Below are 273,365 nucleotides of genomic sequence, written 5' to 3' on the forward strand. Positions count from 1 at the left end.
GAGGCTCATTGTATCTATCTGCTGCGATATCCCGTTTCCGCGGGAGCTCGAACCTACAGCGTGCTGCATGCGGAGCAGACGAACGCTAACCGCCGTGCTACTGCGGGGCTTATTGCTGGGCAAGGATAACTCCCATTTTCCATCCCAAACTGGAGAAAACAGCAGAAATTCAGCCAAAGTCTAGATATGCTGCTGTTGAGCTGAACGGAGGGACCCCTTTGCAGCGCGAGGCAGGGCGCCTGCCCGGTGCTGGGTCTGCAAGACGCTGCCGCTGAGGGATGCTTCGCATCGAGGTGCCCAATTCCCGGCCCTGCCCTAGAGCGATGCTGAAGTGAGAGCGATTGATTCCCGCACCGTGTCCTGCCCTCTGCCTCCGCAGGGAACCCATCCGCGCCGCGACAGCCGGGAGATGCCGCGGGGAACGCGCGGGGTTGCGGGGGAAGAGGCTCCCCGGCCGCTGCAGGGCTCGCCGCGGCGGGCACGGCGGGCTGCGAGGAGCGTCGGCGGGAGCCGCGGGGGTCATCGGAGCGGGGTGGCTCCTCTCTAAGATGGAAACTTCTCCCGCGGCCAGAAGCAACGGTCTTGGCGCGGGGCCCCGCTCCCTGTCCCTGAGCCTCGCCACCTTCCCGGGTTCGCTTTGTTCACAAAGAGCCTCAGATAAGCTTCTTGGCAGGGGCGCTCCGCTCTGCTGCGGCATGAGCGAGGCTCCGGGCGGGTTTTGTTTTTATATTAACCTCTTGAATCCCTCTGGGCAGCGCAGCTCGGGCAAAAGCCCCCGGAGCTGGGACAGCCAACCCAGGCCCGCGCCTGCGGCAAGCGTCGGCATCGCCGCGGCGGTCGGCTCGCTCCGTGAACGCCCAACCGCGGTCGCGGCCGTCCTGGCTGAGAGCTGCAGAGGTGACGGCGGCGCTCGGACGTGCACCGAGTCACCCAGGGGTCCCAGCCCCACGCCGCGAGCACCCAGCGAGCACCAGGATCCCGCTGCCTGGCAAAAGCGGGTTTCGAACCACCTCCCGCCTGAGCTGCAGGAAATCCTGCCGCGACCGTGAGCACGTGCTTTGGCTCTGTGCAACGCCTGAGAAACACCAGCAACCTGGGGGACGCTTTATTTGCTTTTTTTTAATTGCAATGGAGTCATTTAATGCAGCAACGCGGTTCTTGGCCGTTCTTGCCGGTCTCACCAGCTGCATGAAGCGCGCTGCCTGCGCCCAGCGATTTGGGGATGCCGCAGCCCCGCGGGGTGCCCTGGGGTGTGCGGCAGGGCTGGCTGCCGCCCCGGCCGCGCCGTCCCGCTCGTTTGTCTTCGTTACTCAAGTTGTTTACGCGAGCGAGAGCTGGCCGGCGGCGCCGGGCCCCGCTGCGTGCCAAGGGAGGAAGCAGGCACCGGCGCGAGCTCTCGCGCCTGGCGCCCGCCCGCAAAGTCGGGATGCGGCCGCCGCAGCCCCCGAGCTCCTGAACGCCGTCGCTCCCCGAGTGCGAGAGCGTCGGCCCCGCCGTTGCTCCTCGCTTCGTCCTTTCCGGCATGGAAGCTGCTGCGGAGCCCGCGGTTGAAGACGTCTCGCTTGGGTGCCTATACCGAAAAAAATAATAGTAATTAAAAAAAAAAAGCATCTCCCCTGATTGCTGCTCCAGCGCGGCCTCAGGTGCCTTCCCGCGCTTCGCTTCTCCTCCTTGCGCAAGTCGCTCCTAGAAATCCCTGGCCGCCCGCTGCAAGGAGGAGCATCCCTGCGGGAGCTGCCGCCGGCCGCAGGAACGCCCGCTGCTTGCCGGAGCGTTGCACAGAGTTTCTGCGTTAAAAAAAAAAAGACCAAAAAACCAAAACACACATTTTTGTCTGCTCCAGCAAACTCCATTTGATGTGAAACTGTGGGAAAACCACTCGGTTTTCCCGAAACCCACCTCGCAGGTCGGGAGAAAGCAATGAATGAGGTGGTCCAGGGATGGCGGCATCTCCAGGCGCCTCTCCGAGCCAGCAGCCACGAAGGGAAGCTTGGCCCTGGCAAAATCCCCTTGGCTCCTGCCTTGACGGAGCCAAGTCCCCCAGCCAAGAGCCCCGGTGGCGGGTGCTGTGCCAGCACGTGCCCGGCGCCAAGAGGATGTGCTAGACAGAGCACGCTTTGTGTCGCGCCCGGCCCGGGCTTGCCTGGCGAGCAGCAAGGCGGCAGAAACACGCCGGGGTCTGCGCCATCCGGCTTCGCTGAGCTCTCCCGAGGAGCCCGGAGGGCGCCCAAAAGGAGGCAAAGCAGAAAAACCTGGGAAAAACGTGGGGATGGCGAGGCGAGGCGTGCTCCCGCTGGCTCCCGCGCACCTGCGTGCCCTCGGGGCGCGACGCTCCTGGCTCCTGCCCGGGCCCCGGGTACGGCCCGTCCCCTGCCTCAAGGACGCGGCGAGGTCACGCACGGCGTCACTTGGGGACACCGGCTTTTCTCACACCTGCTTTCCAGGTGCCAGGAAACGAGAGAAACCCAAGATATTTAAAAGCAGGAAGCCAGATTCTGTAAACTGTCAAAAAATGTATCCTCCGGAGACGAACTTTGAGCCTGGCTCCAAGCCCGAAGGAGCGAGCCGGGCTGCGGAGCACGAGGGAGGGAGGGGAGGACGGCGGCGGTGGAGCGGGGCGGCTTGTCCTGCTGCTGCGTCCCCCGTGCCGGGGCCCGACACGGGGCCTGGCGGCAAGTGGGGATGAAATCGGTTTAATTTGCACCCCGCACGGTTTTGGCTTGCGGTCGTTGAGAGCTGGTAGGGGCTGGAGGAAGGGGGCAAAATCCATGGGAGAGCAACCGCCGGCCGCTGCTTTAGAGCTGCCGGCAGGGAATTGGGATGCGGAAACCCTGGAGGATCTGGGCTTTGAGGCAGGCGTCCTCGCTTTCTAGCCTTGCCTTCCTCTATCCCTTCCCTAAACCAGCTGCGTTGCTGCCCCGTTGACTGCGTTTGATAGCTGGGATGTGCCAGAGGGACGAGCCAGGCCGCTGTGTTTCCCAAACGTCCTTCCCTTGAGCCCAAAACGTCATCGGTGAAACCCAAACGTTGGATTCGCTCCTCTGGCAAGGTGGTTGCTCTCCATGCCTCATCCGCAGGCACCTCATCTCCCCGCCGGGCCCACCTGGACCACGTGCTGCCTCCGCGTCCCTTACAGCCTCTTTTCCTCAAGCAATGCAAAGAAGCTGCTTCCTGAAATGGATATGCCTTTTTTTTTTTGCATCCAAGCCTTGAAAGCACATGGAGAAAATGCAAACTTTCCCGTGTCAGTAGTGAGGGAACCGGTTCCCCTCGCAGGTGCCTTCGGCGGCCCGCGTGCCGAGCTCGCTGCTCGAAACCCCGGGCCTCATTTAAAAGCTCAGATGGGAAAATCAGCCTAATGTCTACCGGCTTTTCCGTAATTTCTCAGCCACGAGAAGCCAAGTCAGCCTGCTGCAGGGACGGGAGAAAACCCAGGATGAGCTTGTGCATCTGGGCTTTTTTTAACCTGTTGTTAGCTGACGGCCTTGAGATGCTGTGCGTGGTCAAAAAGGCAACTTTGGAAGGAGAAGAAGGAGAAGAAGAAGGAGAAGAAGGAGAAGAAGAAGGAGAAGAAGGAGAAGGAGGAGGAGAAGAAGGAGGAGGAGGAGGAGAAGAAGGAGGAGGAGAAGAAGAAGGAGAAGAAGGAGAAGGAGAAGGAGGAGAAGAAGGAGAAGGAGGAGAAGAAGGAGAAGGATGAGAAGGAGGAGGAGGAGGAGGAGAAGAAGGAGAAAAGAAGGAGAAGAAGAAGGAGAAAGAGGAGAAGGAGGAGAAGAAGGAGGAGAAGGAGGAGAAACAGGAGAAGAAGGAGAAGGAGGAGAAGAAGGAGAAGGATGAGAAGGAGGAGGAGAAGAAGGATGAGAAGGAGGAGGAGGAGGAGGAGAAGAAGGAGAAAAGGAGAAGAAGAAGGAGAAAGAGGCGGAGGAGGAGAAGAAGGAGAAGGATGAGAAGGAGAAGGAGGAGGAGGAGGAGAAGAAGGAAAAGAAGGAGAAGAAGAGCTAATAATTAACCGTTCAGCTTTCTTTTTAGTTGATTAAACCACAGATCCCTCCTTCCTGCAGCACCAAGGGATGCGGCCCCAGCTCGGTGAGCAGCCCAGCATGGGAACGGCCCAGCCCGGTGCTCGGCCGATCCCTGGCACTGGCCGTGCGCCTGCCCCGATGACGGCCCGACCCTCGTGCCATGGGGAGAAGCCGGGCTTGCGGGCATCGCCGCGGCGGGGTTGGCAGGAGCAGGCTGGGATCCGGGCACGGAGCTGCCCTCCGCGCGGGAGCCTCTCGCTTTTCGCCTCATCCCGGAGCCAAGCGGTTCCCAGCTCTCTGATGATTGGGATGTGTAGCTAAAATGAGGTGCATACGCAGCCGGTTTGCACCCATTTGTGCTAGCGCAAATGTTAGTTTTTAGTCTTATTAGCTCCTCTCTATCCCTGCAGTCTCCTCTACCCGCAAGGATGCTTGCAGCCCACCGTCCTCCCTCCTCGCTCCTGTTTCATGGGCTAAAAAAGCCACCTCTCGCGGTCCTTGCACGCAAGGTGGACTCTCCCCTCCCTTTGCTTCCTACTCCCTCTTCATCCGTCCCAGTTTCGGCTCATTTTTTCGGAGCACGATGACCATAACTGATGGCCAAGAGCCTCCACGTGGGCTAAACCCCGGCCCTCCTCCCTGCCGGTGGCCGGACACAGGAATCGGCCGTGCCCGTGGCATGGCGTGAGAGCGGGCATCCTCTGCGGGGTGCAAGCGCGACGGCCTGCCCGGGACGCGCTGACGGGGCCGGGAGCACCGAGCTCCACCGAGCCTCTGTTAAACCTCCATTCACTGCCTGCCGTTATTGCTTCCAGCCTTGGAGTAACATTTTGGCTGCAGCTGCCTGTCTGGCAGAAAAAAAAAATATATATATATATATGTTTTCTGCCCTCCTGGATTGCTGTGAACATGCCACAGCGTAATTAAAAGCTAGCGAGTTGTAGGTCCTCGGATTTGCACCGGCGTCTGCAGCCCGGCCGTGCCTGGGGGTGTTTGCACAGGTTTCTGCTCTGCTTTGGTAATAAAAACCAGACTTTTAGCATGAGCAAAGAGTCTCCTGCCCAAAGGTCTGTTTGGGTGCAAACTCCCTGTTTTACCCGCTGCGGCCGCCCTGAGCGGTTTCGCGGTGGAGCATCTCAGCCCTGTAGCTCATGTTCTGGCTTTTGCAAGAGGTTCGCGCTGCCCGGGGCTGCGTCTCCCCGTGCCGGCGGCGAGTGGATTAATTAATCCATCCATCAGCCCTTGGCGGGGCCATGGACCCCGTTACCAGCCCCGGTGCCCGCTGGAGACGTGGCTCTGCGCGGGGAGAGGTCCGGGGCCGCGGTGCTGCACCCGCTTGCGGTGGGACCTCTCCAGGCCAGCGTCGCCCGTCAGCCGATGCCACATTTCACCCTAAATATCTCCATCTCCAGCTGGAGCCCAAGGGGATGTTTTCGGCTTCAGCCTCCGACCAAGCTCCCGGCTCCCTGTCTATGGGGCAGGATTAGGACCAGGGGTGACACATAAATCCACGTGCACGTGTGCCGTCGGCTGGTGTTTTCCCTAAGCGAGCATCATCTGCAGGACACGCTGGTGGTCCTGTCCTTCTAGGGGGGGTTTCTGGCTACGCAGCTCGGGAAACGTTAATTGCTCTCCGATTAAGCGGCTTTTCATTTCCCTCTTGTCGAATGTAATCCCGCTTGCTCCTCCTCCTTCGCCTCCCCCTCCTTTTTATTTTCCCTCTCCTGGAAATTGAATTAACATCCCATCTAATTACGCAGCCACTTCTCTAATTGCTGAGGGGGCCGCAGGCGTTGTTCCCGCTTAATTAATCGAGACCTGCGGCGCTCGGGGCAGGAGGGGGATTTGCAGGCGGCGGAGAGGGAGGCGACGAGCACGGCCCGGCTCTCCGTGCCAGCCGGGTCTCAAATCCCTCCTTTTGGTCTGGCACGAAGACGGGGCGAATGGGAGCTTCCCCTGCCGGGCGCATCCTTCTTGATGGGAATGTATATCCATAGGTGTAGCTATATGTATATCTATATCCAGAGACTGTGGTCAGCACGGTGCCCTTCGGAGCTCGCCTGGCGCCGCGATGCCGGCGATCCCGGGTGCTGCCGGCCCGCGGGAAGGGAGATGCCGGGCCATGCCGGCGGGTGTCCGACGGCTCCCTTTGGCCGCGGAGCGGACGCGTTGCCTTTCGCGTTGCCGCGGGCCGGCAGCCACCTGCTCCTGCATCTCGGCCGTGGCGACGGTTGCTCGTGAGGCTTCTCCACCGCTGCCGGAGACCAGCCTCAAATCACTGCTCCTTCACTTGCGTGTCTTTCCCCTTGGACCGTCGCTGAGGCCGGGAACGGCTTGGTTCGGCTCCAGCGCTGGCTTAGGCTTGCTGCCGGCCTCCTGACGGATGCGTGAAGTCCTCCCCGCTCCAGCCCCTCTTCGGGGCACAACCTCTCCATCCCCTCGGGATCGGCTGCTCCAGCCCCGGAAAACCAGAGCTACCCGTGCTGCCGGCGCAAAACGAGTTTGCTGGCGGTACCTGATGGTTCAGCATCCCATTTTTCCAAGCCGGGCATCTCTGGCATCCCCTTCGGAGGATGCCGCAGGCAGCAAGCTCGGCTCGGCATCCCCGGGATGGGCAGCCGGTGGCGGCACTGCCAGCGGCGCTTAAATCCGGCACAAAGCATCGGAGGAGGTGACGGCTGACGGGGAACACTTGGGCCGCGGCGGCCCCGGGAGGTGCGAAACGGCGGCTGGCACGGAGCGGGATGCTTTTGGGGGGCTGATTATCGCTCCGCAGCGCTATTTCCCTGCCAGGCATCGCCGGGAGTCTCCTGCTGCAGCCTGGCCGGGCTCCGGGCGGGAGAAATTGGGCTGGCGGCAGCTTTGGGGCGCTCGGTTTACACCCACGGGAGTTTATAAGCCGGTAAAATCCGAACCATCCTGCAAAAAAAAAAGGCCCTCGCTCGCCGGGAAGGTGGGAACTGCCAGGGCAGAGACGCCGCCTTTTCGAAAAATGCATTTAGCTGAATTTTTGCAATTTTTTTTTTTTTTGTAAAAAAAAAAAGCCCCGCCGGGGCTCGAGCTCGCCCGGCACCCGCTGAAAAACTTTCAGCCCATTTCATGGTACGCGGATCTGGCCCGAAGCCTTTTTCCCTCCCGGGCAACTTGAGGAGAAAGTCGTTATTTTGCTAATTTTGCTGCTGCTTTGCGTGGGAGTTGCCACGGCTCTGGCCCGGCTCCGCTCTGCACCCTCCCGAATCCACCCTGCAGCCGGCGCAGCTGCTCTTGATGAAAAGCATCCCGCAAAAAGCCGGCGCGCGGCCCCCAGCCTGAGCCGCGGCCTCCTTTCAGGATATTTTCCCTGCGGTTTGGGTTGGGAAGATCCTTTTTCTTCAAGGCTCCCTCTTGGATTGAAAGGATTTGATTTGAGCCCGTTGTTTTATTCCGTTCCTGAGCGCTCGGCTCCGGCATCCCAGCAGCTCCGACGGGCAGGACCGGAGCCCCGTGAGCCGGGAAGCTGCCGAAAGGATCAGACCCGGCCGGGCGATCCCGTCTTCCGCACATGGCGATGCCGGGTGCAATCCTGCACCACCAGCTGCCGGGGACGGCACCGTGTCCGGCGTGGTCCGTGGGAGCCGGCTCCCAGCCCTGCCCCTTCCAGGATGGCGGTATTTAATCCCTGCCGCTCCGCAAGGATTTTATTCCATCACCATGGGATTTTGAATACTCCTCCGTGTGTATATAACACGATCGCCCTGGAATGGGGAGAAATTAATCCTCATCCCGTTGCTGCTTCGCAGGAATTTTTCACGTCCGCAGGTTTTGTCCGTGCCCCAGTGCTGGGTCCAGGGGCTGTGGGATGTTTCGAACCACTTAATTCCTTGCGTTTCTCCCCCTCGGTGTTTACGGATGCTTGTTCATAGCAGGTTTAGAGGGCGATATTATGGGCCAGGTATTTTTCTGGCTGGTTTTGATTTTTTTGCTCCAATCCGGAGCATCTCCCGCGGGGCTGATGGTGCGAGCGAGGCCGGGAGAGGTGCTGCTAAGCCATGAGATGTCCATGTGCGGAAACACGGGGCTCTGCACGGCTCCGGCACGAGGAAGCCATCCGGGAGGCCGCTGTGCCATGCTCCCGGCCGTCGCTGCCCACCCCGGGTGGGATTTAACTCTCCGGGGAATCCTGCTGGCACAGGCACGGCCCGCCGGGGCTCTGCGCCCTGCCCGCGGCACCGCTCGCATCCCGGCGGCTGCAAAATGCGGGTAGCTCGCGAGGTCGCCGGTCGCACGACTGCGGCGACCTGCCGGCTTTGCTCCTGGCATTGCTCTCCCAGCATTGCTTTCCCGGCATCACTCCCAGCTTTGCTCCCAGCGTTGCTCCCAGCATCATTCCCAGCGTTGCTCCCAGTTTTGCTCCCAGCGTTGCTCCCGGCTTTGCTCCTGGCTTTGTTCCCGGCATTGCTCTCCCAGCATTGCTCTCGCAGCATCGCTCCCGGCGTCGCTCCCGGCGTTGCTCCCAGCGTTGCTCCTAGCTTTGCTCCCGGCTTTGCTCCTGGCATCACTCCCAGCTTTGCTCCCGGCGTTGCTCCCGGCATTACTCTCCCGGCGTTGCTCCCGGCGTTGCTCCCGGCGTTGCTCCCGGCATTGCTTTCCCAGAGTTGCTCCTGGCATTGCTCTCCCGGCATCACTCCCGGCATCACTCCCGGCATTGCTCCTGGTGTCGCTCCCAGCTCGGCTCCTGGCTTTGCTCCCGGCTTTGCTCCCAGCATGACTCCCGGCTTTGCTCCCGGCTTTGCTCCCAGCATTGCTCTCCCAGCTTTGCTCCCGGCATCGCTCCCGGCGTTGCTCCCGGCATTGCTCTCCCAGCTTTGCTCCCGGCATCGCTCCCGGCATCACTCCCAGCATTGCTCCTGCAGCCAGCGGCATCTCCCGGCGCTCGGGACCCCCTCGGCAGCCCAAAAGCCCTGGGAAACATCTTCCGTTCGGGCCGCCGCGAGGCCGGAGCCGCCGTTTTAAACCTGAAAGGCGTCACCGGGAAACCGTCAGTCCGGCTGAGCCGGGCCAACGCGCCGGGCCGCGCTTCGCCCCGGAGCCCGCAGAGGCATCCCGCCGTCCCCCGGCCTCTTCGCGGCTCGTTTTCAAGGGCCGCTGCTCCCCGGGAGCCCTTCGCGCCGCCGCGGCCGTGCGAATCTGCACGCGAGACGCCGCGTCGAGGGGGACGGCGACCGCCGTCGAGCCCCGGTCCTGCAGCCCATGTTTCTGCCAAGGTCTGCCCCAAAACAAACACGATGACGCTTTTTTTTGGGGGGGAGGAGGGGAACGTCGAAGCGAAACGGTTTCGTACGATGGAAAAAAAGCATTAAACCGAGCAGCTTCTTGGCAATGTCTCTTTTTGGATATTGCCGGCTTCCCGCTGGAGATGCCGCTGGAAAGCTTCGCCCGGCTCTAGGTCTGGTGCTGCCGCATCATCCTGAGTTTGTAGCGGGGCTGAGATGAAAGCACAGAGAAGTGGGTGCTGTCTGTGCTTATAAGCCAGCTGTTAACTCTGAAGAGTAATGATGTCAGGGCAAAAAGAGCAGCGACAATTGTCTTCTTTCTAACAAAACCCACAAGGAGAAGCAGTGATGCTTCCCACTTCTTTCTGAAAACCAGAGGGAATTACCTTTCCGTAGCCATCACCCAAGCAGGTGCCTGCGGCCCGTCCCACCGACGCTCAGTCCCCTCTGCAGTAGGTCCCCCGCTTAGCGGATGGCGCCGAAAGAGCCCCCCGATCCTGTCCGCGTCGAGGGACCGCAGCATTTCAAGGCTCCCGAGCTGCAGATTCGACTTAAATTACAACTTGCTTCTCGTGGGATTTACATTCCTCGACGTCGCTCTCCGCATAATTGACCCGGATTTATTTATTATTAGAAATAACTTCTCCCGACTGCGCGTCTTGGCCGTGCCAGAGCATCGCCGCAGCCGGGGCAGGGGGCTGGGATGAGCGTCACCCTGCTCCCCGCCGTCCCCCAGCCTCCGAGCCCCGCACGGGCGCTGGGGGTGTTTGCGGGCCGATGCTGAAACGCGCCCTCAGCTTCGGGCTGCTCCAGACTGTTTCCTGCTTTTCTGCGAATCCAGAGGTTGAAAAAGAAAATAAGCCTTTGGGAATAGACAGGAGGATGCAACTTCGAAATAAAACACTTTGCACGTGGAAAGTGCTTTTTTATTTTTCTCTTTAACTTGCAAACTGGCATTTAATAAAAATCTTGGGGAGGGGGATGTGATGCACTTTGGGGTATTTTAGCTTTGGCCAGCGTGACTGAAGCACTCCAGAAAACCCAAAGTTCTGGTGCCCTGGACCAATGTCAGAGCGATTTAAAGCTTCCAGGAGGAGAGTGCAGATGCTGGGCAGTGGGGAGGGACGCGGGAGGTTTGGGTGCCGCTGCGGGGAGGGACGCGGGAGGTTTGGGTACCACAGTGGGGAGGGACGCGGGAGGTTTGGGTGCTGCTGCGGGGAGGGATGCGGCAGGTTTGGGTACCACAGTGGGGAGGGATGCGGGAGGTTTGGGTGCTGCTGCAGGAAGGGACGCGGGGATTTGGGTGCTGCTGCGGGGAGGGACATGGGGATTTGGGTCCCGCTGTGGGGAGGGATGCAGGAGGTTTGGGTGGCGCTGGGGGGAGGGATGTGGGAGGTTTGGGTGCCGCTGAGGGGAGGGACGCAGGGATTTGGGTGCTGCTGTGGGGAGGGACGCAGGGATTTGAGTCCTGCTGCAGGTAGGGACTCAGGGAGGTTTGGGTGCTGCTGCAGGGAGGGATGCAGGGATTTGGGTGCTGCTGCAGGGAGGGATGCAGGGATTTGGGTGCTGCTGCAGGGAGGGATGGTGGGATTTGGGTGCCGCAGCGGGGAGGGACACAGAGATTTGGGTGCCGCTGCTGGGAGGGATGCGGGAGGTTTGGGTGCCGCAGCGGGGAGGGATGCGGGAGGTTTGGGTGCCGCAGCGGGGAGGGAGGCGGGAGGTTTGGGACGAGCCCTGCAGCCCCGGCGAGCCGGGTGCCGGCTGCTCCGCGCGGCCCCTCTGCACCGGGCTCCAGGGGCAGGACAGGGGGGTCCGGGGGTGGCGATGGGGGGATCCGGGATCCGGGCGGGCGACTCGGGGCCGGGCCGGGGGATCGGGGCGGCAGCACCGGGGGCCCCGGGGGGCGGACCCGGGGGATGGCGGAGGCCGGACCGGGGGATCGGGGCGGCCGGGATGCGGCGGCGCCCGGGCGGGGCGGGGAGGGGCCGGGCAGGCACCGGCCGCCGCCTCCTCCGAGGGAGCCGCGGAGGCGCCTGGCTGCGGGCGCGGACGGCACCGGCACCGGCCGCCGGCCCGGGGCTCGGCGGCACCGGACCGAACCGCGCCGGGGGAAGCGGGGGCGGCTGCGGGCGGCGGCAGCGCGGGCGGCCGCTCGGGGCAGGGCTGCGGCGGGCTGGCGGCGGCACCGGCCGCGGCACCGGAGCGCAGCCCGGCTCGGGACCGGGGGGAGGCGGGGCCCGGCGGGGCGGCGGAGCCGGGCCGCTCCAAACCCGCCCCCCGCCGCGGGGAGGAGGCGGCGGCCGAGCCCCCCCCGCCGCCGCCGCGCCGAGCCCCAGCCGCGCCGCGCGGAGCTGAACCGAGCCGAGCTGTGCCCGGGCCGGGCCGAGCCGAGCCGAACTGAACCGAGCCGGACCGAGCCGAACTGAACCGAGCCGGACCGAGCCGAGTCGAGCCGAGCCGAGCCGAGGCGATCTGAGCTGTGTCCGAGCCGAGCCGAACCGAGCCGAGCCGAGCTGTGCCCGGGCCGGACCGAGCCGAGCCGAGCCGATCTGAGCTGTGTCCGAGTCGAGCCGAGCCGAACCGAGCCGATCTGAGCTGTGCCCGAGCCGGACCGAACTGAACTGTGCCCGAGCCGGACCGAGCCGAGCCGAACTGAGCCGAGCGGTGCCGGGCCGAGCCGCTCTGCCCCTCGCTCATGGCGGCCCCCGGCCCCACGCGTGTCCCGGTGCCGGTCCCGGCACGGAGTCGCCGCTGAGCGCTGCGCCGCGGCCCGGCGTCCAGGTGAGCACCGCGGGCAGCCGCGGCCGGGCCGGACCCCGCAGCGGCAGCGCCGAGCACCTGCCCGGTTCGGGGCGGGGGGGGGGGGGGGGGGCGGCGGCGGCTCCTGGCCCGCTCCCGGCGGCGGGGCGGGGCGCGGCGGGGCTGGGGGGCGCCCCGGGAGGGACCCCTGGAGCCCCCCCGGGAGGGAAACCCGGAGCCCCCCCGGGAGGGACCACCGAGCCCCCCTGGTTAGGAGCCCCAGACACCCCCTCCGGTTAGGAGACCCCCGAAAGGGACCCCAGAGCCCCCCCCCGGGGGGGAACCCGGAGCCCCCTGGAGCCCCCCCGGTTAGGACCCCCCGGAGCCCCCCGGTTAGGACCCCCGAGCCCCCCTCAGCGCCGGGGGCCGGATCCAGCCGAGCCCCAGGGAACCCGGCCGAGCGCAGCCCCCCTGATCCCCGCGATCCGGCCCCAGAGAGCAGGACTTCAGCATCCCACCGCCCAGACCCCCCCCCCCCCCCGGGGCTGATGCAGGGGTCCCGTCGCCCCGCAAACGGTGCAGACCTCCCCCCGGGGCAGGGGGCAGCGGGGGCCGCGGCAGCCAGGCCTTCGGAGCCGCCCGGCGAGGTCGCTTCGTTTTCAGAGACCATCCCGCTCCGAATATTTTACTTGAAGAAGCGGAAAGCTCGGCGGCTTCGGCTGCATCCGCAGCGCCCGTCGCCTTCCTGCGGCTCCGGCTTTCGGCCGCCTCCGTGTCGCGGCAGCGATAGCCGGAGCTTAGTGGGGGCCGGGAGGCGGCTTTGGCCCCGGCGGCGGCGAGGGAGGGAATTTCCCACTCTTGCTGCGGGCTCGAAAAAAAAACCAACCCCCCGACCTAGACCTCGGATGTCTTTATTGCACATATATGGTCGCTCGGTAGCCGGCGCTGATTTAAACCCGAGCGTTGCTCCGTGAGCCAATCCGCAATTCGGCGCTGGGGCGAGGGCCTGGTTTCTCCCGGGATGGCGGGGGGAAACGGGGCCGGAGCATCGGGTGCCGAGCGCCGCTCACCTGCGGCTCCCTCAGCGGGATGCTCCGGGGCAGAGCGAGCCACGGGGAAGGGTTTGGGTGGCTCGAGGTTGGTTTTTTTAGCTGCTTTGCTTTAACGGGACCTTGAGGTCCTCGAAGCGCTTCGCGCCCCGCCGCGGCGCTGGCTCCCGGGCTGCAAAGCGGAGTGAGCGCTGCGGCGTCCGAGGTGCCCGGCACGAGCATCCTCGGCAGCATCCGGGCTTCCTTCGGCGCCGCTGTCCGGATCTGGGATGAGGAGGACGATGAGAGTCATTCCTGTTTACACAAGGCATTAAATAACCCCAGATCCTCCAGCGCTCGCTCCGCTTTGCTCCGGCTCGTGCCGTGTTTTGGGGAAGGGAGGTGCCGGGCTCTCACGCCGCTGCCGGTCCCCGTTTTGCGGCACCTCAGGGCCGCCGGGTGCCAAAGGAGGCTGGGAAGCTGCAGCCTGGCTTTGGGCTTTCCTGCAATTCGGGGAGGGCTCAGCACCTTTCGGGGCTTGCAGGATGCAGCCCCCGAGCCGCGAGACGACCGCTCCCACGTAACGCGACCGGGAGGGGAATGCAGCTCCTGGCCCCGCTGCAGCGTCCCGTCTCCCGCCCTGGGCAAGGCTGCTGGGTGATGGGGGACCGCGTCCCGGGATGTGGGACCCTCCTGGGTGGCCCCGGTTCCCTGGGCAGCGGAGCAGGCCCGGCTCTGGGTGCCCTCCCACGGCACCGAGGCGAATCACAGCTCGCTGCTCGGCTGTTTCCATCTCCGACTAAAACACCCTTCCTAGGGCTGATGTGGTGCCGGGCTCCGGGATTTCGGGACACGCTTTTACCATCAATTCCTGCCTTTGGAGGATGCAAAGGAAGGATCCAGCATTTGCCCCTCGCTCTGCCCGCGCAGGTCCGCACTGCTGCGGCTGTGGTTTTCCCCCCCGGCACCGCAGGCGCTTTTGTTGCTGGCCTAAGCTAAAGCACATGTGCAAAACCCAGCTTTTGGGCCCGACCCCTTGCCGAGCCCCAGCGAGCGACACAGCTCCCGGGAGGCTGCGAGGATCCCTTCCCGGCATCGCTCAGCCGAGGGTGCCTGCATCCCACATCCCGCATCCGCTGCTGCGCGCCGGGGCGAGCAGCCGCTCCGACGTTAGCCCTGCTCCGGGCAGGCGAAAGGGCCTGGGGATGCAGAGATCCCATCTGACCTCGCTTTTTCTAGCGTCTCGGAGTGATTTCCCCACGTTAAATTTGGAGGAGGCAGAGGGAAAGGCGAATTTATCTTGCCTTTTATTTGCCTTCTATTTTGCTGTAGGGCAGCGCCTCAAATCCACGCGGGAGGAAAAAAATAAGCGTGATGCTTCCGTGCTGGCGATGCTGGAGATGCTTGAGCATCCTCTCGCCTGAAGGAGCATCCCGAGGCGATGGGCTGCGTCAGCCCTTTTTCCAGGCGGGATCGGGGCCCCGAGCGAGCCGCGCTCAGGAGCGGTTTCCTCCGCCGAGCCGGAGATTGCTCGCTCGGTCCTGCAGGCATTGCTCCGGGATTTCGGAGGGTCCCTCGGGTTCGGGCGGCAGCTCTGGCCGGGTCGCGCGGAGTCGTGCGATGCCGAAACGGTCCCCGAACCCGGCTCTGCCGACGGAGGAAAAACTCGCGTGCGTCCCGCGAGGAGCCCAACGAGGGGCCAACGCTCGCGGTTTATTTAAAGCAAGCAAACGGTCCTGGGGGATTTGGGGCGCTTCCCTGGGGCATCCGGACACCGCAAAAAGCATTTTTAGGGTCCGAGGAGGTGGGAGCTGTTTGCGGCCCCCCTGCATCCTCCCGGCACCCGCGGGCGCTGCACCTGCGCCGAGGGGGAAGCAGCTCCCGTTTTACCCTCCGCGAATCCAGCTGCGGAAGCGGAGCGCGACGCGGCGGCTCCGCTGCGGGTCGGGAAAAGCAACACGCGCTCGGATGCCGGGGCAGGAAATGAGCTGCTGCGGGGCTTTTGGTGGCTTCCTCGCCTTTAATGATGTTGTTCTTGGCCGGCGGCTGGCTGGGAACATATGGCGTATTTATTGCCGGCTGTTGGCGACACTCTGACCCTCCGCTACGAAACGCCGGGGCCGTTTCGCTCGGCGGGGACGGCCGGCGAAGGGGAGGACGGAGAAAGCGGCCGGCACGAATCCGCTCCCCGGGCTCTGCTCCCGCGGAGGGGTCACGAGACCCCCAAGCCTCTGTGCCCACGGCGGAGCAAGGGATGCTCCAGCATCCCACCGCAGCCATGCGGGCAGATGTCAGCGCTGATGGAGGGGCCAAGCAATTTGGGGGCTTCGCTCTTCCTTGCTTTAATTTCCTCCTGCTCGGAGCAGCACCGGCGGCTCCGGCTGCAACATCTGCCCCAGCCTCGGGGCCGCTCCACGGGCCACCGCGGGTGACAGCGGGCTAAAAGACCCCTTTTATTTTTTATTATTTGCAGACCTGATCGATTTTGAGCCGAAGTCCGCGGGAGGCAGCGGCGGGGCGGTAAGAGCGATCGCTTTGGGCTTTGCGCCTCTTGCATCCGTGGCGCCGCTGCGGGGGACCGGCCTGGCCATCGCCGGCCGTGGGCGCTCGGGGGGCTCTGCCCTGCTCCGTTTTGGAGACCCCCCAGCTATTCCCCCACCCGTCTCAGTTCTCGGCCCTCTTCAGCCCCAGCATCTCCGCGTTTTAACTTCCTCCCGCCCGCTCGGGGCTGCCGAAGTCTCCGTTCCCGGCGCGCTGCCCGGGGAGGGCTTCCTCGGCCTCTCGGAGCGGCGCTAAGTGGTTCAACACGTCGGCGGTCGCCGCTGGAGGCGGACGGCGAACGCGGATGCGATGTGAGCCCGTGCACCGTCCCAAACCCGCTGGAAGGGTTTAGCGCAAATTGGATTTGCGAACCGCTCTCGGGTCTCTCTGCCCTCAGCAAAGCGCCGTAATCCCTGGCGGGCGCCTCGACAAGCCGATTCCCTATGTGCGAAAGAAAAAAGGATAAAAAAGGATAAAAAAAAGAATATAAAAAAAAGGTTATATAAGGAAAAGGGCAAAAAAGGTGCTGGGCTTCCCGTCCTTTCCACTCGAGGGCCAAGCCTGCGGGCAGCCCGAGCCGTGCCGATCGGGAAGATGCCGGCCCGGCGTTCCCGCGCCAGGAAGGTGCGAGCGGCAGGGCAGCTCCGTTCCTCCGGCGAGACCGGGGCACTTCAGGTGGGAGCCGAATCGTGTCGGTCGTTATAGCTTCTGTATCTATTTATTTTTGGAATTGGGGACGGTTTTGCGGTTCCCGGGAGAGCCCTTGCAGCGGGTGATGGTGCTGGGAAAAGGCGGAGGTGACCGCTCTGCTCCCGCCGGCGGCTTCGACGTGGCTGGGAGAAGGGCCGGGGGTCTCGGGGGGGTGGATAGCTCGGCCGCGGCTCTCCGCTTGCTTTCAGCATTGGGGAAACTGAGGCACGGCGATGTTTCCCCCCCTCCGCCGGGACCCTCTGCGCTGGGGGTGCCGGTTGCCTCCGCGCGGCCCCTAATCGGATTAAGGGGAAACGGATTTTCCCGGGTGCCCCGAGGCGGATCAGGGCGGGCGGCGCGGGGCTGTTTCGGGGAGGGGAGGAAGAGGAGCGGGCTGCCTTCGCCGCAGCCCCAGCGGCCTCGAGACGCTGTTCCGACATCCAGCATGGTGCTCACTGCTTTTGCTCCACGAAAAATGACGCTTTCCCTGGAAAAGGCAGAAATAGCAATAATAAAATAAATCGGAGCGGCCCCCCAGCCGGCCCGCGTGCCGCTGCCGGAGGCGCAGCTCGATGCTCCGCGAGCGGCAGCTGCCGAGTCCATCCCGGCATGTGCCGGACCGCGGGAAAAATCCCACGGAGGCGCCGCCGCTCTCGGAAGGGGGGAAAAACCTGGATATTTCCATCCCGCTGGCATGTCCCGCTGCGGCCCCGGCCTCGCGACGGCCCCCCGGTACCGGCGCGCGGGGTTGAAAGCACATCTGGGGCCTCGGCTCGGCGCCGCTGCCAAAATTTCGGCTTTTAACCCTGTCTCCCCAGGCGCTGGCCTTGTTCGAACAAGCCGCAGTAATTAGCTTTTCTGCAGCAAACTGCCTGCTTTTGGCATCGCGGCGATGTTTAGTTGGGGGGGCTGGTTTGTCGCTCGGGGCGGGGGAAGAAAATGACGTTTGGCCTTTGGGTTTTGGCTCGGGAGCCGTTTCCCCGGTGGAAAAAGGGGGCTCGAGGGACGGGGGTGAGCGGCCGAGGAGCCCTGGCACCAGCACCCATGGGTGCTGGGGGGGCCATTGCTCCTGTTTTCACCTCGCCAGCCTGCGAGTTATCAGCAATTTCCTAAAGGAAACTGGTACAAACTATCCCGGGATCAACCTCAGCTCTGGGATGAAGATTAGGGTAAAAATTCCCGCAGGATGAGAGATTTTTGAGTGATTTTTTTGTTTTCCTCCCTATCAGAAAATAGCTATTTCCATCGATTTTTTTTCTGCCGTGTCAGCGTTTTGTTTTGCAATCTCCCGTTATTCCCACCTCGGCCCTTGCAAAAGCCGGGTGCTGAGCGGCCGGGGGCTCCGGGTCGGTTCAGCCCCCGAGGAGCCGACTCGCATTCGATCCGGCCGGATAGTCGGATTCACGTCGCGGCTCCGTCGGGAACCGACGAGCAGCGTTTTAGGAGCCGGGAATTGCCCCGTGGGTCGAGGCATGGGAAATTTCTCAGGAGGAGCCGAGCCTGGAGGAAGCCGCTTTCCGCATCTCGGGGCTTTGGTACCGCCTTGCTGCGAGCGGACGGATGAGGCCGGACGGCGGCCAAGCGACGGAGACGCATGCGAGGAGAGGAGGATGAGGAGGCAAAGCCACGTTTCCGCTCGCCTTCCTCGGCACGGCTCTGCTGCCGTCGGAGAGGAGAGGAGGCTCCCGGAGAAAGCGCGCGGCAGGAGGACGCGGCTGCACGTGCAGCTCTGCTGCTTCGGTGCAACCGGCTCAGAGCATCCCTGTGCCGTCTCCGGAGCGTGCCGCTTCCCGCGCCGTCCTTGCCATGGGGATTTCTGCACCACTCGCATCCCGGCACGGACGGGATGCCCGGGATGGATTTTCTTCTTTTTTTTGCTTTTCTTGCACGGCTGCTCGGCGGGATACAAACCGCGGCTGCCCTAATTCACGCCGTATGCAAACGCCCCGCCGGCGTGGGAACGGCATGGCCAGGAACACCGTCATCCTTCCCCCTAGCTGCTGTTTTCCCACCGGCGCTCGCTCCCGAAGGCTTTTTCCCGGCAGAGCAGGGCCGCGGCGGGAGCCGCGGGATGAGGTTTTCCAGGGAGCGGGAGGAGAAGCAGCCTTGAGGGAAGAGCTTGGGAATTTCTCCACGCTGGGCTGGGTTTCACTTCGGGAAAAGCAGAACCATGTGCGATGCTCCCACTTTCTGCTTTTACTTAGTTGCCGGGGGGAGCCGGCGTTCCCGCGGAGCATCGCCGCAGCGATGTCCCCGGCTCCTCACCCCGCGGGACGGCGGCACTTGGCCGGACGCCTCCGAGCGGAGCCGGCAGCCGGCGCTGGCTTTTTCCCAATTACGCGTCCGGGCGCTGGCGGGAGAGTCCGACCATTCAACAGTAAGGAAATCAAATAGGAGCATAATAAGATTCAGGAGCGTAGTGAGATATAAAAGAAGATCAAATAACATCGAGTGAGACGGAGGTAGAGCAGGGCTTGGGGCTCTTTTTCTTTCCAAGCTCCCCGTTTTGGGGCCAGCCCCATCGTTCTGGCAGGGTTTTGCACTGCCAAGCCGCCAACCGGGTCGAAACCCAGCTGTTTTGGGCCAGAAGCAGGGCGATTGGAGATTTTTGGAGCGGCTTGCTCGCTCCCTCCTCCGGCGGGCGGCATTGCTCTGGGGTGAGCGGAGGCTCGGTCCCATCTGGCAGCCGGGATCACAGGCGGCTGCTCCGGCGGGTCCCTTCTCCGGGAGGGAAGCGGTTCCCGGCGCCGGGCCCGGGTCTCGTTCGGAGGTTGGAGGAGCCGCTGCTGCCTGGAGTTGCTTTACCCTGACGTCGCTCCTGGATGGAAATTGTTTAATTCCTGCCGGGTGAGTCATGCGGAGCCGGGATTTCAAAGCCGCTTGGCTCCCATGTAAGGCACTAAAATAAACAGGGTGGCAGGTGGAAGCTCTCTGTGATGTCCCGTGGAGGTCGTGATCCTCCCAAGCGTTCCCTGGTGCCAAAACCTTGGCCACTCCGCGTCCTCATCGAGCCGAGCGGGGTGGCCGAGGCCGAGCAGTTGAAAACGATGGAGCGATGCCCGGAAGCACGAAGCAACTTGAAATTTGTGACATGCTTAAAACGTGACGCCTTTTGGGTTGCCTGCTTTCTGGGCTTGGAAGCGTTAGCGCGGAAGGGTTTCGAGTCTCCTCCTTCCCCCGCGCCGGCGGGGAGGATTTAGGGCGAGGATGAGCTGGTGCTTTCACCCTCCATCTCCCGGCTGCCGGGGCTTTAAGAAGCCGGCGGAGATCCTGAAACGCATCCTCAAAGTTGGCCTGGAAATTTGGAAAGCGGGTTAGAAAAGCAGAGCTGGGAGAAAAACCGAAAGTGTGAAAAACAGGGAAGTTTGGGGAGCCTGAATTTCTGCCGGCGAAGGCAAAACGGGCTGCGGGTCTCTGCAGGGAAAAGGCTTCTGCTCTTTAATCTCACATTAAAACTCAACGGCAACTCCAAGCATCGCGAGCGAAGAAGAATCGCCCTAGAAATCTGGCTTTTATTTATTCCTTTATTTCCCAAGAGCGAGGGCAATGGAGCACGGGATAAGTCTCCTTAGGGCGGTGGGGTGGATTCGCTGCTTTGATGCCGAGACTGGATCCCTTTGGAAAAGCCAGGATCCCTCCCTCCCGGGGAGGATCCGTGCCTGGAAAAGCAGGCTGCTCCTTCCGTCGCCGCCGAGCCCTGGGGCGAGGGATGCGCGCCGGCGGCGCTGCCGGGGGTTTTGCCGGTGAAGCGAGCTCTTCGGCACGCCGAGCATCTTCTTCTAGCGGGAGGCAGTCGTGGCACCCGGAGGTGGGTGAGTCCCGGAGCGAAGGTTTCTCTTCCGCGGGATGAAGTTTCATCCAGCGCGGCTGGATTTTCGTGATCCAATTGACTTATTGGGAAAGCGCGGGAAGATATCGAGGTCCGGGCTGTTCTCCGGGAATACAAGCTGTGAACTTTCTCATGCCTGGGTGAGTGTCCGCGGGCCCTGCCACGCTTCCGGGAGCCGCATCCCTGCACATCGGCTGCAAGGCGGGTTAAGCACACGTATTTTCCCACCCATCCGGGGCCAGGGAAGTGCGTGCCGGCGGGATGCTGCAGCCGATGGAGGGCGATGCGTGAAGCTGAGGTTGCTCCGTGGCTTTGGCTCCCGCGAGCAGATCCCGAAGCCTCGGGGCGGCCTGGAAAGCCAGCGCTCTTCGGGTTGCCAGCACAGGCTGTGTGAAGATGGGGGCATCCTTAGCATGAGGCTGTGCCTTGCCCTGCATCGTCCCGTCCCGACATCCATCCTTCCCTCCGGACGTCCATCCTTCCCTCTGGACGTCCTTACAGCCGCTTTTTTACGCCCCCGGCTCCTTGTCTCCTGCGGAGCGCTCTCGCCTTGGTCCTTGCCGCAAACCACCTTCGGCTGCGCCCCGAAGCCCAGAGCTGCGTTTGCCGGATTCCTCCATCCCTTCCAGGGTGGCAAAGCCGGCGGCAGCTGTGGCATCCCGAGCTCGGTGGCTCCCGGGCCCAGTGCCGTGCTCCAGCATCGCTCCCGTGGCGCGAGCATCCCCACGAGTCCCGCGCTGTGATTTGCGCGGCGGCGTTCCTCTCCCGCTCTGCGTTTCGGCTTTCCCCGTGGGTCGGCACCCCTGCTCCATGATTTTTTAGCGCAGGAGGAACTGAAGGCGGACCGGGATAATTATTGCAATGGTTTCGCACGTCAGAGCGGGGATTTAGGCTTTCGACGAAGCTTCGGCTGCTGCTGGGTTTCCCCGTGCCGAAGGGATGCCCGGGCACCCCGACCTCTGGATCGGCGAGAAAAAGCCGATTGCAACCGCGCGTTGAATCCCGAGCGGGGGATTAACGGCCTCCAGCCGGACGGAGAGAGCCGGACCCATTTCCTCGCCCTTGGAGGGTTTCCCGGCTCCAGGGGAAGCAGGTCCTGTGCAATGCCCAGGCGCGATTCACCTCCCCAAAATCCTGGCGAGAAAATCGCCTGGAGCCCGGTGCCTCCCCGCTCGGCTCTCCGGGGCGGTGTCGCGCCGAGGTTTCCCTCGAGCCGGGTGCGGATCGTGCCCCGGGCGCCGTTTCCCGGCGGCGTGTGACTTCGCTGCTTCTCGCTCCGGTGTCTCGGCCAGCTCTGCCTCCTCGGACCGCGGCGGTGTTTCGCGAGCTCGCCGCCTTATATGGCTAAACTATTCTTTTTCTAACTTGCTCTTGTTTATAGCCCTGTTTTAAAGCATTTAGGCTCTGGCTGGCTCATGCAATTAGCTTGTAACCTACAGGGCATGTAATTACTACGTTAGTTAACATGTAATTATTTGCACGCTGTAAAATAAAGCGGTGCTGCTGACGGGGCGGCGTTCAGGCTCCTTTCGTTATTCTCCACAACAGTAAAAGCGAACGTGTCAAAATCCCCTTTTCAAATAAATGTTCCCCCTCAGTAAATTCTATTGGCAAATATTACTAAACTATTGGGGTTTTTTTCTTCCTCTTTTTTTTTTTTTCCTTGTGGAGAATTTGTTTGCAAAGGAGAAATGTTGGGTGTTTGCAAAGGAGCTGAAATGGAAAAAGGAAAAAAAAATAAGGGGGGGAAGGAAGGAGAGCTATTGCAAGTCAGCCCTGATTTTTTTAACGGGGCTTTAGTGGTTGACAGCTCGCTGCCAGACCCGTGCGCGCGGTTTCCCGCTGCCCATCGGCACGATCGATCGGAAAATCCTAAAATCCCAGCAGATCCAATGGGCTCTGGCCTGGGAAAATCAGCTGTGTGGCGCCGGGCGGGAGCCCTGCCTGCTCCCCGCAGCTGCCCCGGGAATGAGCTGCTCGGGTTTTCCCGGGGGTTTGGGCCGTTTCGGATTGGCAGGGAGCTGCTGTCTCGGGATGCCGGGATGGAGGGCAGGGATTTGGTCCCCCTGGCCTGGGGGGGCTGACGGAGGATGCTGGACCGCCGCAGCCTCCCGGGGCCACTGCAGCATCCCGGGGCCATTGCAGCATCCTGGGACCATTGCAGCCTCCCGGGACCGTTGCAGCATCCCGGGACCATTGCAGCATCCTGGGGCCATTGCAGCCTCCCGGGGCCGTTGCAGCCTCCCACGACCGTTGCAGCCTCCCGGGGCCGTTGCAGCCTCCCGGGGCCGTTGCAGCCTCCCGGAACCGTTGCAGCATCCCGGGGCCATTGCAGCCTCCCGGGGCCATTGCAGCCTCCCGGGGCCGTTGCAGCATCCCGGGGCCATTGCAGCATCCTGGGACCATTGCAGCCTCCCGGGACCGTTGCAGCATCCCGGGACCATTGCAGCATCCCGGGACCATTGCAGCCTCCCGGGGCCGTTGCAGCCTCCCGGGGCCGTTGCAGCATCCCGGGGCCATTGCAGCCTCCCGGGGCCGTTGCAGCCTCCCGGGGCCATTGCAGCATCCTGGGACCATTGCAGCATCCCAGGGCCATTGCAGCATCCCACCAGCGCGGTTTCTCCCGCGTGTGGTCCTCCTCAGCGCTCCGGGCACCGTTTCTCCCAGCACGGCTGGACCGCAGCCCGGCCCGGCTCCGGGGGGCACCGAGCTGCCGTGCCTCAGTTTCCCTCTTGCAGCACCAGCCCGATACCGGGGCGGGGAGGAGGATGACGGGGCCGAGACCGAGGGCCGGTGCCGCGGGAGCGCCGTGGCCGGGGAGAGGGGGGAGTCGCGCCGGCGGGGCGGGACGGCGGGGCCGCGGCGGGGGGGGGGCGGCCGCGTAATAAGGATATTTGTTTTGCCTGTTTTACAGAGTTTCAATGTTCTGACTTGCTCTAAGATGAAGGTATGGAAGTTTGCAGCCATTGCATCGATGCTCCTCAGTTCCCTGTTATCCATTTTAGTTTGTAGAGACATGCTCACCGGGAGCCGGAAATACAGCCCCTCGCCTTCCTCGCCGGCCTCACGGGCATCCTCCTCCTCGCTGCCGGTGGCGCCGCGGAGATCCCCCCGGGCCCTGGACCGCCACAGCTCGCTGCTCTCTCAGTGTAAGCGGCCCCCGGGCGCGAGGGTCCCACCCTGCTCCCCGCGGGCTGCGTTTTCGGCTAAAGCCGGGGTCGAACCCGCCTTTGCTTTTTCCCACGGCCTCCTCGAGGTGCCTTTTCCCGGGCATCCGGCTTGGGCAGCGTTCGGGCGGCCGCCGGATCGGCGGGAAGCAGCGGGGCGGCTTCGCGCCTCGCCGAGGGTTTGCAGAGCCCGGCGGGCTCCTGCCGAGGAGGCTCCGGTCTCCGCCGGGCAAAAGCAGGCGCGGGAAAAGGCAAGCTCGGCACGCCGGGAAGCCGGATCCGAGGGGCTCCTCTCGCCAAGCTGCTTTTTTAGCTCCGAACGGCTTTTTTTTCCTTTGCTTTCCGCGTTATTTTGCAATGGATGAAATGGCAAACAGGAGCTCAGCGCCGAGAAACGGCTGCACTTTGCTGGCACGTGGCGTTTCCTCCGTGACCGTTTAATCCTCCCCCTGTGCTCGCGGCCCATCTCGGGCATGTTTGCTTCCCTTCCAAACCAGAAGAGCTGCTTTGGGGTTGAAATTTTGAAATCGATGACAGGCTGTCAAATTAGCTGTCTTTCCCCTCCAAATTCGAGACGCTGGGCTCGCTGCCCAGCCGGGCTTCGAGCGGGATCAGCCCGGGGTTTTGGGCGTCCGGACGCTGCCGCCCACGGCGCAGGGGACGGTCGCCTCCGCCTCCCGTTGCTGCTCACGGAGGGTCCGGAGAAACATCCCAAATGTTTCCAGAAACCATGGTGGGAGCGAATTACCCTTTTTTTCCCCCCTCCCTAAAAAAATTTGTCGCTTTTTGAGCACCTACTTGGTGTCGTGCAGCAGCCGGGGCCGTTTGGGACGGCTGCAGGCGGGGAAGATCTGCCGAGAAGGGGGAAAAAAACAATAAAGCAGAAAGGGGAGAATTAATTTAGCATTAACCCCTAATTAATTAATTAACCGTCCCGCTGCAAATTTTTCCGGCCTGGTGCTGCGGTGGCGGCGCAGAGCCCCAGCGAGCCGGGACGGAGCCGCACGGGAAGCATCAGCGTGCCGGGGCTCGCTCCGGCTGGAGCCGAGCGGCAGCCGGATGCGGCTTCCCCGCTCCGTGCACGCTCCCGTCGCAGGGGCTCGCCGGGATCTGCGGCCGTGGGATCATTGCTTTTTTTGTTGTTTTTTCCTTTGAAGAGCTTTAGCGAGCACGGCGCAGAGCCGCGCCGGCTTTGCAAGCCCGGAGAGCCCCAGCGCCGCTGCTTGCAAGCCCGCCCGCGGCTCGGCGCTTTTTTCCCGGGATGGGGCATGCCGTTGGCGGGCCACGCGGTTGCAGACGGAGCAAACGGCGCCGGGACGAAGCCCCTGACGGCGCCGCCTTCTCTTGCAGACGGCGCCTTGCTGGAGAGCTACACGGAGGGCGAGCTGCGGCGGCTGCTGGGTGCCCTGGCGCGGCGGCGCGGGCGAGCAGCCGGCTCGGGCGGGCGCCGGCGGCCGGAGCCGGCGGGCGGCCGGGCCAAGCGAGCGCGGGGCCGCCACAAGCCCTGCGGCCTGCGGCAGCTGGAGGTGAGCGTCAGCGAGCTGGGCCTGGGCTACGAGTCGGACGAGACGGTGCTGTTCCGCTACTGCAGCGGCAGCTGCGACGGCGCCGTGCGCAGCTACGACCTCTCCCTGCGCAGCATGCGGGGCCGCCGGCGCATCCGCCGCGAGAAGGTGCGCGCCCGGCCCTGCTGCCGGCCCCTGGCCTACGACGACGACGTCTCCTTCCTGGACGCCTACAACCACTACTACACCGTCAACGAGCTCTCGGCCAAGGAGTGCGGCTGCGTGTGACGGGCTGCCCCGCGCGGCGAGGCGCAGGTTGGCGGCGGCGGCGGCGGTGGTGGGGGGTGCCGGGCTCGTCCGCCGCGACCCGGCGCTTGGCACCGCGGCGGGGGCGAGAGGGCCGAAAAGCCCCGTCGTTGGCCCCGCGGGGCACCTCTCGCCGGGCCCCGGGGCGGAGGCAGAGCCACGCGAGCGCCTGTTCGTACCGTCGCGTCGCTGCGTTGCTGCTGGCGACGCCGTTTGCTCGTGCTGCGTAAATGTATGGGGATCTCGAGAGGGTGTTGCACCCGTGCGGCGGGTGTTGCACACACATGGGGTGTGTTGCACCCGTGCAGAGTGTGTTGCACACGTGTAGCATGTGTTGCACCCGTGCAGAGTGTTTTGCACACACACACACGGTGCGTTGCACACACACGGGGTGTGTTGCACATGTGCAGGCAGTTTCGCGCACACATATGGTGTGTTGCACATGTGCAAGGCGTGTTGCACACGGACGGGGTGTGTTGCACCCGTGCAGGGTGTTTTGCACACACACACATGGTGCGTTGCACACACACGGGCTGTGTTGCACGCGTGCAGGGTGTTTCGTGCACACATATGGTGTCTTGCACGCGTGCAGGGTGTTTTGCACACGTGCAGGGTGTTTTGAACACACAGGGTGGGCTGCACTCGTGCAGGGTGTTTCACACACACACAGGGTGTGTTGCACATGTGCAGGGTGTTTCGCACACACAGATGGTGTGTTGCACACGTGCAGGGTGTTTCGCACACGTGCAGGGTGTCTTGCACGCAGGGTGCAAGTTGCTTTGTGCATGTCGCGCGCGCAGGGCGTGCTGCACGCGGGGCACGGTGTGTGCGCAGGGCGTGCTGCACACGTGCAGGCTGCGTTACACAGGCCACGGGCTCCCGCAGCTGCCCCGCGCTTGCCTTCGCCCCCGTTCCCAGCCGTGCAAGCAGAGCACGCCGCGCTGGCCTTGCAAACCGCCCCGGCGGCGGGGATTTGGCACCCAAATCCCCCGCGATTCAGCAACGGCGGTGCCGCGGCCCGGTTGCAAAGCTGCTTTCGGGGGCCTCCCCGGCATCGGCACCCAGCAGCGCGCTCGAAGCCGGGAAGCCGCCGGCAGAGGGAGGACCGGGGCCGGCAGCGCGATGCCCGGAGGTGCCGGAGCGAGCGGCAGGGCTGCCGCGGCCCCGCTCCCTTCCCGCGCTGCCCTGCAGCATTTCCAGCGCTGTCACTCGTGTTTACTCTGCGGGGAAATAAATGAGACCGCAGACTTTTGCATTCTCCGGGCAGGCTATATTTGTCGCCTGGAATTGATGGGCTTTTTTTTTTTTTTCTCCCCCCCCTCCCTTTGGCTTCCTTCCCAGAAAAAGCAAATCATAAACAGAAGGAGAATAGCGTTGGCGGGGCCTGGGCATTCGCTGCCCCGGCGCAAAGCTCGCGGCTCGCCGCCCTCGTCCTCGCCGCGGCCCCCGGCTCGTGGCCCCGCTCGGCGGGTGGAAATCCGGCTCAGGCTCCGCGCGGGATGGGTGGTTTTGGGTGGCAAAGCCGAAAGCTGCAGCGAACGGCCACGTTTTTGCAGGGAAGCGGTGCGTGGCGGCGAGCATCCCTCCGGGAGAGCCAGGATGCGGGAGAGCTGAGGGTCGCCCCGCTCCCCGCCATTGCCCGCAGCCGCCCTGGAGGTGTGAAAAACGGGATGCAGGGAGCAAAAAGCCCCGGGACCCTCTGTGAGAGGACGGGATTTTTTTTTTCCTCCGGGATGAGCAGCCCCGGCTCGCTTTTCCAGCTCCGAGCACGGACAAAGCCGATGCACGTTATGGGGCACTGGGCAGTGAACCCTGTTGCCACCTGGTCCGAGCACCAGGACAAACCAGCATCCCCCAGTTTAAACCAGTAACCCCAGCATCTCCGGCACGGGGGTGCAGCCCCGGGGCCGCACTCGGCAGATTTGCACCCGGTCGGACAACGCGACGGAGCATCCCGTTACGGCCATCTCAGAGTGGGGCTGATGGGGAAAAACATATTTCGGCTTTGGCTTTTTTTGTTTTTTAAAGAAAATATGTCGACAGTGGCGAGAGCACCTGGCGCCTGTTTTCCAGCTGTGCTTTGGGGGCAACCCGTGGGAAAATGGGGCGGATTTGGGGAGCGAGCATCACTGGGATGGCGCAGCCCGGTTTGGGTGGAAATAACGCAGAAATGGCAAAGGAAAAGGGGCAGCAGCCGGGCGTACATCATCGCAGGGCGCTGTGCTCGCGGGAGATAACCGGCTCGCCTTTGGGGGGAAAAAAAAAGCAATCCAAAAATCTAATAATAATGATAATAATAACTGCGCTCTCAAGGGCTTGGGTCCTTTCCAGTTCCGACTACTATAAAACTAAAATTAGTTTTGTTGCAGAAGGCTCCAGGGGAAAGGGGAAAAAAAAAGCAAAACCCAAGGCCGTAAAGCGGGGAAAGGCATCGCAGAAGCCGGGGGCCGAGGAGGAGGAAGGGGAGGCCGAAGGCCCCGCTGGCGGGAGCAGCCAGGGATTTGGGGTCGCCGGTTGGGTATCCACGCCGGGAAGGGGGAGAAAAGCCTTGATGAAAGCCCTGGCGGATGCAGCGCTATTTAAACAGCTCCAGAAAGTCGCCGGTGCAAAATTCCCTCCCAGCCTTGGTTTATCACGCCAGATTAATTTTTCCCCCCCCCGGGGATGAAAACAGCTCGGCGATCTGCCCTTAATAAAGAGGACCTGCCACATGGTTTCGTGCCGGGTTTAACGAGGCGTAGCCTTAAACTTGAGGCCCAACATGCAAAAAAAAAAAAGAAAAAAAGAAAAAAGAAAAAAAAGGAAAAAAAAAAAAGGGGGGAAAGGCGAAGCGTTTCGGGAAGGCCGGCGGGAGCGGGGCCGGCCGTGGGAAACCACGTCCCTCCTGGTGTCGGCGGCTCTGCCCGGCCGACTGCAGAAGTGGATGCAATGCATCTGTATTTTAGATACTCTCTATTTATTCGAAGATAACTTATGTTATTTATTTAGATACCATAGTGTGCCGTCTACATAATGCGTTCTTTCTCTCTCTCTTTTTTTTTGTTTTTTTTTATTTATTGAGCCAAAAGGTGCCAAGTGCAGTTTACATTTATTACCTGTTACCATTTATTCTGAACATTTTTTGGGGGGAGGGGGGGAAATGCAGTATGATACTATTTTTTTTTAAATGAACATAAACTCGGGCGTGATGCTGTTACATACTCACGACAAGGTGGAAATAAAAGGAGGATTATAGTGATTTCTGACCTGTTCTCTTCCTTCGCTGCTGGTAAGGGGTGTCGGGGGGGCATTACATCCTCCCAGGGATGGAGATGGGGAAATCGGCTTTTGGGGTGATGCAGGGCGGAGAAAGGGCCAATGGCCATTCACGAGGCTGAAGGGTGGCACGAGCTTGGCTTTATTCCTCGATTTCCCTATTTATGCATTAAAACCTTCATGCACAGCTGCAAAAGGCCCAAACTCATTCGTTTGGTGCTGCAAAATGCCTGGCCGCAGAGCCAACCCCGCCGGGGAGAAAAGCCACCCGGAGCCCCGGCGCTCCGGTCACCGGCAGGCACATCCTAAAAAAAAATCGGGCTGGGGCGATGGGTCTCTCACTCCGGTGCCTTTCAAGGGAGCCAGGGCGGCTTTTGCATGAAGTATGTCCCAGCCACAAGGATAAATTTGGGAATTTCCCCTCTCTGCTCTGCTGCCCTGGCCGGACGGAGAGCCGGGCGGCTGGCCCTGAGCCAGCGCAGGACCCCCCCCCCTTCAGCAGGCGATACCCCTGTTGCAACCCTATTTCGTGCATGTTGCCCCCATTTAGCAAGTATTATCCCCATATAATGTGTTATTCCCATGTAACACGTGTTATCCCCATGTAACATGTCGTCCCCATTTAACATGCAGCATCCCCAAATAACATGCTTTACCCCCATGTAACACATTATCCCCATTTAGCATGTTATCCCCATTTAACACACGTTATCCCCATCTAACACGTTATCCTCATGTAACACACGTTATCCCCATGTAACATCATCCCCATTTAATATGCATTATCCCCATTTAATGTTATCCATATGTAACATGTTATTCCCATGCAACATGCGCTATTGCCATTTAATGTGTTATCCCCATGTAACATGTGTTATCCCCATGCAACATGTTTTATCCCCGTGTCACATGCATTATCCCCATCTAACATGTTATCCTCACGTAACATGTTATCCCCATGTAATATCATCCCCATTTATTATGCATTATCTCCATTTAATACGTTATCCCCATGTAACGTGCTATCACCTTGCAACGTTATCCCCATTTAACATGCGTTATTCCCATTTAACACATGTTATCCCCACGCAACATGTTATCCCCAAGCAACGTTATCCTCATGCGACATGTTTTAGCCCCGTCAGATGCATTATCCCCATCTAGCATGTGTTATCCCCATGTAACCCATTATCCCCATGCAATGTTATTCCCATTTAACACGCGTTATCCCCATTTAACACGCGTTATCCCCATTTAACACGCGTTATCCCCATTTGACATGCGTTATCCACATGTAAGACACCTTAGATCCCCATGTAACACATATTATCCCCATTTAACATGCGTTATCCCCATTTAATACCCCGCCACATCCCCTGTCAGCACCCGGCCCAACACCCTGGGTGTCTGAGCCGTTCATGTCCTCCGAAAGCATTTTCCCCCCACCCTGGGTCGGTCAAGAAAAATCTGAATTAAATCAGTGCCGGGCTGAAAGTCTCACTGCCTCCCCAGTGAGAACGGGTGCAAACTGCTGGGTTTGCTTGCGAAAACGGCTCATCTCCACCGATGCTAGCGATCCGCCCCGGCCGGGCAGCCAGGGAAGGACTGAAAAAAAAGGCTAAAAAGCCTCGGGACTGAGAAGGTTTATAGCAGTTTTGGGGAATGGAAAGAAAAAAGCTCTGTTTATATTTCCCCTCATGCCACCCAGATTCCTGACAGCCGTGGACGGCTCGTGGCCGAGTCAAGCACCGGCGCGAAGCTCCACTCTGTAAATATTTTATGAAGCATCTTTTGAGACTCATAAATCTTCTTGTGCGTGTGTGTGCGTGTGTGTGTGTGCGTTTGTGCATGCTCCAGAAACCGAGACAGGCTGCAATCCTGCTGCCAGCCTGGCCAAGAAAAAAAAGGGGGGATAAACTGAAGTTTTAATGACCAAATTGGATAAGGCTGCTTGGAAAATCTGACTCGTGCAAGAGCATAAAAAAGAGAAGGAAAAACAAAGGTTGCAGGCAGCAGCTTGCAGCCGGGATGCTGAACCCAGGCCAGGTGGCGGGGCCGGTTTCTGGGGACGTCCCCAAAGCTGGATGGCCACGGTCGTCCCTCCGGGCTTCAGACCATGGGAAAAGAAACCCATCGCTGCCTCAAAGTGGTGTCAGTGGAAAGCCCAAAATAAAAGCAAAGCCAAGAGCATGCAGTTTGCAAGTCTCCGGGAGAAAAAAAAAAAAACAAAGCAAAAAGAATAAAACTATCTCCTCGGCATTGCAAAGAGACCATGTGTCCCTTCCTCCTTCCAACCATCTCATCTCCAGACCAAAAATTGGGTCCCTTGCCCTGGCCACCTTGGGCACGGTCCCATCACAGCTCCTCGCTCTTCCCCAAATCCTCTGCAGCTCAATAGCTTTCCTTAAAAACCTACTTATTTATGTCCCACTATCTCTGGCCTGGATGGTGCTACCAAAAATGTGAAGCCCAGGAAGAACAACACTCATTGCTTCAGCTGCTGCTTTGGGGACTTCCCATGGAGGAGAAGGAGGGAGCTCAGTGGTGCTTGGATGCCAGTGGAGGAAACAAGGTCTTCATCGCTTCATCCTCCTCCTCTCAGCCTTGCCGGACAAAATGCTGAGCAGGCTCCAAAGGCACCAGACTGCTGGTTTGGGAGGATGGTGGTCGGTGGAGTTGACAGTGTTGGTTTGGGTGGTTTGGAGGACAACCCCTGCTGCCATGAAGCCCTGGAGCTTAGAAGGCTCCAGCTGCTGCTTCTCCAGACTTTGGGCATAGCCATGTCGTTCCTCTTCCCTTCCGCGGCTGCCGAGCCTCTCCGCCGGGTCCGCACCGGGCCTGAAAAGCCGCTCAGCTGCTCGGCAGCAGAACCCCTAAAACCCAGTTTCCCATCCCATTTTGCACCAGAAAACCCCCTTGGGCAGAGCAATTCCCTGGGAGCTGGGGACATCCCATGCCCAAACCCCGCTGGCCCGTTTCTTCCTGGTCTCAACCTAATTCCAACCCGTTTTGCTGTCTCTCCCGTCTCCCCCGAGCAGCTGCTCTGCCAGATGTGCACAGAGACGATGTTTCAGCATCCGCCCTGCCCTGCGCGGGGACCGATCTCCTGCCGCTCCAGCCAGGCAGGAGGCTGGCAGCAGCGACGGCTCCCCGTGCCGAAAAGCCATTTTTCGGGAAAAGCCGCTTTCCTGAGCAGGCCACCAGGCCCCCGTGACCCCCCCGGAGCACGACGAATGGGGACATTTTGTCCCGCTGTCCAGGTGGACGTTGGCCATCGTCCCCACGTCCCGCCTGGCTGCAGCCTCTGCTCCAGCCCCACGGCTTGCGCCTGCCACAGCGCTGGGTCCACTTGCACCCTGCAGCCTCGGGGATGCTAAAATAAGGACACCCACTTGCAAGGTGCAATCCAGGGGCTGGCGGTGCCCTGCCAGCCCCATCTCCGTGCGACGTCAAGGATCCTCCGACTATGCTCGTGCGAAGCACAAATAACCCCACTACCGCTCGGCGCGCCGGTGGCAAAAAAACCCGTCTCAAAGTCGAGGCTGGAGAGCGTCCCACCGGCCTTCTGTCCGCTCGGGAGGAGGAAAACAACAGAGGAAAAAGAAAAAACTGAAGGTAGCTGAGCTAACGCCGTTAATATTTGCACTCTGGCAGGTTTCCCGCCGGTCCGGAGACACGGAGGGTTTTTTTGTGGGTTTGCTGGCTCCATCCGGAGGGCCGCGGCGCAGAGCAAGTTTGGGAAAGGAATAAAGCGAGCTGATCCGCGCAGGCTGGAGCCAGCTCTTTGCAAGCGTTTGCATGGGCCAGGGTGGCTAAACGGCCGACGGGCTCGGAAAGTGGACGGAAAAGGGTTTTTTTTTCCCGCAGGGGGAAATAGCCCAAGGGGCTCAGTTTGCCCGTGGCACATGGACCCCGTCCGCGCGGAGGATGGAGCCGGGATGCAGCAGCCCCTCGGGCACTCTCCTGCGGTTCGAGTCCCTGCACGGGGCTGTCTCCCGCCGGCCCCCGCGGGACTGGCTCCGTTTTGCAGAAATACTCCTTGTTCCACTCCGGAGAAAACCCTCCCTCGCCCGGGGCTTTGCTGCCGCATTTTGGGGGGGCGGGGAGAGTTTCTGAAGTTTGCAAAGGCATGTCTTTCCACCGAGCTTGCCTTTCAAACCGGCTCGTCCCCTCCCCTCGCCCGCGTGATTTACGTGCTTTGGGTTGACCTCAAATGAAAATTTCCAAATTCAATTTTTCCGGGCTTCTGCGAGGAGCCCTCAGCATTTGTTTCGAATCGACACCCGCCCCCCTCCATCCCCTTCCCCGCGGACCTCCAGCACAGCCGGCTCCCTCGCTCGCCCCTCGCCGGAGGGGGCTTCTCCACCCGGCTTCTGCCCCCAAAATCACCACTTTTCCCCCCAGCTCAAGCAGCGCCAGCACCAAAGTCGGTCGCTGCAAGCCAGAGCCAGCCCTGGTGGGATCCATGTGCCCTGGGAAGGTTTTGCCGGCGCTCGGAGCGTGCAGCTGGGCAGCCTTACTTTTCCTTGCATTGAGGCTTTTTACGCATTTTTTTTTTTTTTGCAACTCAGGGACTTCCTAAGCCAGCGGGTGCCTGGGGGCGGATTTTTTCCCACTTAGCACATTTTTCTTCCGCGCGGCCGTGCCGGCGCTCTCCGAAGCGGTGCAAACTCGCGCGCTCTGGCCGAGCGCCGCATCGCGTGACGAACGTCCCCGTTCCGCCGTCTGGGTTGCAAATTAGCCCGTGCGACATCCCTCGCTGCCGCGGAAAGAGCAGCGGCAGCCTCCGACGGACCCCCCCGGGCCCGCGGGCAGACGCTGCTCCGCGGCTGGCAATCGCCTTCCCCAGGCGGCTGCCGTTTGCTCCAGGCTGGCCCGGCGGCTGGGGCACCTTCCCGCTGCGTTTGCACCGACCGGCATTACGTTTCGGGAGGAAGGAGAATAAAGATGAATTATTTTTTTCATCCTAGCCGAGGCTTCTAGCTTTGTATTGAAGGAGAAGCTGTAGGATATCAGCTGTGGGATATTTTGCACCTGCGGTGCAAGATTGAGGCTTTCTGCCTTGCTGCAGGACCAAAGACGGCCACTTGTTGCCCTGCACAGAGCCAAGCTAATTAAATCTCTTTAATTACATCGCAGTGTGGTGATTTGTCACACCATTTACTTTGCTAGGTGATAACATTCATTCGTTGCCAGCGCTTGAGGCATTTATTGAGGGGAATTTCAGGTGCCCGAGGCACGTTTCTCTCCGGAGGACGTGGCCGTTCCCAGGTCTTTCCTGGCTCTCCCACGGTGCTGCCGTTTTGGGCCAGCTTCCCCAGTTGGAGATGCTATAGGCTGGGGACTTTCCAGGTTGTTTTCAGAGCTGGCTCTGTCCTTCCCCCGTGGCAGGCGGCCTCCACGCCGCAGGGCCCGGGCACCCTGCCCGAGAAAGGGAGCCAAAGACGCGGAAATTGGGGGCACGACAGCAAAAAAAAAGGGGGGGGAAATTGCAGGGCACAACAGATGAAGAAGGGAAAGGTGGCAGACAGAAGGCCAAAGGAGTGAAAAGGTAAAGGCCACCTCAAGGGCCACCACCCAGCAGCATCCGCCCCCGGGGCTCCCGAAGGTGCCCGTGGAAGGAAGGCACGGCCGGAGCCATGACGAGGAGCACCACCGGGGCGGCTCTTGGAGGGGTTGGGTTGACGCTCGTATTCCCGAGACTTTGCTTCCCGAGCGCGAGCACACGGGTTGGTCAAAGGAAAGAGATCCAAGGCAGGAACCAAACTGCCTGTTTATTAGGCTATTTAGTGCTCAAGGTGAACTCCAAAAACATCATCACCAAGACAGAGCGAAAGGAAAGCAAACGCAATGCAGCAAAGGGAGCGTCTCACCACGAATCAGAGCCCGAGGCTGACCCCGGTGGAGGCGATGAACACAAACCCAACGGGGCAGAGCTACACAAACCATGTGGACAGGTCCCGCACCACCTGGTACCGGGCCTCCATCATCTGCAGGACCTGGCAGGCCCGGCAGAGGTGGGCGGCCCAGCCGGACCTACTCATGGGCTTCAGCCATTGCCGCCACTGGAAGTAGCGCTGGTATCTCGCAGCATCCTCACTCAGCTCCTGGAGGTACCGTGCCAGGTCCCGGGCGCTAGTGAAGTCGTCAACATGGATGAAGGCGTCGGGGGGCAGAAAACGCTCATAGTTGGCCCGGGGTGGCCCAAGGACGATGGGGACGGTGCCACTGGACAAGGCGTTCCTCCAGACCTTCTCAGTGATGTAGTCTTCATGCTGTGAGTTCTCAAAGGCCAAGTAGAACTTGTACCGGGCCACGGTGGACAGGAGCTGGTCCTGGGCCAGGGGCTGGTGGTGCTGCCCGTAGACATCCACGGCGATGTGCCGCTTCAGCTCCTGGTAGTACTTGACTCGGTGCGAATTTGCCTGCCAGTTGCTGACCACCCAGGCCACCAGCTTGGCCTTGGGTGGGATGCTGAAGGGTTGGGGCTGGCTGAGGAGCTGCAGCTCCCCGTAGGGGCTGAAGATGTCCGAGTCCCTCCGGTAGGACATGGTCAGGTTGAAGAGGTTGTCCATGGCGCCCAGGTTGGCCGAGTGACTGGGCGACTCCAGGTTGAACCAGATCCAGCGCTGCGAGGGTGCCCGTGGGCCCTGGGGCAGCCGCTCGGGGCCGGCACAGACGCCCCTGTGGTGCACGATGATGGCGTCGGCCACCGCGTGCCAGCTGTGGTTGGTGGTGAAGCGGCAGTCGGGGAGGCCAGGGAGCACCGAGCACTTCCGCGGCCTGAAGCGCTCTCCCGGGGGCCAGGTCCACAGCACCACCAGCAGCGGGGGCCGTGCCCGCCCCGGCACCGTGGCAGTGGTGGTGGTGGTGGGCCCTGGCGTGGCCCGGCTCACCTCCGGGCCCGGCCCGCGGTGCCACGCATAGGCCAGGAGGCAGAAGGCCGCGGTGAGGCCAGCGAGCAGGGCGACGAGGCAGCGGTGGCGGCGGCCTGGCGCCTTCCCCGGGGCGGGCTCCATGCGGGGCCGCCGGCAGGCCCCACAGCGCGGCGCCGGGCCTAGCAGCGCCCCAGCACCCGTCCCGCCCCCGCGCCACGTCCCCGCCCCAACAGCTGCTGCCTTACGCCCCCTCCCAACAGCTTAAAAACATATCTATCTGTCCCGGCCCACGTTACGGCACGGCGGTGGGGCATTAGGCCACAGTTTGTTCCTGGCACCTCCTCCCACGCCACCGCCGGAAAGCGGCAGCTCTGGGCGGCCTCCGTGCACGCACAACAGGGCCGCGGGAGCCGTTCTGGCGCCTTCGCGTTTGCTTTCCCCAAGGGGGAACCTCCCTTTTCCCGGCCGACGGCTTTCGCACGCCCGACATCGGGTGCGTGGTTGAGTCGCCTGCTCGGTTTCGGGGCAACGGCAGTGCTGGAGGCCAGCGTTCAAAGCTGATGTCTGCCCAGCGGCAGCCTCCAGCTGGGAGGATTTAGCCCACGGATGGGCATCCTTGCCCAAATCTTGGGGGAGCAGGGAAACACGTCCCCCCCAACTCCCCGCTGCTGCTCGTCAGCTGGGACTGTCCACAGCGCTGCAGAAAATCACTTCTCCCTAATTTATACCCAAATCAGCTCAAGCCGTCTTGCGCAAGGGCAGTGCGAGCACTCCTGTGGCTGCCGGGACAAGGTTAAAACCTTAACTCTCTCCAGCTGCTCTGCACTGCGGTGCTCAAGACGGGAGCAGCAGCAGCATTAGCTGGTGCATCGAGGGGTAATGGCTAACGGAGGAGAGACGCTAAGCCCCACGGGCCGGCAAGGCCAAGGGAGAGACGGGGACAATTATTCTGCAATAAAAAAAAAACCACTCATGCCCCACTAACGCGATGTGCTCTGTTGAAACAGCCAGCGAGTGGGCGGCCAGGGAAGACGGGGCACAATAGTTTACCTGGATTCCCAACGGTCCCTCAAAGGCTCCTCGAGAAACGGGGCACCCTCAGGAAGGTGCTGACTAGGGACGATGGGGGAGAGAGGGGAGGAAGCAGTGTTCAGATTTCAGCCTGGCCTTCGGCTTGTGCTGACCAACGTACTCAAGCGATGGGTGAAGCAGAGGGGAAAGAAAAGGAGGTTGTGGATGATGAAGGGGCTTACAGCTGTGAAGAAAGTCTTGCAGAGGGACCTTCTGCTGCCGAGCAACTGCGAGCGGAAATGCAGCAGGAATTCATCCTCAATATTTGTTAAACATTGCTGACGGAGAAGGCAATTGCGTATCTACATGCATTGCTGGACTTTGAGCTGATTTACCGCACAGAAACATCTTGGGGTTAGAATAGACCTATGAAAGCCTCAACTCAGGGCTCAGTAGTAGCTGGGGAAAAAATAAACAAAAATGACTGTCCGGAGCTGTAGGAAGGGAGCCCAGGAGGGCACCGCTGCCCCACGGTTCCCATGGGCCCCCTGGCTCCCAGCCCGGCAGGAGCACAGGGGAATGGGAGGTGTGGAAAGGCTGCACGGAGAAAACAACTCAGTGCAACAGGGCTCCTCAACCCTCAGAAGAAACAGTTTACAAGAATACAGGAGAAAGTTGAGTAAGAGCCAATCCTTCAGTGTGTTTTTGCAACACGAGGTCTAGAGGACACCCACCGAAGTCAGAAGTTGAGAGGTTCAGACACTGCGGGACGCCTTGCCACAGGGTGCTGTGTGCACTAAAACTTTACAGTGCTGTAAGGAGTGGCTGGGCAAACGGAAGAAAAAAATCCACAAAGGGCAATTAAAATGCAAAGACACCACCTCAGGGTTCAGTAAGTCACTGGAGAAGCTGAGGGAAAGTCAGCATAGTCGTGCAAGCCAACTGCTTCCAAAATGGGGGCTTGCTCCTTCCTCTTCCCTCCCTGTCCTTGCGCCCGTCAGCTGCTCTCACACCCTTCCTTGGATCGATGGTGTCTCACCAACCCAGCCAAAAGCCTTGCAAAACAAAGTGAAGAGTTTCCTGCCTCTTTAGCACCCTGCCACAGCACCCGGAAGATGGTCAGGGGAGGGCTGGAGGCAGAGCGAGGGCAGAAGTGGGATGGCGGGGCTGGGAGGTGAAGGAGGAAGGGTGGAGACTGGTCCTTCCAGCAGCAGGAGGTTGTCTCATGGTCCGGCCAACCCTTCCAGCCACAGCCTTGCAGAGTACAAAGTCCTTGGAGCAGGCTTATGTTACATATTCTTATTCCACCTACCCCTCCCAGCTATTTGTTTCTACTCTCCAGCGTATGGAGTGATCCAGAATTGTTTGCAGATTGGTGGTTAAAAAAAAAAGAAGAGCATTTTGCACTGAATTTCTCTGAAGGGCAGGCTGCAGCCTGCATAACTTGATCAACAACAGAAAAAAACCCAATGTACTACTCTGTCTGGTAGACTATTATCCCGTAAGACAAAGACATATGAACACCTAATTGCTTCCTTGTCCCTGTTGATTTCAAAGCTCCTATTGTCCCTCCATTTTCACCAAGTTCAATCATCCTGTGAAACTGCAACCCACCCCAAGGCCAACAAAATCAAAATGCAGCCAAGAGCTGAGCAAACAGCAGTTACACAAACCACTCGGACAGCTTCGGCACCACCTGGTACCGGGCCTCCATCGTCTGCAGGAACTGACAGGCTCTGCAGACGTGGATGGCCCAGCCGGACACAGAAATAGGCTTCAGCCATTGCCGCCACTGGAAGTAGCGCTGGTATCTCGCAGCATCCTCACTCAGCTCCTGGAGGTACCGTGCCAGGTCCCGGGCGCTAGTGAAGTCGTCAACATGGATGAAGGCGTCGGGGGGCAGAAAACGCTCATAGTTGGCCCGGGGTGGCCCGAGGACGATGGGGACGGTGCCACTGGACAAGGCGTTCCTCCAGACCTTCTCGGTGATGTAGTCTTCGTGCTGTGAGTTCTCAAAGGCCAAGTAGAACTTGTACCGGGCCACGGTGGACAGGAGCTGGTCCTGGGCCAGGGGCTGGTGGTGCTGCCCGTAGACATCCACGGCAATGTGCCGCTTCAGCTCCTGGTAGTACTTGACTCGGTGCGAATTTGCCTGCCAGTTGCTGACCACCCAGGCCACCAGCTTGGCCTTGGGTGGGATGCTGAAGGGTTGGGGCTGGCTGAGGAGCTGCAGTTTCCCGTAGGGGCTGAAGATGTCCGAGTCCCTCCGGTAGGACATGGTCAGGTTGAAGAGGTTGTCCATGGCGCCCAGGTTGGCCGAGTGACTGGGCGACTCCAGGTTGAACCAGATCCAGCGCTGGGACGGGATTCTGGTGGCCTGGGCCAGTTCCTTTGTGTTGCTAGACACATCCCTGTGATGCACAATCACAGCATTGGCCTTGTGGTACCAGCTGCGGTTGGTGGTGAAGTGACAGTCTGGCATGCTGTAGAGCTCTGAGCAACTTCTGAAATTAAAGCGCTGCCCAAAGGGCCAGGTCCACAGCAATATGGTCAGCTCATGCTTGCTCTTTGGTGGGGTGCTGGTATTTTCAGCAGGGGCTATTTGTGCAAAGGGATGGGAACTATTATGCTCTGGCTCAGGAGTCCCGAACTGACGAAAAGAAACAAAGAGACAGAAGCTGAATACAACGCTGAAGAGCATGAAGGTGAGGAGTTTCTTGCAGGAGGTCTTCTTCCCTTCCATCAGCTCCATAAGTGAATCTGCAAACACCACAGACAGGGCAGTGGGTCATGGGTGCACAGTGACCACAGCAGGGACGCGGCTCTGAATATACAGGGAGGTACGTACAGGGGTTTGAGGGACACCGGGAAGAGCTGAAGTACATTTACCACCAGCCTCCTCCCAGTTTGTGAGAGGAAAGGCCACCTCCTCAGGAGCTCCATACACAAGGTGCTTATAACACGCTCTTACCTACAGGGCACAGCAGCTGATCCAAAGACCCCAGACTTTCCTCCATCATCACCCACTGCCTTTTTTCATCAGCCCTTTTTGCTATCTGGTTTTGAGAAAAGCCACCACCCATTTCCCCGTGGAAATGCTGCAAACAGCCAGTTCAGAGTTCCTCACAACCATTCAATAACATGTTCAGTTATTTGGATACCTAAGCGAACAGCAGATGGATGTGATATGAAAACACAGAAAGAAGCAATGCCTGCCTGAGCTCAGAGGTGAGACCAGAGGCTTGCAGACCCTTCCTGCTTGCCCAAAACCTTCATCCCACAGCCCCACATAAGGTTCCTCATCCGATAGCTATCAAAAAAGAAAGGACTGTTGCAACCCACCTGCAGGTTTGGTCCTGATGAGAAAGCGCACTGTTGAGGGCAGCATGGAAGTGGATGACAAAAAAAGGAGAAGTGGAGAAGGGAGGAGAGCATAGATATGGGGAGGGATTGGTGGTGTGTTCCAGGTGTTTTTCCGTGTCCAAAGCTATGCGTGCCAATCAGCTACCACCATAAACATGTCATCCGATACGAAAGGCTGTAATACAGGCAGTACAGATTCCTTTTTGACAAATTGAGTCATCTAAAAGGAGCCATGGGCACACCTCAACATTGCGCTTGTGGTTATTGAGAGGCCAGCTGCATACGTACCACCCGGCTCCCTTTGCCAGTCTCAGTCCGTGGGATTTGTTTGTGACATACTTTCTTCTCCACTTCACTTTGCTCTGTTCAGGAAGGACGGGCAAAGCTGGCAGGGAGCGGAGGTGTAGGCACGAGGTCCAAGAGCTCCCCATCTGGCTAATGGAGTTAACAGCACAGCTCCCTCCATCCAAGTCTCCTCGGTGCCTCTTCAAGACCTCGGGCTATAACATAACATGGGACTGGTGACTTCAGAGATCACCTTGAGTTTCAGAGTAGATGAAAGCTTGAGCAAGTAGATGACAGCTTGAGCTGGGTGACCCCACCTTCGTCCAACGCCCGCAGACCTTGCTTTGGAGTCTCTCCAGCCCAGGTGAATAGGCATTGTACATCACGGTCTGTAGTCATAGTGAGGCAGTTTGTTTGCTATGACCAGAGCGAATTGATCTTGCATCGAGCTTGGCTGCACTTGGCTGGGACAAAAAAAGCCATTATGTGTTATTATCAGGCTTGAATATATTTGACTGTACATATGGATTGTTGGTGCAGAATTAAAATTCACAGGAGTTTCAACAGAGCTTTAGGGTCTTTGGGGTTGGCAGGGGGCTTGCAAATGGGCAATAGCATGTGGAAGAACTTACATTTCCAGCTGCTCTGCCAGGAGGTACGTGTTTCCTGGGACAGAACTGGAGGTCCCTTGAAGTGTGTCCAGCTACCTCCTGCAGATTTGGTAGCACTCCAACACAGGTGAGAGCAAAAAATATACCAGGGCATGAGGGATGGGTGCCATAACTCATGGATTGCTTACCCAGGGTGACCCAGGCAACCCAAGGTCTCCCGGTCCTCACCTGGACCAGAGAAGAGGCATCAGCCGTTTGACTGCTCTGCCTAGAAACTCCACACAGGAGATGCCGTGACGTCTTGCCCTTTTCCCACAACATAGGCAACATCTATACTAGTAAATTAAACAGTACTACGGCACAGGCCCGGGAGTTAATTCATCTAGATGCTCAAACAGCTGGAATGGTTGCTGGCTGGGCTTTGGCCTGAGCCAGCTAACGCTATGCCAAACAAGACCCAGGTGTGGTTTGGGAGTTACCATGGGCAAGCAACCACTCCCTACAGGTAGTTGGCATGTGGCTACCCCATTTTGGTGGCGAAGGGATTTCTACAGGATAAGCATGGCCCAGCAATGCTGGTTAGCCTCAGGGTCAGAGAACAGACTCTGGCACTGTTATCCTCCAAGGACAGGCACAGTTGTGAAGTCCAGGCACTACTTGGCTTCTTGCTGTGAGGGGCATCAGCTCCGCAGCCAGGGACACAAATGAAGCCCCCTGCGTGCCGAGGTGTCCCAGCATGAATACCAGAGCAATCTCTGGATGCAGTTTTACTCACAGTCTCTGGATGCTGGATGCAATTTTACTTGAGCCTGTGGAAGAGAAAGATGATTTGGGTTTCTCAGCACCATGGGCAGCCTGGGAGCTGGAGAGTCCTGTAGAGCCAGACGAGAGACTTTAGGCAGGTGGAATATCCCAAGACTTTTGTACCCCTGAAAACAGGGCCACAAGGAACCTAAGCTCAGTGAGGAGTAATTAATGTCAATTTAAACATATAAGCAATGCTGGGGAAGCCATGGAAAAAAGTCACGGAGTTGTGAATTGAGAATTGTTCCAAGTGCCACACGTGATGCAAGGTGACAGATTGCTTACTCCAGAAACTGATGTGAGATTGTAACAGGAACAGAACAAAGAGGCCGTTTAGGTAATGGACTTGGCAGGACCAAACACAGTCGACAAGAATATTTATTGCTATAAGATGAATAGTCTCAGTAATCCCTACATCTGAAAACAAATAACGCTGTGTTTTGGAGCAGCTTCCTAGTTACTGCCTTCGCCAACCTGGCAAGCAAGCCGCTGCAGAGCTGCGGGGGCTCAGCACTAGCTCAGGTGAGTGCAGGAAAGTGCAAGGGCTGAATTCCCTGTACCGGAAGGCAAATGTGGCGCTCACCCAGGAATGCTGGTAGCTGAATGCCTGAGCTCATTTGCCTTCGGAGAGGTTACCAAGCATAGTTAATGCTTTAATCTTAAAAAAGAGACACTTGATGGATCTGCAAGTGCACTGGATTTGTCTGCACTAGTAAATAAACGGGCCGGAGACTATTTTTCATCCCTGAGGCCAAGTGACCCAGCATGGCTCCCATCTATGCTGCTTCATCGCAGGTCAGTGCAACCACATCCAGCCTGTTTCCTGGGAAGAGTTCCTGCCCTGAGCTATCCCTGGACCATGCCCAAACATTGTTTGAGGAGTGCTAGTTGGCATGGGCCAAAATTGTGCCAAGGAATGTACAGTATGAACGATAACGGGACAGTGTTTAGATCCGTGCCTTGGCTCAGTTTAGTTTCCCATCACACACTTAGCATCTGAGGATAAGCCCTCACCCAGGGCTACAGCTAAGGGTTGAATTCTTGGAGGCATTTCTCTAAACTCTTGCCCCAAGAACTGGTCCAAGCAGAGGCTCCGGACAGGAGAGGGCACGTGCCTTATAGTCCCGTTAAAAATATGCCTTGGCTAGAATAAGGTATTTAGGACCTCTTGTTTGCATTAAAATTAACTGGAGAGTGAACTCCAGGTACTTCCACTCCCTTTGAAAAGCTTCTACAGACTCTATAAGGGAACGTCACTACGTTTCCCTGCTCCAGCTAGTTTGGGGCAGACTGCAAAGCATAACAGCAGAGGAAAGTAGTGGGAGGAATGGAGAATTCCTTCGGGAATACTCACCAGGGAACTCTGCCCAAGGCGCTGTGTGTTGCTGTATCCAGCCACTCCCTGCTCATCTTTTGCAGAACATTTCATTGAGGCTTTCCAGGAACAGAGATGTTTCAGGAGTTGATCCTCAACTGGTGAATATCACTATGGCTCTGGTGGCTGTCCCAAACGTGCAGCTGAGCCTTGGCTGGTAGGATGGGTAGGTTCTGTCTAAACATGATGACTGCAGATGCTCCCCTCCATCACCCTCAGCCCTTTTGCCCACGCAGACATAAGAGAAGCTTCATTCAATAAAGGCTCTGTCCCTGCTGAATTCTTCACTCAGGTTTCCAGCGTAAGGGAGGAGTATGGGGACATGTGAGGCATCCAATCCCAAGTGTACGACAGGTCCACGGATGTTGAGCCTGTTGTTCATGCCTCACCGTATAACCACATACCCTGGTTGTGATCCAGCAATGGGTTTCCGAACTTCTAGGCTAGATGCAGCTTATGGCCACAGCCTGGTAATAGCAGAGTGGAAAGATGCAGACACTGGGAGAACAAATTCAGCAAGGCCTGATCCAGAGCCCTTTCCTGTCAGCAGGAAGACTGGGATGGGAGCACAAGGTTGGCTGGGAGCCCTGAACACCAGCAATCCTCCAAACCCTGCATCTCCTTGGCCATCTGCCTCCCTCGGTGGGCCAAACCGCGTTTCCACCATCTCTCCCCAGACTGCCCTACATTTTAGCTGTATCTATATTAAATCACCAGTTCTGTGCGTTCACAAGGATCACGGCTCTTCCCAGAGAGCAACAAGACCCTTTGGCCTGGGTCCAATTCCCTGTGGGGGAGCCCAGTGCCAGGCAACCTCACTGCTGCTCCTTGCGGGCTCCAGCCTCCTGGAGAGTGACAGGGAGTGGTGCGGGAGGGTTGTGAAATGTTTGTATTCCCAAGAACGTGATATTTCCTTCTGGAAGAAAAAGAACAATTGCTGGTGCCGCACCCAGAGCCGAACCAGACCACAGAGCAACACCGGCACGGACAGCTCCACTCACCCGGGCCATATTCACATGGGGACCAAAAGACACAAGCATCCTTCTGGGGTCGAAATGCTTTCTTTCCTCTGCCAGCACTGGGAAGCAGAGCTCTTGAGTGTCTCTGGGATCAGCTGATGCCCAAGGGCAGGGAGATGGGTTTAATGCTCAAGAAAGCAAGGGAGAAGTTGTTCATAGTCACAGGGAGGGCACCTATCCCCTAGACCAGGAGAACTGCGAGCAGCTGGGCCGAGCGGGACGGATGAAAGCAGTGGCAAAAAAAGGAGGATCCAGCCCATGTGAAGGTCCTGCCCACATCCAGCTACCATGGGCCAGACCCTTCCCTGGTTGCACCTGTAGAGCTCCTGGTTTCTCATAGGAGCGAGCTGGTCTTTGACCTGGTCCAGCTAGCACCTGAGCATCTATAAATTAAGCAAAAAAACTGCATTTCCCCCGACAATTTAGGCCCGCCTTCCTGATTTGTTAGTGGCCCAACAGGCACCGGGTCACGCAACATGGTTCACTCTTTCCCCGCTGTCCCCTGCCTGCCCATTCCTTGAGATCAGCAAGTGTCTTTCCCAGGTCAAGAACCAACATTTCCGAGCATTTAGTAATCAGTGTGTGATGGCTGCAGGGTGGGATTTCAGCAGCTGTAAGTAGCAACACCTCAGAAACCCATCTCAGTGCAAATGATCCAAAACAGACAAACCCAAATACTTAAGTAGAACCAAAGCTGCAGAGAAACATAAAAATATGCCTGGTGGGTGAGGGAGGGCCTGATTAAGAGTAAACATTCCTAGCACACGTGTAATCCAAACGCTGCCGAAAGGCAGCCTTCTGGTGGAGAAGCTGGATTTCTGCTGTCCCAAACACACACGTCCCACACTGGGCTTGGAGGCAGGAAAGTGAAGAGGGAGCAACCATGTCCTCTAGAACTTTTGCTTTTCTCCCACTTGCAGGACTAGATGGTGAGTCAATATTTCCCCCCTCTTGCAGAGCCTTCTGGCCTATGCACGGATGTCCCCCGTGGCTTTGGACCTTGGGGACAACCTCTAAGAAATTGGTTTCGCTCCAAGCAGTCCAAGCAGCTGCCTCAGGCCTCTTGTTCACCTCCCATGCCCAGCCGAGCAGAGGGGACAACAGAGCGCCCAGGAGCTGCAGGCTGAAAGCTACCACAGGTGACCTGGCTGGAGCTAACTCATGGCCAACAACCTTGCTGTTTCCAATTTTTGTTACTTCTATATTTCCATTCCCATTCCCAGTGCTACCTGGACTCCCAGCTGCTGCCGTGGGAGGACAGTCAGGAGAAGAGGGTGCTCTGCAGCAGCCCTGAAGCAGCGGGCTCTTTTTGCTGCAGATCTTGCGAGTAAATCAGCAAGGAGTTTGGAGTCGCTTCCTGCAACACCAAGGTTAACCATCCCACTGCTGGTTTCCTGAGGAAATGGCTTATATGCCGGTGTTGCAGGTCAGATGCTCTGCCCACATGCTGCCACCCCCTGCACCCCCCCTACTTGCCTTCCCCAAGCAGTTACGAGCCTTTCCCATGTCACGTGAGAAGCCCTGCAAGACCCTCATCACCGCTACATCTTCTCTTTTGTCTTCATTTTCTTCTTCTTTTTGTTACGTTCAGCACAGAGGTGCTGCAAGACAGTTTCCACTGGAGAAAACAAGATGTGACTACCACCGTGTTCAAAGCTATGCTCAACATCTGGGGAAGGCTCTGCTCAGGGGAGATCAGATGACAGCTATTTGGTGGGTCTATACACTTTGAAACCAGGAAAGACAGGTCCCTTCTCCAGCCTGGCATTGCAGGATGTCACCTGTGCAGAGACCAGCCGTTTGGCTGAAAGGCACCATCCCAGGAGATGTCAGGGCAGATTTGGGTTTAAAATTCAACGTTTGGGGATCAAAACTCTTTTTTTTCTTTCTCTGAGAAATCCTTCTGCACCCACCACTGTCATCCCGTGACGAGATATATATATATATTCCTATAGCTCCCTATAGCTAGGGAAATGCTATAACCCAGCTGAAAGCACTGGCAGCAAAATGGAGCACGTCAGGGGTGTTTCGGAGGCAACTCCAGCATGACCCGCACTCTTGCCGTCGCGCCCAGCCTCCACTTCAAAACAGAAGGTAGATAAGATACTGCCTGCTAATGGCTTCCCATCTAAATATTAGGACCTTCCCTCTCAACTGGTTTACTCCGAGCAACGACCCCCTCGCCAGGGTCACGGGGAATGGGAAACCGTGGGAGGTCCCCAGGTTTTATAAATGAGAGGGTTTCCCTGCATAGACCTGGCTCGGGAGGCACCCAGGAGCCAAAAGCGCTGATTGATGGCCCCGCGCCGGCCCGTTGCGGGGGAACGGTGTTGGAGAGGTGGCGGGCAGGGATTACCCGGAGATTTAGCAGTTGGGGTGGATTAAGAGCGATTTGTCAGTTGTCTGCCGCGGGTCTCCGCTGAAAAGGCCGAGAGCCCGAAATCATTTGGCACGTGAGCTGGAGGAAAAAACCGCAGTCGGTTGTGGTCGATGCAATCACGGTTCAGACACAGCTCCGGTGCCTCTTATGGGCTGATGCATCAACGTAGGGTTAGTCCAAGGATGGTGGGACGGGGGCTACCTCCAGCCACCGAACTAGTCAGCGTGCGGTTCCCATGAGCCCGTACGCACGGTGGCTCCGCTCTAGCCACGGACGGGGCAGGATGTGCGCACAGCATCTGGTTTTTTTCTCTAAGCAAAGGCAAAGGGAGGGTCTGGAAGGGGAAAAAAAGGTAATAGGCAAGTAGCTGGAAATGTAGCTAACCGAATTATAATGAAGACCACGCTCACAAGGCATCTCTGGTTTCAGGGGAACTCTAGATAAACAGTTAAAGGCGCACATAAGGACCGCAGAGCTGCGGTTGCAAAGGGCAACCCAGGCCCCAGCGCTCCCTAATCCGAGTCTTGCGCGGGGGACCGTTTCGGAGTCACCCACGGCGCCCGTTGTGCTGCTGGGACAACCTTGACTCAAGTCGTTTCCTTTTCCTTCCCCAGCAATGGAGGAGAGGTGGATGAGACAGGACAGCGGAGAACCACCCTTGCTGGCCGGTGGAAACCATCACCCCGGCCAGATCTCGTCAGGGAAGCGTGGAGCAAACCCCGGGGCGGTGGAGGCAACGCTGGGAGATGCCCTGGGAGGGCTTCGGTGGGGCCGCGGATTAGCCGAGGTGTCTGTCTCCCTCCCCGACGTCTCCATTCGCCTCTGTCTCGATCGTTTCCAAACGCCCCAGCTTGGCCTGCAGTGAAGCTGGTCGCTTTGCTGTTTATTTTCGCATCGTGCTACACTTTTCTCAAGTTTCTAAACAGAAGTCGCTTCCAATCCCCAAACGGAAAATATTTCCTCTTGAAAACGTAAAATGCAAACATTCCTGTTGCGGCCACGCTCCCTCCCCCCGCCCCAATCTTTTGGAGTTGAGAAATCCAGCCACAAAGCCCCTTCGCTGCAAAAAAGTGTTCATATCGGCCTTGCTAATAAATGCCCAAAGCCCAAAAGCCCTCTGAGCACAAGCCATCTCTGCGGAGGTTTCGGCAGGGCGCAATCCCTCCCCGGATGCATCCCGGCCGGCAGTACGTGTCCAGCCGGCTCTGCTCTGGCAGCAGCACCCCAAAAGCCACAGCACCCCGCGCTTCGCACCCAGACCGGGTGGCAAAGCCACATGCTGCTCAGGCAGGATAAGACCCAGAAAAATGGAAGAAGCCGAAGCCCCGTTGCACGGTGAGATGGGGCCTTTCCTCCCAGCCTGCTGATAGCTAACGGGATTAAGAGCGAGCCAGCATCCGCTCAAGGCTATTTATCGCTTTCCTTGGAGCTTAGTTTCGTCTTGTCTTATTTCGGTGCCGGTGTTTTGGAGGAAGGCCGGGGAAAGGATCCCGGGACCGGATCCTGCACCCGCTGCCACCGGCAGAGACCTGTTCTCCATAGCTGATACCGACGTTTCCCGGGGCACCGGGAAGAGCAGCAAACCCCGGGGGGCTGTGACGGGCCGCTTGCGCCAGCCCTTCTCCGAGCCGCAGGATCGGTGCAGCCTGTGCTGCGAGGCCATGCCAGGCCATGGCTAATGCACATTTTTTTTTGGCCACTTTTTTTTTGCCACCATCTCTTCGCTCTGATGCGGTGCCGGCTGGCAGGAGCTGGCTCCCCAAACCTGCCCCCCACCCCGAGCGCTCGGCTGCGTGCACCGCAGCGTTGCCCTACTGCTCACGCTGCCATTTGCTTTCCCCCGGGAAGAAACCTGCTGCATGAGGTTTTTTCATTATTTTTATTTTTCCTTTTCACGAGCTTGAAAATGTGATGCTGGGCACTTGCATGGGGGCAGCCGTCGGGATTCGAGCGGGCGCCCGGTGCAGCGAGCACCAGCGACTCCATCCCCGCTGCTGCGGCTCTGGAGAGGGACCGGCGAGGGGCAATGCCGCTGGCAAAGCAATGGGGATTTCTCCTTTCTGGCCTCCTTTCTGCAAGGTTCAGCCCCTTCTTGGCGCCTTTGGAGGTGGCAGCAATAAGGGGGGGACGTGCCGAGCCTGCCTGCTCCCCCCGGCCCCACAGCTGCGACGGATCCGTGTTCCCCGCCGCCCGCCAGCCGCCTCCTCCGGGCCCAGCCCTGGCGCTTGCCCAAACCCGCACGGACGTGTTTGGGATGTTTTCCTCCTTCATCAGCCCCGATGCCGCCGGCCCGCTCCGTAACGCGCGTGCAGCCGCCGCCGTCCTGGCATCGATGGAGCCTCCGGCGGCTTTGATTTCCCTGCGCGCGTGTTTCCTGGGGAGGGGGGAAATTCGTGGGAATTTTGACCCGTTTAATAAAAAACGTCTTTAATAAAAAGCACGGGCTTTTAATAAAAAGCATGGCTTGCTGCTGGGCTGCTCAGCCCGTGCTTCATTATACACGTGCACGGTTTAACTCCGGGCTAGAGAGATCCCCCTTCGTCCCTGCTCTCCAGCCGCCCGGGATGCAAAGCCGACGACGGAGCCGGGAGCCGGCGCGGCCGAGCCGCGGGAATGCCGTCCGCGAGAGGTGCGGGAGCCCAGCGCCGCGCCGCGATGCAGCCGTTCCCCGGCACCCAGAAACATCGTTCGGGGCCATCCTGTTCCAGGAGGGATTTTTCCCCCTCCTCTGCATTTCATCCATCCAAATATTTAATTTTTTTTCCCCCAGCTCAGCTGCAAGCCCCTCGCTAGGGCCGAGCGTTTCACCAGACTGCCGGGAGTCCCTCTGCCTGGAGAGATGAAGCGGGGCAGCTTCTTGCCTGGCCTGGCAGAAACCCAATTTTGGGGAATTTCGGCATGTCTGTTTGGAGGGGGATTACGCAGAAATCAGCAGCTGTTTTGCAGAATAGCAACGCGAGCGGGGGATTTGTGCCCCGCTCGGCTCAAGGAGAACCGGACGGGCCCTGAATCACAGTGCGAGGAGCCTGTCCCGCGGGAAATCCCCCCCGGCAATGCGGGGGCCCGAGGCGGCCCGAGCTGGGGAAATTTAATGGCTTTGTTTGGATTGGGCTTTCCCAAGTGGTTTTCGGTGGAAGTGTTTCACAACCCTGAAAAGAAAAAAAAGGGAAAGAAACCCACCACTGCCACTGCAAGAGCTTGGGTGCCAGGAGAAGGAGTCCCTCTCCCCGGAGCAGGGTCGGGATGCGGCTCACCGTGGATGCCGTGGGAACGGCTCTTTGCATCCTAGCTGGGCTTTCCGGTACTCGAAAAAAGGAAAGGGGGAAAAAAAAGGGGGGAAAAGGCCTGGATGTTGCCCGAGGGGCAGTAGGCACCCGGCGCTCACTCACGGCGCTGGGTGAGGGGTGAGCTGATGCTGTTTAAAGGTTTAAAGCAGTTTCAGCGCAGTTGCTCCTCCTGCCTTGGAAGGGCCACGGAAACCCCAAAGGGAAGAAATCACTATTGCTAAAGCTGGAAACCACCGCTGCCCTCCCGCCGAGCGGGAACGAGCGCAGAGAGCTGAGCAACGGAAAAGCTGCGTCTTTCCTTAAATAACACCCTATAATTGATAGCGGCTCACTCTGCTCTACGCAGCTACCAGCATCGGCCGGTGCCAACGCCGGGCTCTCGCATGCAGGTCCAGCCGGGGCGTTTGGAGGCAGCAGTAAGGCAGACCCTAAAGGAGCCCAGTTTTACCCCAGTGTAAAAATCTGGGCAAGCTGGAGCACAAGACAGCCCATGATATCGCTCCTTTTCTTTTTTTTCCCCTCAAAAATGTCAAAAGGGAGTAGTTGCAAATATATTTTGCAAAATGCCCTGCCGTTTTTGCAAAATGCACCACCAGCCCAGGCACGAGGGTGCTGTTTTCCCTTTTAAAAACGCCTTTTGGTTCAGTGGCCAGATCCCCGGCGAGCGTGAAGCAGCGCCGCAGGAAGCTCCATGGGTCACGGCAGCTGCAAAACGAACCCAGTTGTCCTGCAAAAATAAATAAATATATAAATGAAAATTGAGGGACGTCAAAATACCGCCCCCTCCCCTGGATCCGTCAGCCAGCGCCTCCCAAAAACGCACCCGCTCGCGCGTCATCGGGAAGGAATTTCTGCTTTCTGCGAGAATCGGGGGACGGATCGGTTCGAGCGGCGAAAGCCCGGGACCGCCAAGCGTTTGGGCCAGGCTTTGCTTCCGAGCGTCCCCACGCTCGCGCCGAGCCTGGCCAAGGGCCCGCTCGCTCCCGGGCGTCCCCGGCCCGGCGAGGAAATCACAGCGTCCCACTGCCGGCACCCCGCACGCATCCGCGGCCGCTCGCTGAGTGAACCGAATCTGGGCAGGCGTTCAAAAATGCTGACATTACCTGCTCCTTTTCTGATTAATGACAGCCTGCCGAGGCGTAATTTAGCCCAGATCTGAAGACAGCTCTTTCAGAGAACCCAAAAACGTCCTCCGGGCTGAAGCTTCTCCACCGGCAGCAACGGAAAGCCCACGTGCCTGGTGCTCTGCTCCTTAGGGAACCTGCGCTGGATTGCAACAGGGGGTTTCCAGATTTCTTTTTTTCCTCCGTGTATAATTCCCAGTTTTACCTCTTCGGTGCGGGGTTTGATCCTTCTCGCGAGCCCGACCGGGATTGAAGGCAACCGGGTCGTTGGGCTAAACCGGGCGCACGGGCCAAGGGCTCCTCTCCGGCCCTTCTTGGCTTGAGTGGCTCCGTGTGCCGACGTCTGCCGCTGCCGGGAGCATCCCGGCCTTTCCCAGGGATTTGAGCAGCGTCGGGCCGGGATGCTGGAGCAGGATGCTGCTGGGAAACAAACACAGCGGGGAGCATTTTTTCCTACTAAAGAGAAGGAGGGGGGGAAAAAAAGCTATTAATGCATGGAGGGGGATGGAGAAAGGCCCTGCCGGCCGCTCAGGTGCCGGCAGCGTGCGGCACCGATGGGATTTGCAGCCCGGACCGGCGAACCGGGGAGCGAGCCCAAACCGGCAGCCGTGCATCGACCGCCCCGCGAGGGTCTTTCTCCGGACCGGCACCAGCCTGGCGCTGCCATGCGCTCCCCCCAAGGCCCGTCACCCCGAAGGGCCCGGGAAGCACCCCGTGTCGCTTCTCGATGGCGATGGTGCCTCCAGCCTGCTGCCGCCGGCTCCCGCCTCGAGCCCTAAGTGCTTCCAGGCTGCAAAAGCACCGGCTGCGGCTCTGCGTCAGCCCCAAAAAGGGGGGGAGCAGATGGGAGCCAGCGGCTCCCCGGTGCCTGCGCAAGCACGAGGCAGACGTCCCGTGGGGAATATTATAGGCTTTGCCTTACCTAATTAAAAACGTGTTGGAGGGGATTCGATTACCCGCTTTGACATAGGGAAGAAAAGCCTCCGGGCTCTGGCAGCGGCGAGGATTTACGAGCTGGGGCTTTGCTTCGGGTCTTTCCGCCAGCTTGCGGGATATAGCGGAGGAGCAAAAAAAAAAAGAAACAACCCAGCCCAGGCAGCGCTGGTGTCTGCATTCCCGCTGCTTGAATCAGCCACGTTTCCTGGCAGCTCCAGGCTCCCCGGCCCCCGGGGCTGGCGGCGGGCGCAGAGGTGGCAGGACACGCCGGAGCAGGTCGACGCGGTGCAGCTGCCACCCTGCCCCGGAGCGCGGCTCCCGAGGGCTGGATGCGGTCGGAGGCACGAGCGGCTTCCCCGCTGCCTGGGTGCGTCGCCGGAGCATGTGGCTCTGGGAGCCAGGCACCACCGTGGCTGGGATCCTGCCATGGGTGAGCCCCCCCGGGGTAGGACCGCCATGGTTGGGGCTCACCGGGGTGTTAGGACAGCCTGGGTTCTCTTTCCACTGTGCCCTGTGTGCTTCCTCTGCTTCATCTCCACGCTGGGAATTGCCCTCAGCTGGACCCAAAGGGTTTTCCCCAGTGAAATGGCTGCATTTGCTCCCCTCCGCTGCTCCTGCAGGTGTTTGGTGGCCATCGCACACGTTTCCTCCCCATTTTGGTCCAGGGCAGCATCTGCCTTCATTCCACTCCAGGGTGAACACAGGCCTGCTGCGAACCCCGCTGCATGGGGTGGGGCTGCCTGTGCACCCCCGGCTCCCAGCCACCCCTGCTAAAGCATCGCCCAGGCCGGGAAGCGAGGGACAGCGAATCTCCCGGCCACCTGCCCGCCGCAGCCAGGCTCGCGCGGCCGAGAACGACGGCTCCCCTTCCCCGCAGACGCGCCGTTTCCGACGAGCCTCGACGCTGAGCCCCTCCGCTGCCGCCCTGGGCCTCGCTCACGGCCCTGCAGAGCCCCGGCCTGGCTGGCATTCCTCTTTAAGGCAGCAGCACTTTCTCCTTTCGCTGTATAAGTTATTTCAAAGGCCTGCGCTTGAAAAACATTCAAATCCAATTTACGCGCCAAAGCCATAAATGTTCCTTTTATTGCGCGCGCAAAACAGCCCTCGGCAATACGATTCCTGCGAATTTATGGGGCTTCCAGACCCATTAATTCAGGCCAGGTCTTTTCTTTTCTTTTCCATGCTAAGTCGAATAATTCATAAATGCTTCACGCCGGAGCGGACTTTATGAGCGTTATTACGGTCACTTGAACGTGGCAATGCCGGCAAAGTTATTGCAATAGCTTTAATACGGCGCAGACTCCCCTGCAGCTTGGAGAGCAAGGTACAAAGCAGCTCCATCACCCCCTGGATGGAGGAGACCTCCAGAGAAGCCGTTTACTCGGCCAAATAATACGGATCCTGCCGCTCATAAATGTCTTTTTGAATGGAGCTGGTGTCCGGGGGGAGGTTTCCTTCGCCGCGCTCCACCTGCCGCAGGTTACCCGTACCAGCAAACCCCAGCAAACGTGATAACTGGGCAGATGGGCGATGATGAGGCCACGGCGGGCGCCTTGAGAAGAGCGGCTGGATGACTTCTGCAGAAGTCGGTGAGACGTGGGGGAGCTGGGATCGGGAATCAGGGGGCAGCAGACGCCGTTTCTCTCTCCTCACCCTTGTGCATGGGATGGAGGATGGGATGGAGCCTGCTGAATGCCTGAAATTAGGAGAGTCCATCCCGGGGCTGCATCCCAAGATACAGCCGAAAACCGTTGGTTTCTCCAAGGGAACGAGGGAACTACAGCTATCGAACTCCACCTCGGTGGAAACGGGGAGTCACCACACTTTGGCGTCATCTTACTGGAGCACGAAGCCACCCAGGGAACATCTCAAGGACGGCGCTTTGCACACCCGCGCGGGTTCATCTCCTCGTTCTCCCATGTGAAACGGCTCACCGCAGGCAACCGAGGCCGGAAAAAGCCAAAAAGCAGCGGCAGCGTGCCCGAGCGCCCCGAGAAGCCCTGCCGGCTGCCAGCCCCCGCGGCACCCACGCCCCACCTGCCCCGCGACCACCCAGGAGGAGCTGCACGGTGAGCCTGGACCGCCTCCGGACCGCCGCCGCCCCCCGCGAAATCCGTCTTGTCGTCTCGCGCAGAGCTCCTCCGGTAATGGCCCTCATATCTCAAAGGTGTCCTACAGCCGCAGAGGTGCAAATATTTATCCATACTTGGAATTGCAGAGTGAAGCCTAACTAAGTGTTCCCAGACCCTTCAGCGAGTGTTGTTTTAAGACCTGGACCGTGGACACCTGGCTGGAATTAATCAGCAGATGTGACCGCCGAGGCGGAGCGAAGCCCTTATTAACCCTTCGTGCAGGAACGCCAAGGTCGCGGAGGGGGGAGGTCGCTGGGGCGGCCTCTGCCCAGATTGCTGCTGTCAACGGCTTGGGAATCCCGAAGTGAGAAATGGTCTCCACCGAGCAAGGCGCGAACTGGTAGCAAAATTCATCACGTTGCCATCACTTCTTGAAGACCAGCCGTGCCAAGGCGCTCGCTCGTGAGTAGGAATAATAAATGTTTATAACTAGATAGTAAAACACAAGCCACCTCCTATATGGGCTCTAAATCAATAGGAGCTGAAGCAGGGAAAGCATTTGCTTTTCTCCAGGTGGTTTTAAGTAGGGCACATCAGCAAGGGCTTCCCGACACGATCAGAAATCTGCGCTCTTGAAAAGGGAGGAGTGATGAAGCGCAGATCCGTGCGCGCCCCGTGGCCTCTCCCATCCCAGCTCCTCTCCAACGCCAGCCTCGCTGTCAAACAGCTTGTGCTTTCACAATCTCCCCGCGAGAAACCCAAGACGAGGCACGGCAGGTTTTACCTTACAAAGCCGGGCAAACCCCAGGTGGGGCCACGGCTGACGTTGACGGACTGCTCCAGGATTAAAAGACCAGCTAACTCTGCCCCGCGCCGCTGGCCCTTTCCAGCACGAGACAGCTGGTGGTGGACCTCTCGCCGGCTTTGGAGCGGGCACGGAGCCGAGAGCTGGGCAGGTGCAAAGCCTTCCTCGCGCGCAGCCGGCCAAGGAGCCCACCCAGCCGACCCAGCGCTTGCAGCTTCGTTGGGGGTAGGTAAGAAGAGCGGTGGGGGATATTTTTAAGTGGATTAAAAACCTTTGCAGGAATCTCACCCATCAATCCATCCAAGTCGTCTCCCGTCCTCTCAGAGGCGTGAAAGAGGAGACCTGTTTTCTCTGCCGCTGACTCATGGTACCCCGCCGCCGCTAAGTGGGTCTGACCGTGGGACTTGCTGCAGAACAAAAAACACATATAAATATAAATGCAAATTTTAAAGCAGAGAAGAAGAACCATCCTGGATCCCTTACTGTAGATATTAGCCCATCGCCAGCTATAAAACACTGCATTCTTGAACAATGTTGGTTTTCATGGCCCATTTGCTCGTTTGCTCCAATTTCCCCTCCTCGCTGACTCCAGTTGCTGGCAAACGCCAGAGACTGTTTTCTGCAGCCTCACCGGCAGTCTGGGATCTTGCTCTCTACAGCCAAGAGGAGGGTGGGAAGTAGGGGGCAGAATGAGGCCGGAGAGAAGGATGCCGGGGAACCATAGGAGGGAGAAGAAGAAGGAGGGCACGGTACCTGGCAAGAGAGAGCTGGAGGTCAGAGAAGTGAGAGGAGACTTGGAGAGAGGAAGAACCAGACTGAGGGGGTGAGTTGAGGAATGAAGCAGGGAAGAGGAAGTGGATGGGATGGAGGAAGAATCACCTCAGCCATCCATCCCCCTGCAGCTGAGCAGGATCTGGCCTTTCTTCTCTCCTCATGCTGAGGTGGAAGCAGCTTGGGCTCCTGGTCCATCTTCAGCAGCTTGAAGAAACAGCCTTACTGGTTCACGGCTCAGCCACGAGCAGGGTCCAGCATCAGCTCCCTGGGGAGACAGCTCAAAGCATCACCAAAGCCGCAGAAGGCCACCCTGGAAGAGTCCAAGGACAAGATCTTCACGCAGCCAGCGCTGCTGGGTCACGCCAAGGGTTTGGACAGCCCCACAGCTTCTCTCCAACAGCAACCGCAAGGAGATGTCCAGAGAAACATAAGAACAAGCACATATGACATTTCTCCAAGTCCTCTCCCAGTCTGCAGCCGTTTCCAGCTCCGAGGGACTCCTGAGCCAGATGCACTTAGTGACTCCTCAGCAGTTTCTCCTCCGTGCAACCACCCAGCCTCTCCGTAGACCCACAGGCTCCTTCGGCAACAAGGTCACGGCGCGAGATCCAGTGGCTGCCTGTTGGCATATCTCCTTCGGGCTCTGGAGGACCCCCGTGTCTGTCAGCAAGGACAGACGGACTCACAACCTCCTCCATCCTCCAGACCACGCAGCCCCTGAGCAGCTGCCCAGGTCACCAGGCACCGCTTCCCTCTCCAGCCAGATGCCGGGAAATGCACAAAGACCAGGAGGAACAAACTCATCCTAAAAACAATGAGGAACTTCCAAATCTGCGTCCTGGGGCAGATTTTCCTGTCGACAAGCCCCAAACGAGCCCCGCGGTGACCTCACGTCATGAGCTATTGCATTTGGCGTAAACACCAGCGCCCAGGGCAGCGCCGTAATCTCTGCCAGATGCTTTTGCTCCTTTGCCGTAGGCCTGAGCCAGGGACCAAACCTTACCTGGGGGAGGGAGGGAGGTGATAACCCCAACCCAGGGCCACCCGTCCTCTCCTTTTTGCCCCCAAACCTCTTTTGCTCACGCAGCCGCCACACAAACGGCTGCTGCAGGAGGTGAAGGTGGTTCTCCTTCACCCGCCATGTGTTGCACCAAAGGCATCGCGGTGGGAGGCAATAAGGCTCAATCCGGCGCGGAGCACGGGAAGGGCAGGCTGCTGCCCCAAAGGGGTTTTTGGGAGGTAGCCATGAGCCTTCAGCCCATCAGGGAGTTTAACTCAGCCTGGCAGTTTGGGTCTCCGTTGCCCCGGGCTCCAGCCCTGACGCACACGAATCTGTCTCACAAAGTGAAGCCCAGCGTGACGAGTGTTTAGACAGGACTAATGAGTGTCTCCAGCTCTGGGACGGCCCCTAGGACTGCGCAGATGTGGGGGCCCAGGCAGGCGTGCAGCTGCTGCTGCGAAAACCCATGGCCTCATCCGGCCCCGCTGAGGCTGCCCGTGCTCAGCACGCTGGTGGGAGCCACCCGGGTTGTTAGTTCCCACCACACCAGCGAGGCATGCCTGCTGCCTCGGTCTAGCAGCCCAAACAAGCCCTCAGCCAAGGAAGACTCTAGTTTCTCATTTAAGCACCTGAATAATGCTGCCAGGATTCGAGCAGGACAGCACCGGTCTCTCCCTCCAGCCTCTTGGTGCGATGCGTTCCAACTTTCCACCCGTGCTTCTCGAGGACCTGCGGTGTGGGAGGCTGCCGGGAGCGGACAGCAGCACCAGGCCACAACGACGGGCCCCAGGACACCATCGGTCCAGCCCAAGGGTTTCGGAGAGGAGAGAGGCAAGGGGATGCGAGAGCCCCTGCCTCGGTCCTGCCAACCACGCAGATCCTGGCTCTGCCAGCTTTGCCTCTCCGGAGAGGTTTAACAGCCACGCGGATGGATGGGGCCACCACAAAACTATCGCGACACTGGTTTTCATCCACCTCTGCCTTGGCTCCTTGCAGTGTCCAGCAATGTTTGGGACTTACCTCCTTTCCCCTTAGCATGCACGTCTTCACCAATGCGGATGGTGCCCACTTGAGTGGCCTACGCCTTCTCCTCCTGTGAGCTTCTCCCAAGCTTGCTCACCCTCACCGGGACCTGCAGAGCCTTGCCCAGAGCAGGACGCGGCACCCGGGGCCTCCAGCAGCCCCGTGCTGCTGCCAGGAACCCGTCTGGCCTCGGTCCCACCTCTGCGGCCCCTCCTCGGCACCTCTCCTGGCAGCGTGGTCGGCCCGGAGTCAGGAACCTCCCTTCCCACCACGTCCAGCAGCAAACGAAGCTTCCTTCAGACCAAGCCGCTCGCGGTGCCCAAGTCCCCAGCTCACCCGCGTGCGCTCACCCGCCTCACACCAGGCTGCTTTCAGCTCCCTCCGTCAGGCACCATCCATCACCTCCGTCTGCCCCGGGATGTGGCCGCTGATCCCGCGGTTGACCCTCCTTCCCCAATTCCTCCTCCTTTATCCTCAGAGATGAAGCGTAGACATGTGCAAATTGCAGATTTATCCTTTAAAGATCAAATTAAAGAATTAGATGGAGGAAAAAAAAATTCTTTGGAGGTCAAACCAAAACGAAACCTATTTGTCACAGAAGAGCTTTTTTTTTTTTTTTTTTTTTTCCTAATTGCTTGGAGACAATGAAAACATTGTGTTCACCCCAAAATAAAATGTTTCTCTGTTTTCAAATGTGCAGCCGAAGCAGTCCCCCCGCTTTTCTAATTGAACGCAGGCAAGTTGCAAATGGAGAATGTCACATGTTGCAATAAAAAGTTGAAGTGTTTAATTTTGAGCATATCTTAACCAAAGCCTGCAGTCTTTCATCCTGAAAATAGTATTTTTTTTTCCTCTCCAGTTCAAACTTGAATCAAAGTTGTAAATAATTTTAAAGGAACCAAAATAACTTTTTTATTCTCCCTACAAACAAATGTTTCATCTTAACAATTTCAGCCAGGCTAGCTGGAAGTGATGGGAACCAGGTTCTTCATGGTGGTGCCCAGTAAAAGGACAAGAGGCAATGGGCAAAAATTGAAATACAGGAAATTCCGCTTAAGCATAAATTTATTATTATTATTTTTTAACTGTGAGTGTGGTCAAACACTGAAACAGGGTGTCTGGAGAGATGGTGGAGTCTCCATCCTTGGAGGTATTCAGAACCTGAGCGGACACGGTCCCGAGCAGCCCGCTCCAGCCAAGATCTCCAGTGGTCCCTGCCAACCTCAACCGTTCTGCGTGCCCCCGTGCAAGGTATCCAGGCCCTGCCGTCTCCTCCCTGGAGGTTCGCTGGGATATGTGGCCCCATGCGGTATCATCAGCCCCATGGAGTTTCTGCAAGCCACCCAGAGCTCTGTGGGCTTCTCAAGCCCTGGGGATTTTGTGATGAGGTGTTTAAAATGAAACACATGTTTCTTACCCTTGTAAATGAGGAGAAAACCTGTAACTTCTGTCTGACCTGGAAGGGAAAAAACAGAAGGTAGATATGTTAAAAATAATAATAATAATAAATAAAAGAAGCCAGCAGGCATTTAAAACCAGTCATTCTGCGAGCAGCTCATCTGAGCAAGCCAGGCTTCTACTGACCTTGTGTCTGTGGGTTGGATTCTCCGGTGTCTTGTAAGGTAAAAACTCTTTTCCTGTAGCTGGATATTCAAAATAGCCTGTTCTCACGTGGATTCTTGGGAGTCTAATAAGGGCTGTGCTCACGCTGGAGCATTTCACCCGTTAGGGGCACCCTGTTCCTTTCCTGGCCACCACGTAAGAACTTCATATCCCCATGAGTTTGACTCTGCTGTCAGCTTGCGCTGGGACTGGCCGCCCAGGACAAAAGGCACTCGGGAGGACAGACAGGAGGACACACAAACCGTGTGGTCTTGCCTGGCTTGTCACTGCAGCCATCATGGCTCAGCTGGACTTGTACCGGCTCCCCGTCAAGGCAGGCACCACCATGAACCAGGTGGCAGCAGCTGAGTCCTCTCCATGGAGCAGGTTTAATAAAAAAGCACAGGTGACTCACTTGGAAAATTTGGGAAATACCTGAAATTGTTTTCTCTTCCTTCCAGCCCTCTTAAAGAACAGTCTTCCATGCATGTTTCATATTTAGGTTCTTGGAGACTGCCTGTGGTCATCTTTGCCATAAGGACAACTGGTGGCGTGGGGGAGCAGAGGTGTGGTTGGAGAAAGAGGAGATGTTTGAGTATGGAAGTCTCAGCCCTTCCCATCCCCAGGTCCAAACAGCACCCTGTTGTCGGGGTGCTCTGCCAGAACCAATTCTTGATGCTCTCAACATTACAAAAAGACACATAAAGAGCTTAAGTTTCAGCAAAACTCCTAGAAAGCTGAGACGTGTGCAGAGCAAAGGCAGGTGAGGATGTGCACACACCAGCAGTCCCACCGCATGTGCACCACGGTGAGCCTGTTCAGCCCCACATTCAGGGCAGCTTTGAGTCTAGCCACCAGTAAAGTCCCACTTTCCCAGGTTGCCCAAGAACAGAATGAGCTTCTCCCTGCCCTCCCAGCACAGCCGTGCCTTTGGCCAGCAGCAGAGCTTTTTTTGGTAGCTGCCTTTACCTTTATTCTCAAAAGTATCTCAGTCCAACTTCTGAAAGCCATCAGTCTCACCCAGGGGCCGAATGTACTATCTCTGCCTCCCCCTTGGAGAAGGTCACTGGGACACTTTCCAGCCTCGGTCCCAGCGATCTCCTGGTGCGAAGTGACCTCTAGAGCTGGTTTTGTGCATCTCCCATTTCAGCCAGCAGCGACAGACCTTCCCCCAGGCTGGGCTGGATTCATCGCCCTCCCGTGGCCAACTCCAATATCTTCACGGAAAACCAAAGGTTTCTCAGTGTTTGATCTCCATCAGTGTATGAAAACCAGCTGGACTGGCTGTAACAACAAGAACATCAGCACTTCTGAACAAGCCAATATTTAGATCACAGGTTCGTGCATGGAAGATAGTCATCCACAGCCCCTGGATTGCTGGAGATCTGCAAGATCATGGGAAGACCCCGTCTGCACAAGCTCCTGCCGCCAAAAACGAGCATCAGATTCAGGGGAATGAAAGGAAGACGCACACGTGGCAGTTGCAGGGGATGTCCAGAAGTGGCACGCAGTCCTCCTCTTCCCTCCGTGCCCTCCCTGGCTCCATATGGGACTCACAGCCTGGCTCCTCGCACCCCGAGGTTGCCCCCCAGCAGCTCTTCTGCACCAGCTTCTTCTGCTTCGTGGTTTCCCCCTGGAAGCAGCCTTCCCAGATGTGCTCAGGCATCCCTCAAAGCACTGATCAGACGTGTTCAGCACCAAAATTGGGGAAAAGAGGAGAGGTCACAGGGTGGCCTGGCCATGGCGCAGCTGGAAACGTGCTGCCTGCTCGTGGAGGAAGAGCCATGATGGTGCAGCATGGCCAAGCATGTGTGTGCACGCACGCATGCACGCACACACACACACACACACACACACAAACAGAGGTGAGTCCCAACATATCAGAAGATGGAGTACTCACAAAGCGATTTGTGCTGGCAATCAGGAATGGGCTAACGCAGCCTGAAGCCAGGTATGTGTCTCAGCTCAGTATGATACAAGCCATATCTCAGGGCCCAGACAGAGTTTCTGGGGAGAAACACGCTTGCTTCATGCCAGGGGACCACAGCCAGTAGATGGCATTCGCATGCTGCACATCAGGCTGCATCTGCCTTAGAAAACAGGGAGAAGATGGTTCCTCATAAAAAAGAAGGAAAAAGGCAAATAGTTACCTTAGCTGGAGATTATTCTGTTGGCTTTGGTAAGTCACTACTGAGTCGTCAAATGTTAAAGCCTTCCTGACATCTCCTTCTTTGCCCATAGGTCTTCTGCCTGCTTCTTATGCTTTAAAGAAGGATAACGCATCCCAGAGCATCCCTAAATATTGTGTATCCTGGACCACGGGGATGCCCAAAGAGTAAGCCACGTACCACAAGTGATACCTACCTCAGAAATCTGATCCAGGATCTGCCAGGTGGGGTGGAAACGTGCCAGCATCTCTGGCAGAGCAGTGCCCAGGTCGACCACATGCGTGGCTGGGAGCTGCTGGCGCTCGGCTGACATGGATGGTGGCACTCACTTAGAAACTGCTGTCCTCAGCATCTTGTCTCACAGGAGCCAGCAGTCCTAAGAGGACAACGGTGTCTGCATGGAGCTAACCAACTGGATCAGGCTAACCAGCTGTGTCGGTGGAGAGGACCGGCACAGCAGAGGTCCCAGCACCACACCATGGGTGCTGGGGATCCAGGACCAGCACGAGACTCCCCTCCTTGCTATAACATAAAAAGCAGAGATGCATTAGGTAGACGCTCGCTTCCACCACACCCCATTCCTCCACCTCCCCACCCTGCCCTGATCTCCAGATCACCAGAGCTGCTCTCCCCACTGAATAGCCCCAAAAACCAAACACATAATTAGCAGATGGTGACAGGAGATGTCCAGGGCAGCAGGCACCAGTCTGCAACCTCGTTCTATCTATTGATATAACTAAAGATATTGCTTCTCTTCCCATCCCTGCTAAGACTCAAATGACAGGCCATTGCGCTTCCTTGGCTGAGGGGTCACTGCTAAAGATGGAGCTACCTTCATCTTTGCACAGCGCCAAGCACGTTGTTTGCACTATGCGAACACGAGGAGGATATTTGACAGCACACATCAGCCTAACTCTGCCGCTAAAACTTATTTCTGCCTGCAGCTGGATCAGATCTTTGGCCTGAGCTGGAAGAAAGGCTGTTTGCTGACATCCAGGAACCCCAAGGCAGAGATGTGGACCCAAGTCTGGAGCAGATGAGAATCGCCGCAGCTTCAGTCGCTGTCCTGGATTTACACCAGTGAAGGAGCTAGCAGAGGTCTCAGGCTCTGAAGCCGTTCTGAGCATCCTGGAGGCACGTAACCAAGAACAGATCCCCTGGCATCAGCGAGGACTGACAGCTGGATCTGCATTTGCCCAGCGCCGGGCGCAACGGGGCCCAGTCGGCAGCGTGGCTGCAGTACGGACGGGGGTGCTCCCCCCATCAAAGGTACCAGCGCCTGTGGTGGTGCCTATGCGTGTGCACATACGTGCGTTTTGCAGATAACAGACCCAAAGGTCCAGCACAGAAATCACCTGAGGACTAGCCCAAAGCAATAGAAACACAGGCAGGGTTTATTGCAGATGCCTAAAAATGGTCAGCTGGAAGGGAGGTCTGACCCCTCTCCCCTGCTGCTCAGATTGGCCAAGGCAACATGCAGTGCGTGGGGTTTAGGCACAGACCAGCAGGGCTAGGCAGGCCGTTAAACTGGATCTAGAAAAACTCCCCTGCATCCTACCACACGCTGAGGCCACCTTTTGCTTTCAGCGAATGATGCTCTGCATTAAAAGCCCTCCCGCTCCCATCCGTCCCTCCCCAGCTCCCGTGTCCCCTCCTGGCCCGGATCCCCCTGGACGACCAGCATCCGTCCCTGGGACCAGCCCGGAGCTGGCCGCGCTCAGCGCCGGAGCATCGCTCATCCTGAGGAAGAGCATCCGGATCTGTTTGGTACCTCGCAGCCCATTGGAGGAGCGGCGACGGCGAAAGGGGGGTGCTCGCAGCGCCTCTCCCCACCCCTCCTCCCGCAACACCCCCCTCCCCGCCGCCACCGCCATCCTCCGCGCGCACAAAAGCGGTGCAATTAGCTGCCTTAGGAGAGCCGGGGCTTAAGCCAGCTGCACGCCGAAAATCATAAAATACCTCGGCAGGGAGGAAGCGGCAGCCGCGGGAGAAGACAAATAACTGCCCTCCGGTCCCTCCCTGGATGAGACCCGAATTGCAAAGGGACGTCGCCGGCCGGGGAGGCCGACCTCGATGCGGCCCCGCGCAGCTCGGCTGAGGCAGCCGCGCGGGTGCTGGTGCGGGTCGGGGCGCCGGAGCCCCTGAGCGGCCCGGCTCCGGCAGCGGGAATGCGCAGCCGGGCTCCGGGCAAGGCCGGCTTTGTTCCCCGCTAGGCGCCAGCCTCGGTGAGTACCGCGTCATCCCCGCCGCCGGGCTGAGCCCGAGGGACCGGCAGCGCTTTGCGCATCTTCCTTTCGCCCTTCCTCCCTCCATGATGCCAGCGGGGCTGGCGGAGAGCAGATGACAGCCGCGGGGAGGGGGGGTCCCTGCCCGCCAGGTTATCGCCCCGGCCTGCACGTAGGGAAACCGAGGATGGGGACACGCGTGACCCTTTTGGATGCAGGGCAGAATATCTAACGTGCGCGCTGGGCGGAAAGGCGCAGGGAGGGGGGCCTTAGCCATCGCAGGCAGCTCCGTGCGCCGATCCTCCGTCGCCGCCAGTGCCCGCCATAAAGACGAATACCTGATTTATACTCAGGCCTCTCCGGAGCTCCCTTCCTCCAAAGCAGATGCGCACGAGCGGATTCACCTCCAGCGACACCCTTTTTAAGCGTACACCTCCCCGGGGAAGCGGAAAAGCTGAGCCGCCGAGCAGCGGGTCAAGCCTTGGGCCAGATGAGCATCTCCCCGACCCCCGGGGACAGACGGGCAGAGGGGCCCCATCCGCCTGGGAATTCAACCCAGGGCCCTTAGCCTTAAAAAAAAATAGAATAAAATAAAAATAAAATTAAAAAAAAGGTTACTATCCAGCCAGTGCCTAGGTAGGTTTACAGAGCAAGGACTGAGCTCAGGAAGAGCATCCAAAGCCTTCCTGCAGTGGACTGGTTAATATATGTGCCCGACGCACCAGCTGGCTCCCTTAGCTCGAATACGCTGTAAATAAGCTGAGGCCTGGCCTCGTCCCCTCCGGGCTCAGGTGCTGTTGAGCCCAGCTGCAAGATCCGGCTGCCAGCAGCGGATCTGCTCTCTCCGACAGGCGCCGGCCCGCACGGACCAGTGCCGAGCCCCCACCCGGACCTCGCTGGGGGATGTGGGCGTGCACCGAACGCAGCCGCAGCCCCAGGAGAGGGATGCACAGGCCTGGGTTTTGCTGCCTGGGAGGTGCAGAAACCTAGCAAGAGCGAATGCATGTACGGCCCTGACGGCCCCACGCGCTGCTGGCTGTTAACGAGAGCAAGGCCCACGGCATCCGGATCGCTCCTGACTGCACCGGAGCAGCAGGGCCAGGCTGGGAGCAGCACATGCTTTGCCTCCCTCCGGGCTGCTCCGGGTGTTCGGCTTCAGCATCAGTTCCCCCGGGAGCAAGGCAGAGATGTGCAATCTTCTGGGGTGCAAGAGAGGGACGTCCAATTTCTGGGCTGAGGCTCTTGCTCCAGGTGCGGGGACGAGCACAGGGACAGAGCAGGGAGCAGCGGTCAGGAATTTCTTGGCAAAACTGGAGCAGCTACCTCCTGCTTCTCCGCAGGGTGTGAGAGCCGCATACCTGCTCCAAACGGTTCAGATTAACGCTCCTTCGTAGCGATGCTCATTGCCGACCTGCTCACTGCCTTCTGCTTTGCAGCCCGAGCCCTTCCTCGCGGGAGACGGTGCACAGCCAGCCCCCGCCGAGCGCGATGGGAACCACCGAGGCCACGCTGCGGATGGAGAACGTGGACGTGAAGGAGGAGTGGCAGGATGAGGACTTTCCCAGGTTTGTTCCCCGCAGAAAAGCCTGTAAGAAATGAGCAGGGTGCAGAGCGTGCCATCCCCTCCCGGCAGCCCAAAGGCAACGGGAGTCTCGGCTCCATCAGAGCTGCAACCCACAGGGCAGCTGTGGCCAGGGCTTTTGCAGCGAGGCTGCTCTGCATGCTTGAAAGCGTTATGTGGCTCCTGCAGCTCTGCAAGCATGCCAAAAACAGGGTATGGGGCAGAGGAGATGGACCAGGATCGATGGCTAGGGGTATACAGGGATGGAGGGATGCAATGCTGCATGGCCAGGAAGCAAAGTTCCTGGGACGCGTGAGCACCGGTGCTGACACGCTGCGCAGCGGGACCTGGCCACACACTTGGGTGAACGAATGGCCAAAGTGCTGCTCTTCCCTTTTCCCCGCAGCTTCTCGGCCCTAAAGACGCTCATGCTTTCCAGGACAGGGCAGACATAAGCTGCTCTACCCATGCCGGTGACCCTGCTGCTTCTCCTCTCCTTCCCTCGAAGCAACGGTTGCAACCTTTAAGAAACACATGGGTGGGAGCAGGTGACAAGCTGGCAGCTTTAGCCTTCCCAGGCAATTCATGAGCTGCATCGAAAGCAGATGAAGCTCCCCTGAGCTCATAGCTTTGCGTGCACCGGACTCCCTGCAGCCACCCGAAGGACGTACCCACACTTGTCCCCGTTCGCGCGGCGCCTCACACGTCCCGCGCCAGCCCTGCTCGCCCACGCAGCCCAGCGCCAAGCAGCTGGCAGGGCCAGCTCGCGCGCGAAGGGGCCCGGGGGCTTTTCAGGGCCGGCTCAGCCGTCGCAGCTGCGGCAGGTCCCCCCCAGCAGCCCACAGGGAGCCTGTGTTGGCAGGACAGTGGCTCAGTGTGCGGGCGAGCCCCAGCCGCTGCCAGCCCGGCCGTGCAGAAAGGGGCTCCTGTCCCCCGCGGCGGGGGCTCGTGAGCTCAGCTCCGTCCGCCCCGGCCCCAGCTGCGGCGCGAATCTGAGCGCCTCTGTGCGCCGTCCTGGCACTCTGCTCATCCCACTGCACTTGTCATTCTTCCTCTAATCCCGGGCATGGGCTCAGCCAAGCCTTTGGCTTTCGAGGATGGACTTTGCTTTGCTCCGGGAGCAGGGCGGAGGGACCTCCGCCACCCATACATGCCCCCAGAGCTGCCGAGCTTGCAGCTGAGCAGAGGGGAAAGTAAGGCATGGAGAGTAGCGATTTGCCCAAGGTTGCTTAAAAAAACCTGGGGCTAAAGCAGGTCTAGCACCTGAGTCGTGGCCCAGCGAGCCATGCACAAGCCCATGCTCACGTTTGAGCGGGAGCAGGCTCCATCTCGCCTTTGCCAGGCAAGGACCAAACTTAATCCAGCAACGGCTGAGCCACCGAAGGGGCATTTCCCTCTGCAGAGCCCACGGCACCGCGTGACGCGGCATCGTTGCCCTGACTAAACCAGGGAAAGGAAGCACGGGGAGAGGTGAAGTGATGTGACCGCGGCTGGCCAGGAAGGCAGTGGCAGAGACAAGGGCAGAGCCTTAGAAAGGAGCTCCCCAGCCCGCTGGGGTCTGCCATCCCTTCCCCTCCGGAGGGATTAAAGCAGGAATGATGCAACTAAAATAGAGCCCAAACAACCACTGGGCAAACACTGAGGGCCAGCTGCATTTAGCTGGCATTGAAAAAATATTTTTCAAGTACTGCCCCCCAGAAGCATTAATGCGGCCCAGATTTGGGTACAGTCAGACCTTTTCTCCTGTTTTGATCCTGTTATCACCAAGTCGTGCTAGGCACCAGCTCACGGTGGGATAAATAACCAGCCAGGCCACATTTGAGATGAAAGCAAAAAGGAGGAGGGAAAGCTGGAGGGGGGCAGAGGGCCCTGGGATCTTTCCGACTGCTGCCCGGGAATATCGTCGCTTCCTGGCAGCCACGCAAGCAAGAAAGGACCGAGCGCCTTTGATCAGGTCTCTCATAAATATGCAGCAGCCAGCTCGGAGAGGATTATCCCTCCATCTAAGTATTTATGCAGTTTAATTGGGCTGGTGGCTCTGGTGTCGCAGCAGCACCAAGAGGAGCCAGGGCAGAGCCGAGCCGCAGCCTCCTGCCCACGCGGAGGTGCTGGTCCCAGCTAGCTCCCTGCCGGGCATCCTCGGCCAGCGAGGACCCGTGTCCAGCCCCAGGTTGCTGCAAACCAGCCCCTGGCATAGGCCCATCCCAATGTCCAGAGCACTCACCTTCAAAGTGATGGTTTTTCCTCCGTGTTTCACCCCAGGGCTGTCCCAGCACCCTGTTTTCTTTGATACCTGGAGGCCCGGCCTCTTCCTCCGGTGAGAAGAGAGCAAGGTCAAGCTCCCACTTCCATCTACCAAAAGGGGCGGGTGAAAGACATGGCTTGGAAGGTCCCAAATAAGCAGGCGCTTGACATCACGAACGCATAATGGGCTTGGTGGATTTGGTCACGCTACCTGACCCCATGCTAACGCCAGGGGCCGGGCGCAAGTCCCAGCTCGGAGCAAGGGGACAAGGCACCCAGCTGAGGGTGGGCAGCGTGCTGCTCAGCACCACCAGACTAGGTCATTCACCACAGCACCGAGGCCAAATGCTGACTTTGCTTCCCCCAATACAGGTCTGGATCATCTCCCACAACTTCTGAAGGGCGATGGCCATGTAGCATGACCTGGCATGAGCACCTGTGCTGGAAAGCCAAACTTTTAATTCAGTCGGTATTTCTAACCTCGTTTATGCCAAGCAGCAGCCAAATATGAGAAGCTGCAAGTCTTAGCCTCTCATATGGAGCTCAAGGGAGCTGAAGGAGCTCAAGGAAGAGAGCAGCGGATCAGCCATCAGCTCTCAGCTGTGGGTCTGAGTGTGGTGGTTGGGCCCTAGCTCATAGTGAGCCACTCTCCAAATCTGTATCGCTTTGGGTATCACCAGCAGCTTTTGCCAAGTAGGGGGCCAAGATGAGGATGAGGAGGCAATTCCAGGATCCCACCCGAGGTTTAAACCTTGCCTTCAACACTGCCTGCCATAAAGCAAAGTCCCCACAGACCAAGGAGGCAGCTACCTCCCAGGAGAGGTGGCTGTAGAAGGTGCTTTGGAAGATTTGCTCCCCTGTAGCCAGGACCTGTGACAGAAGGCAGGATGCACTTTAAAAAAAAATTGGTGGATAGTGCAAAGTGCTGTTGTGCTAAACATCCACCGCTGCTGCACAGCCATCCAAGGGCAGAGGGTGAAGGGTGCTCTCAAGAAGAGGTGTAAGTGCATCAAAGGCTGTTCCCCACTTGCTTTCCACCCACACTGCTCGCAGTCAGCTCAGCTGCTGCTGTGAGTCAAAGCATCCCTCCCTAGTGCCTAGGAACAGCCAAATTCGGGGAGTCTGGGCAGCCCTTTGCATTGCCTGCATCGGGCAGGGAACAGTCACGGACACGAGAGCATCAGTCACAGAAAGTGTCCCCTGGAGCCTCGATTAGGGGCTCTACAGCTTGGCACTGCCTTTCAACCTCCTCATGAAGACAAAAATGGGGATAACGTGGATAGAACCAGGGTGTTAACAAGGTTCTTCGGGTGACAATATTTCTTCGTGTCCCTGGCTGAATTTTGGCAGCACGGGATACGATTTGGCAGGGGATGGAGGGGTTACGCACAGGGATAGCTTGGAAGTTACCTGAGATTGCAAAGTGCTCTAGCAGGACAGCACCGCTGCTTGGTTGCTCTCAGGCAAATCACCCGAGGTTCTCCACCAGGTCATTGCTCATAGGCAAAAGGGAAAGGGCAGAGCAAACAGGGGGTTGTACATCTGCTCTGATGTCCCCAGTTCTCTCCAGCATCTCTACCACAAAGAGACCTTCTCCAGAGTTGGGCTGTTTTCAGGTGACTATGGCCTCACCTGTTATTATGTATTATTTCTCCTGTTTTCACCTCTGCGTCTTGGCTTGTCCACAGACCTCTCCCAGAAGAAACGGGAATGGAATCACTGGGCAGCCCTACAGAAGATGAAAACACATCCTGTAAGTAGCAGCCGGGCTTATCGGGAGTTCAGAGGAAAAGGAGACAAAAGGAATGGGAGGGCGCAGTCCAGGTGAAAGCCGGGTCCCTCCAAGTCTCAGCAAAAATCCCAGAGAAAACCAGCAGAGACTCGAATTTGCTACTCTTTCACAAGAAGCAGTGGGAGGAAATAGGGAATCTCACGACCATTGGGCTCCCTTACCCAACCCTACCTCTCTGTGTTTAGCACCTCCCAGCTATGACCCCAGCCTTAGCTTCCAGGACCATAGCCTGAAATAAGCTTAATGAAAGCCCCACGTCTCGCACTAAGGACACAGCACAAGGACAACACATCAGCTCTTTTCTCTTTATCTCCAGCTCCTCCAAATACTTTAAACTTTAATGGGGCGCATCGTAAGCGGAAGACACTCGTTGCACCTGAAATCAACATTTCCCTGGACCAGAGCGAAGGCTCCATTCTCTCCGATGACTTCTTGGACACGCCAGATGACCTGGACATTAACGTCGACGATATCGAAACCCCTGACGAGACAGATTCCCTTGAATTCCTAGGGAACGGGAACGAACTGGAATGGGAAGGTAAAAGACCATTGCTCAGAGTTTGATTGCGTACTGTGGTCCTTGCTTCCTCTCCCAAATTTCTGGGTACCGCCGCTGTGAAAGCCCCAGAGGGGACTGACTGCACACGGTTGGCAAAGGCACCGATGGGCCTTTTGTGAGTGCAGGTATTACAAGCAATGTGAGACGTTAAGATTCTTTCTATTGCAAATTGACAGCGGAGCAAGTAAGAACCACAAACTTGCACAGATCAAAGCTGGAGGTGACACAGTTCATCCACAGCCTGTGGCTGTTGCCATCTCCTGTTGCACACAGAGGCTCTCACAGAGCCTCTTCTGACATTATATTAATAGCAGAAGTGTTTTATCCCAACTGATCCACGCTTGACACACTGCATTAAGAGCCAGCCGCGTAAGCACGAGATGGCTCTCTCCGGTCCCATGGAGTCATCCACCCGCCCTTTCTCGTTCCCTTCTCCAGACGACACTCCTGTAGCCACAGCCAAGAACATGCCTGGGGACAGCGCGGACCTGTTTGGGGACGGCGGGGCAGAAGATGGGAGCGCTACCAACGGACGGCTCTGGAGAACAGTCATCATCGGAGAGCAGGAACACCGCATCGACCTGCAGATGATTAAACCTTACATGAGAGTGGTGACGCATGGTGGTAAGGGAAAGGGAGGCCAAATCCTGGCCCGGTGGTGTTTTTTTCAATATATCTTTGTCAAGCTGGAGGGGACGCAATGCCTGATTGTTTGGGCTGTCCTTAGGGGAAAACAGCTATTCCTTTTGTGCCACCAAGTGGCAGACGAGCTCAAAAGCAACCTGCTCATGCTTAAAAGACCTATGGACGCTGTAGCAACGTTTCAATAAATAAAAGCAGTGATACAGGTGGCTGTGGCCCTGGGTAGGGGTATGAATATACCCTGACCTTCTCCCCTGAGTGCAGGGAACACGGCCCATGCCCAAGTGCTTAATTGCTCTGTAGCTCAGTGCCCAGCTGCCTCTGGATGGACATCCAAAACCAGCATGCCCAAAGTAAGCAAGTCTTTCTGAGATTTGAGCAAAGCCAAGCAGTGACCCAGGGCACAGCTCTTAGCTCTGTTCTTTGACATTCAGTTATTTCTTCCCTGAGCCCCACATGCATGTTACAGCCAAAACCAGGATGAGAGGCAGGTGTTTCTGCATTCCCATCCAAGACCAAAGTGAAGCTTGGCAGCAAGTTAGCCAAAAGGTTCTTGTGTTTCCCCAGCCTGAGTGGACTGTTGGCACTAGCTAACTAATATCACTGCCTCCTGAATCCAGCTCCAATGACAATTTGCTGGATCCTAGCCCCAGTGGGTCTGAGGCAACCTACAAGGCATCAAGCAGTATGACGACTGCATCTTCATCTTCCCATAATTCTGCATGAAATAGGTCTGTACAGGGACAAATACTTAAGGCTGGAACAGAGGCACAGGCCCAAATTTGGCAATACATCTTTGCTGATATTTCTCCTTGCAGCTCTTGCATCTGCCCCTGGAGAGAGTCACCGATGCTGTCCGTATCTTTCTTTCCTAGGCTACTATGGAGAAGGTCTCAATGCCATCATTGTCTTTGCTGCCTGCTACCTCCCAGATAGTAACCTGGCTGATTACCACTACATCATGGAGAATCTCTTCTTGTAAGTCACTAGTCAAATCCAGTGAGGGAGAGGAGGGCAAGGAAGATAACCTGGGCTCTGGGGAAGCAGAGCCAGGGGGAACCAGTTTCCCAGAGGGAACTGGGGAACCAGTTTCCATATATTCATTGCATAGGGAGTCTCAGCTGGAAAACAGTTGAATCCAGGCCAAATGCATCTAGCATTCAGCTGCAGACTGGACAGAACATCACTGGCTGAACCATTGTCCACAACATTTGCATCTGAGTCCAATAAGTCAAAGCATTCAAACATTATTGTTGATTATGCCAGTGATGGACTCATGACCAGGCTAGAATATATGCACACAATACTGAACCATTTGTAGATACTACTGCTAGGCAGAATGGCACAGGGATGTCCATCAGTGTATATGCACTGTGCTAATAACCGTAGGCAACCCCCGAGAAATCCCTCTAGGCATCCTGCAGAGGTGTCAAGAGAATCTGAAGCATGATCCGAGATCTATAAAGAAACAAGCTAGAATCTTTTTTGAGATGACATATAAGTACCTGAGAAACTGCAAGGGACCTTTTCTGAGTTTCATGTTGCTGTTGCTTCTGACCACCCAACAGATATGTGATCAGTAGCTTGGAGCTGCTGGTGGCTGAGGACTACATGATTGTGTACCTGAATGGAGCAACACCCCGGAGGAGAATGCCAGGCCTTGGCTGGCTGAAGAAATGCTATCAGATGATAGACAGAAGGTGAGATCCCACCAGAGTTGCCTCTCCATGTTCCCCCGTTCTCTTTCCACATCTCCTCCACTGCTTCCTCACAGCCTTCCCCCACAACCCCTCCTTCCTCATCTCCCTGTACTCTGTAATTTCTTCCTGCATCACAGTTTCCTGACTTCCTCCACTTCAGGCTGACATCACCATCTCCTGCTCCTCCTCCTCCTCCTCCTCCTTCATTCCCTCATGAGCTCCTTCACAGAGACCAGACTAATACAGTACCCAAACAAGGCAAGCAGGGCAGACCCAGATGTGGTAGCCAAATTCAACCAGGAGCCCAGATCATCAGGCAACCTTGTGCTGATGAAGCAGGTCTGAGGTCAAGCCAGGAAATCAACCTGCAAGTCACAGTGACGTACAGCAAGGGTAACCAGGGTCAAACACAGCCCAGGGATTGACAAGCAAGTCCACAGTGATGAGACACATCCAAGGTCAAACTGGGAAGTCCGGCTGCAAGTCAAGGTCCAGATCAACAGGGGCCATGGCCAGATATGTACATAGCTGTGGCTAAGCTGGAGACCAGCATTCCTATAAAGCCCCAGGCCTGAGCTTAAATGGGGCTCCTGGTCCATGGGCAGAGGTGTTGGGTGGAGGCCCCAGGGGAGGATGGTCAGGGCCATAGTAGAGCACAGGTGAGTTCAGGAGAAGGTGCTCTGAGTCTGACTTTCTGTCACATGGCTTTTCCACAGACTGCGCAAGAACCTCAAAGCGTTGATAATCGTGCATCCATCATGGTTCATCCGGACAGTGCTGGCTATATCCAGGCCCTTCATCAGGTAAATATGACATGCTCCCAAACTCAGTTGGGTTTACAATGGAAATTTAACTCCATGAATCAGGTCTTAAGCTAACCTTTAACTCGTAGTGACCAAGGTGAGACCATTTATTGTTTGTCCCATGTCTGCCTGATAATTATGAGGACAACTCCAGAGATGGTTTTAGCAGGAGGTACTTTGCTGATCTGGATCCTGATCAAACTTTGTCCCATCAGGTGAAGTGCAAAGACGACAAGAGACCAGATTCTCTGGGTAGTCCTCAGGCCTTTCAGTAGGATGCACTACCCACAGTGAGAAGCAGGGTTGAAGCAAGGTGGTATACAGTGATGTGACATCCCACCACATTTTTTAGTCATCGGCATATTAGCACTGGGAGGAAATGGCTACGTATGAACCGCAGAGGGTGCAGAAAACTGCCAGTCAACTAAAGTGAAGTTTTGCCTGCTCTGTTCAGACTCTGTCCCACTACCCTCAGCTTTGGTCTCTGCTGACAGCAACATCGCGTCCTGGTTAGACACATCTTTCCACATCGGGGAAAGCTCTCACGGACTTCCTAGGGGAAGAAAAACAAAATAAACCCTCAACCACCTGCTCTTTCTCTTTCTCTACCAGCGTGAAGTTTATCAGTAAGATCCAGTACGTTCACAGCTTGGAGGAATTGGAGCAACTCATCCCGATGGAGCATGTGCAGATCCCAGACTGCGTCTTACAGTAAGTGTCGCAGGGACCCTGGGGCACAGACAGCTCTCGAGAGGCCCAGAGCAAAAATCCTATAGGGCAGGAGAGTGTGTTGAGTGAAGACTCAGGTACTCAAAACACAGAGCTCGGGGCAAACCTTATCTTATCTGTATATTGTGCCAGGTGGGAGCCTGCACACTCTGCTTATCCGCCGTCTCTGCCACCTTCAGAGCAAACCCTACGTTTTACTATAGGTGAACAGTCTCGCCTGGCAGCTCTTAAAGAATGTTTCCTGTTTGTTGCAGATACGAAGAAGAGAGAATCAAGGCCAGAAAAGAAAGGTAAAATTAACTTCTGGGGGGGATGGAGGGTGCATTCGTTTTCTGATGATGTTGTTGCCCTTTTGCTGTCTCGTGTGGTTTTTTGGATGTTATAACCAGCGAATCCCATGTTCCTCCTGTGCTGATATCCCACACAACCAACATTTAACTCGTACTTATTTTCTCAAAATAGGCAAAAGATGCATAGTAGGAGCCACAGGCTTCCTCAGCTCTCACAGTCCTTCCCCTGGCCCAGTGTTGTGTGGCCAATATTGGAAAAACTCCCTGGTCTTCTCTAGTTAATCCCTTCACGTTCATAAATCCAAGTAAACTAAATTGAGCACATAACACACCTTTGCCCCCTGCTAGGGATGCATCCCTGGGATAGCTCCAAGCCCAAACTTCCAGCTAGAGAAAGACCCTTTTATCCTATTACCACTGGCTAGTGACAACTCCCCTGGTGATCTGGCATTGGGGGGAAGCTTCATTAAAAGGTTATTTCTCCATAGAGCTGTTCCTCTCAGCACAGTCCATATGTGCTGTCCAAGTTAAGCAGAAATCACTCCGTGCATGAAGATGTTGCATTTTCCCCATGCGATAATGCAAAGCGACCTCGGAGTGAGAGGCAGCGTGCAGATTAAAAGCCACTTTGTTCTGCTGAAGTGGTGTAAAGAGGCCCGTTAGTTCCCGGTTTGCTTTGTTTCATTTTGTAGAGCCGTTCCATTGCTGGTGATTTAGGTTAGAAGTATCAGCCATTAACAGCGATAATGGTCGGCTCCACTAAAATCATAGACAGAGGAAGACCCAGCTGGGTTAGCACTATATATGTGCTATAATAATGCCACCTCGCACTGGTGAACTGAATGGGAAACGCCACTTTGGGAGGATTCAATTCAGTCCAGTGTTAGCTGCGGAAAAGCGAGTCACCCAACCCAAATTAGTCAGCTCCCTCCCTCGGGAGCTGACAGAGGCATCTTGAAAGCGTTAGGATTATTTAGGCTGCCTGCGTATTACCCGGATGAGAACCTAATGCAGTCATTTCTGTGTCAAACCTGTGTGCCTGGCTCCAGCCGTCTCCGTAGAAAGACCTCCAGGCAGTGGGGAAACCAGGGGCGGCGGATGCTCTACCTTAGATACTCTACTCGTTCACACCCCTAGATGACTGATTTCAAATGCAATTTGCTTTTACAGGGCAGAAGAGAAACAAGACATGGCTGAGAAGGAAAGGTAACTATTCTTTGATATTTATCCTTCACTTCCAGAATAGCCTGAACAGTCTCTTGCGGTGAGGACGATCCCACCGGAGGGTCAGGCCCTGCACTCTCAGGAGGGGTTTGGACCCACAGGACGTTTCTAAAGTGTTTGGGAATTGATAAAGTCACTGCTCTCCCCAAGATCTCACTGTGCCACCACCTTCCTGCTCACACCGAGTCCTACTTCTGTTTTGCAGCTTAGCTATCTATCTTCATCTGGGTGAACGGGCTCCTGACACTGCTTCCCATCGCGGCAGAGCAGGGGAACCCGTCTGGATACGGAGCAGGATCAGGGAGCCATAGCTCCTAGGGAAGGCTCTCCTGACATTCAGCAGCAGCACCTGCACGTTGGTGCAATGCAGAGGGCCAAATACTGCTGTCGGGCACATCTTGAGTGTGCGTAGAGGCGAGATACGAGGCTGTAACACGAGATGTGAAGGAAAATTCTAGGGAGGTTTGGAAGACAGTGTCAAAATCCCATGCCAGATTTATTTGGCCTGGATTTGGCTCTGTTTCAGCTTGATACAGCCGCTCTTTTTTTATTCTGTCTAACTAGATCCTGAGGGGGAACAGTGGTTATTTCTGCTATTCTCTTCCCAGAGCAGCAGGAGCTTTGATCAGAGTTGCTGGGGTCCGTCTGCACGATCCGGTGTGTTGCAAAGAAACACACGGGACCTCAGGGCCGTAAGAGAGGATGAGTAGTTTGTGGTGAAGATTCATTTATTGTTTTGATGGTTCTCTCCCAAGCAGGCCTGTGCCCCTGCCGGAGGATCAGGAAACCAGGTTTGACTAGTACCTCATTTTTTTCGTTTGCACTCCTTCTGCTATGATTTCATTGCATGCGTAACCCAATATGAACCAGAAGGGCAAGACCAGGTTAGACCCAAAAGCTCTCTAGCCCAGTGCCATTCACCTAGCACAGAGAGGCACCAGCCCTTTCACATGGGAATTTACTGCAGAGCTGGCTTCAATCACCCTACAGTAACTTGTTCATGGTCTACATGCTCAGGAGAAGTCCTTAGAGAAGATAAATACCCATTAGAGCTATGAATGACTTTCTGTACTGGCCTTGAGGCACTGCTGTAGAGGATGACACCCAAACGCATTCATATTTTTGGGTATTAGGGGAAGAACGAAGTACATATTACAATTGGCTTCCTAAAAATAACTTTGCCTTTCTGCTTCTTCTCAGCATGTCATGAAGCGAAGTGCAGCGGAATGACTGGAGTCGGAGAACGACGCAGCCTGGCAGTCACCCATGTAAATGACCTTTCGGTGTAAGACCTTGTCGCCATCTCACGCCGGGTTCTGTAAGCTGCCTCCCTCGTCCCAGAGATGCAAAGTCCTTTAAACTTTTTGAAAACACTCTACTTAAAAAAAAAAAAAAAAGAAAGAAAGAAAGAAAAGAAAAAAAGAAAGCCAAGAACAGCACTTTTCAGGACAGGTTCCAGCGTGTTTCAATAATGGTCTGTGGAGAGCTGTAAGTAGCGCAAATAGATACCGTATTTCCTCTTAGCAATTTAAGAGCATCCTGTAGTCCATTAGTCACCAGCCCAGAAAGAGATATATTTTTTGTTTAAATTATAAACCCTTCCCCTAACTTGCTGCTGGCCAGCATGGAGACATTTTGCTTTGAATTGCACACCGGTTTCCTCCGCATAGACGTTACAACAGCCATCGCCACGGGGAATGACTAACACAGGAAAGGAAAAGAGTGCATTTTTGCCCTTTTTAGATTCGGTGTAGGTTTGTCCCCATAAATAGCAAGTACCCATCAGTCTACGCACCTCTCCCAGCCTTGGCTTCCCCAGTTAATCCATTGCCAGTCCAGCTTAGAAGTTAACTCATAGTGAACCTTTCCTATGAGTAAAAGCCATGGTTTTTTAACTTGTGCTGTCCCGGTTTGTAAGGCACTCTGATACTTTTGAAAGAGGTCCCATATAGCATGGCAGCCTCCGCAGAACCTCCTTAGGAGCATCTTCTCACACCAACGCGCACACGCACCAGAAAGGTCTGGTTTTAAGAAGGAGCCTTATGGAGAGGAAAGCTTTTCACACCTCATCTTTCTATTGATTTCATGACACTGGACAATCGTTCACTATTAATACCTCCTATTGCAGAGACAAGCTGCTAAATGTTTGGAATTTCCCACTTTCCCTCCCTGGGTAATGAGGGTCTCATCTAAAAAACATGTATGCCTGGGAGAAGCCCAGGTGCAGAATGCTGCAGATATGGAGGTGGGACATTGTATCTGGGTTCAGCTTCTCAGTTCTCCAAGAGATGCAGATGCAATACTGGGACTCTGCAACTTGGTTTTTTGGACTCATGAGGATTCTGTGAGCAAAGGAGAGAAGGCATTTTGAGAAGCCGAAAATCCGGCAAGGTCTTTGGCAAACTCCTGATTTCACCAGAGCCGGCCTACATAAACTGTCTCACGTGCCCCAGGAAAAACCCCTTGCGGAGGTCTGCAGATGAAGAACTACCTGCAGATTTCCCCAGTTAAGGAATAGGCTAAACCTGGCAACCCCAATTTGTGGCTATTTGAGAGGAACCCCACTTGGCTGTGAAAACCCCCAGAGGATCATTCAGGCAAAGCAAAGCTTCTCCTCAACTTTGTGTATTCAGAGAATATATCCCAAAGCTTTTTTTTCCCTCCCCTTCAATGAAAAATGCTGTAACAGATGAGATCTTTATTTTCCTGGATGCTACAAAGGAGCACCAAATCTGCTACCTTTTCTTCCCATTTGATGTATGTTTTTCCCATCTCCTGGGTAGAAAGATCTCAGTGGGAAACATGACTCTTCAGTCATGGACGTATTTACTGAACAGACCTTTGCATGAAAAGAGAGAACGGCATCCGTAGCGTTAACCCTAGCAGCTGAAGATGGTAAAAGCTTCATATTCTGACTCACCGGCATGTTAATAGTAAGCACCAAGCAAGCATCAATCCACGCGGCTTCCTAGAAATTTCATTCTGAGCCAGTTACTGGCAATGTGAATTCAAGGCTACAAGCAAAAAAAAAAAAAAAAAGCACTTCAACTATTTGGAGTTTAGGTTTTATGCTAAGACCCTCAGAAAAGGCATTTTGTACTAAAATTTCCAAACAGGCAGCGGGCATCTGTTCGAGGCAGAAGCAGCGGTTGGAAGTTTTCCAGCCTTAATGCATTAACCTGATCTGCAAAGCAGCGGGGCCCGTCCCGTGCACGCTCTGTCAGAGGGACTAAACAAACCCACCGAAATCAAGAGGAAAAAACTTCCCCCAATTAAATGAATATCAGCTCAGACTCAAAAATAGTCACAAACCTCCTCCTAATGCAGAGTATGTGAATTCACTGTCTCCCATTGGTAGCACTTAAACCTAGATTTTCTTTTGAGACTGGTTTTACGCATTTAGATAAAAGTCATCTGCTATGCTTTTCACAAAACAACGCAACACGCTGTATAATTTTGGACACTGAAAGGGAATTTTAAAATCACATAGCGAACAAATTTGGTAGAACACTTACTAGATGTTTAAGAGTACAACCCTAGAAACCTTTTTTGCATCTGTAGTAGCTAAACACTTCAGTGAAAAACGTTCACAACATACCGATCCGGAAAATGCTGCTGTTATGGAGCGCGTGCACATGGAAGATAAGAAATCCAGATTACATTTAGATTACTTTTTGATTCTGACTAGTGACCATATCAGAAGAATGTGAGGGTTTTTTTTCATCTGCTTTGATTTTTAAGAAAGAAATGCTGTGTCCACATTTTTGGAAAAACTACAAAATGAGCAAAGTAGTGAAACTACTCATTTTTTTTTTCCAAGGAATCCCTCCAGGGAAAGGTTAAGGGCTCAGCTGTTAAAATGGACATATCACCAATTTCATTTCAAGACGTGACGAAGGTAATGCATTTAAATACAGAAGTCAATTTGCAACTTCTTCGAGACAATTTTTCAAAAAGTGCACTTTCCGACAGAGTTAAGTAGTATGCACTGTATTTTAATTTTTAGCAAAATTGTATGTGTATAACTTTTCTGTTCCCAGATGAATGTTTATATATCTTTTCAACTTAAAAACCCCTGCAACTCATAATAGGTAAATGAGTTAAATGTAAAAAGTGCATTTTTATAGCAACAAAAAATGTATCATTAACTTCTTCCGGTCAGTGATTTTTTAGATGTTACTTGAAACCAAAGTAGCTGCAAATTTTTTGGACGGAGACACAATGATCAAGTTAGCAGCATCCTTTTAGCGAACACACAGCAACGTATCTAAGCTTGATGGAGTCGCACGGGTTTCAGATCAGATCAGATCTATACGCTATAATAAACACAACACAAAATATGCCACATACGTTCATCTTTAGAAGAGCATTACAAATTTAGATCCGCTTCTTAGTGGAGGCAAGAGATGGGCAGTAGCTCCCGAGGACAGAAGCTGAAAGGTCCAGGGACTGGGGACAGATGATATAATGTAGTTGGTGTGGAGCTGCCAACCCCAGTGGTTTAACCCCGGTGACAAGATTTACCTTAAATCTTAGGTGGCTGAACACATTTTGCAAATTCCTTTGCCTCTTCCTTAAAGAAACCTGATATCAAAGTTGATCTGTGCAAGGGTTTATCAACCGAGCTCCACGTTTCCACTGTAGACACGGTTTATAAAAGAGATCCTCAAAGGAAATGTGATATACCAGCAAAAAAACAAAAAACTTTTTGCCAGTAAAAGTGCATTTACATTAGGACTTTTGCCAGTATATATATATATATCTATGTTTAAAAAATAAAATAAATTACATCCTTTAAGCAACATTGCTGTAATGGTCAATGTTCCAAACGCAGACCAGGCTTTTCTTCTGCTTCATAAAAACATCTCCGAAGGATAAATATTTTGACTTATAAATGCACTGCATTATATCAAACAGCAGGCATTATCAACAACGTTTTTATGCTCTTGGATTCTACCTTTCATGACATTTACTTAGTTCTGATGGTGAATCCATGTATTGCAACATTTTAGCTGCAGAAAAACTGATTTTATATATCGCATTCACAAAAAACACGGTATTCTTACTCACAATGGCCAAATTAATTAATGGCCAAATTTCCGCATCCTCCCAGCATCAGCCTACAAACTTTACAAATCAGATTCCTTCTTGTACAGCTAAGGACAGATCAGGAAATACTTTCCCATCATTTAAAGCTGGTAACAGAGTCCTCAGCTCAGCCTTCCGAAACACAGGCACTTCCACGGCATTACGCAGCGACCATCAGGTTTACACAGTTAAACTCCTTTGTTCTGGCATATTTAGGAATCATCCAAATTTGAGACTGTTCAGTAATTTTGATTTTGATTCACAAGGAAGACACAGGAGATAAAACTGAGAGATGCTGCTGTCTATTCAAGTTGGATAATTAATACGACTTCTTCTGCATAGTATTGTGTAAGTGTGAGTGGACATTTAGAGCATATCTCTTTGCAGTTTTTCCATCTTTTCCAAAGATTATTTGCTTACAGGTGTGTACACACATGTACGAGAAAACCTAAGTGTGAAAGGTTTTAAAAGCAACACATCCTCTCTTTTATATATCTAGGGATGAAAAATAGAAAGAGTTAATGACATGCTGTTGGCAATAAGCTCGGATTGGCCTGACAGCAGCTAAAATGTACAGGCAAAATTGCTATAAAAACAAAAGCACATGTTTTCTCTTTTGTATTTCCATACTTACTGGCAGTCAAAAATACAGCATGCTACTGGTGAAGTGAATTTTAGAAAGTCACCATGACAATGTAACATAATCTATCTCCATTTTTCTCCTTTGCAGTGAGCCCTCTTAACCCAAACCTACCTGTAAAAATGTGTGAACTGTCATTTTTCTAAAGTGTTTGTAATTAGGTGGTTTATGCTAGAAGACATAGATTGCTGTTAAGTCTGTATTATTATTTTTGCTTTGTATTATGCCATAACAATCTGCGGATATTAATTAAAATCAGACTGATCCTTAAGCAAAAATGTCTGCGTTTCTTTTTGTCTGCATCTTTTGCCTAAACTTTGGGCTCATATGGAAAATATGATGAAAAATTTTGTTTGGACACTATTTCCTTGAATAAACCAAATCAAAGTCCTCCCTGACGATTCTGATTCTGCAAACTGAACCTCTCAGATTGTTTTTACTAAAATAATTTACTCTACCAATATGACATAAGATCTTTCCAAGTGTGTCTCTGTGTTATGCTTTAGAGTCACGGAAAAACTGCTTCCCTTGGGTCTCTATCAACCTATACAAAACATATTTGGTTTATAATCTTATATAATATAAGCCTTATAATATCACTTTTTTTTCCTTATCTCTTTTATACCCTAGTTGACAAAATGATGGGGAATTCCACTGAAAAAGCTTCTCTTATAAACAGGCATTTACAGGAGAATATCCGAGATGTCCAATCTGAGTGCTTAATTCCTTTTTTAAATAGGATATCAGTGTATTTCAATTAATGAATTGCAACATATGAATACATTCAAGTCTAATCCTATAACAAGCAATACTGTATTCATGCCGTGAAATAACTCATGCAGGAAACTCGTATCAGCTTATATGGGTATATATTCTTAGGACAACACTTTTGCTGTATGGATGGCAGCAGATTTTTTTTGCTATGATTTTATCTTCATCAAAAAACCTTTATTGCAATGATGTTAGTATAGGCAATGACATTTTTTCTGTGATTTTTAGTTAAATTTGTTTATAAAAGAAGGATGTGAAATAGTATGTCTCAAATGTGACAGCGTGGACAGTAACATAGGAACTGGGTGTTCGGTGCAGTTCCAGAGGTGCAACACGGTGGTGACTCCCGGCAGCACATGATAAAATCCTGCAGCTAGCAGCTTTGGCAGTGCCTCCGATGCAGGCATGCGTTACGAAATAAATTCCTCAAACATTTCAAGTGGCCTTTCACCAAAATGCCCCCAGCGCCAGCGGTGTGGCGTGAAGGAATCTGGTCGATGCTGCCAAAAAGGGAGGCAGGGCTGAGGCATGCCAAACCCCACACGCGGGAAGAATGTGACCAGGACAGCAGACCGAGTTCAAAAGCTCGTCATGTTATGACTACACCATACCGCAGACATCGGATTAACTGCTACCCTACCAAAGCAACAGTTTCCCAAGCAGAAGACAAGATGTCCTTCCTCAAACAAAAACAAACCCTTTGATCAGCCTTCGCCGTAGTTTTCCATCAGACACGTCGTACTCCCCTATTTGACTGATTGCAAGTTTATATTGTTATTTTCATTTAGCAGGCTTTAAAAGCTAAGAATATTCCCTAGAATAGAAATATTGAATGACTTCTGCAGCAAACCGGCTGCAGTTCAAAAGGTAGAGAAGAGAGGACAACAGAGGCACTCAAAAAATCAGGATCTTGTAAATATAAGATCATAGTCTGGGTGTGAGGGTTTGGGGCAGGGAAAGGAAAGAAAAGCTGAAGATGCTTACTGCTCTTGTCACCACTTAATTTATCTGCACTACATTTTTCTTAAGTGCATCTCTGCAAACAGCTGCTTTGCGTTGGACACAGCACTAATCCTGTGAATTAGGTCTGCTTGGAAGATCCTACCAAATAAGGTCTTTCAATGGACATGGGAGTTGGGATACTTACCTTACTCAACTCCGTTGGACCTGTGATCAGGGTATATCTATATTCATTTTAATCAAGATGGTGGTACCTGGGAGAAAAATCAGTAGTAGAACTATATGGAAATTCGCTGGAAATTCTTCTAATGAAACTTTAGACAACCACAAACTCTCAAGCAACTGCACAGTTAGCTTTCATGGCTCATTCTCTTTGAACTAGGCGCTGAAAAGCCACCTAACCTGCATGCTGCCTTTATGAATCTCACCTTTAGTCCACAATTTGCTCTAATTTTAAGGAAGAAAAATTACTTATAACATCACTACATTGCATGACTTAAAAAACCAAGCTTTTCTTTCCTCTGCAAACATAGAATTCATTTCCAACTAGATCTCACTTTGGAAATTTGAATGAAAAAGCCAGTAATTCCCGCTCCTTGTTAGTTTTGAGACCTTTCGATCACAGGAGTTGTGAACTGTGACCCAAGTGAAAATCTACTGCTCTCCCACACCTGCACTACATACCTATTCTTCACTTAAAAATGACTGAAGTTCCTGAATGAAACAATATTCAAGAACATGCAAAATATGGCAGGGACTATCCTCAAGTCTTTGCCATCATCGCTAATCATAAGGTGCCTCAGACAGAAAATAAGATTCCCACCTCAAAACAATTAGCAGCTTCTCCAAACAATTCACCTCAACACTAGGGACGAGATTCGGCTCACCTATTTTTAGCAACCTAAAAACTAGATATCCAGTCTAAATTAGTTTTAGGTGCCCTCTGCAGTCAATGAAAAAAGATGATTTCACCTGTCTTACGACAGGATGAGTCACTCTTTGGTGATGCCTCTTTCTCCACTGATAAGAGATGTAGCTAAATATCTAACCTTACACTATGGACATATCTTTCAGACAGCCACAGTTAAGTGAATCACACCCTAGGGATGGAAAATGAAGTGATAATGCAAGTGAAAAGGGGAGAAAGTGATAGAACATTCCTTCTTTTTTTAGCAAACAGTTTAGTACTTTGATCATTCAACCTGTCACCAAAGGTTAACTTCTGGGGATGTTTGAGGCTTTTTGTTTATTTGACCTTTTGTTTAACAAGCCAGCGTGATCAAAAGTAACACAAGAATGGAGATTACCAAGGGAATGCTAGCTGAAGAGCCGAGTTTTGAGAAGAGACTTAAATCAGGAGGGCCAGCCAATACATTCCAGTTAAAAATTCAATTTAGACGGTTGGGGTGTTTTTTAGTTGCTCAGAGAATAGCCACAATGGAAAACCATCAGCTTCTAGAATTTAATAATGCCCAAAAGTGAGCTGTAAGAATAAGATTTTGAATCTGGAATGGCAAGGAAAAAAAGATTGCTGGTAGGGACTGGACAATATTAGTATTAAGAAGTGCTGGGAACACAGCTTTGAGAAAAGCTAACTGCAAGAGCATCTGAGCTCAAGACTGACTGGTCTTGAATCAAAACGTAAAGACGTCGTCTCTTCTTGTTACGGCAAGCAAGCAGTATTGCACCAAAATACACTTCATTCTGTGCTGAATTTCCCCCCTCCAAACAACCCACAGTCTCCCAAATCTGGCTGACTCCTCACATTAGAAAAAGGATAATCGCTATTCTTACCTCATATTGTTCTATTTTAACAATAATATTTTCATTCTTAAAACCTCGGAAATTTCTACGTCCTTATTTCTTGTGTTTTATTAACATGTCATCCTGCTGTCAAATCAATCCGCGTTAATGTTTAATAATTCTATCACCATGAACTATGTTCTACTTTCCACATATAGCTTCTTTGAAAAGATTACACCCACAAAAAATCTATTTTAAAGAACATTAAGAATTTAAAGACTATCAACCCTTTCTGTTTGTGCATTATAATACAGTCATTAATTACACGATAAATGGAAAAATATTCTTTTACACAGGGCACCTATCTCATTAAGTGTAAATGCAAGGTGAATTTTGCAACATTAAAATTCTTTTAATGCAGCTTTTTGTGTATGTTTATTTTCATGGAGATTTTTTCAAAGCAAACCAAAAATAAATGAACTATAAGGATCATATCTATAACCGAAACAGTGTATTTTTCCTAAACTCATTAGCTCAACCAGCTGAATTATTTTAGTGAAAACTTTTCAAACAACATTAGCCTGAGGCAGTCCCTAAGCATGAGAAACTTCAGTATGAGCAAACTGTGTGACCAAGTTTTAATCAATTTTAAAAAAGACTCTAGTAATGGAAATAATCAGTCTGCTTTAATTACTTTTGTCATTACCAGTTTTGACTAAAATCTTAATGTCGGTATCTTATTTTTCTGTTTGTCTTTTAACAACCAAAATAGTCTTACAACATGTTAATCACATCAGTAAATCTACCAACAGACCTAAACTTCAATATAAAATGCTTCTGCGGCTACTTAATTTATTCTGTGAAGATAATCTCCTGCACAGGAGCTCTCTGCCTTAATTTTAGCCATCTTTGACTGACATATATATATATAGTTTAAATTTGGGAGGTCTCCCTATTGGCCTGTGGTCAGTCGGGGAGGGGGGCAGCTCCAGAGGATGACTCAGCCCACCTCTCCTGCCCTCAGCTGAGGACAGAAAAGTCGCTGCACTTTGAGATGCTAAGAGGAGGCAGAATGAATCCCACCCACAGGTTAACGCAGGTGGACCTCAGAAAACTTCCTATCACTATAATTTCTGCCCCTTTGGGGACAGGGCAGGACTGTAAGCTCTTCCGGGTGGCATCTCGCAGCTGTGGCAGATGCAGCCCGGCCCCAGGCGCTTCCATGACCCAGAAATGAGAGCAACTAGACACGACGGACCAGTGACCATACGCTGAGTCCAGACAGCAGGATGTAGTTGTTCTGCTGTCTGGTTTGCATCCCATATTCAAATGTCAGAGTGACCACGAAGGCAGGCAGTTCAGCTCCTAGCAGACCTCCCTTTCCTTCCGCTAGCCTAGGCGGATGGAGGGAGCACATGAAGGCAGCCCAGGCTCTGCTCTTAGCATAGCACTAAACACATGTAGTATTGCTATAAGTGAGGAGTAGCAACATAGATTTTAATAGCATTAAAAAGGAGAGAACCATAAAGGAAGAAAAATAGATAAATGCTTTTACTAACTTCTCTTTTATTTACAGCACTTTCTTTCTAAAATGCATTCAAAATGTAAGCCTTGTAGCAGAGCAGAGACCCACAGTGCGTATTCAATTGTCACTTTACCTCGGGCTTATATCCAGATAAGCAACCATAATACACTGAAGAGCCCTGATTTTTCTTATTTTTTATCTGAAGAAAGAGTGAATGCTAAGTGAAAATGAGGAGCAGAACTGAAGTTCTTGTTTCTTTAAAAAAAACTCAAACTAACCCGAACTGAAGCCAAAATAACTTGGAGGACAAGTTACCCGTTGTAAACTCTACGGCAAGTGGTTTTCAAGGCTCAGACTGAAGGGCTTCAGTCCCAAAGACACTAGTGCAGTATGTCTGAGTGACATTGGGGGGATTAAAGCGCACCATGACGTTCTGGCAGGGACTGCAGCAGAGCATCTCACACACCAGTCATGCACGAAGCAGGAGGCCACAGGCTGGAACAGAGAGGAAGAGGTCAGGAGGAAGCGGCGAAGAACACTGAGAATGCAAAAAAGAGCAGAAAGACCTTCGGTAACATGTAGAGCGGGTAGAAATTTTTAAAAGAGAGAGTTTACACACATAAATATCCTGCAGATAGGTGGCATGGTAGGGAAAAACAACACGTGAAAAGTAAAGAGAAAAATGGAAACCCTGTGGTTGTCTGTCTTTCTCCTCTCCCCAAACCCAGCTGGATTCTGCGTTGTCTCAAGGCACCTTTCTACCAGCTATACCAACCCAAAGGGCTTATCCATTTCTCCTTGAGAAATCCCTTTGGGACAGAGAGGCACACGACCAAAGAGAGGGTCTTTCCATAGGAACCACCATTGAGGGTGTGGACACTCCAGGCACTGGTGGGACTGCATTGGAGCAGGAGGACCGTGGCCTGGGAATTTCACAGATGCCAGGATAGCAAGGGACACACCACAGGGAAGCCTCCAAACCTGCCTGCTGAGAGCTGGATTAGCCCTACCAACCTCAGAATTGAGCAGCATGAGCAAGAGTGAGTTTTTAACATCAGCAAAAGGAAAACTTCCCTGTGTTGTCTGCACATTACCTATTCAGACTCATTTTGAAGTAAAAGTCTGTTAAATATATCTGAAAAACAATGAGAATGTTTTGGAGCACTGGATGAATCACCACACATTACCAGTATGCCTTACAGTTCAGCTCCTTCAATCTGAGCTTGCTTTAAAAAGCTTGAACGCTTGTTTTCCTGCCTTATTAATTCTCCACCCTTCCTCATTTTCCAAAGCTTCTTCAAATTTTCCCTATTTTCTTTTCTCTTCCTATCCATCAATACCAGTTATATTGGCCAAAAGATGCAGCTGAGTGTGGAGCAGGATTAGGCATCATCTCCCCTAGTACATAAATCAGAGGGTAAAAACTGGCATTCTATTTCTTTTAAAAAGTGCTTCTCCTTTGTTGCTACAACTATACAATTTATAGCAACACGCAGACTATGACTAAGTAACTTAACAACGTCATACGTCTACAAACATAGACCAGTTGTCAAATGACACTAGAAACGTCTGGCGTCTTTTAACAAATTTACTCCTGGAATCACCGCAGTTGCTACCTGGCACTACGTGAACCCAAAATAGAAGCATTCCCCGCATATCTCATTCCTCTTTGTATCTGTATCCATTAATGGATTTATGGCATTTCCTAGAGCATCATGATTAACAGCTCCAAAGTGCTCCAGTCAGAAGTGAAGTTTGGAAAGTGCACCTTGGGGAGCGAAACCGCCGCAGAACCTGGGACTTTGGGAATTGAGAGTTTAGAGTACTTTCTACAGCTTTGATTGAACTTCTTCAGTAACACGCCAGCTGCCTTTCAGTTCCAGTTCTCCTTTCCTCCACAGTCCTCCCTTCAGCTTAACTCCCAATCTGTTCCCTTACACTTGCCCTCTTGTTCTTTCATAAAATGCCTCATCACTTTTCCTTCCCTTTACTATATTTTTGGGGATCAAACCCACAACCCCCAAGCACTGACATGCTGAAACATTCGCAGCAGTATTATTCCTGTGTGCTTTACATAGCTGCTTCTCCCTGAACCCATGTCGTCTACCTAGTCTAAATTTTTCAAAACGTGACCTCTCTGCCCCTCCGTTTCTGCCACCTCCGAGAGGCCACGGACTTTCTGCCAACGGCAGCAGTGGGATCAGTTGCAGCAATGGCAGAAAATATCACCATTGACGGTGGCAGTTCTTGGCTGCAAGCCAGCCTGCATACCACTGGGACAAGATGCCAGCTAGTGGAGCATTACAGTATTTAAGCCTGTTATCCAACTAGCCTAACTTTTGGTACTATTAGCTGTTCGAGTTATCTGCAATTAACAGTGACGTAGTGACTCAGGACTCATTGCTAAGTTTCATTTCTTACGTTCTCTCACCTTGTCTTTGTGAAAAATAGAAGCTTATTTTCTTCCCCAAAAGGGGCATGAAAACTTTTTGCACTGCTGAGACATGAGTGGCTTCCAAAGCCTCGGAAAAGGATATTCTTAGCAACCCAATTAATTCAGAATTCTGGAAAGAATAAAGGAATTTGTGATTTAAAAATTCACAAGTGAAAATTACTACAATTCCTTTGCCTTGTTTCTCACCCAGTCGGTATGCTGTCACATCTAACCCGCCCCCTGCCAAATCCTTCTAATTAAGGCATTAAGGAACCTTGGCATAACCTTGTTCATACCATAAGCAATGCCTTATGATTAGTGAAGGATTTAAATTCTGAATTAAAGCTTTAGAATAAATGAGTCATATTCTGCAACAGAAAGGTCAGTGGATATACAGAAACCAAACTATCCTGGGGAAATGATATCATGCCTGTTCCGTGAATATTAAACTGGCTTTTGCCAAATTTCTCTCAGTTTTTCACAAAAAAGATTAATGTTAAACTTTCAGTAAACATTAGTATTCTAAAAATAATGCAGAGAGGGAACATTTTCTATCTTTGATTGAGGCACACTGTTGAATGGTATTTGTATTAGTAAAGTGTCAAGTAGATAACGTATCTGCAGGATAAACAAGCACAAAAAAAGGAAGTTTCAGATGACCAACACATAACTCACTGAGAAATGTGGCTAACATAACTTGCTAAAAAAAGCATTTATGAACACTTGGCATTTGCATAGACATATTTTTACAGGTTGGGTTAAAGTTTGTTGTAGCTGGTAAGTGTAACTGCCACCATTCATTTCAGACAGGTTTTTGTAGGGGTCTTTTTGGTTCTTATGGAAGCAGACAGCTGAAATGCCTGAGATCTCCAAATAAAGGCAGGCACATGCCACTAGCTAAACCAAAAGCAAATCTGAGGCTATTCAGGAATCTGAGAATTTGAACTATGTGTGTGAAAACGATTTCACCGGGTGTTTTGTGTATGAGTACAAATACAGGTGATAGAAAAAAAACATGACAAATAGCCTAAAAGCAAATTCAGGGAAAGCCAGAAACACCCACAGAAGCACTGTGAAGAAAAAGTCCAAAAAGTTAGCTTTTAGACTGAGTGCTAAACGAAGGGGATTTGGCATTGTGTGCAAAAAACCCCTGGCTTCTGTCCTTTATTCCTCCTGTTTTCAGAAAAACATTCTTTATAAAGACAGTGGAACCTCACAGTTCTGGAATTCCCTGATCCCAGACAACTCAGACAGCCAAATGCTAAAAACTGCTGCCGCTCCTGCAACAACAATCTTTGTTTGCTACCGACACTAGAAATGTATTGTTTCTTTTGAGGCGTCCTATGCCAAATAGGCATTTTTCACTGCAAAAATCCAAATTGTAGTTCTGAAGTACGTTCACCTTAGTAAATACAACAGGGCAGAATATGATTTTCACTCACCCAGAAGACAGCATGTTCCAAAAATATTTGGATTAGCATGATTCCAGTGTGAAGGTGACTGGATCAAAGGTAGCTGACACCAGTGCCCCCTGCTACCCTTTACACAACTTCTGAGGCTCCCATTTTTGGGCCTAGCACATAAGGTCAAAGATGGTAAAATAAACACACTATCTGCTCTTTTAACCAAGAAATCCTCCTAGCTCACGAACTGAAGAGAAGTTTTACTGACTCGCCACTGCAAGTACCACGCTATGCTTAAAGTGATGGGCAGCTGCTGAAAAACTAACTTCCCTGACTATTACAGCTCATTCATGTTCAAGAATTCCAGCTCCAAGCTGCTCTGGAGCAATCATTTTTTTAGCTACATACTGGTCCATTGGTAATGATAATGAAAATATAATTTGAGAGCAAAGTCTCCAAGTACAACCAAATAGTATGATGATGTTAACAATAAATAATAGTGGAAACACTGATTGATGTCTCTTCGTTACACATAGAGAAATAACACAGTATAATAGACTGGAAAATACCGTTTTCCGTAACTCCATTTGTAAGTTCATTCTCTATCTTAATTTCATTTCTTGCCTCCAACACCTCCACTGAAGGCTTCCAGAATCTCACACCGCTGACAGTTATTAATCTTCTTCTAATTTGCAGTGTATGTTTATTCATGATCAGCTCATTTTATTATAGCACTGGGTTTTGACCTTAGTGCTAGTGAGCACAAAATAGCCTGTAAGGCAAGCAAGGTTTGCAGGGAGAGGTAACATCTTTTATTAGAACAACAGATGTAGCTGGAAAGAAGCAAACGAGCTTTTAGGCACACAAACTGTTCTTCGGGTCTGAAATAGAAGAAACCTTCAAGTTAAATACAGGTTGGAAGCAACTGTTCTGCACAAAACTATTATCAATCATACCTTTTTGCTCAAACTGGGTATCTGCAGAATACTGGGGACATTAGCAAGGTGTGAGACGATTAAGTCACAGGATACCCGAGTGCCAAAAGAGATGCTATAAACTGCTAGAATGGCAGTATTTTATATATTCATATATATAGAGAGAGAATATATATACACATTGTATTATTTATGGAACATCTTGGCTAAATGGGTCTGAATATACTGTATACTGTGAGGCAGGTAAACCATCATTTCATCACAGGAACAATATTGAGGCCTGACAGTTACACAGCTGGAGCAGCACCCCGCGCATCCCTTGGGAGCGATTTTTAGGAATGCTCCCTCAGAAATGCTTTCCTCAGATTCTGGATGGTGAAATTCTGGATATATTGATTTTACACTGTGCACAGCTGAAAAGCTCAGTATTTTGTAGCCAGTGAGCAAATATAAAGGCGTGATAAAAAAAGCTAGAAAGAGTTTCCATCTACTCTTAACCACTGAAATCACCTTCAGCCAAGGGGTATGCCCCACACCTCACCAGTACTCTTTGTATACCACCCGTATGTATATCAGTACTACAGGCACAACGCAAGGTTTAGATTTACAGACACTAAAGCTAGAAAGAAAATGAAAAAAGGCACCACATACTGGTACATTTATGTGTCTATATATTCAAAAGGGTTACTAAGTTTTTAAATGATTTTACAAACCATTGTATGCTTTTTAATACTTCCATACTTTGATTTGATAAAAAGGAAGAATAAAAAGACACAATGGTTTTGGTGATTCAAGCTCTATTAGACAAGATATTCTTTAAAAATGCATGCTATATACTTCACCTCATTGTGTTGCTCTGAAAACACTCAGCCCCATTGCTGACTTTACTCTGCCTTTACCTAACTTATGATACGAGGACAGCCCTAGTTTTAAAAGCATCTGACACAATGAAAATTAAACATAGGTTTTACAATGCCTGCTCATGGTGAGAGGTATTTATTCAAGCAAGCAGTCAAGCTGGAATTAACTTACCTTAAAATGTGCTATGCTACATGAGCAAACATTGGAGAAGGAGGCCCTTAGGAAAGCTAGTATAGCAAATCATTTTATGACTTCATGTCAATATATGAGGAATAAGCCCAATTGGATTCTGCATATTCCTCCTAAAATTTCAAAATATGATGCTCTAACCGAATGTACTCATCTTCCTCTGCATATTCCTTTCTCTGAACTGTTTCACTAAAAGCAAAAAATTTTTGAGTCCCCACTCCTTGCCTGTTAGAAGTTTAGAGAAACAACAACAAAAAGTCCTTTTCATTACATTCCTGGATGCATTGAAAATAATTAAGCCAGAGCTGGGAAAATGAAAACGAAGGCAAAGGGAAAGCTTGCGTGACTTCAAGCTACAAAACCCAAGGTACCCAACTCATATCCTCACGTACCTCCATACCCAGAACTCCCAATGGAAATGCAAAAAGGGGTGACATTTTCACCCACCCCGTTACTAATTCAGGCAAAGGGCAGGCGTGCCAAAAAGCTATTTATAAACGGAGGCAGCCCGGGCGGCGGAGCGGGGGGCTGCGAGGGCGCAGCAACAGGTGCAGCGGCAGCGCGCATGGCCCGTCGCGCCCAGGGCAGGGCTGGCTCCTGCGGCCGCTAAAACCCGACATCTGGGGCTCATGATAGTCACAGGGCTTTTCCATCACCGGCGGGGCGGGGAGAGGCGGAGCGGGAGGGAAGGTCACTGCAGCAGGGCTCTATAAATTAAAGGCAAACCCGCCTTTTTCCTCAATGAAATAGTAAAGCTGGGCAGAGCTGAGTGAGGGGAATAGGCAGGAAAGAAGAGAGCAGAATCAGGTATAATTCTGCTCTAACTTTCAGCGTTTCTGCTTTGCTTTTTTTTTTTTCCCTTGCCACATTCCTGCTAAGGAAACAGCTCTACAAAGATGAAATACATCATAGGTATTGGAGGGTAAGTTGCTATTAATATTGCATATTTTCTTTATGTTTAATTGCTGTAAGATGACCTTAGGCTTGGAGATTATGTAGGTCTCTCTAAAATATTACAGAACTCCAAAAAAAAAGACATAGCTTGAAATTTGCTATCTAATTATAACTCATGCTTTTACGTAGTACAGAGAACTCTGCAGGGCGGCAGAGACTAAATTTTTATATAGTAACAGGAAGTATGTTGTAGTAGAAAACAGGCTTATAATTAACTTGCAGGTAAAATTAAGGGAATAGTGCACCTCAACTATGAGAAAGGATGCTTTCAATATAAAGTTAGACTTTTAAAAACTTCACTGAAAACCCGGGGTGGGGGGGGGGGGGGAAATCCTGCTTCAAATTGGGGGGGGGGGGGGGAAAGTAGTATAAAAAGCCTTTCTTTTCCTCAGCTAAGTAAGATTTGGAAGTGGGTCTGCATGTGTGTTCAGGACGTGGTGACTGATATAAATTGGCATAGTCTCCCTGACTGCAGAGGAGCTTGCACCACTGACACCAGGCAAGGCTATGATTTATAATGCTAGTTCAAGGAAAGTGTGCGGGTTTTTATCGACTTTGAATAACAGATGAGAAATCAGCACTTCTAGACTTGACAACTCTCATTTGGGCAGGAAGATTATTCAGCTCCCTTCTATTAAAACAGGTTTTGCAGGTACAAGAGTCTGAATCATCCTCTGAGAGGAGAAAAGAGCTTGCCTCATTTACAATTAACTTAAGGGAGTTTTTTCTAAAGCACTTCTTGTGTGCCTTATTTTCAGGGGGTGGAATTTTTTTTAAGCTGATGAATCTATGAATGTAAGCCTCCTAAATCACAAAGGTTTGAGGGCAATAAATGTCAGAAAGAAGAGAGCTGAAATCTGCTTTTTCAAGTGGCTGGGGCATGGCAAGGGAAAAACCCTTGGCAGACATATTAGTGCGGGGTTCCCCCCCCCTTCACTTTCTTCACATGCCCAGGGTTTTGCTAACCGAGGACGTTGTAGTCGACACCAAGGTGGAAGGAGAAGGGTGAGGAAGGTCACTGGAGCCCCCTAAGTGAGGCTGACCGGGCACATGGAGGATAGCTGCAGGGACTCAAGAAGCAGAAGGAGCCCAGCGGGCTCCTCCATCTTGAGGCCACAGCGCGTGGGGCTTCCCCTCGCTTTTAGACAGACTCGCTGCGCTGCGAGCACAGACGGGAGAGCCCCGCCGGGGAAACGGCCCGCAGGAAGGCAGGGGAGATCAAGGCGCTTCTCTAGCGCTTCCTGAGGAACTGCAGGGAAGGAGTGCGGCTGCCGCTCCCCGCAACAGAAGGGCGCGGGCGCCGCGGCCGAAATGGCGGCAGTGGCGCCTCAGCGCGAGGAGCCGTTGAACACGCGGGAAGCAGCGCCGGCGCGGCCGTTAGTAGCGGCGCGCGCTGCAGCAAAGCGGCGCGCGCCGGACACGGGCAGACAGCGGCAACGGGGAGAGAAAGGGGGGGGGAGCCGCTCACAGCCAATCAGCAGGCAGCGCGCGCGCGCTGGCCGTCGAGGCGGGAAATTCAAACGTGCTCCTCAGCTTGCCGCGCCCCTCGGGGAGGACGCTCGCCCCTTCTGGCAGCGGGGAGCGATGGCGTGCGGGTGTGAGAGCTGCAGGGCAGCACTGGGAAGGTTTCCCCTTCTGAGCAACTCCCTGGAGTCACAGCCCTGGGGGAGTTCCTTTAGGGAGTCTGCAGCACCAATAGCCTTGGGTATCATGTGTAATACAGCAAAATAATTCACCCATTTACTTTTAATGCTACAGAAGCAGATAGATCAGGCAATAAAGTACAAGCCACTGAAGAACAGCTATAATCTAGCAACAGTTATACCTCGCACTTCCTTATCACCCTGGTTCTAATGCATTTTTGTGATTTTTTTTTTTTTTAACCTCACGTTTTCTGTTTAGTGTGACCAATGGTGGCAAAACCACTTTGACCAACAGAATTATAAAAGCGCTGCCAAACTGCTGTGTCATCCATCAAGATGACTTTTTCAAGGTAAGCTGGACTCTTTTCCCTGTTTAAAATAGTTATTGTTGCCTGTATATATTTAGTGGAAGCTGTAGTAACTCCCATTTGCAAGTTGTATTTATCTGTGCATGTGTTTTGAGTAAGTTTGGACAACTTAGGAGGAACAGATTTGCCAGTTTTGAGTGGCCTTGAGCAGGTGAGGAGATGTTGGCCTTGACAAATGTTAGTGTCTGTTGGTTTCCACAGAAGGGGAAGTTTGAGCACAGAATGGCTGTGGGAAACGTTTCCTTCAGTCTTAACAGCACATCTAGCTTTAAATCAAACTACTGATTTAAATGTACTCTGCACAAATTATTTTCCCCATGTTGGCTTTCCCTCCTTATTTTATTTAGAAAAGAATGTTGCTTCTATGTAATGCTTTATTTAAAAAAAATGCTTTTAATTTAAACACAAACCTACAGTGCTTTAAATATGGGAAGGTGGTTAGGGTATTGGTTGAGCTTTTAATAGCTCATTATCAGAAACCTGATTTAAAGATTGCTCAAATCAGTGCAGAATACCCGTGCTGATCTCGGTGCCTGCTGCGCCGAGGCTGGGAAGGCAGCAGGGGAAACTCATGTCAGAACCATACTGCAACATCCTGTAGGCTGCAACTGTTTCGTAATGCTTGCAGTATAGCTGGACCCCACTGTACGTAAACGTGATGAGGTGACATACTTGCGGCATTTGTATGTTATCCCCCACCATGCAAGATGCTCCAGTATTAGCAGCTGTACGGTCAATTTGCCATGCCTTCCTACGAGCACATACTATGCTAAACAGCATGAGACACTGAAGCTGGAAGCACTTCTTTGCCTCATGCACAAATTCAGTCAAATATGAGCCTTTACTTTAAAGGAGGTAGAATTCTGTTTAACCTTTCCATAAAAATATGCAGCTTCTCACTGGCACATTTAATGTGCACAAATGCTGTTGCAAGCAAAGCTATAATTAAATGACCAAAACTTAAGCTATGATGACTTGCATTTTTTTTATTAGGACTGTTAGAAGGAATTAAAATAGCAATTACTGAGCACATAAATGTTAAGTTACTTAACGCTGTATTTAAATACTAAGTCTTTATATGTTTACTTATAAACAGGGGACCTATAATAATTCAACTTGGTATTATTAGCCAAAATATTAACCTAGAATTCTTTGTCAGAAGTGGCTTACTTGAGCCAAGAGAATGTTTCAAAGCTCTCGGGGTTGGTGAAAGAGGGGACCTTTAATAGTGTTAGGGTCTGTAATTGTTTTTAAGTGAACACTTGCTTTGTTGTGTATTGCAGTAGTGTCCAGGTTGTGATCGGATCTTAGGTAGCTGATCACGCTGAGTTTGCAGCAATGTTTTATTGCTCACTATATTTCAGCCACAAGATCAAATAGAAGTCGGGGAAGACGGCTTTAAACAATGGGATGGTAAGAGCAGTGTTCGCTATAGGATGCAGTAATGTATATTTTTTCTAAGTATTTCTTTTTAATTATTAAAGACTTAATAGTAAATTTACGTAATTTCAATTTTACAAGTTCATTCTACATTATACTTTCAAATCTCTGTGGTTCATGGTATTTGACTGTGTACCTTTTTCCCACCCTACCCCCCCTTTCTCCTAACTAGTGTTGGATTCCTTGGATATGGAGGCAATGGTGAGCACTGTACGTGCATGGATTGAGAACCCAGTGAAGTTTGCCCGTTCCCACGGGGTGAATGTTACGCCTGGCTCTAAAGAGCCAGCCTCCAAAGATATCCATATATTGGTCATTGAAGGCTTCCTGCTTTATAATTACAAGTAAGGTTTGGGGAATTATTGATGGTTTGCCAGCGAGGAACACTAGATCACTAGTGCCAGGTCTAAAACCTCCTCTCTACTAATATACCCTTCCTGTGTTGTTCTGAGGGATCGTGCATAAGAATTTTTCTCACCTTAGTGCCGGTAAAACTGAGACGCAGAAGGTGACTTTCTCAAAGTAGTGTAGGGAGCTCTCATTTAGAGCATGCCTTTGAACGCTAGGACACAGAGAGCTTCAGGCCAGACCTTGTACCTACTGAGGCAGCAGTGAAAGCACAGGCTTCCCTCTTGCCCTCCCACCACCATGCCTAAACTTTGAACTGAAAAGATCACTGATAAGAACAAGAAAATAATCAGTTCTCCATTTACTACATGGAATCTGTCATGACATTGAAGTTTTCTCATGTGAGATGTATGCTTGCTTAGCAGGCACTAAATTGAGCTTAGCAATTAATTGTATGTTGGAGCAAAGATTTACTTTCTTTCCCATTCTTATACGGGGGAAAAAAGTGCTTGGCAGGAAGGTGGGAAAGACTGGACTGGCAGTGAAGAGACTGTAGATTTCCAACATCTAAATATTAAAAAAAAAAAAGCATGCTATAAGTATAACTTGCAAAAGATTCTTGGCTCTGAACTGGAGTCTTGTTTACAGAAGTGTTTCACGAGAAAAAGCTGTGCATGACACTTGGTGAAATGGAGTTGTTTATAAGCTGTACCATAAGACCAGCAGCACCATTCTGGCTTTTCGAACTTGATTGAAAATGTAAAATGGCAGTCTCCTCAGATTATGTATCCTGAGAATGGCCAACTAAAGATTGCGTTGGCAAACAGCCTGGCGTTCTTGGCCTTTCCCTAGGGAAGTATCCTTCCTGAAGGTTACAAATATCTCTGAAGTGCTCTTTCTTGTTAAAAGGAGCCTCTCTTTAGTCCAGAGGGAATACTGTATTTATGGACCTGGAGCTTGCTCAGTTAATACTATATTAAGTTTATGCAACCATCAGCAGGCCTGTAGAAATCTGTTAGTCTCACAATGTTCAAACTAGCTGCTAAATTGGATTTTCATTAATAATTTTTATAGGTTTATTTTCATCAACCTAATAGGGATACAATTCAGTAAGGCAAGGTAGAACTAACTGCCTGTATCTCTGAAAAGGGCATGAGGCTTGTGTCAAATCTGTGTCCCCCCACACATTTTGGCAGCTTGTTTCTGCGTAACAGGCTGAACTTTTCATAAATTGGTTCATGTTAGACTGATAAATCAAAACTTTGGTCTGCTGCAAGTGGATTTTGAAATGATACATTATAAAAAAACTGTCATGGTTCCCACCATGGTTTTTCCTAGCCTGTGTCTGGTCCTCCACAATAACTGGTAGCATGGTATTTGGGTGGGAAAAGTACCTAGCATACCATTCTGACCTATGAAAACCAGCATTTCTCATTTTTTTTTATACTACTAGTAAACCTATCATCCATTACCTGTCCCTTTATGAAAACACTCTATCTGCAATAGACAAAAATATAGGCAAAGCAAAAAGATTCTTATGGTTTTTCAGGGGTGATTTGTCACTTTTCTCTGTCAGAAAAAAATAAATAGACACATTCTTTCTTTCCACCCTACCCCAGAGCACTGATAGACCTATTTGACATACGCTACTACTTGGCAGTTCCATATGATGAATGCAAAAGAAGGAGAAGGTAAGCAGATTGCTTGGCCTAAGTCTGATCCCTTCTTCCCATAGAGACTGTCTACTAAAGGCAAGACAAGCAAGCATTCAGGCTACCGGCATGTTGTTATTAATGGGATAGATTGGTATCACAAATTGGAATAATGTCAGTTAGAGGACAAGACTTTCCTATGGCACTTACTAAATCTCTAGATCTAGCTGTCTCTCTTCGTTTTATTAAGATCGGCCCATCCATTATCAGGTGCAAAAGGATCAGGGCCATTGCATGCTTCACTCGTGAGCATCGGTAAACCTTTAGCAACTGTTTGCCTTCATGTATATCATATGCTACCTGTAGTTTCTGTGTTTATTTTGGATGTTTAAATAAACTAGCTGTAAAATGTAGACAATTATTGATGGGAAATTGGGCTGTGACAGTCAGCTTTTACATAAACACAGCCGAGCAGCTGTCAGACTAACTTTGGGCTTTAGCACTGTGCCAGAGACAGTGTAGTCCTGGTGGTCTTAATGTTCTTTTCCACTTCAATATTTGCAGTACAAGGAACTACACTGTTCCTGACCCACCGGGTCTCTTTGATGGACATGTCTGGCCCATGTATTTAAAACACAGGAAAGAAATGGAGGACAGTGGCGTTGATGTTGGTAAGTCTCTCCAAATATAAATCCTTTGGCATTGTACTTCGGATTTTAAAGAAATTGGTGATTTAATTCAGGGAAATTTTAACCTGTAGTGATATAGGGCACTTTTTTACCAGTGAGTTGCCATCCTGGCTTACCTTCTGCCCAGATAAATATGTGCAGTTTTGTAGCTAAGATCTTCCCTTTGTTTTAGATTATAACAACTTATAGAAAAACCATTCTTTACCATAAGATAAGAGATTTAGTGGGACAGCTGGGGGGGAGGGGGTGTCTGTTTTCCAGTTGGAAAACAAGTTGCTGTTTGGGTCAATCCACTGAAATATTTCACAACTAACTTACATAAAGTTTGTTCTGATCAAAACCTACAGACTGATTCAGTCTTTTTCTTTCAGTTTATTTAGATGGACTGAAGTCTAGAGATGAACTTTACAATGAAGTCTTTGAAGATATCCAGAACAAGCTTTTAAATTGCTTATAGGTAAATATGTATCTGTTTCTGAGGGGCTGCAATGTGAGGGACTGACTGCTGAAACAACCCAGTCATACGCTTGGATAGTCATACTCTTCCTTCTTGCTTTTCAGGGTCTCTGAAGACCTGAAAGACCCATGTACAGAATGATGTAAATAGTGTTTAGACAGAAGTCAGAATTAGGGTTTATCTATGTAAACTCATTATACTGTCCTTTGGAAAGTATCTTTTGTATATAATTGAAAAATGAAGATAACTTATTTACAGCTCTGTGATGGACAGGATTTTTTTTAATTTTCTTATTTTATATTCCACTGGCTTAAATGTATGTTGAAAGAGGCATTTTTATAATGGAACAAGTAACAGCTGCCTTTGGAAAACAACTGACTCTTCTGCTTTTGCACCTCTGCAGACATAAAGCCTTTATGTAATGGCTTGTTTGTAATGCCATCCTTCGAATCCTTTGAATTCAGTAAAAATCAACTTAAAATCTCATCTTTAAGCTCCTGTTTTAATATATTTTTTTTGTTTTCTTTTTCTGGTGTAGAAATAAGCACTAAAACCCCCAAAACACAACAGCAGCCCATGGTTTTTCATATGGCATTTGAAATTTCATATCCCAGACCTAAACATACCTGTGCAGTCTTAAACCTCCTTGGTATCTATCACTTAAGTGATAACACTAGCCTGAAAACCCAGGTCACATATCCCAACTACAGTACAATTCTTCGAGCTGATTGGGGGAGAGGAACAGCACTTCAGATAGTTTTAAAATGCTGATGTGAAACCAGTCCTATGTCAGCCTCACAACTACTCAACATTTCTCACTTTATGCTCAAAGCAAATTAGAACATAAAGATATTATGGCCCATTTCACACAATAGTAAAGTGTTCCTAAGGTGAGAAGGTTGGATAGAAGCCTGTATTTCTACATTTTTGTAATCCAAAGTTACTTGGTCCTCGACTCCCCAACTTCCAGTGTGAAAGCTGCCCTAATCCTGAATTTTAAAACCCAGAGGCAAACTGGGGGGACTTCTCAGGGAGTCAGAGTAGCAGCTTAATAGTAAGACTGTGCTGGATTAGGAAATTTTTCTCAGGAATTAGCACTGAAAATGCCATCCTAACTTCAGATTTGAAAGGAAAAGCATTTAAACATGTTCTTGGAGTATGTGTGCAGTTGCAGTGAATTGACCAAAGCACTTTAACTTAATGTGAACATGTTATAAGAAATCTATACAATAGGTTGTAGAAAGCAGTCCTTTACATCACTAGGGAATCTGTTTAAAATGGTGTGTCCTGTGGAGGAGCTTACATCCAAACAGATAATAATAAAATTTTTTTGGGGGGGGGGAAATAGCATGCTGCTACTTGGTAAGATGTAGGTAGAGGAGGTAGTTTTACTTTTTCAAATTTGTCTGGTAAATTCATAGATTGTACATAGATTTCTTATCTGAGACCACCCAACTCACTCATGTCCTCCCTCCTTAGCAAAACTAAGTTATTGTTGGAAAGGGAGTCTTAATGATTTTTTTTTCCTGTTGATAGAATTTTTCTCAGTATTACTGTGAGATTAAAAAAAGGCTTCCCACTCAAAACAAGATAGCACAAAAGACAAGTAATTAGGCAAACAGAATCAGAAGATGGAGATAATATAATGTGGGGTAACACTACCCAGCATGACAAGCTTTAGAAAGGAATCGGGGTGTTGCTCCTGAACCAAAACTGAGGGGTAGAGCTTTATTCTCCTGATTATTGCACATTCTCTAAGGCCTTTGGGCGGGGGGGGGAGGGGGAAGAAAAAAAACATTCTGCCTGAGTTTCCTCCTTCATGAATAGCAGTACAACTTGTATTCTTCATGAGGCTTTCAGGCAGACCTACATGCATTAGGAAAACAGTGACCTTCATAGAGGAAGTCCTGCAGAAAGCACAAATAACCCAATGGTAAGCTCTGTTTAAAAAAAAAGTATTCTCAGCTTTACCCCGTCTGCTCTGATGCAGTATACACTAATACCAGCTATGCCTGGGGAAACATCTGCCTGTCGTGTGTGCTGAGTGCGCAGGACAATGTGAATTTGCCATGGTTGTTAGCTCTGCAAAAATAATAAAGAAGTGGTAGCGGCGTTGGCCTTGGCTGCTGGCTAGCTCTGTGCTAATAATAACTCCTCACATTTTCTTTATGCCCATTGACTAATTGAGCTTAAATACTGTGGTTAGATAGGTGAGCATGCTGAGATCGTTGAACCAGCTATAAAAATACACTGGCTAAAGATAGGAAGTGCCATTAAACTGATGTCCTAAAGCACGTGCAGCACACCACACGTAAAAGTAATCTGAATGCTCACGATGTTGAAGTACAAAACCTCTCACGTGGGACGAGTGCGGCAATCTTCTGGACACGAAAATAACTTTGCTACGGTGTTGGCAGCGCTCGCTTCAGATTTTGGGGCATGCCTTAATTAGAAATGTGGCTCCAGAAGGGCAGCTGCCACCAATTAGCAAGAAGTCACCTCAAAATCAGCAAGTCTGGTTTGGAGAGTGTTTTAAAGACTCAGGAACCAAACTAGCCAGCGAGTCAGATCTCCCACCCTGTCCTTGTGTTAGACTGATAAATCCTACTTGTCCAGCTGGGAGGGAGAGCAGCCAGAAGGGAGAAGCAAGTACTGATGGCATCGCCCACGCTTGCCCAAGCTATAAAAAGGCACATTCCCTTGTGTGTGACCCCTGCTAGCTCCGTGCGTGCCCGGAGAGACTAACAAAACTATAATTACGCTGTTACGTGCCAGGGCACTCTTGTCAATGGCAAAGCAGTGGGATGCCTGGGCCGAGGACAGGGCGCTGGGACCTGTCACCGGCACCTCGCCTGTTCGCTCGACGTTGTCCTGCGCGGCCCTGCCCGCTGGCAGAGAAAGCGGCCTCGGCTCCCTGGTGGTATCTGGCGTGGAAGAAGTTCTGCGAAGGTTTCCCCGGTGTTAACGGACGCATTTAACTCTCACCTGATATGTCACACGGCATAGTTTTGCCTTCGCAAAGACATTTAAGGCTAAAGCCATCACCCTCTTCTCAAGCTATCTTCTGGAAAGCAAAAAATAAAAATAAATCGAAGCCTAAACAATGCAGAACGCTTTTATAGTCTCCGTTTGCGCTGATTCTGGCACGTTTGCAAGCAGGGCAACCAAAGCCTAAACCCACAGTGTTTCAGTTTCCAGAAACCTCCTGCGGGCCAGGACACCCTTGCATTTCCAAGAGCCACCCTGGGAAGTATGGAAATGACTTAATTTCCACTCTCACATGGCAAATTGCACCTCAGCCCCCTCGCCAGGCTCTCAGCGCAGGAATTGTCTCCCCAGTAAACGCTCAGCCACCTTGAAAGGTGATATTTGCTGCCTTCTGCCAACCTTGTGCCCTGTATTCTGCAATTCAAAAGCCTCTAAAACAGACCAAGTCATCCTGAGCAAGGGGGCAACCACCCCAAATTCTTGTTTATATGAGTTCCAGGGATGATATTTTGTGCACCCAGCAGCTTGAAATCTCCTGCTACTGTCGCCTCCAGGAGCAGAGTATATCGCTTCAGGAGGACTAGGGATGAGAGGGCAGCAATGTCTGCAAGGATAAATCAACTAGTAACTTCTAAGAGCCTTTCAGGACGGTGAAATGGAAACCGAGGGCATGAGAAGCATCCCGTAAGCCTTTGCACTATGTCAGATTTGCACAGCTCGGGAACAACTGGTGCGACAGCATTTCCATACATCCTTTCACATGCTGGCTCTGGCAAAAAAATATGCCGTGTAAGAGCCGGATTAAATGTACGTGGGTCTAGCTGAATCGGCAAGCCAAAAAAACCACCCCAGCGCCAACCCTGATGCCAACGGTGCAGCGGCAGGACCAGAAACAGCTCTCTGCTCTGGAGGCACCTCAAAACACCCGTAGCAAAAAGCAAAGCTCAACAGAAAGCCGTGTCTGCATTTTTACCCGGCAACTGGAAAAGAAATGAGTTACAACTAGGTGGTCCAAAACATAAGAAGGCTTTAGGGGTGCGGGAATCGGGGCAGTGGTGGAGCTGCAAGCGGAGGCTGCTGCCCCGGCTTGCAGCTCAGGACGTCTCGGTGCTGTTCCCAGCTCTCCCACTGCTCGGACCTCGGGCAAAGTTGCTTCCCCTGCGCTTCCCATCCCGCTCCCCGTCCTTAATTCAGCCCCGACCTCTCCTTGCCGTATGGCCTGAGAAACGCCAAATCCAGCGCTCCTCTCCTGCAGAGACCTCCCTGCACTCCCAATGCCCAAACTCTTAATTAAATTGCATCGGAAAAGCAGATCAGGGTAGACCAGGTGCAAGTGCTCGGCACGTCCTGATCCGGAGAGATGGACCCGTGGGAAAGGGCAACGGCTCGAGAGGAGACGGGGTGCCCGGTCCATGAGGGAGAACCGTTGGAACCGGGGATCAGATCCCCAAATCCCCCCACCGAGGGCAGGTAACGCTGCAGCGAGACCGGGCAGCGGCGGCCCCATGCTGGGACTCTGCCCCGGGACCCCCCCGATGCCTCCCAGCTCCTCCAACCACCTCAGCTGCCATTTGCTTCCCACGCAATGACTCGAGCACCCCCCCGTGCCACTGCCCCCCGCGACACGGCTGCTCCGCGGCCACAGGGCCTTTTGCCATCTGTTTAAAGAGGGATTTGGCCAGTGATTCCCCAAGATCAAATTTGCGCTGGGCTGGATGTTGGCTGCGGCTCCGGTGGGCGCTGGGCAGCCAGAAACCCCCCTCCTCGCTCCTGGAGCAGCCGACCAGCGGAGAATCCCAAGACCTTCCCCGCCTCCGAGGTTCTTCCCAAAATACCAGGAGCCTTCTGCAAAGCTCAGAGACCTTCCCAGACCCCAGGACCCCCCCCCCCCGAAAAGCCTCAAGACCATCCCAGACCCCAGGACCTCCCCCAAAAAGCTCAAGACCTTCCCAGACCCCAGGACCTTGCCCAGACTCTAGGATCTTTCCCAAAACCCCAGGACCTTCCCAAACATCCACAGACCTTGCCCAGAAGGTCCAAGGAACCAGGACGCAGCTCCATGCAAGGGCTGCTCTGCCCCAGCCATGCATGGAGAGGGAAATGAGTTGCAGCTCCCTGCAAAAAAAAAAATGAGTTGCAGCTCCCTGCAAAAAAAAAGCGTCCCAAGTTGGGACCGTCCTCGCCCCTCCCGCAGCATGAAACGAGGCGCCCGTCCCTTCGCATGGAAACCTTTATTTCGTTAAAACCAGAGAGCCCGGGCAAGCGGCCCGCGGGAATGCAAAGCCAGGGGAGCCCCAAAACCTGCCGACCAGGTTATCGGAGACCCTGCACCGCGCGAAAGGGCAGAGCGACGCTCGTGCCTTCCCTCGCGGACCCGGCCCGGCCGGCCCCGTCCCGCTGCAGCACCCAGCGCAAGCCCGGAGACGGGATGTCGGGATGCCGGGACGCCCGTGCGGCAAGGCGGCAGCGAGAACCGCGAACGCGGCTGGAAAGCGGTGAGCAGCCCCACGGCTGTCGAGCGACGGCCCGTTGCCTCCCCGAGCACGCGTGCCCCGGCGGACAGGCAGGAGCCAGGGAAGGAGGCAGAGGATGCGCTGAGGAGGAACCGAAGCAAAGCAAAGGAAAAGGGTATTTATCCTTTTCATTTATCCCACAGCGAGCTGCGGTGGGAGGATGGCGGCGATGGCCACCGGGAATGTCAGAAGGCCACAAACTGCATTTGAAAAAGACCTTTCCAGCCCCTCGGAGACCTCGCACAGGCCAGTTCACCCCCACCGGGGCCAAGGAGCCCCAGGGAAAAGGCACAGGAGGAGGATGAGGAGGGCCCGACCCGCCGGAGCTTGGCCAAATCGCTGCAAACCGCCGATGAAACGCGATTCTCGGAGCGCTTGGACAGAGCTGGAAACCCCCCGGGGAGGGAGAGCAAGCACCACAGGGCGGACAGATGGATTTAGCAAGCGATGAGCTGCCACAGGGGTTTCAAAGAGGTTTCTCCCCCCATAGAGACCCCAACGGCCAGGGCGATGCTGCAGCACAGGGCAGTGGTAGAGACGAGGCTCCCGGATGCAGAACAGCCTGCAAGAAGACACCGAGAGGACACCCGTGGGGTGAAGGTGGGGCTGAGGATCTCAGCTGCTGCCTGGACGGCCCGCAAAAAGGCGAGCGCGAGCTGAGACCATGCCCAGCCTTGCTGGGAGAGTGCCCTCGGCTCTGCGTGCCCCGGAGCATCCCCTGTTTGCTGCCACGCGGTGAGAGCGGCGTCCAGAGGCACAAAAAGAAGAAGAAGAAAAGCATGAAGATAATGGACCACAAGCCCGCAGGCTGGGCAGTTTGTCCACGCAAGTCCTCTACTGCTGCTACGAGTCGGAGCAGAGTAGCCCTAGGTCTGGACAGCTATAGGAGCAGGGGGGAAATGATGGCTGGAGGTCTGAAAATTGGAGATAAGAAACATTGAGGGATCTGCTGAAGGCTCTCAGTGGACCAGCTCCTCGCATGAGGAAGGGGCAGAGCCACAGAGGTTGCTACAGCTCTGCCTCCTGCGTTAGCACAAACGAAGGATTCGGCAAAGACCAACTACCGCGACCCAAAGACAGCCAGGCTCCAAGGGGACGCCAGGACGGCACGCCGGGACCGCGGTCCTCGGGCAGCCGCATCGCTACACTAAAAGCTGCTGCAATCCACTACTACTCAGGCCAATAAAGCTGCTCCGGGCAAATAAGCAAAGCTGGGGCCACGTGGGACTTGGCGTCCCTTCCCCGACGGGCATCGCGGCCGCGTGCCTCCCCCTTCCCTCCCACCCCCGTTGGCACCAGGGCCCGAGCTAGCGGATGCTGCCGTCGCCCTCGCCGCTCTGCAGCTTCTCCCGCTCGATGGACCACACCAGCTCCTGCACGAACTTCATCTCGGAGGCCACCTGCTTGGCCAGCGCCTCGTAGTGGTTCTCCAGCTTCCGGTAGCGCCTCTTGAGGCCGTTGGCCACCTGCAGCACGCTCTTGGTCTCCTCCTGGGCTTGCTTCTTCAGGGCCTCCGTCTTCTGCAGCTCCTGCCGGATCTGCCGGAGGTCCTGGCTGATGCTTTCATTCTCCTCCTTGTACCACGACTCCTTCTCCTCGTAGATGGACAGCAGGGCCTCGATGTCCTCCCGGAAGGACTTCTTGTTCCTCTCCAGCTCCCGGAGGCTCTCCTCGGCCGCAGCCACCTCCTCCATGACCTTGGAGAAGCGCTCAAAGTTGATGTAGGTGTTGTTCGGTGGCATGCTGGAGTGGGACTTGATAGTGTACTCCTTCAGGCGCGTGGTCTTCAGCCGGCGGCGCTCGGGCTTCTTGCCATTGTCTTCGTTGCGGACGTTCCTCCTCTTGATCACCTGCAGAGGAGAGGGATGGCCGGCGTCACGCGCGGGGCACGGTGGGAATGGGACCTCCAGCTCACCCCTCAGCGCCCACCCCGGGACAGGGAAATGCAGCCACCAGCTCTGCCCCTGCGCAAGGGGCTTCGGCTCTTCAGTGAGGTTAAACTAGCTCCAACTGGGCTAAATGAGTGGTCGAGTGCTGCAAGCTCACAAACGTCCCCCTGACTTCTTGGGTAACTTCTTACCTTAATCCAAGGATGCTCCAGGCTTTGAGCTATCGTCATCCGCTTCCTGCAACGACAGCAAGGCTGTGAGCAGCAGGACAGAGGTTTGGCTGCCCTTTTCCCAGTTAAAGTAGGGCCTGGAAAACTCAGATTTTACCACCTTTGGGGCACAGCTACATGGATGAGACCACACAGATGGACAGACAAGCTCATCATGCTCAGAAGCAAACCTACAAGAAGGCTACAAGAGGCAGAAAATGAAGAGCTAAAGAAGACGGGGAAAGGGATAAGCAGGATTTTTAAACTCCCAGCACGAGAGAGACGGACAACAGCCTTCGGGCAGATGAGTCAGGGCGGCAGCAGGCAGCGCGGTCGCTCAGCTCGGTACCCCAGCGGCGACAGGAGAGATGGGGGCTGCCCGTGCGTGGGCCATCCGGGACACGGGGACCATCCGCCCCCCTCCCAGGTTAATTCCCGTCTGCTCCCGATCTCCTACTTGGGATCCTTCACAAGCAGGCGCCGGATGAAGTCCTTGGCCAGCTCGCTGGTGTTGCTGAAATACTCCTCGTCGAAGTCGTAGTTGACGGCGGATATGTTGGTCAGGGTCTCTTGCTTCGTCTCCCCCAGGAAGGGGGAGGCTCCGCTCAGCCTGCGGTGAGAGCGGCTTGTGACCACCCCCAGCAGCCGACCCGCCGCGGGGCCGGCCCCTGCCACCGCCGGGGTCGCGAGCGAGGCTGGGGCAGGGCTGCGCACGGCAGTCCCGGCCCCTGCTCTTGCGCCGATCCCCCAAATCCCGCTTACACTCACAGGATATACGTGATGACCCCAATGCTCCTGGAAGAGAGGGAAAGATGAGGTTACGGTGCAGCCAGCGGATCAACGCTGCCTGGTCGCAAAGGTGTGCAGAAGAGGCCTCACTCACCACATGTCGGCCTCCAGCCCCAGCGGTTCGTAGTTCACTATTTCCGGGGCTTAGGAAGGAAAAAAGGGAGAGAAGAGACTTATTTTGGGGGAAGAACCCAGCCACCGGGTCCCCACTGACGTGCTCAGGCACAGCCCGGGCTGAGTCACGCTGGCAGCTCCCCAAATCACAGGGCCACCAGCGAGGCAGGGAGGCAAAACCCCCGGGATGCTTGGGATCTGCCGCTCTGCTCCAGGGGGGCCGGCTGCTCTGCCCACCCTGCTGTGTGTTTGCACAGGTTCAGGCAGGATAAAGTCAGCAACGCAAAAAAAAATTACAAGGGGCGGTTTGGGAGAGAGGTGAAACCTGGTGGGTTGCTGGAGGGGGAAAAAGCAGAGACTTTGTCGCGTGCTTGGCCGGGATAGTCCTCTGCAGGTGTCTGCCGTGGGGCAGGATGGATGTTGGGCCGCTCACCGCAGCACCCGCACATCCCCATGGACTGCAGGAATTTGGGGGGCCCCAATATCCCTTCCGTTCCTGACTCACAGGACCTCTCTCCAGGGCTAAGACGAAGCTTCCAGAGCCCAGAAGTGCCCCACACAAGCAACGCCCGCCCAGGACTCACCTACAAACTCCGGGGTCCCAAATATGTTCTTGAACTCGTTCCCAGCTTCAATCTTGTGGGCGATGCCGAAGTCGATGAGTTTGATGCGAGGGTTTGGCACGTTCTTGTCCAGCAGCATGATGTTCTCCGGCTGCAGAGGAAGAGGAGCAGGCGTTTATGGCCCCGGTGGCCACGCGCTTGCCCACAGGAGCCTCACAACTCCCTAGGCACCTTTTCCCAACCAGTTGCAGGAGCTACAGCCTCTGCGATCCGCATCGCAAACACACACCAAGGCGATGGATGGGCAGGGTCACTCCACCAGCACAAACCGGACCACTCCGCATGAGCAGAAGTTGGCCCAGATGGTGGTCTCCACTTCCCAGCTGTTAAATATGGGATCTTTACGCCTCCCCGTGTCCCATGAGAATTAACAGAGCACCAGGTCGCAGTCAGAGCGAGGAGCTCCCATCCCAGGGTCCAGAACTCACCTTCAAGTCGAAGTGAGCGATGCGCTTGGAGTGCAGATAGTGCACGCCGTCCAGGATCTGCTTGAGGAACTGGGTGGCCTCCTCCTCCGTCAGGGACTCCTTCTCGGCCAGGAAGTCGAAGAGCTCGCCGCCCGAGACCAGCTCCAGGATCAGCACCACGTCCGTTTTGTTCTCGAAGATGTCGTGCAGCGTGATGATGTTGGGGTGCTGGATCTCCCGCAGGATGTCCACCTCCCTCTCGATCTCCTCCCGGCTCACGCCCCGCCGGCTCGACGACAGCCGGCGCTTCTTGATGAATTTGGCCGCGTATTCCAGTCCCGTCTTCCTCTCCCGGCACTTCCGCACGATGGCAAACTGGCCACTGTGGGAGGCAGGGATGGGGCACGGTGAGAAGACCTTCTGCATCGCACGTGCCGAGAGACGCTTTACAGCAGGGTCTCTAACGCAGGGAGGACGGCGGGGACCCTGCGCTCGTGCAGGAGGAAGCATGATTCCCCCCCAGCCTGCCGGGATTCGGGACGCTCCCGTATACAGCCGAGAAAGCCCTTGTGCTCAGCTGCAAAACCCTGCTCCTGCAGCACCAGGTTGCGATGGGACAACACCGGCCCTAAAGCAGAGCCCAGAGCAGGCTAAAACCCAAAGCCCTTCCTACAGGGACTCTCAAACAGGCTCTTGGGACACCCTGGACCACGTCGTTTCGCTCCTCAGCCCTGCATCCCACCCCTCCGTGCACACCACCCCGGCTCAGCAGGAGCCGGCACTTAAATCCCCGCGGAGCGGCGCCGCGTGGGACGGAGGAAGGAAATTCCTCGCGAGGACGCGGCAGCTGCGGACCCGTCCCAGAGATACCCGGGCAGCTGCAGCTGCTATTCTTGCCCTCGGTCCTTCCTCGAAACGCATCCATCCACCCACGTTTCGGGCAGCCCTTGCCCGCAGCCCGCAACGCAAGCGGCTCTTGGAGAGCAGACCTCGAAACGCAGCGGTCCCCAGCTGAGCAAAGCTTTCCTGGAGCACGGGGAGGGCAGGAAAAGAAAAAAAGCCTGAAATACGAATAACTGCGTAGCCGCCAGCCTCATGCAGCGGATATTTTGATCAGGGAAAGCCGCCACCGGCCCCGGGCAGCAGGGTTGGGATGAGGATGGGGTGTTTTGCATTTACAGGTGTTTTAAGAGCGGGGTTGGGTTGTTGCAGCCAGCATCACCGGCAGCAGGTAACAGGACGCTTGGGGCCGGCTCCAGCAGCGGGACCCAGACAGCTTGTCCTCCCCGTGGCCGAGTGCCCCGCGGTCCCTCGGCGGGGATGGAGAAGGGCCCTTTAACGGGGCCTTCCTCAGGAGGAAGAGCTCCTGCTCCACACCCCGGAGCTGCTCCACGTCCCGTCCCCTCCCCTGCAGGCCCCGGGGCGGTCCCGGCCATTGGCCAGCCCCACCGGCATGCGGTGACGTGACATCTCCGTCACTGGCCACCGGTCGCCGGGACTCAACGCTCCTTATATGGCCTGGATCGGGGCTGGAGTTGACCGAAGCGAACGGCTGCCAAGCCCGGAGCCCCCCACTCCTACCTCCCGCCAGCCGAACCCTCCCGGGGACGAGGGCGAAACAGGGCCACTAAGCGCTTCAAGTTGATACCTTTCAGGAAAGGCAGCAAGAAGGTCACTTTGTCCCCACCTCACCCCGCCGCGCGCAGGCAAAGAAATATTCACGAGCCACGGCGGCACCTCGAGACCCCGTTGCGGACGCGGGGCGCAGCCGAGCACGGGCAGGCCCAGCCTGGAGGGACCCCAGGCCAAACGTCACCCCTTTCCGCCACGTCTCCGGCCCTGCGACAAGAGGGGACGCGGCGAGAAGGGCGACGGCGCGGGGACCTCGCTCCCCCCGGGTTTTGCCGGTGGCAGGAGGACATGGGGCCAGCTTGGAGCTCGCATCCCCCCCCGGAACCTTTTCCCCCCGCTTTTTTTAACAGCAGGATGCAGAAGACCAGCAGAGCGACCCAAGGGCACCAGAGCACCCAGCCCCTGGGGTGGCCGCAGCAGCTCGGCATCGTGTCTGCAGCTTGATCCCGTGCACGGATGAAAACCCGCGCCGCGGTGCTCCGTGAGCCTCCACCCGCAGCTCAGACCCGGACCTCAACCAAAACGCGACCCCGAGGGCGAGAAGGACTCGAAGCGAAGCAGAACCGCTTTGTAAAGCGGCGCCAAAGTCATCGGAAACGTTCGCCCTGAACGACCATTTCCGAGCTCGTGAGGAGCAGCTCCCAGAAAGCACGGAGCCGGCACGGGGCTACCGCAGCGCTGGGGGATGGAGCTAACGAGCCAAACGAACCCGCGCCGAGACACACGCCCCCGCTTTTACGCGCCGGATGATTAAATCCCATTCGCACGGAGTGATTCACACCAGGATTTGTCCCACACATAGGGACTGAGGCAGGGACAAAAAAACGCTAGGAAGCCACAAGCAGCAGCCCAGCAAGCCCAACCCAACCGGGACACGCTGGGAGCTCTGGAAGGAGAAGCCAAGGCCACGCTGAAATAGGAGCAAGCGTTAACGTTAATTAACGTGTTTTGCCGGGCATCAGCAGCACCGCCGCTCCGGGGAAACCACGCTGCCTCGGCCCCGAGGACACCGGCACCCGAGCACAACCGCTCACCTGCCCAGCTCCTCCCCCATTTCGTAGTGGTCCTCCACGTTCTCCTGCCGGAAGGTGGACATGGTGGCGGGGGCGACGCAGCGGGGCCGCTCCTCGGAAAGCTGCGATTTGCCCCGATTTCACATGTGGGGCGGCTGCCGGGGGGCAGCTTCGCGTCAGCACTTGAAGAGGGGAGGAAACGGGGGGGTTTCAGGCGCTGCCGCCCGCCGCGGTACCTCCACCGGCATCAAGCCGCCGGCTACGGCCGGTCTCGCCCCGTCCCACCAACCCGCCCTACCCCACCCCAGAGCCAGCCCGGAGCCCCCAAAGCCAGGGGCGCCCCAACCCATCCCATCGCTCCCAGCCCCACAGCCGCTGCCCCAGTCCCACAGCCCCACGTCATCGCCCCCAGCCCCATGGTGTGGTCGCATCCCACCCCGTTGTCCCCGGCCCCATGGACACTGCCCCATCGTCCCCAGCCCCACAGTTGCTCCCCCAGCTCATACCAGCCCTGTGGCCCCAGCGCATCATCCCCAGCCCCACGGCCACTGCCCCATCCCATCCCTGCCCCATGGTCCTATCCCCAGCCCATCATCCCATCCCTGCCCCATGGTCCTATCCCCATCCCATCATCCCATCCCTGCCCCATGGTCCTATCCCCATCGCACCATCCCAGCCCCACGACACTGCCCCAGCCCCACAGTCCCACCCCATCACCTCCAGCCCCACGGCCACTGCCCCATCCCTCCCCAGCCCCACAGTCGCTCCCCCAGCTCATACCAGCCCTATGGCCCCATCCCATCGCCCCCAGCCCCACGGCCACTGCCCCAGCCCATCGTCCCCACCCCACGGCCACTGCCCCATCCCATCGCCCCCAGCCCCACGGTGGCTGCCCCACCCCAGCCCAGCCCAGCCCCATGGTCCCATCGCACCCCCCCCCGGTCGCCCTCCGGCCCGCTCCCGCCCCGCCCCGCGCCCCCCCCCCCCCCGCACCTGGACCCGCCGCCGCCCGCGCCGCCGCCGCCGCATTCCAGCACTGCCGCCCGCCCCGCCCCTCGGCGCCCCCCATTGGCCCGCTCGCCGGGCTGACGTCACCGCCGCACCCGCCGCCTCATTGGCTCCAGCCCGCTGACGGCACGGCGCCCTTTCAACGCGGGGGCGCGGGCTCCCCGCCGGGGCCTCCCCCGGGTCCCTGCGCCCCTCCGCCCAGCCTGGAGGCGACCCCGGCCGCTCCGCGCCGCCGCCGAGCCCCAGCACGACGCGGGCCCGGCCCCGCTGCGGAAAAACCTGCTGGGTGGGTGAGGCTGGGAACGGGCAGGGCCGGGCCGGGCGGGAGCGGTTTTTTGTTGTTGCTTCCGCAGCCCTGCTCCTGCCCTCCGCCCTGCTGCCGGGAGCTGCCTGCCCCGGGGGAGCAGCAGGCAGCGGCTCAGCCCCTGCCCTCCCTGCCCCAGGCCCCGCAGGTGCAAGGCTCAGCACAGCCCTGCTGCAGCGTTGCTGCAAGCAGCCCAAAAGACGCTGCGGTCCTGCACCGTTGCGATTGCGGGGCTTCCGTGGTGCCCTTTTTACCGCTTGAAACTGCAAGCCCTGACCCTCCTCTTCCCTGCGTGCTCCTTGCAATGATAAACTAAACGAGGGAGCACTTGGGAATGTGAGACAGGGCCTTTGCGATAGGGGCAAGGTAGGTATGGCCTAAAGCAGAGCTCGGGGAAGGACAGGCCATTCCTCCCAGCAGCAGAAACCCCAAAGACATCAACAGGCTCCTGCCACAGGGCAGCTTATCATGCAAGTGCCAGCTCAATGCCTGAATAATAGGGTCCTGCAATTGCTTCCAAGAGGCATAGGATTAGATCTGTGCCACCAGACTCACGGTCTCCCCCTCCTTCCTCAGGGAGCTGAGGGATAGGCTGCAAGTCTCTAAAGCCTGGGGACAGGCAACCAGTCCCTCTCAAAGGCATCATTTCCCTATCTCCATGACAGGCCTAACAAGGTCAAACCCAACCCCATTACCACCCAAACACTATCATGTACCTGCTTCTTTCCCAGCCTGCTGCATCTCCTCCACCTCTGCTCACAACTCTCTGGTAGCCTCATACCTAAGCTAATCTAAAGCTGAGTGTCCCTAAAGATAAAGCCCAGCTCCCCTGCAGCATTGCCCCTCAAGGACTGTCCCCCTGCACCATGCAGCCTCTGAGCCACGTTCCTGCTCAGAGGAGTTGCACGACCCCATCTGCTTCCTTTGTCCCATGGGCTGGGACCAGAGACTAGCACAACATCTCTGGTTGCCTTCGGAGGTTACCTGCAGCTCACCCTGCAAGCAGGCAAGCCGGGTGATACACATCTGGAGCCAGCTGCAGACATCCCCAGTCCGTCACTGGCCTTCTCCCAGCAGGAGCCTCATTGCCACCTAGTGTTCAGTTTGCTCCTGGAGGAACAGGCCCCAGAGCAGTTCCCTGCTTCTCCGAAACCCCAATGAATCTGAAACCTAAGCACCAAGAGCAGGCTGCTGTCGCCAGGAGCCAGGCAGCCAGGCTGCTGCTTTGTAGGAGCCACACAGCTCCCCCAGTTTGAGTTCACAAAGAAATCCTGCCTGGCTCTCAAATCACTTCAACCAGGCACTGCAAGAAAGTCTTCTTGCAATTAGAAACTTCTGTCAAAAAAATATACCCATTTGTTCTTTCCTGCTCAGCTTAAAGACTGAAACAAGCAGCTCAGATGCCCTCTGAGGCTTTTGAGATATTCCAGAACCACTGTGCTCAGTTTTAGCAACACACTAGAAGCCAGCCCAGTCTGCACGGCCTCCAGCAGCACATGGCAGGCAAAGGAGGGATGCAAGGCTCCCTGCAGAAGAGTAGAGCTCTCCAACAGCCTGCCTGCAAACAGCTTAGCAGCAAGAAGCAGGAGCACTTGTCTCCTGCTAGACACCACCTCCTACTGAAGCAAATCAACCAGGAGCCCGTATGAATATTCATCACCATATCAAATTTATTATTTCCAGTGGCACTAATACATTTGTTGATGCTCATGATGACAATCACACTGCACAAGATCTCCCTGCCTTCTAGTTTCTGCCCAACCAGAAATCCCCTGACAACCCCTCCCCTGAAAACCCACTACAGGCCATTAACCCAAGCAAGCCCTCTCAATGCATTTAACTTGCTTCGCTTGGTTTGCAATCAGTTGGGCATCAAGTCACCCCCTTTTGGAAAAATAAGAACTGAGTGCGCCCCTGTACCCCCCACCTTCTGCCTGTCATATACACCCCCAGCAAAATAAAGCAGAGACGCTTTCCCCATGAGTCAAATAAATATGGAACCAGGCAACTCTAGTTGCGTCAAGTGGAAATGTTTTTAGTTACAATGGCACCGAGTGGGGCCCCAGATGAGTCATGTGCAACACAGAAACCTATAAGGCTGAATATCAATGCTTTTTTGTTGAAAGTCTCAAATCGCTATGAAACTGATTAAGTATAATGCAAAGAGATGGTCACTGCAGTCTACCATTTGCCTGCTGCATTGGTGTTACGCTAGTTAGTTTGTTTTTTTTCCTCCAGAGTCCAACAACAGTGACTGAGTGATGTTGGGGCCGGTGGCTTTTACAATTTGTCCAGGAAGTTGTCCAGTGCGGGGATACCCTCCTTCAGCCCTTTGCGTTTGCGGGTCTCGGCAACAACCTGGCAAGGACGGCTAGCGCTGTCAAAGGGGTCCCCGGGCAGGATCTGCCAGTGGTCAAACACACACTGGGGGAAAGCCTGGCCCCCTGTGTTAGATCGCAAGTCAGCTGTAAAACCTGGGGGGAAGAGCACAGTGGTGAGTTTGGAAGGGAACACAAGTATTTTAACAGTCGCAGCTCTAGCAAAACAGTTGTGCCGTACCAACAGCATGAACCTATCCCACTCCTCAGTTACAGGAACCTTGCAGTTTAATTTGCCCCCTTGAGGTCGCCAGCAGCAGATGATTTAGAGAACTCCAGGGTAGGACCCAAACCCACAGAGACATCAACTGCAGGGCACCCAACAGCCTGCATCCAAACTTTCCTCCAGACCACCTGCACATGCAGGATCTCCTCTTTGTGCAGCATTAGCTGCCCAAGATCAGTGCCCATCTCAAAGTTCCTGTCCTCCTAGGAGAGCACCCACACCCAGCACAAAGCACACTTACCAAAGGACTCGTTGACAGGCAGGTAGGCCTTGACCACAAACATGGGGGTGCCAGCCACCTGGGACTCCTCAAAGACATGGCCACGCTTCCTGTTCAGCACACCGTAGATGCCACCAACTACCTGCTCTGGGCACTGCAAGAGAAGTCAGTCAGGACTGCACGCTGCCCGTTTACATCTTCCTCACAGAGGCTCTCCCGAACCTCTACGCTGAGCAGGTTCCTTACCTGGATTTCCACAAGGTAGATGGGCTCCATGAGCCTGGGCTGAGCAGTGAGCACACAGGCATACAGGCACCTCCTGGCAGTGGGAATGATCTGCCCACCTCCACGGTGAATGGCATCAGCGTGCAAGGTCACATCATGCACATCGAAACGAACAGCACGCATATTCTCCTCACACAGGACTCCCTAGGAAAGCCAAGCAATGCATCAGGGAACAGTACTGCCAGGAGACAACAGGCTTTTCTTTTTTTCTTTTTTGCTAGGACACAGTTTCTTCAGCTTACTGGCATGCCTAGAAAATAGGTCCTGGAGCAGAAAACCCAAGCCCACTTCACTTGGCACACTATAAAGCCATTAAACAAGTCATCTTGCTTGCCTAAGAGTTAAGAATCAGCTACGCCTGCCTCTGAGTCATCACTGCAGCTTTTCAGACAGCTCTTTGAGACACCGGAACCATTTACTGGTATCTTTGTGCAATAGCTCCAGAGTTCACATCAGCAGTAGCCTTCCACAACTTTGCATATTGCCTTGCCTGAAGCTATCAGCCTAGGCACTAACAGAGGTAGGTGGTGCCCCTACCTCCTTTGTAGCCCACTGGAAGCCAGCCACAACGCTGTCCTTGATCTCGTTCAGGTACTGCACTCCCTTGGTGATGTCAGTCAGGATGTTGGGGCCGGTGCCATCAGGACCAAAGCACCAGATCTTCCTGGCTTCGGTGACGTCCCATTCGTACTTCTCAGCCAGGTAGCGAGCTCGCTGCTTCAGCTCCTGGCGGGCAGAGACCTCCCCCTTGTCGATGTCCTCAGCCAGTCCATCAGGGAAGGGTCTGGCCTTCATGTAGAGCCTGTTGTGTTTGTTGGGGGACTTGGAAAGGCACATCACATTGGATTCCTCGCTGACTGTCTCACGGTAAGACACGACAGGATCAGATTTCTGCAGTGATGAACAGCACAGTAGAGAACATCAGTGAGCCACCAGCTCAACTGCAGCTTGCCAGACACTGATACTGCTGAGCTCCAATCAGGTTAAACACAGAGACAGAAAGTACTAGCGCTCTAAACTACTACTACTTAGACTTCAAGAGCAACCATTATTGGAGGTAACCTTACATACGAAGCACTTGCAGATTAGTGTCAACAAGCAATCCGCACTGCTTTTTAGGCTATGTAGCAACAGCAGCATTAAGCAGCCAGCAGTAATCAGATTAGGAGCTGTTTCTCTCAGCCTCGCACTCAGCTGCATTTGCTGTAGCTAGAATTCTTAAACTGTCACTGCAGTGAATCACCTCAGGGATTTGCTCCTTTGTGAAAAGGAGCTGCAGAGACAGGCAGCAGTATCTGTTTTCTCAGTTTAGGAGCTTACAAGCTGAAGAGTCATGCTGCCACTTCAGCCCCTCAGTCTGCAGGGATGTAACAGCTGTACCTTAATAGGAATGCACGCATGGTCCTCCTCCAGGTCCTTCAGACAGATCTCCAGGTGCAGCTCCCCTGCACCAGCAATGATGTGTTCTCCAGACTCCTCAATGATGCACTGAAGAGACCATTTAGGCAGCAGGTGAGACATTTGACTGCAATGAAAGCTCTTGCATTTTAAATACCATCACTTGTCCGATGGTCTTTGCCCTGTGACCCATGGAGCTACTGAACTACTTTTAGATGCGCTCTCAGTCCGAGTCATCTCCAGATCAACGAACTACCCAAAATGGGATGAAATACTGTATTCCCTCCCACTCTGGTAGGGGTTGGGACCAACATTCAACTCAGGACTGTTCTGCAAACAGCCCCCCGCAATCAGCCATCCTCTATGGCAAAGGAGAGCACATGACTAACAGGTCTCTCCTCTGTCAGTAGGACTAGAGTTTCTCTCATCTCTGAAAATATTTCAGGCACTCACCTGCACCATAGGGTCAGACTTGGCCAGACGCTTCAGACCTTCCACCAGCTTGGGCAGGTCAGCTGGGTTCTTGGCTTCAACAGCCACACGCACAACAGGGCTGACGCTGAACTTCATGACTCTCATGTTGTGAGCGTGCTCAAAGGTGGTGATGGTTCCAGTCTTCACAAGGAACTGGTCAACGCCAACCAGACCGACAATGTTACCACAAGGCACGTCCTCAATGGGTTCAACGTAACGGCCCATCATGAGAATGGTCCTGATGAAAGAGAAGGGTGTTTTACTTGAGTTCAGAAGAGGAGGTCCCATGAGGCAGCATCCTGGAGCTGTGGCAGTAAGGTTGAAGACAAAGGCCAACTGCTTTGCCTTGCCTCAGAGATAGGGATAGACCTATGACACAGTACTGGGATCACAAATCTAAGTTACAGCTCCAGGCACTCCACCCAGCCAGAACTGACCTTTGGATTGGCTTCAGATACAGATCCTCCTTCTTGCCAGGTGTGTAGTTTGGTCCCATGATTCTGACTTTCAAGCCAGTTGAGACAAGACCAGAGAAGACACGTCCAAAAGCATAGAATCGTCCCTTGTCAGAGGTTGGCACCATTTTAGAGATGTACATCATCAGGGGCCCTTTGGGATCACAGTTCTTAATACCTGGGAGGAAGAAGTGGAAGTTAGTTCGGTACTGTCTCTACTATTTGGCATATCCCCAGTCTCCCACCCCACAAAATCACAACACAGGGCTGGATGGCCCCAAATTGTTTGCTTCTGTCCTGATGGCTGGCAAGTCCAATCAGCAAGGAAGATCAGACCTCCAAGAGATCATTTAAATTAACATAGGCTGAGCCTGAGCCTTTGACATACACCCTAGCTATTTCCCCAGTTACTTAGCTAGCTTAGCTCTCCAGAGCAAAGCTGCTAGCTAGTAAGCTTATTTGATCCACACTAGAAAGGCTGCAGCTGCGAGTGTTACAGCAGCTACTGAGCTATACTTTGAGAACGAGAAGCTCTAGGCATTTCGGAGCACTAAGTAATGATGTGGAAAGATGCTGGGAAAGGCAGCAAGTGGCCCATCATACCTATGGCAGCCTCATCATCAGGGGGTCCTTCATATAGCAGCTCACAGCGGTACTTCTGGGCTGTGACAGGAGAAGGCAGGTGGATGGTGATCATCTGCAGCAGGGCATCTCCAGCAGGCAGCCAGCGCCTCATCACAGCCTGGGCAGAGATCAGAGGAGTAAGACCTGGGCAGATGGTTCAGAACCTAACAGTTAACCTTCCCTTTCTCACCTGCCCCCTCCAAACTATAGACAGCACCTTTCTACACAAGCAGGTTTCGCAGCTGCTTGACAAGGCTGCGTAGTTGGAGCAGCCCAACTGCTAGTCTCCTCCCCACAGGCAATTCAGACAAGTCTCACCTTCAGCAGGGGTTTGCCCTCTTTGTCCTTATCTTCACTGTCAAGCTTGATGTCCAGTTTCTCTATCAATTTAGCTGCCTCCTCTTTCTTGAAGTTCATGATTGCATCAAAAACCTGTAACAGGACAAGTCAGAAGTGTCTCAAATGACCCATTTTGCAGAGGAAGCAGCACAAGTCTCTAAAGAGAATCCGCATACTTGCCCATCACCCAGTTAAACCTACATGGAGGCTTAGACACACACTTGCCTTTACAGATAGTGACTACCAACTTCAGCAGGGTAGTGAACTAAACTTGTGTCAGATACTCAAATTTCTTCAAACAAAGAAGTCAGGTCAAAGTGAAGAAATTTGCCATCATCACACACTAATAAAGCCAGACAGTGTAAGGAACCAGCAAGGGCTGAGCTCTGAGGAACTCACCTTGAAGATGGGGTCAAGAATGAGCTGACAGAAAGTCCGGGGCAGTTTCTTTCCATCAGGGCTGGTAGCAGATTTGCTGAACTTGCCAGTAGCAGGATCAAAATACCTGGAGAAAAAATTAAGTCAGACAAGCACCCACACCCAGTTTCATTACAGAAGAGTGGCTTGTTCTGCTCAGCTCAGGATAGAGCAAATGTTCACTGAGCAAGAACTGTTTTCAGACCCTTCTGCCACTCCCAGGCTTTCGGAGCAGAGCCAAGTGCATTTGCTTGTATTGCCAATTGACCATCCCCTCCCCATTTGTCTACTTGTTTCCTTTTCACTAAGGACTTCATGGGAAATGCAGTTCTTTGGGCCAAAACTAGTACAAGGACCAAACCATACAGATAGGACTGCACAGACACAACCATCTCCTCCCTCCTTACTGATCTACAATGTCAGGTTACAACCACACAATGCTGACCTGGAATTAAGATCAGCCACAATTACTCACCTGTCTCCCCACAGCTTCTTCATCATGTCCTCAACTTTCTTGGCACGCTCCGTTGGATTCAGTTGGGCCTCACCCTTGGCAGCGAACTTTGCAACATACATCTCAGCAAACTGCTTCAGAGTGAAAGCCCAGCCGTGCAGGCCAGAACCAAAGCCAACTGTACCAAGCACTGGATCAATCTGAAAGGTAACAGGACAGCAGCGTTACACAGCAACAGCAACAGCCCTTACAGCCACAGGTGGCCAACAGTAGTCACGCCTAGCCTTCCACAAACAGCACTCGGTATGGCTCCACAGGGAAAAGGCTCGGGAGATGGAGCTGCAGAACTACAGGACCTGTGAGTGGCTCTACTGTGAAACAAGAATAAAACAGCACCTTTTCCTCAGGGCCTCCAGCCAGCAGCCATGCTCACTACTCAGGAAACCATGAGAGCGCAGAGCTTGAACAATTCAGAGTACAAAGGAATTCAAACGCCTACTGGCCTTCCATTTCAGAACATAGCCAGGGGAGTTATGCTGAGTAGGAGTTCAGGATCTCACGTCACCTAACATCACAGATGCGATGTGGGCAAGAAAGCATGCTACGACACAAGAGCACTTTTCATATTGAGAGAGAACACTTTCTTGTATTTACAGTCGTCTTTTTGCTCAAGCCAAATACTAATACAAGGTTTGGAGAGCTAGCAAGAGCCCCAAACCAGTGCAAGTGTGGGCACTGTGGGTGCTTCGCCAGATGATTATTCCAGTCTCACTTCTCTATTTGAGAAAGGAAAGAACTGCCGGAAAGCCACAACTGCTCCTTCTTGCTAGTGCCCTACTTCAAACACAGCATTCACAGCCTTCCGCTTACCATGATATTTCCCATGGGACCACTTTCTCCTTCTCCATACGTGGAAATAATGACGTTCACATTTTCCACAATGCGCTGGAAGGTCTGGTACAGCTCCTCAGGCTCCAGCTGCAGCTCCAGCAGTGCTCGGTCCATCTTGTTCATCATCAGAACAGGCTTGATCCTCTCGGCAATGGCCTGACGCAACACAGTCTCTGTCTGCACACATACACCTGTCAGACACAGGGGAAATGGTTATCACTGGTTTTGGACTTGCCTGACACACTCCAGTGGCACTTTGCTGCCAAAAAGCCTTACCAGAGACACAGTCTACGACAACCAGGGCACCGTCAGTGACACGAAGAGCAGCAGTGACCTCTGAAGAGAAGTCCACGTGTCCAGGAGAGTCAATCAGGTTGATCAAAAAACCAGAACCATCTTTGCTCTGCTTGATGAAGGCCAAATCATTTTCAGAGAGCTCATAGAATAAAGAGATAGCTCTGAAATAGAAGAAAAACTAGTAAAAAAGATGCTCTACTCTTCACCCTCCCCAGTCTTTAGAAAGCAAACACGCATTTAGATGCTTCCTGTCCTGCACAGACCGCAACGTCCGGGCTTAAGGATTTCCTGGAGCATATTCCTGAGATGCCAGTGCTGTAGCTACTTACAAATTTAAGCTAAAAATCAGCACAGCTTATGTTTTTGAAATCATAACCTCTTCTAGCTCCATACAACCCAGAGGACACAGTGTAGTTTCTTCTCGTCAAGTTTTTCTAATAGCCTCAACCCCCTTCTTGATCCCTTCATGCCCCTGAGGGGTCCTCAAACTGGTAACAGCCCAGTGCATTAGTGATTTTGTCAGAGGTACTGCCAGAGACGCTCCGGACAGCAGCGGCTGCTCACACAGTGGTCTCAGGACCGCAGACTCCCGGTGAACATCAGCCACATGAAACCAAGCGAGCGCCAAAATGGAAGGCTGAGTGCATCCATTTCCCAGCGGCCATCAAGGCAATACTTTGTGATTCACTGCAAGCAAATCAATACTCGCTCCCTCGTTTAAGCCATCCTCACAAGAAAAAATAACCTTCTGAACTAGACTAGAGGGAGCCTGACAGTTTCTTCTTTCATCTCACGATCAAAATCAGGACTCAAGGCATTCCCGAGGTCAGAGCATGTACCACAAGCACTAAGGTTCTGGAAGGAAGGGAACTCACGTTGACTTGATAGTGATGCACCGTTCCTGCTCGTCTTTCCTTGTGTCAGTGAAACGGGTCTCCCCCGCGCGGGCAGAGGCGATGATACCAGCTTTGCATACCAGAGAGTCAGTCAAGGTTGATTTGCCGTGATCAACATGGGCGATCACAGACATGTTTCTGATGTTGGCCTTTTTGTCCATGATGGCCCGTATCTGGTCTACTGTGAAGTTCACCTTGAGGGAAGAGAGGAGGAGAAGGAGAAAAATGCAGCATGTAGAAGAACTGCCTCAGTTCCTCCAGGAGCCACTAACAATGTCAAGATCTGGCACTACCAGGTTTAGTCACACTGACATTAACTCCGCTCACACAGCCAGCATTACAAGACAACCCACAGGAAGACCTGCAAGGGCATCACCAACACAAATGTTTCCGCGAGGAGGGGTCTGGGCCGGCAGGGCAAGCGCTCCACAGCCCTCGGCATCCTACAAACTGCGGCAGGCTCAGGATTTCCTTGAGAAAAACCGCAGTGAAGCCAAAGCCGCCTTTTCAAGGTGCTGCTCAGCAGAGCCGCGCTCTGCTCCACACGCCACGCAGGTGACAGCCCAGTGCTCAGCTGGGGCTGCCCCTGCCCGGGCCGCAGCGTTACATAAGGCAGCCGGTGCCCACCGCAGAGCCCCGTCCCCGGCGGCAGCACCGCCTCGGCCCCGGTGCCACATCACCGCCCCCCCTCCCCCCTCCGCGGGGGAGGCGCTGCCCGACCAGGCCCCATGGGCACGGCCGCGGAAACCCCGAGACCGGCAGCCAAGGGCCCTGCCCGGGCCGGCATGGTGACACAAGCCCCGGGACACGCAAGCTCCCGCCCCGCGGCGACGGCCCCGAGTCCCCCTCAGGGACGGCTCGGCCTCTCTCCCCCGCCCCCGGCCCCGGCCGGCGCCCACAGGCAGGCCCGGCGCCGCAGGCCCCTGCCCCCGCCGCAGGCCCCACAGCTCCGCGACCGCGGCCATCCCCCCCGGCACGACGAGCGCGGCGGCCGCCCGGCCTCCCGGCACGGCGGCAGGGCGCGGGGCCTCACCATGGTGGCGGATGGCGGTGGATTCTCCGGGGCGGGGGGGGTGCAGCAATGGCGGCGGTGGCAGCCCTGTCTCGCTGGCGAGCGCAGAGCGGGCGGAAGAGAACGCTGACGTCAACCGCCCCCTTCTTATACTGCGGCGCCGGCCGGGGGGCGGAGTCTGTGACGCCAGCGCGCCGGGCGCATGCGCCGAGTTGCCTGTCTAGCCCTGAGCTGCCGGGAAGCTCTATGGTTTGGAGGATTGTTCTGCCGGGGCGGAACCACGTGGCCGTGCACCGGGGCCAGCGGGAGAGGATGGGGGTGGGGGCAGACCGGAGCAGTGCTCCAGCCCCGCCAGTGCTTTGCTCAGTCGGGGCAGGGGCAAAACCCCTCCCCACCCGCTGCCAAACACCAGCACGTGACCGGGGAGCCGGGGCCGGTACGGCCAGTTGGGGTAGGGCGGTACCAAAACCGGAGCCAGTGCGAGGGCTGGAGCCCGTGGAGGGCGAGCGGGGCCCGGCCTTGGGCGCCCGGACACGTTCCCGGGCTCGGCACCACCTTCACACCTCCCTCTCGCCATCCACCCACCGTGGGGCCGCTGCTCCCCGCCACCACCGGTCCCAGCACAGCGCTCCCAGGGGCTCGGCCAGCCGTTAAACGCAGCCCAGGAGAAAGCCGCGCGCTGCCGGGGCCGCCGTCGCCACCTTGGCGTCACCCCCACGCTCGAGGAGCTGCTGCGCAGTCGGCGAGGGCTCCCCTCCTGCCAGAGGGCACCCTGCCACCGAGTTCATTAGAGAGGAACCGAACCCCGGGGGAAGCCTTTCTTGGTTCGCTGTTACCACGAGAGCGTGTCAGGGCAGAGCGAAGCACGTACCTTGGTCTGGGCAGAGCATATAAATAAACCAGATAAGAACAAATTAAATAAACCCAACAATTAAAGCAGGTAAAGGTTCTGCTTTGAGAAACCACTGGGCAATTCCTTGCTGGCATTAAAAATGCAGGTGATGTCTTTTTTTTTTTTTTTCCTACAGAAATCTAGGTTTTCCTCTCCTTTCCCCCGATTTTCCAGCGGTTATGCTGATCTGCATCCTGAGCATGAAGGAGGGGTTGGTGAGCTCGGCTGTAAATTGCAGCGTATCGGGGGCTGATTCATCTCTGCCGTGATCCGAGTCCCACAACGGCCGCTGCATCTGCAAGGACTCGTGGCTTCCTGCCCGGGCTGCAAAAATCCAGTGAGGACGGAGTGGGGGGAGCCGCCCGCATGAGGCTTTCGAGGGGGGGCAGACTGCAGCCGCCCCCTCGCAGGGAGGCGGCAATGGCAGAGCTGGGGCTGCCGCGCAGGGAGGCTGCGGGGCCTGAGGGGGCTGCAGCCAAGCCCTGCCCTCGCTGTAACGGCCCCTGCCTGGCCCTTTGCAGCCCCCGCCACGGCAGCCCCCGCTGCCCTGTCCCCAAATGCCGTTTCTGCCATCGCCAGCTCAGCCTGCCGGTGCGGCTGGTGATGGCATGGGGCCCGCAGCGTGTGCGCTGGGGAGGATGGGGGGATAACATGGGCTGGGGGAGCCCTGGAGAGGCCGCGCACCTCATTACCGTGCTCACAGGTCAAGTGTGGCTCGAGCGTGACGCAAAAGGGTGGCTGTGACTGGAAAGATCTGCAGAGCTGCTTGACCCCGGCTGGGATCCCGGGGGCCATAGCCGGTCCTCTGGCGAGCCAAAGGCACGCATCCAGCTGCCCTGCTCTTCCTTTGGTAGCTGACATGCACCAGATCTTCACCATCGGCTGTCCCCGGCAAAGCCTCACGAACCCACAGCTCTCTAATAAACTCTCTACGAAGGTCCTGACACGCTGATGCAGCCACGGGTTTGTGTTCTTTGTCTCTAAAATCACCTTGCAAAATCACTGGGTGTTCACGCTCTACCTTTTCGATCAACTGTAACAAGCAGCCGTCCTGCAGAGGGTCTCAGACTGACGCAAATGATTCCTCATGCTCTGGCAGAGATGAATCAGGGATAATTTGATGGAAAGACGTGGAATGACTATGCAGGGTGAGAGAAGACCCAGCCTGCAGTTTTAGGACTCCCCCCTCAACTCCAGTGCAGGAAGGCCAAACTCCCCTCACTTTGTTTTAGCAAATGGGAAAAGTGAAGCGCTACGTGGTGAAGAGAATTACCTGAGCTAAGAGCAAATTAAAAGTTGATTGAGAGCGAGGACAAGTAAAGAGAGACTCCAAACCAGGACATAGCAGGACACAACTCTCCATCTCCATACCATAAATATTTTGTTTCTTTTTTTAACTTCCTTCTCTTCAGCATCATAGAAGACTGTTGCTTCACTTCAATCAGCTGCAATATATATATAAAAAAACCTCTCACAAACCCAAGTCATTTTGTCCTCAAGCTACCCTGCCAGCTCAGGTCACCGCCAAATTCCCAGCACATCCCGAGCCCACTGGTCCCCTCCACCGTCTGCAGCGCCCAGGGAGTTGCTGGTGCAGCTACAGCAGGAATTACCTTGGCCCCGAGAGGCTGAGAGCCCCATGCTCCCCTTGTGACAGGATGAGTTATCAGCTGTTGGAGTTGTCACGGCAACCGTTTGAATTTTTTAGCACCAATGCTGGCTTTTGCCAGACTGGAAAGGAAGGCTGGGGAGCCTGATTAACATGTTGGCCTGCCTGGGAAACTGACCAATTGCCTTTTTGTTTAATTGGCCTGTGGGGCTGATTACAAGAAGGGGAAAGTGCTGGAAAGCCTCTGTCTCCTCCAACGGCACGGGGTCCTCGGGGGCTGCCCCCTCTCACGTACCAGCAGTGATGTATCAGCAGCAACATCTGGGCGTGAGGAGAGATGGGCCTTCGCAGCCCACACGTGCGCAGGCGCCCAGTGGGTTTGTGTTGTCTCCCAGTAATTCAGCCTGAAGTTGCCTGGATGTGATCTCCTGGCCCCCGTGAAAGGGACCGTGCTGTGCACTCGTTTCTGGCCCCACGCTTAGAAATGGAGCAGCCAGACCTCAGCGGGAACAGAGTGGCTTCCAGGCAGTATTTGGCTGGGGAAAACTCACTTCTGTCTGCATATGAGGCATTTTTAGCAGGTGATATGTTCTTGGAAACATCAGCAGCTCTCTAGGCACCCAAAAATGTGGTTAGAGACACTGACCTTGGCACTCGGGATTTTGGGGGCGCCGCCACCACGGAGCAGTTGGTTCCCAGCCGCGGCGCCGGGTGTCTCAGGGACGAAACGCCGCACACGTTGCAGGGTGCCAGCGTCGGGTGGAAGCATCACAGCAGTTTCTCGAGGCCTCGGTCCCTCAGAGCAGAGACACAGGGTGAAGGGTCCCTGGAACAAGCAGAGCGCTCGTTAGTGGCATTCATGCAATGGTCCGGCAGCACCGAGTTCTGCAGCCGAACAGCAAAGTCTGAGATAAGCAAGCTGAAGTGGAGGCTGCTGCTGGGGGAGAATCAGATTTGTGCCCTCTGACGAAGACAGATCTAAAAGCTCTCAGATCCCTTTGGGGTTTTTTTTTCCCCTCTAGAGGGTTTTTACCTCAGAAAAGCCCGTTTCAGCTGCCTGCTCCCCAGAAAACACCTCCCAGCCAAACTACAGGTGATCAGACCCAACGCCCCCATGTTTTTGGCTGTTTTTAAGCAGGGAACAGACGAAAAGCCCGTCCCTTCTCACCAGGCCTAGGAGGCACGTGCAGAGGTTTGGGCAGGGCTCAAGGCCAAAGCAGAGACCGTTCACAGGCGCTGCCGGTGGCCCCGGGGCCTCGGTGCTGCCCCCCCCGCAGCGGGGCCTGTGGCCCAGTCGAGGCCTGGCACAGCCTGCCTGCCCCACGGCCATTTTGGGGGTGCTGCGCATCGCTCCCACGCGGGCACAGCCCGGCCCGCTGCCCCCCTCCTGAAGGGCTGCGACACCCGGGAGCCGGAGGCGCCGCCATCGCTCCCCTCCCCCCGCCTCGCCTGTAACCGTGCCCCTTCCCGGTTTCCCGGGGCGCTGTCCCTTTAAGGCACCCGGGAAGGCGGTGCCGGGCGGGGCGTGGCCACTGCGCCTGCGCGGCGGCGCCGCGGCCCGCGGGGAGAAGGGCGCGCGCGCGGATTGGGCGGCGCGCGTCTCCCGCGGCCCCTCCCCCGCCGCGGGCGTCACGTGACTCGGCGGCGGCTCCCGGCGCGGTGGACGCTGGAGGCCAAGATGGCGGCGGAGCTGGTGGAGGCGAAAGTGAGTGAGCGCGTCCCTCCCCCCCTCCTCCCCCCGCCCTCCTCCCCGCCGCCGTCGACCGGGGCCGGCCGGGGTGGCAGTGGCGGCTGCTCCCGGCGGGGGGCGACGGCGAGGAGGGCGGCGCAGCGGCGGCGAGAGTCGGGGGGGCGGCACCCCCGGGACCGGCCCCCCCCCCTCCACACACACTTTACCTCAGGAGCCGCCGGCCCCGCCCCGGCCTCCTGGGCCCGGCCGCGGCCCCCCCCGCCGGGCCCGGCCCCCCCTCCCGGCCAGGCCTGGCTCCGCTCGCAGCCCCGCGGCGCCGAGCCTGCCCCTAGGGGCTCGGCCTGGGCCGCGCCGCGTTCTGCTCCCCCCGTTATTAATTACGAGTAATTAATTAAGGCAGGTGGCTTCCCTCGCCCGCCTCCGCGGGGCTCCTTCCCCTCGGCCGCCCGGCTCCCCCCGCGGAGCCCCCCGGCGCCTCGTGCCCGCCGCGGCGCGGAGCTGTCCAGCCGCCGCGCACGGGCGCCTTGGGGGCTGGAGCCGCCGGGGCCGGTTGCGCGACGGCCGCGGCCGATGGCGCGGGGAGCCCGCACAGAGCGGAGCGTGCGAGTGGGCAACGAGCGGTGTCCAGCGCTGCAGGTACCCAGGGGAAAGCTCCCCCCTTAATCCTGCGTGACATGGAGGCTCTGGGATACATCCGAGGCACTTCTGAATGACACATTTCCAAAACAAACATACCTTAAGTTGTATCCTACTTCCAGAGTATCCTGCGCACCGCAGCAGGCCCTCTGCAGAAAGGACGTTCGGCAGTAGAGGACCCGCTCCCTGCTTTATTATTATTTCTCTCCCCTCTCTGAGTCCCACTTCGCTGTTCTCCCCTTGGTGATGGGACTCCTGTTTTGCTCTGTCAGTGCGCGGTGGTGCGGGGGAACGACTCGCTGCACTCGCGCCTGCTTCCCGCGACGGTGTCATGGTGAAGCTGGCGCTTAGGGTGTTTACAGAGTGACTTTGACGCGTGAAAATTGTTTCTGGCACCTGCAGGGTTAGCTAATAAGTAAGGATGTGGCTGGCTGGTTGCAAAAATAAGATGTGGGGAGTCTATTTTAGGAGTCCCTGTGGTCTCTGCTCTCCCTAGTATTTGGCCTCTCTCATTGTTATTGTGAGCTGAGCCCAGGACTCTTCTGGAGGAGGTGTGTTTCCAAGACTTCATCAGTTGCCTCCTTAGCAGATATTTGAGTGACACGCTCTGTGCCACTCAGACGCAAGGCTTCCTTGGGGGGGAGGAGCTGACTCTAAATTTAGTGTTGAATAACCTCCGTAGTTGATGTGATCTAAGTACCATTTGTACTGTTATACAGGTCTAAGACTCTGTGATACATTTTTCTTTGTATTAAACTAATTTGTTTTGCTGTTACCATTCAAATCTGATCATTCTTCTAGGTCTTAAATCATTCTAAATGTAAACTGTGGAAAACTATTGGGTCAAACGCCACTTTATGTGCCTAAGTTCCCAAGCGACCAGCAGCGTAGGAACAGTGAGTGTAGGAATATCTGTCTGCTCTGCTCATCTGGCTTCCCCGTTACTGTACAACCGAAGCGCTTCGCAGCCTTGCTGTGGTTATCTTTGCAAATATGCCGTTTATCCTTGAAGTACTTCTGAGAGGCCAATGCGCACTCCATTTTGTAGATAGAGGAAATAGAGATGCAGAAACTGAACTTGTCCAGGATTACGCAGGTGGTATCTAGTGAAGCAGTGAAGTGAATCCAGATCTCCTGAATCCTGACGTTCCAGCAATTAAACATCCTTTCTCTCCTCTTTAAAGTTACTTCCCTTTTTCTCACATCAAAGGTATTCTGGGACACATCACAGCTGCCAAAAATCTTAGCTACAACCAGTGACGTTTGTGTGAAGTTCTTTAACATCTTTTCAGTTTCCAGATTAAATGACAGATTTCATGGAAAGGGAGAAAATAAAATGACATTCTTTCTATAGTCTAATTTCCACACAGGCAAATGTGGCTGTGATGTGTTTCTGGGCTAAACAGTAGCTTTAAAAAAAAAAAATTCATCCATATCATTTTTTTTTCCTCTAGGAAAACCATAAGACTACTGTTTTAAATTCCAAAGAAATCTGACTTTTATGCGTTTTTTTAATCAACAAACAAGTGAAGGGTAGGGTGGGGAAAAGAGACCTATTGGATCTCTGCTCCTTACCCTTTGCTGTGGCACAGTTGGGATTTCTTTTTGAAATTCTGAAGTTTCCCACAAACCAGAAGGACACTGAGGAAATAAATGTGTGTGTATTAGGTATATTCTCATGCAGCTTGCATTTTTTTTTAAATGTACTCAGTAAGTTTTCCTTGTCCATTCATAAAGCTGCTGTGCCATGCAAGAGAACCAAAACATCAGTCTGACCAGACTCTAGCATTAGTTCTGATTGAAATAATTTCTAGTTCTTAGTTTAGGGGAAAGGTGCCTTGTAATATAGTATGGTCTTTGAATCCACTGACAAGTTACAGACCTTTTGAGGTTCCACAGCAGCAAGAGAACGAATTTGTGATGACCAAGATAGTTTTACTGCTTATCAAAACATTGAAATTGATAGTACTAGAACAAGAGAAAAAGTGGCTACTGGCTGTAAGCGTGGGAGAATGCTTGGCAAAGCCCCCAGATGGAGTCTGGAGGCATTGTTCTCATGGGAACATCCTTCCCCGTCTTCAATAGTCTTTTAGTCTTTTAATATCACTCCATAGCTGATGCTTTTTAAAAGGCCCTGCATATGTAGGGGGAGTTCTGGATTTTTTTTTTTTTTTTTTTTGCATGTACGAACAATATCTAGGTGCACCGAAATGCAGTACAAAGAATCCTAAAGGACTGGCAGCCCCGGTTCACTGAAATGTCATCCACCCTCCAGTTCACATTCGTTTTCCCCCTTTGTCTTATGCTAATAATATTTTAGATTAAGTTTTTAATGTAACCCTCTCACCCGAAGATGCATTAGAAGTCTGGATGCTTTGAGCTTCTCCATGATGAAGGGATTAATATATACTCTACTGTGTGGGGCAGGCCGTTTTAAGTGTTTCCCCTTGTGGGTCACTATTGCTTCTAGTAGAATTACCTTGAGGATGTTTGCTAGTTATCACAGATGATTTTGGATTTACTCACTGACCATCCTGTGCCGTTTCTCTGATTTGGGTGGATTGGTTGATTTTTCAGTTGATGGTCTCCTCTGTATTTGCTTTGCTCAAACAAGTACCTAATAAATGGAATGTTAATCAGGTGCATAACAGCTAATTTGAACAGAAGGCTTGGTATTGTTCTTTTACTGGATTTTTAGTTTTTTGGATTCTATATATATATTCCATGTATGGAGTATAGTGAGAACTGACACTTTATCTTTTTACAACTGTAAGAATGTTTTTAATCTTTTATTCCCTAGAACATGGTGATGAGTTTCCGAGTCTCAGATCTTCAGATGTTGCTGGGTTTTGTTGGCAGGAGTAAAAGTGGACTTAAACATGAACTAGTCACCAGAGCGTTGCAATTGGTTCAATTTGACTGTAGCCCTGAAGTTTTCAAGAAGATTAAAGAGCTCTATGAGACTCGCTATGCCAAGAAGAGCTCTGAACCAGGGCAGCCCCAGCCACAGCAGCACCGGTCTCCTGAGGCACTCTCCATTCATTCTTCGTATGACCGCGGGAGCACTGTTGCTAGGACTTCTATCTCAACTACTAATATTGACTATCCTGCGCTCTATGGGAAATACCTTAACGGACTGGGAAGGTTGCCGCCCAAAGTTGTAAAGCCTGAAGTTCGGCTGGTGAAACTTCCCTTCTATACGACCCTGGATGAACTGTTGAAGCCAACAGAATTAGGTGAGTTTTCTGTATTCTGGTGCTCTTCTGCTGTAATTGGTCTGGGAAAGAAAGCTGAAATGGATAATAAGTGTCAAAAAGATGGCAGTATTTTCAAGGATCAGTAAAATTGTGTGACGGAAGGAGAAACAGTGATTCATATTGTGATGGATGTCTCCCCCCCTTTGTCCCAGATGCTTTAAGCATGGAGTAGAATATTCTTACCTGTTTTCCCCTTGTCTTAGAACACAAAGGTGGTCACTTTGAGTTGTAATTTGGAAGCCTGTCTTGTTTGGCTGTAGCTTTCGTATCCTTCCTTGGAAATGCTGCCGTGTAACATTGCAGTCCTGTGCTGTGAATCATGATCTGTTTCCTTCTCCCTAATGTAGCAGTATATTGATGAAACTCTTATGTGTTGATGTTGCACCTGTGCTAGGCAAACGTGCTGGCACATTCTACACGAATGCTGTTTTTTGGTGCTTGACATACCTAACCTCAAGCCTCCTGCGGATGAAAGAAGGTGGTACACACATCAAAGAGCATTTCTGATGTTTTTTCTTACGCTCGTCACAATTGTTTGTGCATGATGCCATGTATTTTGAGGAACAACTAGGAAAATTTGAAAACTGGAAGAGACACTTTCTCCCACTTTGGGGCTAGAAGTCTGACTTTTGTTATTTCAGTTTTGAGCCATGAAGAGTATTCTCACTGAGGATAAATGTAATGTTCTGGTAGTGAAGATATTATATACAGAGGGGAAGTATCACTGTGTGGTGTTCAGCCTCAGTGGCTCATAAAGCAAATGCGGTAATACCAGGCCTCGCTATTAAGTGAACCTAGAACTTGGGAAGCTGATCTTTCTTTGCTGAAAAAGCATGTTTCTGATGTGCCAGAGGACTGAAAAAACCTGTCATAGATGAAGATAATTGCGTTTTATGTCTGTGCAGGTGCATGAAGGGCTGCAGCGTTGGATCGTATATTAGAAATTTGAATAAAGAGGTGTGCAGTAGCTATTGCTGCCTGGTATTATCAGGGCAGACAAGCGTTTGGGATTTGTTGACAGTGCTTTTGTCAATTCGTCTGACCACAATTCAGAAATTTTTGAAGCTGGTCCTCTTTATATCAGTGGAACATACATTTTTCAGAGCAGGAAATGGCCATCTGGTCCAGTGTGCCTGTGCTCATAATTTTTTAATTCCATCTTTCTGCTTTTTCATTCGACCTTTTCATTCTCTTCTGCCTTCGTGGGCTAGTTTGGATATCTCTCGAGCTCATTTATATCCTTTTTCAGCTGTCTTCCCTAATAATTTATTCCATATGTTTATTATCCTTTCTATCCTTTGTGCATAGCACTGCATGACTTTCCCTGTTTACACCTATTTCTGTGTTGATGGCTTCAGGGTGGCTTACCAGTATGTTTAAAAAAACCCTAATTCATTAGCTTTTTTTTTTTTTTTTGATGTGTGTATAATTTATGTCTGCGTTTGGAGGCAGCAGATGTCTTAATACTGTGACCATTTAAACAGTCAAGGGGTAACTGCCACTGTAAAACTAAAATTATTTTAAATACTGTTGTTTGGGGAACAGGTTAATTCAGCCTTGAATGTGGAGTGGCATTTGTCAGTCAGAAATGGAAATGTAGTGTTTTGAAGAATAATAAATTTAAGAGGTGGAAACGTCTAGAGATGGGAGAAGAGCAGGGATGTACTTATTGTGATTAATAGATTTTATTGAAGGTTGACATTAAATTTTCTACGTGAGATCAGAACTTGAGGTCTCATTAAATTTAGTATTTAAGCTCTATGTTAGCTGACACCTCCCTCAGGTCAGCTTGTTCCCAAAAGCATATTTGACTAATTTTGCCTTTCGATGAGAGTGTTTTCTGCTTAACCTTTGGGGACTGGTGCTGAGGAGCTGGGTGTTGAACAGATGTTCAGTCTTCATTGTCCCAGTCGACTGTTCAGAATCTAAAGACATCTTTTACATACTTGTTTCATTTTCCCAACTCGGTGGTCAGCAACTATAATTCCTTCTGCCTACGCTAACGTGAAGAAAGAAGCATTTGTGTCTCTACAACTGGGGCTATTTCAACACGGCCTGAATATCTGCTGCTCCTCATTCATGTTGCTAAGTGGGAACAGAACTACCAGGTGCCTCTGCTGAGAGCTGGTTCTGGAATGACCTCTAAAATCAGAAATTATACAGAAGTTTACGTTCTGTGTCTGGACCAAACGTAAGCTCCTTGTGAACCTCAGGAACTTGTAGAAGAACCTGAAAGAGATTGGAGCTCTTGGATCCATTTAAAAGTATCTAGCTGCTGTTGTAGCAGCACATTACCCTAAGCTACAAAAGAGGTATTTTAAGCATAAAGCTGTGGTGGGAATAGGGGAAATGTAATTTATACGTTCCTGACTTCAATTGGAAGCATATTTGCTAATCAAAAGGCTCTCTTGCCTCTTTGAAATTATTGCCTTGAGAGCAAAGGTGAGGTGGGCGATGCCTGATGTGGTCTCTAGGCAAACAGATTCCCTGAAGAAGTGTCAGATTACTCTTAGACTTGTAGACAAAGGTGGTTTCAGCTAGAGCAAATAGGTTGGGTCCATTGTGAACCAGTTAATATCTCATATTTGGTAACTGCCTGCACAATTTCAGACAATTTAAGGATTCAGTTTAGCCTCTGAGTTATCTACACAACAGCTTCTGCAACAGTTTTCTGGGTTGGTTTAAGGATGTCAACATGAAAGAATTCTTCTAATTTACTTGAATCATCACGATTCTTTTGGGTAGATAAGGCTGAAAATGAAGATTGATCAGGTACCTTTTTAGAGGGAATGAATACTAATATCTTTTATGCATTGTATTTCAAGTAAGTAGCTAAGAAACAGCATTTATGGGAGCTTTGTAGTTGTAGTGCCTGCTCACCTTGCTGGTAAGCATACTTATCTGCTGGCACCTCTTTAAGTAAAGCAGGGTAAATACAGTTTTTGACAGTAATAGTGTGCTGCAAGAAGTTCTAGCTGATTTTATTTTTTTTATTATTGTTTTTTTCGTGAATGTTAGCTGTGACAGCCTGTGCTTTCTGTAGATACTGAGGCTTCTGGTCTTCTCTTGGAGGCATGCCAAAGAGATCTTGTGGTACAGCTGTGGGAGCAGAAGGCCATGTAGCCTGGGAGGTCCTGCCACTGTCAGCGTAAACAGTATTTGTTTGGTTTAAACCTTTTGATAATACCTGCCTTGCAGTGGTGTTGCTGCTCTTCAATTACATTTAAGTAGTAGGACTCCCACTGTATCCCCCCTCTTCGCCCTTTGAAGATGGAGTGCAGTTGCTGTACGCGGGTGGCCTGCTTTTGCCGCTGAGGCAACCGTGTTCCCTCGCCTGTAAGGAAACGCCAGTGCGTCGGGCAGTCTCCGAGGAATCCCAACAAAAGCATGATTTCAAACTGTCGACGTAACCCGCTAAACAAACTGTAGTTGTGTGTTAAAATGAATGCTTCTGCCATTTACAGAAATTAAAGATGTAATATGATCAATTTGCCCCTTCTCTCCAGGCCCCAGCGGGAACACAACTGCCCTTCGATCTAGGCAGAATAGTTCAGCAGCCCAGAAGGAAAAAATGTGCGTTGTGCTGTGTCTCGATGTGGACTGCTTTGGAGCCGTAGGGATGTGAATGAGGTCCCACAGCAGCTCCTTGACCCAACAAAAGCGTGCTGCCAGCAGCAGCTTCTCTAGCTCATCGGGGACCTACCTTTGGGATCCCCTGCCACTGTGATGACAGTATAATCTCTATCCTGGGGCTATAAAACCTTGTGCAGGTTTGATCAATAAATATAATAGTGAGCAGTATTATTTAAAAAGAGGAGAGGGGTGCACCTTGAGGCAGGGAAACCTTAAAACACTGCATAGTCCTTACGTTGCACAACATGGTCTGGCCTGCTGGGTCAAGAAGTGCAGATTGGGTTGGCTTCTCAGCATGAGCATCCGTCACAGTTACATTAGGCTAAAATGTTGAGTGGGGTTTGCCAAGTCCTTTTGGGTTTTAGTATTTTCATGTTTTGGTTCACTCAGAGAACTGCTGATGAAGCTCAGTCTTAAATTGATTTCTTGCAGTTGTCAACCGTTGAAATAAATTGATCCCAGCAGCAGTTGTACAAGTCAAGGAACAGAGACTTGTGTGCGGAGGAGGCATCTGTCTTGGAGAAGAAGAAGAGCTGAAACTCACTTGTTTAATATATTAAGCTTTAAAATCCTAATAATTTTTCCTGGTTATTTAGCGAAGGTATGGCTAGCTGAGTAGATACCTAAGAGTGTACCTACTGGAATTTGGGCTTATTTTCCAGAATTAAAATCTTGAAAGTTGGGTCAGTACTCAGCTCTGTCTCAGAGAGGTTTTCTCCCAGTTTTTGGAGGATGTTCTCTTGCACTCTTCTCTGAAGCATCCACTTCTGAGCCCTTTTGGCAAAAAGATATGCATGGACATATACTAAGTCTGTCTAGTGGTCTCATATCTTTTAGATTTTGTTTTTCCTTCAGCTGTGTGTGGGTTTGGGTTTTGGTTTTTTTTTTTTTTTTTTTTTGGTCCAGATAGAATTGGAGTGTTTTGTGTGAGTTCGCAGCAGCTTTCCGTGAGTGTAGCTGAGAAGTACCTCTCAGTTCTTACCTGGAAAAGATAAACCATGTTACTGGGGTCTTTCACAGGCAAGAAATAAAGAAACTGGAGAGCATGTGCTGCTGCTACTATTTTTTCCTTTTTTCAAGTAAAAAGAAAAGAGTTGTCAACTAAGTATTTGTAGGAAAAGTGTTTGTACTTGACTGGTTTGGGTTTTCCTGTAACATGAGCTGTACCAATTGTTGTTCCCATCAATAGCAGGTGCTCCAGTGGTGTCTCCAAGCCTACCATCGTATTCTGTACCTGATAGTGGCATTTCAGTTGTTTTATGAGAAAGTTACAGCCCTGGAGCAGTATTTGTCCTTGGTATTGCCAGCAGCCATTTGGTATGTGATAGAAGTGAAGAAATCACGTATTTCGAAATTCATGGTGTACTAGTTCTGACGCTAGAAAACTTTGCTGGAGAGGTGATTGCGGATTTGTTGGGTAGCTCGCAGGGTTTGGCTCCCACTGCTGATGGCATCCTCTAATGGTGCTAGTTAGTTCTGCAGGCAGCGCGCTTCAGATGGCCAGCTGCCTTTTTTGTAAAGGAAAAGGGAACTTTTGCAGGGAGAACTGATGTAAATGGTTTTTTTAAAAAAAACCTTTGTTTTTCCCAGCAGAGTTGCTTTGCTTTTGTATAACTCGCCCATCAGGAGGGTAGTGTGTCAACAGACAGTCGTTTAAGCAACGATATTAACATGATTTCTATTTTTTATTATTAGAAAGTGATGAATGATACTGTCTTTAGGAATTGCTTTCCTTCTCAATGGTTGTTTTTGTCCAGAGGTATTTGAATGGAAACTGAAAGTCAATTAGAGGTGCATAAAGACATCTTAACAATTTTTTTTCCACTTTACAAAAATCCTTTCTGCCTTTTTAAAGCTGAATTATCCTTGGGAAGTATCTGTAGTCAGTGAATCAGTTTGTCACTACGTCTTTCAAGATCTTAGAGCTGCTGAAGTTTCATCCTTCCTTCATCTCGTTTTTATCTGTACACAGGAAAACATATTTTCCCCCTTTTAAAATTCTGATATTTTGGCTTTGAATAAGCTAGTAATTAAAGTGATGCAAAAAATTCCTATTCTTCCTAAAAAGACAAAAAGCTGTTTTGTTACTTCCTGTTCTGTATGTTTATTCAGTGAGGTTCACCAGCTCAGAGCCCTGCCTTCGGTTGGAAATGCACACTGATAATAAAAAATTTAGCATCTTTTCAATTTAGTAGGAGGTACTAAGCAGAAGTCTTAACATAAGGTTTCTAAATCTGAAGCTTAATTTTAGCCGTGTTCGTAAATACATTTGATCTTAAAACAAAATCGTGAATGGATAAAAGGTAATTAATGCCGGGTTTGCGGTTAACCATTTCTGAAAGTGGACTGCTGCAACGCCCTGCCTATAAATGCACCATCATCCTCCTGTGTTTGTAAATAATGTTTTTCTCTCTTTGAGCTGTTTTATGTGATGCTATTTTTATCAGCTAAGCTGATCTTTTTTAGCTGTTTCCTTCCTTTCCTTTCCTTCCTCTGTTCTTATGCTTTCTCTGAGTTATAGTCTCCACGCTGTTATGCCGCTTGTGCGTTCTTATGTGAAAATGTTCTTGTTGGCTCATTAATTATTTGCAGGGGCGGGGGAAGCAGGGCCAAATCCACTGTGTATTATTAGTCTGCTAGCTAACAAAACAGGCAAGCAACAAATAAGCAATGTTGTAATCAACAGTGCATTTACCAAACCTTAGTTTATTGTCTTCTTAGGAGGACGTATGATGTTTGGAGTTCTCGTGTGACCGTTCTTTAGCTGTGTGGAAGCAAATTCCAATACTGCCAAACTTGGAAATAACCATAGCTTAAACCATAAAAATTCCCCTTGTGCTTGTAGTGTAAGAGGAACTAGGTGTTATCAGTTTGCCGTCAGTTTGATGTAGTCTTATTTTTTTTCCTCTTCAGTTCCACAGAATAATGAGAAGCTTCAGGAAAGTCCGTGCATTTTTGCATTGACACCGAGACAAGTGGAGTTGATCAGAAATTCCAGGTACTGCTCATTGTGTATTAACAGTTTAAGAAATGGTGGTTGTGTAATTCCTCTGTGTTCCCTCTCTGTAGGAGCTTTTGTTCTCTGCATGGAAACAGCATTTTTGAGGACACTAGCAGATAGGCTGCTTCTGACATGAAGCCCGTATTTTTTTGGATACAGTTCTACCCACCTAACTCTCTAGGTTTCACTTCTGCTGCTCCTATAATCTTCTATTTGAATAGTATACCTGGTCAGGAAAAACAGCATGAAATTGTTGATGAGCTAAATTCTTTGTTGAGCTCACGCTGTGAATATTTGCAGATTCTTCTTTGCATCAAAAGTTCAAAAGCTAAACATGTAATGCTGTTTGCCTTTGAAAGAGAGCTTCCTTCTTGAAAGTGATACTATAGTAACTACATAAGCAAACATCTTCCACCGATTAGGATTTACCATGACCTCTGTCATCACGTAACTTTTGATTCAAACAATGAATGTGTGAAAGATGTCAGCGCAGGCAGTAAAGCTTCCTCTTTTGCTGACCTGTTGCTTTGGCCCTTGCTGCCAGGAAAGGACAATGATGCCAAAGAGATCCTCCAAAACTAAGTGCAAAACCTTTTTTTAAAAAAAGAAAACCCTTTATTTAAATAAAGAAAACCCTCTAAACAGTGAATCGTACTGTTGTCGTCAAATCAGGAGGAGGGATTTGTTTCTTGAAGTGCTTGATTACCGTTGTCATCCCAGTAGGTCAGCAGAGGCAGTGCAAGGGAAGCTGAAGACTTATCAGAAAGGAAATGATATACCACAGAAGTCTTTTAGGGTGACAAGAGACTACATGTGTTGCATCTGATTCTCGGTTCTGTCTTCCTCCCATGTATTTGGATTTATGAGAAAACTTTCACTGTCAGTAATATGACTTAAATATAGTAATTTCATAGCAGAGGTTTCAATGAGTGCCTTTACTTGTCTAGAACAATCACTCAATGTGGGTCCATCTTCCTCCACTTCTTGTGGGTAGTATCCAAATATGTTCCACGTGGTTTCTATAACTGCCGGAGCAGCTTCCTTCTGTCAGCTGAACTGAGGCTCTGCCCCATCCACCCGCCCCCAAAATTAAAGCAGTTATATTAAAACACGGAACTGGACTATGAGACGCTTCCAGAGGCAAACCAAGGCTAAATTATGCATCCTGTGCAGAAATTAGAGTAGGTTGTACCTGTGTATCGAGCCTTCTGATAAAATCCCCTTGCTCTGTGAAATGTAGCTTTTCTGAAATCAGCTGTAATCCTGCTTGTTTGGAATAGTACTACTCTGAGCTAGCAATATTAACAGTTGTTCTGCTGGTGCTGTAATACTTGGATTCCTTGGTTTGCAGGAACAGCTTCAGTTGAATAATTAAAGAGAGTTTTGAAGGAAGGCTGTCTGATAGTCCTGGCCTTAAAACCTAGATTTTGTTGGGGGAGAGGAATTAAATGCTTATAAATTAGAGAAAGGATGCCAGGCAAGTTGATATCTTTCCCCCAACACTTTTACAGCTTTGAAAACCCAGAGAAAGGCTGTGGGATGATGCGTTAGGAAAGAAAATTTTGCAGGACTGCTGACCACTGATGTCTGCAGAGTGAATTGTACAATATAAATAAAACTCTACAAAATAATTCTTGTTTGTTTTTTTTACATTTTTACATAAGTTTCTGTTTCTTCTCTAATCTATTAGGGAGTTGCAACCTGGTGTGAAATCGGTTCAGGTTGTGCTAAGGTAAGTCTGAGCATGGGGTTAATTAAACCCATGAGGTGCAAAACGGGAGGAGGGAAGGCACTAGCAAAAGATGGTAAAAGTTTCAGTGTGTTTTTTATTAGCTACAAAGATAACTTACAGTAAGTAGTTTGCTCACAGACTTAACGCAAGCATCTTAAATTTTACTTTCTAACCTCTTTCTCCATGTAGCGCTGCAGTTAGAGTTGTAATAGAAAACAGCAGAGTATCAGATTCTGCTGCCCAACTGTCAGGGCTGTATCAGATCTGGGAGAGTTGAGTAGAATTGGCTTTGGTTTGGCCAGAGGAGGGAGCATGGGTTGGTGTGGCGATGGCTTGTTCCTGGTAGCTGCTGATGAGCAGAGGGCTTTGAACATGCAAAAAGCATGGGGATGTTAAGAGATGAATTGTTTCTTTTCAGGATCTGCTACACAGACACTAGTTCTCCTCAGGAGGATCAGTATCCCCCAAACATTGCAGTGAAAGTGAATCACAGTTACTGCTCAGTGCCGGTAAGTCAGCTCCGCCAGGAAGCGTGACATTACAACTTTGGAAGGACTTGTGTAATATAAATGAAGGCTGTTTTTCTGATGAACGCAGACAAGAAGCCAGAGTATAAAAGCATACTACTTAGTTTCAAGCTATTTTTCTATTGGATTAGCTGTGGTGTTAAACCGTTCTTGCAAAAAGACTTGCTCCCTTTCACTCTGTATTTGGTCTGACTGTTCTGCTCCCTTCTATCCTCCCTCTTTGAAATTGTGGGTGAGTAGAATTTTGCGAAGCTGATGAATAGATGTTCTTCATAGCAGCATCTTCAGTAAAATCTTAAATTATAAAAAATATATCTTTCTGCCTTAGGGCTACTATCCATCAAACAAACCTGGAGTGGAACCTAAAAGGCCCTGTCGTCCCATCAACCTCACCCATCTCATGTACTTGTCTGCAGCAACCAATCGCATCACTGTAACCTGGGGGAATTATGGAAAGGTATGTGCCGAAGGACGTTGCGCAGAGCTGCACAAACAAGTGCAAGAGGGCAGCCTTGCTCATTCTTTCCCTTCCCTCTCTCGTTAGAGTTATTCCGTGGGGCTGTACTTAGTGCGGCAGATGACCTCAGCGGAGCTGCTGCAGAGGTTGAAAACCATTGGGATCAAGCATCCAGAACTCTGCAAAGCACTTGGTGAGTATGTCTGCTTGCGAGATGACTAGGGGAGAGGTTCGCTGTGTATCTGTCAGACTGCAGCATTCCTTAATAATCAGGCTACTAGAAATTTGTGTGGGAACAGCTGCCAAATTTCATGCACTTTCTGTTCTCCAGTTCTATAAAAACACTTATATCTGCACAGACTCACTAAGCTGCCTATTAGTTGTGTGAAATTACCCCAAATCTGTGTGCAAGTGCAGCACTTCTGCAGAGTGTGTTTCTTGTGGCTCTGCAGAAGCTCTGAATCACTTAGTTGGATTTAGAATTTGTCCCCAGGTTGTGTCGTGGTGAGTGCTGCTGAAGGCCAGTGTCATTCTGACGCGAATGGCTTCACGCCTTCACCTGAGTAATTACGAGCTGATGAACATTGCCACGGCACCTCGGCCTTGACCCGCACTATTTCCAAAGGAGCTTTCTGGAGCAAGGGATCCTGGTGAAAATGTCCTGCTGCCCAACCCCCTGTGACTCCTGGGGGCTGGGAGTGGGATTTCACCACCAGCACTTTCATATGCCTTGAGACCTTCAGAGAAGAGATGATCCCGAAAGATGCTTATCCTAGACCACTCAGGTAAATCATCGTGGCATGAGGCAAATGTTGTAAATATGAGGGGAAATTACCTTTCCGAGACAGAATCTGACCTGCCGTTCCGAAAAGACTGGAGGATTTCATTCCAGTTACTTAATGTTACTGGAGAGAGTGTTTTTAGTTCTTTTATGCAGAACCAAACACTAACACTGTAGATCATCGTTGTCTTTAAAATGTGCTGCTCAGACCACAGGTAACTCTTACCAGATGTGAGAACCCTAACTTGAAGTATAGGTTGTAGCTTACAGAGGAGATGATAATTTCAGTCATGTCAAGTCTTCAGATTTCTAACTGGAGTGAACATCCGTACTGTGGGGCACACTGCTACTTTAGCCAAACTGTATCTTCATGTGCATAAGTACAGCATTTCTGCAGCACGTGCTGAACACCTCTAAATCTGTATGCCGAACCAAACACCGCGTTCACGACAGTCTGACCATATTAGGCCACTCTGACAGTCAGCACTCATCTACTGACATAACAAAAAATTCCACTTGTTAAATATCCACCATTCTCAGAAGTCAGAAGCATTGGGTGGGCTCCCCTTTTTGCTGTTCACTAGAACTTTAAGTGAACTGAGCAGATGCTGGGTTTTGAGTTGTCATAAACTGCAGAGGATCCTGTCGTTCTTTGCCCCTACGCTGTTTGTGGAACCAGGCTGAGCAGTATGCGCTGTTCCCCTCAAGATGAGCACGTGCAGGATGGTTTCCCAAACTGGGGGCAGCAGGCAGAGGTTCTGAAAGCTTTCCTCCTCTTTGCCAGTTAGTAACAAGTGTGTGCCTTCAATTCTACTGAGTTAGATAACTGACAGCTTTGGCTGAACTTAGGGGCAGAGATGAGTTGCATTTGGTGAGCTTAAATTTAACCAAATAGGAAGATGATCTTGTTTTGTTTCTTTTGGCCTGTTACTGCTTGGAAGTTGTTTGGAAACTTGAGACTGGCAAGCGCAAATAGCTTGTAAACTTTGCTGTTATAGCTCTAGTCTGTTCTGGAAGTGGTTCCACATTCTGATCATTGTAATATCCCTCAGTACATACTAAAGCTACCCTTTGACTTTGGCTGCATCTTGGGGTTGACTCATCTTTCTGTGCATATGCTTCTGTTGACTTTAGTAGGAACATTGTCTGGAAACAGAGCTGCTTATGTACATAGCTGTGAATCTAAGAGCAAGCTTAAGATAGCTTGATTATAATCAGGAGGTCCTAGGAAAAGCCCATTTTTCCTTTCCATGAATCACAGTAACTGATGCACAGAGGATGCTTGTACAAAAAGCTTTGTGAAAATTAAATTTGGCTGAAAAGTGTTCCAGTGTGAATAAAACAACACCAAATCTTGGAATCTTATGGGAATTTCTCATCTGAGAAGTCACTCTCTAATTCAAGCTGCATGTTGCAAAATTGCATGTATGTTCAGTGTCTGGAGACATCTTGATATGATCTGAAAAGGTCAAAATAAATGGTTGACTCGCTCCAAAGGAAAATGGCGATGGAAGTGTCATAGGCCTTTCCAGACAGCAGTGCTAGCAGCAGCTATTCTGTAGGAGTTCGGTAGTTCAAAGCTAACTTAGTGTGTTAATTCTGCACCTTGAGGAGGGACCTTCACTTGTGGGACCTGCACATCTGCTCTTGTTCCTGATTTGCCCACAAGCCCCTCTGGCTTTTCATTCCAGGATGTGGCAGCAGGGACAGGGCTCCTTACCTCCTCTCTTCATGTCTGATTCTTTCCAAATACACTGGCTCGCTGCTTTTGACCATTTTTGCATGGCTGCCTTCCTGGCTTGCTCTTCGAGTTGTCTGCCTTGGTACCTCTGGGTCTGTTTGTGGTTCCTGTGAAACAGGCTGCTGGGGTAAATGAGCTGGCCAGCGCACAAGCTGGAGAGTTACAGCCCAGTAGTGTTAGAGGAGGCTTGTTAGCTTGACAGGGAAATGATGGGATATGGTTTCTTGCCAGTTTGACTGTGTCCTGTGTGTGTTCACTTTTGGGGGGACTTCCCCTGAACCTCAGCAGGGTGGGTGGGGAGATGACCCTGTCTTATTGCCACTGATCTCAGGAGGGAGTAAAATCCATCCTGCTTGTGCTAATGACCAGATAAGCCTCAAATGACTTTGCTTCAGAAGTCTATGACCATGTGCTAGAGCTCTCTGTCCACTCTTTCCCTCCCCACCAGAACAATCTAATAAACAGCAGAAAGTCCAGGTATGTGGGAGTCTTAGCCTTTTCTGAACGATGATGATAAAGTTAACCCCCAGCTGGATGCCTTCATATAGCATTAACATGAAAAAGACAATGAGGAGGGTGGTCTCCTCTATGTACCCCAGTTGTTTAGCCTGTAGTTTGTGAAACAGAGGAGGAAGGGTCATCTAAGAGAGCATTAACAGTGTAGCTAGTGGTTACCGTGCACGTGGTGCTTTCTCCTCATCCCAATGCCTTTGAAATCCATCCCTTCTCCTTCATTTGGTCTGCCTGGACAAGGCAGCATGTGCTGTTTGCCTGAGAGAGCTGAGTCATTGGGAAGGGGGTGGAACATGTATGTTGAGTGGAGACTGTAAGAAAAGGTGAGCTTCCTGGCTGACTTATATATTCCAGCTGGCCTGTAGACCAGGGACTGCCTAATCATGCACAAGGTTTTTAGCTAGCTAAGCAGCACAAGCTGTGTCTCAGCCCTGGCGATGAGAAAACTCTACTGAGCTCTGCAGTCTAGTGTTCTCCGTTCAATTCAGCGATGCTTTCTATGTTTAATACAATTGCTTTCTCTCTTCTGTGTCCTCTGGCCCTGACTGGCAGAGGTTGTCATCTGCAGGAAGAGTGACTTGTACACAGTCAAGGGCTGTTGGTGAGCACCTTGACCTGCACTGCACATTATTTCCAGGTTTAAGTTTGGATCTGTTAAATTTTTTCCTCTCTACTCTTTTACTGCAGTAAAAGAGAAGTTACGCTTGGACCCAGACAGTGAAATTGCTACTACAGGTGTTCGTGTGTCTCTCATCTGTCCGGTAAGTCTTTGCAATATATTTTCGTCTGTTTTTATCAGGAAACCCTGTTTTGCTGTCAGACCAGTTTTGCAGGCTAACAAACCTTTTCTTGTATGTCAGACCTTTTTTGTTTAGGAGAACTGTCTAGTGATAACCTGGGTGGGGTTTATTGCTGATCTTCTGCTCTTTGGTCCAACAGCTAGTGAAGATGCGGCTGTCTGTCCCATGCCGGGCGGAGACCTGTGCACATCTGCAGTGCTTTGATGCAGTCTTCTACCTACAGATGAATGAGAAAAAGCCCACATGGATGTGCCCCGTGTGTGACAAACCAGCACCCTATGACCAGTTAATAATTGACGGGTGAGTATACACACTCCTCTCTTTTCAACCTCTTTCTTTTCTCTGCTGGGTTCAGGGTCTTTTTTTCTGGTCTCTGCATCTGATTGAGGTCTGCCTCAAAACAAAGCCAGAAACAAATGTTCTGCTGGTGCACGGTATTCTAACTGAATTGTCCCAGTGGGTTTGAGCAAGGCTTGACTGTTGGTCTGCTCTTCTCGATTCTCAGATTATGCTAAAGCATTTTGAGAATCGAGCATTTACTGCCTCACTCTTTTCATCAGGCTGATGAACCCACACAACTAGCTGCGTTGGTTGACAGATGTCACGCTGCATGGAATAAACCCACTTTATAAGCACCCGATAAGGTGATTTTTTTTTTTTTTGGTAGGAAATGTCTTCTTGTTTTCTTGTTGATGTGTGCTGCTTAGCAGCTCGCAAGCAATTCCTGGCACACGGTCAGGGGGTCTTCTCTGCCAGCTATTAAAGCAAACATCCTGAAACATCTAGCTCTCTGAGATGGAAGTACGAATGCAGTGTTTGGATAAGATTTTTGTACAGCCTGTGCAATTGTTTCTGCACAATTTCTGTGGCCGTTGTGAATATCGTAGTGTTAGGGATCGGATGGGTGCGTTAGTAGGGACTATTCCCGTGTTATGAATGCCTATCAAAATAAAACTGAGGGTTGGAATCCCACGGAGGGACAGAGTTAAGATGCTTTGGGGAATATTGGCCAGGTTTGGTGGGTTTGCCTAGGTGCCTCCAGCCCTGGTCTCCCCAGCGGCACCCAGCACTGGCTGCTGCCCGCTGGCTGGTCGAACCCATGCAGCAGGAGACCCTGGGGTGCTCAGCAGGGTCTGGGTGCACTGGTGCCCTTGTCATGGCCTGGGGGTTCCTGGCTGTCCCTAAAATGGGGCATGTTGGGAGGGAACCAACCTGTGGGACAGCTCTCTGAGCAAAGAGGGTCCCTGAAGGGCAGACCCGGAGTGGGTTGAGAGGGCTGAGACCTTTGTCCCAGCAGCGCGTTTGAGTCTGGCAGCCGTCCTGGGGCTGCTCCCTGTCCTGTAGGGGCCCGGGAGTACGGAGCCAGACCAGCATCCCAATTCTCAGTGCTCCCAGCAAGGCAGCCTCTGCTGCTTCTGCATTAGGGATGTTCTATTTTTACTGTCTCAGGCTGAATTTGGCATAGTCAGAGCGGTGCGGTAAAAGTACAGGAGGGAACTGGAGCAAAGGAAATTCCAAAAAGCATTTGCACCAGCGTGAGGCAGGAGTTGCATGCGTTCCCTGAGCCACGACAAGCGTTCTCTGGCCACGAATTGGTGGAAGGTTGCTTTAGACTAGCCACTCAACTTGTCAGCTGGTTTTGAACCCTTGTGGGGATGATGTTTCCCCTATCTCCAGACTACAGTTGCTTTGCTGTGGCTTCTACCAAAGGGAGCAGAGGGCTTACCTTAAAGGAAGAGAGCTGGAGTGCTACAGTTTGGCAGTGTGAGACTACTTCGGAGGTGATGTTCGTACATCTGAGGTTTGATAATGCAGAGCTTGAAAATGCAGCTGTTTTTCAAGAGGATTACTCTGAAATGGAAGCTCTCCCTCTCTCTTTTGCCGACCTGGCAGACAGGAGTCCTGTATGCAAACTGCAGAACTGGCTAGGCTGATGGCAGAGGCCACCTGAGGCAAGCAAGGAAGCTGGCTATAATACTTGCTATCTCCAGAAATATGGGTTCCAGAGGCTGATCTCTAGAGAAGAGCTCAATACATTGCCTGGCTTTCGTCCAAGAGCAAAGGAAGGAACATGGAGTGAATTAATGTGAATGATGATCTCCACCCACCCCCAGATGAAGCTTTGTTGCCTAGAAATGCAGGGAGCCTGTTTTATGGCCTGGGATCACCGACATCCGTAGTGGCGCTAGCCCAGCTGACAGCAACGCTGAGGACTGGTGGAGCAAGATGCACGGTTCTTGGCTTCTGGAAAATGATCTCCACCCTCATGGCTTGTATAATTGGCCTCTAATGGAGATTCCCTCAAATACAGAGAGAATTTAGAGAAATCGTTCAGGTGCATCCGGCTCCCTTGGCACGTGACGCAGCTAAGTGAGCAGATGAGTCTTGGCCTGGGTGGTATCCTCCCGCCGCCGTGCTGGTAGTGCTCTGAGCGTTGCTGCGTTCACGGGGACGGATTCGATCCAGTAGCTGTGGCTTTTTAGACTGTCTCAAACAGCCGAGGCATAGATAACCTGTTTGCTTTGTCCTCTGGCCAACAGCAACAGGAAAATCCAGTTCCTTTCAGATCTCTAACAAGGTCGCAGCGACTGAAGGGGAAAGTGCGAGGGGCTGGAGTGTGGAACCTCTACAGGTCATCAGAGAACATGTCCCCCCTGGGGAGGAGGAGGAGGCCACTGGCGAAGGCTCATAGATTTGTGTTGCTGCTTTGCAGTGCTCGAGACTGGATTTCAGTACTGGTTCTGTTGTATGAAGGTAGTCTTAAGGCCTCCTGAAAAGTAAGCTAGAGGGAAGCTAGCTGGCAGTCACAGCTGGATGTTAACTTAGTCAAAAAAGGGGCGTGGGCTCCTAAGGAGGTAGTTGGCTGGTTGAGTCTAAGATCCTCTGGGCCTTGTTAGCTTTTCTGGAATTGCAGCCTTGGTGGTTGCTCTGCTAGGTGACAGAACTGTCTGCAGAAACACGTGTCTGCAGAAACAACTTGAGCCAAGAGAAACGGTGTCCAGAACAGAATAATGTGCCATTAATAGCTCTCTTGAGCTTCTAAGATTTTTGGTATCAGCTCTCTTTTATACTGAAAGGAAATGTTGTAGTCCAGAATTGAATGAAGGCCTTGCAGAACAGCGATCCTAATAGCGTTTCCAAATAAACATCCTCGGCAAATGGTGGGACATGCTGGAATAAAGCAAGTGCCCGGTCTCTAAGGCATAATGATCCAGAGTAAGGGCTTCGTTCTGGTTAGCCTCTCCATGATGAGAGAGGGCAGATGTCGAAGTATCGACACTGGGTGTATTTTCAGTGATGAACATGCTTTTCCTGCTGCGGGAGGCTGCATGTATGTTTTTTTTCTGGTGGCTGCTGTGGTGGCTTTGGGAATTAAAAATAGGAAGGAAGCGAAGTGCTGCTTATGGGATTGCTTATTTCTTCATGTAATAGGATATTTTGTCCTTTCCTAATGCCTTGTTATGAATGTAGCTGCACCAGCCCTGACAGAGCTCTAGATGGGGCATCAGACAACTGTCTGGAAGCAGCACCACAGACTTGGGAAACTGGGTGAAAAGGCAAGACTGTCTTCTAATTGCACATAATTAAAATGTTAGTTCATGGTTTATGTACGTTGTCAGAAAGGACTGGGGTGGTTTGCATTGTCAGAACCTGTACTTGTTTTATGGGAAATAAAACAAGCCCTGACTGCAGAGGCTGTCCGTTTGGCAGCCTTCCGCTACCACTAAATTTCTCTTAACTTTAGGGCTGTTTAAGGTGAAGATCCAGGTTGATGGCCTGTCACTAAATGTGCTCTGCTGATGGCCACAAGGTTAATAGATGGCATTTTTTCTCCTGTCCAGGCTCCTGTCAAAGATACTGACAGAATGTGAAGACGCAGATGAAATAGAGTATCTGGTAGATGGCTCCTGGTGTCCCATCAGAGCTGAGAAAGAGCGGAGCTGCAGCCCTCAATGTCCAATATTAGTTCTAGGTGAGTATCAAGGGGGCTACAGATCTTAAATGACTGTAGAAAATGTGCGTGCACTGCAAAACTGGAGGTCCCCAACTGGCTTGGGAAGAGCCGTGTGGTTCAGAGCTGCCTCTGGATAGCCCCTTCGTTTCCCCCTCCCTTCAGTGACGAACAGCATCACTGGGATGCATCCGATCCCTATGGAAGAGGGCGATTGCTGTTGATGGGAAATTGGATCTCTTGAGTTGTGCTTCTGCGCAGTTTAACTCCAAATGCGAATGGGCTGTTTAGCAAAGCTGGGTTGTTTTCAGAGTGTCATCGAATCGTTTGCTGGCATTTGCACCTCTGGAATGAACTCCGAAATGTCTTCAGCACGACCAGCCGGGGAGAGCACTGTACTTGCTCTGTGGGAAAAGAGGATTTTGACTGGAAGGGCTGTCGGTTTGGCAGCCCACGCAAGGTCACATCTAGCAGTGGTGATTTTTACTGACAGAATTGGCAGCGTAGGCACCTAACTTTCTGCTTTGGCTGAGCTGGTTCCCAGTTCTCAGGCAGATACCTGCCAGGCAGCGCAGGTGCTCTTGGGCGTGGTAGGAGGCACGGACTGCAGAGAGGTCCTCAGGTCTGCGGTGTGGGCTTGGTTTTAGGCAGCTGCTTGGGTGGAATTTGTTTCCTCCCACCCTTCTTTTAAGTACGGCGCAGCCATGGAAGGCCAGGAGCACTGGAACACCCCTAAGCTGGACATGAAGGGCCTTAATTAGTCCTCCCTTCCCCTTTCAGGTTCTTCAGATGTGAACGGGCTGTTGCCCACTCCTAACAGTAACGGTGAGAACGGCAAGGCCACTGCTGATGTTGTGGATTTAACACTGGACAGCTCCTCATCGGAGGAAGAGGAGGAGGAAGATGAGGAAGATGATGACGACGATGACGGACCCCAACCAAAACGACGCTGCTCTTATGAGAAAGGTTTAGTTTCTGCCTGCTGACTGCGGAAGCAGCTCTGAATCTCAGAATGGACAGACTTGAATACTCTGGTGCTTACTAAACTGGAGGAGGGGGAGAATGTCCTCTCCCACCTCATCTCCCTTCCTCCCTGATCTCCTATGACTTTCCTATTCCAAGTTAACCATTAAAACGAGAAAAAAAAAATATAAAAATAAAACCATTGAGCTGCTTCTTGGTTGGAAAACTACCCCACTCAAAGCCTGACCCTGAACCGGAGTCTGAAGTAAGGAAAGTGTCTTAAGCCAGGCAGTCAGAATCCACAGCTCGCTGGTCTCTGCTGCCGTTCACCAGTACGGTTTGAATCGGTGGAGTTCACCTGCAGATCTACAGGACATCAAACTCCCGTGCATCTCCAAAGCTGTGTGCATTTTTATTGTCTTGTTAAATAACCATTCCTGATTATCTAACGTTTTGCTGGACATGTGAGTGGGGAGGGTTGGGGGGAGGGAGAGGGGTGGGTGGGCGAGGGAGGTTTGTATAACCCAGCAAGCATAGAGGGATTTTTAGGGGTGGGGATGGGGGGCACGGGGCGAAAGGGAAGAGACGTACGATTGGAATCGCACTGTTCTAGATAGGAGCTCACGCAGCTCTGCACCTCATGTAAAGAGAAACGTTTTGAATCTTTTAACCTAATCTGAAGGTAATGTAGAAATTGTGCGTAGTGAATCATTTTAGTTGAGCAGAAGCCATGGGGAGGGTGGGGAGGGCTCGAACCACAAATCTGTTGTATTTTTGAAGTGCAATAACTTGGTGTTTTTGAAGACTAAAAGGGCTGCGCGTTCCCTTTTCTTTGAGAAGGCTTTGTTTCTGGAGGCGGTGGCAGTGACCTGCAGGACAGCTGGACGCCTGGCACGCGGGGAGGAGCGGGGTGGGGTGCAAAGGATGCTTGGGCCTTCGAGAAAATGCCAGGTGGGGGAATCTCAGTTTCTAGCCAACTACCTCGGTAATCTCCAATTCAGGTTTCTTTCAGTCACGAACCAGTGTGCAGCCCATCACTGGCACTGCTGACGGCACTATTGTCAGGGTGTTGAGGACAGAGCCGAGGGACGATGCGTGGAGCCCCGTGACCACGCGTTAACAGCCTCTGGACTTTCCACTTCTCTGTTCAAGACTTTGGTCCCAGACCCAAAGCTACTGCTATGCTCTTGATGGCAAAATGTTGTTGCTTTTGAGTTTCCAAATGGTAACCTTTTGACTTTGTCTTAGAGAATTTTTTGTAATTAACTTTGCCTGAGCAGCTCTGCTGTTCCCACTAAAGCCTCTGAAAGTCTGTTTTGCTTTGGACCTTGCTGACTTTTCTCATCTGTAGATGAGAATAAATGTTGGAAGGAAGCTGGCCTGTGGCTCTGCCCCTTGTCATGCCCACGGGACGGGTGGAAAGCAGAGGGAACGGCCTTAGGGGAGCCCTGCTCGCCAAACCCGAGGGGCAGTGCCGCAGCCAGGGCCACGTGAGTAGCGTTCGGCTGTGCCGTACCGAGACTTCTAGCTGCCGGCAGTCCAAACCCTCCCATACCCCTTCAGCCTCCTCCTCCTCCTCCTCGGAGCCTGGGCTTGGAGGAGGAGGCAGCTGGTAGATGGCAGCACCAAAGTGATGGTGCTTTCCCAAGCCCTCATCGTGCGTTTTGGGGAAAAAGCGATGCATCGAACGACCCCATGGCAACCGAAAAGCCATCAAGTTCCACCTAGAACAATTTCAAATCCTTGTTAGGGGCTTACCCCAAAGCATATAGGAAGAGAGCAAAAAAAAAGAAAAAAGATCCTACCAGTGCTGTAGAGCAGGAAGCTTAGACCTGGCATATTTGGAGGCTCCTGCTCCAAATGCTCCCCCGGGCCGGGCTGGTGCGGGAGAGGCCGGGGCTCTGCGCCCTGCAGAACCCAGCGCTCCTCGCTCCAAGCCCTTCCTGCCCATCTCTTATTTTTGTCCTAGTAAATGAAAACTGAAGGCAAAAGGGGAGGAAAAAAAAAATTAAAAAACCCTTGCCTGTGTCCCCATGCCTTCTAGATGTCTCGTGGCGCTGGCCTGGGCTCGCCCGGCAAGGGGAGACTCGGAAACCTCCGAGGGGTTTCTGGCCGCCAGGGAAGGCAGAGCCGGGGCCGCCGGGGAGGGCGGCAGCCCCCGTCGGGTTTGCTCTTCCCCTGTTTCCAGTCTTGCTCCCGCAGAGTAACTCTTACTTGTTTGGCATAGACTTTTCGTTTTGCGAGTAAGCAATATGTTTTCAGGTTTAAACGGGAGGTGGGAGGGGGGGTTCAACAACAAAAAAAAATATGGGTAGAGCTCAAAAAAAATTAAGTTTTACTGTATAAAGTTCTGTGGCTTGCATCCCCGGCCGCACAGTAGCTTTAGAGTCCAGTTTTTTCTAATATTTGTATTCTAATTTAATTGCTTTTAAATTTTCCAGGCCAAGCCACTGTTTGGAAACATCATGCTTCTGTTACTGCTTTCTGTTTGAGTTGGCCAGCTCTTCCTGTACATATGTTTTTTCTTATATCCTGTTTTTTTCTTTTTTGTAAAGAGAAGAGAAAAAACAAAAGAAAATTATTTTTCTTTCCCTCAGTACACATTCTTCAAAGTTCAAATTATAGTGTTTGTTAAATAAAAAGAAAGATTTACATTTAATTCCTAGCGTCTCCCCTCGTTGCGTTTCTCCTGCTGCCGCCGTGGGGCTGAGCCCAGACCCTTTCCCTGGCTGCCGGCGTCGCCCCAAAACGAGACCGTGGGAAAGCCAGGGCTGTGCCAGGGTCTCTCCAGGACCCGGGAACGGGATGGGTCCAGGGCATATCCAGGACCTGGGAATGGGGGCTGCAGGGACCCCAAGGCAGTGGGATGCAAGGCCCCACGTCCTCGGTGCGACCGGCATCCGGGCTCTCCCCAGCGGCTCCTGTGGGAATTGGCCCACGCCGGGTGCCAGGGCCCGGCTGAGTCGGGAGCATTTCCTCGCGGAGACTCCGGGGCTCATCGCGCCGGTCCCATCGCCGGGCCGCGGTGAGGGGACGATGCCCCTGCTCCCCGTCAGGGCTCGGCCGCTGCCTGGCTCCGCCGCCGTCCTCGCTGCGGGCGCCCCGGTGCCTCTTCGAAAATTCCTCCACCTCGAGCGGATTAATCATTTTATTTATTAGGCTTAAAGGGCAAATCCCGCTAAACCCGGGGCTTTGCCAGATAAACAGGCTGCTTTGCAAAGGCAGCCCGTTTGTGAAAACACAATTAGCAAACCCTGTAATCTGCACTAATTATCGGGCCGGGCCGGAGGCCTCCCCGGGCGGGCGCCCGGCTGGCCGCGGCGTGGGCACCGCAGCCGCCGCGGGGCCATGGCGGAGGCAGCGCCCGGCCCCCCGCGCCCACCCGGGGCTTCCTTCACCATCGAGTCGCTGCTGGCCGAGCGCAGCTGCGGGGGCCCTGGTGCCCCCCAGCCCGCCGCGGGGGCCCGGCCGCCGCCGGAGGCCAGCGACAAGCCGGCCCAGTCGTACATCGCCCTCATCTCCACGGCCATCCTCTCCTCGCCGGAGAAGAAGCTGCTGCTCTCCGATATCTACCAGTGGATCATGGATAATTACCCCTATTTCAAGAACAAGGTGAGCGGCCGGGGCGGTCGGAGTCCCTTTGCAGACCTTCCTCTTCCTCCTCCTCCTCAGCACCGTCACAGCATCCGAGCTGGGGAAATCGGGAGCGTCGTCCGGGGGGGGAGCCATGGCCGAGCCCCGGGCTGACCCCACACCACTGCCGGGGCTGAGGGACCCCGTGGTGAGGGGCAGCCGGGGTTGGGGACAAACCTGCTGGAGCCGGCTTTGCGCTGCGTCTCTCCGGCGACCCCAGTGCGATGGAGGGTCCGGTGGCTTTGCGGGGAAACCCGTGTGCTGGTGCTGGGCTTCGGGGTTCAGCCGGGTTGGAGTGGAGGGGAACAGGGCTGGTCCACCAACTGCGTCAGATGCTGTTCACTCTGGTGCCTACTGATGTCCTGGAGAAGGCAGAGAGTTCGCAGGGAGGCCAAACCAGTGCAGAGGGCCTGGGGGGGGCCGACCCGGAGGGGCCACGAGGGCGCCCCCCCCGCGCTCACTCACCGCCCGTCTCGGCCCAGGAGAAGAGCTGGCGCAACAGCGTCAGGCACAACCTGTCCCTCAACGAGTGCTTCGTCAAAGCCGGCCGCAGCGACAACGGCAAGGGCCACTTCTGGGCCATCCACCCCGCCAACCTGGAGGACTTCGCCAAGGGCGACTACCACCGCCGGCGGGCGCGCAGACGCATCCGCAGGTGAGCGGGGCCGCGGTGGCCGGGGGGGGGTCCCCGGGTCCCATCGGGGACGCCAGGGACCGCGGCGGGGGTGGATGGAGGCGGTTCGGGACCTGACGCCGGCGCTTTCCTTGCAGGATGGCGGTGAACCTCGGCTACTACCCGCCCTACGCCCTGTACGGGCTGAGCTGCTGCGCGGGGCGCTGCTGCCCCTGCTGCCCGCCGGCCCCGGGGCCCCCCCTGGGCCCCCCCACGCTGCCCCCCTTCGCCCTGCCCCGGCCGCTGCCCCCGCGGCCGCGCGCCTGGACCTGCGCCCGGGCCCCCCCCGGCCCCCGGCCTCCCTTCCTCTAGCCCCCCAAAACAACCCCCCCCAAATACCCTCCCCCCCCCGCGGGACCCAGACACTCCTGGTCCATCTGGGACTTAGCGCCGGCGCGGGGAGGGGGCCGCCGCGGCCCCATTTGCCTGATTGACTTAAGCCGCCGCCGTATTTCTGCCGTGAGGACCCTGCCCTAATTCCCCCCCCCCCCACTTTTGCCCCCCCCTCCGCGGCTAATTGCTCCTGACGCCCCTAATGAAAATCGCGGCTCCCAGGTGTTAAGTGGCATTAGGGCGTCTCGCTAAGAAAGACGACTTGGGCCGCTTAATCCCAGCAGCTAAACCCCCAAATCCCGTAGCGGCCTCGAAAACTAGGAAGCTTATGACACACAGTAATCTTTTCCCGCCGGCGATGCCCTCTGCGCCGGGAGCGGGCGCCCCGGGCACCGGGGCTGCGTCGGCCCCGGGGGCAGCGGTGGGGTTCGGGGGGGGGGGGGACAGGGGACGGGGGGTCCCGGCCCTGGCTGGGGACTCGGCGACCTGGGTCTCGCCGCGGTGCCACCTCGCCGCCGGCCTCAGCGTTCCCGTCTGGAGCCTGGGCCCAGCTGAGCCCGGCTCTGCTCCGAACCCCGTCCCCGAAGGCACCGGCGTGCGGGTGGCCCCGGAGGCTGCCGAGGAAGCGGCCATCTGCCACCGGCCCCCGCGGGGCGCCCGGCATTAGGGTCGCTCAGGGCCTAATCTGCGCAAAGGCAGGATTAGGGCCCCCCGCACCCCCCGGCGCCTCGCACCTCGCCGCAAGCGGCTTAGCACCCGCCGCGCCGCTGGGCACCCCGCAAACACCCCGGTGCTCGCGTCTTGCCTTCGGACCGCGGCAAAAAAACGGAAAAACAAGCAAAGATCGCAAAATAGACCCAAAATAGCCGCCCTGCCTCCCCCCCCAGCGCCCCGTGGCCTCGGCTGCGGCCCTCCATAAGCAACTCCGCGTCACAAGAAGACCCAAAAAACGGCTGCGTGGGTATATTTTTAATATATATTTTATTCTTTTTTTTTTTTTTAAAGCCCCCCCCAAAAGTGCATTTTTTATTATTTTATTTTTTTTTCTCGTCTCCCACACTTTATAAAGAACTATCAAAGTTACAATCTATGGAATGTCTTTTCTGTGCTTTTCTCGCCTCGCTCGTTTACCCAGATACCACAAAAAAAGTAGTTTACACATAAAACCGATGAACCTCGCGAGTGCTTTATATAGAGAATCTCTTTGTTTTAATAGATTATATATAAAGACGCAGAAGGAAAAAAAAAAAAAAACAGGAAAAAAAAAAACCCCAAAACAAAACGTGGCCCCATCTCGAATAGCCTCTCTGCCTCCTGGCATCGAATCGGGTAGTTCCCGGGCAGGGGGGTGGGATAACTGCTGATCCGCCCCAGAATAAACTTGAATCTCTCGGGGTGTGTGTATATATATATATAATTTTAGGAAAAACGTAACTTCAATGCAGCATCTTGCTACTTTGTCCCAGGCAGTACAAACACTAGTCCCCCCCCCCGTCCCCATCCCTCCCGCTTCCTAGCTAAGAAAGCAAAATCCTGTGACGAGTCGCTAACCGCGCTTTAAAAAGTGTTCCTCTTTTCCTTAAATAAAACTTTCATAATAAATCGAAAATATAAATAGATATATATATATCTTTTTTTTTTTTTTTAAATAGGCGAATCAGGCCTCTCGCTCACTCCTGGGGGGGGGTGAGGAGCGTGGGGGGGGGGTTAAGCGGGGTGGTTTGAGTGGGGCCGGGATGAGCCGCTGCGGGGGGGGACCCTCCGCTGCGACCCCCCCCCCCCCCCCCCAGATGCTAACACAGAAGGGGATGGGGAAAAAAAAAAAAAAAAAAAGAGAGAAATGAAGCCCTTTTCCTGCAGAAGAAAGATATCCCCCCCCCAAACCCCCGGCACCCCGCCACGGTTCCCGCGGGTCTCGCTAGTGCAAAGAGCGGCTGCGCTGGGGGCATCACCCCCCCCCCCCCCGGGGCCCTGGGGGTTATATATCTTTTTTTTTTTGGTTTTGGAGGCGATTCAGGGTGTCCCTGGAGCCGAGCTGGGCTCGCCGGCAGCCCCAGGCGCCGGAGGGAGATGCAGCCCCCCCTCCAATTTCCCTCTTTCCTGCAAAAAAGGCCCAAAGTGCCCCCCCGGCTACATCCAGCGGGGCCCGGGGGCTCCCGCGCATCCTCCCGCCTGCCGGGAACCGCCTGGACTGGCCCCAAAAATCGCCCCAGCGACCGCACCGGGGGGCTTTTTTGTACCGAACCAGGCAGAAATCGCTCCGTTTCTCACCGCGTGGGGCTCGTTTTTGACTTTGAAAGGAGCTGGGTTTTTTTTTTTTTCTTTTTTTTTCATCTGGCCACTATATATATATTTTTATATATATATATATATATATATTTATTTTATTTTTCCTCTCATTGCTTTCTCTTTTTCCCGAACCGTCGGGATTCAGCAGTATCTTTGGCAACACTTTATCACAACCTGAATTGAAAAAAAAAAAAAAAAAAAAAAAAGACGACGAGAAGAAAAAAAAATCAACGCTTATATACAACCTACAAATCCCGGGGAGGGGGGAAACGCGGAGAGAGGCTCGCATGCGCTAGTATTGCCCTCGCGGGCTGTTACGCGGATTAAGGAGGTTAAGGCAGATGTATGCGGGGCCCGGGGCTCGCTCCGCTCGGGGAGGGCTGGGGAGGGGTCGTTTTTATATATATGTATGTGTATATATATATATGTATCATATATACATACACACACACACACACACACACACACATATATATATATATATATATATTTTTTTTTTTTTAGTGCAAACTCACCGAGGCTTGTGCTAAAGTGTTGCCAGCAAACGGTGCCTCCACCTAGGACAGCGGGGAGGAAGGGGGGGGCTGCCGCCTCTGAGCCCCCCCCCCCCAGCTCGCTGCACAAGGCAAAAACCTGGTGGCTCCCGGCCCGGCATCTCCGCTCGGAGGCAAACGGGCAATGCCGGAGGCACCGCTGCGCCCGCCGGGAGACACCGGCGAGGGGAGGTTAGAGCCGGAGAGAGAGGCCGGGGTTAGTGCACGGGCAGGGATGGGGCCACGCAGGGTGGCCGGGGGGGGGGGGGGGGGGGGGGGGAGGAGACGCTCTCTCTCCACTGGGAATCCTGAGACTATTTCTCTTTTTTTTCCTTTTTTTTTTGTTTTTTTCTTTTTTTTTCTTTTTTCTTTTTTCTTTTCTTTTTTTTTTTTTTTTGCTGTCCACATCGGGATGAGGGAGGTTGGTTCGTTTCCAAAGTGGCCGAGGGTGGTTTGGAGAGAAACACAAGCTTTAAAAGGATGCTGGGGAGGGGAAGAGGAGATGGGGAAAGGGGAGAAGAAGTAACACAAACTAGAAAAGAGATACCACAACTTTTGATTACAATAAAGAACCTCAAGTAACTGTCTATTTACAAGTCCACGCTAGTTTTTTGCATATGCAAGAGGTAGCCAGTGCTAAGCAGAGGTTCAGCCCTGGAAGTGGCGGTGGGTAAAACCCAGCGGCGCCCGGGGCCGCGGCACCTGGTTCCCCCTCCCCGCCACCCCCTTTCCCTTGCCCTCGAAGCTGGAGGTGGGGGGCTGTGCTGCTGTCGAAGCACCCACAAAATTGGGGGGGGGGGGGGGTGCGGTTTGCAGTTTCCCCCTGCAAAGCTTGGAGCCTTGTGGCGGTTTTGGCAACGAGGAGCTGCCAGTGGGGTTGACCTGGTGGCCCCAGACTGCCTGTAGGGTTTACGTGGTGGCCCCACACGGTCCCTGCCGAGGTGGTTGTGGGAGTACCGGGGGCGGGGGGGGCCATGGGCCCAGGCAGCACCTGGCTGCAGCTTGCAAGCGGCCTTCAACGCCCCATGCCAAATTCTGGAGGATGCGTTTTGGGGAGGGGGGGGCAAAGGTTTCGCCCAACGCTGGCAGCCTGGAGCTGCGACGCCAGAAAAGCGCCGGCAGCGCCAAGCCGCGGGCGGGCGAAGCGGCTCGCCGGCCTGGCAGGAGCACGAGGTGGGGGGGCCGAGCATGGCTGCACCCCGCCATGCCGCAAACCGTCTCCGTCCCCCCCTCTGGGAGCCTCCTCGAGGAGCCGGCGGCAAAGGGGCCGCAACGGGCAGAGCCCGCCGGAGGCGAGGGCCGGGAGGGCTTCCCACTCGCGGGGATCGCCGGCAGCTCCGCCGGCCCCCAGCGGGCACCGTTTTGGGGGGAAAAGCTGCTCTTCCCCGGCCGGGCGCTGCCGTCCCGCCGGGGGCCCAGGCCGAAGCGTCGCCGGGAGGGAGCTGGGAGAGACGTCTGGACTAGCACTGGCTATAAGACATTTAAGAAACGAAAAAAAAAAAAAAGGGGGGGGGGGAGGAGAGAAATGAACAATACACAAAAAAAACCCCAAAACAAAACCATGATTCCTGCCTAAAATTCAAGCTTCCGTTTTTTTGCGAAGTGCAATCACTTCTGAGGGTCTATTTTCAGGGCATGTCACAGAACCTAATTAGCATCGTTCCTCACATTGGACACCTTCCGGCTTGGATTCTGCCTATGGTATTTTTTTTTTTGTTAAATATATATATATATATACACATTTTTTCTTACAAAAATAAATTTAGGATTTCTTTTTTTAATAATAATTTTTTTTTTCCGTAGAAGTTGGTTTTGACTTGTAAACATGGTTTGCTTTTGCTTTTTAAATTAAGATAAAGTGATCTCAAAGTACCCGTTCCATCGCAAAGTGCTAAGACTTCTTTGTTTTTTTTTTATTTTTTTATAATGGTTTTTTATTTTTATTGCTTTTTCTGCATTAAATAAACATCCATCTCTCCCCCACCCCCACCACTCAGCCCTCCCCCCATCACACACTCCCCTCTCACTCCCTCTCCAAAATACATTCGGCCAAACCTGCTCTTGCTTTGAAAGTAAAAACAAACACCAAAAGGAGGAGGAAAAAAAAAATAAAGGAGAATCTAAAAAGTGCTTTCAAAATAAAAGGACTAAAATCTCTTTTCATTTCAAACTGTGCATTTAGAAAACAGGTGACTGGCTGAAAGGTGCCTTTTCTATCATCCTCTGCCAACCCGGAGGGGGATGCGCTATCACACACCCATATATTCATCTTTATAGCCATATATTGACTCTCTCTATACATATTTAGGGAAGGGGGGCTGGGAGCGACCGGCGGGAGATGCCCGGGCTCGTGCTGCCGGGTGCGTGTGACATGCACCGATGTGAGTCAGAGCTCAGCACGTTCCCCCCCGCCCCGAAAGCAGCCTGAAACGGCCCCGCTGGGGCCACCGGAGCAGGATCCGGACGCCTGCCACGTGCCTCAGCTCCCAGCCGGTCGCTCCCACGGCTTTTTTTTTTTTTTTTTTGGTGTGGAAAGCGGGTGCCGGGCGCTGCTCTTCCTCGCAGCCGGCGGAGGAAGAGGAGGAGGCAACGGGCCCCGGCACCGCGCTCCCAGCATCGCTCGCCGCAGCCCCCGGCCGCCCCGGCTGCGTCAAGGACTGGCTGCTCTCCCTGCCCGAGGCCTCCTTCCCCTTTAAGGGAGACCTCAAATAACCTTTTCGGAAAGGAATCGGCCATTTTTCGGCGCTTTTTCGGGCGTGCGGGAACGCCGCTCTCCGCCGAGCGCCTAAGAGCTCGGGGAGGGGGGTTCGGTTACCCCCGCGCCGGGGCGAGCGCGGCGGCAGGGCCCGGTGCCGCCGGACGGGGACAGCTGGAAGCGCTGCAGCCCGGCATGGGCGCCCGGGGCCCGCACCGCTGCCTGCCCCAGCCCCGCCAGCGAGGCCCGACCGCCTGGCTTAAGGCCTGCTTGGATCGACCGCGGTCCGAGCACCGATCCCTGAGGGTTTTCGGGAACTGGGGGGGGGGTCGGCTGCAGCGCTGCCGTGCAGCGACGGGGCGGCGCGGTCCCTCCGGCCTGGCCGGAGCGGAGCAGGGGGACACGCAGGCAACACCCAGCCGGTGGGAAAAGCAAATTTTAGGTTAAAGACTAGACAAAAATCCTTTGGGGGGGGGGGGCTTGGGGGGGGGCATAGAGATCCCTGTACAGAAAAGACCATTTTTAAGGTCTCGACCCAGAAAACCTTGCACTGCCTCATCTGCCTGCCAAGGAGACTAGGTCACATTTCTACAGAGCCAGAGACTCCCCCGATCTCCAAAGCTGCCTGCAAACGCAGCCTCGTCTGACGGCCCGGGCAGCCGAGCCTGCCCAAGAGAAATTATTTCGACCCGAGGGCACACACTGATTCAGCGGCAGAGCCAGGCTACGGACCCAGGAGTCCCGGCGAAGCCGACGGCCGGAGCCGCGGCTTCCAGCCTGGGCGTTTCGTGCCTGCTGCCGAGAGCAACCCTGCAAAATCCTGTTTGTCCGCTCACATGATTAGGCAATTTTCTACGCGCCCTGCCTCCGACTCCCCGCTCGCCACCGCGAGCCGGTTTCGCGCCCGCGCTAGCTTGAAGGGCCCATCCCTACTCCGAAACGAAAGCGAGCCGTCCAGCGCGCTGCAAAGACTAATCCTCAGCCCAGGACGCGCCGACGACGGAGCGCCGCGCGCGGCTGGGGCTGCAGCTTGGCAAGGACGGAGGGGGAAACTCGCTGCGCCCGGGCCTTCCCGGACCAGCCCTCCGAGGCACCGTGTGTACCGCCTGCCCTGAAAGAGCCCTTCAACTCTTACCATTTTTTTTTTCTATTTTTGCGTTTTTTTTTTTTTAAATAGATATCTCTTTGAAATATTTTTTTTTAACGTGTGTCTGGACACAAAATAAAGCTTTGGATTTACATGGAAGCTCCTTTCCATGCGACAGAGCCACTTTCCATCCCCACCCCGCGCTTCCTAGCGACTGCCTTTCAAAGAAAAGGTCCTTGGCTACTGAGGGATCCTCAGGGGAGCCCTAGTTACGATGGGAAGATTGGAAACATAATATATATATATATTTCTTTTTTTTCTTAAAAAAAGGGAGAGAAACATCTTTAAAGAGAAAACTGGAGGAAAAGTACTAACTAGATTTTGTGACACTTTTTTTTTCTCTGTTTGTTTGTTTTTGGTTTAGGAGAGTCCTTGCGTGTTACCCTCAGCCGACCCTCCTGCTACATTCAATCTCGACGCTTCATTATTAGAACTATCTTCAAAGTGCTGCTCTTGGCCGTTCCTCTCCACGGCGTCCTCTGACTCCTGGCTCTCCGCCCCGGCCGGAAAGCTCCCGTCTTCGGGGTTGCCCGTGGGGGTGGGCAGCCCCCCCGCCTCCCTCACCCGGGGCTTGCGGCCCCTCCTGGAGGGGATGCCGTTGCAACCATCTTTTTTAAGGTGCCTGTGCAAGTGGTCGGATCGGACGAAAGTCTTGAAACAGCTGTCACACTGATAGGGCCGCAGGCCGGTGTGAACGCGCATGTGGTTCTTCAAGTCGTAGTTGTGAGCAAAAGCGGCGCCGCACTGCTGGCACAAGTAAGGTTTCTCCCCTGTGTGTTTCCTCATGTGAACCTTCAGCTTGTCCTGCCTGCGTGGGAGAGAAAGGACAGGGAGGGGGGAGGCACGTCAGCCAGGGGCCGGGCCGCCGCGGGCTGCTGCGCCCCACCGCCCGGGCTTTGCCGCGGCCCTCGCGCCCGGCGCGGCCCTGCTGGGCGGTGGCGAAGGGGGGAACCGTCGCGCTCTGCGTTTTGCCAGCCGGCCCGAATCCGGCTTGCGTCAAAGCCCCGCGGGCGCCGGCTCCAGCCCCTCTGCTTGGAGTGGCTATGGGGGGGCAGCGGGCACAGGGCTGCGGCCAAAATCAGGCTGCCGCGTCCAGCCCTCGCGTTCCTCCCGCCGGGGAGAGACGACTCTCCCCGAGCGCGACTCGCCGTCGCCCAACGCGTTTGCCGGCCCGCGAGAAAGGGAGCCGGCGCGGCTCCCGGCAGAGCCGGTGTTACAAAACCCGCCGCGGCGGCTCACGCAGCGCGGGCCGGCGGAGGGCAGCTCGAGCGCCTGGGCCCGGCGCCAACGCGGCCACGTGAGCCGGAGTTTCTTGGTTCTTCCTGGAGGGGAAAAAAAAAAAAAGAAAAAAAAAAGGGACACGAAGCACGTTGCGGGGCAGCGAGCGGCTAGGAGCGGCGAGGCGCGGGGGGAAGCGCTCGAGCGGCACGAAGCGGAGCCTCCCCTGCTGCCGCCGCCGAGGAAGGCCGAAAAGCCTCCGCTCCGGAGCGCCCGCGAGCCAAGCAGCGGCCATGACTTTCCCAATCGGCTAGAAACTCTGCTCCGGAGTCAGCGCGAGGCCAAGAGTTTTCCTGACGCTTTGGGAAGGATTAGGGCACTGAGGTCGCGAGCTTTAAGGCAGATCCTCGAAGGCGCTGCAGAGTTGGGCCCGGTTTAAAGCGAGCTACGCGGTACGGAGCGGCGGATAAAAGCAAACGTGGAGGAAAAAAAACTCGGCTTTAACAAAATTTGCTCTTCCCTTCTTTTGGGAGATCGGAAGAGCGACGGTGCCGCTCCTCCCCGGGTGGACCAGGAAGCGAAAGGGGTTGAAAAAATGGGTGTAAACATGAGGGAAGGGCTCTCCGCAAGCCTGCCGGGGCGAGGGGGCGGAAAGGGAAGCACCCAGCAAAAAAAGGCCGGGCGAGCGGGGGAAAAGGCAGCGTTAGCGAAGCAGGACAGGGCCGAGGCCGATTCTGTGCCCCCTCCCTCGCAGAAGCAGGGCCTTCCCCCGCCAGGCCTCGGGCAGCCTTCAGCCATCTTCCTCCTCTTCCTCCCTTCTTCAGACCCAAGGGCTCCTTAAGAGCCGGGAGCATTTCGCTCCAAGAGGCACCAGGCCCAAACGGGGCTCCCCGGCGGCCTAAATTTCTGCGATACGGAGAATTATCACCGTCACCGCGAGGGAAGTTCTTTTTAACAAACGAGCTTTTGCCGGCCGATGCTTCCTCAGGGATAAAACAGCCAGTAAATACAAGTGCGTAACAAAACTGCAGGAAAACCAGAATAGCGGAGGGCTCAGTCAGGTTTACACCCCTTTTTTTACTGCTTTGGGAGCCTGGCAGATAAGGCACAGCTCGGATGCCGCGGGACAAGCGGCACAACGTAACCGGCGGCCGCGGCCCGGAGCGCAGCAGGCACCGTGCGGGAGCTGGAAACCGGCCGCGATTTTTGGGCTTCAGCCTCCAGGAGGATTTTCCATAAGCGGCGCGCAGGGCCGAGTCAGCACTTCTGAGGGCAGGAGACGGCTGCTGTCAAAAAAAAAAAAAAGCAGGACCAGCAGCAGGTCTTTGCCGGGCAGGCATGGGATGGGGCAGGCAATTAAAGGGCAGGCGGGCCGGCGAGGGGCCGAAGGAGGCAGCTTGGATGGTCCCGCTCGGGGCTTTTCTGTGGCCAACACCAGGCTTCCAGGAGGAGGAAAAGGGGGGTGATTTTGGCCTGGAAATAACACGGCCCCGGCCTGTTATGAAACGGCCTTGTTTATAACTTCAGGCTGGGCTAAGGACAGAGTTTCCATCTCGTTCTCTGCATTTAAAGAAAAAAAAAACAAAAAAACCCCTCATTCCTTCTGTGAGCCCGGAGGGAGCAGGCAGCGGGTCGCAGGCCGAAATCCAGGCAGAGAGCGGCAGCGCGGCGGGAGGGAGAGACCAAAAAGCGATGAGGTGGCACTGCCTCGTCAAACTCCTCCTCCCCGTCCCCAAAAAACACCCCACCGTGGCTCCGCACGGCAAGCGACGGCTGCCATAAACCGCTCCCCCCCGCGCTGCCGCCTCCGCCGCCACGCCAGGGACCTCGTGGAAATCCCGGCCGGCCATCGAGGGCTCCTCGTAGCAGCGAGGACCTTGGCCCCGTCAGGTGTGGCGAGCGCGGCGGCGGGGCCGGATTCGGCGGCGGGGCGTGGGCGCGCAAAGTACAGGCGGCCCGAGGGGGCCCCGGGCACCCGCGGCTCCCCTGCCGCCAGGGCCCGGGCCGGCGAGCCAGCGGGCAGGGTGGTGGGGGAGTGGTGTAAAGCTGGCACGCTGCCCCCCCCCAGCCCGGCATTATCTGCATTCCTCAGCTATCGACCGTGGGTCTCGCGCTGCTGCCTGCCTGGGTGCGGCCCCGCGCCACATCTGGGCACGGCTCCCCATGCAAACGGGGGCCTGCCCTCGGCGGGGGGCAGGGGGCAAGCAGGGCGGCGACACGGCGGCCTCGCCGGGCCCGATCCTGCCGCTGCCCTCGAGGTTCGAGGCGGCACAGCGGCCCGGCCCGGCGTCTTCGGCTCTCGCCTTGGTCAGGTCGGAAAGCGCTCGGCAGCTCGGAGGCCGAAGCCGGGGCTCAGACGCGAGGCCGCTCCTCACGCCTCCCGAGCCTAAACGCCGCAACAGCCTCTCCCCTCCTCCTGCCCACGTCCGGAACCCGTCTGACTTCATGCTGGAGCCGTTCTTCCCAGTTCCCCCGGGGCCGCCTGCAAGGGGGAATGGGCCCTGCTGGCGCTCGCCTCCCCCAGCCCCCATCTCCGGGAAGCGGCTCCCTGGAAGGGCCAGCCTGCCCTGGAAGCGAAGCAGTCAGCACTTGCGAGGCTGGGAATATTTAAGCACGCAGAAAGCAGGCGGAGCAGGCTGGGCAATTTGGCTCCTTTGTCAGCCAGCCCACACAATCTCTTGGCACGGCAAGTACGGCAAGGACGGACCTGGGTGGAACCCCCCGCCTTCAGCCTCGCACTGTAATCACAGACACGAAGACTAGAAAGAGGAGGACGCTTGGACTAAAGCAAACCAGAGGAGTCCAAACAATATCCCCTTTCTTCGGCATGCCCATGGCAGAGGGGAGAGCAGAGGAACCCTGATTAGAAACGGTGCCGAGGCAAATGCCCCCAGGGATCTGTACTGCGTTGCTGGGTTTTTGTATTTTCTTAAGGGCTGGGGCGGGAGCGCGAACACACGCAAGCTCAGGAGGTACCGTCCCGATCCCGTCCCCTCGGTACGGTGGCAGCAGCTCAACTCGCGATGGTTCACTTGAGAGAGGACATTAAGAGTGCAGAGCTTGGCCTGTTCCTAACCACCTGGCAGGACTACTAGCCACGGACGTTTCAATCATCAGATGGAGCCACTTCTAAACTACTTTCCGACCCTTGCCTCAATCTCAGGCTCCACGGCCAAAACCAAGCACTTCAGCCATGATGAGAACCCAAAGGCCTGTGCCACCGTTTCACCGACCGCGTTACTTGATCTCTGCAGAAGCCTGGGTCTGGCCAGGTTTCCAGGAGAGGTCAGCAACTCAGGACCCCTGAAAGGGTGGGGGTTTCCAAAGTCAGTAGGAACCGGGTATTAAGAAAGGCCCCTTAAGACCTCTCAAGAAAGAGTCAGACACTCAAATTACTCGTCTCTTTGGAAAATTCTGGCCTTTATATCCGACTCGACTGTTAACATGGAAATTAGTCACTGCAGGTGAGTGGGTGAGTTAAAACTGCCCAAGACCAGCCCCATGCCGACCCCCCGGCAAGAGCAGAGAGCCGGTTTTGTGCAATGCCCCCTTCTCCTCCCCCAGCACAGCAGACGCCAGCGTGGCCTGCTCCCGCCCGCTCCTTACCTGGTGAATCGGACTTTGCAGATGTTGCACTCGTAGGGCTTCTCGCCAGTGTGGGTGCGGATGTGGCGCGGCAGCTTGCCAGCCCCCTGGATCACCTTCTCGCAGATGGGGCACTTTTGGAATGCTTTCGCCCTGATCTTCTTCTCGACCTTCTGGGACCAGGACGGATACATGTCGCTCTCGTTCGAACTGCCGAAGTATTTCAAGTAATAATCCATGACCCCGTCGTCATCCTTTCGGTCGTCCTCCCCTAGCTGTTGTCTCCCCACGGAATTGATCATTTGCTGCAGCAGGTTACTAGCAGCCAAGCCATCCACCTCCCTCGCATCAGCGTCCTCCGTCTCCGCTCCAGCAGGAACGAAGCTGGGCGAGTCGCCGGCTTCCTGCTGGTCCAAAGGACCCCCTGGAGTGGCCTCCTCTTCTCCTGGTGTCTGCAGGCCACGGCCGCTGTAATGTCCGTTCTGAGAAGGTGAAAATAAGGACCCAGGGGCCTCCTCCTCTTCTCTGTCCAACCACATGGCTGGGTTGCTGTCGGGATCACAGTCATTCACCTTTGGTCTTTCGTTTATGGGGGCTTGAGAGTAGAAGTCCATGCCATTGCAGTCCGGCTCCTCCTCTTCCTCTTGGCCTCGGAAGTTCAGTCTCTGAAGGTCTCTCAACTCTTGGTTGGTCCACGGAAAGCTGCCTTGGTGGCCATTGACGGGGTTGCTCTGGAAGAACTCCAGGTACTCTTTTGCTCTGAGATGGTTCCTTTGATCAATTTGATCTACTGTATCCATCTGGTCATTTTTGGCCAGAATCTTCCTGTCCAGGAGATCCGTGCAAACATCCCTTACCGCCGGGATCTCCAGCAGTTTGGCGGCATTGAGGATGTCATTGACGTTTGAAGTGCTGACGGTAAGGGTCGCGGTGTAAGCGAACTCCAGCAGAGCCGACAAGGCGTCCGCACTAACAAAGTCTATCTCATACACGTTTTGCTGGTCCACCACTAACCCTGAGGTGAAGAGCTTCTTGAAGTACTGGCTGCACGCTGCCAGGACGGAGCGGTGGGTGGGGAACTCCTGGCCTTCCACCAAGATGACCACGTCACACAACAGCCCATTGTTTCTCTGCTCATTCAGGCTGCTAAGGATGTCGCTGCTGTGATCGGGGAACGGGATCCCTATGGGGCCGTCCACGCCACCCGCCATCTTTGACGCAAAAGGCTACGGAGAGGAGAGAGAAAATGCAGTAAGTCACACAGGCCTTTGCTGTTTGGAGACATTTGCATCACACAGAAGGTCCCAACACAGAGCTTAAAATTGCCCATTGGCCCTTGGCAGGTACTTGTTCACCAACGCCAGTGTGCTCTCTACTGTGCAATACGTGGCAGGACGCATACCCCCTGCCCTAAACATCTCCAAAGCATTATGTCTGCTGTCCTGCTGGGAATTCAAGACATGCCCACACCGGCAGGTGAGGACAGAGCCATGCTCACCTTTACTCCGGGAAGGAGGAGGAGAAACACAGCCCAGGTACTCTCAAGCTAGAGTCTGGAAGAACAGCTGAATTAGCACAGATCGGGGCCAGAGCTGGCAAGCCGTGGCAAGGCCCAGTGCTGGGCTAACACAGCCAGACAGCATCTGGACCAAGCCGGCAAGAATGCTTGGTATTGTGCTCTGCTGGCTTGAGCCTTGCTAGCAGACCCCAGCCCATTCCTCGGTGCAACCACAGCCGGAGTGTTTTGCAATCCCACCACCTCTACTGGAAAGATCCCCAGCTCCTCCAGCCTAGCTCGGGGCAGCTAAGCTCCTGACGCAATCGCACAGTCATGGAGAAGACTGTTCCTAGGGTCCAAGGGCGCGCAGTACACACACTGTCGACGAGAGGCTGGCAGGCTGCTGGTCCTGCCCTTGGAGAGGGCACAGCAGCAAGCCCAGCACTCGAGGACACCGCTGCGCAAGAAGAGGGGAACACAGATCACCCCAGCCTGCTGCTAAAAACATTGTACAAAGAGCCAAGCTCAGACACTCGAAGGCTCTGTAGTCCCCATAAATGGGGCCTGTCTAGCAGAGTTGAAAAGAGACGGTAGTTAGTCCTGGGTTAGGCAGGCGGGGAGAGAAGAGTTTGCTGCTGGATGCTAACAGTCACCGTACTACTCAATGTGTAACAACTCTCGGTATTTTGGGTTCCCAGTGCTACACCCACAACACGGTTCCACCAGCACCCTCGGATTCAGCGTTTCCCTCCCCAGCGTCCTGCCTGTGGTCACCCTCGCCGGGTCCCTCCAAAGGGGGCTCTTCCCACGCCAGTCCCAAGGCGCGTTGCCCCCCAAACTGCCAGCAGGCCTTGGGGTGCCGAGGATCCCGACCCCTTGCCAGAGCCCTGAGCACCTGGGCCACCCCAGCCCTCTGCCGAGGCACCAGCTGCGCCTTCCCCAGAGACCTCGGCGGTGGCAGGGGAGGAAGCGAGAGCAGCAACTCGGCTGCTCCCAAAAGTTTCACGGGGCGCCGGCAGCAGGCCTGGTGCCGCCCGAAGGCCCAGCTCTCGCCCCCCGCGTGCCGATCCCATAAACGCCATCCACCAAAAGCAGCAGCTCCTTCTAACGCCGAGGGTTTGCTTGGCGAGAAAATAAAAATAAGAAGAATCACTGCTGATGCGCTAGCATGGCAAAACGGATCCACTCGACTTTACATCCTCTCTTCAAAGGCTAAAATACCCAGAGCAAACCAAGCAGCCAGGTGCTCGCACGCAGGGACGCCCTTTGGGCAGCAAGCGGCCAGCGACGGGGACAAGACGTAACGCCAGAGTGAAACGCAAGCGGTAACGAAACCTCTGCAGATCCCTGACCAAGTGCCTTAACTTCCCTCCGTGCAGCCTTCCCATCTCTAAAATGGGGACGATGCTTCCCTCCTCTCCGTCTTGAGCACCAAACCCTCGAACCCTTTGGGCCCGAGATGCTCTCTGCCCGTAGATCGATTATTTGGCACAAAAGCGGCGCCGGCAGTATGGGAGCTAACGCAAACAGCAGCGCGCCTGCGCACAAACAAGGCGGCTCACGAGACATCATCAGCGCAAATCTAAGTATCAAAGTCCCCGGTTTATAGATGGGGAGACCAAGGCACCGAGGTGGGAAGCGGCCTGCCCCGTGCGATGGTGGCGTGAGTCAGTAGCACATCCCGAGCAGGATTAATTACACAGGAAGCAATTCAGAGCACTACTTCACAGCATCGGCAGCCAGCAACCAGCCACAGCACCTACGGTTGCAAAACAAAATTCATTTCCCGGCATGCCCCCTCCCCTCTCCTGCCCTGTTAGGCTTGTTAGTAGCTCTCTCACTAGTTCTCCCCAAACCTCTTAGTTTTTAAAAGCTTTTTTTAATCCAAGGAGAAAGGAATTGCTGCATCTTCTTATTTCACAAAAAGAACGCAAGACGACAGGAGACCACACCACGTTGCCCCCGCTCAAATACCTGTTGGAGGGAGGCATCCAGCCGAGCTTGGAGGGAGGGTTAAGTGACACCCTGCTAGAGAAATCAGCAATGGGAAAATAGGCAGTTCCAAGACTATTTTAAGAGACCATGAAGTACCAAACCGAAGCAAAACTCTCAAGATTAAACAGCAGTAATACATAAATCAGCCTTAAATGCTCCAGAGACTCACCATGCAAATGGGCTGGGGGGTCAGGGTGGGAAGGAAGCACCAGAAGAGCTGGGACGAATTCCCGGTAAAGCCTGTGGAGATGCTTCCACTAATGCCAACCGCCCAACCAAGGCCTCTTTCTGCACGCTGGGTGCGACCACCCTGGCCCAGCAGGGCCACAACCGCTCACGCCGCATGCGGCATCCCACCTGGGGAGGCCGAGGGCCTTCCCTCGACCCCAAGGCAGTCAGGACACCAACTCCGAAACACCAGCACCGCAGCAGGTTAGAGCTCAAAGCTGTCTTTCACAGGTTTTAAAAATAAGAGTGTCTTTTTTGGGAGGAAAAGGCTGTTTGAAAACTAGCGCTGCTCCAAGCTCTGCCATGGGTGACCTTGGGCAAGGTCACTTCTTCTCTATCTACAGAGGGTACAAGTGATCCTTCATGACCTCACAGGGTTTTGCTTTTAACCAGCCGAGTCCCAGCCGTGAGCTTTTTGGCTACAGCAGAGGCGGCCGTGGCATCGCTTGCCCCGATCCCATCAAGGGCAAGGCCACAGCTCTGCAGAAACCCCACCGTCCTCAGCCATCGTGGCATGGGCAGCGTGGCGCGCTGCTCCCAAAAAGCAAGACTGCTGCCTCTGCCCACCCCAAAAGTGACATTAGAGGTTGTTTTTTTTTTTTTTTTTTTTTCCTTTTCCCTCTTTAGGGAGCTTTTTTCTCCCCCTTTTCTAACAGGGTCACGAGACCGCCGGGGGTTGGCACGGAAAATCGTACAACTTCGCAACCCCTTCTCCTTGCACAACGTGCCTTTTGTGTCCGTCCCCGGTTCAGATCTACGGGGGCCGAGACCAGCGAGGGGGCAAGTGGGCTACGCTCGCAGGGGAGCCGCTCCGAGCACCAGCCTCGGCACCGGGACGCTCAGCCCCCAGCCAAAGGCCACCACGCTGCTTCCCCGCGTACGGGGGCCGGGCTCTTTTAAGCAGAAATCACACACTGTTCCCTTTTCAGGGGTCTGAATAGCCAGATTATTAAAGCATGCACAGGACCCGAGGGCTCAGCAGCTTAGTAACAAGATACGGAGCCTTTCAGCTTTTACAGGTTCGGAAAAGCTACTCGGGGCAGGAGCAGACGCAAGGTGCAACGGCACGTCGGCAGGTCGGATGAAATACGCTTGGAAAGGAGCTCCTGACGGACAGGTGACAAGTGACAAAAGCCACTGGCACTGCTGCCAGTTAGTCGCCTTGCTGGCAAGAACAAGGTCTGAATGGGCCACCAAGGGGGAACTTCAACTAGTGACCTAAATTTCCCAGGCAGCTCTTTTCTCTCTCTACGCACCCCAGCTGCCTAAAAAACATTATACGCTTGTTGTCCTAGACTGCGTGTCTCGGCGCTGCTGCAAAGATGCCACATTTCACCCCAACGTGGCTGCATTTCAGAAGTTCGGAAATCGCCCTCACATATAACTTGTGGCAGCTGAAGGGACCCTGTCAACTTGAAATACAGGCAATTTGAAAGAGACGGCTCACAGTGACACAAGAGCTCTCAAATCAACCGCACAAGCAGGGAAGCAAACCAAGGACTGGTCTGCTCTTTATTTAAAAAGAAAAAAAACCAAAACACTGGCATAATAAAACACATCCCTAACTAGTTGGCTAACTCTGTTTTATTGATGCAAGGCCTATTCTGCATTTCCAAAATACCAATATATAACCGAGCTTCAGTTCTGCTATCGCCAGGTTCCCAAGTCCGTCCAGTGCAGAGCCTGATTCTGCAAAGGCAAGAGCGTCACTTTTTTCCTATAAGAAATGCTGCTGAATATACAGACAAGCAAAGAAACCCTCCTTGAGCTGTTGTTCGCGACAGTCTCAGCCGTTCTAGGGCAGACCGGGTTCACGCTGAGGCTGATTTTAATTTGATGCCACCCCACGACATTAAAAGGTTGCTTTACTGTCTTAAGCTAAAGCTATTGACTCACTCCTTCCAGACCTAGCAAACTGCAGAAGACGGCTTTAACTAAAAAAAAACCCCTAACTCTTGTCTAAGCACTTGAACGTGATCCTAATTGATTGCCATTGATCTGGGTTCTTACAGCACTTCTGGAATTTGACATTTGCATCCGAATGAGACGACCGGGATCACAAGCAAAACCGCTGACAAAGCACTCCCTAATTACCAGCTCTCCCCATACCCTCTTTTACTCCTTTGCAGTTCTTTAAAATTTAGGAACCTGAGTAGCTAAAGAGGGCTCTGAAATACGCGGGTATCGGGTGGAAGAGCCTAAGCCACAGCTGGTTAGTCGGCAACAGCAGATGTTTTCGATGTGCTCTTCCTCCCAAAAGATCCCAAATCACTCCACAGAGCTCTCCCTCTCCGGCGGAGGTGCCACGCACTCCAACAAGAAGCTTTTACTAACATTTACTAACGTTTCACCCTCTCTGGAGAGAAAGGGAGAATTATCGTCACCTTATGCACCGAGCGTGAGGCGAAATGGCTTTAGGGCACCACGTTGCTCCAAGCCGCGGCGCGAGGTTTCCTGGGAATAAATGCATTTTGGGTCAGGAGGCACGTGGCGTTTGGCCTCCTGCATCTCCCCGTGCCCAAAGGACGGCGAGTGCAAGTCGCCACGTCCAATTTCTCAGCGGAAACGCAGGTATTATAGCATCAGAGCAGACTTTGCAGCAGCGCTGCTGCCGTGCGCTGCAAAAGAATTATTAAAAAAAATGTTGCTATAAAAAAAAAAAAGAAGAAAAAGAGTCCGTGGTTTGCTGCCCAAGGCCCAAACATTATCCTATCCCTCGCTCACCACCAACTGCAGAAACGGGCATTTTTTCCCTATGAATAGCTCACCCCAATTATAGGTCACACAATGCAAGGCCTTGTCTCTTCCATTTATATTTAGGGAGCAACCATCCCGGGTCCCCCCTTCCTCCTTCCCGCTGCGCGGACACGTCTGCAAGCCTGGATCCCTCGAGATAAAAGCGCAGCTCTCGGGCCACGCAGCGCACGAGCCATCTCTGCCGGCACCGAGCTCTGCAACCTCACGCGGACAAGCCCCGGCAGGCCTCCCTCTGCCCCGGATCCACCCTCAGCTACGCGGAGGCCTCGGGAAACCCAGCTGGCACGCAGCAGCGGCAAGGTGGGAAGACGGGCGGCAGGAGGAAGCGAAGGAGGGTGTTTTGCCCGCTTGGGAGAAGTCCCTCTTCCAGCTTCTCCGCGGCGCTATTAAAATTCAACTGCTCTCCAGAAGGAATGCGCTGCCGGCAGTTTAGTGCCAAACTATCCGAATTATGCGGACCTGCAAAACAGATGCAAGTTCCTGAGATGAAGACCCTCCACATCACCAGGAACAAATGGCATTTAAAAATAAATAAATAAGTTTTTCCTCCTCTTTTTTTAATACCCACTGTTTTGGTAATGCAGCAGGGAAAAAAATCTTCTGTGCTGTAGAGGTAATTGAGCCGTCTACGGCAAAAAGAGCGAGTTCAGCTGTCTTAGATCTTAGCTGGATATCGCATCCAGGGTAAAACAGCGAAGGCTACATATGACACGACCACGCAGCCATTGAGGGCAAGAGATCAGAGCAGAACTAGCCTCCTGCGAATATCTGTGGCCTCTTCGCAGACAAAACGGCTCTGTTCTGCTGACGGGTATCCCCTCCAGCCCCCCATAAACCCCCTTCTGAAGGGGCCAGCTCTGGGAAGCTGCTTGCTGCCTCGTGCCTTGGCCACAGCTCTCAAAGCAGGTCCTCAGCCACCCGTGGCTCCGGCTGCCGGATTCACAAGGCGAACGCTTGTCTAAGGAAGGAGCCTGACCACTGTCAGGAGGATCTGGCAAGCTCCCAAGGAGGTTCGGGGCTTCTGGGCGCGCCGTCGGCCAAACTGCTATGCCAACAAGACGGTAACGCTCTTTCCAACCACTGGGTCCCCCAAGAGGAGGCTTGTTTGGAGCCTTCTGAAGATCTGAATGTGGCAGAGCTTTCCGAGCAGCACGCTTCGACATCTTGGGCTGAACGTGAACCAAAGCTGAAACAACTGAGATGCCGGCACAGTATCCGATAAGCTCCTCAGTTACAGCAAGTAACACCCAACTTGATGAACTCGCACCTGCATCACGTAGGCAGGAGAGCTGGGACTTTTCTTGCCAGGTCCAACCCGCCAGGGAAGTCTGCCTCTCCCAACTGTCTAGAGAAATGTGCCTGGGCAGCATGGGAAGCTCCAGCACATCAATCCTCCTTCCAGGACTGCTTCGTACCCAACTGCTACCCAAGGGGAAAGGAAACCCTCCCCAAAACCTACGGACACATCAACCGCCAATCCCTCAGCACAGATCAGCAAAGCTTCCCTCACCTTAGGAGACCCTTTTCTCCCAAAGAGCTTTACAAGTCATATATTGGCATTGTGGAAACACCTTATGCGCCGCAGAAATGCGCCGGTCTCCGGAGCGGGACGCACGATTTAGCCACACGGAGCTTCGGACAGGAAGGGGGAGCGGGAGGGAAGGAGAATCCCACATCCTGCGAACGCTGCCAAGGGAACTTTGGGAGGAAGAATATACAGTAATTGCTCCAACTGAAGTTTGGACGAAGCGCTGGAATTGAACGCCCCTCGGTCCCTCAACGAGCACCGTGGGAACTTCAATGACCACAAGCAATAAAGAGCCTCGATTTTTGCTTCGTATTAAGAAAAAATTACCTCCAACGGCGGAGCGCCAGGAGGAACGGGCGGTGCCAAGCGCCGGCTTCGCCACGGCGCTCTCCTCTCCACGGGCCGCCCGAGAGGGGCAGCTCTGCAGAGCCGGTGGAACAAGGACAACCCTCCCTCCGACTCCAGGCGGCCATTTCCTAGCTCAGGAACGGCTGCATCCTGTGCTCATTCAGAGCAGCCTGCGTAGGTCTGATATATTTGGCAGAGCATCTAAATTGGTCTGGAAGAGCTGTATCTAAGACTTGGGAGAAAGAAGTCCCAAAGCCACAGCCTGCGTTATGCCAGCGTTTCAGCTCAAACGTGAAAACCGTGGTAGGCAGATGCCAGAGCTAATCACCACCACCAGAAACCCCCAGCAGCAGGTCAACGGTGAACATCACCTCGTCACTCTTGACCAGGGTTTGGGGGCAATTCAGCAATGTCCCCTTAGCTCGGGGAAATTATGGCAGTGCAAGAGAGAGCTTTTAAATTTACACCTCGGCCTGCTTAAAACCCTTTCAGCATTCAAAGCTTTCCCCTCCCAGCCCTCACTGCCGCGGCAGCAGCGGAAGGAGCCGAAGGGCAACCTCGCAAAGGCACCTCGACTGCGTAGCGAGGCCCGTCTGCGCGAAGCAGCTATCCTCGCTGCCGCGCCACGATCGGAGCGAGAGGGATCGGGCTCCTGAATCCTGCCGGCAACTCCAGGTTGCAGAACAAGCTGCAGAAGCGGCAGCACGAGCGCAATGAAGCAGGGAGATAATTACCACCCGGTCGGAGCCGGCATCAGCCGTTCTGTTAGGAGGTAACGAGATGTTAGAGGTCTGCGATTCCTCATCGGGCTAGAGGAGATTGTTAGGGATGCTGCTGCAGAGCCCCACCAGGAAGAAAAAGGCTAGCTGCTCTTCGTCTTTGCTTTCTGAAACTGTTCAAATTGAAATGCTTTTCACGTGATGGCCAAGAAGAGAAAGGACCGACCGGAGGAGGTCTTTTCAGGGATATGGACAAGGAAAGGACGGGTGGAAGAAAGGGCTCTCACACCTACAAGGTTAAACACCAAAGTCGGGGTCCATCTGGCCAAGTCCTGCTCCGACCACCTAACCGACCCTTCAGCAATCCCCTCCCTGCTGCTCCTCCCCATTCGGGCTCAGGACGTGGATCCAAACTCAGACCCCGAAACGCAACCGTAATACAAACGATCTCACTACCGCTAACGAAGAGGATTCAACTGAAACAATCTCGAGCAAAGGGAAAGTCGCTAGCGACAGCGCCCGGCACGAGGCCCACTCCAACATACCCTGAATGCTTTGGTGGGAGTGAGCGCTCTGCACCACTCAGGATAAGGCCTATGTTTTTAAGACAACCCTAACGGAGGTCACTGCATGGAAAAGAGAAACAGTACAGCTCTGTTTCTAAAGATGCTAGGGGCTAACTTTTACAATCATGGAAACAAACACGAGATGACCAAATTTCACGCTCTGCAGCCCTGCAGATCTCTACTGATGTCTATAGATGGGAACGGATTTCCTTCCAGGGCACAACACAGGCCCCCAAAGCGCAAGGAGAAGTTCGGTTTCCATTGCAGCGTCAACTACGGGCAAAAATCAGAAGCAGAATCAGTCCTTAACAGACGCCAGTGGTCCGCTCCCACGTGCCAAATCACATGGCAAGGCAGCACTGTTTGTCCTCTACCCAACCTGCTGAGACATCAGACAGCGGCAGCCTCCACGCGGCAAAATACCAAGGCTACCCGACCGGCTAACTCCACAGAAATGGTGCTGCACCAAATCAACGCGCAGCCATTTTCACCACTGACGGCAACAAGTAGGACATATTAAAACTCCTCTTATGTTGCAAGGTTAGCCTTAACTGGTTACTCCACCCAGACCTCCTTGCCAATTTTCTCCTTTGTCATCAGAGACCATATTTAATCCAGCAGGAATGTGCCTCGATTCAAGACTGTGTAGTAACAGCTTCGAGGCCTGTGCGCGCATCGAGCCTCTACGCGCATATGGATTTACTTTTGTATTAAAACCCGTCCATCGCCCACGCCGCTGCACTGCCACGGGCTTTCCCAGCAGAGACTCTCCGGTTGGAACGGTCAGTCCTGAGCCCATCAAGCATGGTGTCCGTGCCGCGGCTGCCACCCGACAGCAGGGCTCCGCGCCGACAGCCACGGGGCAATCCGAAATTTCCCCATGCTGGGAGATGAGCCAACACCTACCGCTGAGGTTGACAACTGCCTGGTCAACCCGAGGTCCTGCTGCAGAGCCGGCTTCGCTCCCACCGCGGGAGCGGTGGCACTTCAGCGAAGCTGGTTACCTTGGATGAATTATTCCCAGGCCTCCCTCTCGCCTCCGCCTCTCGGAGCTACGCAGCCCACCTACAGCACCCGCAGGCTCGTGAACATTTTGGAGCACGGTGTATGGGGTCAGGAAGGGCAGCCACCCTCGCGTTAATGCAGAGCGCTTGTTTTGCTGCTGAATCGAACTCGGCAAAAGCCCGAATGTGCCCACATGCCCGTTGCTGCAGCCCTCTAACAGGTTCTCTCCCACATAGCTCTGCTGTTGCCATATAGCAACAGATCAGCTCCCTGCAAAACCACAGCGGGGTTTTCGAGAGATCCTGCAGAACACCAAACCCGCAGCATTCAGCGCCTCCTTCTCCTACATGCTTTTGAAAGCCTCAGAAGTTACGCGTGAAGGAAAACAAAACAAAACAAAACATGAAACTACATTTGTTTCGATCCTGCTTTAAAGAACCACTCTTTGCTTGGGAAGCTCAGTGCATCCGGAAGAGGAAGATTTCTTTTTAAACTCGAAAGCTCTGTAAACCCGGAGGCAACCGGGTCCTGTGCAGGAAGGAGCTGCCGCTGTTTCCAAAAAGCGGCCCAACGCCCCTTTGCCAAACGAAGCGAGCGAAAACGCCGCGCTGAAAACCGGAACGGCCTCCAGCGTGAACCCCCTACTCAGCAAAACGCAAACAAAGGAGCTGCCCGCGGGCCCCCGCGGAGGGACGGCAGCGTGTCGCGAAGGGGGAAAAGTCGGGCAGCGCGTTCCAGCCGCTCCGGAACGGATGCGGACGGGAGCCTCTTGCGGGTCACGTTTTTGCTCCCTCTCTTTCAGAGGCAAGGCGTGAACACGGCCCAGCAAGAGGCCAAATCCTGCCCTCCCTACTCAGGTAAAAACACTCCCCCCAGGGTCACCACCAGGCTTTTCTCCCCGGAAGGCCTACAGAATTGAGCACCTTCGGACGGGCACCCTCCCCCTATATCCATACGTATTTCCATCTCGGAAACCGATAAAATAAGAATTACTCAAATCCCAACCCCTCCTCCCCATCTCCTGCCCCTTCCACAGCTTCCCCGCACCTCCCCAATGCCCCAGGCGCACCCAGCTCCCCATGGCTTTCCCCCCCCAACCCAAACTCGGACCGCTTCAATACCGTAACCGTTTTACAGGTTCCCCCCAGGCAGTCGCAGCACCCTCCCCTCTGCCAGAACCCTCCCTCTAACAAGCATGACGTTTCCTGCCCCGCTCCCCCCGCCTTCAGCGTTTCAATGTCCGAGGTCTAGCATTAGTTTAATTGCCTCAAACGGCACCTCTAAGACCAGTAATCTTTTCCACACCAGGAAGGAGAGCAAAAAAAAACATATAAGTACGATTAAGATTGGAGTTTACTGACAAAGCGGAGCATACCAGGCAGGGCAGTCACTTATGTAATTCCTAGTTTGGGGATAAACAGATAGCTCTCGTCTTGCCGTTTCTGACTCCGCGCGACGTGTCTCGAGCAGCAAGCGTGCCGTACGATTCACTCCTGGGAACGCCGTCCTGCCATGAGGTTTTTTCTCCCCTCCCTCTTCAGCGCCCGACCTGACAGCACGGGTACGAAGGGAGGGAGCGCTGAACCGGCACCCTGTGCGCTCTGCCTGTTGAGGCAGGAGGCTCCGGTAAGCAGAGAGCGGCAACCTGTAGCTACAAGCCTACGGGAGACACTTGCCCAGCTCGGCGACTCAAACAAACAAACAAACAGAGCGAAAAAAGCAATCTCTTTATTGGTTTCCAGTTCGCCAGTGGGATAAAAGGTGCACAAACCAGGAAGGAAATGAAATGCTCCCCAACCGAAAGCACAAAGTTTAAGCGTAGTCAATCGAGAGGGAGTTAAAGGGCTGGTCGGGGACATCATCTGCCGGGAAAACCAGGGCATCACTCCTTCCTGGGGTGGGGAGAGGATTTCACGCGGGCATTACAGAACAACAGGGGTGGAAACCAGAGTGAAAACAGTCCTGAAGGTGCTAAATGTTCACCAGCAAAGAAACCACCCACCGGGCGCCTTTCAATCCGGGTCCCTCACCCTGGGGGATGGCGGGGGGAAAAGGGGGATCCGCAGGCGACTCTTAAGCCATCGGCGAAAAGCACTCGCGAAAGCAAGGCTGCTGTCAGGGAAATCGCGCTCGTGACGGGCAGAGAGGACCATGCGCCCGCACGCATTTTTTAAGGGGTCTGCAAAGCGAAGGAGCCTGAAAGCCGCTGTGCCAAGGGATCTGCAGTTCATCTCACCAACGTGGCCTTGGCTCCCACCTGCAGCCGCAGGGCAGCTCGCACCAGTTTCCAGTTTCTCACACCTTGTCACATTAAGAGAGGACACTGATCCCTATAGTTTCCTTCCATCCACAGCCAGGGCCACCGCCTGCTATCTTGGAGGAAGATTTACAAGTCTCCGAACGCAGCAGGGCCCTTAGGGGAGGCATCTGAGGGTCGCTTTGGAGCCCGCGGCAACCCAAGGCGGAGGAGAGACGTAGCTCCACGCGCACAGTGAAATAAAACGTGTCCCGGCTTCGCTACGGGAGCCAGCAACGGCACCAGGGTGGCATGGAAATCGAAACTGTGCACGGAGGGAAGATGATATGGCCAGGGAGGCTGACAAGAAACAATCGTCCCTGGATACTCGCGGAGGATCCCGACGCTCGTCTGACCTCATTTACTCCCGCTCTGACGTCCTACTGGAGCTCCTCCAGGGTTAGCAGGATGCTCCAGGCGCGGGCACCGAGGACGGACGCACTGCTGAGCGCCTCGACCCGCGCCAACCAGAAGGGAGTACTAAACACAAAAAATGTGCCAGTTTGGATCAAAGGGTCATGGGACTCGGTGCAAATGCTTCTCTTCATCCTAGATACCGACTTTCTCTCTCCCTTTCTCTGGATTTTACTCATCAAAAGGCTTTTAATTACAGATTGCAGCTAGTTTCTTCAAAGTCGGGGCTAAGACTGGTTGAGAACGTAGTTAAGAGCAACTGTTTATTGCTTTGACTAAGGAAGATAACAAATAGGAGTCTGATTGTTTGTCACAGATGTCTTCTCTTTCAATAAACGCAACATCCTGAGACTGGGAAAAAACCCTCAAGTGTCAGTTTTAATCAAGATTAAACCACAGCTCTCAAACATTTCGGCTCTGTCTCAAGCACGGACATGGAATTTCACAGGCCTAAATTTCAAGGCTGGGCACCTGTGGCGGGGAACTTGATTTTTACGGATTCAAAACCTGGCTCAGACAGCATTTTATTCCCTAAATGAAGTTTGGGGTAAGCCAGGCAGTCCAACCAAAGCATCACAGCATCTTGATATAAGCGTAAAGTTCTTAACTCATTTGCGTCCCTTGCCGAAATCCAGTTTCCCACGCCTGGGAAACGACTATAATTTTCAATTCCACTTTCAAAGGCGTGAAATACAAGCGAATTCACTGCACCAAATGAATCCCACGCAGCAGGGGCTGGCCAGCACCTCTACAAAGCAAACCTGCTCTTTACACGTACGATACGGCTAAAAATCATCAGCCCCGTACCACAATATGCAACAAGGTGCAAATAGGAGGAAAAAAAAATAAAAGAAAAAAAAAAGCATAAGAGAAGAGTTGTGGATCAGCAGAAAACGAAGAACTACTTTTATTCACCACCAAATTTATTAAGGACTCTCGCCTTGCAAAACCCTCCCCCGAGTTACTAACGCAATTAAGGCTTGGTGGAAAAATCCCACCGTCTCATCCATGTTTGGGTTGTGCCTCTTCACTCCCTCTCTCCCCAGAACAAGCCTAAACAGGGGCCCGAATGAATATTAAACAAGAGTGGCTCCTCTCTAATAAACTGCCTTTTTTTTTTCTTAAAGACAACATCTCCAGCAAACCAGCAGAATTCACAAGCCAGCTTGTCTCTTCCTGACCAGCCCTCAGAAGCACCCAAATACTGCAATTTTCAACCAGAACCAGCAGAAACATTCAGAAATAGAACGAGATTCCCCTTTTTAGAAAACAACAAGACCTCAAAATCACGGGATGACCTTTTAGCAGTGCCACACACAACTTCAGTCCTGGTTAGATTGTAAATTCTTCCAGGCAGAGACCTTCCCCACAGATGTCTATAAAGCACTTATTATATAAGCAACGCTCTCGATAGCCAAGACAATTAACAGCGCAGGGATCGTGGCTAATCTTGAACACAGACCAGCAGCAAACTCCTACCAAGGGGCCATTACAAGCAGCAAGCAACTTTTGCTCTCTGGCCTCCTGCAGCTCTGCAAGTAACAGGACCTCCAGGGAGAGGCCAGGAGGCTCGCTAAGAATATCAGATAGCAAAAGGAGATATAAGCAGTCGTATTGATCGCCAGCGGGACGTAACCGTAACCGGTAGTTTCAACGTATAAACTCAGGGATCTAAGAGTGCTGGTAAGAGGAAGCCCCTGTATGCTGGGAGTCCAACGAATTAGTTCACTTTCTCCAACACTGTTGAAACACCGCCACTAACAAAGCCTTTTCCCCACAGGTAGCTGCCGGCTTGCCTCCAGATTCAAACCATGGTCACCACAACAATTTGCTCACGACACTGTATCTCCTGCAATCGGCCTCGCAAACGCGGCGCTCCTGGAGAAACTCACAGCAACCTTCAGCTCTGTCTCGGGTTCAGCAAGGGAGCTTTGGAGACGGACTCAAGGCCTGAAGCACAGGCTTGATTCACGACCCACCACCTCAAACTCAAAGGATTCACCGAGCCCTGATGAGGGGGCCAAGGGAGCGTCGAAATACTGGACAGGCAGCCAGGTGCGCCCTTGCGCTCCCGGCAAAGGTGAGCTGCCCCTTCGACTGCCAGCCGGGTCTCCACATGTCAGCCTCCGCAGCAACTTGCCTGCCTGTGCTGCTGCACAGGTCCAGCAGGCAGGGAGAGAGGCTTAGCCTACACGGCTCCTCCACGGCTCCTCTCCGGGCAGGGCCCAGCTGATGGCTGTCGAGGCCCCAACAACCGCGGGTGGATTATCACTGCGAGCTGCTGCTTGCTTTCTGCTTGCCCTCTACCCCTGCGTACCGCAGGGCGTGGGGGAGGAAGGGGTGGAAAAACCCCACAAAACAAAACCCAGCGACGACACCCGTGATCTCCCCCACCACCGGCCCCAGCGCCTGACAGCAGGGGAGGCCGGCCGGGAGCGAAACCCGCAGCGGCCACCTCGGGGCGGGGGACGGAAACCCCCCGGGAACGGGGCCACGGGGCGGGGGGGGATTTCGCCGGCCCGGGAGGGCGGCGAACGGAGCCGCCGGCCCGGCCCGCTGCCCCTGGGCCCGCTCCCCGCCGCGCCGCGGCCTGGCAGGACGCAGGCCCCGGGGGACCCCACCCAGCGGCCGGGCCCCCCCGCCCGGGGTCGGCCCAGCCCCGCGGCCCCCCCGCGGTGGGGCCCACAGGGAGCCTTGGCCGGGCGCCACGACCCCACCCCTTCCCCCGGGCGGGCCGCCACCAATGGAGGCCAGAGCGGGCGGGGGGGGAGGAGGAGGGCGGGGAGGGGCCGGGGGGGCGCGCGGAGGCGAGGCGAGGCCCCGGCCCCGCGGCCGCCACCCGCGCCCTCCTCCGAGTAGGCCGCGCCGAAGCCTCGGCCTCGCCTGGCGGCGCTGCCCGCCGCCCCGCCTCAGCCCCTGGGCAGCGGCGCCCCCAGGCAGGGGCGGGGGAGGGGGGGACGCGGGGAAGGCGGAAGCGCGGGCGGGCGCGGGGCGGGGGGGGGCTGTGGTGGAGCCGGCCGCGCAAGGCGCCCGCAGGCCGCCCGCCCGGCGCGCCCCCCCCCCGCCGCGCTTGTCCTCGTCCACCCCCCACACCCCGCGCGCCGCCCGCCATTGGGCCAGGCGGCGGCGGGCGGGTTCGCGGGCAGAGGGCGCGCCCCGATTGGCCCCGCCCGCTGCCCATCAACACGCCTCCCAGCGGCGGCGACCGCGGGGCGGCGCGGGAGCCGTAGTCCGCGCGCCCATTGCACCTGCAGGGCGGCGCGTGGCGGGCGGACTACGACTCCCAGGAGCCCCCGCGGCGCGCGCCCCCCCCCTCCCCGCAGGGCCCTTCCTCCCCCCTCCCCCCTCTAGGAGCCCCCCCAGCGCGGCCCGGCCAAGTACAACGTATGCAGGCTGGGGGGGGGGTAGCGACGGGGGGGGGGGGGGGACAGCGGCCCCGGGCCCGGCCCGCGCCCCCCGCCCGGGCCCAGGACCCCCCGCCGCCAGGCTGTGCCCCCCCCCGCGGTCACGGTCCCCCCCCGGGCGGGGGGGGCTCCTATCCCCTCACGCACACCGCCCCCCCAGCTTGCCTCCCCCTCCGCACCCTCCCCCCCCCGCCCCAAGAGACCCCCCAACCCCTGCCCCCCCTGTCCCTGCCCCTCTGCCCCCCCCGCTCGCCCCTGCCCCCCCCGCCGCCGCCCCCCCCCGCGGCGCGGGCCGTACCCGGGCGGGGGCCGAGCGGGCCGAGGCGAGCGGGCCGTGCCGTGCCGAGCCGGGCCGGGCCGGGCCGGGCCGAGCCGTGCCGTGCGGGCGGAGCAGGCTCTGGCCGCCCCGCGGGAACTGCTCGGCGAGGCCCGTATGCGGCTCCTTCCTGCTCCGGCCGGGGCCGCCCCGCTCTTAAAGGGGCCGCGCCACCGCCGCCGCGCCCCCCCCGCCCCGCTGCCCCCCCGCTCCCCCCCGCCGCGCGCGCGCGCCGCCGCGCGCCACCCCTGCAGCGAGCGCGTCGGGGCTCAGCGCCTCGGGGGGGGGGGGGCGCAGGGGGGGGGCACCCGCTGCCCACCACACTCACACCCCTGCCCGGGCCCACGTGGAGGAGGGAGGCTCCGGCCCCCCCGCCTGCGCTGGGTGCCCCGTGTCCCCCCTCCCCCATCACCGCGCTCATGTGTCACACCCCCGTGTCACCTCCACGCCCCTGTGCGCCGTCACCCCCCCCATCGCGTCCCCCCCTCTGCGCCCCCCGCGTCTCCCCGCTCTCGCCACCCCGCCAAGGGGAAAGGAAGGGCTGCCGTTTGTCGGCCCGGAACCTGCCCAGCCGGGCACAGGGGAGAGGGAAGAGGACAAACCTACCCGCAGGAAACGCCGCCTCTGAGACCCGCCCTGAGGTCGCAGCCCAAGGAAGGAGGCAGGTGGCTCCTCCGCGGCTCCCCATTGCCGTCTCCCCGCCGAGGCAACGGAGCTATAGGTCCCTCGGGGTTGCCCACCCGGATGCCCACCATTACGCTCCAGAGTGAACAGCTCCCTCGGGCCTCTTTCCTGCAGGCTGCTGGGCTTGTCTGCATGAAACACCCACAGCATGAGGTACCTGGCTCAGGGGAGAATTTGACTTTTAAAAAAGTTAAAAAAAAAAAAAAGAAAAGAAAAACGCTTTGATCAAACACTACTGAGCCTGGCCAGGTCCTACAGCAGGAGCTTGGCCAGGTTGGGAGCCCGTAGGGGGGACTGCGGGGGGGGGGGGGGCTGAGCTCCTGCCCCATCCGCCATGGCCCCAAGGAGACCCCCGCCACCACGGGGATTTCACCATTTCTCCCCCCAGCACCGCAGGGATTTCACCGTTTCTCCCCTTTTTTCACCGCGCTCGGCTCTTTGCGGGGCAGACGAGGGCTCCGCTGGAGGTGTCCACGTGCGCCCCGCCGGGCCCTGCGACCTCGCGCACGCCAGCCACACGCATCCGGCGCCAGCAGGTGACGAGCCCTGGGAAAACCGGGGTGGGTTTTAAAGGATTTCAGCGTTATTAGCCCCATTTCGCAGCTGGGCAAACAGGCAGCGAAGGGAGGAAAAACAGGCTGTGAGCTGAGCTGCAGCATGGGGGGGCCCTGCATGCACGGGGAAGGAAGCATCGGGGTGCGGGGGCTGCGGCGGGTGCCCCAAAGGTGCCTCGGGGGGGGGGTCATGCCTGGGAGAGGCGAGAGGCAGCACCCAAGGGTGCCCCCTCCCCCCAGCGCCCACCGCCACGCGCTTGCGGCCACGCGCTCGCTTTCGCTTTCCGCTGCCGCCTGCCCCTGCGCTGACGTGGGCCCCGGCGAGCGCCCGGCAGGGCCCCCGCGCCCGCCAGCCCGGGCCCCAGGGTGGCCCCCGCCGGAAAGCCACTTTCCGGCCCTCCCCGGGCCGCCGCGAGGCCCCAAAATGGCCCCCCGAAGCCCTTTAGCGAGACGGATACGCGGCTCGCGGCGGCCGAACCCCTTCGCGCACCCCCCGGTGCCCCCGAAAACCCGCTGCCGGCAGCGCTCGCGTCGGGGCCGGTGCCACACGGGGCTCCCCGTCGGCTCCCCAAGGCATTCGGGCTCCGTTAAAACACCCAACGCCACCACGTCTCCTGCGGGGGCGACCAAAAAGTGGGCCGTTTCCACATGTGAAATGAGTTTGTTCCAGTCTCAGCCCTCCCGCCCCTGCCCGGCCACATTGCGGCCGCGGGGAGGGGAGTTTTTACGCCGGGAGATGCCTGCACGGCAGAGATGGGTCTCCAGCGCTGCTTCGCTGCCATCCCTGCCACCGGGCTCCATTCAGCATCTGGATAATTTAAATTTTACAAAACAGAAGTTATTTTTGACATGGTTAAATTCGCTTGCGCCCGGCTTATGTTTCAGGTTTCGGTTGAGCGCAGGTAAAGCTGCTTACGGGAGAAACAACAGCAAAGGCCTGTAAATGTAAAGTGCCGCTTATTTATTTATTTCTTTTATTTTTTTTTCTCCTCCAGGATGAAAATATCGAGTTAAAAAAAACTGCACCAACAACACACTCAATACACTTTCTCCTCCTCCAAAAAAACCCAAGCGCCAAAGCAAAACAGCCCCCAAAATACGCTAAAGCTTCCAAAGCGCCCGACTCCCTACCTTTTCCTTAAATAAGAGGCAAAACACGACAACGGCCGCTGCCCCGGTGCCTCCTGCATCACTTTGGAGCGGCGTGTTTATCCCGCCGAGCGGCACTCCGACAAGAAAACGGCCTTCGGGGCCGGGGGGCCGCTTTGAGGTCTCCAAGCTTTATCGGCCGGCGCGGGCAAAGCCCTTGCTTGGGCCGTTAAACCCTACCTGCTTTCCTCCTCTGTAATTCCAGGCTGCCGGAGCAGCTGGATGCTGCCTCTGTTTCTACTTGCCCGTCTGCCGGAGTGGAAGCGGCGCCCGGTCCCCTGCGCCCAGCCGCGGAGCCCCCCCGGCCGGCTGCCCCCGCAAGAGAAAAGTCCTTTACGATAGAGCATCAAAGCAGGTAACGCCGGGGTTAAAACGCGGGTTTTCACAACGTGGGGGCATCCAAAGCAACGCCATCCGCTCGGGGGGGGGGGGGAAGGGGGTAATTTTTTAGGCCCCTATTTTGCTGTTGAAACGGGCGGCGCATCCGAAGCGCAAGCTGGGGCCGCTCCGGTTCGATGGGGCGACTTCGTCCTTTGCTGGGGAGGAGGAGAGGGAAGGGGCGACGCCACCGGGTCCTGTACTGACCCCCCCCCCCCCTTTTCGGGGGGACATTGCAGCAGGTAAAGGTGGGGGGACCCGAGCGCGGTGGATGGCGACGCAACAGCTGCCAACCCGACGGGGCGAGAACCCGTTTGAAAGCGGCAGTAACCCAAAAAGACGGAAAACGCAACCAAAAAAAAAAAAAAAAGAGCATCAAATGTCACAGATCCCCCCCCCACTTGCTCCTTTACCCCTGCGGTTCGGGGATTCACCGTCCGGGGCTGCAATGTGGGGAGGGCGAGGGACCGAGTCGCTCCTACGGCTCGTTTCTACATCGAACGGGAGAAGAAGAGGGATGGTTAAACAGAATAAAGCCCGACGCAGCGCGAGGGGCTCGCCCCAGCCCCGCCATCCTCACGCCCGCCCCGCGGCCAAGTCCGCCGCCGGAGCCGGCCTCCCTGCGCGCCCGGCAGCCGCGAAGGTATGTACCTAATCTCTTGCTACGCTAGAGGTAGCTCAAGAGAAGCAGGATTCGGTAAAGAGCAAGCAGCCTGTTTTATGTTATTTAAGCTTTGATTCCTTTCCCTTAAGGAAATAAGGACCAGATCTGCCCTGACAGAGAAACATCCAATATAGTCACTTGGCAAACTCCAAAAAGGAAAAAAAACATTTCTTTTTTATATATATATATATACACACACATATATATATAAAAAATACATTATTTTTATATATATACATATACATACATTATATATATATATAAAAAAAAATATGGCAGAGAATCACAAGACAAATCCAGCTTGGGACAGCCCCGCAGTGACCTGCCGCCCGGCCCTGCAGCCAGATCGGCTCAGGGGCTGCCCCGGTGACGGCAGCGAACAGAGCTACCCTTTCCGTGCGGCCACCAGCACCGTCCCCACGGGCGGACGTCCGCACGTGGCGGAGACACACCGCCACGATGCCAGGCGCGAGAGCCAGGCCGCGAGCAGCTCCGGTGCTGCCGCAGAGCGTGGCTGGCACCGCAGCCGGCCCCTCCGCGGAGCAGAGCAGGCTGCGCTGGGGCTGCGCTAGGGTTTGGGCGCTCGAGGGTTTTGCAAAGGCAAAGAGGGACGGGAAAACCCCGTCAGGTCAGCTTAGAGACCCCATTGGCCTTTGGAAAACCCCCTTCCCCAAAGCTCCGGGTGAAGCGAGTCTTGCTGGGTGGGTTGCATTCGCCTCCCGGCGGACTGTAACGCGCAGCTGAGCTTAGCCGCGTCTCCCTGCTTCCCTGGCCCTTCTGCAGCTCACGCAAGCCCCCGCCGAACGCCCGTGCCGAAAACCCGTGGAGGCTGAGCGGAGGGAGGACTCTGTCGAGCCCCAATGGAGAGCCCTGGCAGCTCCAAGCCCCTTACGGGGCACCTTATTCCTTATTTCTCTTCCATAACAAGCTGAGAGCTCGGCCTGAAAGTCCAACAGATCAAGACGATTCACTAAATATCCAGTGCACAACAAGAACAGGCTTTAAAAACAACTTTTTTCTTTTTTTAAAAAAAAACAAACAAAAACACACAAGTCTCTTTCTCTCTTCCACCTGCAGACGGACCGCCAGCCCCCCCGGGCCCAGCACACACGGCTCCGGCCCAGCCAGGCCCCCGGCTGGAAGAGGGTGGGAGAGAATTCCCTGCTCTTCTCTAGCTAAGCTAAAAATAATACCCCGGACCTCCTCCCTGGGTTCGCAGTGCACCTGCCAACGTCCCCCAGCGAGCTCTCGGCGAGGCCCACGGCCTCCCCTGCTCTCTGCCAGTACATGAGAGACGGCAGCACCATTTTGGGGCTCGGACAAGCCCCTCGGCCGGCTGCTCTGACCCGGCAGGTTTCTCTCTTCCCGGCAGCACGGATTTCTCTGCTAACCACCTTTGAGCCCACGCGAAAACCAAGAAAATGAAACGTCTCCAATCCCTCGTCCCCATACCCCTGCCACCTTCTCACACATACACGCAAGCGCGCACACGTGATTTCTTTTGTTTTTTTTTTTTTTTAACCCAAGTGAACATGTTTCCAAAAGAGAAAAATTAACACAAGCAGCACCACGTTTCCCAAGTGTCAGGAGCTCCAGAGACCGATCGGAGCCAGAGCGGAGGCCTGGAACACCCCCAAACCAAAAGAAATGAAGCCCGCTTTCGCTCTCGGGGGTCAGCTGGCAGACGTTTCCGAGCGATGGTGCTTTGCCATTTGGACGTGAGGTGAGAAGGGGCCGGGGACAAGGAAGAAGGGCGGTTCTGTCATTTACGGAAGGGCAGGAAATGGTGACAGATAGGCAGATGTACTGACACCAGGCGGTCGGCTCGGCGGTCACATGGCAGTGCGGGTGGGAGTACTGGGCTGGTTTAACCGCAGCGTTTTACACAGCCAGCCGGCAAAATCCACCTCTTCCACTTCGGAGCGCTTAATAAAGGTGTGATTCTGAAAGGAAGACAAGGCAGGGTTAGGAACACGTCTCTGCAGCGCGTTGCTGCTCCTCAGACCCTCCTCGATAGCCAGCGGGCACCAAAAACTGCACCCGACCCCGTTTCGGAGCCCTAACCCTCCAGGGCAGCTTCACACTGCTGCTTGGCACCGGCCTGAGGCGAATCCCCCCTCAAAGCCCAGGAAGGTCCCTGCTGCGGACAGGTCCCCGTCAAGGCCACCAGATCCCTGGTGCTGCAGCTCAGGCTGCTCTCAAGCAGCACAACTGCATTTTGAGAGCAATTTCTAAGTATTTGTTACTTCCAGCCACGTGCCTGGGTTTTTGATCAGTGCAGCGGCACAAGCGCCGGGCACGCGGCGCTCCAATCGGCCGATGCACGTGCACGGGACGTAATGAAGAGTTAAAGGAGAGAGCAAAGCCTGCCCGTCTCCTCCCCTGGGAGCAGGGCATATCGCCTCTGCAGACAGGCTGGCAGAGCAAGGTGCGGGCTCGGGGCTGGAGCTCTCCCGTGCTCGATGCCGGGGTCTCGTTCGCCCCTTCGAAGGAAACGCTGCTGCCTTGGGGACGACTCCCCCAAGGGTAACGGATGAAGGGTGACCTTCGCACGAGGGCACGTGGCCTGTGCAGGCTGGCAGCTGGGATCGGGAGGACCACAGGCCACTGCCTGCTGCACAGGGTGGCAGGGAGCATGCAGCTGGAGCTCAGGGGCTCAGCATCCCACTTAGGAGGAAAACTGGGCTTAACACGGATAAGCTGGACTCCTCTGGCCTGTTTGTCCCAGGCGCCTTCTCAGAAACGGGATGGCGTTAGAGCCATACCGTTCCCATCCCGGGCTCCGCTGGGGAGGGGTGGCAGAGACTCTGCATGGGCTAGAGAGCATCATTACCTTTGAACGAAAGGTAAGTGAGTCTCTCTCTCTCTCTCCCCCCCCAGCTCTGTTTGGCTCCTCTTGGGCTCAGCTGGGGAGTTTCCAGGCTTTTGAGCAAAGGAGGCAGAGAGGGATGGGATGGAGCAGCAGTTTGCTGATCCGGTGCCACCCATGGTAGAAAGAAAATTGCTCTCCCCACTTACCATCAGCATCTTCAGATCTGCCCGTTCTGCTGGATTTTTAATTAAGCTGAAATGAGAAGAACAAAAGAGCAAAACCAGCACTGAGACACTTCTTGTGAGAAGCTGCTTATCTGGCTGGAAAGGTCTCCAGCTTCACTGAAAACCACCCGTCCTTCTGCCTGGCTTCCCCAGGAGACTGGCAGCACAGAAATGGCTCAGAAAGCATCATTTCTAATGCCTCAGCTTTTAGGCAGAGCTGTAAGATCCATCTCTTCTAGACTGTGGATGAACTGCTCCCTCCCTGACCCCTGCAGAGAAAAGGACCTCTTGTTTTTCAGGGATTATGATTTTGCAGCGTCCATTTTGCAAGGTTGTTTTAAGGGGGGCTGCAGCAGTGTATTCAGGTGGGTCCCCAGTATCAGAGTCTCAAAAATCAACAGCAGGCCTGGTGCCTGCAAGGCTGCAGACTGAGTCGCAGCCAAAACCTCCAGCCGCAGCACGGCCCCATCAAACTCGCGCCTACAGCACCCCTAACAACCTGCCCTGCTGTCCCACTGCCAGGCTGGAGCACAGGTCATGTCTGGAGGCTTCAGTGATAGCGCAAAGCGTAACCACAAATAAACTGCTTTTATTCCAATCCTTCACAAGGAAGGAGTTTCCAGCACAACACAGGGTCACTGCAGCCAGGCCAGAAGAGGGGGAGATCACTTAAAGAGCGTGGAGAACACTGGGTTATACTGAATATTTTTTGCTTGGAAATGGAGCTCGCTGAGCCATTAGTGAGTACGTATAGGTCTCCACATTCAGGTGCAAGCAGAAATCCTTACCATTTATTTACAAACTCCTGGAAATCTTGCGTGAAAACTCCATTCGGCAGCTTGGGAGGTGGCTGCGGAAAGAAGGAAAAGGGTTTTCTGCATCACTGTGTGTTAATGGGTCAAGAAGCACAACATCACCTACAGTCTTTAATGAGCCACAGAAAAGCTGTGGCTCCAAAACCACCTTTCTCCTGAGAATTACCCTTTAAAACCAGAAAACTGCTACCTTCCATTTCTACTCCGGCAGCACATGGCAGGGCCGGCAGGAAACTGCTGCCCCAGCACCAGAGTGCAAATGAGGGTGGCAGCTTTGAATTACTGCCAAAGCTGGGAGTCCAAAATTGCAGCATCAGAGTTCTGGATCCAACCTTGCAAATCCCAGCTCCGTCAACACCTATGGCAGATGAAACCATTCCAAAAAAATGGTAATTAGAGGCCAACTCCTACCACCTTAAAAGGGGAAGCTGCTCTTTCCCCAGACTCATTAACTCCCTGCTTGGACAGATCCTGCTGCAAAAGGCTGGCAAGACATTTCAGTCTGGGATTTTAGCACTGGCCAGCTTTCAGATCACCCTTATTCAAAGGGCTTGATCCGAGAAGACAGGAACGATCTCAGCATCTGCGCAGAGGGAGCGTTCGTCCTTTGCGGATCTAGGGAGGAGCGTGTTCAAAACAGCTGACTGCAGAAGGAACAGGTCATTACACCCAGGAGCTCCCCTCCCTCGCTGCTCTCCCGATGCTACTTTCAAGGGTATTACGAACTTCCATCTGCAGAGCCTTATTCCAAAACTAGAGGTGTTTTTGCGCTACAAAGAGATGGGAGGAGAAAGCAGGGAATGGGGAGAAGGAACAGATTTCAATGCAACTCAGAGAAGAGGCTCTGTTGAAACCTTTAGTTCTTATTAACTGGCAAGCAAAGGTTTTTGAGCTTATCCTGAGCAAGCAGAGCAGGCACGACACCCTCTTGGCACCCTCAGAGAAGCCTGGCAGAGCCAGCAGCAAAGAAATACCTACCTCATTAACAATATAGTCCAGCAGTTCAAAGATGGCCATTGCAGGCCGGCTGTCCATCCCATAGCCTGCATGGTTAAGATGACAGAAATAATGGTGAGATGTTGTTCAGGGACAGCAAAGGGCTTCATTTCAAGTAAACAGAATGCGCATTGTGGGGCTTTGCTGGGAGAGGCAGAGGCGACCAACTTGGGAACTGACTTGTGGTTGAAAAACAACAAAAGAAAAACCAAAAAACATTCCGAAATTCAGGATTTCTATCACCACTCCTATAGGGCAGATTTATTTCCTAGCTAGGAGTGCCTGGAGAGTACCAGACCATATGGCTTGGCAGACTGGAAGCGGTTCCAGAGCCTTCTGCTTCCAAACAAACGGCTCAAATGAAGCCTGCCTCCAACATCACCCAAGCACGGCTGTGCCGAGGCCCGTGCAAGTTTGGTAGTGTCACGAGAGCTCCCAGCAAAGTTGTTCCCAGTAAAGCTGCCCTAGCTTGAGAGTACTCTTTCGGCAGCATGGGCAGAGCCTGAGGAGCAACACAGGCCACGATCAACTGCTCCTCGAAGCATCTCCTCGAAGGGACAAACCCTGGGGCACTTCACCCTGCCAAAGCCTGTAGCGTCCCCAACACAGACGGCTTTGCTGTATGGCCTGAGCCTGCCTCACCGGCACCTACAGCAGCCCTCCTCCCTCCCAAGAGGGAGGCTCAGAATAGACAGTAGCGAACATTGTACGGTTGGAAGGATGACACTTCCAACTCGGATCCCACAAAGAGCTGGCTACCCTGATTTTTTGGGCCTTTTTGTGGGCCACAACATGAGCTAAAGGAACTTGTGGTGCCCTGATAAAGTGACCTCTTCCAAATCAAAACACTATACCCTTAATACATCCTGGCTGAGCACTCCAAATCTGTTCCTTCGCAGTATCCTGAAAGCAGCAGCCTCAGCTCTCCACACAAGACCAGAATCCCATGTCCATTTGTAAGGAATTACAAAACTTCTCCGTAGGAGTGGATTCTGCTGGTGCACTTACACAGGTTAGTCCGCTCTGCAGAGAAGGGCAATGCAAGAGCACTCGCCAGCCCCCACGACCTCATCTAAAATAGCCTTTTGCTAACCCAGCCACGCAAACAACATTCAACCCCTTCAGCCCCACATCTAGGTGTTGTTTTCAATGCATACGACAGCCCCTACCACTGATGGGGCGTCCTGGGGGCCTGGCCCGTGGCGAGATGCTGTGCGACTCTCCCTCTGCCCCGTCCACCACAGGACGGCCAAATATTGCTTCCAGTTCCTTGGAGTCTGGCGGGGGGATTGGGTACCTTCCGATAGACAGCTCCACTAACGACAGACCCATGCTCCAGATGTCAGACTGGACCGAATAATGGGTGCCCTGCAACCGCTCGGGCTGGAAGGAAAGACCACAGGGGGAAAAAAAATACACCTTAGTAATGATGCAGCATTTCAGTACACAGATTAATATAAAAATCATATCCTGAAATTGAACTGAGACTCTATACTCCGAATCCCCTCTCCAAGGGAAAGGTCTGGCTCTTGCAAGCTATATTACTTCCCCCACAGGGCTGAGGTGCAGCAGGGGCAAAGCCGTATGGGAACTCAAAGCATCCTTTTTACGAGCAGGAGTCCTCCAAGGGCCCAAGACTCCTGGAAGCTGCCAGAAGCATTAATGTGTGCAGAGGAAGCATGTGTGGAGGGGGAGGGAGGTCCCTTTCCTGGAAAGGTCGTGTGCAAACATAAAGCACCTGTACGCATCTAATCAACAGCTATGGTTGAGTAGCATTTACAACTGGTTATACTTGGGAGTCCAGAGTACACAGTAAGAGTCTATTTCTCAGTGAGCTGAGATCTGATGAACTCAATTAACCAGAAAAATATTTTTTCTGCTCATTCCTTTTAATTCCCAAGAGGAATCTGAGGAGCAGAAAATCCAGTCTAGCCTCCTATCCCTGCAAAAATCAACACAAGTCATCTATACTGGTAGCTTTGAGTCAGCTGTGCAGAGCCCAACGGCTGAGTGTGAAGGAGATGCTACTTTTAAACAGACACTGTCTAACTATAACTGTACTTTAATAACTGTTCCCAAAATACAAGAGCAGCTCAGAGCTCCGTATAGAAGTGTAGGCTGATGGCTTTCCTAACAACCCATTGCTGGTTCCCAGCCACGACCGCACGCAGAATGGGGAGCAGACACCCACCCTACCCAGAGCTCTGCAGCCAGCGGGACCTGGGGGCCCAGCGCTACCTAGGAGGTAATTTTATTGTTACAGCACCTGAGAGCGAGGAAAGCCAAGGACATGAGACAGAGCACAGAGTCCCACTGGGCACAGGGGAGTCTACCCAACGCTGTCCACGGCACTGTGTCACTGCCACCACACTGGGCTGCATATAAAGCATTAGCCCAGGGGTATCAAATAACCCGTGGCTCAGCAGACCTCCAGACCAAACTCTTCCCCGTTCTATAGTTGGGCTGATGCTGATTATGACTCTTTCAAAGAGGAGGCACAGCCAGCTCTTTCTGCAGTGCACCTGCACTGTGCAGGTTTGACACCCCTTTTGCAAGCTAGCACACAGTCAGAACAGCGGAGGAGGTGTGTGTATCAGCATCAGTGTCCCCTCCTCATCGGAGCACTCCATTTCTTGCATTTGGATAGATTCTCACTTACAGAAAGAGGAGAGGATATTTTTGAACCCACAGACACCAGCTGAAGAAACTGGAAGTATCTGTAGGATCAGAACTTCTTTCTTTCTCACCACCACTGCCTGGGCACAGGTCAGAGCTGATCAGCTGCCCTGCGGTAACTGCCGGGAAGCAGCGCCGCAGCCGGCTCCACCCTGCAGGCCCCTGAGCTGGCTTCGCTGCAGCGAGAGCGGAGGGAAGTCCTGTTACTTCGGGGGAGCTGCAGGCTCACCCAAAGCACGCCGACAGCTACTGCAGCCCAGGTGAAGCAGAGAAGGGCGTTAAACTATGACCTGATGGGACACTGACTCCTCAAGACGAGGCAGTAGCACTTGCTTCTGTCACACAGGATGAGTGTCCTCTGGTCTCAGTGTGTGCTATTGATAAACAGGCACGGTCAGACAGTGCCCAAAACTAGACAGGACAGTCCAGGTGAGGGTGGAAACATAGAGCAAAACTGAACAAATGGGACACCACACACCAACACCGTAAGAGTGCTTAACCCTCACCCTAAGTTGAGTTGAACCCGAGTTGTAAAAACCCACTCAAAAGTTGAAAGGAACTTACAGACATGTAGGACCGAGTTCCCACGAAAGAGTTTGCCATGGAGTCAATGAGCTGACCACTGACCCCAAAATCACACAGCTTAATCTCTCCTCGGGAATTAACCAGGATGTTAGAGGGCTTCACATCTGAGAACAGCGAAAGAGAAGAGCATTAACACAACGCTAGGTAAAAATAATCCAGGGCTCTTGTACCACAAGAAGTTATTTTTAGGTTCCTCCTCTCACCTCTGTGCATGATTTGGTGTTTCTCTCTCAGATATGCCAAACCTCTCAGAACCTACAAGGAAACCAAAGACAGGATGAGATGAGAGGCTAGGAAGGGAAGTGTTTTCCCTTAGCAGGGCACTTTGCATAAACTTCGGGAGCTGCCATCCTGCGGCTTCACTAGGAAAGCCTCCCTGTAGTGACTAAGTGTTTCAGGTTTTGCAATTTATCACCACGGACCGGGGTGAGCAATGGCTGTTGTTTAGATCTGTTCAGAGAACAAAACCACCTCCGCCATGTCAGTCACAAATCTTGGGTTTACTGCCCGAGAAAGTTTCGCCCAAAACTTCTCCAGGACAGGCCAACGCCAGTTGGTGCGGTGCTTCTCACTGAAAGGGGCCAGAGCTACAAGAAGTGGTTGGAAATAGATTCCTCCTTCCCATCACTCATGCACCACTGCCTACTACCCTAGTTCAGGATAGAAAAGTAATATATGAGGGAATGAAGAAAGCCTACTGAGGCAGGACAAGCATCATTCCCAAAAAGTGCCCAGCAAACACACTTCAGGCTTCCAGAAAGTAACTCACCGCTATACTGACTTTCCCCAAGATCTCCTCAGGAATTCTTTTGGCTTCTTTCAACACTTGATCCAGAGAGCCGCCATCCTGAAATGAAGAACAAAGAAATTATCAACACACCAAAGCCCAGCAGAAAGGCAGAGTAGCTGGCGATACAGTCTAGCATGCCCGCTGAGGTTAAGTGGTATAGGAGCAATACAGAGCATCCCAGCTCAGCTGTCAGCAACAATTTGGTACCAAGAACCCTCCCATTACAAGAAAAATGATCTCTGACGATCTGAGCTTAAGCTTCTCCGATAAAACTGACCCTCACTGAAAACTATTTTAATGCTGTCATCCATCATCTCTACTTCTTGCTGTTAGTTTTTAGCATGCTTTCCCTCGGAGGTCAACACAAAGATGATGCTGTCAGCACTGATCTGGAGGAGAAACAACATTCTTCCCTGCCAGAGACAACAGAAAATGCACACTGCACTTTAGGGAGTTCTGTAGAGTGGCAGGTTTACAACATTTCCGCTTGGCCAGCCCCCAAACCTCTGCTTCCGCTTTCCAAAAAGCGGACTTCTCCGTCGTTTAGATGCCCAAGGAGGACTGCGCAGCTCCTAGCAGGAGCTGAACGCACTCAAAGCAGCCAGAACAAGTAGTCACTGCAGCTGCCAGTTAAGAGCGCCGGCAGGCTTACCCATTTTGCCTGCAATTTCAATCGCGGGGAGATCCGACTCAGAACGTGGAAGTGGGGAGCAGCAGTTTGCAGAGGAGGAATGCGGACTCACCATGTGCTCCATGCAGATGGAAATCTCCCCATCGCTGTAGAAGGCTCCATAGAAACCCACAATATATGGGGAATTACACTCGTGCAGCACCTGCAGCTCCCGGATAATCTGGTTCCTGATGGCCGGTTTGATTTCTAAATGAATTAGCTGCCAAGAAAGAAAAAATAAGACCAAAGTATAGTACCTGGAAAAAAAAATTATGGGATCATACAAGCATGTCCTCAGTGCTGGAAAGAAGTGAAAAAGCATTTGAGGAAGCTCTGCTCTGACCTAGACTTTATTGTTTGCAAACTAAACATTAATGATAAAGGGGACAACCACCATGCCGCGCAGCCTGTTAGAAACTGAAGCAACTGCAGGCCCAAGTAGCGTGCTGAGATCGCACAGGATACAGAGCAGAAAGATAACTCAGAAGCTGGATGCAGATCTGACTCAGCATACAACATTTTCACAAGCTCTGTAGGTGTTGTAAGAATATAAGAGGTGTTCTAATATCAAGGAAACCACAGAAAGTAAAAAACCATGAATATTACGCACGTGAAAGACCAAATGCATTATTCCTTGAGCTTCATGTAGAGTCAGCTAACGAAGTTGTGGGTAGGGAAGCCATAGAGGCTAGAAAACATAATGCCAGGTTACAAAAGCAGCTCATCACCAGGGACTTCTGTCCTTCCTACAGGGCCACAAAGGCTGGTCTCTGCAGGGACGCACAGCACTGTGCTGCCTCATGCTGCGGCTTGCCTTGGGCTTCAGTTTCCAAACACTGAGCCCCAATAATTCCAAAACCGGTTACATCTAATGCTCCCAAATCAAATGCCACGATGGAAGACCTCAGAGATGTCAGCTCCAAGGGAAATGCGTTTTGCTCAGGAGACTCACTGAACTTTACCATTACATTGTAAACTGCTCCCACAGCAGGTGAGAACAGAGACTTTCAAGGAAGCTGTCCTGTGGATTAGCAGTTGTGCTACTCCCTCACCGAGCATTGGCCTTTCTAACAGGCAGATAAAACATTTCCTACTTTTCTATTACAGAATATCACAATAAGAGATGACTCCCATAAACCCATGTTTGAGAGGAACCGTTGTCATGATAGATTTGCAAGGCTGCTTGGAACTATCTTGGGGATCAATTAAATGCAAGCTGAGAGGTAAGCCTGGCACACACAAATTTCTCTTGTCTGCGCAGGAGCAGCTGAATGCTTGGGCTTGCAGTAGGGGAGCTGCTGTGCGCACAGGGAATTCTTCTGTCTATAATTTCTGCCAGCAATTTTCAGTCCTTGTTAGCCACAATCTAGGACTTCGTTGCCTGCTTTCTCCAGCCAGTTTAGCTGATGGAAAAAGAATAAACTTGTGTTTCCACAAGATGTGTTGCAAAGCTCTGAGGATCTGTTGCGGAGCGCACTGCCTCTCCCAGGAGAGGAGATCGGCGAAGGGCGAAATGGCTGGATCGCTAAAAGACAAGGCGAGAGAGACTCCACGCAAAACCCAGCTCAGGGCAGCAGGGACAGTCACCAACCCAGGTGAAGACATTTGTATGCAAATCTGCAGGGCAGAGCGGAGCCCATCTCACAAACATCACCTGGCTGCCAGCTTTGGCAAGAAGGTGCAGGAAACCAAATTCCCCTCCCTCTGCTACGCGCAACAGCCGCCCTGGGCTGACATCTCAAAGAGCCACATCTATTCCCAGGGCAGGCAGGAGAATGTCTCCAGAGCTGATAACCAAGACAGAAAGCAATTTCACAGCAGTAACACTCAGATCAGCACGAGGATGGGTTAGTGCAGAGAGATCCCGACTGAATCCTGCCTTCCTGGGGCTGGGATGAGTGCAACGTGCCATTGCAGCTTGCCTCTCCAGCAGGCCCCAGGCACCTGCCCCTCCGTTACCTTTCGTGCCATAATGAGTCCTGAGGGTTTGTGCTGCACTTTGGTGACCACGCCACCGTTGCCGGCTCCCAGCTCAGAGATCCTCTCAAAGTCATCATCCTTCAGCTCCCCGACCTTGGCTTTCTGGGTGAGAAAAGCTTCCAGGCGCTTCTTTTGCTGCTCATCCAGTTCCAGTTCCTCAAGCTTCTTCTGAAGGTCTACTAGGTTTGCCCTGGAGAAAGACAAGGAGGGGAAAGCAGAAACTGTTAGGAGTCTATGAGGCCATGGCCAGAGAAAGAGGGTTTGTTCTGTCCTTTGCTCTAGCAGCAGAGGCGAAATGAAAGCACGGCTCATGATCGGTTAGAAAGGAGGGCGCAAGGACCAGCAAAGCCAGAGAGAAGAGATTCCCCAAACCATTTAGTGGAAAACGTTTGGCATTGCAGGGAAGGAGAGGGAAATAACATCTTACACAAAATCAGGCCAAAACCATGATATAGCAACGAGACTAAAACGAGGAGAGACGCAAGGCTTGGCTATGTTGCTGATGGAGACATGCGGGCAGCAGAGATCAGTGATGCAATATCTGCCCAACACTTGCATCTCTCCCAGAGAGGTTTTTTAATACAGTCAGCTGTTTGAGGAAACCCCAAGGAGTGGGGAAAAGCGCTCAACCCTTAAAGGGGCGGCAGAGCTCAGCCTGGAGAGAGCGACAGCACCAGCAACCTCTCCCTTTCCAAAGGCAGGGAGCCGAGCTTGGGTTTCACTGCGAAACACGAGAAGGCCTTTCCACGGTGTCCAGCAACCCCCCCCTCCCCGCCTCGTTACATGCCCAGCCGCCCTGCCCAAACCGGCCGCCCCTCCGCTCCCCCAGCACAAAGGGATGTCTGTGCTCCCCCAGCACCTGCCGCCGGGCTCCCGGCGCCCAGCGCAGACCCGGGCCACAGCAGCCCCTGCGCCTCGTAACCTGGCTCCAGCCTTCGAGCCTCCCCCCTGCTTTTTTTCCGCCACCCTCGCACGCGTGGGCCCCCCCATAGCTCACCGTGGGGCGAGAGGTCGGGAAGGTCGCACCCGAACCCTCGCCGCCTGGCCCACCAGGGTTTGAGCCCCACGGGCGGCTCTGCCTCCTCGCAACCCCCCCAGCGCTGTCTGCCCCCTGCTTTCACCCCCCAGTCCAGGGGCACGGGCCTGGGATGCTGCACCCCCTCCTGCTGCTCCCCAGCCCTAGTCGCTCCCCCAAATTGCCCCCCAGCCTTGGTGCCCCGTCTCAGCCCTGCTCCTTCCCTGCTGGGCTGAGCCCCCCCCCCCAAACCTCCCCTGAGCCCCCCCAGCCAGCGCTGCCTGGACCCCCCGCTGCCTTCCCACCCGCATCCCAGCCACCCTGGGGACCGGAGCGGAGCCGACCCCCTGCCCCAGCCTGCCCGACCCCTAACCAGCCCCTGCCCCGGCCCCGTCCTACCGCCACCTCCACCTCCAGCCCCAACCAGCCCCTGCCCCTACCCAGGCCCTGCCCCGTCCTGCCCCGGCCCCTAACCACCCCCAGGCCCTGCCCCGTCCCGTCCCGCCCCGGCCTGTCCCCACCTCTGCCCCAGCCCCAGCCCCACCGCAGCCCCCGCCCCGGCTCTCCAACGCCGGCCCCGGGCTGGGCCCACGCTGCCCGCCAGCCCGGCGCCGCGCTGCCAGCCCCGTGACGGCGCAGGCCGGCCGCCGGGCCCGCCGCCGCCCCCCACTCACTCACTCGGCGGAGCCGTCGGGGCTGGGCCCCTCGGCGGGGCTGGGCGCGATGTTGAGGGCCGGCAGCACCGGCTTCCTCTTGGCCGGCATGGCCGCGCCGGGCCGTGCGGGGCCTAGCGGGGGCGCGGCCGCATGGCCGCGGGGGCGCGCGCGGGGGGGCGGGGCCGCGCGCGGCGGGGGCGGGGCCGCGCGCGGCGGGGGGGGGCGGGGGGCGGCGCGAGGGCGGTGCGTCGCGCCGAGCCACCCGCGGCGGCGGCGGCAGCGGCAGGGCAGCGGCGGGAGGGGAAAGGGGCGGGGCCGCGGCGTCTCGCGAGAGCGCGGGGCGGGTGTCGCGAGAGCGCGCGCCCGCGGGCGGGGGCGCGCGGGGGGCGGGGCGGGGCGGGGGAGGCGGGGTGAGGGAAGGGGCGAGGCTGGAGGGGAGGGATGGAGGGATGAGGGGAGGGAGAGATGAGACGATGAGGCAGAGGAGGGGAGGGCGTGGGGAGAGGGAAGGGGTGATGGCGGAGGAGATGAGGGAAGGGGTGATGGCGGAGGAGATGAGGGAACAGTGGACGAACGGGCGAGGGTGGAGGAAGGAGATGAAGGCGTGCGGTGAGGGGAGGAAGGGGCGAGGGCAGAGGAGATGGAGGGATGGGGAGCGGGAGAAGGGGTGAAGGCCTGGGGGGACCGAGGGCGCTCCAGGAGGGGGGCGGCGGCGAGGACGGACACCGCAGCCAAGGAGACAAAACCAGCCGAACCGGGGAGAACCGGGCTGTTGGGCTCCAGGCTGGGAGGCGACGTGTGACAGTGCCCCACCGTGCCGGGGGAAGGAGCGTTAATCAGGCGTTCAGTCATTAACAACCCCGACGAGCCTCCCGGCCCCGTGTCTGAGGCACTGCGGCTGCCGGGGCCCCCGCGCCCGCCGCTTTCCGCCCCCGCCCTTTATGGCTCCCCCAGCTCCGCGCGCGCCGAGCCCCACGCTCCGAGCAAAGGCCGAGAGTGTGACGTTCAAGGGCCTTAACGAAGCAGGGCGATTAGCAGCCGTGGCCCCGCGGGCGGCCTCGCCCTCGCGCCACCCGCCGCCGAGGAGCCGTCCGGCGTCGCCCGCCCGCGGCCCCAGCAGGCTGAAGAGGGGCCGGTGGCAGATTTACGGCTGTTGGGTGGTGTCGAGGCGGGGATGCTGGCAGCTTCGGGGTGAGCCGCACGCCCTTTGCTCGGGTGCCAGGGGGTTCCTGTCTCCAGTGGCAGGGCAATAAACGGTGGCGGGGCCAGGAGCGGTTGTGTCACTGCTGCAGCGGGTGGGCCGAGGGGCAAAGCCACGGCCTCGCGCCTGGCTGGGTCCCAGCGCCGTTCCCAGCACCGCTGGGCCCCTGTTTCACCCACCTCTCCCCCTCCTTGCTGGGGGCAAAGCCCCTCAGCTTGGTGCCCGCTGCACCTGCCTCTGTCCCGGGCTTCCAGGACCTGCTGTGATGCCCCGATCCGAGGGACAGGCTTGGGGACAAGCCATCTCGTCCCTGCCCTCCTGGGGCACTCCTCGCTCGAGGGTCCCCCTGTGGCCGAGCCGGTGCCAGGTGCACCACCGGACTGGGCCACCGTGTCTAATCAGAGGGCATCATGCAGCAAGATACCGGTCTCAGGCAGCCAGTGGGTGCCGGGCCCGTGGCCTTGTCCTCGCTGCCCTGCTTGCCACACCTTGGTCACACGCTTTCTTACTCACCGGGGCTCCTGGCTTGCTGCTGGGCTGTTGCACGGGGAAGTGTGAGAGGCCAAACCCTTCCCTTCCCTGAAAAATCCTTCCCTTCCCCACCAAATCCTTCCCTTCCCCACCAAATCCTTCGCTACCCAGCCAAATCCTTCCCTTCTTCGTGCCATGGCCCGGCTGCACTACCTGGTCCAACTCAGGCCATGGCTGGCTCTCCCCTCCCCAAGGGGGTCTCTCAGGGGGGGTTTGTCTGCTGGCAGAGAGCAGGATTGGGCCATGAGTCTCCTAACACCTGGTCCAGCAAGGGGACAGGAGAGCTCTGTGGCACGAAGGAGCTCTGGTGGCATCTGGGCGGGGTCTGGAGGCCAAGAGGACCTGGTTGGGGTAAAGAGGGCGGATACCCAGGACCATGTAAATATGTGCCATGACATTAAAACTCTAAAGCAGGGCTATCTGAGTGCAGTTGCCTCCCCAGGGCATCAAGCCCGTGTTTTTTTCGCTCCACTGGCTGCAGTTGATGCGCCTCCAGGCTGACACCCTCACCACGGGGCAAGGGACATGGGGGAAAACAGTGGCCAACAAGCTCCAACCCTTAGCGGGACAACTGAGGCACAGAGGGCAGGGGCTAGCCTTCGCGGGAGGGCAGTGCTGGGGACGGGCGGCAGCACCCAGGTGTCCGGGCCAGCCGCCCTTACCCTGGCCCCAGGGACCAGAAGGGGCCAACGTTTGTTGTGGAGCACGAGATACGTAGTGGAGTCTGAGTCAACGTCTTCCCCGGATGTTGTTCTCGACACTATAAAACGCGATTAATGCTGATACGCTGGTCTAAAAAAAGGGAAATCAGCCCCGAAATGGGTGAAAGTTCACGGGCAGCTGTGGCAGCTGGGACTTTGCCCCATCAGCCCTGGCCCCTCCTGCCCCCACTTAGTGGAGGAGGACAAAAACATTTAGCTAATGAGTTACGGAGTGGCGCAGGGCCTTCCCTGCGGCCCAGCCATCACTCAGCGCCAAGCCCCAATCAGGGCCCAGGCGATTTTGCAATCCTTGATGCTATTTCTGCCTGGTTGGAGTTTAAACTTTGCCACTCGGGTCAGGGCACCGTGAAGGAGGAGGAGGCAGCTGGGTTCGGCATCCGCCCCATTCCCTCTGTGTGCCGAGGGTGTTGGAAGGACGGGACGAACCCACGGACCCTGCTCCGCTAGGGCTGAGATCTAGCACAGGTAGGTCCTGGCTGCCAGCACCCACTGCCGGGCACTTGAGCCCCTCTGTCAGCACGGGGCCAACGGGGCTTGCCGGCAGGGCAGAGCAAGAGTGTCGGGGAGCGATGAACCCCTGTCCTGGGGACGGCTGCCAAACATTATGTCCTCAAACCAGGCTTGAAGGGCTCTTGGGTGGGTGGTCAATAGGTTGGGACGGTTGGAGGGGTGGTGCAGTGGGTGGTTGAGTGGTGGTTTGACAGTTGGTTGGGTGGCTGATTGGTCAGTCGATTGGTCAGTTGGTCAGTTGGTCAGTTGGTTGGTCGGTCAATCAGTCAATCAATTGGTTGTCCGTCTGGTTGGCCATTTGGTCTGTTGGTTGCTTGGTTGATTGGTCAGTTGGTTGATTTGGGTGGTTGACTGGTTGGGCGGGTGGTCAACTGGTTGGCCAATTGAACTGTTTGCTAACTGGTTGACTGGCTGGCCAGTTGGTTGACTGGTTGGCCAGTTGGTCAGCCGGTGGGTTGATCAGCTGGTTGGTCACCCAGTCGATTGGCCAGCTGGTTGGGTCTGGGGTATCAAACAGTTTCTGATAACTGGCCTGCTCTTGGCAGACCAGGGCTGAGTCCCCCCTGTCGGGGCTGGCCAACAGTAGCAGCCCCGCCCCCACCCCATTGGCCATCCAAAATGATTAACCTGATCTTCCCCGGTGCCTGAGCACATCGCGTGCGGCGGACGGGTCTGCTGGGGAAGCTGAGTGGGTGCCCAGATCTGAGTGCTCCTCATCCTCCTGCCCCGGGGTGGGGGGGGGCCTGGGGCGAGTGTATGCCCGTTGGGAGGGTCAGCCCTGGTCTTGCAGTTCTCTTGGGGGAAGAAATATAGTAACTGGGACTTTTCAGCCACTGGAAAAGGGTGGAGGGGGAAACCCAGCCCCAGCAGAGCCACCCATGGGTCACCGAGTCAGTGGGTGCAGATAGCCCACACACGTGCACGGTCATGCGTGTGCTCTGCCTCCCATGAGTGCACATGTGGAGACCTGGGCTTGCCCAGACGTGGTCACACATGCACAAATACAAGGGCTGGCACATGGGTACGGGTGTCCAGATACGCACACACACTGCTACATGGCCATGCGCGTGCACACGCGTGTGTGCATACGTCTAAATGGTCACGCACTTGCATATATGCACAGATGCACATGTAGATACACACACGTCAGCATGGTCATGCACGTGCACAGCCACCTACACACACATCCACATGGTCCTCCACACGTCCACATAGTCACAACTGTGCACACGCATGTGGCGACACATCCCCACAGTCTCACACACATGTCCCTTGCACCAGCCCTGTGCCCGCCCCATGATTCGGGGTGTCCTCAGGCACCCCAGCCCCAGGGCCATGTGGTTTGGGGGTGTAGGTGGGCCCCAGGGGCAGAGACCGGCAGTGACCACGGGGCTGGGGGACAATAACCCTGCAGGGGAACTGGGGCTGGTGGCACCCATGGCCAGTCTGACCCTGCCGCCCCCCCCAGCCATGGCCTCCAGTGTGGGTGGCCTCGACAGCCTCGACCTGCTGGACCTCCTCTTCGACCGCGAGGACGGGATCCTCCGTGGCGTGGAGCTGCGGATGCCTGTGGGCTCCTGGCAAGAGGACGTGGTGAGTCCTGCTGGGGCTCCCTGCCTTGCATGAGGGCCGGTGGTGCTGGCTCGCTCCAGAGCCCAAACCCCAGACCTTGCATGAGGGCCACATCCCCAGCGCCTGCACAAGAGCTGGGGGGGGGGGGGGGGGTGCATGGGGCCAGCCTGGCAGGGCAGCTCCTGCGGGCACCCATGGGCACGGGTTCCCCATGGTGATGGGTGCCCCTGTCCCTGCAGCATGCTCAGAACGGCGAGGACTTCCTCAGCTCCATCCTGGGCTCTGGGGACTCGGCGTCGGATTCTCCTGGCTGGTCGCCAGCTGCCAGCGACAGCGGGGTCTCCGAGGACCCCCCCTCTGACCAGCTCGACAGCCCCCTGGGGTGCTGCGATGGGGGGGCCGGCGAGGCCCCCTACCCCTACCGTGACCCTGGCCAGGCCCTGCCCCTGCTGGGGATGCCGAGGGCCCCGCGCCCCGAAGTCTCCATTGACCTGGGTGAGCCTCGCGGAGAGACCAGTCTGGGGACTGGGGAGTACTAGGGTGGACTGGGGGCACTGGAGTGGACTGGGGGCACTAGGGGAACTGAGGGAGCTGAGGGAGTTGGGGGCACTCAGGGGTACTGGGGTAGGTGGAGGAGCTGGGAGGACTGGAGGGGACTGGGCAGGCTGGGAAGAACTGGCGGGTCTGGGGCACTGGGGAAAGCTGGGAAACAGGGAGGAACTGGGCAGACTGGGATTAACGGGGGAGGACTGGAGGAGCTGGCCAGAGGTACTGCACTGGGGACTGGGGGACACAAGACACTGCGCTGCTGACGGCACCCACTCTTCCCTTGCCCAGACATGTGGCACCCTGGTTACTTCCTGGAGGAGAGCCAGGACCCACCCGTGGCCCCTGCGCCCGCATCCTGCACCCTCACCGTCAAGGACCTGCTGCTCTCGGGCAGCTCCGACCCCGTGAGTCTCCGTCCTTGTGTCCCCATCCCTGGCCTTCCCTGAACCATGGTCCCATCCCTGTTCCCATCCCTGGCCCCTGCTCAAGCATGATCCCATCTTCATCCTTGAACCATGGTCCCATCTCCATCCCTGTCCCTGCTTGACCATGATCCCATCCCCATCCCTGTTCCCATCTCTGTCCCTTCCTGAACCATGGTCCCATCCCCATCCCTGGCCCCTGCTTGACCATGATCCCATCCTAATCCCTGAACCATGGTCCCATCACCATCCCTGTCCCCATCTCTGTCCCTTCCTGGACCATGGTCCCATCCCCAACCCCAGCTTCGCTGCTGCCCCTGGTGCCTTGGTGACCCTCGTGGTCCCTCGGGGTGGGTGTGGGGAGACCTCGCAGCCCGGGGACATCACCCATCTGTGACCCCGCAGCAGCTGCCAGTGCCCAGCTCCCTGCTGCGGCACAGCCAGGGGCAGTGCCAGGAGCTGGTGCTGACAGAGGACGAGAAGAAGCTGCTGGCGAAGGAGGGGGTGTCCCTGCCCACCCAGCTGCCCCTCACCAAGGTGGGTCCCACAGCAGCCAGGTGCAGGGCGCCAGCACCACGGCCACTGGGCTCCCCTGCGTCCCCAGGGCCAGTGGGCTCGAGGTGCTCCCTGGCCACCCTGACCCCCGTCTCTTCCAGTACGAGGAGCGGGTGCTGAAGAAGATCCGGAGGAAGATCCGGAACAAGCAGTCAGCTCAGGAGAGCCGCAAGAAGAAGAAGGAGTATATCGATGGGCTGGAGAGCCGGTATGGCCCCCAAAATCCCTGAACACACCCTGCTCCTGGGGCAGCTGCACCCCAATCTCCCGGTCTTGCACCCACATCTTGCCCCAGGCACCCCTGGGTGCACCTAGCCTGGGGGGCCCAGTTGGCAGTAGTGCCACAAGCTGGGTGGTGCTGCGGTCGGGGCCATCCCCCCCTTATCGCGTCCCCCTCTCCCTGTCCCCCAGGATGTCAGCGTGCACGGCCCAGAACCAGGAGCTGCAGAGGAAGGTCCTGCACCTGGAGAAGCAGAACTCGTAGGTGCCCCAAGGGGGATAAGAGGGGCACGACAGGGATATGGGGACCAGGATCGGACTGTGGGGGGTGAGGACCCTCCTGGGCAAGCCCCACTGGGGGTAGGAGAGGCTTGGAGGAGGGTCCCAGCCTGGCTGGACCTCAGGGTGCTGATGGGGTCTCTGTGTCCCCAGGTCCCTCCTAGAGCAGCTGAAGAAGCTCCAGGCCCTCGTGGTGCAGTCGACCAACAAGGCAGCACAGACGGGCACCTGCATCGCAGTGCGTTGACCCCTCACTTCCTCAGCCATGGACCCCAACCCCCCCCAGCCCCAAATTCCCCAGCCTCCCCTTGGGTCCCAAGCCCCCTCTGTGGCCACCCTGCTTGGAGGGAGGGAACGAGGAAGGAAAGGAAGGGTGTAGGGACGGAGGAATAGATGGAGATGTGTGGGCAGCAGTGTGCAAGGTGGGCGGGAGGGGTAGATAAAAGTGTGCAAGGACAGATGGATGGAAGAAAGGATGAAGGTGAGATAGGAGGGAGGGATAGATGCTCCGAGGATGGATGGATGGAAGAAGGGATAGAGAGTGTGATAGGATGGAGGAATAGAGGCACATAAGCATGGATGGATGGAAGAGGGATGGAGATGTGCTAGGCTGGCGGCACATGAAGATGGAGGGAGGGAGGGAGGGATGAATGGAGGTGTGCTGGTGGGGGCACGTGGGCAGGGAGGGACAGCAGGATGCAGCCCTGGCTCTGCTGAAAGCGATGTCCCAGAGTCCAATCCCCCTCCACACAGTGACGTCCCCCTCTGTCCCCAGGTCCTGCTGCTCTCCTTCACGCTCATCGTCTTCCCCTCCATCAGCCCCTTCGCCCCCAACAAGGCTGAGCCGGACGGTGACTTCGGACCAGTGCGAGGTGAGGAAGGCCAGAAGGGTGGTGGGTGGGCACAGGGGGTGCTGGAGCGGGCCCTGACCCTCTTTTGCACACAGTTTTCTCCAGGTCCCTGCACAATGCGGCTGCCTCACGCGTGGCCTACGTGCAGCCCCATCCCGGGGACGAGAAGCCCCCAGAGCCGCTGTGGCCAGAGCGCCCGGGAGAAGCCCCTGAGACCCTGCACGAAGCCTTTGGCAGCCACACGTTCCCCCCACGCCTGGACAGAGCCTCCCCCCGCAACAGCACACGGCCGCTCGCCCCAGAGGTGATGAGCCGCGGCGATGGGGATGGCACTACACACCCAGGGGACAGTGCTGTGCCACCGCTTGCCTGGACCAAGCCCAGCCATGTTGGCCCAACAGTGCTGGAGCCAGCTGAGGAGCTTTAAGCAGCACCCAGGAACGCGGGGGATGCAATGGGGTGGCTCAGCACCCCATCCCCTATGGGACAGGGCCTTGAGGTAGCCCCGCTGGTGTCCCCCCTCCAGGCATGAGCACAGGCTGGACCCACTTGGTCTTGCTCATATCTGTGAATTGGGAAGGGGCAACTGGTTCCCACTGACCTTAGGGGGAGGGAAGGGGCTACTCTCACTCCCGCAGGCAGCAGGAGTTATAGGGAGACACTTGGGTCCCCCAGGATGGGGACAAGGGGATGGGAGGGGCACTGGGCTGGTTGGTCATTGATGTTGCAACTTGTTGGTTTTGTTCTTTTTTTAAGCTTCATTTTAATCTCTAAATAAAAGGTATTTTTGAACAAAACAAAACAAAACATCTACCTTAGCTGAGTACAGGGTGAGCTATGAGGGAATCAAGGGCCAGGACCCCCTTCTGCCCAGGTGGGATGCAAGGGGCCAAATCTTGCCCAGGGCTGAGCAGGGAGCACTGCTAGAGGCACAGGGGAGGGGAAGAGCAGAGGGACCATCTCACAGCTCCCAGTGCTGGGCCAGGGTCTGGAGAAAGCCCTTCACTGAGCCACCAGGATCTCTGGGATGATGAGGAAGGTCTGGCCACACCAGGGTCCCTCTCTGACCCCAGCTCAAGGGCTAGAAAGAGGAAAGAAGGAACAGTTACCTTTATCCAGAATAAGGCAGGGCAAGGAATTAGTTCCCAAGTGCAGACACCAGCCACAGCTGCACCTGGAAGCGTTCAAACCCTGCATGTACACCCACCCAAGGTGGGAATAAGTGTCCCAAAGCCCCAGAGCCCCCATGAGAGGGGGGAAGAACAAACCTCCACGAGCATGAGGCTCAAAGGAGGGCTACAAGGCCAGGCAGGGGCTCTGCAGGAGCCCAGCACTGGCGCAAAGCACGGGATGCAGGGAACCCCTCATTCTCTGCTCCTGCAGGCCACATCTTGCTTGATGCTTGAGCAAACCTCCTTGCGCTGTTCCAGGTTCAGGTCCTGCCCGGCAGCCCCAGCTCTCCAGCCCCTCAGAGGCTGCAGGGCACAGCTGGGCCCTGCTGCCATCTCCTTGCAGAGAAGGAATTGGGTCCTGCTCATTTCAAGCAGGGGATGGATCACCCTTACCAGGCTGGCAGGTGCAGCTGCACAAACACACACAATTCAAGTGTATTTAATACTTACATAAAAAAAAGGGGACAATATTTAAGGGTATAAAAAAAGTCGGTAGGAAAAGTGGCACAGACTAGTGTCTAGACAGCCAGGGAACAGTCCGGGTCAGGTGAGGAGAGACTCCACCTTCATCTTCTTTGCCGTTGTTGGCCCTGTGTCTGGGCTGGGACACTCCTGCTTCAGACTGTCACGGCGCTGTGCGAGCGTGGTCCCAAGGTCAGCGCGCACCCCGGCCGTGCCGTTGCACTGGGAGATGGGCTCTTTCAGCAGCCCTCGAGCCCCAGGGTTGAATTTGAAGAGCTGTTCGGGCTTGACGAGCTCGGCACTCTCCACCACCACGGGCCCCGTCCACTCTGGCACCTCCAGCCCCAGGTGCTTCATCAGCTTTGTCATGACATCGTCGACGTAGGCGTGGATGCGCAGGTCGGCCTGTCTGTCCTGGGGTAAGCAAGGGCAAGAGAGGTGTTAGGGGACAAATGTCCGCTCCTGGAGAGCACCTGGGGACACCGAGTCCAGGGCTCCCGTCCCCACGACGTCATCCTGGGAGGAACATGAACTGAGACCCCGACACCACGGGACTGTCTGGCACCACTCCCCGGCTACGCTGCAGGCAGACAGGGCTTTAAACAGCCCAGAAGAGGGGACACCAGCACAGAGCCGGGCAAGCGGGCCCAGGTCAGAGTCAGACAGGGACGAGGGATACAGACAATGCACCAAGCTTTGGGGCTGGTTTTTATTCCACTCTTAAAATTTACCTTCCATTTCTAGGTGTTTAAGCAGAGTTGCAGGTTTAATCCCTGCAACTACACAAGTCCAGCCCATTCGCTTGCTAAGCAAGGTCCCTCTCCTCTGGCTGGTTGCTCTGGTGGGGACGAGGTACAAGGACCGACTCGCACTGGGGCTGCAGCAAGTAACGCGAGGGGAAAGGGGCAGAACAGCAAAGTGCTGCAAGGGCAGCAGGCCAGCCAGCAGCCAGGATGTCCTCACTCACGTGCTTGGTCGCCTGTAGGTTGACTATGACCAGCTTCCCTCCCCTCTTCTTTGTGATCAGCGGGAGGTTGCCGCTAGGTTTGATCTGCAGAGAGGTCCCCAGCGTGATGGAGAGATCAGCTTTCCTGCAAGGAGGAGACAAATTATGCAGGGCAGAGAAAAAAAAATATGACTGTTTCCAGGCTGTTTCTCTCACCCTGTCCTAGCCTGGACTCTACGAGCTTCCCAGCCAGCAAAGCAAAACCGTGGCCAGAATATGCAGCAGCTTTTCTGGGGTACAGCACCAAGCTGCTCCCTGTCAGAGCTGTGAGGTGCAAAACACACCGAGAAAAGCCAGGCAGGGGCAGCACGAGGGCCGCTGCAGTCCTGGCGGAGGGCAGGGAGTGCGGGCAGCCTTCCAGGAGCATCTGCAAGCTGCAGGCGTCAGCAGCTGCTCCTGTTGTGCCACAGTGGTCAGAAGGGCCCAAACACAGTACCTGCAGGCTTCATCCGCCAGCGTGAGGTCACGGTCAGGCAGGGAATCTTCCCAGTCCAAAATGGTGTCTCTTAACTTCCCTCTAGAAAACACACAGACCACAGTTACCCCTGCCAGGTGGGAACAGGCAGCAGAACTGCTCTGGGAGAGATGGGACGGCTCCAGCGGCCCAGACCCTCATCGCACCCTCCTTGTCCCTCCGCAGTGCCAGGCCAAGAGCGAGCCTAGGCCAGCTGCAGGTCCTGGCAATAACAACCCCACAGATGAGGGAAATGCAGAATCTGCCTGCAAGAGGCATTTTGTGGCTGCTGCCATAATGCTACCAAAAGTCACCAAAGCCCCAGCTGTTTCGCTGGCCCAGCTCACAGCTGGGATGTGTCTTCAACTCCCCAACATCAGAGGTGGGTCAGCACAGCTCTGCCCCATGGCCTGCGTCCCTGGCTCTGCTGCACTGACACTGCAGCCAGCCTGGCTGCAGAGAGAGAGGGAAAACCAGCTGGGCTGGGCCCCCGTCCCGATCAGCCTGGGTGCAGAAGACACGAGGGGCACGCAGAGCAGGTCTAGATGCCAGATCACGCTAGGACACTGCCAGCTTTGGAGCAGCAGAGCTAGAAACACTATCTACGTTTCCCTGCTGATGGTAAGTGACAGCAGGGCAGAGCAGTGGCCGTATCCTGCTGCAGGGGAAGAGGTGTCTAAGGCTGTAATCCTACAGCAGAGCATTCTCCAGCACGGGAACATGCTCAGGTATCAACAAGGGAAGACGCCCAAGAGGAGGCTGCGTGGCTAGTAGTTGGGACTACTCAGAAACTCGGGCACTGGCCTCCTACCTGGGCCTTTGAAGATCTCCCCTACAGCTGCTGCTTATTCACCTGAACTGGAGGAACTGTGGGACCAACCCTGCAAAGCGAAGTCCGAGCACCAGAATCACTTGCTCCTCCCAGCAGGCCACCAGGGCACGTCCCCAGGGGAGCCCCCGGCCAGCAACCCCCCTCGTGAAGCCGCCCCGGCGGAGACATACCTGCAGGCCCGCAGCCCTCGGGCTTTGGTGACGCTGCACAGCCTGCCCGTCGGCTTCAGCCCCATGCTGCCCACGACCGCGTCCCGCACGTACTGCCTGCGCACGCAAGAGAGCCGGTGCCATTTGGGCCAAAGACGCAGAGCAGTTCACAGCAGCCACGCGCGGAGAGGTGGCCCAGCTGCGAAACGGCCTTGCGTAGCACAGCTCACACCAGACACCCCAGACTCGGGGGAGCAGGCGATGGCTCAGAACCACCAAGAATAAGCGTTCGGTCCCTCAGTCCTGTGCCGATTTGGGCCTTCATCTCTACCTATGGCAACTTCCCAGTCAGGGAGCTCTGACTGACAACTCCAGAGCCACAAAGGTCTGCTACAAACCAGGATGGAAAAATCCAGCTTGTAGCAACCTCCTCTTCTCTCTAGCTATCAGGCACCCCGCTGCAGGCAGCCCTGTCGGCACCTGAGCATCACCACAACAAGCAGGATTTGAGGAGTGGCTGCCAGGCGATGGAGATCTCCCCAAATGCTCATTTCCCACTACTTGATGGAGTTCAGGATTCAGACAGGACAGACCTGTCAGTGACCCCCCTGCGCTCCGCATTAAACCCCTGCCAGACAGACATCCCTGTGGCATAGGCAGGGCCTCCAGCCTTCCCCGGGGAGAACAGCAAAGCCCCCACCCCGGGCTCGGGGCTCACGTACTTGCCACATTTCATGCACTCCTCCACAAACATGTTCCCGTGCAGCTCGGCCAACTTGTCCCTGGGGAAGAAACGGCAGAGGTGAGCCCGGGAAGGGGGGTCCTGGGAGCACCAGGGAAAGCTGCCCAAACGCCTCTCCTCTTGGGGTGTGGGGAACACCAGTGTCTGCGCCTCCGGCACCTCCCCAGCTGCCAGCTCTGCTGGACTATCACGCCAGGAGATGTGGGGTGGCTGGGACCTCGCACTATGGCCCTGGGACTGTGCCCAGTGTGGGGTCAGCACTGAGGGAAATCATGTCACTTTAACCCATCTGCTAGTGGCACCTTCAAATTCCTGATTTACCTCCCTCCTCCCCAGATACGAAACACCTTGTCGTGGCAAAGGCGAGACCCAGAAAATGACTCAGGGCCCAGCAGGCCCTTGGGGAGAGGCCATCTGCACACAGTTTCGTTTCTGCCACGAGAGGCACTGTGCTACAACCACGATCTGGACCAAGGGGAGGGACAGCATGGCCTGGCTTTTTCGTTTTAAATGCCTGCAGCCACAGCACCAGTTCTGGCCCCTGTTCTGACCCCAGCCTCACGTCTTGTTCACGTCCAGTAATAACCTGAGCTTTTGCTTTCCTCAACATGCAATGTTTTTCTCTCTGTCCTTGTGTGGTTCTAGTCCTTGGCCATTAACTTACTCAATCCAACTTTGCAAGAGCTGCTGTCATCCATGAGAGCTGCTGAGCACCCTGGAAAGCACCTTCACTGCTCTCACGAGATCCAACTCTCCCAGCAGAGCCCTTTACTACAGAAAGGACACTGCTTGTTTTGACTAAAATGCCTCTCATGCTCAGCACCAGCCTCAAAGTGCTGAAGCTAGCAGAAAACAAGGCTGTGCTTTTCCTGCGAGTCCCAAGATGACTGAGAACCTCCTCCAGGGTGAACGGAGACAGGACTGACTTGATTTCCACAACGCTGAACCACTTTGACCCCATTTCAGCAGCAGTTACTTAAGTACGTGCTTTGCTTGGGCGGAAGAGCTTGTGCTAGACCAGAGTGCAAGCCAGTGGCACTAGGCTGATGGGGGCACAGCTCAGTTCTGGTCTCATGATTATTTTCTACTCTTCATATCATGGTTGTTCAATTTGAAAAGGCAAGTGTGGTGTTAGGAGCAGGAAGCAGAACTCGGGGCTAATGAACAATGGGAAATATCTCCTTGAGGCAGCTCTCTGCTTGGCCAGGGCTGGCTGAAGCCATCTGAGAGATGAATCTTCTCCGAGGTCCCATTCATGCTCCTCATTCTCTTTCCAGCTCCCCTCATTTCATTTTCTTACTTGAATTTAGCTGTTCTCCCCCTCCCTTCCAGACAGCTCCAAGCAGTTTGGCTCACAAGACAATCACTCGCTGGTCTTAAGTGCTGGAAATGGGTTTTATTGTGGGCTGAAGTTTCTTGAAGGGAGAGGAGTCTGTTGCAGCTAGCGCTAATGGAAAGGCGGGTTCCTCTGAGGACATCTTTGAAATGGCCGCTGTGCAGCTAAATGCACTTCAGTCTCCACCCACGCGGGGAGCAGAGATCTCGTACCCTCAGCTCCCACACGTCGCCGCTCCCAGCAGTGGGAACGCCGCTATGCTGGATCCCTGACCCCACCACAGCTGGCAAGGAAATCGGAGACCACGGCCGGTAAGTCAGATCAGTTCTAACCGCGGGACTCTCTCGGCCCTGCCGTCCTCCCGGAGAAGTCTGGCAAATTTATTTAGAGACAAAGTACCTTTTAAGGCTATCTTGGACCCAGGCATGGCTTCATCACTGGGGCAGCACTGCCTTTAGTAATTTTCTCTCAAGAAACTCAGTTTAAGCAAATCCTAAAATAGCACAAAATGCAGTGCTCTGGGACAGCTCTAGAAGCTCTGCTAGAACAGGGTGATATAAGTCTCTGCGAGCAGCTGGAGCAGTTTCAGATGCTCCTTTCTGCTTTCCTGTGCATTCACCCCCATGTTGATGGGTGCTGCTGCCAGGGAGCAGAGGCAGTGGAGAGGATCGTGTGCCCTGACCCCAACCCTGTAGCCTGTCCCTGTCCTCTGCTGCCAGGAGCACATGCCTTACGTGAAGCTGATGTTTCCCTCCGCAGCGGGACAAGCTATGATCCCCGGGCAGTTGTGTAACGCAGCTTGGCTGCTCAGTCAGCTGCCGCAGCTCAGCTGACAAGCGGTAACATGCTACGGCACTGTCTGCCCGTTCTGCTTGTGAGCACCCTTGGTGCCTGGCGAGGTGAACTTCTAAAGAGCATCATCTGAGGCTGCTTTCCTTTCATTACCCCCACTTTATTGCCATAACCTCTCTTCTCTAAATTCAAGCTGGCTTATATCCCCTTCCCCCACCACTGCATCCCAGTTTCCCCTCCCTGTATCAGTGGGCAGACAGCTTCTAAGTCAGACACTTCTTGGCAGCAAGGCATTCAAGCCCTGGTGTCAGGAGAAAATTAGCTGGCCCATTTTGCTAGGAGCATTGGCAAGTGCTTGCACATGCGACCACACTAATCAGGCAGCAAGAACAGCCATGCAGTGGTGGCTGGTGCTGGGACAGGCACAGGGGACCCACACGCAGGGCGGGAGAAGCAGTACCGTGGGAATCCCGAACGGACGTGAAGGCCGTCCACGTTCTGGCTGACCAGGAACTTCAGGATGCCGACTCTCTGCAGCCCCAGCAGCGCCATGTGAGTCTTGGAGGGCCTGGCATTCTCAAAGGTGGTGTCAAATTTGGGAGAGAGCCCCTTCTCCTCCATAGTCCAGACACCATTCGGCCCCCTGTGGCAGAGGAGACAGAAAAGTGATGATCACAGAATCTAAGAAGATGCTTGTAAATGCATCACGAGCCCTATTGACAGAGGAAGAGCAAGAGTCTGCTAAATGAAGGTCACCCGTTACCAGAGACTTCCGTCCTTGATGCAAGGAGAACACGTGCAGGGCTTCTGCAGGTACAGCTTAGTGTCAAACAGCAACTTGCAAGAGGAAAAGGGTAGTTTCTGCTAGGTGGTGGCTGGATAAAGGACCAGGTCCTGCTGCAGGCAGGATGGAGTGGCGGGGAGCACAGTCCAGAGCTTTGAGAAGTGCAAAGGCCCAGGAGGAGGTGCTACTCCTTCCACCCCTCACCTGCTGTTTTGCTCCCCTTCCCACCGTCCTCACCTGAAGTCAGGAATCCCTGAGGCAGTACTGATTCCAGCCCCCGTGTGAAAAATCACGTTTGAGGAACTCCTTATCAAGTCTGCCAGTTCACGCACCTTCCTCTCCAGCTCCTCCGGAGGGTCAAAAATCTGAAAAGAAACAAACCACAGTGGGAATGGAGGTGCTAGGTGCCTCCTCAGCAGGCACAGAGACCCAGTAAACCACTCTTTCTCACCCACAATGAAAACTGTAGGTGGGAAACGAGATTTCACATTGCTTAATGATAAAAGCATTTAACTGGAGAGAAACAGCATTGTATTAACAGCCCCTATGCAGTGCAAATGCTTAAAACACCTTATGCAGAAGAGGGTGTTTATTGCTCTTGCCAATGGGTACCTGATACCCAGAGAAGCATCTTGGCCACAGACAGCAGGAGGAAGGGAGCGACCCTGGGGCCAGCCCGGAGGCAGCGATCCCCCCCACCGTTCCCGGGCAGAGCCACAGGCTCTGCAGGCAGGACAGGGCTCAGGGCCATGAGCCACAAGGGAAGAAAAGGGAGGCTGCAGAGATGGAAGAACCAGAGCCGCTGGAGCTGTGGCACCATCCTGCTTTCTAGCGTGGGTGACTGCTACGGACACAGAATGTCATTTCCACAAGGTGCTCCTCCAGCCTGGTCCCCTGAGGACATGCGCTGAAGGGGACCGGCCCCTGCACATCCTGTCCCTGTGCTCCAGGGCAGGCTCAGGACCAGTGCCTGTACATCCCCATTCCCCCAAACCTTCTCCAGCACCGCTGTGGTCAAGATCCTCCCAGAGACATCTAGGATGGGCCCTCAGCAGGCAACAGCCTGCTCTGAAAAAGGGGGGGGGGGACTCCAAGGGAGCACCAGGGCTGGGGTCCCTGCTAGGGGACATGAAGGGGGGATCATAGGGCTGGGGGGAGGCACAAGGGCAGGGCCATGGGATGGAGGGAGCCCCTGCTGAGATGGCGGGCAGGGAGAAATACAAACGGGGATCCTGCTGGGGGGGGGGGGGTACATGGGGTGAGGGGCCATCCCTGCTAAGGGACACAAAGGTGGTGGGGGAACGTATAGGGCTTGGGGATCTCTGCTGAGGGGGAGCAAAAAGGGGGACATGGGGCTGGGCTTGGGGGGGGCACAAAGGGGAGCCACAGGGCTGGGCCTGGCGGGGGGAGACATGAAGGGGAGCCATGGGGCTGGGCCTGGGGGCGAAAAAGGGAGGCCACGGGGCTGGGCCTGGACAGAGGCCACAGAGGGGGCCCGTGGGGCTGGAGGAGGGGGGAGGGACGCGGCTGGGCCGGGGGTCGCCGCTGGGGGACACCGAGGGGACCCTGGGAGGCTCCACCCGGGCTGGGGGGAACCGGGGCCCCGGCTGCCAGGGGAAGCCAGCGGGCCGGGAGCAGGCCGCCGGGCCGGGCAGGCCCCGCGGCGCCTCGCTCACCTCGGGGAGGCCGCACTTGCCCTTGTCCGAGTACGGCGAGAGCCCGGCCGCGTAGTTCACCGCCATGGTCCGGCCTCGCCACGCCGCCCGCCCTGCACCAATAAAGTTTTCATTGTTGTCAATCCGCGCCGAAGGGCGGAAGCGCGCAACGAAGCCGCCGGCGCAGCGCGCACGCGCGGGGTAAGGTGAGGGTGTTGCCGCCATATTGGTCCCTGGCAGGGAGGACACCTGCCCTTCCCTTGCCCTTCCCCTGTTCAGGCCTCTTCCCCCCCTCCCCAGACCCAGGCCTTGGGCAGGGGGTGCCAGGCCTGGGCACAGTCCTGCCCACACTGTGCTGCCCCACACCGTCCCCAGCCCCCACGGAGGGATGGGGTCCTGGGCCCGCAGGGCTCCAGCCGCCCTCATACCCCCTCTGCTTCCCACCATGCCGTGGTCCTTGCTGCCGGGGGCTGCCCCACGTCACCCCGCGAGCCGTGAGCAGGGGGATCGGGCCCTGGAGGCTGCCGCCCTCCAGGAGACCCTGAACGGGCCCGGGGGGCCCTGCTGGGCCTGCCCCGCTCGGCGCAGGCAGGTGTAACCGGAGCCACCGGCAGCCGTAACCCAACTCCCCGCGGCGCCTGGGTCCCCCCCTCCGGCGCTGGCTGGCGAGGAAGCGTCGGGGCAGCTTGGCCCAGGGCGGCCGTGGGGTGAGGAAGGGTCTGCGGGGAGCAGCGGGCTCAGGTGGGACACGGGGGGCCGGCGGGACCCAGACCTGGACACGGGCACCACTGGCACGTGCGGGTCTGGTTTTGGGGGGCAGCTGCAGCGGGGGGAGCTGGTTTTGGGAGGTGACAGCACGTCCCCGCGGGGGGAGCTGGGCCTTGGGGATGTCCCTGTCCCCACGCGGTGACGGGGACCCCAGCCCTCACCGTGCTGCCGTCTCCCTTGTCTAGGCACGGTGGGCCAGAGGGTCGAGCCGCCATGAAGAGCCTCAAGGCCAGGTTCAAGAAGTCGGACGTGAGTGTGGTCCCTGGGGCCGCGTGGACCTGCCGCAAGTGGCCCCAAGCGATGCCGAGCCTGTGGGCACGGAGCAGGATGGGGTCCCTGACGGACGCCGGGGCATGGGGTGTGGGGGGGGAAACGGCGTCGGGGAGAGGGCGGTGGGTCCCAGGTGCCGGCATGGGGCGCCCCGGAGGGCTGCCAGGTTTCCGGAGCCGGCGATCGGGTTCCCACCTCGGAGACGGCACGTCGATACTCGTCAATTATTCAGCGCCGCGGGGCCTGGCATGGCAGCGCGGGGCACCCGCTGTCCTCTGCGGATGGCCTGGGCGGCAGAGACCGCGGCCGTCACCCCGCGGAGGTGTCGGGGGGAGGTGGCTGTGTTTTAGCTCCTTTTTTGTGCAAGTCAAAGCCCCGAGCGTGGCCCTCCCATGGGGCTGGGGAGCTGCCCTGCTCGGGGATGCTCCATGCCTCGGTTTCTCCGTGTGCCCAGCTCCCTCGGGTGCTGCGCGAGTGGGGAGGGCTGAGCGGGCCCCAGCACCCCCCTAGGCTGCTCCTGTCCGGGGGCCCCTCTCCGCAGCTCTGCCCTCCCCCGGCTGGGGTTACCCCCCTTCCCTCCCCAACGCCAGTCCTTTCCCGGCACATTTCGGCCGCAGCCCATCTCGATGCAGCCCCCCCCCCCCCCGCCTTTGGCTGGCACCAGCGTTTCCACCCCGGTTTGTGCAGCGCCGAGCACCCGCGGCTGCAGTACACAAGGACAGATGCTTGGGGGCAATTCTCATTTTGGGGATCCCTCCTCAAAGGGGGTCTCCAATCTCTTGGGATACAGCCAGGGGTCCTGCCCCCCCCCCCCCCAGCCCCAGGGCTGTGGGGAGAGGTGCCCCCCGGGACAGGATGGCAGGTCCCATGTCCTCCTCCTTTAAAGGCAGGGTCTGGGTGACAGGAGGATGCTCCTGTCCTTGATTTGGGGTGCACCACCCTGGGGGGGCTGATTCCCCCCCCCAGTCCTTCCCAATCTAGCTGGGACCAGCGCCTGGCAGTTCTTGGTCCTGCCACGCTCCTCGCTCCATCCGCAGGGATGCGGGAATGCCTGGAGCTCCTGCTGATGAGGAGGGAGGGAAGGAGGGAAAGAAGGAGGGACGGAGGGATGGAGGGAGGCGGGTCCCGGCTCCCACTGCGGCAGGACCCGGCCCCCCGCCTGGGCGGTGGTGCTGGAGTGAGCCGGGGTCCGTGGCCGCCCCGGCCTGCCCTCGCCCAGGCGGGGGGCGAGGGATGCATGGCCGCCCGCCGCCTCCTCCTCGACACCATGAAGCAGATCTGCCTCTGTGCCGCTGCCTCCTTCGCGGTACGTCCCTCCTCCCTGTCCCTAGTCCCCTTCGGTTCCCATCCTCCGGGGACGGCTGTGTCACCCCCCACCCCACCTGCCCCGGGCCCCCTCTGTCCCCATCCCCGGCACTCGGCTGTGTCCTCTGCAAGCTGCTTTGTCCTTGCATGACAAGGGTGGGGGGGGGCATTGCACTCCCAGTTTGCCCAGTAATCCTGGGAGAGTGGTTTATTTCCTGCCCGAGGACACGGTCCTTCAGCCCGGCAGGGTCAGGGGGGTTGCGGGGTGACCGGGCAGTGAGCCGTGGCACAGGCCCCGTGCAGGGCACTGGGCACCGGGCTGGTGACGGGCAGGATGCGAGTGGCTCTGAAAGGTCACATCCATTTCCTGCCTTCCTCGGCCACAGCCCAGCTTTGGTTTGCGGCCGCAGGCTGTGGCGTGAACCCGGGGCTTCCCATGCTCGTCCCAGCCCCGTCCTGTCCTGCTGCATGTCACTCCTCTGTCCTCCATCCAGCCACCATCCTGGGCAGGAGCAGGGGGTGTCCTCGTGTCCCACACATCCCTGGGGGGCTGGAGCCTTCCCTGGGGACCCGCTTTTGCTGCCCACCTGTGCATAGCGAGCTAGGGCTGCCCCACGCCCGGCTGACCCCATCCCCAGTGGGCAGCAAAGTGGGGTGGCCGTGGGGCTGGGGTCAGGTGCACAGGTGATGGGGGGAGCCTGGGCAGGGTTGGGGCTCAGGCAGCCGTGGGTGCTGGCTGTGTTCAGCAGTGGGGTCAGTGGAGTGGCAGGATCAAGCCCCAGGGCAGGGGTGGTGGAGCAGCATCAGGCCATTCCCGAATCCCGGCTGGTCACAGCCCAGCCCGTCCACGGTAAAACTAGGACAGCTCTGTAAATTCCTGGGCTGCAAACTTGGGGGGGGCTGAAGGGGACCCCTGTCCCAGTCAGCTAAACCCTGCTTATACGGAGGTCAGATGGCACCTGGCAAAGGGGTTGGCCCAGAGATGGCCACCCCACGGCATGAGGATGGGAAGGAGATAGTGGGGATGGGGATGAAGATGGGGACACTAGCCCAGCCCAGCACCCCACCTGCCTCTGGGGACTGAACGCCCGTCATGGCCCCATCTCGACTTCGTTGCAGAGCCAGGACTGGACCAAGAATGATGAGAAGCTCCTGCAAGCCGTGGACTACAATGATGCTGGGAGGGTGACATCACTCCTTGTCCGCAAGGGTCTGGTTGCCACCAAGTTGGACTCGGAGGGCAAATCTGCGTAAGTGCTGTCTCGTGTCCCCATGTCCCTGTGTCTGCCCCAGCACAGGGTGCTGGGCTCTCCCAGTGCCTCAAGCCACCCGGCGATGCTCCCTGGGACTTGCCGGGGGTTGAAGACATGGGGCTGATGGCCCTGGGCCTTGCTGCAGGTTCCACTTGGCTGCCATGCGGGGGAACGTGGACTGCCTCGAAGCCATGCTGGCCCACGGCGTGGACGCCATGACCAAGGACAGCTCAGGTGAGGCACAGTCACGTGCACCCAGCTTCGCCAAATCCCGCTTTTGCCTCCCTGGCTAATGCTGTAGACCACCCGGGGCACCTGGCACTTTCCCATCCTTCCCACCCCACCGGCAGATGCTGAGGCTATGGGGACGGAGGTGGGGACCGCACAGGTGGTAAATCAGTGCCCTGGGGGGATCTTAGCCACCAACAGGGACCCAAGCACTAGCCCATGCTGGTCCCAGTGGTGCCTCATCCCTGCTCAGCCCCAGCCCTGCAGGGTGCTGGGCTCTCCTGGTGCCCCAAGCCACCCAGCTTGGGCTGGAGTTCTAGGACGCCCAGGAACACAAGGCTGTGGATGACCACCTGCGTGCCTGTCTGTCTGTCCCCAAACTTGTCCATCTGCCACTGCCCCATGCGTCTGACTCTAACCCATCTCTCTGTCCCTCTCCCCAGGTTACACTGCCCTGCACTTGGCGTCCAAGCACGGTCATCCGCAATGCGTGAGCAAGCTGCTGCAGGTAACAGGGTCTGGGTGCACGGTGCCATGAGGGTGGGAGGGTGCCGTGCCCCATGCCATGCCTGGCTCAGCCCCTCACTCCGGGGACACAGCCAGGACCATCCTGCCTCGTCCTCCCTGCATCCCCAAGATGGCTGCGCTCCTGTTCCTCCATGATGGTGTTGGTTAGCACAGCGATGCCTGGCTCTGCCCAGTGCTATGTGATTTGGTGCTGGTGGTGATGCTCCACCACCACCAAGGAGCCCAGAGCGCCTCATGGTCCTGGCCCCTTGGGCAGTCCGGCTGGCTGTCCCCCGTCTTCCCGTAACCCAGGCCCTCTTCCTCAGGCTTCCTGCCCTGTGGACGTGGCTGATGGCAATGGCCGGACGGCGCTGCACCACGCAGGTGAGTGGGGACGGTGCCAGCGCATCCTGCTCGCATCCCCGTGGGAGGCGGTACTCAGCCTCTGTCCTTCTCCCCAGCTGTCAGCGGCTGCATCTCATGCTTGGAGATCCTCTGCGATTTCAAGGCTCCCTTGAACATCAAGGACAAGGTGAAAGCCCTCTGCTCGGCATCTGCTGTTTTATGGGGGCTGAGTCTTCCTGTGATGATTAAACTCCACTGGGCCGGGGGATGCTGCTGTGTAGCGCAGCCAAGGGCCAGGCTGGGGCTGCCTCTGAAACGCAGCCACTTCTGGGGTGGGACGCAGCAGCTAACAACTAGTGATACCTGGGGTTCCCGGGCCGCTGCTGTGAAAACACACTGTCCTTTCCCAGGATGGCTTCACGCCGCTGATCCTTGCCGCCAAGATGAGCCACTCGGAGCTGTGCCGGTACCTGCTGCACCGTGGAGCGGCCGTGAACAGCCGGGATCTGCAAGGGAGGTGAGTCCTCCCGCGACGGGGACGGGGGACTGATGGAGGGGACCAGACCCCTCACCTCTCCTCTTGCCACTCTCTTCAGAACAGCCTTGATGCTGGCCTGCGAGAACGGCAGCGTGGAGACTGTGGAGGTGCTTGTCAACGCGGGTGCCCAGGTGGCCGTGGTGGACTCCACGGGCCACGATGCGGCTCACTACAGCCTGGCCACGGGCAACGCTCTCATCCAGCACTTCCTGCAGGAGGCTGCCCAGCGCCGGTCCTGGGCCAGCGGTAAGGCGGCTGCACTGGCCTAGGTGCTCCCTGTCCTCGGGGGACTGCCCCATGGATGTGTTTTCACCTGGCAGGGTGCTTTGGGGCAGGTGCCTCCCAGGAGGTCTTGCCCACGGCTGGCAGAGTATGGCCAGCCCTGAGCAGGGCTGGGTGGACACATGTCCCCTTTCCCCATGTGCTTGGGGTGCTTTCACTCACGCTGCCACCAGCCAAGGGCTGGGAGGTGGTGCTGAGCCTGGATCTGCCTGTCCCGGTGTCTTAATGCGCTTGGACATGCATGTTTGCAAGCACGGGGGTATAAGCACGCATGTGTGTATCAGGCAGTGTGTTTGTACATGTGTCTGCACGTGCATCCCTGCAATTGCATGTGTGTGTACCTCCCAGGGTCTGCGTGTGCCCCGGGTATGCACACGCGTGTGCATCCCCATGCGTGCACATACACGCACGTGCCCCTGTGAGTATGCAGCCCTGTGTGAGCACCCACAGCGGTGCCCCCACACCCACGCCAGAATATGCCTGCCATGCCCACCCCTGGGAGCCTCTAACCTCCCTGTTTCCCTTTCCTCCCTTTCTGCCCCGCGGAAGAGGAGTCGGCTGAGCAGATGTCCCAGGTAAGGCCCTGCCTGGCCTCTCCTTGGGGCTGGCCTGGCTGCCGGGCCCTGCCGTGGAGAGGATGAGAGCTTGGACGTCCCTGGGGCTCTCAGAGGTGGTGACAGGTTAGGAAGGAGAGAGGCAGGTGTGGATGTGACATCCCCTCTGCCTTGGTCTCTCCGCAGACATCTTCGCCCAGCCAGTCCATAGGCAGGGAGAAGAGCAGCACCCCAAGGAAGAGGAAAGCCCCCCTGCCGCCCCCAGGCACCCTGAGCCAGGTGAGAGACAGGGTCCCTCCAGCACAGCTGGCACAGGGCACCTGAACTGCTGTCCCGGGTTGGCCAGCGCCTGGTTGGGGTAACTCCTCTGGGTGCCACACTTTGCCCCCCCCGGGGCCGTGCAAGGTGTACCTACCTCTCTGCGGTGGAGATGCTTCCCAACTGGGCTCAGATCCCGTGGAGGCTTCATCCCTATTCCTGGGCTGCATCTCGGTGGATGAGTCCCAGCCCCGGGGCGGGGGGTGCAGAGCCTCCCTGGCAGAGAGGGGAAACTGAGGCACGAAGCAACAGCAAGGCTGGATATCACCCACTGCCACCTGTGCCCCTGCTGCTTGCAGGGCACTGGGCATCGGCCCGTTTCCACCCACCCTGGGGCCCCGAAACACCGTTTGCCGGTGTGGCAGGGAGCCGTGCGCTGCCACCATGGGCAGGGGCTGGGCCCAGGGCTCTGTGCCCGTGTCGGGGGGCCGGAGCCCGCTGGAGCCTTTCCTTCTCTCTCTGGTGTCAGAGTGCCCCACACACCCCAGAGCACGGCTCGCCCTTGGCGGGACGTGGCGCCCGGACGGCCGCCACCAAGCCTGGCTGGGCTCAGCCCGCCCCGGCCCACACGGTGAGAATGGCTGGGAGCGGGGCCGCGGCAGGGAAGGGGACGGCCCCGTGCCCCGAAGCCAGACTGCCACTTGCCCGCAGGAGGACAGGGAGGCCTACGAGGAGATTGTGAGGCTGCGGCAGGAACGGGCCCAATTCTTGCAGAAGATCAGGGGCTTGGAGCAACAGGAGAAGCAGAGACGGGAGGTACCAGCAAACCTCCCCCCTCACCGTCCGTGGGGCTACCTGGGGCAAAACCTCACTGGCACTGTGGGACAGATGCCACCACGTCCTCAGGGATGGAGGGGACGGGAGGGATGGGGATGGCGTTTAACCTTCCCTGTCGTCTCTCTGTGTCCTGCTAGCGGGCAGAGCTGGACGAGGGCTCCATTCGCTCCATGGAGAAGCAGGTGAGCCTAGCAGTCAGTGCCTGGCAAGGAGGTAACGGGTGGCCATGGCTCTCCAAGGGGTCCCCATCCTGGCTGAATGTTGCCAGCATTGATGTCTGGCACCTTGCTGAGGTGCTGGGTCGGTGCGAAGGGGTCCCCACGCCTCCGGTCTCCCCTGCAGATCCAGGAGCTGGAGCAGCGGCTGGCAGCACGTGATGGCGAGAAGGAGCATCTGGGCAAGGAGGTGGAGGCTCTGCGAAGCCGCTTGTCCTCGCTGGAGGTGGGAGCGGGCAGCGCTGGCAGTGCTGGCAGGCTGGGGAGGGGGCCAGCCCCGGTCCCAGGGGGTGCAGGGTGCTGACGCCCATCACTATGCCCAGAACGAGAAGGAAAACACGAGCTACGACATCGAGACGCTGCAGGATGAGGAGGGAGAGCTGCTTGAGTTCCCAGGTAGGGCCGTGCTGGCCCCCCGAGTCCCCTGCAAGGGCAGGCGCCCGCTGGGGCTGGGCATCCTTTGGGGAGGTGACGTTTCATGGGGACATCTCCCTGGGGAGAGCGGCTGCTGCCCCGGGACACGGGGTGGGCATGGCACCATGCGCTCTGTGTGTCCTTCCAGGGGCAGAGCTGCTGCTCTCCAAGAAGACGCTGAGCCCCTCGACCGAGGAGCTGCTGGCCACGCTGCAGGGGCAAGTGCAGTCCCTCACCATGCAGAACAAGGAGCTGAGGGAGAAAATACAGGTAACTCGCCCAGCCCCTCTCTCCGGCCATCCCTCCTGCCTCCCCCTTGACCCTTGGGTTGCCTCCCTCTCCCCTTGGCAGATCCTGGAGAACTACGAGAAGGACGAGAGCGACCCGGCTGCCTCGGGGGACTTTGTGGCCGTCAGCCTCTACGACTCCCTCAAGGGCGAACTGGAGCAGCTGAAGAAGCAGCATGCCGAGGCGCAGGCTGCCCTGCAAGCGCTGGAAGGCGGTCGGCCCAACGGCAAGGCTGTGTCGGCCGAGGCGTACGAGCAGCTGAAGGCTGAGTACGAGGGGCAGATCCGCGCCTTGCAGGAAGCCCTGAGGAAAGGCAGCGTCCCCGGGGAGGCGACCCTGGCGCGGGACCAGGCTGCGGGGCCGGCAGGGGCGAGCGAAGCGGGTGGAGAGAGAAGCGCCGTGGAGCAGCTCACCGCGGAGCTGGCCCAGACCCGGGGCAAGTACGAGGCAGCCTTGGCCGAGGTGCAGGCGCTGCGGGAGCAGATGCAGCTGGGCATCCTCTCAGCGGTGGAGCCCGCCGAGGGTGCCGGCGCCGAGCTGCTGGCGGCGAAGGCCGCGCTGCAGCAAGCCCGGGAGGCCCTGGAGGAGCGGGAGCAGCGGGTGAGGGAGCTGCAAAGCCGGCTGGAAGCCCGTGAGGCGGCCGGGGGGCCCCGGGCCCGCTCCGAGACCGAGGAGACCACGGCCTCGCTGGGGGCGTCCCTGGAGGAGGCCTCGCGGGAGAAGGCGGCCTTGCTGGAGCGCTGCGGCCGGGCGGAGGCGGAGGCGGAGGCCCTGCGCCGCAGCCTGGAGGCCAAGACGAGGGACTGGCGGGCGGCGGGAGGCCCGGAGCCGGAGGCCAGGGCACTGGAGCGGCGGCTGGCGGAGCTGACGCGGCAGCATGGCGAGGTGACGGCCCAGCTGGGGCAGCTGCGGGAGGCGCTGGGCCGCAAGGAGGCTGAGCTGGACGCCCTGCGGCAGCAGCTGGCCGCCCGACCCGTGGCGCGCCAGGAGCACGAGGAGGCCCTGGCGCGGCTGAGGCAGGCGCTGGCGGAGGCCGAGAGCCGGGCGGCGCAGGACAAGCACGCCCGGGCCACGGTGGCGCTGGAGGAGCAGGCGCGGGCGCTGCGGGAGCGGGCGGCCCAGCTGGAGGCCAAGGCGGAGGCCAAGGGGCGCGAGGCCGCCCGGCTGGAGGCCGAGCTGGCGAGGGCCCGGGAGGCGGCGGTGCCGCGGGGCGAGCACGAGGCGGCGCAGGCCGGGCTGCGGGCCGAGGCGGCGGCGCTGGCGCAGCGCCTCAGCGAGCTGGCGCGGCGGCACGAGAAGACGTGCGAGGAGGTGTTCAGGGTGCAGCGCCAGGCGCTCTTCATGAAGAGCGAGAAGCAGGCGGCCGAGGAGCGCCTGGCTGCCGCGCACAAGCAGCTGGAGGAGGCGCGGGCTGAGGCGCGGCGCCTCCAGGACCTCCACGGCCACGTCGAGGACTCGACCCGGCTGGTCAGGGACAAGGACAGGAAGGTAGGGGGTGCACGGGGCCAGCGGGGGATCCGTGAGGCCCCAGGCTGGGGGGAATTGCTGGTTGGGGTGCAGCTTGGGTGAGCTGAGTTTGCTGGGTCTCAGGGGAGAGCCATGCATGCACAGAAAAGCATGCACATACACATGCATATATGTGTGCATGCCTCAATGGGCATACATGCACATGCATGCACGCACAGCCACACACATGCATGCAAACACACGTGCAGACACAGACGTTTAAGTGCACACACTTGCACACACATCCCTACACAGACATGCTCCCACACGTGCACACATATGTGCAAATACAAGCATGCAGACACATCCCCCCCCCCCCCCCCCGCCATGTGCGTGCATACGCTGCCCTCCTGGCCGTTTCCCTTTTTCCTCTCCAAGCTGAGACCGAAACCCGGGGGAAGGCCGGAGGGTGGGAAACCCCCTGCTCTGCCCCTGTCCTAGCAGGGAGGCGGCGGGCATGGCCTTGGGCACCCACCCGGCAACCCCCCACGCGGCGGGGGGGATCCCAGGGTGGAGACGGGGCTGGGGGGGTCCCTGGGCCCCCGTAACCCCTCTGCGCTGCCAGATCACGGAGCTCTCCAAAGAGGTCTTCAAGCTGAAGGAGGCCCTGAACGCCCTCCCCGAGCCCCGGGGTGCCCCACAGCCGCCCCCCGACACTGCCGCGCTCCAGGCCAGGATCCGGATGCTGGAGGCGCAGCTGGCGGTGGGTATTGGGGGGAACGGTGAGGCTTGGGGGGCACTGGTGCCTGCGCAGGGCGGGGCTGGGGGTCCCGTGAGCCCCTGGCCCCGTGCTTTACACTGCTCGCTCTTCCTGGCTCGCAGGAGACGGAGACGCGGCACAGCAAGGTGGTCACGCTGTACCGGAGCCACCTGCTCTACGCAGTGCAGGTGAGTCGGGGCTGCCATCTTGGGGGACTGGGGACATTGCTGTGGGGGCCTGGGGACACAGCTGTGGGGAGCAGGGTGCTCGCTGGGGGCACACCGGGCTGGCACATCCGTGCCCGCTTGCATGGGGCGGCAGCAAGGGGTTGGATTCGGGGACTGCCGAGCCGGCTGCACTTGGGCCAGGCTTGGAGAGCCTGCGGTCCCCTCCGCTGTCCCTTCCTCCGTCCCCTGCGATGTCCCCAGGGCCACATGGATGAAGACGTGCAGAGGCTCCTGTGCCAGATCCTGAAGATGCAGCGGCTGCAGGAACAGGGCAGATGAGCTCCGGCCCCCCAGCCAGCGCGGCGGGTGCCGGGGACGCAGCTGGCAGCACCGGCCGGGGGCCAGGCCATGCTTTACCCCCCCATGGCCACGCTGCCCCTTCTCTTCCCCGTTCCTGGCGGGTGCCCGCTGGCCACACGCATCCCCCACGCTCACCCGGCCCTGTGGCCAGCACCGGGGTCCGGGACACTGTGGCGATGTCCCCGCGGCTCTGCACACCCCAGCACAGCAGCAATAAAGTATTTATACTCACGCCAACGGGGCGGCTCGTCCCTGGGGAGGGACAGGGACAGGGATGGGGACAGCTGGCATCGGGCCACGGGTGCTCGGGGGGTAGGGGGAGGCTGGCGTGCCGGGGTTTGGACATGTCTCCGGGGGTGTCCCCAGCTGTGCTGGCACCCCTGGGAGCGGACCGAGGCAGCCGAGAGGGAAACGGGGCGCCCTTCACGGGGCGACGGGGTGGGAAGGGTTAGAAACCCTCTCGGCCGGAGCCGAAAGCGCGTCTGCACAGGGGTCCCACTCCACGGCAGGGCTGGTCGCGGGGCTGGGCGGTGGCAGGTCCCCCGGCGGGGACAGCGTTTCCTGCGCGAGGAAGTGGGCTGCGGCCGGCCGGGGCTGCGGCTTCCCGAGCCTCGGCAGTGACGAAGCCTCCGGCTCCCGGCCCGGACGCCTGGCTGTGCTACGGTGAGCGCCGGGGGGGTCCGGGGCACCCCGTGGGGCTGGGGGCGCAGGGGAGACCTGGTGGCACCGAGGTTGGTGATGTCCCCATGGTGCCTGCTTGGGGGGCATGGCGAGAAGCCCCTCCTCCTAGACATGGGGAAACTGAGGCATGGACCCCCGCAGCAGGGCTGGTCACTGGCATTGGGGCTGAGCCAGGCCCATGCTCGGGGTGGGCCATGCCAAGGGCAGGATACGGCCTGGTGGGGCTGGGCACGGTCACGGCAGGGAGCCCAGCTCAGCTCCCCCCGGCCTGGGGGGTCTCTGGACCCTGTGCAGGGACAGTCCCTCTCCGGCCACCCCGGGAAGGCGGTGGCCATCTGGGTACCACTGGCACCTTCCCCAGCCCTGTCGGCCACATCCGAGGCCCGGAATCACCCGAAACCTCAATTCCGGGCACGAGACCGCAGGGACGGCTGCAGGCCCCCGCGGGAAACCCCAGCCACGCAGGGCGCTTTCGCTCCCGCCTCCGCTCCCTCCTCCTTCCCGGCAGCAGGATCTGGCCATTGTGGGGAGCAACCAGACCCCGTCCCCAAGGGATGCAGCGAGGCCGGAGGGGAAACTGAGGCACGGCAGCGTGGGGTGGCCCTGCGACAGGGCAGAAGGGTTTGAAGTCCCAGCTTGGGGGGGCGAGTGCCTGCAGGAGGGTGCTGGGGACACCCCGGGGGCCCTGTGGCCACAGTGTCCCTGCTGTCCCCTGCCCTGGGAGTGACCGGCCCGCTGTCCCTGCAGGTCTCCAGCTCCTGGCGCTGGGCAGCTCTGCTGCGTCACCCCGACATGAAGTGGCTTTGGGTGGTGGCTTTCGTGGCACCTGCCTGCACTGCTCCCCGCAATGGCACAGCGGGGGGTGCCAGGGATGGAGGTACCGGGAGATGGGGACTGGGCATGGGGGGCAATGGGGACAGGGATGGGGGGGATTTGGGGGGAGCAAGGATGGAGGGACTGGAAGGGCTGGGGATGGAGGTATGGGGGGGGAGCTGAGGGGACTGGGGACAGCAGGACTGGGGGGGGGCTGGGAGGACGGGGGATGGAGGTATGGCAGCTGGGGGGATCTGAGATGGAGGTATGGGGACACTGGGGGGGACATGGGGGGACCAAGGATGGAAGTAGAGGGCCCTGGGGGAACTGGTGACGGATGTCTAGGGATACTGGGGGAGTAGCGGGGGGGACCAAGCATAGAGGGATGGAGGGAACTGGGAATGGAGCTCTAGGGATGCTGGGGGGAATGGGGACATGGGGGAGACCGTGGATGGAGATATGGAGCAGTGGGAAAACTGGGAATGGAGTTCTAGGGATACTGGAGGGACTGAGGACATGGGGGAGACTGTGGGCAGAGATATGGGGGAGGGGGGAGTTGGGTTGGAGGTCTAGGGATACTGGGGGGACTGGGGACATGGGGGAGACTGTGGGCAGAGATATGGGGGAGGGGGGGAGTTGGGTTGGAGGTCTAGGGATACTGGGGGGACTGGGGACATGGGGGAGACTGTGGACGGAGGGACAGGGGACTGGAAGAACTGGGCACGGGAGTAAAGGAGGGATCGGGAGTGCAGGGTTGGAGGAACAGGGAATGGGGTGTGGGAGGGGTGCAAGTGGCACAAGTGCTTCCTGCCCCGGCTGCATCGTCGCTCCTACCTGGATCGTTGCCGAGGGCCGTGGGCCCCGCCGGGACCCAGGAGTCCAGGGAGGGGGCTGTGGGGGGAGACAGGGACCTGCCTGCCCCAGCTCCCGGCTGGGGGACAGCACCTTGGGAAGTCCCTACCCGGGAAGGAGGCAGGAGAAAATGGGGGGGGGGCGGGGGAGAAGATGAGGGACAGTCCTGGTCACTGGGGATGGGACATGGGCCGGGGGGGGGGGGTCCAGCCTGCACCCACTGCCGCATCCCCCAGGCAGCTGCGCCCTGCAGCACGGCGTGCTGGGCACTGAGGTGCTGCTGCGGTGCCCGGCGGTGGCGGGGGCCCCGGCTGTGTGGCGCTGGGGGGACACCCCCCTGGGGATGCACCCCGCGCCTGGGCTGGCCCTGCCCAACGCCAGCCTGGCCCACGAGGGTCGCTACAGCTGCCACCACCCTGCCACCGGCGAGACCTGGGCCACCGTCTGCCTGCGCCTGGGCTGTGAGTGACCCCAACACCCGCCTCCCCCATATCCCCTGCCACCAGCTGCAGGGCCACGGGCAGCGGGGTGACCGCGGGCATCCCCCTGCCCCAGATCCCCCTGCACCGCCCGCTGTCGAGTGCTGGGCCATCAGCTACCCGCAGGCGGTGAACTGCTCCTGGGCCGCTGAGCCTGAGCCGCTGCTGGAGACGGACTACATCACCACATACAGGTGAGGCGGGTGCCCGGCTGAGACCTGCCGCAGTTGTGTCACGAGTGGGGTGGCAGGCACAGCAATGCCCTGGGGCTGCCTGCTGCCCCCCTGCCCCAGCTCTCTCTTCCCCCCTTCTCCCAGGCATGGCGTGTGGGGGGCCAGAGGGAGCGGCGAGTGCGTCCGCACGGGGCCTCACAGCTGCTCCTTCGGCGACATCCAGATGTTCTCCCTCATCCCCTACGTGCTGAACGTGACGGCCGTGAACCCCCTGGGTGCCGCCTCGCGCCTCCTCCCCTTCCTCGTGGAGGACATCAGTGAGTGCTGCGGGTGGCTGAGTGCCTGGGTCCCCTCCAGCATGTGCCACCGCACTTCAGTCGAACGGGATGCTTGGGTTTAATCCAGCCCCGGCTGGCTTTGGAGAGCGGTGCCAGGCGTTTTCTGCCTGAGAGGCAGAAAGCTCAGTGTGACAAGTTGCTGGGTCTCAGCCCAGCTCCACAGCCCGGCGTGCACAGCACAGTCAGCCCAGCTGGCGGAGGCCGAGTCCCCTGTCCCTGCAGGGCCAGGGACTCCTCAGACAGCATCTCACGCTATAGTTATCTCCCTGCTTCGTTAGTAAAGCCGGACCCCCCCGAGGACCTGCGGGTTTTGCCTATCCCCGGGGAGACCAAGAAGCTGCTGCTGGAGTGGAGCCCACCAGGGTCCTGGCCCTTCCCTGAGTACTTCCCGCTCAAGTACTGCATCCGCTACGCACGGGATGAGGGCTCCAGCCCCCAAACGGTACTGTCTGGCCCCTGCTGTGGCCATGGCACTGTCCTCACGTGCAGGGCAAACTGAGGCATAGCCAAGGGACTGTCCCTCTGGGTGTCCCCTAACCCTGGCCTTGTCATGTCCCCAGATCGGGCCCTACGAGCAGACCTCCTTCACCCTGACGGGGTTGCGCCCAGGCACCCTGCACCACGTCCAGGTGGCCGCGAAGGACTTCACGGACTACGGGGAGTTCAGTGCCTGGAGCCGGCCAGCCTCAGGGATGCCCTGGACACAGCCGTGATGGCGGCGCAGCGGGACCCCACACACCCCAGCACCTCGGTCCCCATGTCACGAGCAGTGCTGAGCCACCAGCACCAGGAGTGACCTGCCACCGGTGTCCCCCTCCCCGCATCGCCAGGCCTGGCCCTGCTGAACCCCTCGAGCTGAGCTGTGTCTGCACTTCACACAGAATGGTTGAGGCTGGAAGGCACCTCTGGAGATAACTAGTCCAAACCCCACCCTGCTCAAGCAGGGTCACCTAGAGCACGTTGCACAGGATCGCGTCCAGGCAGATTTTGAACACCTCCAGAGAAGAAGACTCCACAACCTCTCTGGGCAACCTGTTCCAGTGCTCTGTCACCCTCACAGTAAAGAATTTTTTCCTCATATTCAGATGGAACTTCCTGTGTTTCAGTTTGTGCCTGTTGCCTCTTGTCCTGTCACTGGGCACGACTGAAAAGAGTCTGCCCCCATCCTCTTTACACCCTCCCTTCAGATCTTTGTATACATTGATAAGATCCCCTCTCCATCTTCTCTTCTCCACGCTCAACAGGCCTAGCTCTCTCAGCCTTTCCTCATCAGAGAGATGCTCCAGTCCCCTAATCATCTTTGTAGCCCTCCACTGGACTCTCTCTAGTAGTGCCATGTCTCTCTGTACTGGGGAGCCCAGAACTGGACACAGTATTCCAGATGTGGCCTCACCAGGGCTGGGGAGAGGAGGAGGATAACCTCCCTTGACCTGCTGGCAACACTCTTCCCCATGCACCCCAGGATACCATTGGCCTTGGCCACAAGGGCACCTTGCTGTCTCATGGTTAACTTGATGTCCATCAGGACTCCCAGGTCCTTCTCCGCAGACCTGCTTTCCGTCAGGTCAGCCCCCAGCCTGTACTGGTGCGTGGGGTTATTCCTCCCTAGGTGCAGGACCCTGCACTTGCCTTTCTTGAACTTCATGAGGCTCCTCTCTGCCCAACTCTCCAGCCTGTCCAGGTCTCTCTGAATGGCAGCACAGCCCTCTGGTGTATTAGCCGCTCCTCCGAGTTTTGTATCATCAGCAAACTTGCTGAGGGTGCACTCTGTCCCTTCATCCAGGTCACTGATGGACAAGTTGAACAACACTGCAGCCAGTACTGACCCCTGGGGGACACCGCTAGCTACAGGCCTCCAACTAGCCTCTGCTGCTGATCACAGCCTTTTGTCCAGTTCTCAATCCACCTCACTGTCCACTCATCTGACTCACACTTCCTGAGCTTACCTATGAGGATGTTATGGGAGACAGTGTGGAAAGCCTTGCTGAAGTCAAGGTAGACAACATCCACTGCTCTCCTTTCATCTACCCAGACAGTCATTCCATCATAGAAGGCTATCAGATCGGTTAAGCATGATTTCCCCTTGGTGAATCCATGCTGACTACTCCTGATCACCTTCTTTTCCTCCACATGCTTGGAGATGACATCCAGGATGAGCTGTTCCATCACCTTTCCAGGGATGGAGGTGAGGCTGACTGGCCTGTAGTTCCCTGGGTCCTCCTCCTTGCCCTTTTTGAAGACTGGAGTGACATTAGCTTTCTTCCAGTCCTTAGACACCTCTCCTCTTCTCCATGACCTTTCAAAGATGATGGAGAGTGGCCTAGCAATAACATCCGTCACTTCTCTCAGCACTCGTGGGTGCACCCCATCAGGGCCCATGGATTTGTGAGTGTCAGGTTTGCTGAAATGATCTCTAACCCAATACTTCCTGACCAAGGAAAAGTCTTCTTGTCTCCAGACTTATCTCTCTTGTCTCTAGGGTCTGGGATTCTTGAGGGCTGGCCTTAGCAGTAAAGACTGAAGGAAAGAAGGCATTCAGCTGCTCTGCCTTCTCTGTATCCTTCATCACCAGGGCACCCACTCCATTCAGTAGTGGGCCCACATTTTCCCTAGTCTTCCTTTTGCTATTGACGTATTTGAAGAAGCTCTTCTTGTTGTTCTTGACATCCCTTGCCAGATTTAATTCCAGATGGGCCTAGCCTTTCTCGTTGCATCCCTGCATACTGACAATTTTCCTGTATTCCTCCCAAGTGGCCTGACCCTTCTACATTCTGTATGCTTCCTCCTTCTTTTTGAGTTTTGCCAGGAGCTCCTTGTTCATCCATGCAGCTCTCCTGCCCCTTTTGCTTGACTTCTTACTCATAGGGATGCTCTTGAGCTTGGAGGAAGTGATCCTTGACATTAACCAGCTCTCTTGGACCTCCCTTCCTTCTAGGGTCCTAACCCATGGGATTCCTCCAAGTAGGTCCCTGAAGAGGCCAAAATTTGCTCTCCTGAAGTCCAGAGTTGCAATCCTATTTATTGCCCTGCTTCTTCCTCAGAGGATCCTGAACTTCACCATCTCGTGGTCACTGCAGCTAAGGCTGCCCCCAACCTTCACATCTCCAAACAGTCCTTCTTTGTTAGTACAAAGTCCAGCAGCACACATCTCCTTGGTGATTTCTCCACCACCTCTTTTCAAAAGTTATAATCAATGTAGGAACCTCCCGGACTGTTTGTGCCTTGCTGTGTTGTCTTTCCAGCAGACATCAGGGTGCTTGAGGTCCCCCATGGGAACCAGGGCCTGTGATCGTGGGGCTACTTCCAGCTGTCTGTAGAAGACCTCATTAACTTCCTCTTCCTGATCAGGTGGCCTGTAGTAAACACCCACAACAGTGTCACCCATGTTAGCCTGCCCTTTATTCCTTACCAATAAGCTCTTGACTCGCTCTTCACCCACCCCTAGGCAGAGCTTGTTATAGTCCAGTTGCTCTCTCACATAAAGAGCAACTCCACCACCTTGCCTTCTTGGCCTGTCTTTCCTAAAAAGCATGTAGCCATCCATGACAGCATTCCAGGCATGCGAGCTATTCCACCATGTCTCTGTGACTGCAGTGAGATCATGGACCTGTGATTGCACACAGATCTCTAATTCTTCCTGTTTATTCCCCATGCTGCATGTATTGGTGTACAGGCACTTCAGGGAGGTAATTGAGCATGCAGGTTTCCCAGGAGGGGTGCAAGAGGATCCTCCATAGTGATGTCCTGCACGCACTTCCCCGGCTGCATGCACCCACTGGAGGCATCCCAACTTGAGCTGCATTTTGCTGACTACCCTGTCTCTATAACTCTCCTCTTCCCCCATCTTTCCTAGTTTAAAGCCCTCCTAACCAGGCTGGCCAACCTGTTGGCAAAGACATGCATGCCCCGCTTAGGGAGGTGGAGCCCATCTTTCATCATCAGTTGTCTATCTTCAAACAGAGTCCCATGGTCATAGAAACCAAAACCTCGTTGGCAATACCCATGGCACAGCCAATCGTTAACTTGGAAAAATCTGTCTGCTCCTCCTCCCATCCTTCCCCCTCACTGGCAGAATGGAGGAGAAAATGACTTGGGCTCCCAGACCCTTGACCACCATCCCCAGTGCTCTGAAATCCTGTTTGATGGTTTCCAATTTGTCCTTGGAATCATTAGTACCCATACGGAAGAGCAGCAGAGGGTAATAGTCTGATGCATGGACAAGTCTTGGCAGTCATTCCATGACATCTCATACTCGAGCCCCTGTCAGGCAACAAACCTCTCTAGACAAGAGGTCAGGTCAGCAGATAGGTGCCTCTGTCCCCTGCAGCAGGGAGTCACCCACAGCAATCACTCACCTCTTCTTCCAGGTGTTCCCGTAAGGCACAGGGTCTGTTGGCGCAGTTCCTTCCCTTGAAGCCATGCCCAGCTCCTCCTCAGCCTGGAGGGCACTAAACCTGTTCCTCAATTGCAAGTCTTCAGGAAAAGTAAGAGCTTTTCTCCTCCTACAAGAAGTGACCAGTTTCCAGCCTTCTTCTACAGTGTTATGATGTACTGTTTCATACAGCACAGAGCCCTCTGGCAACTCCACTGCTGTGGGAGGTTGGGACTCCTGGAGCTGTATGGTCTCCAAGAATACCCTATCTATCTCTTGCTCATCTTCTCAATGTCACACAGCCCACTGACTTCCTTCCGTAACTCCTTTACCTGACGACACAACTCATCAACAACAGCACACCTTCTGCAGAAGAGCTGACTGTCAGCCCAGGCCTCACGGGGAGGCTTCAAGCCCTCCCTGCAGTCTGATACCTGTAGAGTTGCATCTGCTGTCAGAGGGTCTGTCTAGGTCGAAGCCTCTGACACAGCTGATGCAGTGACTCCAACAGCTACTGCGAAATGTGCTCTGCTGTGTGTCATGACCATATCTGAGGAGGTGTACACTACTAGGATTGGAAAAAGGTGCCTTCTTGCACCCTTCTGCACTGCTGCATAAACTGCTGTGCCTGTTCACTGCCTCTGTTAACCGCACTCTGGGGCTTCCAGCTGCGATGCCACATCATAGCTAGAATCGGGCAATAAACCAGCTTGACAATCCTGTCCCTCCCCTGAATTACATTCTCCAAAAAGTGACTCACAGAGCCTCAGAACCGAGGGCAGCCAGGACCTGGGGTTGGAACTGGTCCGTGGTGGCCACTACAGGGGCAGCTGTGAGCCCGAGATGGGACAGCCCCAGTACTGGCCCCTTCACTGGATGCAGGGCCAGGATGGGCAAACCCCACTGGGTGCTGGGCTGGCACAGCATGTGAAGCAGGGAGAGGGTACCTGCTGCTGGGGCCTGGTTCCTATGGCTCCTATGGCCTGGACTGGTCTCTGTGGTCCCCCAGGGCCTGGACTGCTTCTTATGGTCTGGACTGGCCCCTATAGCGCAGAGTGCTCCCTATGGCCCAGACTGCTTCCTATGGGTTGGACTGGTTGGGATGGTCTGGACTGGTCCCTATGATCTGTACTGGTCCCTATGGCCTAGACTGATCCTGGTAGTCCAGACTGGTTCCTATGGCCTGGACTGGTCCTGATGGCCCAGACTGGCCCCGATGGTGGCTAGAGTGGCTGCTATCAGCAGGACTAGCCCCTATAGTTCAGACAGGCCCCTATACCCTATACAGGCCCCAATGGTCCAGATGAGCCCCTCTGGCCTCTATGGCATAGACAGCCTTCTTTGGCCTGGCCTGGTTCTTATGGCTGGTATTGGCCCATCCAGGGCCCATACAAGCCTGTGCAGGCCTCTACAGGCTCACACAGGCTTGTGCCAAGCTCTATGGGCTCCTAAAGGCTCATGTCAGGCTCTATGGTCTCATACGGGCTCGTATGAGGTCATGCTGGGTCTATGGGCTCATACGGGTTCGTGTGGGCCTCTTTGGGCCCCTGTGGGCCCATGCCTGGCTCAACGCCCTTGTATGACCTCATGCGCCCCGCTAATGGTCTCTTACAGGGTTGTGCCAGGCTCTGAGGACTTGCATGGGCTCATGCCAAGCTCTATGGGCTCCTATGGGCTTGTGTCAGGCTCTGTGGTGTGGTACAGGCTCACGCTGGGCTCTATGGGCTTGTATGGACTTGTGCAGGCCTCTGCGGGTTCATACCTGCTCCTGCCAGGCTCTATGGGCTCATATGCGCTTGTGGCAGGTGTATGAACTCCTATGGTCTCGTGCCAAGCTCCACAATCTTTTATGCGCTCATGCCAGGCTCTATGGACTTGTACAGGCTTGTGCAGGCCACTATGGTCTTGTATGGGCCCATGTTGGACTCTACAATTTTGTGCAGGGTTGTGCCCAGCTCTAAAGGCTCCTAAAGGCTTGTGTCAGGCTCTACGGTCTTGTATGGGCTTGTGCAGAGCTCTACGGGCTCCTACAGGTTTGTGCGGGCCTCTATGGGCTTGTACAGGCTTGAGCTGGGCTCTATGGGCTTGTATGGGCTCATATGGGATCATGCCAGGTCTATGGGCTCATATGGGCTTGTACGGGCTTGTTCTGGGCTTGTACGGTCTTGTACCAAGCTCTATGGACTCGTAGAAGTTCGTACCATGCTTGTACAGGCTTGTGCCCATCCAGGGTCCATACAAGCCTGTGCATGCCTCTACAGGCTCACACAGGCTCGTGCCAAGCTCTGTGGGATTGTAAGGGCTCGTGCTGGTCTCTGTGGGTGTGTAGGGATCTGTGCTGGGCTCTAAAGACTCGTATGGGCTCAAGTCAAGCTCTACATGCTTCTAAAGACTTGTGCCAGGCTCTACAGTCTCGTATGGGCTTGTATGGGGTCATGCTGGGTCTACAGGCTCGTAGGGGCTTGTGTGGGGCTCTTTGGGCCCCTGCAGGGCACATACAGGATCATGCCAAGCTCAATGGGCTCATGCAGGCTGGTGCCTGGCTCAACGCCCTTGTATGACCTCATGCACACCACTACAGGCTTATACGGGCTCATGCCGGGCTCTGCGGACTCATACAGGCTTGCGCGAAGTTCTGCAGGCTCGTTCGTGCCCCTGCAGTCCTCTACAGACTCGTACAAGCTCGCAACTGGCTCTACTGCCTAATTTGGGCTCGTGCTGGCCTCTATGGGCTTGTACTGTCTCATGCTGAGCTCTGCAGCCTTATAGGGGCTCATGCCAGGCTGGTACGGGCTTTTACATGCTCATGCCGGGTGCCATGGGCTTGTAAGGGCCTGTGCCAAGCTCTATGGGCTTGTACGGGCTCATGCAAGGCTCTATGGGCTTGTATGAGACTGTTGAAAGCTCTGTGGGCTCATATGGGTTCATTCCAGGCTCTACAGGCTCATGTCAGGGTCTATGGGTTCGTACAGGCTCATGCCAGGCTCTACGGGCTCGTATGGACCTGTGCTGGGCTCTATGGGCTCTGACAGGCTTGTGCTAAGTTCTATAGGCTGGTATAGGCTTGTTCCAAGCTTTAGGGGCTTGTGCTGGGCTTGTGCCAAGCTCTACAGGGTCATCTGGGCTCATGCCAGCCTCTACGGGTGCGTATGGACCCGTGTTTGGCTTTGCAGACTTGTATGGTCTCATGCCACGGTCTGTGGGCTCCTAAAGGCTTGTGCTGGGCTCCATGGTCTTGTACAGGCTCGTTTGGGGTCATGCTGGGTCTACAGGCTCGTACTTAATTGTGTGGGACTCTTTGGGCCCCTGTGGGGCCATGTCATGCTCTGTGGCCTCGTACAGGCTCATGCCAAGCTCTATGGGCTTGTGCAGGCCCATGCGTGGCTCAGTGCCCTTGTATGACCTCGTGCGCACTGCTATGGGGTCGTGCCACGCTCTGCAGACTCGTATGGGCTTGTGGGAAACTCCACAGGCTTCTATGAGCTTGTGCTGGCCTCTACAGGCTTGTGCAGGCTCGTGCAGGCCTCTACAGACTTGTACAGTCTTGTGACTGGTTCTACTAGCTAATTTGGGATCATGCTGGCCTCTACGGGCTTGTAGGGTCTTGTGCTGGGCTCTGCAGGCTCATAGTGACTCATGCCAGGTTCTATAGGCTCGTACAGGCCCCTGCCAAACTCTATGGGCTCCTACGGGTTTGTGCTGGGTTCTACAGGGTGGTACGGGCTGGTTCCAAGCTCTACAGGCTTGTATGGGCTCGTGTCAAGTTACGGGGTTTTATGGGCTCGTTCTGGTCTCTATGGGTGTGTACGAACCTGTGCTGGGCTCTACAGACTTGTACGGGCTCATACCAAGCTCTATGGGCTCCTCAAAGCTTGTGCCAGGCTCCACAGTCTCATACAGTCTCGTATGGAGTCATGCTGGGTCTAAAGGCTCATACTTAGTCGTGTGGGACTTTTTGGGCCCCTGTGGAGCTGTGCCATGCTCCATGGGCTTGTATTGGCTCATGCCAAGCTCAATGGGCTCATGCAGGCCCATGCATGCCCTTGTATGACCTCATGCGCACCACTTTGGTCTCCTATGGGGTCGTGCTGGGCTCTGCAGGCTCATATGGCCTCGTATGAGCTCATTCCAACCTCATTGGGCTTCTAGGGATTTGTGCTGGGCTCTACAGGCTGGTACAGGCTTGTTGCAAGCTCTGCAGGCTCGTATGGGCTAGTGCCAAGCTCTACGGGCTTGTATGGCCTTGTGTCAGGCCTCTACGGGTTTGTACAGGGTCGTGCAAAGCTCTAGGGGCTCATACGGACTTGTGCCAAGCTCTGCAGGCTCCTATGGCCTAGTGCCAGGCTCAACAGGCTGATATGGGCTCTTTCCAAGTTCTAATGACTAGTGTGGTCTCCTGCCAAGCTTCACCAGCTCATGGAGGGTCCTGCTGGGTTCTATGGGCTCATACTGGCCTCTGCAGTTTCACATGTGCTCATGCCAGGCTTGTGCTGAGCTCTACAGGCTCGTATGGGCTCATGCCATGCTCGTGCTGGGCTCTACAGGGTCATGCTGGCACCTATGGACTTGTACGGGCTTGTGCCAGGCTCAATGGACTGGTATGGGCACATTACAAGCTCTATGGGCTCATATGGGCTGGTGCAGGCCTCCACAGGATCATATGGGCTTGCACCAGACTCTACAGGCTTGTATGCGCTTGTATGGGGCTCATTGGGCTTGTACAGGATGGTGGGTGCATCTGTGGGCTCCTACGTGCTCGTGTGAGCCTCTACAGGCTTGTATGTACTAGTGCCAAGCTCTACAGGTTCGTACGGGCTCATGCTGGACTCTGCGGGCTTCTAAGGGCCCATGCCAGGCTCTACGGGCTCGTATGAGCTTGTGCCATGCTGGGTATGTCTGTACAAGAGTGTTCGGGCTAGTGCAGTGCTCTACAAGCTCCTATGGGCTCATATCGGTCTCTATAGCCTCGTACGGGCTTATGTCGGGTTCTATGGGCAGTCTTTCTTCCCTGAAGTGCTAGATCAGGCTCTGGCTCTCACCCACAACCTAAGATACAACCCTCTGTCACAAAAAAAGCCCATGCCCCAAACCCTGAGTAGAAATCCTAGGTCCAACACTGAAGCATCACCCAAAAGCTTTCCCAAATACCACTGCCTGAAAAGGCCAAACCCTCAGCTGAGGACTGAAGCCTGAGCCCTAAGCACCTCCCTCAAAGCCCCTCACTCTCCAGGCACCCTGACTGTGAGAGGACCTCTGGCAGGCCCCTACCCAAAGCCAAGCCACTAACCTCAAGGCCTTGCCTTCTGCCTTAGCTCCTTCCCCTCCTCTACTCACTAACGCCCAAGCCCAGCTGCTGCGCTGAAGCCTGAATCTCTATGCCCTCACCCTCACTCTTGCCCGTTGTGTGAAGCCAATGCCCAGCCCTCATTGCTTGCCTTCAAGTGCTAGAGCAGGCTCTAGCCCTCACGCACTCCCAAAGCCGCAAACCTAGCCCATGCCCCAGCCCCTGAGCAGAAACCCGAAGGCCAGCACTGAAGCAGCACCCAAAAGCTTTCCCAAATGCCACTACCTGCAAAGGCCAAAGCCTCCGCTGATGCCTGAAGCCTGAGCCCTAAGCTCCTTCCTCAAAGCCCCTCACCGTCCAGGCCTCCTGGAAGCCTAGCTCGAAGGCGTGTGGCCCCTGGGAGGAAGAGGAAGGGCAGGGCCCCTGGGGTCTGGGAGTGCAAGCGTGTGCAGCTGCAAGGAGAGGGCAGAGGCAGGCGAGGGGGAGCCGCGGGGGCCGGTGTCAGGGCTGGGCTGTGGGTTGTGAGGTCACTTGTGCTGCAGGAGCAGCAGGCTGGCACTGTGGGGTGCTGCGGGGAAGGGCGAGGGTCAGCCCGGGAGGGCAGAGGTGCTGTGGGGAGGGCCAAGGCAGCGGCAGGGGTGAGGGACAGCACTCGGCAGCTGCTGATGAGGTCCTCTGTGTTTCTCTGTCAAGTCTGCAGCAGCTGGATGCAGGCAGGGGAACCTAGCCCATGCCCCAGCCCCTGAGCAGAAAACGAAAGCCCAGAGGTAGGCGAGGGGGAGCTGCAAAGCTAGGGTTGGTGGGCTTTGGGAAAGCTTTTGGGTGATGGCTGAGTGCTGGGCTTCATGTTTCTGCTGAGCGTTTTGGGACTGGGCGAATTCTGTAGCCCGGGGGTGTGTGTTTGTGTTGTGGTGAGGGCTAGAGCCTGGTCTAGCACTTGAAGGCAAGCGATGAGGCCTAGGCCTTAGCTTCAGACCCAGGGCAAGAGTGAGGGTAGGGGGTAAGGATCCTGTGCATGTGAGCAAGGCCTGCCTCCCGGCCAGCCCTGGTGTGCATGAGACACCAGCACTGCCCAACCCCATTCCTCTCTCAGCCTGAAGCCACCTTAGGGGCTCCCGAGAGTGGAAAAAAAAAAAAACCCCCTCAGACCTGACAGAGCTGGGGGGGAATAAAATCTTACCCGGGCCCTGCAGCCGGGGAGCTTGGCAGAGCTGGGCACAGTGCCAGCAGCTGGGCAGCGGTGACCTGCTGGCAGGTGGAGGTGGGGGTGTTGGAGGGGAGGGGCGAGCTCAGTTGTTCTGGGCACCAGAGCGTGGCCCCGGGCCACGGGTGCAGGCCCATCTTCCGCCCTGCCCCACAGCATCAGTGCCAGGGCCCTAGCTGGACTTTTTCAGGCATAGAACAGCAGCAGGTCCAGCAGAGAAGGGCTCTCTCTTCTGAACAGGTCTTCAGCAGAAGCACAACCTCTGGAAGGTGACACAGTGGTTCCTGTGGCTGTCAACACTAAGACCATGCCCTGAGACGGCTGCTGCCAGGCCTTCCAGCTGTTGGCGTATGCAGTTTGAATCACATGTGCCTAGGATTTTCCAAAAGGCCGGCCTCTGAACCTCCTCTCTTTAGGAGAGTCCTGAAGCAAGACCTTTGTGACTGACAAACCGGGGGCAGGCTTGCTGAAGACAAAGTTAGGGGACAGCCAGATGTGGGCTCAGCTGCCTGCGTGGGGTGGAACTCCAAGTCAGCATTGCCATGAAACTCTCCGAGGCCAGTGCAGGTGACCAGGGATTGAGAAGCTGTTGTCTCAAGCAACGTGGCCAAGCACAGACAAGGAGGTTCACCTGGCTAATTGAGAAAGCCTTTGTGAGCAACATTTTGGTGTCTGTCCGTTTGTTTGTTTGTTTGTTTTTTCCTTGATAGCAGCAATGAAAGGAAATGGCAGTTCGCAAGGCTCTGGAAGTGCAAAGGCTGGAGCACTTTCTGGAGTTGGAGTCTGTAGGAAAGCTGCGATTTGCAAGTGTCTTGAGCAGCGCTGGGAAGGCTTGGCATAGGCCTGGTTTCCTGCAGTCAGCCTCTCTACTAAACCTAGCACTCGCCCCCCCTCGCAGCTCGGCAGGAATTTTCTGAGGCCTTGCACGTACACCGCTGTCTTCTTGTGTGCATGCCACCTTGTTCAGCAGCTAGTTGCACAACTCTGCCAGAGTTGGACAAGACATCTTCTTGAGCATGCCTAGTCTCTTTGCAGGAGACTGACCTTGATAGGTGCAGGCCCGTTTTCTCACGCTAGCTTTGTCATTGCCAGGGCGCAGCAAGGGCCAGCTGCTCCCTCAGCTGCTCCTGGGAGCTGGGAGCCAAACACAGTCCCACGGCGTCCATGGCAGGGACGTCACTAGCCAGGGTCCCATCCCACAGTAGCCACATGAGGTGAGCGAGGCAGGCCCCGAGATGGCAGCCCAGTTCAAGCAAGAGTCCAGATCATCAGGCGTGCTCGTGGGCATGAGACAGGTGCGAGGTCAAGCCGGGAAACCAATCCACAGGTCAAGGTCAGCATGAGGTGTGACGAGGGTGCCTGGGGTCCGACAGAGTCCAGTGACCAGCAGGTAGGTCCCGGGTCAGGCCAGGAGGTCTGGCCATGGGCCAGGTGTCCATGGCCAGGCACAGGCATGGCTGTAGCTGAGCAGAAGACTAGTGCTCCTCCAGTGGGACTTGTACTCGCCTCAGTAGAAAGCAGGGATGGCCAGCTCTGTGTGCAGGCCAGCACCTCAACTCTGCTGAGCCTATGGAATGGTGCAAACAGGCTCTTGTGCTGGCTCTCAGCACCTGCTGCCCCTTCATGACACACATGTTGAGAGTTGCTCTTTTGAAGTCAGCTGGCAGACAGGCCATTCTCAGTGGGGCCCTCAGGCTGTGGATGATGCCCAAGGCAAGGTGAGGAGGTTATCTAAGAAGTCTGGCAGATGTGGAGACCAGAGAAGGATGCAGCAAAGGAGCGGAAGATGTGTTTGTGGCAGGCTGAGGAGGCAGGTGCAGGCATTAGGAGTGGGCAAGAGGAGGAGGTGGCAGGACAGGTCTGGAAGAGACGGGCAGGAGAGGGCAAGGAGGCAGTGGCCGTGGTGAGGCTTCAAGGTGGTGGCCCCTTGGAGAAAAGGCTAACAAGGAAAGGAAGGGGATGACAGAGAGGCACAGAGTGTCTTTTCTAGGGCCAGTGGCCCCATCTCCAACCATGTGTTTCAGGAGGGGAGGGCCACCTCTCCTGTCACGGACGAGCCCTGCCATAGGAGAGCTCCGGCCACTCTCATCCCTGGCTCACTCGAAGCCGAAGCCAGGAGGCAGGCACTGAAGACGCCTTGGACACAGGCTGCTGAGACACCACCCCCCTCCACCCCCCCCGCCCCCCACCCCCAGGAAGGTCTGGGCTGGGGCAAAAGCCCACCCTCCAAACTCCCCAGGGGGGATGACAAGCCCCGTGGGCAGGAGGGTACCAGCAGTTCCTGACAGCGCAGCTGCAGGAGCAAGCTCTCAGGCCGCAGCCAGGACATGGGCGACACAACCAGCACACCTAGGAGAGGAGAAGAGCACTTTGCTTTTATTGTGTGCATGCAGGCAGAGATGACAAGGGGCAGCTCCTCCTGGATCCTCCAGCCTGCAGCCTTTCCAAACACACGCTGCTTTGCACAAGCCAGGACACCCCAAGGCTATGGAAGCAATGGCAGGCCCTGAGCTCCTGCAACAAACCTGCCCCCGGGCAGGGAGAGACTGAGAGCTGCAGGGCACAGCTGGTGTCCTGGTGCTGCAAGAGCAGGCAGCCACTGGCCTGAAAGGGCCCAGAGGAGCCTTGGGAATGGGCCGTGCTCACTGCTCCAGAGGAAGGCGAAAACCCCCCAGGGCCTGCTGCCAATGTGTCCTGGGGGAAAATTCCTTCCTGACCCCAAAGCTGGCGATCGACTGTTCCCTGTGCACGTGAGCAAGGCCTGCCTCCCGGCCAGCCCTGGGAGGCTTCTCACGCCCACCAGGGCGCGAAACACCAGCGCTGCCCAACCCCTTTCCTCTCTCACCCTGCAGCCACCTTAGGGGCTCCCGAGAGTGGCAAAGCCCTCCCGCCCCCACCAGACCTGACAGAGCTGGGGGTAAAACCATCTTTCCCGGGCCCTGCAGGAAGCCAGCAGCTGCTCCAGAGTGTTGGCTGAGAGGTAGGACACTGAGAATAACCACCTGGAACATCCTCACATCCCATGCCCTGCATTTCCTGGGTGCTGCATCTGGCACCGAAGCACATCTGCATGGGGAGCTTTGGAGCGGTCTTTGGCTGCCGAGAATGGATGTCCTTGTTCTTTGCAGGCCCTCAAGTTCACTTTTCCCACTGATCTGCAGCTGAAAAGGCCTGGTGCCCTTGGGCATCTCGAGGTGTGTGGGGGTCTTCTCATGCCAGCAAGGGGTTGGTCCAGTCTCTGAAGGAGCACAGCTACATGCGGCTTTGAATCCGAGCCTGCTGGGAGCATGACTTGGGTCAGAGCACCTCCGGAGAGCTCCTGCAGCGGAAAGTCTTCCACGATCCAACAGCTGAATCAGCTGTGAGATGCAGCCCGTTGCCTTGCCATCAGGAAATGCCTGGGCACAGTTTCCGCTCCCGGAGGAATGGCTGCTGACAGTGGCGGGAGGTGTCCCTTCCATTTCCCACAGGAGGCATGCAGAGGCCAGCAGTGCCCAGCAGTGCCCCACAAGCGCAGGAACAAAGCCTTCAAGCCTGCTTGCCTTGGCCTCGTTGGGTCAGCTCAGCTGACGGGGCTTCCAAGAGACCTGGAGCTGGCAGATGCTGACCTCCCTCTGCTTTCCTGAGAGTGGAAACACTGTGAAAACATTGCTGTCACTTGGTATTGCCCTCGACGTCTTGGGAGGCGTCGCAGGCAGAAGAGGAAGAGGAGCAGCAGTCTTTCTGAGGCTCGGACAAGCCAAAGGCCCAATCTGAGAGCAGGTGCTGGGCACTGCAGCAGGACTCTCTGGCCCCAAGGACGTGCTACCCACGTACAAAAGCCCTTGCTGGCACAGGCCCTTGTCCCATCAGGCTGGAAGCACTTCCTCTGAAGAAAGGCGGCTATGGGTCCACAAGCAGCAGGCAACCTCTTCTATGCCCGTGCTGCTGCAACCTGCCACCGGTGCAGAGTGCCGCGAGACGCCAAGCACAGGCGAGGAGAAGTGGCACCTCCGAGAGTCCCTTGTCCTCAGGGGGAACATTCGTGCCGTGATGGGGAAGGGCCGCCTGCTTCCCAGTTCCAGCAGCTCTGCGAGGCTTTGCCAGGGAGCTCGGCCCTCCCATCTCCATCAGGCTCTCGGCAGTCCTCATGCAAGGGAGCCATTTGCTGAGGCTCTTCCGAAGACCCATCTCTGCTGTCCCAGGTCAGGCACTGAGGGCCACTTTGCTCAGCAGGCCAGCAAAGGTGCTGCACGCGGGGCAGTTGCCACAGGCCAGGTCGTGGCCACATGCCACGAGCATCGAGAACTGCCCTAGGTCATTTGCCTGAAAGCACAGACAGAACACTGCCTCGCAGCACGCATCCTAATAGCCGTTGCTGACTCCTGCCACCAGATGGAGTCCTGCAAGGAGCCAGCAGATTCCTGGGCACTGGAACCTGCATTCCAGTGGTGGCACCAAGGGCCAGGAAATGGCTTCAGAAAGAATGGGACGGCTGCTATCTTTTTGCAGTCTATGGAAGAGCTGCGTTTCCCTCTCCGGAGGAGCAGTGGAATGGAGCTCTCCCTGGGCAGCTGGAAGCGCAGAACAGCCCTGCGTGACACTCAGCAGGCAAGCCCGCTGGAAGAGCAGGATTTGGAGAGACACGCGGGCACAGGCAGCCTCTCTGATTGGCTGGCTTGTCTGCCTCCTGTTAGCTGGAGGAAGGAAGCGCTCCACAGTCAAATGCCGCCCAGCTCCTGCAAACGCCCAAGCAGTCTTACTCGAGCCCGGCGCAGCGCACTGCCCCCAAGCTCTGCACTAGCCCCAGAACACAGCACCGCGCACTTCAACCTCAGCACGTCCCTGCCCGCTGACCTCTCCCGCAAATACTGCTGCCACAGCTCCCAAGATGGAGCAGCCCCAGGACAATTTTGACCATGCCCCTTGAGGGCCTGGCAAGCACCAGACGCCTGAGGTCCCCACAAGCTTTCCGAGGACAGCTCCAAACACCTAGCGGCACACCCTGAGCCAGCACAATGCAGAAGACAGCCAACCTGTGAGCTCCAGAAAGGCAGGGTTTTCTCCACGCCAAAAGCACAGGACAGCTTCGGCTTTGTCTCAGCACTGCTGCAGCTGACGCAGCCTCCTCAGAAAGCTCCTGACGCAACGCCAATGGCCACCACAAGCGGAGAAACAAGGGCAGCAGGGGCAGAGCAAGAGGAAGGCCGAGGTTTGTTCCACTGCACGGGAAAGTGGTTGGGCCCCCCCCAGGCTACTCAGTTCCCTGCAGTCTCTTGCCAGTGGGGAGTGCAGGCCAGTGGGGCCAGAGAGATGACTAGTGCTTTGGGGCTGTCGTGTCTGCCTCGTGGCCTGAGGAGGCTGCAGAGTGGTGCAGCTCTCTTTGCTAGGCCCCTTCTCTCGCTCTCCTTGGCAAAGAGGCATCCTAGGGTCTCACCGTGCCTGTGTTCTCCATCCTGGTTTTCTTCAGGCCGTGTTTAGGCAGTGTTAGGGAGCAGAGCGGCAGACACGGGCACTGGCTGAGCCCGCGAGGCAGAGCAGTGAGTGGTCTCAGCACCAAAGCAGGGCAGCTACGGTGCAAAGCAAGGGCTGGAAGGAAGGTCAGAGGAAGGCCAGGAGGAGGTCTCCGTACCAAACGGCGGTGCAGCTGCTGAGTGCTTCCATCGTTGGGTGGCCTGAGGTGCGGGCACCGGTGCCCCCGCATGTCCTGCGATAATGCCCCGCTCGGTAGCCAATGCTAGCCCTGCTGCCCTCGCAGGGGTGCGTTCGTGCCCAAGGACAGCCTGCCGAGAGCCTGCCGAGAGCCCTTGGCTGCAGGCAGCTCTGTGCTCTGGCAGGGGGCCCGGGAGGCTGCGCCTCTTCTCCTGCCCCGGGGGCATTGTGACTGCGTTGCCGGGGGACAGCACTGTGACACGGGGGCCCCGCCGCAGCCTCCCCTGCCAGCTGCCTGCCGGCCCAGCATCGGCGCGCGGCACAAGGTCCCTGGGGTGCCAGCCCTCGCGCGGTCCCTGTGCCCAGGACACCAGGGCAGCTGGTCCTGTCCTTGCGTGGCTGCGCACTGGGCGTGGCCAGGAAAGGCTGCTGGGCTCCTTGCTCCGTGCTCCTGTGCACCAGGGTGCCCCTGTCACCGCAGAAAGGGCAGGAGTGCAGTCAGCTGCTGGCCTTGGGAAGGGGCTTCTCTCGCAGCTGCACAAGCAGCCGGGGAGCTTGGCAGAGCTGGGCACAGTGCCAGCAGCTGGGCAGCGGTGACCTGCTGGCAGGTGGAGGTGGGGGTGTTGGAGGGGAGGGGCGAGCTCAGTTGTTCTGGGCACCAGAGCGTGGCCCCGGGCCACGGGTGCAGGCCCATCTTCCGCCCTGCCCCACAGCATCAGTGCCAGGGCCCTAGCTGGACTTTTTCAGGCATAGAACAGCAGCAGGTCCAGCAGAGAAGGGCTCTCTCTTCTGAACAGGTCTTCAGCAGAAGCACAACCTCTGGAAGGTGACACAGTGGTTCCTGTGGCTGTCAACACTAAGACCATGCCCTGAGACGGCTGCTGCCAGGCCTTCCAGCTGTTGGCGTATGCAGTTGGAATCACATGTGCCTAGGATTTTCCAAAAGGCCGGCCTCTGAACCTCCTCTCTTTAGGAGAGTCCTGAAGCAAGCCCTTTGTGACTGACAAACTGGGGGCAGGCTTGCTGAAGACAAAGTTAGGGGACAGCCAGATGTGGGCTCAGCTGCCTGCGTGGGGTGGAACTCCAAGTCAGCATTGCCATGAAACTCTCCGAGGCCAGTGCAGGTGACCAGGGATTGAGAAGCTGTTGTCTCAAGCAACGTGGCCAAGCACAGACAAGGAGGTTCACCTGGCTAATTGAGGAAGCCTTTGTGAGCAACATTTTGGTGTCTGTCCGTTTGTTTGTTTGTTTTTTCCTTGATAGCAGCAATGAAAGGAAATGGCAGTTCGCAAGGCTCTGGAAGTGCAAAGGCTGGAGCACTTTCTGGAGTTGGAGTCTGTAGGAAAGCTGCGATTTGCAAGCGTCTTGAGCAGCGCTGGGAAGGGTTGGCATAGGCCTGGTTTCCTGCAGTCAGCCTCTCTACTAAACCTAGCACTCGCCCCCCCTCGCAGCTCGGCAGGAATTTTCTGAGGCCTTGCACGTACACCGCTGTCATCTTGTGTGCATGCCACCTTGTTCAGCAGCTAGTTGCACAACTCTGCCAGAGTTGGACAAGACATCTTCTTGGGCATGCCTAGTCTCTTTGCAGGAGACTGACCTTGATAGGTGCAGGCCCGTTTTCTCACTCTAGCTTTGTCATTGCCAGGGCGCAGCAAGGGCCAGCTGCTCCCTCAGCTGCTCCTGGGAGCTGGGAGCCAAACACAGTCCCACGGCGTCCATGGCAGGGACGTCACTAGCCAGGGCCCCATCCCACAGTAGCCACATGAGGTGAGCGAGGCAGGCCCCGAGATGGCAGCCCAGTTCAAGCAAGAGTCCAGATCATCAGGCATGCTCGTGGGCATGAGACAGGTGCGAGGTCAAGCCGGGAAACCAATCCACAGGTCAAGGTCAGCATGAGGTGTGAGGAGGGTGCCTGGGGTCCGACAGAGTCCAGTGACCAGCAGGTAGGTCCCGGGTCAGGCCAGGAGGTCTGGCCATGGGCCAGGTGTCCATGGCCAGGCACAGGCATGGCTGTAGCTGAGCAGAAGACTAGTGCTCCTCCAGTGGGACTTGTACTCGCCTCAGTAGAAAGCAGGGATGGCCAGCTCTGTGTGCAGGCCAGCACCTCAACTCTGCTGAGCCTACGGAATGGTGCAAACAGGCTCTTGTGCTGGCTCTCAGCACCTGCTGCCCCTTCATGACACACATGTTGAGAGTTGCTCTTTTGATGTCAGCTGGCAGACGGGCCATTCTCAGTGGGGCCCTCAGGCTGTGGATGATGCCCAAGGCAAGGTGAGGAGGTTATTTAAGAAGTCTGGCAGATGTGGAGACCAGAGAAGGATGCAGCAAAGGAGCGGAAGATGTGTTTGTGGCAGGCTGAGGAGGCAGGTGCAGGCATTAGGAGTGGGCAAGAGGAGGAGGTGGCAGGACAGGTCTGGAAGAGACGGGCAGGAGAGGGCAAGGAGGCAGTGGCCGTGGTGAGGCTTCAAGGTGGTGGCCCCTTGGAGAAAAGGCTAACAAGGAAAGGAAGGGGATGACGGTGAGGCACAGAGTGTCTTTTCTAGGGCCCGTGGCCCCATCTCCAACCATGTGTTTCAGGAGGGGAGGGCCACCTCTCCTGTCACGGACGAGCCCTGCCATAGGAGAGCTCCGGCCACTCTCATCCCTGGCCCACTCTAAGCCGAAGCCAGGAGGCAGGCACTGAAGACGCCTTGGACACAGGCTCCTGAGACACCCCCCCCGCCCCCCACCCCCAGGAAGGGCTGGGCTGGGGCAAAAGCCCACCCTCCAAACTCCCCAGGGGGGGATGACAAGCCCTGTGGGCAGGAGGGTACCAGCAGTTCCTGACAGCGCAGCTGCAGGAGCAAGCTCTCAGGCCGCAGCCAGGACATGGGCGACACAACCAGCACACCTAGGAGAGGAGAAGAGCACTTTGCTTTTATTGTGTGCATGCAGGCAGAGATGACAAGGGGCAGCTCCTCCTGGATCCTCCAGCCTGCAGCCTTTCCAAACACACGCTGCTTTGCACAAGCCAGGACACCCCAAGGCTACGGAAGCAATGGCAGGCCCTGAGCTCCTGCAACAAACCTGCCCCCGGGCAGGGAGAGACTGAGAGCTGCAGGGCACAGCTGGTGTCCTGGTGCTGCAAGAGCAGGCAGCCACTGGCCTGAAAGGGCCCAGAGGAGCCTTGGGAATGGGCTGTGCTCACTGCTCCAGAGGAAGGTGAAAAACCCCCAGGGCCTGCTGCCAATGTGTCCTGGGGGAAAATTCCTTCCTGACCCCAAAGCTGGCGATCGGCTGTTCCCTGTGCACGTGAGCAAGGCCTGCCTCCCGGCCAGCCCTGGGAGGCTTCTCACGCCCACCAGGGCGTGAGACACCAGCGCTGCCCAACCCCTTTCCTCTCTCACCCTGCAGCCACCTTAGGGGCTCCCGAGAGTGGCAAAGCCCTCCCGCCCCCACCAGGCCTGACAGAGCTGGGGGCAAAACCATCTTTCCCGGGCCCTGCAGGAAACCAGCAGCTGCTCCAGAGTGTTGGCTGAGAGGTAGGACACTGAGGATAACCACCTGGAACATCCTCACATCCCATGCCCTGCATTTCCTGGGTGCTGCATCTGGCACCGAAGCACATCTGCATGGGGAGCTTTGGAGCGGTCTTTGGCTGCCGAGAATGGATGTCCTTGTTCTTTGCAGGCCCTCAAGTTCACTTTTCCCACTGATCTGCAGCTGAAAAGGCCTGGTGCCCTTGGGCATCTCCAGGTGTGTGGGGGTCTTCTCATGCCAGCAAGGGGTTGGTCCAGTCTCTGAAGGAGCACAGCTACATGCGGCTTTGAATCCGAGCCTGCTGGGAGCATGACTTGGGTCAGAGCACCTCCGGAGAGCTCCTGCAGCGGAAAGTCTTCCACGATCCAACGGCTGAATCAGCTGTGAGATGCAGCCCGTTGCCTTGCCATCAGGAAATGCCTGGGCACAGTTTCCGCTCCCAGAGGAATGGCTGCTGACAGTGGCGGGAGGTGTTCCTTCCATTTCCCACAGGAGGCATGCAGAGGCCAGCAGTGCCCAGCAGTGCCCCACGAGCGCAGGAACAAAGCCTTCAAGCCTGCTTGCCTTGGCCTCGTTGGGTCAGCTCAGCTGACGGGGCTTCCAAGAGACCTGGAGCTGGCAGATGCTGACCTCCCTCTGCTTTCCTGAGAGTGGAAACACTGTGAAAACATTGCTGTCACTTGGTATTGCTCCTGACGTCTTGGGAGGCGTCGCAGGCAGAAGAGGAAGAGGAGCAGCAGTCTTTCTGAGGCTCGGACAAGCCAAAGGCCCAATCTGAGAGCAGGTGCTGGGCACTGCAGCAGGACTCTCTGGCCCCAAGGACGTGCTACCCACGTACAAAAGCCCTTCCCGGCACAGGCCCTTGTCCCATCAGGCTGGAAGCACTTCCTCTGAAGAAAGGCGGCTATGGGTCCACAAGCAGCAGGCAACCTCTTCTATGCCCGTGCTGCTGCAACCTCCCACCGGTGCAGAGTGCCGCGAGACGCCAAGCACAGGCGAGGAGAAGTGGCACCTCCGAGAGTCCCTTGTCCTCAGGGGGAACATTCGTGCCGTGATGGGGAAGGGCCGCCTGCTTCCCAGTTCCAGCAGCTCTGCGAGGCTTTGCCAGGGAGCTCGGCCCTCCCATCTCCATCAGGCTCTCGGCAGTCCTCATGCAAGGGAGCCATTTGCTGAGGCTCTTCCGAAGACCCATCTCTGCTGTCCCAGGTCAGGCACTGAGGGCCACTTTGCTCAGCAGGCCAGCAAAGGTGCTGCACGCGGGGCAGTTGCCACAGGCCAGGTCGTGGCCACATGCCACGAGCATCGAGAACTGCCCTAGGTCATTTGCCTGAAAGCACAGACAGAACACTGCCTCGCAGCACGCATCCTAATAGCCGTTGCTGACTCCTGCCACCAGATGGAGTCCTGCAAGGAGCCAGCAGATTCCTGGGCACTGGAACCTGCATTCCAGTGGTGGCACCAAGGGCCAGGAAATGGCTTCAGAAAGAATGGGACGGCTGCTATCTTTTTGCAGTCTATGGAAGAGCTGCGTTTCCCTCTCCGGAGGAGCAGTGGAAGGGAGCTCTCCCTGGGCAGCTGGAAGCGCAGAACAGCCCTGCGTGACACTCAGCAGGCAAGCCCGCTGGAAGAGCAGGATTTGGAGAGACACGCGGGCACAGGCAGCCTCTCTGATTGGCTGGCTTGTCTGCCTCCTGTTAGCTGGAGGAAGGAAGCGCTCCACAGTCAAATGCCGCCCAGCTCCTGCAAACGCCCAAGCGGTCTTACTCGAGCCCGGCGCAGCGCACTGCCCCCAAGCTCTGCACTAGCCCCAGAACACAGCACCGCGCACTTCAACCTCAGCACGTCCCTGCCCGCTGACCTCTCCCGCAAATGCCGCTGCCACAGCTCCCAAGATGGAGCAGCCCCAAGACAATTTCGACCATGCCCCTTGAGGGCCTGGCAAGCACCAGACGCCTGAGGTCCCCACAAGCTTTCCGAGGACAGCTCCAAACACCTAGCGGCACACCCTGAGCCAGCACAAGGCAGAAGACAGCCAACCTGTGAGCTCCAGAAAGGCAGGGTTTTCTCCACGCCAAAAGCACAGGACAGCTTCGGCTTTGTCTCAGCACTGCTGCAGCTGATGCAGCCTCCTCAGAAAGCTCCTGACGCAACGCCAATGGCCACCACAAGCGGAGAAACAAGGGCAGCAGGGGCAGAGCAAGAGGAAGGCCGAGGTTTGTTGCAGTGCACGGGAAAGTGGTTGGGCCCCCCCCAGGCTACTCAGTTCCCTGCAGTCTCTTGCCAGTGGGGAGTGCAGGCCAGTGGGGCCAGAGAGATGACTAGTGCTTTGGGGCTGTCGTGTCTGCCTCGTGGCCTGAGGAGGCTGCAGAGTGGTGCAGCTCTCTTTGCTAGGCCCCTTCTCTCGCTCTCCTTGGCAAAGAGGCATCCTAGGGTCTCACCATGCCTGTGTTCTCCATCCTGGTTTTCTTCAGGCCGTGTTTAGGCAGTGTTAGGGAGCAGAGCGGCAGACACGGGCACTGGCTGAGCCCGCGAGGCAGAGCAGTGAGTGGTCTCAGCACCAAAGCAGGGCAGCTACGGTGCAAAGCAAGGGCTGGAAGGAAGGTCAGAGGAAGGCCAGGAGGAGGTCTCCGTACCAAACGGCGGTGCAGCTGCTGAGTGCTTCCATCGTTGGGTGGCCTGAGGTGCGGGCACCGGTGCCCCCGCATGTCCTGCGATAATGCCCCGCTCGGTAGCCAATGCTAGCCCTGCTGCCCTCGCAGGGGTGCGTTCGTGCCCAAGGACAGCCTGCCGAGAGCCTGCCGAGAGCCCTTGGCTGCAGGCAGCTCTGTGCTCTGGCAGGGGGCCCGGGAGGCTGCGCCTCTTCTCCTGCCCCGGGGGCATTGTGACTGCGTTGCCGGGGGACAGCACTGTGACACGGGGGCCCCGCCGCAGCCTCCCCTGCCAGCTGCCTGCCGGCCCAGCATCGGCGCGCGGCACAAGGTCCCTGGGGTGCCAGCCCTCGCGCGGTCCCTGTGCCCAGGACGCCAGGGCAGCTGGTCCTGTCCTTGCGTGGCTGCGCACTGGGCGTGGCCAGGAAAGGCTGCTGGGCTCCTTGCTCCGTGCTCCTGTGCACCAGGGTGCCCCTGTCACCGCAGAAAGGGCAGGAGTGCAGTCAGCTGCTGGCCTTGGGAAGGGGCTTCTCTCGCAGCTGCACCAGCAGCCGGGGAGCTTGGCAGAGCTGGGCACAGTGCCAGCAGCTGGGCAGCGGTGACCTGCTGGCAGGTGGAGGTGGGGGTGTTGGAGGGGAGGGGCGAGCTCAGTTGTTCTGGGCACCAGAGCGTGGCCCCGGGCCACGGGTGCAGGCCCATCTTCCGCCCTGCCCCACAGCATCAGTGCCAGGGCCCTAGCTGGACTTTTTCAGGCATAGAACAGCAGCAGGTCCAGCAGAGAAGGGCTCTCTCCTCTGAACAGGTCTTCAGCAGAAGCACAACCTCTGGAAGGTGACACAGTGGTTCCTGTGGCTGTCAACACTAAGACCATGCCCTGAGACGGCTGCTGCCAGGCCTTCCAGCTGTTGGCGTGTGCAGTTTGAATCACATGTGCCTAGGATTTTCCAAAAGGCCGGCCTCTGAACCTGATCTCTGTTATGGAAATTAGGCTCACCGGCTACCGTAACTGGGTAGGACCCTAGGTTCTCGCAGAAAAGTTCAGAGCGAAGTCAAAGCAATTTAAATAATTAAATTCTAATAGCACACGTACCCTAATTACAGGTCGAGCTGGGTGCCTCCAAAGAGGGACCCAGAACAAAGAAATCCCTGGACATTTATAACTTTCCAGTCTAAGCTCTCCACCTCTCACGCGGTAGTTTGCACCAAGAATAATATTTAGGTCTGTGGTCTCCTGCTCCTTATTGGGTCTCATCCCTGTCCCTATGCAGGGTGTTTGTCTTTACTGTTGTGGTTTCTGCTGATGGATGTGTCTTCATTCTCTGGGTCCCACCATCGTCTCTCAAGGTCCTGACAAAGAGGTGGTTATTCCAGCAATTAGCACTGCCTCAGCAGTGACAGTAGGTGTTATCTCCCAAGGTCCTGACGAAGGGGATGTAATCCAGACCCCGAGATAGTCCAGACACCCTTAATTAACAGTTTCAGCAGTTAGAGGAGGCTTTGTTTCCCAGGGTCCTGGCACCCAAGTAGACCTTATTTCAAAGCCTTGACATCCTCCCTTTCGGAGTGTGAAGCACAGGAATGCAAACTCCTTGCAACTCCCTTATCATTCCAGTTTGAACCAGCTCTCAGGCCCCTTTTCTTACTGAACTAGGTAAAAGTTCATTATTTTATCTAAGCGTGGCCTAAGGCTTCAGCAAATTTAGCTACTCATGTTAAGCAAGTTTTATAGAAGTTGTGCTAAGCAGCTACCTCTAAGCAGTTCCAGTTCAATATTCTTTAACAGTCCCCCCTTTGTTTTTATTAAGCATCCCTGCTAATACTTTAAACAGAGTTCTCAAAGTTTTTTGAGGCGTACTATCACTTTCCATAATCTTATATATAATATGATCGTAAGTAACAGGCATAACACAGTTAAACTTAACACAGCTGCTACTGAGTTGAACACGTGACCAAAAATCCCTGTTGCAGTTGGTGACCATCCTAGAAGAGTTTCCCAACCATGACGTTCTCCGTCCCTCTTTACCCTTTCCAAGACATGGTGTATCTCTTCCGCATCAGGATGAATGGTGGTTAGAGTTTTTTGTTTATTGCTTCAGGTGCGTTTTAGCAGTCAACACAGATCATCACATTGTAGTAGTTTCTTTACTAGTGCAAGATTCATTCCAATGGGGGTAGGTAGTAAATTTTGGCTCAATGTATAATTAGATTGTAACAATTGATAAGATTTAATAGGAGCTGAATAATTAAAGTCGCATCCCATAATTCTGGGTAAAGTTACAAATACAAATATTTGAGTGATTACTTGTATCTACAACAATGTTATCTATGAATATAAGATTACAAAGTGTTCTTACACATACACATCCTTTTCTAACATATACAAGTACAGTTCAACTCTAACAGCAAAATAAGAACATAGTATGACAGTATATGGCCTGTTCCATTCAGGTTTTAACTTGGATTTTTTTTGAAAATACTTTAACTAAAACTTCATCCCCAGGTTGTATATCAGGCACCTGTATTTCAGGTGGTGTGGATTGATATCGTCGAGCAGCTGTTTTTTCTTTTTTTAAAGATTTTCAAAGTTTTTTTGCATACTTAGAACATACTGGGTTAGCCGTTCATCTCCGTCTAACAGGCTGGTCTTAGCTGGAATAATAAATCCCTAGTATAGCTAAATGTCTCCCAAAGAGAATTTCTGCTGGTGTTAGTCCTATGGGTTGCCGTGGGGCATTTCAAACATCCCATAGAGCTAAGTTTAATGCTTCTGGCCATTTTAGGCTAGCATGTGTACATATTCTTGCTATTTTTTCTTTTAATGTTCTATTCATGATCTACTATCACTAACAAGTGTCTGTACCCATTGGCGGATCACAGATCTGCATAATTTATTTGTAGCCTTTGGAAAGGGAAGCAGGCCCATAGTCATCCCCCTAACTCTGAGCTTGGTTTGCTACTTAAAAACTTCTGGCAGGTCAGGCTGCTATTCGTTATTCTTTTTGCTGCCATGTAAATTCCTGGAGTGGCCCATACTTTTTGTATCTGCTTAGCTATTGCCTCAGCTCCCCCATGAGCTTTATCATGAAACTGCCTAGCTATAGGAATTACTTTTTTTTTTTTTTTTTGGTAGAATTGGTTTTCCTCCAATTGTCCATATTCCATCATCATTTTGTTTTGCTTCCCACTATTTCCATTGTTTTTCCTTTTCCCCTGAGCAGTCCTTTTCATACATGGTTTTGGGGTCTATTAAATTTGGCCACTCACTTTGGTCCATCCTTGGAACTGCCACCATACATCCTCTCAGAGGTTGTCGAGCTGCAGCCTTCGCAGCAGCGTCTGCTAAAGCATTTCCTTTACTAATTTCTGTAGTGTCTTTAGTATGGGCTGGGCAGTGTATGACAGCAATTTCTTTGGGCAGTTGGACTGCTTCCAGCAAATTATGTATTTCTTCTCCGTTAGCTATTTTCTTTCCTGATGACATTAAAAAAAAAAAAAAAAAAAAAAAAAAACTCGTTCTTTCCATAACATCCCTGTTACATGACATACTCCAAATGCATATTTAGAATCAGTATAGATATTTACCTGCAGGTTCTTACTGGTTTTTGCTGCTTGGGTCAACGCTATTAATTCTGCTCTTTGAGCACTTACAGACGGAGACAAAGCATTGGTCTCAAGTACCTCAAAGATGTTAGTGACAGGATAACTTGAGTGGCGCCTTCCGTCCAAATAATAGGATGATCCATCTGTAAACAGAACTAAGCCCGGGTTTCTCAAAAGTTCATCTTTAAGATCCTTCCGGGGCTTGTTCGAGCTGACAACCACTTGTTCACAGGAATGATGCGGCTTTCCATCCTCCGGTAGAGGCAATAGCATTGCTGGATTTAAAATATTGCATCTCTTTAAGGTCACATTATCTGCATGCAGTATTATCAGTTCATAACGGTGAGCTCTCTGTGGGGATAGTGCTTGAGTCACGTATTGTTTCATTAACAGTTCTACTTCATGTGGCACATACACAGTCAATGAGTGACCCAAAACTACAGGTCGTGTTTTTTTTCAATAAGAGCTGCAGTAGCTGCTATTGCCCTGATGCCTCTCTAACACCGGCTGCTGGCTCTCTGCAGGGAGCTGCTGAGTTTGCTGGCAGAACAGGGCAAACAGATGCAGCTTCTGAAGGAGGAGCTGTCTCACCTGAATGCAGAGCTTGGTCATATGAAGCAGGTGATGCTACCTTCTGTGCAACAAGGCTTGAATGAGCAGGACCTCTGGCAAGAGCCTTCCTGAAGATGGTGGTGGGGTTTTCTTGCTTGCCCGAGCCCCCACTCTTTTCCCAGGGGTTTGCTGGTGGAGCTTCTCTGCTGTAAAGCCTCTTCTGCTAGGCAGGTTTAGGCGGGCCTCTTCAGGCAGCAGAGGACTCCTGACATCCTTCTCTTGGTGTGTGGGGGCCTCCGGTAGCTCTGGGCTGGCCCCCGGAGCAGTGGTGAGACACAGGTGCCCTCCTGGGACCAGCAGGTGCTGGCAGGGCCTGAGCTAGAGAGCGTGGAGGGTGGAGACAGAGGGGGGGGGACCTGACCCGGGTGCACACTATGGCTGTGGACAGGGATGTGCTTCCCGAGTCCTTGTGTTTCTCCTCAGGAAGCACTGTGCCTTGGAGCTCTTGGGACAAGGTCTATGTTGCATTTGCTGACACAGGCTCCTCCCTTGGATCTGTGCTAGGACTCAGTAGTCATCCAGAGCTGCCCACTGAGGTGGTTGTCTTCTGTGTCTATTTCTGTCTTTGCCAGGAAGTTCAGCAAATGAGATGGGACATGTTTGACAGGACTGCGGAAGGCTCCATGCAGATGCCAGACTGGGCTCTGCAAGCCTCGGGTATGGACACAGGAAGGCAAGTCTCCTGGCGCTGCGCTTGTGTGTAGCATTTGCCAAAGGAGGCTGTGCTGCACACTCTGCTCAGCAACGCGGAGGGAGATGCAGTGACACGTGGGGGTCGAAGAGCAAGGCTGTGGCCCAGGAGCTCTCTGGGACTCCCCCACCATCCTGCCTTTGGGCTCCTTGCTGGTGCCTCTGGCGCTGCCCTAGAAACTTTCTGTGCTGACGGAGAGGGTCTCTTGCTCTCCACGGAGTTGTCCTCTGGACCAAAAAGGAACAGCTGCATTGTCCTTTGCTGTCCACACAGCAAGACCTCAGCTCAGCCTCCCTTTCAGGTGCCACAGTTGACCTGCAGAGAACCTCCAGCAGCTACGCGTGGGAAGACAGTTGGCTCTGCCGGGCGGTCTGGTTCTTGAGTCCTGCCATGCCTCCAGGTGCTATTTTGCAGGTATTCTAGCAGAAAGCATCAGTGCTGCTTCAGTTGCTTCCTGTGCAGCTGAGGACAAAGCCCAGGGGCTCTGCCCTCTGTGCAGCAGTATTCCTTTAGGAGCAGATATACAACACATAGACAAAGGGCCGCCTGTGCTTCTGCTTACACGAATAGCGCTGTTGTTCCCGTCACTCCCTCACCATTCATTGCGGTTGCCTTCTGGTTTCAGCCGGACGTTACTCCAGGACAGTGCTGGCCTTTTTGAGGCTCTCAGGGGCAGGTTGTCATTAAGCTGCCTGCACGAATCCGGCCAACATCTGTCACTGTGCAGCACGCGTCCAAGACAGTTTCTCCATCTGGCAGCATCAGCAGCACCCCCAAAGATATTGCTGTCTCTGTAAGTCCCTGTCAGGCAGAGCTGGCTGGGGTCTGGCTGTGGGGAAAAGCCAGAGCAGGGGCTTGCTGCTCTGGTGCTTTGTCTCTGAGGGGCTGGACGAAGAAGGAGAAGCCACCCAGCTTGGCACCTTCATGTATGACCTTGAAAGAGAGGCCCTTCAGGTCTTCCTGCTGAAGGTACAGTAAGCGCGTGCAGACAACGGCAGGGAGGAAGGCTGGCAAGGGTGTTGGCAAGTCCGTGGCAGAGCGAGTGTCCTCAGTGGCTGCCTGTGGGGACAGAGGGGCCTGACCCACGGTCAAGGCAGACACATGGGGCTTAGAGGGCCAAGCAGCATCTGGCTGTGGTAGCAAAAGGAGAGGGAGGGCAGGGTCAGACCCATGGGTGCCCGGAGCTCCCTGGCTGCACGCACCACTTGTGGCAGAGCCGGCTGTGCCCGTGGCTGCTGCACCCACAGGAAGCCTGTGTGCTGCCCCAAAATGGGGGCACCTGACGGCAAAAGGCACGGGCAACACTGCTGAGCCTCATGTTCCACAGCTGCTCTCACCACCTTCCTGAGGCCAGGAATCTGCTCTGCAGATGCAGAGGACTCCTTTTCCAGCCCAATGAAAGAAGGAGAGAGGGAGAGAGAGAGAGAGAGGGAAGCTGCCCTCCTTTGGGAGGGCTGGTGTGCTTTCCTGAGCAGGACCAGGGCTGGCAGAGGGATGTATGCTGGTTGTTCATGTTGCTCTTTACATCCCAGTAATGCTGTTTCCTTTTCCCATGTTTTCTTTGCAGAATGAGCTTCACAAAGCCTTTCAGTATATACAAATCCTTGTACAAAGCAACTGGGGAAACCCAGAATACACCTGTATTTATCGAGTACAAGTTCATGGAAAAATAGCAACCCAGAACTAATGCTGCCAGCTGGAAGACATCAGGAAAGCTTTTCTTAAAATAAAAATAAAAATGAAATAAATATGTGGCTGTTCTGTTTAGCGTAGAGCACCGTCCTTTCATAGGTGCTCTCAAAATCTGCAAGCAAATAATGACTGTTTTTTTTTTCTTTTCTTTAGTCAAAGTGGTTGAGAAATGGCACAGTCCTGGCAAGTTCTTCTTTCTTTCTTGCAATCTCTTGTAAAATGAATGCATGGGATTGTCTTCTTTGCTTTCTCACGTGTCTTTTTAATGTTTCCGGTAGTTAGGGACTGTATTGGTACCTTAGCCTCATCTTTCACTGATTTCATTCTTGCCTGCTTTCTGTTCACTGTGCTCCATCTCCATGCAGAAGATAACGCGTTAACATTTCACCTTTGGAAGTGCGAAGCAAGAAGGACTGGATACTGAAGGAGAGGTGTATACCTCCTTTCTGATGGGGGTCTGCCATTGAGAAGAAAGGTACTGCATGAGGCCTCCTCCTGGTCACTCCACCGTGTGAATCAGAATGTGGAAACAAGTCCCTCAACTCATGCCCATGGCTTCATCCTAAAGACGCAAGCCAGAATTTGGACTCCTGCTGCCTCAATGTCTTACTACCTCCTGCTGGCATAATAAATTCTGTTCTTACCTAAGTGCCAGCAAGCTGTACAGGAGCCGGTACAACTGGGAAGGAAAGACCTCTCTTGTGTCAGGATTATGAGCTTATGCAGCACTCTTTTACCAGCAGCAAAGGGAGAGGGGTTCTGCCTATGCCCATTCCTGTAAGCAGTATGCAGTCTTCTTGCAGCAGGTTAGTTTTCAAAACACTATTCCAGGAGCAGAAAGGACAGGCGAGAGCCTGGCAACAAGCTAAACGAATGCAGAGAGGCAATCAGAGTTGTGCAAGTTTTGCACGCTTTTTCTGTCTCTGTCACTGGTTTGAGCAAGAGTCTTCTCTATCACTCTATACTATGGCTTCCCGTTCTCTCAGACAGGAATATTCCTACTTGCTATGGAAACCAGCAGCACTGGTGAGAGGCTGATGCTGAAGTGTTCTGGGGCATCGTGTGTGCTCCAACAAGAAGACCAAGGGGTTGGAAAAGAGGTGAAATAACCTTGGGCCATGAGAAAGTGATACATGCTGCCACATCAGAGACTATATATCTCTGTGGTAATCCACATTGGGTTGAATAGAGTAAGCACATGAAGGGGAGGCTAAAACGCTAGGTTTGGCTGCAACAGGACAGCTGCTGCTCTGTTGGACATGCCCTCTACACTACCCCAGCCCTCGGTCATTTGCAGAGGTGTAAGCAGCTTAGGGGAGCTCAGTGCAGTGCAGAGCTGTAGAGCAGTGCAGTGCAGAACTTCCTGGGCTAAGCCATTACAGATGGGCTTTGACATTGTTCATCCTTCCCCTCCACTCTTCATCGAAAAGATCACAGACCCAGGACTGCCACGATTCATGGCCGATTACGGCCCTCAGAGACAAAGGTTGTTGGTAATGCTGACAGCTCACATGGCATCAGCAAAAAGGCTTCATGCCCTTCTGCTCCTCTCCAGCTTGCACACAGGACAGGTAGCATGGGGTCCTGAAGAGAAGCATTTCATAGCCATTGCATGCTGTTCTCCATGTGTCAGGAGAGGTCAAGCAGGTCACATTCATCATATCTCACTGGGGGGCTTCTGTCCTGAGGGCCGGTTAGGAGATCTGAGTTATTTGGTGACCTGAGTCTTTGATAATGTCTAAATGGGGACTCTGGGCAGAAGGACAAACATGGTAGGCTGTGCAATCCAAATTGCTGCATGGACAGTGCTGACATTGCTGTGGTCATCAGTGGAGGAGGTGAGATGCTTTAATTCAAGAATAGATATGTAGTCCTCTTTAAGGACTTTCGGGTAGTAGTTTCCTGTGTGGTGCAGGAAGCCCCTCTTTCTGGCAGGCACCTGGTACCTAGCATGGTAATATGGTCATGCTCTTTGCTGTACAATATATCATGTGAAGCATAATGATGTGAACATGTGAGGTAAGTGCTGGTGCAAGGAAGCAGCTCCCTCTGTTCCCGCTGAGCGTCCAGGTTATGCTCATCAGTATCTGCTGAGGCAAAGACTGTGCAGCCTCAGGGCTTGGCCTCCAGGGTGCTAACAGAAGCTGTAAATGCAGCCAGGCTCATTCAGGCACTTCATCTGTACCTAGAGATCATTCTTGCACAAACTCTCTTGCCACTAATTAATGTCCAAGTGAACTCAACAGAAAAAGCAGTTAAACATACCAATTAATTTTGGTTTTGTTCAGCCCTGGGATGAATTAACTTTCAAGATAAATATTGATTGAGGTAAAGGCAAGATCGATATACACTGCTCAGTTCAATGCGCACTTCTTGGTTCCATATACCTTGATGCTGTCTTCAAGGAAACTGAGTACCTGCTCATGATAATTACCACCGGGAAAATTAGGCAACATTATTGCTTTTAATTATTTATAGCTTGAGAATTCTGAGCGGTGTCTGAAGTTTTTGCATTTCACAACTATGAGGCAGAGAGTGCTGGCCAGTGCAGCATTTCCACTTTGCAAATCTGGTCTTAATAGTTCCATCAGTATTGCTTTTTGTTGATTTGTGCTAATTCAAAATTCAGCATTTGTGCTCGTTGATTTGTGCTAATTCAGCAGCTAATTTAAAAATTCAGGAAGGAGTTTCTTGGCAAAATCCCATGTAGAAGTCATTTCAAAGAACCACAGAGTCTCTGAGGCCAGCAGGTGCCTCCAGGGATCATCTGGCCCAAACCCTGCTCAGAGTGGGGTCTGCTCCACCAGGCTGCTCGGGGCGTGTCAGGATGAGGTGTGAACATCTCCTGGGATGGAGCCTCCACAGCCTCTATGGGCAACCTGCTCCATGGTTTCACCATCCTCATGGTGAAAAAAACCAATGTTCTTGTTTTTTTCCAAGAACTTTTGGAAAAGCTTTTGGACCTCCTGCCATTCCCTCCCAGCTACACCAGAGCCTGGTTACCAGGGGATGCCCTACAGGCTGTTAACATAAACCTATCAGAAAAGGAGATCGAGGCCAGAGCTGGCTAACGAACCTTCAGTTAGCCTGAGAGCCTGCTGGAGACCTCACATGGTGCATGCTGCAGCGCACAAAGTGTCCAAGGAAAGTGGGAAAAGAAAGGCAGTCTGCATGGAGGAAGGCGAGTCCTCACCACACTGCTGTAGTGGAGGCACTGGGTGTGAGGGGCACTTTGGGTGCAAGGTCAGAGGTTTCTTACCCCGCTGTGGAAAGGCAGAGGATCTGCACCATGCTCAGGCCAGTGAGGCTGCAGCTGTGTTCAAGATGGTTGTGTTTTCCTGAAAGCAGGTCTGGAGCACGGACGGACCCTGTCTCGGGTCTGTCCTACAGAGGTCGCTCCAAACCCGCTTCTGCGGCAGCAGCAATGCTGTCTTGCAGTAGCATCACACCAGCACTGAAGGCAGGCTGAAGGCGTGTTGTCTATAAACTACATTTATACCTCATGCCCGTTTGCACGGTGACAAATGAAAATGTTATCATTCTTCACAAACAGACTCCATGTTGCTGTGAGAGTAAGTCATTAGCAAGTCATTAGCAAACACAGGGTTTTGATGTATCTTCACTAAGCGGTGGAAAAAAGTATTTTAGGAGTCCAGGTTATTCTGCTTTTTATATGATGACCCTGAACTCTTAGTTACAATAAAACTCACACAACCTCCAGTTTAGGATTTTCTTCTACCTTAAGCTGGGATTTTCTTCTACCTTAAGCTGATCTGCAATTTCAAAGACATCCATGATACTGTTTCTGTGCAACTGGCAAGTGATCTTTATTGTTTTGGCAAGAAACTTTTATTGTTTGGTGATAATTAAGAGTCAGGAAATAAAGTTTTCAAGGTTTAAAAGATACTGAGATTACTTTTGAAAACTTAATTTCAACATTGGGATTGTATTTACTATTCCATTTTAGCAAACAGTTCTTAAAGAATATTGAACTGAAACTGTCTAGAGGTAGCCGCTTAGCACAACTTATATAAAACTTGTTTAGCATGAATAGCTAAATTTGCTGAAGTCTTAGGCTGCACTTAGATAAAATAATGAACTTTTACCTAGTTCAGTAAGAAAAGGGCCTCAGAGCTGGTTCCAGCTGGGAAGATAAGGAAGCTACAAGCAGTCTGCATTCCTGCGTCTCACACTCCAAAAGGGAGGATGTCAAGGCTTTGAAATAAGACCAGTGCAGGGCATTAGGACCTTGAGGGACAAAGCCTTTCCTCACTGCTAGGGCAGTGATAATTGTTATGATTTGGAATCACCTCCTCCTTCTCAGGACCTTGAGAGACAACAGTAAGATCCAACAAGAAACGAAGGTACAACCGTCAGCAGAAACCGCAACAGTAAAGATAAGGGAGAAAAACAGCCTGCCTAGGAACAACGATGAGGGCCAATAAGGAGCAGGAGACCTCAGACCTAAAAATTACTATTGGTCTGAACTGCCGCGTGAGGGGTGGGAAACTTAATTTGAAAAAGTTATAATTGCCCAGGGATTTCTTTGTTCGGTGTCCCTCTTTGGAGGCACCCAGCTCGAGCTGTAATTACTGCATGTGCGTCATTAAAAATTAATTATTTAATTTGCTTTGATTTGGCTCTGAACTTTTCTGCGGGAACCTAGGGTCGGACCCTGTTATGGTGGCCGGCGAGCCTAATTTCCTTAACACTGAGCCTGTGGTTCCTTTCCTTCAGTTCCTTGGACAAGATGCCCCTGTGAAGGCTGTGCCCCTGTGAAGGGAAAAAGGGTGCAGAGGCTTTGAAATGAAGCCCAAGCAAGAAGACGGCCCCAGACTGGAGGTCTGCTAAAATGTCAGCTGTCCTGGCTGTCACGGGCAACCTGGCCCTGGGCACATCTTCACCCCTTGCAGAGCCAGGAGCTAAAGAGCTGTGAGACTTCCTCAGTTCAACCTATGGAGGCTTTGGGGCACTCAGACAAAGGCACTCAAGAAATGCTGGCATTTAATTATAAGGGTCTTGGGCTCATCCTATATGCTACCACAACCTTCTAGGAAGAGGAGGGGGCACAACAGCATTTGCTGAGCAGGCTGGCAGTAACAGCATTTGTGACGTGGAATTTGCAGCACAGCAGAGGTACCAGGAGGTGAACCCACACCCCAAGTCGCCCATGGAAGCCAGGCGCATTTATGGAAGCTTTCACATCCATACGTAGCCTCATCTCATTCACTTGCAGCTGCTTTCACAGAGGACTCACGATGTTGGCAGAGATGTTGACAGGTACGGGGACACACCCTGGCATCCTGCCTCCATCCTCAGGGGCTCTAGCACTGCACTAGGAACTTACATGACTGGAGCAACCTAGGAAGAAAGAAAGAAAGAAAGAATCCAAGTGTTACTGTCAGTTCTGCTGGCCTTGCAGAGTCACAACAGTCAGGGGCAAATGTCTCCCCTCTCTGCTGAGCTGTATTTGTGAGGGCACGGCCAGCAGGGCCACGAGATGTTCTACCCCTCTTTTTGGCACAGGGGAGACCATGTCTGTATACTGGCTCCCATTTGGGCTCTGCAATTCTGGAAAGGCACTAACACACAGGAGGCAGTCCAGCACAGGGACACCAAGATGGTCCAGCCTGGAACATGGGGCATATAAAGAGAGGGTGGGAGAGCTGGGTTTGCTCAGCCTAGACAAGAGAAGGCCAAGGGGCATCTTCATGCTGTGCACAGCTACCTTATGGAGGGCACAGAGAAGATGGAGCCAGATTTCCTTGGAAGTGCACACTAATAGCAGGAGAGGCAACAGGGACAAATTGGACAATGGGAAATTCTTCTTAGATGTTAAGAACATATCTTTTTCTCTGTGAGGGTGGCCGAACTGTGGCACAGGGATCCAGAGAGGTCCTCAGATCTCCATCCTCAGAGATAATCAAAACTTCACTGGAAAAGGCCCAAAGATACCTCCTTGAGCAAGGTGTTGGATCCCTACCTCCAGATGTCTCCCCCATTGCAGGCTCAAGGAATCTGCTATTATGAGACTCTTTCCAAAAGGACCAGCAGCTTTGGGGATGCTGCCTCCACCACTGACCAAGGACAGGTGTCTCAGAGTCACCCATTGCCCTGAGAGGCCTGACTTCTGGTGAGGTGGCAGCTCCCCTGTCTGCAAGGGTCTGGGGAGGCACAAAGGGGAGAAATGGCTCTGACTGCTTTGATTAACTATCCATCTCTCCGATGGATTGGAATGGGTTAGGGTCTGAGATGGGAAGATGCAATGAGGGTCCAGCTTCAACAGAAAGCCTTCAAGGAGTGAGAAGAGAACGTTCTCCAGCAGAGTCAGTAAAATCCCAAAGACTTGGAACCATCAAGACCATCAGAAACTGCAAGCCTGAACCTCAGCTGACAGAAACCACCAAACTGCGAGCATCCCTGGCTCGCACCAGGATGCTCCAAGGAGGGAACACGGTCACCAAGAGTCCTCACCTAGGTCTCCCAGAAGGACACCATGATGGCAGGCTGGGCTCTGGGAGCAGAGCACTGCTCTCTCCAGCCACCCCCTCCCATGCTCAGCAGCAAAACACTGCAGCCACTATCTGGCTTCACCACAGAGGGTTGGCAGCCAACACACGCCTCTGCATCAGCAATGCACAAGGCACAGCACCACACATGGCAGCAGACAGGGCACCCCCAAGGGCCCCAAAACACACACAGACCAACTCTCCAGCCCTTCAATTCCCTTCTAGTCCTCCAAGGCCTTGCAACAGGCACTGCCTCTGAACAGCCACTCACAGCCCGGGGCCTGCTCACTTCCCACCTCCAGGAAGCAGAGGAGAAGTGCTCTCACAGGAACTGATCAGGCAGCTCTTGCCTCGCTTGTGCCTCAACTTCTCTGAAAGCCTCTCAGAGCCACTTGGAAATGCCGTTTTCAGAACAAAAGAGCCCACTGGGAAGGGGCCCGCATGAGGACACCAGCAGCCTGCTCAGACTTTGCCCAGCAGCTCCCAAACGCAGCTCTGAGCAGCACCTGGGGGCTGCAGTGGCAGCAGCAGCTCAGGGAAACACTTGACAAGGGGTCTGCAACCCAGGGCAGGGGCAAAGCTTCCTGCCCCCAAACCCCCCCGGCCGCCCCGGCCCAGCTGCTCGGGGGCAGCCGGCACATCTGGCTCTCAGGGCAGCTCCCCCGGGGCCAGGGCACTTTGTCCCATGCTCCCGGCCCCACCAGCCCCTGCTGCAGCTCCTGGAGGAAAGCAGCCCCGGGGCAGCACTGTTGCCCCTGCCCCGGCGGGAGGGCACCCACTGCCATCGGGACGCACCCGCAGCCCCACCAGCCCCACTTGCACCCGCTCTCACCCAGCCCCTCGCTCCCGCTTTGCTCCCGCCCCACTTCCAGTGCTGGGTTTTTCCACATGCTGCACTCTGATTGGCTGACAGAGCCATCAGTCAATCCCATCCCCGCCCTCCTCCTCACATCCGCCAATAGGAGGCAGCACTGGGGCGTTGCTGGGGAAACATTGCAGCCTCCTGCCTTGGCGTCCAGCTCTGCCCTTCCCTCCCCTCCCCTCGCCTCCCCTTACCTCTCCCCCCCCCCAACCCCTGCGGTGGGGCGCCATGTTGTGGACGGCAGCGCGGGGCGTGGTGGGGCGCGGTGGGGCCTGGGGGCAGCCCGGCACTGTATGCCCGGGCAGTGTGGGGCCCTGGGACCCGGCTGCTGCCCTGCAGGGGCTGGGCTCTGCCACAGGGGCCCCGTGGGGCTCCTGGCTGCCCTGTGCTCCAGGGGCCGTGCCGGGCGCGGGGGAGCAGCCCTGGGATTGGTGCTGGTGCCGGCCCTGGTGCTGGCGCGGGGGCCCTGGGCATGGCCGGGGCGGCAGAGCCTGCGAGCAGCATCCTGCTACCCCAGGGCAGGGCAGGGCCCTGGGGCCCCTAAGCCCCGGCACCCTTCCCGCAGCAGCCCCAGGGCTCGGCAGCCTTCGTGCAGCACCTGACAGGGCTGGGCCTCAGCCAGGCAGGGGCTGCTCTCTGCGTTGCTCCAGAGGGTGAGGAGGTCATGGAGGTACAGGGCAGTGATGGGAGGCAGCGATGGAGACAGCAGTTCTGGGCCTGCTGGTGGTATAGGGCCTGGAGGAGGGCTGGGGTAGATGACCCTGATGGACTCCCCCCAGCATTGCCCACTGCTGCTCAAAGAAGAATGCTTGAGATCAGCCAGGACTTACGGGGTGGCAATGGCATCCCCACCTGTTCCCAAGCTGCTTTCTCAAGCATGCTTTCTTCTGGATGCAGAGGTTTGACCCCTATTTGCAGGAGGACATGGGCTGTGACCACCTGAAGATGGCATCTCTGAGCCCAAAACATGCCCTGCCAAGCTCAAGGCAGAAGAGGATCCATGGGAAAGGAACAGAGGTTCTCCCAAACAAGTAGACTACTAGGATTTATTACAAGGTGAAGGATCCATTTCCAGCAAGGGCATTTCCAGCAGGCTCTTGAGAGCCCCACGGAACTGCAGGATACCCCAGGCTCTGGGATGCAGCACCCCTTTCCACTCAGAGCCAGATTCCAAAGGGGGACCCTGTCCCAGGGAAACCTTGCCCTGGATTGCCCCCACCCCCACAGGATCCTTGGGGCTTAGGGCCGAGCCCCAGGACCCAGGAGTCCTGGCTGCCACATTGTGCCCCCAGCTAGTCAGGACTCTACAACAGGGCTCTCATGGCAAGGCAACCCTCCCAGCCCTGTCCAGCCACCCCCACAGTCCAGGATCCACATCCCTGTTTACAGTTAGCAGTCTGTGCGCGACCCCTCAGGAAGGAGCTCCCAGAGCCCTTACCCTCAGTGGAGAGCTGCAGGAGCATTGGGAACAAGGAACTGCAGTCTTGGCTGATGGTGTTGGTCCAGCAGTCCTCCATCTCAGTGCCCCCTTGCCCTTGGCTCACCTCTCCAGATGAGGAGGAAGGACGCTCTTCCCATCTCATTACAGAAAACTCTCTGATGTGCCCCTGCTCCTCTGCCTGTCGGTGAGGGGCCCCAGCGCAGCTCTCATCCCCTCTCCTTGCCATGGAGTGGCTCCAAAGGGCAGTGGCAGGCAGCACATGAGTGGTGCCCAGCAGTGGCCACACCTTGCAGGGAAGTGAGGGTACCCCTGTGGCACCATCGGGGAGACCTCTGTGTGAGGTGGCACATCCCACTGTGACCTCAGCTCGTGTCATCAGGGGGCTCAGCAGGTCACTGCCATGGAGATGGCACAGCCAGGGAGAGAGCAGAGAGATTTCTCCTCACATCCTGGGAAGCAGTCACCTCCCTTCACCCCAGTTATTTTCCAGAACTTGCTGATAAATCCTTCAGGAATGTCTCCAGATAGCGCCAAAGGCTGTGAAAGATCTAAAATGGGGCACTGGAGAAGTCACTTCTGCACCCCTGCAGTGGCAGGTCTGTGCCCTGGGCAGACCTGTGCGGGAAGCCAGGGCTTCAGGGCTGGTTTAAGGTTTGGCATTTTTCAAAGCCAGGATCAAAGTCATGTGGGATGAAACAGCACAAAGTGTGGACACAGGCTGAGATGCTTTGGTGAGCCTCAAAACTGCTTTCTGCTGTGGTTTGCTCTTTTTGTCAAAGTAGGATGTAGGACAATATGGGAGAGGACATGGCCTTCCTCCTTTAGGCACCAAAGTTTTTAAAAGTCCTCAGCAAGATTTCTGCATCTGCAATGCTTAAGATAGACAGGATATGCCAGAGAAGAGCCAATGTGCCCTTAATGTACATCATCCAGGGGGCTTTCTCCAGGACCCTGGTCACTGCCAGGCTCCAAAGCCATGGGCCAGCCCAGGTAGCAAATTTGGGGATTTCCTCGTTTCCCATGAATTTTGCCCTGCTTTCCTTTTGGCTGAGCCTGGGTAAAGCTGTTTCTCATCTTTGACATGAGTTGGTCCATGGGCTTTCCCGTGTCACCTCAAGGTAGTGTTTCTCCTTTGGGTACATTCCCTGGCACCCTGGATCCCCTCTGGGGCACTGTGTCACTTGGGGGATGGCACCCTGCATCTCCCACATTTTTGACCCTGGGCTTCTCAGGACACGCTCACATCCTGCAGTGCTGCTGTCCAGGCTCCAGTGCAGAGCCTGTAAGGCAGTGCAGTGCCTCAGGACCTGCATTTAGGATCATTCAGAAGTTTGTGAGGTGACCAGCTCCCACCTCTGCAAACCTTGCAGAAGGGTGACTCCATCCTTGAATACTGTCAGAGATGTAGCTTTCCAAGTCACTGCAAAAGAAAGGACTCGTTTACTTATTTGGGTTGCTTATCCAGCCTGTGGCACCCCCTTGTGACGCTGTGAGCCCAGGTGTGCACCCTGAGGTCTCTGCCCTTTCTCTGCCCTGTCTCCTGGGTGTCTACCCAAAGTCATCTCTATGCGTCAGGGTCATGGGAAGTGTTGCTTTAGAGAGCTCACTTGAAGCTGTGACATGTCATGGAACGGAAGGTCTGATAGAGGCTAGTCTGGGACATGGCCATGCCCCCACGGCCCCTCCTGCTCCTGGTCCCAGGGTCCAGGAAGGTGTCTGGGGAGAGCAGTCGGTTTTGTGTGGGTGGGATGGATTTCCCTTGACATGCCCGAGTCCTGCCTGGGTTGCTTTTCACACTCTGGAAAATCCCTCTTCTCTAGGGGCTTGCATAGAGTGTTTTCCAGACTTTTGTACATAAACACAGCCTGGTCTGGGATCCCACAGCACAGCCCAGGGCCACCAGGAGCCATGTGGCTCTCTCTTGTATGTCCACATGTCCTCATTAAATTGACAATTTCCAACATCACCTTTACAGCGCACTATCCGGCCACTGTAACATTGCAGCTCCTTCCAGCACTCTGTTCATTTCCATACTGAGCTGCTGATTTCCCTTTCCGTGAGTTTAAAGCTTGCTCCGTCTTTCAGTAGTTTGTTCCTCTTACGCAAGTCCTAAATTCTGTTTCTATCTACCGTTTCCTATCTCTCCAAAAAATTCCTAGTCAGGCTCTTCCTTGTGGAAAGTGGACCTCATCGGAGGCAGCTTGGACTTACCATACAGTTGAGTGTAATTGTCTTTGAGGAACTAGATCAAACTTTATTTTTACTCTTGCAATTAAAAAAAAAATCCTTGTGTGTCTATTTGCAGCTAGTTCTCTAAGGCAAGCAGGTGGGAATTGGGACATATGAGCTGCAACATTCAGCTACAGGCTTCAGTGGAGTAAGGGTAGCTTTTAACCAGAGTGATACAAGTCCCAGGTGACTGGTGAGAGAAATGGCAGGGCTGGGGAGATGGGGAGGAAGGTTGTCCATACAGTGTCCGACCTCTGGGACACTGCTTTTCCTACATGTCCAGACTTCATTAGGAGACACTCCTTGACAGCAATTGGAGAATGTTGCTGTCACTTATTCTGAAAGCTCGATAATAAAAATAATAATAATAATAGTAATAGTAGTAATAATAATAATACCTTTAAAAGCAGAAATACTTATATATTTTTGAAGTCTCCATCTTTCAGCTACACTCGTGAAACCTCTCCAAATAGCCATGCAAGACTTGAAGAAAATTATAGAGAGAGACGTGGTTCACCAGGCCTTTTTGCATTGTAATGAGCCCCATGGTGTATTTGGTGCTGAGTCCATGAACCTCAGCTATTGCGAGGAGCTGGAGCAAAATGCTGAAGTCAAAGTCAGAAGCAAATCCCACACTTTTGTAGAACGTTAATAGATCCCACTGAGGGCCATTACCAGCAAAGACTCACTGGGGGCTGATGAGAGCAGAAAACTGTAATCACTGCTTAGAGGTAGGCAAAGGAAATGTGCAGGTGGCTCTGATACCATGTTAACCCTTGATGTGTTTTTCAGGGAAAACGGCCAAGCATGGACACTGAGACCCTGGGAAGGGAGATCCTTTCCCCCATGTGTTTTCCATGGCTCTTCCTGGGGGCAGTGTGTGGGTTGGGGTGTGCAATATTGATGCAGGACAACGACATGAGACCTCCTGGGCTCCCCAGGGGACAAGGGGGCAGTGAGGCCCTGGTGTCTGCAGAGAGACAGCTCGTTCCAGGAGCAGCTCCTCTTAAAGGAGCAGCAAGACTCAGGGCAGTGCATGCAGGGGCCAGGATGAGATGAGCGACTCAGAAGTTAAAGACAGTCAGCAACAGGAGGACAGTTGAGAGTTCACTGTGAGGAGAAATCTTCACTGCCCTTGACACAGTAAGTCTCTGGCTGCAGGCAACGCTGCTGTGTTTCCCAGAGGGTTCTTCTGAAGCTGGCACCTTCCACAGCTGAGAGGGTCTGTCAGGGTGGCTCTGGCAGCTTCTCCTGTTTGGAGCAGGTGGTGCGTTAGAGCAGGGATTCCCAGCCGCACCGTCAGGTTGACAGGGCATCACAGCTACATTCTTCAGGGGATGGTGCAGGGGTGTGAAGCCAGGGAGTGCACCCAGGTCTGCCCAATGCTGCATTTCAGAGCAGTGTGCCTGAGCTCCAGGGTGCTGTGTGCCCGGGGCAGTGACTCTGCTGCCTGTGAGGGTCAGCACTCAGCCTGCCCAGGGACCTCCCCATGATGGTGCTGCAGGGAGAAACTCTGCATGGAAGGAGCGACCCGCATCAGGGCAGGTTCATTCTCCTGTTGAGAGAGTGCTGCATGGCTCAGGGCTGCTCTCAGCTCCAGCTCAGCCCCAGGACATTTTCTGAAGGGGACTTTTCCAGAGGAAAGTATATGCTGGTCATACCTGCAAAGGGCAGAGCTTTCCTTCCTGAGTCTGTGCTCAATCTCCCCATCTTTTGACGGGGCTGCAATGGAAAGAGTTCTTTAGCTTAGACAAGAAATTGAGACTCCTAAACTGTTTACAGTGAGAGACCAAAAGGTCTGTGAGGAACCTCAGCAAATCCCTCCAGCCACCCCTCTGCCTAGCAGCAGCACCACCATAATGTTTATTAGCCTCCTCAGGGTTGGTCTTAGCTGCTCCTTAGCACCTGCAAACCTGAAGATATCTGCCCCTGAGACAGTGCCAGGCAGCAGTGGGATGATGCATGAAAGAGAGGAAACTTCTCACAGGAAAGGCTGTGGGAGGGTGGATGTGGGCAGTTCCCTGACAGTTTCTGCAGTGCAGATGCCTTCCCCTGAGCCAGCCCCTGTGTCTCCTCTGCCACCCAGCAGAGCCTCTGCCCTCAAGGCAAGGGATCGAGGGCATGAGACACCTCCTTTGCAGTCCAGCTGCCAGGAGAGCAGATGTGTCCCTCTCCTGTATGTGCCCACTTTACCACTGCCTGACAGAGGGGCTGAGAGCAAAACCTCCTCTGCAGGGGGATGTGCACAGCTGAGTAAGGTGCAGGCTTTCCTGCATGCCCATGTGGAGGTGTTTGCATGGGAGCAAGAGGGTCCAAGACCCCTCCTAGCCTGTGGGTCTTTGGGCAATGCCATCTACAGGGCTGGGGAATGCGGCATGTCTCCCTAAGGAGACATCCTCTTTTGGGCAATGCACTAGCCCAAACACTTTTGCCACTCAGGATTCTCTAGTAATGGAAGAAGCCAAGGATTTCTATCCTTTCAATAGATGTGCCCCGTGTGTGGTGAGTAAGTCCCTCTGCTACAGCCCTTCTTCTGGAGAATGGGTTGTGAAGATGTTGCAGACCCCTTCCCCATTATGAGTAGGCTTAATCGGAGAGAGGATGTGGCCTCAGAGCTTGCCTGTACCCCCTGCCCCCAACCCCTATTGTGGCTGCAGATGTGGTGCAGGTGGTAAAGCGATGAGAGGATAGGATCTATCTTAGTGGAACGGGGTCCTCTGCAATGGGTCCTGTAACCCCTGCCCTCATGTGCCTATTTTCCTCCCTTGCACCGAGTGGGAGCTGGCGGTGGTTGATTCAGACACAGACACCTCTGTTCAGAAGGGCGAAAGAGAAGGAGATGAATTCCTCCCAGGGTTCTTCTCTTCCAGAGGCTGATGGGCTGGATGCTAATGTCATCTCTCCCTGCGGGACTTGGAGAGTATTCCCATGAGGTCTCTGCTTGAAATCCCCCACATTCAACTCAGGGCATCAATCCCCAGAAACTGCCCTCCCCTAACCCCCAAATATGTGTTGCTGTTTGCTCTCTCCATGTACCCAGTGTGGCAGAGCATATGGTGAGAGCTAAGGGACTGAAGTTACAGGTGAGTTTCAGATATGAAAAGTCAGTTTTGTTCTTGAGTCATACTTGTGGTTTGGCTGGGTACCAGGGCTACGCTTGTGTGCACACCCCGAGCACTTTGGTCCTTAGCTCCTTGCCTGGTCCAAGAATTTCCTGGCCACTCATCTGCACAGATGAGAGAATAGGTTGTCATGAGACAACGGACCACCTTGAAGCTAGGTGATTGACTGGACCTAGGCAATTAAATATTTGACTGAGAGTTATGGCAGCCCTGCAGGTGGGAATTTCTGAAGGTTCTAGAAATTCCCCAGTGGTAAATCCTGCTGTGTCTAGTCCAATTTGTATGCCGAAATGTGTTGATAACCATCCTGAGTGGAGTGTCCCAAAGTGTCCTTGCTGCAACAGTGATCAGATTGTGCATAGCTAAGACATTTGTAAATAGTCCATACAAAGTGTTCCTGCAGTAATTGTCACATACTCTGAGGTTAAGGTGTATCAAT

General features: G+C 55.2%; 14 protein-coding genes, 2 long non-coding RNA genes and 1 other non-coding gene across 26 annotated transcripts; 7 read left to right on the forward strand and 10 right to left on the reverse strand.

The window, feature by feature from the left end:
• The first annotated feature begins 11,939 nt into the window (after positions 1–11,939).
• NRTN (neurturin) lies at positions 11,940–28,314 on the forward strand. Of its 2 annotated transcripts, none has more exons than XM_064497333.1 (3): positions 11,940–12,052; positions 23,104–23,247; positions 24,616–28,314. In XM_064497333.1, exons 2-3 carry the CDS (start codon positions 23,115–23,117, stop codon positions 25,056–25,058), a joined length of 576 nt encoding a protein of 191 aa, XP_064353403.1. In that variant the 5' UTR covers positions 11,940–12,052; positions 23,104–23,114; the 3' UTR covers positions 25,059–28,314. The 2 variants fall into 2 exon arrangements, with proteins under 2 accessions (XP_064353403.1, XP_064353402.1); XM_064497332.1 differs by having other exon boundaries at positions 11,996–12,052; positions 23,013–23,247.
• Positions 28,315–34,085: 5,771 nt separating this feature from the next.
• LOC112989581 (4-galactosyl-N-acetylglucosaminide 3-alpha-L-fucosyltransferase FUT6) lies at positions 34,086–36,597 on the reverse strand. Its single transcript, XM_026110845.2, has one exon. It carries the CDS (start codon positions 35,348–35,350, stop codon positions 34,268–34,270), a length of 1,083 nt encoding a protein of 360 aa, XP_025966630.2. The 5' UTR covers positions 35,351–36,597; the 3' UTR covers positions 34,086–34,267.
• Positions 36,598–37,102: 505 nt separating this feature from the next.
• On the reverse strand, positions 37,103–39,764 carry LOC112989580 (4-galactosyl-N-acetylglucosaminide 3-alpha-L-fucosyltransferase FUT6-like). The gene is made up of 2 exons (XM_026110844.2): positions 39,563–39,764; positions 37,103–38,980 (listed from the first exon to the last, which is right to left on the reverse strand). Exons 1-2 carry the CDS (start codon positions 39,606–39,608, stop codon positions 37,884–37,886), a joined length of 1,143 nt encoding a protein of 380 aa, XP_025966629.2. The 5' UTR covers positions 39,609–39,764; the 3' UTR covers positions 37,103–37,883.
• An 8,164-nt stretch (positions 39,765–47,928) lies between these two features.
• Positions 47,929–51,788, reverse strand: LOC112989588 (uncharacterized). Of its 2 annotated transcripts, none has more exons than XR_010385080.1 (3): positions 51,391–51,788; positions 50,448–50,885; positions 47,929–50,071 (listed from the first exon to the last, which is right to left on the reverse strand). It is a non-coding gene; the product is annotated as an uncharacterized LOC112989588 (long non-coding RNA). The 2 variants fall into 2 exon arrangements; XR_003260863.2 differs by lacking the exon at positions 51,391–51,788 and having other exon boundaries at positions 47,929–48,431; positions 49,238–50,071; positions 50,448–51,358.
• Positions 51,789–62,531: 10,743 nt separating this feature from the next.
• Positions 62,532–80,318, forward strand: ATCAY (ATCAY kinesin light chain interacting caytaxin). Of its 3 annotated transcripts, none has more exons than XM_026110872.2 (13): positions 62,532–63,073; positions 64,510–64,638; positions 68,567–68,631; positions 68,987–69,208; positions 69,668–69,853; positions 70,747–70,849; positions 71,440–71,571; positions 72,288–72,374; positions 72,987–73,085; positions 73,358–73,393; positions 74,564–74,599; positions 75,373–75,408; positions 75,818–80,318. In XM_026110872.2, exons 2-13 carry the CDS (start codon positions 64,562–64,564, stop codon positions 75,825–75,827), a joined length of 1,089 nt encoding a protein of 362 aa, XP_025966657.1. In that variant the 5' UTR covers positions 62,532–63,073; positions 64,510–64,561; the 3' UTR covers positions 75,828–80,318. The 3 variants fall into 3 exon arrangements, with proteins under 3 accessions (XP_025966657.1, XP_025966658.1, XP_064353347.1); XM_026110873.2 differs by having other exon boundaries at positions 75,376–75,408; XM_064497277.1 differs by lacking the exon at positions 75,373–75,408.
• Positions 80,319–91,871: 11,553 nt separating this feature from the next.
• On the forward strand, positions 91,872–99,203 carry NMRK2 (nicotinamide riboside kinase 2). The gene is made up of 8 exons (XM_026110875.2): positions 91,872–92,088; positions 94,023–94,113; positions 95,496–95,544; positions 95,744–95,915; positions 97,539–97,610; positions 98,136–98,242; positions 98,632–98,717; positions 98,822–99,203. The coding sequence occupies exons 1-7, from the start codon at positions 92,063–92,065 to the stop codon at positions 98,715–98,717; spliced, it is 603 nt and encodes a 200-aa protein (XP_025966660.2). The 5' UTR covers positions 91,872–92,062; the 3' UTR covers positions 98,822–99,203.
• Positions 99,204–103,917: 4,714 nt separating this feature from the next.
• Positions 103,918–111,987, reverse strand: DAPK3 (death associated protein kinase 3). 3 transcript variants are annotated; one of them, XM_064497281.1, is made up of 9 exons: positions 111,888–111,987; positions 110,916–111,076; positions 108,271–108,631; positions 107,804–107,933; positions 107,200–107,248; positions 107,085–107,111; positions 106,774–106,926; positions 106,299–106,344; positions 103,918–106,068 (listed from the first exon to the last, which is right to left on the reverse strand). In XM_064497281.1, the coding sequence occupies exons 2-9, from the start codon at positions 110,975–110,977 to the stop codon at positions 105,526–105,528; spliced, it is 1,371 nt and encodes a 456-aa protein (XP_064353351.1). In that variant the 5' UTR covers positions 110,978–111,076; positions 111,888–111,987; the 3' UTR covers positions 103,918–105,525. The 3 variants fall into 3 exon arrangements, with proteins under 3 accessions (XP_064353351.1, XP_064353353.1, XP_064353352.1); XM_064497283.1 differs by lacking the exon at positions 111,888–111,987 and adding an exon at positions 111,774–111,797; XM_064497282.1 differs by lacking the exon at positions 111,888–111,987 and adding an exon at positions 111,401–111,458.
• Positions 111,988–113,852: 1,865 nt separating this feature from the next.
• EEF2 (eukaryotic translation elongation factor 2) lies at positions 113,853–122,742 on the reverse strand. Its single transcript, XM_026110851.2, has 15 exons — positions 122,594–122,742; positions 121,540–121,754; positions 120,644–120,825; positions 120,347–120,558; positions 119,498–119,676; positions 119,005–119,110; positions 118,585–118,698; positions 118,246–118,384; positions 117,625–117,820; positions 117,167–117,425; positions 116,696–116,803; positions 115,853–116,206; positions 115,277–115,459; positions 115,052–115,184; positions 113,853–114,680 (listed from the first exon to the last, which is right to left on the reverse strand). Exons 1-15 carry the CDS (start codon positions 122,594–122,596, stop codon positions 114,487–114,489), a joined length of 2,577 nt encoding a protein of 858 aa, XP_025966636.1. The 5' UTR covers positions 122,597–122,742; the 3' UTR covers positions 113,853–114,486.
• LOC112989610 (small nucleolar RNA SNORD37) lies at positions 118,880–118,946 on the reverse strand. The gene has a single exon (XR_003260872.2). It is a non-coding gene; the product is annotated as a small nucleolar RNA SNORD37 (small nucleolar RNA).
• Positions 122,743–124,828: 2,086 nt separating the features above from the next.
• LOC135323601 (uncharacterized) lies at positions 124,829–126,662 on the reverse strand. The gene is made up of 2 exons (XR_010385070.1): positions 126,242–126,662; positions 124,829–125,899 (listed from the first exon to the last, which is right to left on the reverse strand). It is a non-coding gene; the product is annotated as an uncharacterized LOC135323601 (long non-coding RNA).
• Positions 126,663–126,673: 11 nt separating this feature from the next.
• PIAS4 (protein inhibitor of activated STAT 4) lies at positions 126,674–151,415 on the forward strand. Its single transcript, XM_064497280.1, has 11 exons — positions 126,674–126,778; positions 130,200–130,635; positions 137,203–137,287; positions 138,981–139,022; positions 139,441–139,531; positions 139,878–140,006; positions 140,094–140,199; positions 143,729–143,802; positions 143,981–144,141; positions 147,684–147,814; positions 148,574–151,415. Exons 1-11 carry the CDS (start codon positions 126,752–126,754, stop codon positions 148,777–148,779), a joined length of 1,488 nt encoding a protein of 495 aa, XP_064353350.1. The 5' UTR covers positions 126,674–126,751; the 3' UTR covers positions 148,780–151,415.
• Positions 151,416–155,773: 4,358 nt separating this feature from the next.
• ZBTB7A (zinc finger and BTB domain containing 7A) lies at positions 155,774–182,785 on the reverse strand. Of its 2 annotated transcripts, none has more exons than XM_064497284.1 (3): positions 182,543–182,785; positions 164,884–166,088; positions 155,774–160,867 (listed from the first exon to the last, which is right to left on the reverse strand). In XM_064497284.1, the coding sequence occupies exons 1-3, from the start codon at positions 182,768–182,770 to the stop codon at positions 160,420–160,422; spliced, it is 1,881 nt and encodes a 626-aa protein (XP_064353354.1). In that variant the 5' UTR covers positions 182,771–182,785; the 3' UTR covers positions 155,774–160,419. The 2 variants fall into 2 exon arrangements, with proteins under 2 accessions (XP_064353354.1, XP_064353355.1); XM_064497285.1 differs by lacking the exon at positions 182,543–182,785 and adding an exon at positions 181,919–182,104.
• A 1,329-nt stretch (positions 182,786–184,114) lies between these two features.
• On the reverse strand, positions 184,115–198,781 carry MAP2K2 (mitogen-activated protein kinase kinase 2). The gene is made up of 11 exons (XM_064497287.1): positions 198,607–198,781; positions 196,893–197,103; positions 195,007–195,153; positions 194,243–194,320; positions 193,677–193,728; positions 193,453–193,577; positions 191,382–191,595; positions 190,195–190,259; positions 189,190–189,251; positions 188,384–188,429; positions 184,115–187,308 (listed from the first exon to the last, which is right to left on the reverse strand). Exons 1-11 carry the CDS (start codon positions 198,690–198,692, stop codon positions 187,198–187,200), a joined length of 1,197 nt encoding a protein of 398 aa, XP_064353357.1. The 5' UTR covers positions 198,693–198,781; the 3' UTR covers positions 184,115–187,197.
• A 2,590-nt stretch (positions 198,782–201,371) lies between these two features.
• Positions 201,372–206,791, forward strand: CREB3L3 (cAMP responsive element binding protein 3 like 3). Of its 2 annotated transcripts, none has more exons than XM_026119249.2 (10): positions 201,372–201,503; positions 203,017–203,141; positions 203,360–203,615; positions 203,958–204,073; positions 204,497–204,628; positions 204,748–204,854; positions 205,058–205,126; positions 205,298–205,382; positions 205,920–206,016; positions 206,091–206,791. In XM_026119249.2, exons 2-10 carry the CDS (start codon positions 203,019–203,021, stop codon positions 206,420–206,422), a joined length of 1,317 nt encoding a protein of 438 aa, XP_025975034.2. In that variant the 5' UTR covers positions 201,372–201,503; positions 203,017–203,018; the 3' UTR covers positions 206,423–206,791. The 2 variants fall into 2 exon arrangements, with proteins under 2 accessions (XP_025975034.2, XP_025975035.2); XM_026119250.2 differs by having other exon boundaries at positions 204,500–204,628.
• Positions 206,792–207,590: 799 nt separating this feature from the next.
• SIRT6 (sirtuin 6) lies at positions 207,591–215,571 on the reverse strand. The gene is made up of 8 exons (XM_026119253.2): positions 215,401–215,571; positions 213,962–214,089; positions 213,401–213,583; positions 210,793–210,852; positions 210,092–210,187; positions 209,072–209,152; positions 208,597–208,720; positions 207,591–208,043 (listed from the first exon to the last, which is right to left on the reverse strand). Exons 1-8 carry the CDS (start codon positions 215,464–215,466, stop codon positions 207,711–207,713), a joined length of 1,071 nt encoding a protein of 356 aa, XP_025975038.1. The 5' UTR covers positions 215,467–215,571; the 3' UTR covers positions 207,591–207,710.
• A 982-nt stretch (positions 215,572–216,553) lies between these two features.
• Positions 216,554–226,406, forward strand: ANKRD24 (ankyrin repeat domain 24). Of its 2 annotated transcripts, XM_064497334.1 has the most exons (20): positions 216,554–217,723; positions 218,842–218,972; positions 219,121–219,209; positions 219,647–219,711; positions 220,037–220,094; positions 220,172–220,242; positions 220,466–220,572; positions 220,652–220,839; positions 221,425–221,450; positions 221,616–221,708; positions 222,217–222,318; positions 222,399–222,503; positions 222,662–222,706; positions 222,867–222,965; positions 223,063–223,135; positions 223,302–223,423; positions 223,505–224,929; positions 225,513–225,650; positions 225,770–225,835; positions 226,076–226,406. In XM_064497334.1, exons 1-20 carry the CDS (start codon positions 217,457–217,459, stop codon positions 226,151–226,153), a joined length of 3,348 nt encoding a protein of 1,115 aa, XP_064353404.1. In that variant the 5' UTR covers positions 216,554–217,456; the 3' UTR covers positions 226,154–226,406. The 2 variants fall into 2 exon arrangements, with proteins under 2 accessions (XP_064353404.1, XP_064353405.1); XM_064497335.1 differs by lacking the exon at positions 222,217–222,318.
• A 372-nt stretch (positions 226,407–226,778) lies between these two features.
• On the forward strand, positions 226,779–230,590 carry EBI3 (Epstein-Barr virus induced 3). Its single transcript, XM_064497299.1, has 7 exons — positions 226,779–226,837; positions 227,603–227,732; positions 228,757–228,981; positions 229,076–229,193; positions 229,317–229,489; positions 229,789–229,952; positions 230,071–230,590. Exons 2-7 carry the CDS (start codon positions 227,648–227,650, stop codon positions 230,221–230,223), a joined length of 918 nt encoding a protein of 305 aa, XP_064353369.1. The 5' UTR covers positions 226,779–226,837; positions 227,603–227,647; the 3' UTR covers positions 230,224–230,590.
• The last annotated feature ends 42,775 nt before the right edge of the window (positions 230,591–273,365 follow it).

Source organism: Dromaius novaehollandiae, chromosome 25 (assembly GCF_036370855.1).
Source record: "Dromaius novaehollandiae isolate bDroNov1 chromosome 25, bDroNov1.hap1, whole genome shotgun sequence".
Lineage (NCBI taxonomy): Eukaryota > Metazoa > Chordata > Aves > Casuariiformes > Dromaiidae > Dromaius > Dromaius novaehollandiae.

Coding starts and splice junctions, on each gene's coding strand:
- NRTN (XM_064497332.1), top strand. CDS start 23,040: ATGAAGGTATGGAAGTTTGCAGCCATTGCATCGATGCTCCTCAGTTCC. Junction 23,248..24,615: donor CAGCTCGCTGCTCTCTCAGT/GTAAGCGGCCCC, acceptor CTTCTCTTGCAG/ACGGCGCCTTGCTGGAGAGC.
- LOC112989581 (XM_026110845.2), bottom strand. CDS start 35,350: ATGGAGCCCGCCCCGGGGAAGGCGCCAGGCCGCCGCCACCGCTGCCTC.
- LOC112989580 (XM_026110844.2), bottom strand. CDS start 39,608: ATGCTGCCCTCAACAGTGCGCTTTCTCATCAGGACCAAACCTGCAG. Junction 38,981..39,562: donor CATCAGGACCAAACCTGCAG/GTGGGTTGCAAC, acceptor TGGTGTTTGCAG/ATTCACTTATGGAGCTGATG.
- ATCAY (XM_026110872.2), top strand. CDS start 64,562: ATGGGAACCACCGAGGCCACGCTGCGGATGGAGAACGTGGACGTGAAG. Junction 68,632..68,986: donor AGAAGATGAAAACACATCCT/GTAAGTAGCAGC, acceptor CTTTATCTCCAG/CTCCTCCAAATACTTTAAAC. Junction 70,850..71,439: donor ATCATGGAGAATCTCTTCTT/GTAAGTCACTAG, acceptor ACCACCCAACAG/ATATGTGATCAGTAGCTTGG.
- NMRK2 (XM_026110875.2), top strand. CDS start 92,063: ATGAAATACATCATAGGTATTGGAGG. Junction 92,089..94,022: donor TACATCATAGGTATTGGAGG/GTAAGTTGCTAT, acceptor TTTTCTGTTTAG/TGTGACCAATGGTGGCAAAA. Junction 95,545..95,743: donor CGGCTTTAAACAATGGGATG/GTAAGAGCAGTG, acceptor TCTCCTAACTAG/TGTTGGATTCCTTGGATATG.
- DAPK3 (XM_064497281.1), bottom strand. CDS start 110,977: ATGTCCACCTTCCGGCAGGAGAACGTGGAGGACCACTACGAAATGGGG. Junction 107,934..108,270: donor TCGCTCACTTCGACTTGAAG/GTGAGTTCTGGA, acceptor CTTCCTCTGCAG/CCGGAGAACATCATGCTGCT. Junction 106,927..107,084: donor GGGGTCATCACGTATATCCT/GTGAGTGTAAGC, acceptor CTCTCACCGCAG/GCTGAGCGGAGCCTCCCCCT.
- EEF2 (XM_026110851.2), bottom strand. Junction 117,426..117,624: donor TATCTGAAGCCAATCCAAAG/GTCAGTTCTGGC, acceptor CTCTTTCATCAG/GACCATTCTCATGATGGGCC. Junction 114,681..115,051: donor GCCTGTCAACGAGTCCTTTG/GTAAGTGTGCTT, acceptor TCTTCCCCCCAG/GTTTTACAGCTGACTTGCGA.
- PIAS4 (XM_064497280.1), top strand. CDS start 126,752: ATGGCGGCGGAGCTGGTGGAGGCGAAA. Junction 126,779..130,199: donor CGGAGCTGGTGGAGGCGAAA/GTGAGTGAGCGC, acceptor TTTATTCCCTAG/AACATGGTGATGAGTTTCCG. Junction 147,815..148,573: donor ATGTCCAATATTAGTTCTAG/GTGAGTATCAAG, acceptor TTCCCCTTTCAG/GTTCTTCAGATGTGAACGGG.
- ZBTB7A (XM_064497284.1), bottom strand. CDS start 182,770: ATGCTGTGGGTGTTTCATGCAGACAAGCCCAGCAGCCTGCAGGAAAGA. Junction 166,089..182,542: donor AGAGGCGGCGTTTCCTGCGG/GTAGGTTTGTCC, acceptor TCCTCTCCGTAG/CCTTTTGCGTCAAAGATGGC. Junction 160,868..164,883: donor TGCAAAGTCCGATTCACCAG/GTAAGGAGCGGG, acceptor TCTCCCACGCAG/GCAGGACAAGCTGAAGGTTC.
- MAP2K2 (XM_064497287.1), bottom strand. CDS start 198,692: ATGCCGGCCAAGAGGAAGCCGGTGCTGCCGGCCCTCAACATCGCGCCC. Junction 195,154..196,892: donor GACTCATTATGGCACGAAAG/GTAACGGAGGGG, acceptor CTTTCTTGGCAG/CTAATTCATTTAGAAATCAA. Junction 193,578..193,676: donor ACACCAAATCATGCACAGAG/GTGAGAGGAGGA, acceptor CGCTGTTCTCAG/ATGTGAAGCCCTCTAACATC.
- CREB3L3 (XM_026119249.2), top strand. CDS start 203,019: ATGGCCTCCAGTGTGGGTGGCCTCGACAGCCTCGACCTGCTGGACCTC. Junction 203,142..203,359: donor GCTCCTGGCAAGAGGACGTG/GTGAGTCCTGCT, acceptor CTGTCCCTGCAG/CATGCTCAGAACGGCGAGGA. Junction 204,074..204,496: donor TCTCGGGCAGCTCCGACCCC/GTGAGTCTCCGT, acceptor GTGACCCCGCAG/CAGCTGCCAGTGCCCAGCTC.
- SIRT6 (XM_026119253.2), bottom strand. CDS start 215,466: ATGGCGGTGAACTACGCGGCCGGGCTCTCGCCGTACTCGGACAAGGGC. Junction 210,188..210,792: donor GAGTGCATGAAATGTGGCAA/GTACGTGAGCCC, acceptor TTGCGTGCGCAG/GCAGTACGTGCGGGACGCGG. Junction 208,044..208,596: donor ACCTACAGGCGACCAAGCAC/GTGAGTGAGGAC, acceptor TGCTTACCCCAG/GACAGACAGGCCGACCTGCG.
- ANKRD24 (XM_064497334.1), top strand. CDS start 217,457: ATGCGGGAATGCCTGGAGCTCCTGCTGATGAGGAGGGAGGGAAGGAGG. Junction 218,973..219,120: donor GACTCGGAGGGCAAATCTGC/GTAAGTGCTGTC, acceptor GCCTTGCTGCAG/GTTCCACTTGGCTGCCATGC. Junction 225,651..225,769: donor TGCTGGAGGCGCAGCTGGCG/GTGGGTATTGGG, acceptor CCTGGCTCGCAG/GAGACGGAGACGCGGCACAG.
- EBI3 (XM_064497299.1), top strand. CDS start 227,648: ATGAAGTGGCTTTGGGTGGTGGCTTTCGTGGCACCTGCCTGCACTGCT. Junction 228,982..229,075: donor CGTCTGCCTGCGCCTGGGCT/GTGAGTGACCCC, acceptor CCCCTGCCCCAG/ATCCCCCTGCACCGCCCGCT. Junction 229,490..229,788: donor CTTCCTCGTGGAGGACATCA/GTGAGTGCTGCG, acceptor CTGCTTCGTTAG/TAAAGCCGGACCCCCCCGAG.